Genomic DNA, 288,358 nt, shown 5'->3' on the forward strand with positions numbered 1-288,358 from the left:
AATGACAGTATAGTAAAATTATCTGGTAGGGAGTGGCTTAGAATGCGAAATGGTATAAAAATGTAAGATTCAATGACAGAATAGTAAAATTAGCAAATTGAGCAAACCTTTGATCTGAGTAGCATGAGCATGCAAAAGCAATAAAACAGTAATATGTTAAAATGTGAGTGTCTGTTAATGACTATATTGTATTAAACCTGGGTCCGTTTGATTATTTTTCAAAAATACTGTGGCATTTCCTGAAAATCCATTTCACTTCCAAAATCAACTTGATCAAGAGCTGGCCTCCCACAGGGTCTCCTCCAGGCTAGGCTGCAATATCACAATCAATATCTCAGGCAGGTGGGCACATCATATTCTTTCGCTTGTGGGTGGTCTTGGAGAACAGAAGGACCTTGTCTTTTCTGCCAATCATGATTAGACTGTTTATAGCACAGAAGATCAATGGTTCACTTAAAAAACAATGGACTGCACTGTAAATTGCTTGTTTAGACAGATCTGAAGCACTCACTGCAATTTTTAAGGCACAAACTCCAGAAAAGTCCTATGTGATATGATTGGCTTATACCATTGCAAGAGGTTGCAGACCTGAGACTTTACAGATGTAGTCTGCTGCATTGATAGCACATCATGTTATGGTTAAATGCAGTTGTGCTTACACTGTATCTTTTCCCCTTAATTGCCCTGTCTTGGTGATGGACAATGTATAAACATTCTCTGTGAAACAATGCCTACTTGACACAAACTGGAAAGCCCCCCAAAAGGAAAGGGATTTGTATATCTATTGTGTAGTGGGTTCTATGCATGGAGGAGTCGCAGGATGAGTGATAACAAGCTCTTTAATAGAAGTGTAAGGCTACATTACCATGTTTCCCCCCCACTTTGCCCCCGGATGCCTCGTGTGCCCGTAATTGGTCGATGTGCCACCTCATTGTGAACCCCCCCCCTCGGAAGTGATGGCACCCAAAACTCTGGATACACATGCTGGTATCCATGCTGCCACCCCGAAGTTTTTGGCAAACACTAAGTTCCCTGTATCGAAACCCTGGGAAGCCCGGATCACCTCTGGCACCTCTTGTAGGTCTGGAGCCGGTCTGGGTGCATGCGGTCAAGCAGGGTTGTCAGTCACCGGCCCATGAGAAGCTTGTTTGGGCTGTGGCTGGTGACAGTACTGGAGATGGAATGCTGTGCCAGGAGGCACTCGGAGAGGCGGGCTTCCCACTCCCCATATATGATGCAGCGGAGCGTTTTCTTTGTAGTCCGCACCATCCTTTCTGCTTGGCTGTTGGTGGCTGGGTGAAAGGAAGTCAACCTTATGTGCTTTATTAAGTTCTAACCACAGAAATCCTGAAACTTGGCTGAGGTGAAAGCCATCCCATTATCCGATACCAACATATCTGAAAGGTCATGTGTGGCGCAAACCCTGTGGATAACCCCTAATGCTGCCCAGGAGGATGTGGATGCTACTGGTACTATCTCCAGCCACTTGGAGTAGGAGTCCATAATAAGAAATAATATTTGCCCCTGGAAAGGCCCCACGAAGTCGAGGTGCAGGTGGGGCCAGGGGTTGTGAGTGGACTCCCATTGTTGGGCTGGGGCATGGGGTGGTGCTGGGCAGGTCTCCTGGCATGGCTGACAATGGGCCACCCAGGACTCAATGGCATAGTCAATTCCTGGTCACCGTACATAGCTGCGGGCTAGCACCTTCATGCGCACAATCCCCGGATGGGTTTCATGCAGGGCTGTTAGGACTCGCTGCTGCAGTACTGGGGGCACCACCACCCTACTAACCCACAACAGACACCCTTTATGCATAGATATTTTGTCCTGGCAGGATGCAAACACCGAGAATTCCAAGCCCACCCGGCTCTCAGGCCACCCCCTCCACACCCAGTTTAGAACCCGGGAGAGGGTTTTGTTCTTAGAGGAGCAGCGGGCAATGTCCTTGGTGTGCACTGGGTGGTCCAAAAGGAACTTTAGCAACATGATCTGGAATGTTGGGGCTGGATCCAGGTATGTTGAGGGCAGCGGCAGGTGGCTCAGAGCATCAGCATGACCCATTGCCTTCCTCAGGTGGTACTTGAGGTCATACTGATACCCTGCCAGGAAGATGGACCAACTAAACACCTGTGGTGAAAGCATTTGAGGCATTTGTTGGTCAGAGGTGAACAGGCCCAGCAGGGGCTTGTGGTGCGTCAAGATGCTAAAGGGCCGGCCGTACAGGTAATTGTGGAATTTTTTAACCCCTGCCACAATGGCCAGGTCCTCTTTGTCTATCTGAGCATAGTTTTGGCCGGTTTTTGTAAAATCCTAGAATAATACACTACCGGAACCTTGCGGCCATCCGGTAACACGTGGGCCAACACAGCGCCCACTCTGTAAGGTGAAGCGTCGCATGCTAGAACGATGGGCAGCTGCTCATCAAAGTGCGCCAGCAAGCTGTTTGAAGTCAAAATGTCCTTTACTGCCTGGAAGGCAGCGACTTGCCGGCGACCCCAAACCCATGGTGCCCTTTTGTCCAACAGTCTGTGTAAGGGCTCTGCTACTACTGCCTTGTGGGGAAGGAAGGCATGGTAGAAATTGAGGAGGCCCAGGAAAGATTGTAATTCTGTTTTGTTGGTGGGAGCTGGCACGTCGCAAATGGCCTTTATTTTGTCCTGAGCCAAGTGAATGCTGCTCACGTCCACCGTATACCCCAGAAAGTCTATGGTGGGCACCCCCAACACACATTTCTCCCATTTTACCTTCAACCCTGCCCCATCAAAACGCTGTAAAACCATCCAAAGGTGGCTGGCAAATTCGTCTTTGGTGGCTGCTGCTATCAGCACATCGTCGAAGAATAGCTCGACCTGGGGGATACCTTTAAGAAGGGAATCCATCAAGTCCTGAACAATTCCAGGAGCCACACTGACCTCGAACTGCAAGCACTTAACTCTGGAAGCCCCCCCCCCGGTGCATTATGATAGTTTGAGCTTCTGCTGTGGTGGTGTCCACAGGAAGTTGTTGGTACGCCTGTGCCCAATGCAGTTTCCCCCCCAATTTTTGCCCCCACTAATGATACTAGCATGTGGCTTACCACCAGGACCGGGTATGCGTGGCTTTGCAGTGCCTTGTTAATTGTACATTTGTAATCGGCACAAATGCAGAAGCTGCCATTGGGTTTGATCGGGGTGACAATGGGAGTCTCCCACTTTGCATTAGCGACTGGTTCCAGAACCCCTTGGGCCATGAGGCAGTCTAGTTCCTCTTCAGTCCTGGGTCTCAGAGCTAGGGGCATGCACCTGGCCTTCAGCCCTATGGGCTGCACGTTGGGGTTCAGCTGTAATGCTACGGGGGGGCTTGTGTACATCCCCAGGGTGCTGTTGAAAATGGTGGGAAATTCTTCGCACATCTTTTGAAAACCTCTTTGAAAGGGGGCATGATGGATACCCGTCACTCAGATTCCCAGGGCCTTGAACCAGGACCACCCCAGGAGGTTACACAGATCCCCTTCCACAACGATTAGGGGCAGCTTGCCCTTGAACTTTCCATATACAACATGGACCAGCCCCACTCCCAGGACTGCAACCTGAAAATCATGGACTATGAATAGGGATGGTTGTAACTGAGATTCCCCTCTGGGGCACAACTCCCTGAACGTGCAGGCTGAAATGACCATCTGGCCCGCCCTGGAGTCTACCTCCATTTGCAGAGCTTGTCTTCTATGAACACAGTCACTTGATATTTGTCCAGGGAGTGCAGGGGCAGCTGGCATATCTGGGTCCCTATAGTGGTGAGTGCCTAGATGTCATCCATGAGCGCAACCTTGTGGCGGTGGTCATTTTGTTGGTGTGGAGGTTTCCCTTGGAGCAGCACCAATGACTGGCATACCCATGCCAGATGCCCGGCCTTCCTGCATGTGTGGCAGGTTGTGCTCCAGAACCTGCAGGTGCATCGCTTGTGTGGCTCCCCACAGCTGCCACATGTCTTGGGGGTGGTCGGTTCTGTCATCTGTGGCCTAGGCTTTTGCTGATCTGCCTGATGCAGCTTGAGGGCTTTGCCCCGTTGGAGTCGTCCAACTCTGAGGCCAGTCGCAGCTGGTGAGCACTGGCACCTGGGTGGCAGCCCTTCTCTTTGTGTGCATCCGCAGTGGCTGTGGCTATCTGTAGTGCTTTGGCCAGGGTTGGATCGGATTCTTTCGCAATTTTCCTATGTGCCTTCAGGTCCCTGAGGTCATAAGTGAACTTCACAAGCAGGGTGTCTTCAAGTTGCGTGCCGTACTCCGCCTTCCTGCCCATGTCACAAAGGTGGGCTAGGGAGGTTGCTACGGTCTCGTTCGGTTCCTGAAAACTGTTGAGGACTGTAGCTGTCGGGTAAGGTGGGTTGGCCGGTCAAAATGGGTTGGCAGGACAAAATGGCCGGTCAAAGCCTTGATGATCTCGTCGAAGGAGGACAACTCGAGTGTTTCTGGTGCGACCAGGCCCTCAGCAAGCTGTAGGGTGGTGATGCTGCAGATGCTCAGCAGGATGGCCTTCTTGATCTCCGGTTTGTCATCCTTGATTCGTTGTGCCATGAGGTAGTACTTGAGTCTTTTGAGGCTTCCCAGGCCTTGGGCTGTGCTATGTCAAACTCTGGAATGGAGATTTGCAATCCAGATACAGTGGCCATGGTCGGGCCGGGCGGCGGTGCCTGTTGCACGGTGGCACTGGAGCTTGGTGCTCTTGGTGGTGCCAGGGAGCCCTGAGCCTCACTCATCCGGATCCCATCCTCGTTACCACTATTGTATAGTGGGTTCTATTCATGGAGGAGTCACAGGATGAGTGATAACAAGCTCTTTAATAGAAGTAGCATAGTGTAAGGCTACATTACCAGACTGAGGCTGGGGCCAACGGGGCCAAACTTATATACATCTCTGGGTTCCTGCGTGTTACTGGGTCATTCAAACCGGTGGGGGCTTGTGATTGGTTCAGGGCTGCAGAGATTTGGATCCTGCAGCCCTTTGTTCCCACGTCCCCAAGCTTAGTCCATTTGGCTCCAATGAGCCAAGCAGGAACACCCAAAGTCTTCCCTTGAGTCCACATACATAACAATATCAAACTTCTAAAATATAATACACCAGAATGAATAGAACCACAAGTTAAAACACAAGTTAATCACAAGTTAAAAATTACAAGTTAAATCACAAGTTTTAATAAATATTATGAGATAGATGTTGTGCACTCCATAAGTGGATGATAAAATTGTGATACATCAATAAAGAGATCAAAATAGAATACTGTGACCAAAGGGATCTTCCAGATGGTGGCTTTTGACATTATTTGCTCAGCATGGCAGCCAGCATGCAACTGATTGTCCAGGAAGTTTCCTAGTGAGTATTAGCCACCCTGCTTCCTGTGAAGTCACAAGCAGGAAACCAGCTATACAGAGTTATGACTCAAAATTCTTACCATCATTTTTTTTGGGGGGGTGGGGGGATAGGTACACAAATATATCTTGTCCACAAATATATCTTGTCCAGTTTTAATTATTGTTCTTCACTTATTTCTTACACAAAACCCTTTCTTTGCCTTTATCATTCAAATGGAAAACAGAGTTGGATTGAGCTGTAACTGTTGTTCATTGACATCTTCTCTGCAGATGCATGCTGGGGACCATGCATGCACAAGCCAGCCCTGCAGATAGGAGTTTTAGCTTCCATAGGAATTGGGGGGGGGGGCACCCCTCCACTCCAGAGCTGATGCTACGGCCTTTCCCACACAATTGTGTGCTCTCAAGGCACTTGTTCTCTCTCCCTCAGTTCCTGCTTGTCCACTGTGAACCCTCAAAAATAGGCTTACAGGTGGCACAGAGAAAGAGAGTTCACAGCAGGACAGGAGGGATGAGATGTATGTCTGCACAGAAGTCATCAACGAACAACAGCTATAAGTAAGTGCAACTCTGTTTTCATCTTCTGCCTTCAGTGCAGCCCTACACTGGAATTCTAATAAGCTACTTAACAAGAGGACATGAGATGACATTCACTGAAGTAATGACTGGAGAACTGCCTTCCCAGCATTTGGGAATGAGGGACAATGGTGTAGTCCTTGATTGTAGGTCCACTGCATAATGCTTCATGAAGAGTTGACCAGGTTGCAGCTTTCCAGATGTGGATAAGCAGGACCCTGCAAATGAAGACAACCAAGGAACCTAGAGCCCTGATGCTGTGGGCATGGACCTCGAGGGGGCAGGGTTTGCCCATGGCTTTGTAACAAGAGCTACCACAACCCACCTAGATAGGAATGGTGGAAAAGTAGCTCTGTCTTTCTTCAGGCCTGAGTAGCATAAGGAACTATCAGTTCTAAATGGTTTGGTTCTGTCAGTGTAATACAACAGGGCCCATCTAACTTCCAAAGAATGAAGGGCTGTACAGTTCTTGTCAAGGGTGAAGGAAAAAACACAGGTAATGCTACCTCTTGGGCTAAGTAAAATTTAGAAACTACCTTGGGCAGAAATTCTAAACTGGGTTAAGGAACCACCTTTTCATTTAAGACTTTCAGGAAGGGCACGCCCACCCAAAGAGCAACTAAGTCATCCATCTGCCTGGTGAACAAATTTATGGTTACCAGACCCAGTGAGCATGAAGCTATTAATTCAAAGGTGGGAGGGGGGGCATGAGTTTTGATAAAACCAGCGAGAGTGACCACTGAAGGACAATGGTGTAGTGGGAAAACACTGGCCAAACCCTTAAGAAAACACTGTGATAATCTGTGGGAGAAACATGGGGAACCCTTCACCAAATCATAATATGCTGATAAAAAACCAAGTATACCTGGATTGAAGACATGACCAGAACTCTGCACCAAAGAGAGCAGATACATGGACACTTTCTATAAGGGGCAGGTGATCAGAGAGACACCCCAGGCTGTCAACAAGCTATCATGCTGAGCATAGGCGTAAACTATGTGGGGGCTGGAGGGCTCGAGCACCCCCTGGAGTTTCCCACCCAGGGCTCAGCCCCCGCCGGCAATCAGTACAGGACTTCAGGGCTTGGCAACCAAGCAACCAAATAGTGACAAACTCCTTTGATGTTTTTTCCTCTAGGCTGAAAACAAAGTCTGTGGTGTGGTGTGATTTCTTACATCTTTTTACAAATGCTAATGAGCTAGCAGAGCAGGAATAGAATAGATAAACATCCCCCCCCCCCTACTATCTCTGGAGACAGGAAAAATAAGGAGTCAGGACTGGAGAAAGGAAAGGATTTTGCTGTTCGATCCATGGAGGAGGAACAGATCTGGCTGGCCTAGCAGGTTGAAGGAGAACGCTTGAAAGGTAATTCTGATCTGCAAATTTTTTGCTGTACCTTTTGACTCTCTAAATTAATTACTTTTGATATCCAGAACACATCAGGTGGGATAGCCATGTCGGTCAGAAGCAGAAGAACAAAGTTGGCGTCCGTTGGCACCTTTAAGATCAACCAAGTTTAATTCTAGGTATAAGCTTTCATGTGCATGCACACTGTTTTATTTAGATCCAGGTGAGTAGCTGTTCTGAAGCAATAAAGTTTGACCAGTGGCACCTTTAAGTCCAACAAAGTTTCATTCTAGCCTAGGTGTTCAAGCACACTTCATCAGATACATGTGAAACAGTCAAGGTGCATAGAGTCAAGGACAGGAGTTGCATAGAGTCAAGGTGCATAAGGACAGGAGTTGTCCTTGAAAGGGCAGCTTCAGGGAGAGCTCTTTCAGCCTCACCCACCTCACAGGGTGTCTGTTGTGGGGGGAGAAGATAAAGGAGATTGTAAGCCGCTCTGAGACTCTGATTCAGAGAGAAGGGCAGGTTATAAATCCACTGTCTTCTTTTTCTTCCTCTTCTTCTTCTGGAGAGCCAGTTTGGTGTAGTGGTTAAGTGTGAGGACTCTTATCTGGGAGAACCGGGTTTGATTCCCCACTCCTCCACTTGCACCTGCTGGAATGGCCTTGAGTCAGCCATAGCCCTGGCAGAGGTTGTCCTTGAAAGGGCAGCTGCTGTGAGAGCCCTCTCCAGCCCCACCCACCACACAGGGTGTCTGTTGTGGGGGAGGAAGGTAAAGGAGATTGTGAGCCGCTCTGAGACTCTTCGGAGTGGAGGGCGGGATAGAAATCCAATATCTTCTTCTTCTTCTTCCTCTTCTTCCTCCTCATCTCATTTTATACCCCATCCAACCCCCTAACAAAAAAAATCCATGCCTCATGTCAGAGAAATATTTGTGTCTGTGTGTAACCAGCCCCATAGCCAGAAATTTGGGGGGGGGGGGCAGGACATAAAATTTTGGGTGGGGTGGGGCCATGGAGTCTTGGCTGCTTCTTCCAGCAGGCAGCCTCCAAGCCCCAGCTCTCTCTCTCTCACGCTCTTGCGGGGGGAGGAAGAAAAGCCTGGGGAGAGTGGCGGCAGCGAAAACGGGGCTGCGGGGAGAGCGGGGGAGGCAGGGAAGAGTGTTGGGAGAGCGGCAGCAGCAAAAATGGGGCTGAGGGGAGAGCAGGGGAGATAGGAACGGGATGGGAAGGGAGACTGCCGATGGCGGCAAAAGCAGGGCTGCAGGGAGAGTAGTGGGGAAAGGAGGGGCCACACAGGTGGAAGTGGGAGTTGGGTGGAGGGGCTGTGCCCCCCCAGGCCCCACCGTGGCTATGAACCTGTGTGTAACCCCAGAAACTCTAGTGTCTGAAACAATATCAAAAGGTAATAAGGCACTGTAAAGGGACTATAGACACCACTTTGTTGGTGTAAAAGGTGCTTTTGTTGTTCAGTCGCACAGTCGAGTCTGACTCTTTGAGACCCCATAGACAAAGTCACGCCAGGCCCTCCTATCTTCCACCATCCTCCGAAGTCTGCTCAAATTTGTGTTTGTTACATCAGTAACACTGTCCAGCCATCTCATCTTTTGCCGTCCCCTTCTTCTTTTGTCTTCTGTCTTTCGTAGCATCAGGGTCTTTTCTGTTGAGTGCTCCCTTCTCATTTGGTGGCCAAAGTATTTGAGCTTTAGCTTCAGCATCTGACCTTCCAGGGAACAGTCTAAGTTGATTTCCCTTAGGACTGACTGATTTGATCTTCTTGCAATCCAAGGGACTCTCAAGATTCTTCTCCAGCACCACATCTCAAAAGCATCTATTCTTCTGTGCTCGGCCTTCCTTATGGTCCAGCTCTCACAGCTATACATTACTACTGGGAATACCATCGCTTTGACTATATGCACTTTTGTTGGCAGGGTGATGTCTCTACTTTTTATTACTGCCCAGGTTCGCCATAGCTGTCCTCCCAAGGAGCAAATGTTTTTTAATTTCATGACTACAGTCACCACCTGCAGTGATCTTGGATCCCAGAAATGTGAAGTCTGTCACTACTTCCATGTCTTCCCCTTCTATTTGCCAAAGTGTGATGGGGCCAGATGCCATGATCTTAGGTTTTTTTTATGTTGAGTTTCAAGCCTACTTTTGTGCTCTCCTCTTTCACCCTCAACAAGAGGTTCTTTAGGTCCTCCTCACTTTCTGCCATTAGAGTGGTGTCATCTGCATATCTGAGGTTGTTGATGTTTTTCCCGGCAATCTTAATTCCGGTTTGTGCTTCATCCAGGCCAGCATTCTGCATGATGTACTCTGCATATAAATTAAATAAACAGGGTGACAATATGCATCCATGTTGAACTCCTTTTCCTATTCTAAACCAATCAGTTGTTTCATATCCCGTTCTGACAGTTGCTTCTTGACCCTTATACAGGTTTCTCAGGAGACTTGTGAGGTGGTCTGGTACTCCCATCTCTTTAAGGACTTGCCACAGTTTGTTGTGATCCACACAATCAAAGGCTTTAGCATAGTCAATGAAGCAGAAATAGACGTTTTTCTGATGCTCCCGTGCCTTCACCATAATCCAGCGAATGTTGGCAATTTGATCTCTAATTCCTCTACCTCTCTGAAACTCAGCTTGAACTTCTGGTAGTTCCCAATCGACATACTGCTGAAGCCTAGCTTGTAGGATCTTTAACATGACCTTGTTGGCATGTGAAATGAGCGCAATGGTGCGATAGTTTGGACATTCCTTGGCATTACCCTTCTTTGGGATTGGAATATAAACTGATCTTTTCCAGTTCTGTGGCCACTGTTGTGTTTTCCAAATTTGTTGACATAATGTGTGCATCACTTTAACAGAATAATCTTTTAGGACTTTTAATAGTTAAATGTGCTACTGGGCTCCAACTCAGTTCTCACATTTGTTGACTGCTTTATTATCTGTACTAGGAGTAAGGCCTGTTGTGAAGAAAAATACAACGGACTGTAGAAGAAGTCTCTGGGAGAGTGCCTGCCACCCTTGCTGTCTTCCCACCCACCCAAGTGAAGGCATTGACCCCTCCACCACCTCAAGAGGAGCTAATGTCTGCCATCTAGAGAACAGTTGTAAATCTGAGTGATCTCCAGTGCCTCCCTAGAGGGAAATGGTATTGTACCTGTCTGAGGTCCTATCCCTTCTCAAACCCCTCTCTCTCCAGGCCCCACCCCTAATCTGGATTTGACAACCCTATCTTTTTTCCTTTATCGAGCCCTCTGACTTCAGCTTTCCATTGCCTTTCCCCTCCCTGCAGCTTTACAGTGGGGGGGGGAGGGCAAAGCAGTTTGCATCATTCTCCTCTCCCCCCATGTGATCTGAACAACAACACTGAGAGGCAAGTTAGGCTGGTGTCAAGTCTGTGTACAACTCTGGCTCAATCAAAGAGCATTCTGGGTAAAACCAAAGTATATTCAAATGCTGCTAGCTTATACTCTCCCTACCCCCCTTCCCTTGTACTGTGTAGTTTTGCTTTGAAATGGAGAGATGTGAAAGTCTTATCTGTGCCTTCTCAGGCCTGGCTCAGAAGGGAGTCAGGAGTCTACTATGATCAAGGCCAAGCAGGCCTGAGAACAAATTGGTAACATCAATGTGTGAATGTTCCCTGCATAATCCCCCCCTTAGGAATTCCTTTGAAGTACCCCTTATATGCAATGTATCTACTGTATGTTCTTTAGTCTTTCAATGCTGGCCTAGCCTCAAGTATCAGTATCAATAAATTAGGTTCTTTGTATCAACAACAACTCGTTATTGAATCTGCCGACTTGACAGCTGGAAGTCTATGCCTGGTCCAAAATCACCCAGTCAGCTTCCACAGCAAGAACCTGGGTCTGGCAGATCTAACTCTGAAGCCCTAACTTGCATGTCCTCTGTATTGCTATGTTGTATACGTATTGTACAAAGTTCAGAGTTGGTTAATACAGTAAGACTGTATTGCTGTGTTGCATACATATTGCTATAGTATTAACTAACTCTGAACTTTGTACATTGTTCAGAAATTGAGCACCCAGAAACTGTTTTGTATTCTGCCCTGGGTCAGAGACCCATGAATTTATCAAACAAAGGTATCCATGATGCCATAGTTTTGCCAATTTCAATACAATCATACTTAATTAATGAGGCAGAAACAAGACACCTGTAAGTGAAAGTCCAGGGAAACTTATAAAATGTTCCCCTAAAACTTTTCTGTATTGCCTTTCACTGTCAAATTTGTGACCATTGGTTTGTCCTATGCACATGATATGTATATTTGCAGATCTTAAAGTGGCTATTCTAAAAGTGAATTTCAAAAACAGGATGCAGCAAGAGACTTCTGAGATACCACTATAACCACTGGCAACCTCCCACCTTTTCCTGGGTTTGGCCAAGTCCATGGGCATTGTTGGTGGGGGTGCTCCCTAAATTTACAGGGAGGGAGCTTCTCTATAAATGCATAGGTAGTGATAATGGAGGCCATTCCCTGTGATGTCACTTGCTCCTCCCTATGATGTCACTGGATCAAATGCCTCTGGCTGGGCCCCAGCCCCCCCCCCCCTAGGAAATTGAAAATTCTATGTCCCTGAAACTGAGCCCACTTCCTAGAGTAGGAGTATCTTTTGGAAGGTTTCCTTGCCTGGACCAGGATAACCTGAACCCTGGGTGAAAAGTTTAGATTGGAGAGTGCACCTTCCAAGTAGTGAGGTACTCAATATCACAGTGTAACAGTGGGCCCCAACTTAGAAGGTCTTGGACCCTGGGGAGTGGAACGCAGCCTGACCCTGCCCAGAAATAGAGTTCCAAGAACCAGATCTGCCTGGGCCAGAATGGGGTGATCAGAATGCAGTCCATCCCTTCTGCTATCACTTTCTCTAGGACTGTGTTGAGCAATGGGAAGGGAGGAAATCCCAAAAAACAGGCATCCCAAAAAACAAACACTGTGATGTACTGGCTAGCAATGTTAAGTAAAACCTTTTTAAGAATCATATAATCTTTTTATACATTACAATATTACAAGAAAGGTCCATCCAATGAGCACTCAGACATAGGCTCATTTCGTAAAAAAAAAATTTCCTCAGGAGTACTCCTATTTCCTCCAGGGTTATCAGCCTCTTGTTACAATTCAATGTTAATGCTTTCTGCAACAACTTTATTTTCTTCAAGATCTCTCATTCTATCAGTACCACTTAAGTATTTATATTAGGAGCTTATTTATATTTATATTAGGCACTTCTCTAACCAGATGCAAAAGCCTTCTGGATTTTGCTGGCAAAATACTCTCTATAATATCTATATTAGGAGCAAGCCATTCCTTTTGATGGCAAAATGCTCTCAATTCCTATATTAATGTAAGAGCAAGTCAGTCCTGAACCTCTTCTCTTACCAGATGCATAAGCCTTCTGGATTTTGCTGGCTAAATGCTCTCTGCAATTTTTATTAGGAGCAAACAATTCCTGATTGACAGCAAAATGCTCTCAATGCCATTTAAGTGTATAGTTTTTGAGCAAGCCAGTCCTGCACCTCTTCTCTAATCAGATGCAAAAGAGCAGGGGTGGAATTCTAGCAGGATTTTGTGTATTTTGTGTATTAAGCCACACACACCAAATATAGCCAATCCTCCAAGAACACAAAAAAAGAGCCTTGTAAGCTCTTGGAGGATTGGATACAACAGGGGTGTGTGGCCTAATACGCAAAGGAGCTCCTGCTAAAATTCCACCCCTACAAGAGAGAGAGAGAGAGAGAAGGCTTTTGCCATTAGCACCAATGTCATGCCTCGCTCCTTCTCCCACTACACACTCAGAGCTAATTTCATCTTTGGGGTGGAGTGTGTGATGGAGGGGTGGAGGGATGTTGAATACTTGTCTCCAGTCTTCCATTCTCAGGGCAACTCCATAGGATGCTTAATAAGTAAAATTAAATCAATAAATAAAAAATGAGAGATTCTAGTCACTAATTTTCCATGTCATATCTAGTTTGATTCTCAATCTCTTCCCTCCTGGCTGAAACACTACTCATCAATGTACCCACAAGCACATCTTTTCTCCATCAGCTAAACAAACCACAAGAGGAGGGGGGGGGGGATACAATCAGCTAGCAGCTCCCCATGTCCTTGGTGCTGGCAGCATTTGTGGTTCTGGAACAAGCCTAGAAGCAAGAAGGCAACTAAGCAGGAGCCTGTGGAAGGGAGTCTGAGAGCCTAGCCAGGTGGGCACTGGGCATCTTGCATCTGGAGTTCCCAGAAAATAATTAAGCTTAACATTCAGTGTGCTGGGACCCATTTTGGATGGGACTGTGGCACATGGGATGGGGTCTCAGCCTTCTCCTCAATGGTGTGTTTCTTACCAGAAATAGACTCAGGAAACTAGTTGGGTAAACTTATTGGTAGATGTAATTATGAGTGCCATGATGGAAACAATCAGCAATGAGCTATGGGAGTCTCCATGCTGAAATCTTTACACAGCCAATCTGATGGAATGTGGTCATATTCAGGACCCAGGTGGGATTTGTACAATATGTTTTTTCAACCAGATAGCCAAGGCCAAAGCCTCACACAGACCCACAATTTATTGATGTAATTAGCCTATGTGTATCCTGTACTTATGTTGACTGTTTGTTTTTAAAAAGAAAGAATGAAATAAGGAAGCACACCAAAACAGCCATAGTATTTAAAGCATATTTATTATTTTAACTGATGTGGTAGATTTATTGTTTAATACTCGAGGCATTAATTTAACACAATGCAAACATGGTATGGATTACATGCTGCACAATTTACTTAAACTAGGTCAGATTAAGAACCCTGCAAATCATCTCAGCACTGCTCATAAATCCTGTGTTTCAAAAGTTTCTGGATGAATCTGAATGTGAATTTTCAACTAGGAAATAAACTTAGGTAGAAAACTTTTGCCTTGACCTGGATAGTCCAGGCTAGCCTAATGTTGCCATATCTCAGAAGCTAACTAGGGTTGGCCCTGGCTAGTATTTGGATGGAAGACCTTCAGGGCTTTTTTTTTTTGGTAGAAAAAGCCCAGCAGGAACTCACTGACATATTAAGCCACACCTCCTGACATCAACATTGTTTCACACAGGGCTTTTTTGTAGAAGCCCAACAGTTCATTTGCATATTAGGCCATGCCCCCTGATGCCAAGCTAGCTGGAACTGTGTTCCTGTGCTTTCCTGCTAAAAAAAAAAAGTCCTGGAGACCACCAAAGAATACCAGGATTGAGTGACATGGCCAGACAATGGCAAACAACCTCTGAATGTCTCTTGCTCTGGAAACTCAGTGAGGTTGCCATAAGTCAGCTGTGATTTTATGACAAAGAAAGAAAGAAAGAAAGAAAGAAAGAAAGAAAGAAAGAAAGAAAGAAAGAAAGAAAGAAAGAAAGAAAGAAAGAAAGAAAGAAAGAAAGAAAGAAAGAAAGAAAGAAAGAAAGAAAGAAAACTTTTAAGTAAAAAAATCTCACTTTTTCGGAGAAATCCAAAAGTAAACATAGGTCACTAATGCTGTCGTTAGATCTCCTTAGTTCTTATTTCACATCTCAGTCCTTCTGCTGCCATTCCTTCACCCCAGATTAATACCCAAATAACCATTCTTCCACTTGCTTATATCTACCAGCCCTTGCGTCCATACCTTAAACTCTTTCCCACAAAAAGGAAACATTTCTGAAAGTCCCACCTCGAGATTCTATCTTTCTCTACCAACACAAAAATCTCTTTACCTCTTTTACAATCACATTGTGCTCACACAGGGCTATATTTCCCACAGATCTTACATCACCTGTGGAAATAAATCTTCAAAACAATATTGCAATAATGAGCAATACTATTACATTGTTTTTTTAGTATGCACCACCTATTTGCTCAGGGCATGCTATAGAAGGGGTTGCAGAAGCAGAAGTTAATAACATGTGGTCCAAACTGAAGCTAAAACACTGACCAATTCTGCACTCACCCTACGCTGCTCTGACATTCCTCTTTTCAGTGCGGTGTTCTTCTGATTTCCCACTATCTGCCCAGGGGCTTCAGCGTGCATTGATGTTTTTGCAGGGCAAAGAGAAACCGCTAAAAACCAGTTTCTCTTTGCCGCTCAAAAACACCAATCTTTGCTGAAGCCCTGGAGCAGATAGTGGGAAATCGGAAGGATGCCATGCTGAAAAGAGGAATGTCAGAGTGGCATAGGGTGAGTGGGAAATCGGTCATCATTTTTAAAAGACCAGCACTGACTCTGAAGAGCTTTTTATACTTATACTGAAAATGTTTCAATTGATTCTTATTGGACATAATTCATGCCAGACTATCAAGCAATGACATGCAGTACAATGAAGCTTGGTCAGGTTCTCTTCTGCATCTTTTTCAGGTATTTTGGATTCAGGCGTAGAATAATTTCTTGTACTCTGTCAGTGTGAAAGACCCACAAAGGGACAAAATGCAAGAAGAATGCCTTTAAACAAAAAAAAAATTAATTATGTGGACTGGTTTTATAGCAACAGAAAAATATTACCAATGTTAAGTTCATATATGTTCTCCATAAGTAACAACATGTTTCAGCTGCACAGTAAACCAGAACATAGAGGATTTCTCGGAAAGCACTCTTTGGCCCTGTTCACACAGCGTGTTGAGTCCGTGTTAAACTGACCCAGTTCTGTTCTGAATATCTTTGTTCTGGATATTATTGATTAGACTGCCATACTGCAATTCAAATCACTCTGCGGTGAAACCGTCTTCTGCCGCCCACACAACGGCACCATGCAGTTATTTTTTTGTTTCCTCCACTATTTTGCGCATGAGCATAATGTGCATGCACATAGATTAAAAAAAATTATGTGGTTATGTGCACATCGCTAAGTAGTAAAAAAAATGGTGACTGTAAACCGGATGTCTGAGGCTCCTTTTGCTCTGGAACAGCCTTCAGACATCTGGAAGTTAGTTAATATCACAGCAGAACTATCCAGAAAGAGAACACTACGAGGTGAAACCGGACAACTCAAAAAAACACCGCAAAGGAGCAGGTAACAAAATAATCTAGTTTGGAGAAGGATTGGAGGGGGGCGACAATGATTGACTCCCGGGAGGCAGATGTTGCTGTCTGATCAGCCACTTTTAATCCGGTAGGAAACAGCAGCGACAACTGATTGAACTGTGCATCTGAACAGGCCCTTTGATAGTTTAAATGTCAAATATACCTGGATGCATGAGTTCTGGCTCACCTGCTTCTGATTCTGAACTGTCACACATAAAGTCTTTGGATCACCCTATGTTTCTGTCTACTATGCTTTTTGGGTAATCCCTTGCTCAAGTATCAGCACCGTCATCTCCTTAAATATTTGTTTGGGACTTCAGAAGTTTTTTTCCCCATCTGATTTTTAATTTTCTTAAAAAACTACTTTTGGATTCAAGACTATCATGACAGACAGCCATTCAATGCTATGCACAACCCTATTTGTTGTGAATTACACAATACCAGTTGATTGGTACTGTAGTTACTTGGCATTTGCTAAAACAGAAAAAAGGTTTCCTACTGAACTTGATATGGGGAAAAGACAGTACAAGTGACACAACTGCAGTGATTTAACTTCCATAATGGACTCACTGCTGAATGTATGTTATGTAAGGATGCACCTGAAAATGCAGTGACAAGTTCTATTTCACAGCTGACTTCTGAATGGTATGCATGAAGAAGGCATGATAAGTGGTATTAGAATTCTCAAGAGAGGCCAGCCTTTTCATTCCAAGTACTTGGGATAGGCTACAGGTAAGAAAAATACATTTCATCACACAATTTTTGGCATTCAGATGCAGCCAAGCACCAAAGCAGGTTTTATCCCACCATTATAAACATCTCATTATGGCTTAATATCAATAACAGCTAAGGTTATGTATTACCATAATCTGTGGTGTTAATTTGGCTATGTATACAAGGACTAAAAGAGTTAAGAAGAAACTGAACACATACCATTTAAGACTATAATAAACAACATTAAAGTCTTTAATGCTGCTAATAGAGAGCCATTTTACAATTGAATTACCAAGATTTCATGGGCTAAGCATCCGTGTGTTTCATTGCTGAGTCTCACATAATCCAGGGATTCTCTAACAAATGCTTTTGCTGACTTTGTTATTAGATTAGGTTTTGGGTTCTTGGACATTGGAGTAGATACACCATAAGGAGTCACTACCTGAAATCAGATCATCATTAAGAACATCATCAAACAAGCAGATCTTTGTAAACTACAGAATGTTCTTACTATGTTAATGAGGAGCATATACTAGTATGCAGTAAACAGCAGAGATTAAAGCTTCACATAATGAAGAGATAAGAAGAAATAATAAAACCATCTGAGTTTGCTCATTTCTCTTCAGAGGATTTGAATTTTAGGTTGTTCCAAAGGCAGATAAAAATACATCACCTGTATGATAATTCCCTTTGTTTTATATTCCACTTCAAGTGCTTTGGAGAATGTGTACACAAAAGCCTAAATTGACAAAATTAAATATATTGAATAAGGAGAAAATTGCATTGCTTGTATATTTATATAAATGGACATCTGACTTCATTACTGTAACATCAGACTTCATTTCTAGTTCCTTTGGCCTCCTTCCCTTAAAATTATTTGGGACCCCTTGAATCTTCTTTATTGACATTATCTCATTTGACAATTTTATTGGTGGATATTCTTAGTGGCATGCAAGAATGGTGCTTGTAAGGCTGTCATTAATTTCACTAAATTAAGTTAATGTAAATGAATGGGTACAGGTCTGCTCTATATCAGAGATAGGTAGAAGGTAACTCGGAAGTGACCAGCCACTCTCCAGGCAATTAAAAGTAGCTCTCTGCTCCCTCTCCAGTGCTGCTGAAATCAATTTATTATTATCTATCTCTTTAAAGCTGCCACAGCAGCTTTTCTCTTCTTTAGGCATACATCCATTTGCATCTTCCTTGGCTGTGGTCAACATTACCAAATAACTATGTTTGATGCTCCTTCTGGCATCAAACTTGAAAGGGTGGCAGGGTAACCAGGAAGTAGTGGCAGTTGATGAGGGAGTGAGGGATTCTTACTAAGACTGGTTCCCCTTGGAGAAAATGACTCCCCCCCCCACCTATCCCCAGTTTCTGATAGTGGTATGTTAAACACAGGGGTGGAAGTGTTACAGGAACCCAGCAACAAATCTTGTTTATATTGTCAAAGATGAAAGTTATAATAACTACATGTTACTCAGTCCTTGAGTCATGTCTGGTTCCACCACAAGGACTTTCTATGCAAGCCAATTTACACATTACAAAGTCCCCATGTTCCCTACACGGACTTCTGGTCAATGTGTTTTGGTAGTTCCCCATTGGGAATTTAGTTCCCAGGTGTGCGAGCCCAATTCACATGACAATGGAACATGAGGAGAAAGTGTTTACACTTCTATTATTATTATTATTATTATTATTATTATTAATCACCAGGAATGGAATTTTAGCAGGAGCTCCTTTGCATATTAGGTCACACATCCCTGATGTAGCCAATCCTCCAGGAGCTTACAAGGGTTTTTTGGTAAGCTCTTGGAGGATTGGCTACATCAGGGGTGTGTGGTCTAATATGCAAAGGAACTCCTGCTAGAATTCCAGCCTTTGATTATTACTTCTAAAATTATACAATTTTTCCTGACTTACAATGAGCCCCAGTGGGTGTTATTGCTCAACTGGGGACTCCACATGTACTGATGAAATACCCATAGATTTCTCCAGAAGGGCAAACAGTAGCTCCCCAGGAACATTTCAGGTCAGGAAAACGGCGTGGAAGGAACTAAAGCTCCTGATCCAAACTGTCAGGAAGGAAACAAGCTCTTTCACCACAGTAATTTGATCAAGTATCACCTTGCCAAATGGCAAGAAAGATTCGAGTTCATATCAGTATGTGTGTGTGTGTAAATTTAATTTATAACGGATTCCCAAACAGTTCTTGGTAATTCAGCTCATAACCAATGAAATGATACAATTATGATGTGATAACATCTAAAACATACATAAAATATACATACCATATAAAATATACATAAAATGTGTGTAAGATATAGTTAAATATAAATAAAAATTCAAAACTCCAAACACCTACAATTAATATTAAGATCAAAGATATACCTAAAAACTCTATGTGTGTATGAAGAAATAGCCAACGGTCTACTGTCATAAAACGAATAATTTTTCTTAAAATACTTACTTTAGAAGCAGAATAGATGGTATACAATGGGCAGGGGAAAGTTCCCACAGCAGAAGCAATGTTCAGAATAAGTCCCTTTTGTCTGGAAAAAATATAAAAAATTGTGGAAATCATCTTGGTGTTATATTATTTGCAGTGAAAAGAGAATGTGGACTTACCTATGCGTCCCTATGCTCAGAGGTTCCAGGATGGGGAAGTCTTAAGACTAATGGGATAGTCCACTCTCTTGGTTAATACGCAAGGTTCCAAGCAGAAGATGCCCTCTTCTGCCAGACTGAGGCTCCAGTCTGTAAAAATCTTCTAAACTTAGTAAAAGCCATCTCAAGTATTTTTGAAACTATTTAAATTATGCCTTTTCCACTAAAAAGGAAGCCAAGGCTGCTTACAAATAAAAACACAGCCTAATAACAGAGAAAACAAGAAAATAAGCAGCACACCTTAAATATAACCATAATTGCTTGCAAAAGGTACCTACCAATCCCACCAACAAAACATAATCCTTGCCTTTCCCAAGGCAGAATAAAAAGGCAAAACAAAATGCAAATGGTTATAACTTATGTAGCTCATTGAATTAGCAAAGTACACGTGGCACTGTTATTATCTGAGAAGTGCCACATACCCTGGCACCAAACATAGCTGCAGCCAGTGTGGTTAGAGTGTTGAACTAAGATTTGGAAGACTGTGATCCAAACCCCTACTCTGTCATGATCAAACTGACTAGCCTTTGGTCATTCACTATCTTTCACTCTAACCTGCCTTGCAGTGATGCTGTGAGAATCAGATAGGGAAGACATGTATATTTCCCTTGATCTCCTTAGGGAAAGGGCAAGATAAAAATCTAATAGAACAAGAATATATTTGTATATTGTGAACATGAAAGTTCCTAACAGACTGTGCAATCTGTGAACTCTACCCATAAATTATCAGTGTTGGAAAGCTTATTTCAGGAAGCCTAGAATCCACTTCAAGCAAGTTTTACCTTGATACCATCTGTTTCATAATTATCTGTGTCATCTAAAAAAGAAAGAAAGAATGTTTAGACTCGTAACAATGTGCATGTCTATAGACGAGGTAATGAACAAAAATGGCTACTTATTCAAAGCATTCCATTGTCATTATGAAGTGGTTCCAATGCAGATAAAGATGGATAGCGAGGGGACTGGTCAGATGGGTTTTGACCCTGCTGCACAGTCAGAAGAAGATAAGCTTTTGTAGACTTCCAGGAAATTATTTCCGTTTGATTCTTTGAAAACTCTTCTTTAAATAAAAACCCATAGATCTTTCCTAACTACCCATTCCAATTAATCTAGTATGTTGGGGTAATTTGTTTTAGTAATAACAGATCTAGGCAAGAGTTTTCCCAACTTTTCTTGGTACCTTGCTAAGCATGTGACCAGGCTTTTATGTGGGGCAGAACTCCCACTATATGGCACCAATTGTTTTAAAACCACCACCAACTTTAATTGTACTTAAAGCCGCTGCTCACGAAAGGGGGTGGGGTTAAGTGTAACTGAGCAAGGAATTGTCTAACAACTACAGAGCAAAGGATAAGAAAAAACTAATACTATTTATAGTTCTGAAACTATGAAACTCTGGCTGATTTTGCACTCACCCTACACCACTCTTTTCAGTGTGACGGACTCTGGATTTCCCACTACCTGCCCTAGGGCTTCAGACTGCGTCGCCGCTTTTGTGCAGGAAAGAGAAACAGCTAAAAACCAGTTCTCTTTGCCACGCAAAAACAGCGATGCAGGCTGAAGCCCCAGGGCAGGTAGTGGGAAATCGGAAGAACACCACGCTGAAAAGAGGAACATCAGAGTGGTGTAGGGTGAGTGGGAAATCAGTCTCTATATAAATTAAAGTGGCCTTTTCTTTGAGGTAACTGATTTCTTTTACCTGGAGATCAGTTGTAATGGCAGAAAACTTCCAGTCACCACCTGAAGGTTGCTAATCCTATTAGGAAACCTAGTTTTCTTCATCCAGACCACAGGGCATCCTTTATCTCTTCCAGTCAATAAGGAGTTTTTCTCCTCACACAAATCTGCAAGGTCTCCTCTACCATGACAAAAGTACTCCTTTTTCTTGTATTCCTGTCAGACCTTGTCCCTTCTACTCTTTGGAAAATTCTAATATTATGTTTCTAGAGTATAGCAAAGAAGGCATGGCCTACATGACTGAGTTCTGTGCTACAGGAAGGCTCTTTTGCTTTGTGAGCTATCACATTATTTTCCTGCACTTCCTCTAAGAAGCACTTTCTCTTCAATATAAAGTGGGTTAGGCTAAGCAAAGTATGATTGGCCCAAAGCCACCCTGTCAAAGGTGGCTCAGAGTTTTGCCATCACATCTGTATTGCTATTCCTCATTACTCTTCTGGCCTCCATCTGAGAAACCCAAGAAGATAACCCTCCTTACCTAGTGTAATGTACTGAGTTACTAGACTTGTAGAAGGCAACATGCTTCATTGGCAAGTACATCACAAAGAGAACATGGCAAGGCCGGGTCCCCAATTATATACATCTCCCGGAATAACTCTTTTACCTGGCCAGTTAAACTTCCCGCCACAGATCTTCATAGGCGGAGGGTATTTACGTCCTTACATCCAGTGACCTGCGGTCTCCCACTGATCATCTCGGCGCGCACGCACACGTGCTGTGTTGTGAATTCAGAGACCAAATTGCAAGACATAACACTCCTCCCCCCCTAGTTCAAGAAACATGGTCTTTCAAGTAAGCCAGTGTCCTTCGTTTCCTACTCGACCTCCTAGTTTTTATCTGGGGAACTGGAGAGGCTGCTGTGGCTGCGGGGGCTGCTGGTTCCTCGTTGTGAGGTGAAGCTAGAAGAGTGCTGCCCAGTGCCTGCAACTGCTCCAAAGCCTCTCCTTGCACCCCCACGGGGTAGGGGTCGCTCCAGCCGCTGCTGGGCTCCTCTGCCCACAAAGCTGGCGTGGCTGGCACTGGCTGGGTGGCTTCTGGTGGTGGTACCACTATTACCCCTCTACCTACTCCCCCGGTCTCTGCCTGTTCTTCCGGCAAGGTGCGGCAGCGCAGCTGATCAATGTGCCTCCTAAGGATCTGGCCCCCCTTTGATGAGACCTCGTAAGAGCGGGACCCAGTGACCCACAGCACCCGGGCTGGTAACCACTTCCGCCCACTTGCAAAGTTCTTAGGGTAGACTGGATCCCCTGGAAAGAACCCCCTAGCAGCTTCTCTTGTCTTGGGGGAGCTGTGGAGGTCTGGGGCCCGGTCTGGATGCAACCTATCTAGCCTAGTGGTCAATTTTCTCCCCATGAGCAGCTCTGCTGGGCTTAAACCGGTGACTGGGCTGGGGGTGATTTGGTTCCCAAATAGGAAGGCTGCCAGGCGGTGGTCCCAATCTCCCTGTACTATGTGACCCAGGGCATCCTTGGTGGTGCACACCATGCGCTCTGCTTGGCTGTTGGTGGCTTGATGGAAGGGAGCGGACCGTATGTGCTGGATGAGGTACCTATTCAGGAACTCCTGGAAGTCCCGGGAGGTAAGGTCCCGTTGTCCGTGTCTAAGGTCTCGGGGATCCCGTGGGTGCAAAAGACCCTTCGTAGGGCTCTGACTGTGGCCGTGGTGGAGGCTGAAGCTACGGAGATCACCTTCAATCACTTTGTGTAGGCGTCCACCAGGATAAGGGATATTTGGCCCTGGTATGGCCCCGCGAAGTCTAGGTGTAGCCGGGACCATGGCACACAATTGGACTCCCAGCGGTGGATGGGGGCACTGGGCGGATCTGGCCGGGACTCTTGGCAGGATAGGTACCTTCTAACCCACTCCTCTATCTCTTTGTCCATCCCCAGCCACCATACATAACTACGTGCCAGGGCCTTCATATGCACTATCCCTGGGTGCGTCTCATGCAGGGGGGGGGGGAATCACCACCCTGCTACCCCAGATAATGCACCCCTTGTGTATGGACAGTTCTTCCCGGCGGGATGCAAATGCCCTGAACTCAGCGTCCAGTTTGCCCGTGGGCTACCCCCTTCCTACCCAGTTGAAAACTCGTGGAGGATGCGGTCTCTGCCTGTGGCCCGAGCTACCTCAGCGGCATGGAGAGGCCTCTCCGATAGAGTCTCCAGTAGCATCACGTGGTGGGCAGGGGCTGGGTCGGGGTACATCAAGGGCAGCGGAAGGCATCTGAGGGCGTCTGTATGTCCCATTGCTTTACCGGGGCGGTGGACTAGCCTATACATGTATGAGTTGAGGAACTGGTTCCACCTCAGGATGTGCTCTGACAGGATTTGCGGTGTCTGGTGGTCCGGGGCGAGGAGGCCCAGCATCAGCTTGTAGTCTATGGCAATTGTGAAACACCTGCTGTAGAGGTAGTAGTTGAATTTGTGCACACCCGCCATGATTGCCAACGCCTCCTTGTCTATTTGGGCATAGTTTTGCTCCGCGGGGGTCAGGGTCCGAGAGTGATAGGCCACGGGGACTTCCCTCCCATCTGGAAGTTGGTGCCCCAGGACAGCGCCCACCCCGTACGGGGAAGCATCACAGGCTAGAATCACTGGAAGGCAATCATCAAAATGGTGGAGAACTGCATTGGAGACCAGGATGTCCTTGGCTGCCTGAAAAGCGGCAGTCTGCTTTTTTACCCAGACCCACGGGGCGTGTTTATCAAGGAGCCTATGTAAGGGTTCTGCGAGGGCAGCTTTGTGGGGCAAGAAGGAATGATAAAAGTTCAAGAGTCCAATGAAACTTCGCAGCTCCGCCTTGCATGTGTGGCCCGGGGCGTGGACTATCACCCTGGTCTTGTCTGCCGTCGGGTGTATTCCCACGGCATCCACTGCGAACCCCAAGAACTCCATCCTCGGCACCTCGAGAGAGCACTTCTCCCGCTTCACCTTAAGTCTTGCCATCTGAAAGTGGCAGAGTACCTCTTTCAGACGGCAGCTGAACTCCTCGGCGTCCGGGGCAGCGATCAAAACGTCATCAAAAAAAGGTTGTACTCCAGGAATCCCTTTAAGGAGAGAGTCCATTATGCTCTGAAAGAGTCCTGAATCCACACTAACCCCAAATTGCAATCGCCACACTCTGAAAGCTCCCCTGTGAGACACTATTGTTTGAGCCTCAGCTGTCTCGGCATCCACTGGGAGCTGCTGGTATGCTTGGGCCAGGTCCAGCTTCCCAAAAACCTTAGAGCCGGCTAAGGATGCGAGAACATGGCTGACCACTGGGACGGGGTATGGGTTGTCCTGGAGTGCTTTATTTATTGTGCATTTATAGTCCGCGCATATGCGCACGTCTCCCACCCCTTGATCTCTCTTGTGGAACAGGAATCGGCGGGCGATGATGGATGGCTGGAGCAAGGAATGCCCGGTAAGAGTTTGACTACTGCCTCGTAAGTTTTTGCGGGGGCCGAGAGACCTTTGGCAATCTCTAATATGGCATCCCCACAGACACTCAGGAGCACGTCTCGCTTCCGGCTGTCGTCCGTAATCACGTTCACCCGTAGGTAGCAGTTGACATGCTCCGCATAGGTCTCCCACCTTTCAGGTTTGGCAGGGTCGAACTCTGCGATGTGGCCCGTCATTCCATTCGAGGTTGCCATGGTGGCGGTGGGCGCTTCTGCCTCTCTGGGCTGCGTGCCTTCTTGGTCTCCAGCCAGTTTGGCAATTTCCCAATGGGGAAACTACCTGGCTAGGATCCCACCTTCATCGCCAGTGTAATGTACGGAGTTACTAGACTTGTAGAAGGCAACATGCTTTATTGGTGAGTACACAAAAAGAACATGGCGAGGCCGGGTCCCCGATTATATACATCTCCTGGAACAACCCTCTTACCTGGCCAGGTCCAATCCTGGCCAGTTAAACTACCTGCCACAGATCTTCATAGGCAGAGGGTATTTACGTCCTTACATCCGGTGACCTGCGGTCTCCCACTGGTCACCTTGGCGCACACACACATGCGCTGTGTTGTGAATTCAGGGACCAAATTGCAAGACACAACACCTAGGGTTGCCAACACACTAGAGTACGAATGTCCTATCTCTGTAAAGGGTTCATATGTGAAAATGGACAATTGAAGCTTTTTTGTGGAATGGAGACAAATATCATCTGGTAAATAACATCCCATTAAGTCTGTTAAAGCCTCTTTCTTTCTAGGCATGTCTGCAATCCTATCCCTACATCTTTGCTTTCTTGAAAATTAGTGCAGCAAGCCACCCACATCCTGTAGGGCTCCCTGAACTCTTATGAGATTTCTGCCTCTTTACTTCATGTTGTCAGAGCAACCAGAAATTGCAGCTGAACTTTTATGAGAAGGAAGGCAGGCAAGTAGTTGGCTAGTGAGACATGAGCCCCCCCCCCGCACCAAATAAAACCTTTTGTCTGTGGTAGCTGCTGTTTCAGGTTGCCTCATTATAGAGTTGGCCCTGCACTCAGTGAGCTTCATGGCTGAGTGGGGTTTTGGACTTGGGTCTCCTCAGTCCTAGTCCAGGTATCTGACTACCATACCACACGGGATCCTACAATTAACACATCACTTGCAGTTCTTTCAGCTAGGCAAATTCCTGAGTAAATGTCAGTTAGAGAAATTTGTCCTGACAACCTGTCTCCTGCTTGGGAAGGCTATTGCAAGGTAGATCCTGAGCCTCAGCAGCATGAAAATTCACACATTTTTGGTTCAATGTTGCAACTTTTACTGAAGTTTCATGTGATATAATGTCGCCACGTGTGTCTGAGGAAATGAATCTACAACAAAGAACAGTGTCAGACATCAGCAACATTCCTTTGAGCAGAGCAAGCACTGCCAAGAATTCCCTTCATCTACTATGGACCGTAAAAGATTGTCATGTAATTGTCATTCATGTGTCATGTGGCTTACACACATTAGGTATGCTGCACAAGAGCATCCAAGATCACCCCCAGTGCCAAGGTGACTATGGACATCAGAGAATGGAAAAGAGCTGGTAGCCAGGAATGAGTAGTAAGAGAAAAACAACCTCAAAATCAATGTTTCTCGGCGGACATGATGTGGGAGGGACAAAACAAGTAGAAATGGAGGATGAAAATGTAGTGAAGAGTTGAAGGAAAGCATGTTGAAAGAAAGTATTTGTATTTATAAAGAAGTTAGAACAATTTTTTTTAAAAAAACCCCTCTAAAATCAAAGTACATATTTAGAAGTAAGAGGTTACCATCAAATCATTTTACATTTCAACCTTTAATTTTTGTGAGCAGAATTTGATACCAATTAAACCAGTAGCTGTCAGAATCTGTTTACAAAAATCCTGTATTTGGAAAATTCAACATACTTACAACTGCCAAAAGTCCTTTTGTCACTCATTGTGAATCAGAGCTTAGGGCCTTAGGCAAACATCCTAATTACTTCTTATGGTTCAAAGAGGAAAGTAAAATGATAAAGATCCTCTGCATCATGTTTAAAGAGATATTGGCTGAGGTTGCAATGAACTACAAATCACACTGTATCAGTTCGAGTTAACCTGTTATCCCAAACTGCAAGGTTACATATTCTAACCCCATCTGGATGGAGAGGAAACAAATCAAAAAGATTTCCACAAGGTACATGATGAAGAAAATCAATCCACCAACTAAAAGCGTATGTTCTTTGCTGATATTAAGAGGAATTTTAAATAGACAAGATACATTGTGGGGAGATTTAGCTATGTCTGATTTTAGCTAATATCCACCTTCAAAGGTAGAAGGTCTCTTATTACCACAAAATAAGAACAAATATCAGGCAACATCTCTTTTCTTAAGGTCTTGTTCAGGGGGTTGCCAACCTCTAGGTGGTAATCTGGAGATCTACTACTATTACAATTGATCTCCAAATGACCAAGATCAGTTGCCCTGGAGAAAATGGCTATTTGGATTCTGTGGCAATATATCACTGAGTGTTATACCCTCCCCTCCCCAAACCCTGCTCTTCCCAGGCTCTTCTCTTAAAATCTGCAGGCATTTCCCAGCCCAGAGTTGGCAACCCTACCTGTTCATGAGCTACTTAGGGTGATCTCACTGCCACTTTGAGAGCTACAACAGACCCACAAGATTTCCTTATGTTCTTAACCAGCCAGTGTGGATGCTGTCAGTCCCACTGGCTACTCTGCTTAGAAAATGGGCTATATTTAGGATTACCAACAACCCAGAGAAAAAAACAAGTCCTATCCCTTTAATAGAGGCAGGGCTGGCCCTAGACTATTTGGCCCCCCAGGCAAGGCTAACTTCTGGTGCCCCTGTCCCGCACTGATAACCACATGGGGAGTGCCCAATTTGATGCCCCCAGAAGGCCAGCACCCTAGTCAATCACTTAGTTTGCCTAGTGGAAGGGCCAGCCCTGAATAGAGGCTCAACGGGCTTTTATTTACCAGATGATGTTATTTACCTCAATGTTATGAAAAACTTCAGCTGTCATTCCCACACATTAAAGCTCTATTAGAAGGACAGTATGACCGATTTTGCACTCAGCTTACCCCGCTGCCACATTCCTCTTCTCTGCGCAGCGTCTGTTGGATTTCCCACTATCTACGCCGGAGTTACAGGAAGTGTCACGGCTTTCATGCAGCAAACGGAAACCGGTTTTTAGTGGTTTCTGTTTGCTGTGTGAAAGCCGCAAGTCTTCCTGTAACTCCGGTGCAGATAGTTGAAAATCCAATGGACGCTGCGCAGAGAAGAGGAACGTGACAACGGGGTAAGCTGAGTGCAAAATTGGTCTATGTTTTTGTCCAGGGCTCTTAGCATAACTAGTTATATTTTTCTGACCCTTATTTCATCGCCCTACAATATGTGGAATATAATTGTGGGGATGTAGTTAGAAGACTAGCAAGTTGATTGAAGACAGGATAGCAGTGTCACACATGACACTAAAAGTTTTGTTTATGTGTTGCCCGTGTCTGTGATATGAATTTAGAAGGTACATTGACTACCATGTGCAGTTACAATGGCTTTTTCCTGCTTTCGACTCCATATTAGTAGCATTTAGTCTTGCACATCTGGGAAATGGGGAACTCTCAGGAACAGCATGATGGGGGAATAAGAGGTCTGCTTCAGGAGGGGGGAATCAGCACACCCCCCCCCATCAGCAGGAATGCTAGGTGAGATCCTAATATACACAAGATTAGCAAATCAACAGACATCATTATTTCTGAAGTTCATTAACTTTTATGTTCAGATTACTTAGAATAACTATACTAAAGGATGTGGTCTGTTAGGTTTGGATTCCAAATGCAGAGCCTAAAACCTAATCAGTGGGTGAGATCCAGAACAAACTGGCAATGGCCACCAATCTCCCCTTTCCACTTGCAGACTGTCCTCTCATATTGGTCCTGAAGGTCCCAAATCCCCCAGGAGGAGCATTATGTGGAAAATGAAGGAATATCTTCATTTTCATATATAGTTTGTGTGTATGTGGTACATACCTTAGAGACTGAGATCATGTTGCAATTGATGAGATCCTGTGGAGAATAAAAAGCAGAAGGGTTGCATACGCAGTGAAGCCAAGTTTTTGTTTTTATATAGACTTGATCTCGCAGACTGTGTTGCAGTCTGTGGTATGTAAGCAGCTGGACATAGGAAAATGCTGATAGAACTGCTCTACTATTAGGCAGCCTGTGACATCCCAGCTCAAGCAAGAGTATAAGCCTTAGAGTGTCATTAAGGGACAAAAACATTTCAATTAATTAGAGTTAGGGTTGCCAGGTCCTCCCTGGCTGCCAGCAGGAGAATCCTTGGTCCTCTCCAGGATCTTCTGCTGTGCATGTAAACATGATGATGTCATCTGAAGTGATGTCATCACATCACAAACAGTTTAATTTGGGGGCAAAATTCTATTGTTTGTAGCAATTTTACCATAGAGTTTTGCCAAAAAACTACAGCATCACTGAGCAACATTGGCAACATGCTGATGTGGCTTCTGGGTGATGACATCTCATCACATTTGGGGACAGTTGGATGGTGGCAGGGAAATGCCCCACAAAACTGGAGGTATGGCAACTTTAATTAGAGTATTATGCTACTGCTATAACAATGGGCTGTGCCATTTGGATTTTCTGCCTTTCTTGGGCTAAACAGGTGCTCACACTATGATCTCTTTAAAGTCTTGTATTTACAAAACTAACCCTGACATAAAGAATATTAACCAGAGCCAGTTACAACATTAAGATGCACAGAGGTATGCCCATTAAGTTTGCCATCTTCCTATCCTTGTGTGGAATTCAAAGACATATGCATATGCACACTCAGACACATTTGAACTCTCTCCTGGAGCATGCTCCATTGGTCCCTGCTAGCTGGGCTAAAAGGAGTGCAAGAGTCTCATGCTCTGCTGTCCATCCAAGTTTCTCTCCTTACAGGAAATGCAAGATCAGAAACCTCTGCGTACTCCATGGGACAATCTTCCATTTCCTGTAGGATAGGTACTGTAGATAAGTGCTTGCAGATATGATGGATGGTTGGTACAGAAAGTAAGGAATTGCACTCATGAAAAAGAAAGCTGTTTACTGAGATAACTGAATTTGGTTTTGTTACATTCAATATAAAATCCTTACCTCATCTTTCTTGGTTCCATCAAGGAAACAACAAGGATAGATGTTGTGAAGCATTCCAACATTGTTAACTAATAAAGGGAAACACAATAAGTAGCACAATTAGATGATATAACTACTGGGTTGTTTGGAGGATACAGCAGTTGCTGAGGATATTTTTAAATAAGACAATTCTATGCTCAAATCAGTCATAGGGTGGGATCACATTGGGAATTTGGCATGGCAGAATCTCGGCTTTGAAAAAGCTGGTGCTCTTTGATGCATGCTGTGGCAATTACACAGCCCCTACCCTGCTGCCGAGAGAGGCACGGGCTGCACACACACAAGAGGAGCATTCAGACTGCTCCTATGCATGTGGGGCATGTACACTGCATGCCCCGGCCATTCAGACAGCTGGGAAATGTGCCCTGCATGCACTTTAGAGATTTGCTACTGGGAAGTTCCTGGTACCTATTTAATCTGGTTCCAGCCTGTAATAAGAAGACATAAGTATGGGACTCGGGGGGGGAGGGCAGATGTGTGCATGTGATCACACATATTAAATCTGGAGGGAAGGTGTGGCTAGGTCAAGCCAAATCTCTCATGTGGTCACACCTGTATACATATGAGATCCTTTTTGATGAAATACAAAGTCAGCAAACATGAGATAAGGCAATTTCCCTCAGTGTTTTATAGAAATAATTCAGGATGGACCTCCCTCAAGAATTGCAGATTTATACCCTGCCCTTCTCTCTGAATCAGAGACTCGGAGCGGCTTACAATCTCCTTTATCTTCTCCCCCACATAACAGACATCCTGTGAGGTGGGTGGGGCTGAGAGAGCTCTCCCAGAAGCTGCCCTTTCAAGGACAACCTCTGCCAGAACTATGGCTAACCCAAGGCCATTCCAGCAGGTGCAAGTGGAGGAGTGGGGAATCAAACCTGGTTCTCCCAGATAAGAGTGCATGCACTTAACCACTACACCAAACTGGCTCTCTTTGAAACTGGCTTTCTCTCAAAGTCTAGCATGATCCTACCGGCATGATCCAGCATGTTTCTACCATAGTCCAATTGTTGTGCAAAATGAGTTGATTTTTGAGGCATCCAAACTCATGGAGGTCTTGGCATTCAAACTCATATGGGTCTTGGATTGATGTGTGGATTGACTGAATAGCTCATAAGACTGAGGACTCATTCAGACAACTGTTTGAAACCAGGCATCTGATCTTTTTTATTCGGTGTCTATAATCTGCCATTAAGAATATAAGAAGAACCTTGCCAGATAAGACTAGTGGTCCGTCTTGTTGAGAATCCTGTCTCCTGCAGTGGCCAACAACAGGGCATAGAGGCTGAGGCCTTCCACTGATGTTGCTTTCTGGCACTGGGATACAGAGATTGACTGTCTCTGAATGTGGAGGTTCCCTTTACTCACCATGGTAAATAGTCAGTGATATGTCTATCATCCATGAACCTACCTAACCCTCTTTTAAAGCAGTCTATGCCTGTGGCTATCACAACATCATCTGGCAGCATTGTCTACTACATATTGAGCTGAATGATTATTATGTTTTGTTAATCCAAACTTGAGCTTTCCAAGTTTATTTGAGAACAAGAATCAACTAGCAAAAGTCCTCATGGGTTCCCTAATTCAAAACACTTGTTTGAATTGCTTTTAACGAGACATAGAATTTTCAAACACTTTCTACTGCTTACATCTTCCTAGAATATTTTGCACAGTTATGGTTTCCTGATAAATTACAATGATTTCAAAAATTATATGCAGAGAGACATTCATAATTGCTATCTAAAAGAGACCATTGAAAGGTGTTCTTGAATAACTTACCCAAAATTCCAATTTCTAAACCTTGAAGTCTTTCTTTGATATCATCATATATGTCATTTTTAGTGAAATCAGCTTGTATAATTTTCACATTTCTTCCTGTGGCTTTCTCTGTGTTTGGAAAAGAAAAAAAGTGTATGAGCACCTACCAAAATAGTTGGCTGCTCTTAGCACACTGTGCCAGTGAAGTTCTTGCACTGAATTCCAGCTAGCACATGTTTTATGCAGAAGACAAGTTTGTCATGTGAAGGGGAAAAAACTTCAAAATCCAGCAGCTATATTGCATAAAAAATAAAAAAGGTATACATACAGTGAACAATGTTTCAAGCATGAGTCTATAAACATGCAGAGGAACATACTTGGGAATGTCCACTGTATGTCTTCATGTTTAGAGATATGTTTAAATGGAAATTGTGTTGGTTAAAAAACTGGGCCTTTGATAGAGGCCTCAAATAAAGATGCCTCACATCCAAAAAAGACTTACCAATTTCAGAGGCTACCTTCTTCAGCTTTTCGAGTGTTCTGCTGATCAGAACAGTATTTAATCCCCGCTTAGCCAGCTACAAAAACATATTTCAAACAAACAGCATTGAAAAATGTGCAGAACTATCATAACTAAAAAAATTGCATTTTGCAGATACTTGGATTAATGACATTTTCATATAGACTCCTAATCATTAAAAATAATTTACCAACTTGCTCTAACTTGTTTCATATTCTAATTTTGCAAAGTGTGGTTGAATGAGATTGAACCAATTGGGAAATTCTGGCCCCTAGTGACAAGAGCAGGGAAATCTTGGGTATTATTGTGGCAAGGATTAACTCTATTCTGCTCCCTCCCCTGTTATTCTAGTGAATTCTTCTACAGCATGTTCATGTTAAAGAGGAGCTTCTGCATAAGCATCTCTTCCAGGGAATTGTTTCGTCAATGTTATGCAGATAGAACAGAAATCAGTAGCTTCAAAGCCCTATAGACTACTGTGTTAATGGAAGATTCCATGGTAGGGTTGCCAAGTCCAATTCAAGAAATATCTGGGGACTTTGGGGGTGGAGCCAGGAGACATTGGGGCAGAGCCAGGAGCAAGGGTGTGACAAGGATAATTGAACTCCAAGGGAGTTCTGGCCATCACATTTAAAGGGACAGCACACCTTTTTAAATGCCTTCCTTCCATAGGAAATAATGAAGGATAGGGCATCTTCTTTTGGGGCTCATAGAATTGGACCTCCTGGTCCAATCATTTTGAAACTTGGGTGCTATTTTGGGGAGGGGCACTAGATGCTATACTGAAAATTTGGTGCCTCTATCTCAAAAAACAGCCCTCCCACAGTCCCTGATACCTCCAGATCAATTCCCCATTATAACCTATAAGAATCTATCTCCACATAGGGAATAATGAAATGCCCAGCAGACATTTCCTTCCCCTCCCCCCCATTTCTGGTGACTCTGAAGTGAGAAATTGGCATCTCTACTCATGAGTTGCTGCCAACTTCTTCAAAGTACCACAGACACACCATCCCAAGAGGAAGCCTTTCCAATCGGAGACTGAAGCCTCTGGCGGTGGAAAGTCACATGGTGGTTGTGGGGCGGGGCTTCCCCCTGCCAGCCAGCTGACTGGGGGTGGGAAGGAGCCTGGGAAAGTGGGAAAACCCCCGCTGGGACCTGGGGATTGGCAAGTCTATTCCATGGTGGACTGTACTACCAGACTCAATTTTATGATTGCAGTGTCTGTAAACTGGGGTACAAATGCCACACTCATTAGGAGACAGGTGCCAGAAGCAGTATTTTTGCAGCAGAGTACCCCTGTCCTGGATGAAACATAAAGTATGCCATTTGGAATTCCCTGTCATAATAGGCATGATAATCTGTGCACCAATACTCCCCATAAACTGTGGAGTCTTGTGAGCAAAAATTCTACTTTGTGAGCTACTGGCATTAAAGTTGTGACCTACTGCTTAAATTAGTTTGCTCCAGAACCATTTTTTCTGAGCTAAGACAAAAATGTGTGAGCCAGGGGCTAAAAGACTGTGAGCTAGTTCTCACTAACTCAGCTTAGAGGGAACATTGCTGTGCACTTTCATGTTAGAGGTCACCTTACTAAGTGGCTATATGCATATACTGCCTGTGCCTCAGTGCCCACATTTGCAAGATGGACCCAATAACAATGAACTATTGAAGGGAGTAGTTCTAAGGGGGGAAAAGCACAAAGCTTTCTATATATTTTGAAGTACTGCACAAATGGTAAGTAGTATATTATTTCCACATGAATTGCATATATGGTTATCTTACCTCAAACGAATAGGCTTTTCCAATCCCATCCCCTGCTCCTGTGATCACTAAAGCAGGAAAAGGCAGGTAAATGCTTTAGGTTTCTGCTGTCTTGTTCTTCCTAGTATTATTTAGCTCTCAGTTGTTCAGGATTTTGTGTGTGTGTGTGTGTGCCTGTGTCCTAGTCTTTTTTGTCTTCAGGGTGTTTAGAAAAGCTACACAATATATAATTTGGGTTACAAAAATGCTCTTCAGATAGTGAACTAATCCAGTAGACAGAAAGAAGAAAATCTACTAAAGCACAGTTCTATAGACTTCAACATGGGTCTTCTCAAATAAGTACTTGTGCCTTATGAGATCTACTTTGGGGTGGGTAAATTATACTTTCAATTTAAAAACTCCTACCCCATATACTGATGAGGTGTTATAAAATAAGAACATGGTTTACATTTTAATTGTCTTTTAAATTTGTTTTTCATTTCAATTTTTATTCATCTTACTTTTAGAACTATTTTAAATTGAAATCTGAATTGAATTCAAGCTTGGTGTGGCCATGTCTATACATTAAATGTGTAATCCTAAAAATGAGTAACTGCTTAGGATTGCACTGTCAATCTCTTAAAACTGAACCCAAGATCTTGTAACACATGGCTTTAATAAGCTGCTTTTTAAATTTAAAAGGATTTTTGATGCAGTGTAAGGAGAGAGGAGGAGCTGCTAAGAATGAAAAAAATGCACTGGGAGAATGCACAAATTCTAAACATACATAAAATGGGATTTCTGGGGTACAAGAAGGGACTTACTGCACCAGCAGAAAGGGACCATTGCACCTTAAAGGCTATGGAAGCACTTAAAGCTTTATGGCACATTTGTGCTGCCCCCAAAGTGTGTTCAGAGGGCAGGGAGAATTTTTAGGAGACAAATAAGGGGAAACTTGTCCTGTGGGGCAAATTAAAATGATACCATATTAATGAATTTGAACTGTGGGGACTATATTATGCTTTAGGAACAGAGAATAGCAAAAGGTCAAATAATCTTTATATAACAATGCTAAGGACACTTATGTTCTATAAGTGCCAGAAAATTGTATTCAGTGAACAGAGACTTTCCATAATAGCAAATTCTCCTGCATTTTCAAATTGATAACAACTAAAATATATCACACATTTCCAGGACTAAAGCATATCAACAAAAGTAATGTGCCTGTTTCTGAAAGATGTAGAATTTGAAATCGTATTACATTTGGTATTACATTTAAAAACAATTGCCCACTATCATGCCCCTTCAAATTTATTTTCCATTTTAAATACTGTATAGCCTTGTCACACAATCTGGTTCAAAAGAAAGACACAAAAGTGGGAGAAAAGTTTTACATGCTTTACAACAGAAGAGGAAATTAGCATCGATTAATAGATTAGCAAAGTATTAGCCATCTACCACAACAAAAATACAAGGAAAGTTTGTATACCTGCCCATTCCCCCATGGACTGGAAAAAAGACTGAGGCATTGGACTCCATATATGTGGGAAGAAATATTTCAAAGACCAAATGCAGTTCACCAGACAAATCAAACAAGTGATGGCCCCAATGAGAGTGAAGAGCCACTTCTGGAATTCTTCCATGATAAACCAATGTGGCAAGCTTGGACAAGGTATTGTTACTTTCTCTTTTCTATTGTACTGCTACCCTGAGTTCTGGCAAAAAAAGAGAAAGAACAGAGTGTCTAATCAAAACCCTTGAGTCACATGGGGTATTTTCCCCATGGAAGTTATTACAGAATAACCTTCTCAACCCAGATATGTAAACTACAAGATCCAACCAAACCAAGCCAAAACATCTAGAGCCAAGCAGACAAATATGTCATCATTCTTCAAAGAATGACATGAGATAAAAATAAAAGTTTGGATTTGTTTAGATTAATATGAAGGATTTTTTTGGGGAGGCAAGCACCTGCTTTTAGCACAGATAGATTTTTGTTTGTTTGTGGACTTTTGGTCTCTGCTGGCTCCCTGAATTGCACTGGACCTGATACAAAATCCTAAGAATATTTCTACCCAACAGTAGTCATTGACAGAATAAGATATAGTCATGACACTGCTGAACTGGCTGTTGTTTGTGTGGTACACAACCTTTATGCTGACTGTGCTGTTGTCCTCTGTGTTCACACAGTTTCTTTTTGGATACAGGATTATTTATAAGAAGGCACAGGTATTGATTCAATGCCTGTGAAGGCTGGGACTTCCCAAGGTGGAGTATGTTGCCATGAAAGTCCATTTTAAGCCATCCCAGAGATTCCTGTTTTGACCTGCCATCATTGCTAAAAACAGCAAAATACAATCAGTTTTCTGAAAAGCAAATATATAGTATGAGATTGAACTGATAAAACCCCACTGACAATGGAGACAATTATTTTGAGAGCACTGAAAGCAGCTTGAAAGAAGGATCACTGCTTGTGGTTTCAGGTGGGTAGCCATGACAGTCTGTAGTAGTAGAACAAAATTAGAACCTAGTAGCACTTTAAAGACCAGCTACATTTCCCACAGTATAAGCTTTCATGAGCCAACATATCTGATGAAGTGAGCTCATGAAAGCTTATTCCCTGGGAAAACTTTGTTGGTCTTTAGGATGTTACTGATTTGAATTTTAATCTACTTGTGGTAGGTACACTTAGCTCACCTTTACTTCTGAAAAACAGGTTTTGCAAGGAGGGGGGCATAATTAGGATGCTTGACCATGGTTTGAGTCATTTGATGTCTTCAAGTTGTAATAATCTCATTTATATTTGATCACTACACATTAAACAATTGTGCATGCAAGTTCTCATACTGCTTTTCAGTGGTTTCTTCCCATTCCCATATATTGTTCACCACATTCTTTCATTATGTAATGTAATGTAAAATTTTATTTATATCCCGCCCTCCCCCACCGGAGCAGGCTCAGGGCGGCTAACAGCATTTAAAAGTGAAACAATACAATAATAAAACATTAAATTCACATTAAAACCAATCAATCAATAATCAAAACATTACTAAAACTAACATTGGCGGTAAACATTATTAATTTAGCAGTAAACATTAGCTCAGTCATTGGTGAACGCCTGTTTGAAGAGGACGGTCTTGCAGGCCCTGCGGAACTGGTCTAAGCTCCGCAGGGCCCGCACCTCCTCTGGGAGCTGGTTCCAGAGTTGTGGGGCCGCGGCTGAAAAGGCCCGAGTGCGGGTGCTTTGAAGTTTAACTTCTTTTGGCCCAGGGATATTCATATATAAAATATGTACATTTTATAGTTACAGAGGTGAGACATCTTCTGTCTTATATGACTGCTTGACAATGGTTATTGATGGCAAGGGCAAGTGAACTGTCCAAATTGGGAATAATATGCACACATTTGTTCCCACACTATTTCATGAGAATTGTAGCTTTAAAAAACAAACACAACCCTGTAGTTCATTTAAATGACTGTGCAGGTGCAGTGAAAACTATGAGTGATCCATGCCTAAAAAGTAGATCATTTTAATGAACTAATCATGATCTCAAATAAAAGATGCCTTCAGCAGTGATTGAGGAGGTTCTGTTATCTTACCTGGGAAACACAAGACTACTGCAAGCTTCAGTGCATAAATCATGTAACTTATTTACCCAGGTACCACCAGCACACAAAACAACTTACAATACCGGTACCGTACAGAAAATAAGCTATCTGATATGGCATCCAGTTAGAACCTTTAGCAAAAAATCAACATGAGCTTGACTCATGTATAAGTGCATAGTTTTAGCACAATAAGTTCAAGTGTCCCTCATATCTTCTACTGTGTGCAGCATCCCTGTTCAGCACTGCGCAATACCTGTTTTACTCAAAGCAACAAGGGCAGAAAAGAATTGTGTGTCTACACCATGGGGAAATCAAAACCATGGGGAAGTCAAACCACTTCCAACTCTCTTAAAACTACCTTGCATCTCCATTTTGAAAAGGCCTGCTCCTCAGACATCATGGCCAGAATCATGCTCTATAAAAGTGATTGAGACCAGGCAATTTCAATGGATTGGGGCAGTTGTAATTATATTGTTTCGGAGACTATGGAAGACAACTTGAAAAGCTTTTGTATTTATTCAGGTAATTCCAACCCCCCCAGGTAGTCATTGACTTCCCACCTAGACAGCAAGAGATAGAATCCGATGTGCCACTGGGCGGAGAGAGAACAGTGTCTTCCTTCTTCAACCAGACTTCCTTGACATGCATAAGAAGCTGTGACACTAAATCCATTATTTAGAAATGTCCAAGCATTCACTTCCAGACGTAAATGAATGTCTCACACTTATACAAAGTTAGGCAAATATTATTAACTGGAATTTCAGTAGAGGAAATGAGGCATGAGGTAGTTATGAAATCCACCCACAACAAATATGCAGCACTTTAATCCAAGCAAAAAATGTAGGCCTCCTGACTCCATAGCCTGAACCAGAGAGTCTGGCAGGAGAGAGAAAAATGAAACCCACAAAGGAAGGATGCAAAAGGATTTATTCCAATGACAATGTATACAACACCCTTATTGGATCAGACCAGTGGTCCATCTAGTCCAGTATCCTGTTTCACATAGTGGTCAGCCAGTTCCTCTGCAGGGCCAACAACAGGGCATAGAGGCCAATGTGTTCCTCTGAAGTTGCCTCTTGGCAATGATATCCAGAGATATACTGCTTCTGAATGTGGTGGTTCCTTTTATTCAGTATAGTTAACAGCCATTGATAGTGAAGTCTTCCATGAATAGAATCACTTTTAAAAACTGCTTGTGGCCATTACTATATACTCCAGCAGTAAATTCCACATTTTAATCGCTTGTTGTTTAAATAGGTATTTCCTTTTGTTCACCCTGAATTTACTGCTCATCAACTGCATTGGTGTTTCTGTCTACCTTCTACCTTGTGTATAATGTTATTAACCTCTATCATGTTCCCCACCCCATCATCTTTTTTCTAAACTGAAAAGTCCCAGAATCTTCAGCCTTGCCTCATAGGAAAGGTCCTCTAACCCCTGCAATTTCATTTTGAGATAAAGATAAAGGTAGTCCCCTGTGCAAGCACCAGTCGTTTTCGACTCTGGGGAGACGTTGCTTTCACAACGTTTTCACGGCAGACTTTTACGGGGTAGTTTGCCATTGCCTTGTCCAGTCATCTATACTTCCCCCCCAGCAAACTGGGTACTCAATTTACTGACCTTGGAAGGATGGAAGGCTGAGTCAGCCTGGAGCCGGCTACCTGAACCAGCTTCCGCTGAGATCGAACTCAAGTCATGAGCTGAGGGCTCAGACTGCAGTACAGTGCAGTGCAGTGACCAAAACTGCACACAGTATTCCAAGTGAGGCTGCATCAATTATCTGTACAGGGGCTTTATAATATCGGCTGTTTTGTTTTCAATGCCTTTCCTAATAACCTGCAGCACAGAATCTATAAGTAAACTATACTAAAGTGTTTTAAGGTACCTGCTGCTAGGGATGTCAGCCTCCAGGTGGGACCTGAGAATATCCCAGGATTGTAGCTCTTCTCCAAACCAGAAAGATCAGTTCCCTAGGAGAAAAAGGATGTTTTGGAGGGTAGACTCTACAGCATTGTGCCCCACTGAGCTCCCTGTCCTCCTCAGGCTCCAATCTCCAGGAGTTTCTCAACCAGGATCTAGCAACCCTACCTCTCCACCTCCCACCAGTGTTGTGGAGGTAAACCTAGCAACCCTATCTGCTGCTTTTCATCAGAACTATTGCAAAAGTGATGTTCAAATAATACAGAGAATCTACCATTTGTAACAGTATCATAGTTTCTACACAAAACTATTTGAATCGAGTCAAGTTGAGAACATTTAATAAAATACCTACTTTTTAAAAAAATGACATGAATTAATATCTTCTGAGAAAGTAGACATAAGTATTGGTATATGTTCCACTTTAAAAAGGTTACATGTATAAAATATTAAGCTATGTTCAACATTTCTCATACCCCCCAGTCTCTCACACCGAGATATATTCCTTTTGATTTCTGCAGTATTTTTTTTAAACTGTCAATTTGTCTCTCCTTTTCTCTCAATGGGCTTTTTGTCTCAGTGTGCTGATACAACTTTATTTGTATTTGATACATGCATTAGTAAGCTGCAGTGGGAAACATTTGCTGACAGCTCAGCAGTCATATACTAATCCTCCCCAATCAAACTACCTCTGTATCTCTTCTCTAGAGGCAGGAAAAAGCAAATACACACCCTACACACCCTTCATAAGCATCATTCCATAATGTGAAGAGAGGAAAAAACACAGGAAGACTTATTTTGTGGTCTTGCCTTCATAAAATTCATCACAGGGACACAAATTTTTTATAGATCAGGATCCAAATAATGGGACAGCTGGTTTTGCATACATCCAAGGTGACTTTGAACTTGTGCATCTTAAACAGCAATTCCTCTCCTCATATTCTATTGCTGCCAGCCCACAAGCTTTCTCTGTAGATACTCAAGCCCTGTGGAACAGCCCTCCAGAAGAAAAGTCTCTTGTGTATGTCATGTATAAAGTTTCTATTGCCATTTAAATAGTTTAAGGTTAAATTTTTATTTATATGGTTCTTAATCTGTTACCTTGCATTCTAGCTGTTTGGCACACCTATAAATGGTTCATATTAATAAATGGCAAATTTCTTATAAAGAAAACATTTTCTAAAGTAGCAGAAAATTCAAAAAGTGGCAATAGGCAGCAGAAACTTCAAAAAGTAAAAAAAATCCCACTGGTCATTCTGATATTCTTAGATATACTTAAATAGTTCACTGGATTCTAGCTATAGACCACATTTAAGAAATGTTGTGCTCTTCAGAATCCAACCTAGAGAAAAAAGCCCAAATTACTGAATGTGTCAAGAAGCAGATGCAGGGGTCAATACTCAACTAGGTTTTCCAAAACCAAGGAAGCAATACTACACATTTCAGTATTTTCCATTTATCAGTTAGTACCCTGAATGCCAGCTTGCTGGGGGGAAAGTGTAGATGACTGGGGAAGGCAATGGCAAACCACCCTGTAAAAAAGTCTGCTGTGAAAACGTCGTGATGTGACGTCACCCCAGAGTTGGAAACGACTGGTGCTTGCACAGGGGACTACCTTTACCTTTTACCTTGAATGCCAGAGATCACATCTGTGCCATCTATTCACTCTTACCTCCTTCTTACCTAGAACACAAGTTTTCCCCTGATTTTCCATAGTTTTCCAAGTTTTTCCATATTACACTAAACAATTTTAACCAGAATAAAGTTTTAGTTAAATGGTACTGAACAGATGAGTTTCCAGGAGCCATTTCCTTCTTGGTAAGCCATAGTACATCTTTTAAGTGCGCACTATTTCATACCACTTGGCAGGAATGTTCTGGACTTGTGCATCTGAATCATCACCACCATGTAGTGCGTGGCACTGAGAGTACTTGGAGACAGGCTTTAGAACCATTGCACAGCAGCAGTACTGCAGTCCAAGCTCTCTGCTCACGACCTGAGTTCAATCCCGGCAGAAGCTGGGTTCAGATAGCCAGCTCAAGGTTGACTGAGCCTTCCATCCTTCTGAGATTGGTAAAATGAGTACCCAGCTTGCTTGGAGTAAAGTGTAGATGACTGGGGAAGGCAATGGCAAACCACCCCATAAAAAGTCTCCGATGAAAATGTCGTGATGCGATGTCACCCTAGAATTGGAAGCAACTGGTGCTTGCACAAGGAACTACCTTTACAGCATTCATTCTGCTATAGCTTTTCATGCTCCCTTGACTATTCCTTGTTTTCTCTCAGCTAAGTCAGAGGTGGAAGTCTGCACACTCTGACAGCACAGAAAAGAAGCAGGTTTCAATATAACTGACAATAATAGCTTCACAGGAAGAATTAAACATGACAGAAGTCCTACTTCTATACAAGCCCAAGCTTGGCTCAAGGCATATAAGGCCTGATTTCCAGTATGATGTGCTTTCAGGGCATTCAATACTGCTGTGCACTGGGTAGCTGTTGCACATTCATGGCTGATAGGGACACACCTGGAATCATAGTAGGCTGCACAATGTAAAACCATCTTGATACTGCTGGGGTTGATTCAGATGGAGCTGTTTGCCCTGTAAAATGTATCTTTTGCATTTTCATCTGTGGCATTATGGAGCTGGAGCGAAATAGCCAGCTAGTCCATTCGCCTTTGAGCACCACAAAGTCTATACTGGGGGCAATAGGGCCTGCATGCAGAAAAGCCACATAGGATGGAGTCCATAGGAAAGCAGGGAATTAGGTGAGAGTGAGTGAAAAAACTGGCTGGACCCAGCCTATGTGCACACTCCTATTAGATCATGAGGCATTTAATGTTCATGGGGTTTTCTTCAAACTCCTGTCTGCTATTATCAAGAGCCTGGGGGTGCTGTTGGAGCCGTCCCTGAAGATGGAGGCTCAGATAGCAACCACTGCCAAGTCCGCGTTCTTTCATCTTAGACGGGCAAGACAGTTGGCTCCCTTCCTGGACCGCGACGACCTAGCAACAGTGATCCATGCCACGGTCACCTCGAGATTGGATTACTGCAATGCCCTCTACATGGGGCTGCCCCTGTGCCGGACCCGGAAATTGCAGCTGGTGCAGAACGCCGCGGCCCGGCTGTTATTGGGCCTCCCAAGGCGGGGGCACATCCGGCCGGGCCTTCGGGCTCTGCACTGGCTTCCAATAACATACCGAGTCCGGTACAAGGTGCTGGTCATTACCTTTAAAGCCCTATATGGCCTGGGACCTGCCTACCTGAAGGACCGTCTCTCCCCACACGTTCCCCAGAGAGTACTGAGGTCTGGGACTCAAAACCTTCTCACCATCCCCGGGCCCAAGGAAGTCCGTCTCAAGACAACCAGAGACAGGGCCTTTTCTATAATGGCCCCCACATGGTGGAACCAGCTGCCGGAAGAGGTGAGGGCCCTGCGGGATCTTACTCAGTTCCGCAGGGCCTGTAAGACAACCCTCTTCCGGTTAGCTTATGCCGACTAGATAAATGTAGCTTATCAGATTTTAGTGAAATATACTGGATAGTTTTAATGTTAAGATTTTAATGTTTTTAGGTTTTTTAAATGTTTTGACTTTTAAATGTATTAACTTTGTACCTTGTTTTATTGTTTTGTCGTTGTTGTGAGCCGCCCTGAGCCACTCTGTGGGAAGGGCGGGATATAAATTATAGAATAAAAAATAAAAATAAAATGTTGCTGATCCAAAGATCCACATTCACTTAGAACTCACAGCTTTCTTGCTAGTCTGATCAGTGTGCTAATAAAAGATGTCAATGTACAAAATGAAACATGCCATCTTTACCTATCCGTAATCCAATTTAAAGAACACACAATTGTTGGCTTTAAATAAATTTTCTGATTTTTTTAATCTTTTAAAACGTTTAATTTTTTTGGCAGCAGGTATTTTTACAGGTAGCTCAAATACTGTACAACATGTTCCATTGCCTACTAAAGGGAATGTCACACAAAGTTAAGAAATGTTGGCCAGCTCACAACTTCTTTACTTTTGTGGTTTTGTTTGTACCACAAAATGTGTATGCAGTATACTATTTGAGCTGGTTACAAATGCTTTGTATTTGCTATTAAAATTGCCATCTTTCAATTCCTGTCCAAAAATGTATTATAAGAGGGTTGACAAGTTACCAAGGATGTGTTGGGTTCTTGGCACCAACATCTTTTGGTGAAAAGTGTTCAGAGTGAAGCCCGCTTCATTAGATAGTTTTGTTAGACAAAGAGGCTATAGCTTAGTCCACAGCAAACACTTTGTATGTAAGTCCCCAAGGTCAGACATGGTTGGCATTTTCTGGTAAAATGCTTTCTGGCAGCATGATTGGTTTGATCTAGAACTGTAACTATCCTGGAGTAGATGAACTAATGATCCAACTCAGTATAAGGCAGCTTCATGTGTTCAAGGCTGCAATCCTATGTACACTTGCCTGGAATAAGTTAGCTTTGAACCAACTCATGTCTTTGAGTTAAGGAAAGAGAATTTAACCCCTTGGAAATGGTTTTCTGAGATTGGAACACAATATAATGGAACCGAAAAGACGGTACAAGTAGATGAAGCTCCTAAGGACATAGGAAGCAGGCTTATGCTGAATCAGACCACTGACTACTTGGACTAGTGTCATCAATTCTGATTGACAGCAACACTCCGGGGCATCACCCAGAAGGCCTCTTCCTGTATTTTTAACAGGTGTATATATGTATCAGGAATTCACCTTTCTCTGTGCAAACTGTTTCTGCTAAGCCATAGGATACCCATTTAAGTGCTTCCTATGTGAAATGTGTAATTAGTTGTTGTAGATTTTCCAGGCTGTATGGCCGTGGTCTTGGCATAGTAGTACCTGATGTTTTTTCCAGCAGCAGTCAGGTACTACTATGCCAAGACCACAGCCATACAGCTCAGAAAATCTACAACCACCAATGAACTCTGGCCGTGAAAGCCTTTGACAACATAAATATGTAATTATTCGTAACTTCGTAACAGATACAACAAAAGGATTTTTTCTTCTTAATTTTTCACCATTACTTAATACACTGAGAGATCTTTTTGTTGTTGTTTTTATATTTAAAAGAATATGAACAAGCCAAAAAGGGGAACTAATTTTTTAATAACAAATAGGATTTCTTGGATTTACAAAAGGCATACCGTAAGCCTGATTAGGCAAAGCAGAATTAGACAAGCAGCTGCCTTCATTACCAAGGAACATTTAATTCTGCTGGTTGGCATGTATCAAGCTATTGAACATTTGATTGTCATTCGCATAATGGAAATGGCTCCAATGCCTCTCTTAGATTACTGTGTTCAAAACTTCACATTTATGGTTTTGCAAGGCTAACTGAAACAAGAGAAAAACTTCAAGGTGTCTCCAAATGTTATACCAATTCCCCACTAGCCTTGTCCCAGTCTCACGCTCCTCTTCTCCATGGTGCATCTGTCCGATTTGCACAAGCTGCTGCAGGGCTGCGACTCGCCCAGAGGATCTTGCTTGCCATGGGAAAGAGGTGGAGAAAGTTGCAGCCCCATGGCAGCATGTGTGAAATTGGATGGAAGTGCAGTGGAGAAAAGTGTGAGACTAGGACGAGGCTAGTGCGGAATTGGCCTGAGAGTCATCTCTTCACTGAAGTCATATGATGCTGGTGTATTAAGATTCAGAAATGTAAAGTGCCTAGATCCAATTTATCTATCATAAGAACATAAGAGAAGTCATGTTGGATCAGGCTGATGGCCCATCCAGTCCAACATTCTGTGTCACACAGTGGTCAATATATGTGTGTGTGTGTGTGTGTATATACACACACACACACATATACATAAACACACACACACACACACACATATATATACACACATACTGTGGCTAATAGCCACTGATGGACCTCTGCTCCATATTTTTATCCAATCTCCTCTTGAAGCTGGCTATGCTTGTAGATGCCACCACCTCCTGTGGCAGTGAATTCCACATGTTAATCACCCTTTGTGTATTTCCTTTTATCCGTTTTAACCTGACTGCTCAGCAATTTCATTGAATGCCCATGAGTTCTTGTATTGTGAGAAAGGGAGAACTTCTTTCTCTACTTTCTCCATCCCATGCATAATCTTGTAAACCTCTATCGTGTCACCCCACAGTCGACGTTTCTCCAAGCTAATGAGCCCCAAGCATTTTAACGTTTCTTCATAGGGAAGTGTTCCAAACTTTTGATCATTCTAGTTGCCCTTTTCTGCACTTTTTCTAATGCTATAATATCCTTTTGGAGGTGCAGTGACCAGAATTGTACACAGTATTCCAAATGAGCCCACACCATCGATTTATACAGGGGCATTATGATGCTGGCTGATTTGTTTTCAGTTCCCTTCCTAATAATTCCAGCATGGCGTTGGCCTTTTTTATTACAATCGCACACTGTCTTGACATTTTCAGTGAGTTATCTACCACAACCCCAAGATCTCTCTCTTGGTCAGTCTCTGCCAGTTCACAACCCATCAACTTGTATTTGTAGCTGGGATTCTTGGCCCCAATGTGCATTACTTTGCACTTGGCCACATTGAACCGCGGAGTGTTGGACTGGATGGGCCATTGGCCTGATCCAACATGGCTTCTCTTATGTTCTTAATTATAGAAAGTTACACTCTTTTAAGTTCACTGAAGTTAATGGACTTAGAAGGGTGTAATGCTGCTTAGGAATGCACTACAAGTTACCTGCATCTCTAGCAGTACCTTCCTCAAGTGTTATTGTTTGCATCTGTTTTAACATCATACCAATTGGAAACTGTTTTATCATTTACTACAATGGATTTGTATTCAGAGGAAAAAAATGTAGACAAACTGTGATCTTCCTTCATCAAAGAATAAACATATACCCTGAGGGATATAAATGCCAAAATGTAATAAATATTCCACAGAAAGGTATGATACCTTACAATGTGTTTTTCTGAACAGCAGCAACACAAAACCATTATTTTCTCAGTAATGCGCTTAGCTGCAAAACAACTAGAGACATGTGAAAAAAATGACCAAGCAGACACTAACTGCTGATATGAGAACAGAACTCAATGGGTGCATTGTGGACAGAAAACCTTGGAGGTAGTCATGCTACCCTACCTGATTAAATGAGTCAATTCTATGCATGAGAATATCCTAAAATAGATATTAAAAAGTAAATCATGCAAAAAAGAAACATTCAAGTGTTGCAAAAAGTCAGAAACTGTTAACTGCTATCACAAATCACGCTTTTGTTAGAAACAAAGTACCTTCCCTGACTTTCTCCTTTCCCACAAATTAAAGCACAGCAAATGCTTTACAAAGTCACAAAAACATTTCTCTACAGGGTTGTGAATTTTGTTCTAATTTATTTTAACTAAGTTACACAGTATAGGAAATACAGGGCCACTGCTCTCCCCATATCTCCTCCCATGTCTCCTCAGCAACAGTGAATTAAGACACATGCTGTGGAATCATTTCCTTGTACTCTCTCTTCCACAACTAGCAGCCAATGAATCAGGGCAGGAAGTGGGAAAAGGCTGTTCAATACCATGTTAACATGTGTCTTCACATCTGGAGAGAAACAGGATTGAGGCAACTACCATCTACTGGAACAAGCATTAAAGGGCTTCAATCCATCTAGACAAAGTCAGATAGCCTGGCCTAGATTGTTATCCAGATGAGCGTATGAATTAGACTATTCTAGATGCTTCCACTCAGACAAAGCCTCTAATGAGAGCTGAGAAACCTCTGATGAAGTGCAAGGAGCTGCAAGGCAAATGGAGAGATTTCAGACCTCTAAAGCAAGAAAAAACACTTTTAAGTGCATATGCACAGGGTGTGGACAAGTCCAAATGACACAGTGGGTGAAAGGGATGCTGCTGCTGGGCAGAAGGCAAAAATCCAAGAGCATCTTCCAGAAACAAGGATGCAACAGAGTTGTTTGCAACCTTGACAGCAACTGTAAATGTGCTAAATTCCAGACAGTATATTTGTGCCAGAAGAGTCACAATCTTATCTCCTCCATGCATAGAATACAGTTCACTCTAGCTCCACCTCATGGCTAATGAATGTTAAACAGAATACAGAGATTAATTTTAAAAAAAGAAAAACACCACCGAACAGATGAGTTTTGAATAGCCATTTTGTTCTTGGTAAACAAGAGGGAATCTTTTTATATTGTGCCAGGAATGTTCTGGACTTGCGCATCCCAATCATCACCACCATGCAGTGTGTGGCATTAAAAGGGAATGTGCTTCAAAATCTCTTTTTGTTTCATAATGTTTCATGCTCTTTTGGCTATTCATTGCTTTCTCTCAACTAAGCCAAAGAGGAAGTCTGGCCACTTTATCTGGGGCAGTACAGAACAGATGACTTTGATTTCACTGACAGTAATAGCTTCACATGAAGAATTAAGGAAATATAACAGCCATGGTAAGAGAAGAAGCCTTATTCCATACAAAGGGTGCATGCTTGACTCAAGGCACATAAGGCACAACATATCCAGTATCAGATGAGCTTTCAGGGCAGTCAGAGCTTAGTTATGGGCACAAGGATGTGCACAAAAAAGGCTGGTGGGGACATTCCTGGGATTATACAAGCTGTGCATTTTAAGATCCCATAGTAGAGCTAGTGTTGATCCAGGAGATAAGGCTTCTGCATATTTACTGCACTTCAAGGTGCACCATTATAGAGGTGGTTGGAGCCACGAGAAAAGAACATGCATCAGCTGGCTGCCTATAGATTGAATGACACATTAGGCTCTGAACAGTCTGTGGAAGTGTGCTCACGCAAAAAGAAGCAACTTGTCAACTCTGTTTGCACACCTCTAAATGTTTCTTACAGTTTAAGCTAGCACTATATTCTAGATTCCACAGTTACTGAGATAGCAGCAAATCAATTGGATTTGGATGGGAACATTCTGACAGTGTAATGTCAAATTAGGGGGGGAAATTGGATTTAGCTAAATGCAAGAATTTTTCTGTGCGGGGGCAAAGTATCTCCTAACCTGCTAGCTGTCTCGAGTACAAAAATATGGTGTTATTGCATCCTGATACACAAGAATCAAGCACATCTAATTAGTGCTTTCTGGATGTCATATTCTGTCCCAGCCAATGATACCCTGGGTCACAATGCATGGTGAGGTAGATTCAGTCTTATTCAGGTCCCATTCTCGCATGTGCTTGCCTGATTACCACCAGAGCTGGTATCCTTCTGGCTTTTCAAATGACTTCATTTTGCTAGCTCTTGGCATTGGATATCAGATTTTCTTCATCTGTTGGGTGCTTAGGGCTGTCCTGTCCCTGTATTGTTAGAAATGAGTATCTCAGTCCCCCTGCCATGCTAAAAGAGAAAGCACACAAAAAAATCAGAAATCTATGTCAGACACCTTGTATGAAACTGTATCATGGAGTCAAAACTACACTCACCAGATATTGAGCCCTATGAAGTTCAACACAGAAAAGATGTAGTCTCCACCAACCAGCATTCCGATATATGCGATGGACACATTCTACAAACAAAAAGTGTCCCTCCAGTTAGCCTCTTATCATCACTGTGTTTCTACATGTGCTTCCTAAGATAAGAATTTACAAGCACTACAATAAATCACCCTGATTTTCTTTTGATTAATTTAACCAGGAAAAATAGTGTGTGCACTGTGCAGGTCAATGGATGGTGATCACCTTATTTTACCATGTTTTACTGTTTCAGACTGTACTCTTTTATATTTGTATTCAACCAATAAACTCAGATTTTCTAACAGCCAAATTCCAAGTTTTCTAAGAGGGAAAGTAACAGTATTTATTGTTCAATTAACATAGTAAACCCCATTCATTGAGTGTCATCAGTAATATCACTTTAATTTTGTTACATGTGTGAAAGTCACCCTCCAATTGACATGTCATATATTTTTCTTGGAGAAACAGTCAGTGAAAATAATACCAAGCTTGCTTTAGGCTGCAGAGCCACAGCCCCATGATGGATAGATGAAATCTGGTCACCATCATACAACTCATTGCAAAAAAACTCCTGAGGTAAAATGGCTGCAGTTTCGCTGAAGACACCGTGTACTCTAGCTCTGCCTTAGGATAGTGGCACTCTGATTATAATTGCATTATTAGAAACTTACAATACACTAAAACAATGGCAGAATTAGGGATGTTACTTTGAATCTTTATAACCTTTCAGTGCTAGAGGGGGCACAGAGACCAAACAAGATGAAAAACTAGTGATATTTCCTATAACAGATATGAATAACGTGAAAATTAGCTTTGCTCCTCAATGAAGAAAATGACCAAATAGATACCAAGGCATTATACAAGCACTGGATAGATGAAATCTGGTCACCATCATACAACTCATTGTGTCCTTTTGCAAAAGTTTCCAAAATGAAAAAGCTCCCAATTGCCATGAGGGGGCTAAGTTGTAAAATGGGAAGAAAATTCCTTGGCTCACCTCTCCAGTTTGTCCTATATATCTAATATGCCTATAACTCACCAACACCATATGTTCAGCCCCTTTTCATTACCAAGATCCTATTACCCGATTAAATAAAAAATGCACATCTTCCTTCAAAAAAACAAAACAAAAGACCTTCTGTACAGGACAGCCCTTCAAATTAAACTCTCCTTAACTGTTAATGATACACTACCATCAAGACAATGAAGAGATAATTTTAAAGTCAGACACAACAAAGAAGGTATAAGACTGCTTCACAGTTTCCATGGCTGGTTCTGACATGCTCACCCCAGCATCACTCCATCCCTGGTCCCCTTACCTTGATAGCACCAACCACTGTGGTTGTGAGGGCAGAATTATAGTAGCTACAAAGAACTGTAGAATACATCAGAAGAAACCTAAAGGAAAGAATAGTATCTTACAGTCAGATCCTATGCAAGCATTTTCCTCCCATTTCCCTCCCCAATAAAATAGCAGCTTTATTATTATCATGGCTGCACATTGATGTTTACATAGCAATAGTCAGTGTCCATCTTGGACAGAACTGTGTATAACTAGATGTTTTGAAAAAAGACAAAATTTTTGCCGTGGTGTAATCCAAGAAGAGATTCGTCTGAAGGTCTGAATCAATTATGAAAAGGATAATAGGCTCAAATGGACTTTGATGCCACAGTAACATACAGCCACAGCAATTTCCACATTATCATGTGAAACATCATGATCACAAACTGCCACGTGACTTACAGTCTTAAAGTTACACCCAATGAATTCAAAGGACTCAGAGGATTGCCACATGACTTACAGTCTTAAAGTTGCACCCAATGAATTCAAAGGACTTACATGATAAAGTATCAGCAAGACACCACAGCCATTGTACTTCAGGAATTCTCTTGATTAAAAATGCTATGGGGGCCCAATCTCACTCAGGACCACAGCATGGAGGGTTGGGCTCCTGTCTCCTCCCACACTCATGGGGCTCCTGAAAAACATTGCTGGGGGAAAGACAGCCCCCCTCCCATGTTGTGGTCCTGAGCAGGATCAGACCTGCATGGTTTTTTAAAAAGCAAAAAAACTCCTGAGGTAAAATGGCTGCAGTTTCGCTGAAGACACCGTGTACTCTAGCTCTGCCTTAGGATAGTGGCACTCTGATTATAATTGCATTATTAGAAACTTACAATACACTAAAACAATGGCAGAATTAGGGATGTTACTTTGAATCTTTATAACCTTTCAGTGCTAGAGGGGGCACAGAGACCAAACAAGATGAAAAACTAGTGATATTTCCTATAACAGATATGAATAACGTGAAAATTAGCTTTGCTCCTCAATGAAGAAAATGACCAAATAGATACCAAGGCATTATACAAGCACTGGACAATGAGTACATTGTCTTCTTTCTTCCTTTGTTGGAGTTGTTTGCTGTTATCTCAGATTGCTGGCTATATGCAGGCCAAGAATAGCTTCACAAGATGCAAAACTGCACCAGCCATTCCTTTTTTACTTGCAAAGCTGCCTTACCCCAGGATACAGGAAAGTAGAAATTGTCCAATGAATAAAACATTGGTCCACTGCTTAAAATTAGAGACCTAGTGAATGAAAAAAAAAATAGACATTTCAGATATTTTACTGATGACACGGTGCATTTACTCAGCATTCACATGTCTTACAAGATGACTTTTGATAAAGAACCCCTTGCAAATTCATACCCCAGTACAACTAAGGAAACTTGGACGTACAGGATTCCGCACACAGATCCCAAGCCAGACAGGAAACTGTAACTGCACATCTGGGGCTATGGCTACTGGGCCTTTTAGACAGTTAACATTTTAACTAGCTATTCAGAAGGAGGAGGATTTAGTCCCCTCCCCTCTTTTCCATACCAAACAGAAGATTGGTGGGGTGTTAGTTTTTTTTAAAGGGCTGCAGATGTGCAGCTATGCAGTAGAATTCAGCCTAGGCTTATTTTCTGTCAAGCTGGCCAGCTGGAGATACTGCACATCAGTATCAAAAGATTTTTATCATGTAGCTGGGGAGTGAGGGGTTTTGAAAAAAGACACTTTAATTTTGTGAGATTTGGGGGATTTTATTATAAATTTTGCATACTGTGTAATTTTTAAATGTATTTATCCAGCTTGATCACGGAATCAAATGACCTCAAATCTTAGAAGACTCTTTCAGAAGGCCTGCAATAGAACAGCCAGATCTGAGTGCAGCAGAATTTTCAGGATCAAAGCTCTCTTTATCAGAGTCTCGAAAGCTGATACCCTGAAAATCTTGTTGGTCTCTAAGGCGCTATTGGACTTAAATTTGAATCAATGAATCTGATGGGCAGTCAATTCAGGATGGGCAAAAGAAAATACTTCTTTGCACAGAGACAAATTAAAATGTGGAACTAGCTGCCAAGGGGTGTAGTGATGGCCACAGGAATAGACACCTTTAAAAGGGATTAGTTAGAGCCACGGAGGATAAGTCTACCAGTGGCTACTAGCCACAGTGATTGAGGGAATCTCTACATTCACTTCAGAGGCACTAAACCTCTGAATCCCAGTGCCAGTAGGCTGTGTCAGAAGATCTTGACCTCTATGCCCTGTAGTTGGCTGTCCAGAGGAACTGGTTGGCTACTATGTGAGACAAGATGTTGCACTAACTGGACCACTGGCATCATCCACCAAGGCTCTTCTTATGTTCTTAATTTAAAACCTTCACCATTTAAAAACCAGAGGCTGGATCAAATGATGCTTTTTCACCAGTCTCACGGCACTTTTACTAGTGGAATAGTGTTTCTGTTGACAGAGGAAGGGAGAAGAATATCTGATTCTGACTGTAGAGCCCCACTTTGCCTCCCACACTGTTTGCCAGGGGTCCCTAATGCCTAAAGCAGAATATCTGGGGGCTCAGTGGACCAGTACGAATGGGAGAGGGGAAAATGCTGTTCTGTAAATTTTGCAGGAATTTGGATTTAGGCCAGGCTTACCTTTTTAATAGACTAAAAGTAATATAAATTAAGATACTAGTTTCAAATAATATATTTATAATTAATTGCTTTAACTTCCATGTCAACTGGATTCTCATGGTCATAATGTTGCCAGTCTTGAGCATTCTCCACAATTCCCCTGAAATCAATAGCGGAGTAATAGAATGATTATTATTTGGATGTGGCCCTAAAAATGGAGAATGAGCCAAAGACAGTTTTAAACAGCTATCTGCAGCATGACCACAGATTAAAAACACTGATGCGATCATTCCCAAGGGGGGAGCTAGTGATCAGCAGCATCTGGTCAGGCAACCAGAAACATGGATTCTCTTCTCCAGATGCTGGGTACACCAACTACTGGCTTCTTTAGGTAGTCAGATTAGTTGGTTTACAACAGCAATCTGTCTAGCTGCACTTATTAAAGTCCTCAAGCTGCTAACAGTCACGTAAACTACACTTTGGAGATGATATTCCATGGAAATAATGAATACATCGTCCTATCCTATGTTCTGTACATGCCGCTTACCTGATGGAAGTCTCCAGTGAAAAAACTGATGAGAACTGTAGGAATTACCATAAAACAGGCATTATAAAAAATGACTCCATATTTTCCCAGCTCCTGTATAAAACAGACACACCTGTTTAATTGGCAAGCTAATTAAAGAGTATTAAACTATTTGGAGATTTTTCTGCTAAAATCTCCAATATTACCTAATGGCAGCATGAGGAGGAAACCACCATACTACATCTACAGTGTCTATAAATATGTATTTCTATGACATACACTTTTAGGGAGGGGTAGGTGCTCAGCGGTAGTATATCTGCTTTGTTCCAGGATCAATCCCTGGCATCTCCAAGTAAAAGGACCAGGGGCAGTTGATGTGAAAGACCTCTCCTTCAGGCCCTAGAGAACTGCTGCCGGTTGAAACAGACAATATAGACCTTGGCAGACCAAAGAACTGATTAAGCATAAGGCAACTTCATGAGTATACTAATCTACTCACAGATATGTATTAAATCACTGCTTGCAAGTAATCATCTCAACAGAGTTCTAAACAGTGAAGAAGCTTTTAATTACAGTTTATACTGTGACCTCATCGTAATGGACTCCCTTCAAATGGGCTTCACCTTCTTAAAAAATGGACAGTTGTCAAAAGACGTTAAATGTATAACTAAGGGCTTGAAAACTGCTGGGCACATGGCCACCCAAGAGCTTGATAATTTCAATGCTACTGCCACACGATGCTGACATTTTATCCCTTTGCAGGGATGGAATCTATAAATGCATAGCTAGCTTCTTAAATATTTTTTTTCTTTCACTTAATAGAAGGCTGCTGCAAACATACTTATTTTTTTAATTAATAAAGTCTTGCAGCAAAAAATGTTAGCACTGCTGGAAATGCAAGGACGGGATGACAAATGAGAACCCTATCAAATCACCTTGGGGTCAATTTTTTGCTTTGTGTAAACACCATTTGCAGCAGTGAAAATATCATTCAGCAATACAGAAGCGTAGCCTTCCAAACTGAAAGCCAGATCAGATCTAAAAGAGAGAATATGTAGAGAGAAAAGCATTTTTAAAAGGCCCCAATGACAGAGTCATTCTTTGCATGGTTATGTGTTCTGGGGTAGCTCCACAAATCATTTAAGTATTATAAATTTGTCAACACAAAATAGCAAATTCTCAAGCATTTAGACCAGTAAAAAACAACAACACTGCACTGTTCTACTTGACATTTTACTCAGGGTTTACTTTGATTCATTCCTGGCAACTTTTTGAATAATTACTTCAGTGCTCCATACAGCCAAAACTAAGATCAGACTAAGAAAAAAGGAACACCCAGCAACTGGCTAGTAACATACTCTAACAAGAACTATAGCTGAATCACTGTCAAATTCAGTGGAGCTGGTGGCATTCCTAGGCAAGCGCCACTGAAACTAATAGAGGCTGTTCAGCAGATTGTGACAAGACATTCTGTTGCTCTGGATCTTTTGCTTCCTACCTATGGTAACCACGACTATATTTAAGACAATTTCCCAATTAATTATGCCCAGGCCTCGGATTCAGTGGGAGTTCACAGGAGCACAGCTCCTGAACCTTTCTGAGTGTTCCACCTCTCCTTTTCACCTTGTCCATTGAATAGCAGGGGCAGTTGCATAACAATCTCTGGATGAGCTCCACCACCTATTTTTCTACAAAACCACCCCGATTATGCTCAACTTTCCCCAAAAATCTGTAACATAACCACCAATCAGCAAATGTATAAGAAATAGTGGGAGACAGATGAATAAGCCAATACTTTGCTAAGAGCAATGCCCTCTCATTTATTCACATCCATTTTTACTTGCCATTTTGCAAATTCATGAAGTGCAGTACAATGGCAAGCCAGATACATCCAAAGTTAGTTTTTAATTGATGTTAATGCTGTATAAGCTTTGATAAAAAAAATTACTGTGTGACTAATGTCTAGCACTTGAGGGAAAAGTAGACTTGTTGTGTGCTTCAAAAAGCCCCTCACTCCCCAGCCATATGATAAATATCTTTCGATACTGATGTGATGGGCAGTATCTTCAGCTGGTCAGCTTGATGCCTCTGGCCATTTCTGGGCTTTTGACTGTTGGTGCTGCCAGCTGATGTCATTCTTGTGCCTCCTGCCCCCTCAGCTTGCCTTGAGTGGCCAAGATCCAACTGGGCAACTGACCTGCTTATCTGTCTGCTGAAGAGGATGGCTCTGTGGCTGGAGGGGGGAGGGGAAAGTCCCTGCTAAATTAGGGGGCTTGTCATCGTGCCATTCCCAGTTGGGTGGGATTTGGTCACTGCAGATTCCTTTGGGTAGTTGGGGACAAACCTATTCACTTCAGCATCCAGCACATTTGATTATCTGGCAACCCCCATGTCCCATGAGTGTTCAGATTACAAAGTTTTATATGTACATGAATGTTCATTTTAAACAAAAAGGTGTGTCAAATATCTGGGTGTCAGTATTCTGAAGTTAAAAAAAAAATTGAATGGGCAATTCTGCTTGGCAAGGCATCCCACGTCTTCATTTGATAAAGGTGATTATAAATGGTTGCTAGCTGCTGTAGAAAAAAAAAATTAATCCCTGTAACAGAGGCTTAATATGTGGCAATGGGCAGTTGATGCTTTTTATGGCATGAAGGGATACAACATCACCTGGTACATAAGATCCCATTAAGCTTCTATTCAAGAGACAAGATATTTTTCTCCAGGCCAGTTGGTAAACCTGGATCTAGTTCTCTCTATGCACTGGTATTGTTACCTCACCCCCTTTCTCTATGCACACAGAGCATATTCAGTACAAACATGCTTTATTTCAATGGCAAGAAGATGGAATAAAAACTCAACTCCTGAAAGAGAAGTGTACAATCCAAACAAAGTAGATATGTTTTTAATTTGCATTTATTCCAAGGAGAAATTCAATTAATTAAATTCCTTTCCCTTCTTCTAGTTGCAAAATCTAGGACACTTTGCACAGAATTCCATGTCTTCCCCTTCATGAGTTATCTAACAGAGATTGTTTTGAGAACTGAAGTATTTTGCAACATAACAGTTTTCAGGTAAATATCTGCAACTGTCTTTGACAAGGCATCCTTAGGTACACTTAAAGAGCAAAAACCAATGGTTCAAAGTCTTACCCTGCTGCTATGAAAGCTCCAAGGAGGATTACAAACACACTGAGCACAACACTCAATGAATAGCGCTTCCTATAAAGATAGACAATATCAGGGAGAAAAGAGCAAGAGTTTATAGCACTTTAAAGACTAACAAAAGTTGTGGCAGTATATAAGCTTTTGAGTCACTGGTCTCTTCAGACACAGCTAGAATATGAGTCCACCTGTCCTCTATACTGGAAAGTGGAGTGATTTCAGATGCCAAATGACATTAGCAGGCCAATGACAACAGCAGGTGAATGACAATAGTAGATATAATTGGATATGATATGCTGGGGAGGGGGTAGTAGACATGGAGAAATCAGCATTGGTAATGAGACAGGAAACCTAGGTCTCGGTTCAGTCCAGGAGGATGCATTGTCTTGAGTTCATTATCAGTTGCAATTCAGCAGTTCCTCTTTCTAATCTCCTTTTGAAATTCCTTTGTAAGAGAACTGCTACTCTGAGGTTAGGGAGAGTTTGTTAAGGAATTAAGAGTCAACAAACCTGTCATTGACCTGAACCAGCATTTGAACATGCCATACAAAACAAAGTTTGAGTCCAGTGGCACCTTTAAGATCAACGAAGTTTAATTCTGGGTATAAACTTCCATGTGCATGCACACTTCTTCAGATACATTGAAACAGTTTCCCTCAAGCCTTCGATATAGTTAGAAAGAGGGTAAGGGGAGACACTTTTCAGGAAGGCCTAGTTAGAATCAAGAGGTGTAAGTAACTGGGCAAAAAGTATAACTGAGATTGGATTAAAGCAGTTGGTAAAACCTGTAAATGGCAGCAAATTAGCATAAAAATACAAGAGTTAATAGATGTGAGAACAAAATTTGAGTCCAGTGGAACCTTAGTTCTCACATATTTATTTGTATGCTAATTTGCTGCTATTCACAGGTTTTACCAACTGCTTTAATCCAATCTCAACTATATTTATCACCCAGTTACTTTTGTATCTTGACTCTAACTAGACCCTCCTGGCAACTAACCCCCCACATCTGTATGGAAGGCCTGAAGAAAACTGTTTCAATGTATCTGAAGAAGTGTGCATATACATGGAAGCTTATACCCAGAAATGAACTTTATTGCTCTGAAAGGTGCCACTGGACTCAAATTTTGTTCTGTTTCTTCAGACCAACACAACTACCCAACTGATTCTATCAACATGCCATATTGACATATTTTTGATACCACAATGGCTAGGTTTATTTTGCTGTACTAACTATAGAAGGTGAAAAAGATGATATACATTCCAACCTAAAGGATTTGGAAGCTTCTGTTATGCTTTATTTGTATATGTTAAACTAATCTAAGCCAACTCAAAATTCGAATTTCTTCCACAAATCTGCTATAGGTACATGAGCTCCAGGTCATGAGGAGCTATCATTCCCTGACGTGCTACACCATTTATTTCAAAACTACACAAGAGGGAATGAGAGCAGCAGAATCCTATAAAGGACTTTTTTCATAATGGACAGTATTGATTTGGAATTTAAATTACATTTTCTCTCCTATTATAAAAATGCAGTAAGCTTGCACTAGGTAAAAGTTAGCCTTTATGAGCAAGCCCATCACAATCCTATGCATCGTTACATGGAAATAATTTGCACTGACTTCAGTTGAACTTTCTCTTTAGCATGCCTACAGCATTATCATAGCCCTAGTCATGTGCTTCGGTAGTGTGGCTAGCACCTGAATTTATAAGCTGCTATTTGACTAAGTGAGGGGAGAGGTAAAAATGTTTAACAAATAAGGTATCTTTTCTTTGCACGTGACTGATGATTCATAGGAAAGGGAAGCCCATTTTCTTTAAAATCTAGATGAAATCCACTTGCATTTTGATTTTAAGAGGAGAAAAATCACTGCAGAATAAAAATGAACCAACCAGACTAACTCATATAGTATCTATCAACTGTGCTTGCAATAGTGAACATGAAATGGCTGAGCAGGTGTGATGTGCAGTGTTTACAAACATTCAGATTACTCAGAGAGCAAAGCAGGTTTGCAGCCCATCTAATGTGAGAAAAGAGAAAATTGCTGTATTTGCAGCTTACATCCTATACAGGCAGGCCTTATGAAAAGAGGTATCACTGCTGGTATACTGAGTCTGAGAAACTGTCTCAGCTGGTAGGAAAGCTAAGGAATGACAAGGCTATAAATGTGGCTGATGAAAGGAGGTGATGTAATTAATGAACTGAAAAAACAGAACTTGAGAAAAGATTATTAGAAGGAGACATGAAGAAAATGGCAGAGGAAACTGGATGTTGAAGCCAGAGGGAATTTTGAAATAACCTCACAGCATGTACAGTCTGAAGAGACTGCATGCAGAAGGCTGAGAGGCAGAAACACAAAGGAAGCTGGCCAAGACACTATAGTTAAAGGAAACAAAACACAACTAGGAGGGAGCTCAAAGTGAGGAACCTGACAGAACAACAGGAAGAATGAACACAGATCCATGAGAAAATGTAGCTAGGATAAAAAACTAAATGCAGGGACAGAAAAGATGTAGACTGGTAAGGTGAGTGGTTAGACCTAGATTCTGACCATATCTTTGAGAACTGTGTGCCAGCTAGGGCTCCAGCACTATGACCTAGCAATGGTAAGGGGCCAAAGCACAGGTGGGGTGGGGTGGCTAAATTTAATATATTTAGTGCAATTAATCAATCAGTTATTTGACCACAAATTTCTTGTTTTCACTGACTGAACCAGCTAATTTTATTTTCCTTGCAAGTATTTGAAAGATATCAAATATTTATTTCAAATTCTATTAGACGGGGCGGGGGGGGGGGAATCACCAATCTAAGCATTTTAACCCAATACCACAAAAATTATTTGATTCATTAGACTTCAGAGGTATTTTAAAAATGAACACTGAATACTTACCCAAGTATTATGACTTCCAGCAGTAATGTAAGTGGAATGGTAAACTTCCTAAGGACTGTAAACATTGGCAGGCTGTTTTTTTAAAAAAACAAACAAACCTAGGTTGTGTCAGTTGCAAGCTCTTTTATTATTTCTTATATATTTTTGTTAACGATAAAATCATTAGAACAGCATTACGACTCAGCCTGGACAAATTCTCAGCCTCTCTTACAGCCAAATGTCAGACTGACACCAAAGGGTGATTAGACAACAGTATTGCTGGAAATACGACTTTTTTTTTAAAGGGGGGAAAAGCCCTGCTGGATCAGACCAATGCTCCATCTAGGCCAGCATCCTGCCTCACACTGTGGCCAACCAGTTACTCTGGATGACCAACAGGAGGGAACCGAGGCTGTGACTTTCACCTGATATTGCCACCTGGCTCTGGAGGTTCTTCTCAGTCACCAGGGCTAGCAGCCATTGAGAGACATTGAGAGACTCCATGAGTCTGTCTAATCTCCCTTTAATGCTGTTTATTCCTGTGGCCATCACTACATCCTCTAGCATCAAATTCCACATTTCAATCACTCTTTGTGTAAAGTAGTATTTCCTTATGTCCATCTTGAACCAATTACTGCCTATCAGTGCACCGGAATCCCCTGTTCTAGTATTTTGGGAGAGGGAGTAAAACTTCTCTTTGTCAGCTCTCTCCACCCCACGCATAATTTTATAAACACCTATGAGTCGGACTTGACTCTGTGACTGAACAACAACAATGAATGATGTTCCCTTTACAAGTCCCTTTTCTAAACTGAAAACTCCCAGACTCTTCAGCCTTTCCTCATGGGGAAGGTAATCCAATCCCTTAATCATCAGCTTTAGTCACCTCCTTTATTTCTTTCTCCATTTCAAGATCAGTCTCAAGGGTTTGGTCAGGTGGGCAGTAGCATATACCCACTTTTAAGTAACCCTTAGATTACTTGTGCTCTGCAATACAAAAACCCTCAGAATTTCTGAACTGTGCCAAGAAAAAGTTGTTCCATCCATTGGTCATTCATCTATAATATGATGTCACATACCAGTTAGCAACTTTAAGCATGAGGGGGAGCCACTGAGAGAAGTTCTGACAATCTGTGGAAATCCTAATGACCATCAAAGTTTATGGCAGTGATAATAATCACTGGCCCTATAAACATACGTATTTGAAAAGCTAATATATTTCCTGATTTCATTCAAATTCAGTTCTTCAATTCTTGTTGAATATCTATGATTGTGGGAGAAAATGCACACACCCCTCCTGGGAGGTTTAAGATTAGCAAAGACTCCACTTTGTTTTTAACAGGTTGCACCCCCCCCCTCCCCCGCGGCAGAGAACAGGCTGGGAAGAAGGAATTTCTTCAGAAGGAATTTCTCCAGGCTCACCTCAGCTCACCTTTATGCAATGCTGATATATATATAGCCAAGAAGCAATAGGATGGCTAAGCTTCCCCCGCCCCCACTTCAAGCAGGGAATAGAGCTTCGGGGAAACAGATTGCTAATAAGTCTCCGGGAAAGATATTCCTTGACCTGGTGGGATTGGGTCAGTGGGTGGAGAAATAGATATAATAAAATTTCCTTGCAGCAGGGAGGGGCTCTCTTTTTCCTAGGATGCTGAGTCCATGAAAGGATGCAGAACTCTCCTTTGGAAAGGCAGCCATTTTTGACCATGTACTGGCCTCAAGAGGAGAGAGCTTCAAGGTAATGATATTTTGTAGGGATCTATAACTAAGCTAAAGGGGCCTGTCCTATATTTCAACATCTGATAGAGCATGTACAGAGAGAGGGACAGAGAAATTGAGTTTTTCCCATTTTGTTTATTTTCCTTGCTCAATTTGTTGCGGTGCTAAAAGTATGGTTGTAGACATTTTTTTTAATAAATACTTTATAACTTTGGTTGCTGGCTGCGGTTCTCCATACTACATAGACCTCCATTATCTCAAACACACTATTTTAAAAGGAGCACCAGGGGAAGGGAGGCAGTTAGCAAATGGCTATTCCTCCAGAGGCACACAAGGCAGTAAATTGTCCCCATGGTGACCAGGTGCTGGGTAGCAGAAGATACAGAGGCAAGGCTTCAGAACTTGGAAGGGAATCTGGGAGCTCTGATCCTCCCAGTGGCCAATTCCATACACAGACCAGGTGGTGGTGGCAGGCTACCTGAGAGTTGAAGAAAAGCCCATCCAGCTGTGAAGAAACACCTAGGAGGGCAGGCAGAATATGGCCAGCAGTCCAAAGCAGGCATGTTCTACCACACTGATACACACACATTCTCAATCTAGAGACTAGAGCCTTGAACAAACAAGACAGATTTAAAAATAGCCCCAGGTTTACAAATACATACATAAATAAACAAATAAACATTAAAAAATCTGAAATCTAAATTAAATACACGGGCAGGGGGTTTAACCCCTCCAATAATAAAAATAGCATTTTTTTAAAAAAACAAGCACTCTTAGCCATCATTGCCATAATATTATTGCCAGCCTTCAAATTTTGGCTTCTGTCACTAAAAGGCAAGGCCATTTCCAGGGCTGTTTTGGCCTTTAGGTGGGGACTCACTGGGGCCAGGCCCAGCAGCAGCCACTGGCCAATTTGCTACCACATGATCTACAGGACTTGGGATGTAGTGGTTAGACTTCCAGACTCGGATCTGGAGGCCCGGATTCCAATCCCCATTCTGCTGTTGAAGCTCACTGAGTAACCTTGGGCAAAAGATGGGAAAGAGGAACAGGATGCCCTCCACAGGTCATTAGGTCATTGTGAGTCCCCTGCTTGTCTGTACGTGTGTGTGTATTTTAAACTTCCTTGTCAATATTTATGTTTTTATTTTCCATCCCTCAAAAAAATGTCTGAATGTAAAATTGGGTTGTATCCAGATTAAACTGGCAATTTCCACTGATTCCTCTTCCCACTATAGACCCTGCTGATATAGTTCCCCAGGGCTCCCTATCTTGAAAGAGCAGCATTTTATGGAGACTTGTAGACTACAACAGGAGAAGGGAAGTTCCACTCTGCTGATGGAAAATTTAGTTTGGATCCAACTCCATTATTTTCTGGTGGGCTTTTCTTCCCCTAAGCACTGAGTCATGAATGTATATTACTTTTGTGGGCTGGTATTATCTCACTGATAGTACATGAGCACCCAGGTCATACACTCAGGGATCCATGTATGTGGCTACTCATAACATAACCACATGGGTGGGCTGCACATGGCAAATGCCAAGCTTCACACAGGTTGTGTTTGCTGTGGGCACACTGGTATGCCCTGCAGCAAACACGTGAACTCTGAATGACAGATGAATATCCTTTAATCCTTACGTCTGAACATCTGAGGTTCCCCATTGGGTTGCACCCTGAGGCATACATATGGGTGTTTAAGGTTGCCTGTCAGTTCTTCACATTTTACATGGCTGTTTAAGGAAATACCAGCATGAACATGGTAAACATCACTGCCACCTCATGTTGCCATTTTGCGTAACAATTCAGCTGGATTTTATGTATACCAATAAGAACATAAGAGAAGCCATGTTGGATCAGGCCAATGGCCCATCCAGTCCAACACTCTGCATCACACAGTGGCCAATACACAAACACGCACACACACTGTGGCTAATAGCCACTGATGGACCTCTGCTCCATATTTTTATCCAATCCCCTCTTGAAGCTGGCTATGCTTGTAGCCGCCACCACCTCCTGTGGCAGTGAATTCTACATGTTAATCACCTTTAGGGTGAAGAAGTACTTCCTTTTATCCGATTTAACCTGTCTGCTCAGCAATTTCATTGAATGCCCACGAGTTCTTGTATTGTGAGAAAGGGAGAAAAGTACTTCTTTCTCTACTTTCTCCATCCCATGCATAATCTTGTAAACCTCTATCATGTCACCCCGCAGTCGACGTTTCTCCAAGCTAAAGAGCCCCAAACGTTTTAACCTTTCTTCATAGGGAAAGTGTTCCAAACCTTTAATCATTCTAGTTGCCCTTTTCTGGACTTTTTCCAATGCTATAACAGTGCATTATGCAGAACCTGCTACACCTCTGCATTTCAAGTGGCTACATACATGAATCAGACTGGCAGTCATTCTAACAAAGAAAGAAAATATCAAAATACAAAACACAATGAAATGGACCCAAACCACTGTGAGCAAAGCAGACAAGGGCTTGTGAAAAGAATCTCTGATGCCTTTCCTGTCCGCCTCTAGCCTCTTTCACCCCTCCTCCCCAAAAAACTCATTCCTGCAATTCAGAGGTCCCTGAAAAGCAGTGAGCAGCACTGGAAAGAGGTAAAGCCAGCAGACAGCCCTGCCCCTCTGGTGCAAATTTTTCTTAAGGGAGGGAGAATTCCCCACTTCCATTTCTTGTGTTCTCAAAGGTTGCCCTATCTTCAAGAGAGCCTTTTGTGGAGAGAGAGAGAGAGACTGCAGAAAAGGAGAACACTGCAAAGATCCCTTCTGTGGGCTCTGCTCAGGGAAGTTTTCAGATTCAAGCTGAGGAGTTTAAATAGAATTGCTAATTTTATCACAATTTCTTCAAGCATAAAGATGTGCAAATTCTCCTTAACTGTAGCAACTAATGTGTGAACTGCTTTTCAACCTGACGACTCTCCATACAGTTTATTGTCATAGCAGTATACCTCCTTTCCAAATGTAGAGGAAAAACACAGCCTAGCTCTGTTATTCCCAACATGCAGCTTCAGACATTTTACTCACAATCAAAAGCAAATTGTTGGTTTCTACTGTACCTTAGCTTGCTTGTGCTTGACAATCCACTTATGTGATTCCCCACATAGATGAAAGGAAGTGGAAACAGCTGCAATAAAATGAGACCACTTGTTAGTTTAGACCCATTCCATACTATGAAAGAAATACACTTCAACAACATCTTCATACAACTAGCTACACACAAGTAACTGAGGAAATCGTATAAATTAACTTTGTCAATGATTACACTCACTGAATTTTGTGCACTTCACTGTAGCCAAGATAAACTGCTGCAGCTCTTCTTGCTTCAATAAATGTACACTGATTTCACAAGAATTAAAGATTAGGCCCATGATAATATTGGGGGGGGGGGAAGAACCTCACAAAACCACTTGGCATGTCACAGTTTTGTCCCCAGCTAAACATAGTATCTGGGCCCCCAATGGCAATTTTTGTCACTAAGTAGTGATTAAGTCAGGTCAACACCAGCAGAAGCAGAAGAAAAAAAATCAAGGCATTGAGTAAATCCTTCATTATTATTTTCTGACCCTGACATCATAAATCTCCAGTCTCACCTAATACATGTGTACAAATAAGGGGGTTTTTTTTAGCAGGAACACACAGGAACAGAGTTCCGGCTGGCATGGCACAGGGGGTGTGGTCTAATATGTAAATAGATTCATACTGGGCTTTTTGTAGAAGCAAGGTGCCATCAGGGGGTGTGGCCCGATATGCAAATAAGTTTATGCTGGGCTTTTTCTTTTAAAAAAAGCTCTGGTACAAATACAGGATGTTTGCCACTCTACAGATTTGGTCAACATGGGTCAAGTGGCAATTAAAGATTCTTTCTACCACTTCCATGAACTGTCCATCTGTCTGTCTATAAAAGACAAGTTTACATTGTACAAAACTGGCTCTGTATGTCTGATTAAAAGTGCATATCTTCCTTGGAGATGACTGGCACTGCACCCTTTCCTCTATCCACAAACATATACCCTGCTATAGCAAATGAGGGGAAAGAAGACAGAAACTATGTCCATCTTCCCCCCGCCCCATGACATGAAGCAGCCAGGGAGATGGGAAATGTTAAATTGGAAAAATGGCAGAGGGAGGGGGGAAAGTCAGTCCCCTTTCCCCCAACCCCAACCCATATAGGATCATCTCTTGCTGACTTTAAGGACCAATAACATCTTGTAAATTCCAATCACTCCTCAAATTAAGATCAGTATGTATCTTACCTTCTTAGGGATATTTTTGTTAAAATCAGGGAAGTGAATGATTTTATTTAATTTTGACACATACAAGATCAGAATAGTGGTCATCATCTAAAAAAGGAAAAAGGCATTATCAGGCATGCAGCAACAGCAAAATACTATTTGAATACCCAGATGGGGTGAAATACAGACCACTTATTCTATTGCCCTGCCTAAGAATGGTATTGTTACACTGCAACAGCTCCTTTTAATACCTTCTTTTCCAGCACATTTTGCAGTTTTCCAGTGAAACACTCTATGAGTGCTGCAATTCTGGAATGAAAGAAGCATCAAAATGTTGCCTGATGACTAAAGCACACCTTGAAACATGTATTATCAGATGGTGTGCTGGGGAAAACAACTGCTCAGCATTTCTTCCTCCCATCAGTGTATCCAACTTTTTAGACCTCTAAAAGAGGGGTCCCCAACCCCTTGGCCATGGACCAATATTAGTCCATGGCCTGTTAGCAACTGTGCTGCAAGGCAGAGGTGCCGCACCACCCTTTTCACCTGCCTGGGACCTGGGCGGATGAAAGAGGTGGTGCAGGGGAGGCAACCTTGGAGCAAGGCAGAGCATTCTGCTGCCCCTTCTGCCTGCCAGAGACCTGGGCGGATGAAAGAGGTGGCATGGCCTCACTCCAAAGCTGCCTCCCCATGCAGAAGGGGCAGCGCTGCTGTGACCTTTGCCTACCCCTAATTTATAGACACTGTTGATCAGCTGATTGGCATGGGTCTTTAAATGGGAGAGGGAGGCAGACTGGCAGGGGGGGGCAAAAAACTCAGTGTCCCCCATGGTCTGTGGAAAAATTGTCTTCCATGAAAGGTGCCAAAAAGGTTGGGAGCCACTGCTCTAAAATGGCATGTCTGCAGAAACAAATGGTAGATATTTGATTAATATCCATGGTGAGTTCTCAAAAAGGTAAGCAAAACTCAATCATGCAAAACAGAGTCTCCAATTAATTAACAATGGCCAAACCTGGTTCTACAAATTGGCCCATTTACCAAGTTCAACGATGTGTAGTACCTTTAATTGTTGAACATACCTGTCCAACTCCCAGAAACAATGGAGATGGAAATCTATAAAGAAAAAAAGATCTTCAAAATAAGATAATGTACATCAATTACTTAAAATTCTACAAAGAAAGTTCTTCAAAAATACAAAACTTATCAGCTTAAAGTTACGGTACTTAAAATGTCAGTGCTTGTTTTTTACACTAGAAAGTCAGAAAAAAATGTGTTTCAGAAACCACTGACAGATAAGCCAATGTTATATAGTGGTTAGCGTTCTGGAATAAGACTGGGAGATTCAGGTTCAAACCTGTGAAACTTACTAAGTGACTGTGGCCAGTGACACTCTCTCAGTTTAATCTATCTCATGGTGTTGCTATGACAATATAATATAGGACAGGAGAACCATGTTGCCTTAAACTCAAAAGAGGAAGGACAGAATAAAAGTACACTAAATAAACAATGATGTGGAGAGAACCACGAGCTAAAACAGCTTTGAGAGGAAACAGGCCAAATTCATAGAAAATATTTAATTATTATTAACCATCTTCAGAGACAGTGTATGTCTGAGAACCAGCTGCTTGGAGCAACACCAGAGAGAGGCTTTGGTCTCTGTGCCTGTGGGCATTCTTGGTTAATGGGGCAGGCCACTGAGAAACATGATGCCAGACTAGATGGGTCATTATGCTCCCCTTATGTTAACTTTGAAAAAAGGTAGTATAAGTCAACAAGGGGTGGGTTATTGTAAAAATATTTAATAACTTGAATTTTCAGTACTATGTTTTTATGGCAATAGTTTAAAAAGGTAAGTAACAAGTAGACGCTATAAAGTATTGGGAATTTATATGAATGAAAACTACCATATACTTTTGGTAACTAAGAAAATCTATTTCTTCAACAGGATATTATTTTATTCCTCTTTCAGCACTAGGGTTGCCAACTCCAGCTTGGGAAATGCCTCGAGATTCAATGGTTACGGTTGGAAGACTTCCTGTGATCATGACTGCTCATCTCCTTGTTTGGAGGATAACTTTTATTGTTTAGGCCAAAAATTAAGAATGTAAATAACTATACTGAACTAACAAGCTCCAAAGATATCTACTGTTTATGGCTGGGGAGGGCAGAATTTGGGAAAGGGAGGGATCTCAGCAGAGATGTGATGTCATACAATCCACCTTCTGAACCTGCCATGTCCTGCAGGGTATCTTGTTTTAGTAGTTTGTAGATTAGTTGGCACTCCAGGAGAATTCCAGGTCACCTTGAGCTGGTGATATCATAGAGACAATACAGTACTGCAGAAAGAGCTGCCCAACAGTGCAGCTATACTGCCCCCTTGAGACTAGCTTAACTTATGAAGTCATCACAGCAGCAACATCAGTTTACAAGTTTACACTTCAAACAAAAAAGCCAAAATAAATTACCTAGTATGTATTGTCAGTAGTACACAGGAACTGATCTCATTAGCAAACTCATACACAACTGAGCTTTCCCACCTGTGTCCTTTGGAATCTCTTATTGTAAGAGCTTCCATTACTCTCAGTGTTTTGAACAGATTTTTTTTTTTAGCTGTTGGGATACTTACTTGGGTCTAGTCCTTACTAAGGGAAAACTTCAGTTTTTTAAAAAAAACTAAACACAGGGATTTTACTCCCCCCCCCCTGCCCTATTTTGCCCATACTTATTTTGTCTGTCTTCCATGGTTGAACTCATGAGGGCCAGATCAGACACAAATGAGACCTTGTTGAGCCGGGCCATGCCATGTTGGGCCGGGCCATGTGTGTACCTATTTAAGATTAGGTATCTGAGATATAAACTTTATATAGGACACAGACAAACACAATTAAAGATTTTTTTTAATTAAAACATGCTTAAAACATTTAGCATTCATTGGTCTTAAAGCTGTTGCCTTTGTATTTCTCCTATGGGATTCAGGGAACTGGGCAAAGAAAGTTCTGGTTCTTTCCTTCCTTCCCCAGGGGACCAGGAGGATATCTATTTTTCCAAAGTACACTGCCAGTACCTGATGTCTTTCTTGATTTCAAGAATCCTTAGTTCCTAAAACCAACCAAGTCTCCGTCATGTTTGGAAACTACAGACACTAATATGGATGGACTGACCCTTAACACCAGAGGTGTGAAAGAATGCTATGATTACTCCATCATGAGGCATTGCACTTTGTACATTCTCATGTCCACCATGATCTTCTAGGCAATGGAACAGACCAATAGCATTAAAAATAAGCTTTCTGAAGCGGAGCTCTGATAAAAACAAAAAAACAAACCTGCCCCTGCCCCCATGCCTGCTAAGTTTGAGGCCTCAAAGGACTTATTTATTTGGATATTTATTTAGGTAATCTAACTCTGATTTTATGCTGTTTCATCATTTTTTCTTTTATCAAAAGTACAATGTTATAAAAAGAGTCCATCCATTATATTTTTACTAAAGAGTCCATCCAATGAGTAACCTGATTTAGGCTTATTTCATTGAATTCTTCCTCAAGGATGTAACTGTCCATGTCAAGGTTATCAGCCTCTTCTTGTATTCCAGTGTGTGTATTGGGAGCAAATCATTCATTAACTTCTTCTTTAAACAAATGAAAAAGACTTCTGCAACGGACTGATAAATGCTCTCTGCAACCTCTTTATTTCTTTCAAACTTCTTTGTTTCTTTCCAAATAATCATCCTGGAATAAACCATAGCAGTTATAACAAGATACAATATAAAGCTGAATGAGAGTAATTTTTCAATTTAATTTTATTTAGACCTTACCTCTTAGTCCCACTTAAGTTCTTAAATTTATAAGCAACAAACCAGTCCCAGACCCCATCCATTGCAAAAGCCTTCTGTATGTAGGTGGCTTAACGCTCTTTTTGGCTGGCTCTCTTTTTAACACTTAAGTGTTAAGTTTGGAGCAAGGCAGTTCTACAAATCTTTTTTAGCAAAGGTCTTCTCAATTTTACTGGCAAATTGCTTGTTATACTGGCAAATTGTTATTACTGCTATGGTCTATTCTAGGATGCTCATTTGGAAAGAAACAAAAAGGTTTGAAAGAAATAAAGAGGCTGCAGAGAACATTTATCAGTCCATTGCAGAAGGCTTTTCCATCTGTTTAAAGAAGAGGTCAATGACTGATTTGCTCCCAGTACATACACTGGAATACAATAAGAGGCTGACAACCTTGACATGGACAGTTACATCCTTGGGGAAGAATTCAACTAAATGAGTCTAAACTGGGTACTCATTGGATGGACTCTTATAACATTGTACTTCCTTCTTATGTGGTGAATAGCATTATAAGATTTTTGATAAAAATATGTTAGCCAGCTATATCACAGTGTTTGGTTGTTTGTTATTTCTCTATTATGAACTGTGATCCCATAATTGTTGTTCATCATTTTTTGTCTGCCAACAGGTCCTTGATGTCCAACCTAAAGAAAAGGAAGATAAATCTGAGGTCTGTAGTGTTTACAGTCTGCAATGTTAGCTCAAAGATGTTTTACTAACATACAACTGTTAACCTACAAGGTCAAAAATCATTAGTGCATTCTAAGACATAGAATGCAGTTATAAATCAGTCTTTCTGCATGGCCATTAGTCAATTCAGACTATGTCAAGTCAAGTTATTCAACTTAGCCTTTATTGGCATAAAATATATATATCAGAGCAAATTGGTTAAAAAAAAGATAAAATGGAGCGATTACATACATATACATCAGGAAAAGCAAAAACAAACTATTTCTATGAGATCTTCTGGCGTGCCTTTAAAAGAGAATAAAGAAACTTATCCGCTTTCTCAGTGACACTAGACAAAGTATCGTTCAAAAGACTAAAGACCTTAAGTGCATCAGCACAATCAACCATGCTAACTAAAAGAGGATGTAAATACCTGTGACGAAGATCTGTATACAAATTACAATAAAGAAGAATATGATTCTGGGCAATAAGTCAGTCTTGTAAGGTTGCAAGGACAAGTTACAGGAGGGATAAATGTAAGGATCAATTTGAAGAGTCAAAATGAGGGGAAAATGGTCACTAATAATAAAATCCCCCAATGTAAAATCTTTGACATAAGTTTTCAATAAAGGAGAGATTAAAATGTAATCAATTATGCTACAGCCCCTTGGGGAGACAAAGGTGAATTCTCCTGAATTTGGGTAGCCAATCAAACCATTTAACTGAATTCTGTTGTATTGCATACAGAATTTGGCAAGACAGATGCCTATTGAATTTAGAAGGCTATCCTTGGAGTATCTTGGATAGGAGAAAATGGGTGGAAGGGTGTCGTCTTGGTTAAAATCAAGAGTTTTAAAAAATATGCTACAGTCCTTCCCTATCCTAGCTTTAAAGTAGCCCACTAGAATTATTTCTATAGCTGGAAATTTTCTCTCTAATTCCTCCATGAGTGTGGCCAAGTGTTCCCAGTATTGCAAAAGAGTTGGCTTATCTAGAGAGGGCGGTACATATAAATTCACCATAATTAAGGAGAATTTTTTGAGAAGAACCTTGACGACCTGCACCATAGAGATGTTTGCCTGTAGAGTGATGTGTTCCAAGGCAAAATGTGAGAAGACAAGTATAGACAATCCTGCTTGAAAACGACCCCTTGTATTACTCCTGAATAGGGAATAGGACTTGTACCCTTCTAGTTGGATCTGGTGTGGAGTTCAGGTTTCTTGTAGTAGTATAACATCAAACCCTTAATATATCTTATAAACTCAGCATCCTTGGCCTTATTCTGCCAGCTGGCCACATTCCAGGAGACGATCTTAATATCCAGAATGGTGAAGGGTTTGGATGGCAAGAGTATGAAAGGGGTGGTGAGTCAGTCTTCTCTAGTTCAAGGGTGCCATTGGTATCATGAAACACAGATCCATTACCCAAGCCGCTCGAGATGTTCTTAATTAGTTGACGATCTCACTACTGCTGCTCAGAAGGGGGTTCTCACTAGGGGTGTGCATTCGGTTCGGCCGAACCGAATCACCCGTCTAATCACCTCTGATTAGGCTGTATATGGAATCGCATACAGCCGAATCCAATTGGGGCTCATTATGTGGGAGCCGAGTATGGCTCCCCGTATACTTTCGTATAGATATTTGGAAGTTTACGGAAATCCATGGAAAAGGCGGGAAAGGGCCTTCTGCAGTCTCAGGGGAGCTGCTTGCCTCCTTTCCCGCCTTTGGTAGCCTTTTCCCGCCTCTCCCATAGCCTCTTTTACTTTTCCTGATTTGGGTGGCTTGGAATTCTTGGGGTTAGGGTGAAGGTTTTTTTTGGGGGGGGGGGAGCGGTTGGTAAAGTTCCTGTATTGTTAAAAGTTAAGTTTTTTACTGTTTTAAAAGGATTCTGTGTTTGATTTGTTGCTGCTGTGTTGTGCTGCTGTTGTTCCTTTTCTCTTCTGGTTCTGGTTCTTGTGGGGGGCTGTTTAGCCTAGTTTTCATTTTTAAAAAGGGTCATTTTTTTAACAGTTGTTTCTCAGTGGTTTGGATCTGTTGTTGTTGTTTGGATCTGTCCACCACTTCTCTTGTTTGAGAGTTGTGTTGTTTGGGGCAGGGCTGGAGAGCTGGCATCTGTAGATTGTGTGTTCTGTGGCAGGGAAGCTGGCACCTGAGTGAGAGACCCAGAGCCAGCATGCTTGTTGTGCTTGGCCAGCTCTCCCCGCGTTGTTTGGGGCAGGGCTGGAGAGCTGGCATCTGTAGATTGTGTGTTCTGTGGCAGGGAAGCTGGCACCTGAGTGAGAGACCCAGAGCCAGCAGGCTTGTTGTGCTTGGCCAGCTCTCCCCGCGTTCTTTGGGGCAGGGCTGGAGAGCTGGCATTTGTAGATTGTGTGTTCTGTGGCAGGGAAGCTGGCACCTGGGTGAGAGACCCAGAGACAGCATGCTTGTTGTGCGTGGCCAGCTCTCCCCGTGTTCTTTGGGACAGGGCAGGAGAGCTGGCATCTGGGTTTGCTGCAGCCAGGTCTGCAGAGCAGACCTTGAGCAGATTGTGCTTTGTGCGGCAGGGTTCATAGAGTAGATAGATGTCTATAGTGCATTTGGGTCCTATAGAGATTCTCTGGTGTGAAGCTAGGTTTGGCATTGGGTGCCCCACGAATTGGACCCCCTACCCCAATCTTTTTGGGTCTTGGGGGATTTGTAGGGGAGAGTCCCCTGCAGGTCCCCTGCAAATTTGGGGGCTCTCCCTCAAACCCCCTCCCCTCCAGGCGGCTTCAAATATACCCTATTTGCCATTGATTTCAATGGCCCATAGGGTATAATGGGGCTGTATATTCGGAAATAGCCATGCATCTACCGTATATGCGGCTATTCCGGCTATGGAATTCAGAAATATACGGGATTCTATATTTTTTCCCCCTGTATATTTCCAAATCCGTGTACTACCGAATTTTTTTTTTTTTTTGCACATCCCTAGTTCTCACCCATTACTGGAGACGTATGAACTTCAGCTTGTGTTGATGACTCTAGGTTCTCCTTGAGATCCAATTTACCTTCTATGATGGAAATTAAATCAGTCTTCTCTTCAGGATTCACTTGTTGGGAGGGTGAGTGGTTTACTCCTGTTTTCCTTTGGTCTACACCTCCATAGAAATGAGAGGAGTTAGAGGGACTGATAAAGGTGAACCATTCTCAAGAGTGTTGGGCATCATGAGCAGATTAGATACTTGTTGCGTGTGATCACTTTTTGTTTTCAAAAGTTTGTCCCTCAACACTTTGAATTTAGTTGTGATTGCAAGTTGGAGGGAGCAGATGCCTGCTGACTGAGCTCCATCGAAGGGGAGTACTGTTGTTTGGTTTTATTTCAGTTTTAGCCTTTATACTCCTTTAGTAATCTTATATTCAACCTTTTATAATGGTTGCAGAGATGGGGGAGGAATAAGGGCTTTTAATGAGCAAACGGTAATGAAACTGCTGCTCCTTACTTTCCACGGACTTTTTGACTGCGTTACATTTGGTCTCTGACTGCTGGAGATTTTAGCCTTGAGATTTACACCTCAGCAGAAGGAAAGCCTTTACTGAAAAAAGTTAAATTACGGGCTAGGCTTTTCTTTTTTTAAGAATCTCAGTACCTTGTGTCTGGCTTTGCTGGTTTTAGAGGTCCCCCCCTCCCCTTCTGAGCCTAGGTCTGAATCCCGGTTCTTCATTATGGGCGTCAGCAAAAGAACTCATGTCCTAGATGACTCTTTCTCTCAGCCAGCACGTAAACAAACTAAAATTAATGATTTCTATGCTTCGTCTACTCCCACCAACCTGTGATATTCCAACTTCCAACCGCTTTATACCTCTTTACATAAATCTCGAGGAAGATACCAACTCCACTGACGGTAGGGAAGATAAATCTCTCCTGCTGCAAACAGTTGACAAAGACTTCGAACTTGCTACAAGTGATCATATACAGCTAATTGCTAAAACTGTTGAATCTATTTTTGAGAGACTTAAGACAAATTGAAAATAAAATTGACCACTTGTCTCAGAAATTCTTGCTAAATACCAAAGTTAAAACAAACCCTAGGAAATTAGCAAGGGAAGAAGTGAAGAGCCCGAAGAAGAACTTGGTACAGCAGCAGAGCCCAATTAAAATTAAAGCTTCAACCTTCCAAAGTGTGTTTAGCTGTCTGCCCTTACAAAGGACAGAAGTTCTTATGGAACTCAATTCGATGGGCTACTTACCATCTAAAAGCCCTTCTAAGGTGGAAATTACCATCAGTTGACTTAATTATGGTGGAATCTCTTACCGGCCCAAATCAGGCTCAAAGAATCCTGCTCACTTTCAGCAGTTCCATGATCCCCAGTCTGCTGCAGTCCCAGAAAGACTTCCTTCACACCAAGGGGATTTTTCCAGCTAGGGTCTTTGTCAATTCTCTTATAAACCCGCTGCTACCCCACTGGCAAAAAGAGGGCTCTTTGACAGAGGACATCAATTTCAAGGTAGGAATGATGAAAGCTGGAGACCAGAGTGACTTGGCTCAAGGTCCTGATTCACCTTTCCACCTGAACCCAGCTTCAGAGCATCTCCTTCTTGAGAACTCCATAGAACAGGATCTAATTAACTCTTTCACAGCCCTCCCATCTAAGGAACAACTTGCAATCAGACTATGTCATAAGTACATGCATTGATTTATTTACATATTTATAGTCATTTTTCTCCCTAATGGGACCAAAAGCAGCAAACAACATTGCTCTCCCCTCCTTCATTTTAATCTAACAGTAACCCTGTTGTCATCATTTCCTTTGTTGTAATCCAAGATCAGCCAACACCAACATAAAGGCGCAAGTGAAATACAAATAGAATATATAAAAACAATAGAAATTCTTAACTTAGGTAAGCACTAATTTTTGTAATAAAAAGGTAAAGGTAGTCCCCTGTGCAAGCACCAGTTGTTTCCGACTCTGGAGTGACATTGTTTTCACAATGTTTTTGCGGCAGACTTTTTACGGGGTGGTTTGCCATTGCCTTCCCCAGTCATCTACACTTTCCCTCCAAGCAGGCTGGGTACTCATTTTACCGACCTTGGAAGGATGGAAGGCTGAGTCAACCATGAGCCAGCTTCCTGAACCCAGCTTCCGCTGGGATCGAACTCAGGTCGTGAGCAAAGCTTAGGACTGCAGTACTGCAGCTTTACCATTCTGCGCCACGGAGCTCTTTGTAATACAAAGCAGTTAATAAAAGGATTGAAGAATCTGCTTCCTTGACATCTAAGCCAAGGCGCAAAACTTGGCCACCTTAAGACTTCCTGCATTAAGGCTATTTACAAGGAATGGATAAATAAAATTTATCAATAACCCTGTGAGGTATGTTGGGTTGAAAGACAATGATGGGCCCAAGTTGCTCAGCAAGCTTCCATGGCAGAGTGGGAATGTAAAACTGACTTTCCCTCCAATTCATGTGCCCATTCAGAATTGCCTGTTCTTCAGAATGCATGCCAACAGCAGAGAGGGGCTTAAAAAGCGTGAATTTAGTGTTCACACGTACCTGGAAGCAGGTCCAATGGAGCTAAAAGAGACTGGCTTTCAAGTAAACATGGTTATGACTGTGAGATAAAATTCTGTATTTGCTGATATACCTACAATTTTAAATCCATCCTTAAGAATTAATTTCCTTGAACCACAAATGTTTCAGGCCATACACATCCATGAAGTGCCAGCCACTGAGAGCTATTGGTTAGTGCTGGATTAGGATATGGGTGAATTAGGTCAGAATCCCCACTCTGCCATGGGTGCTTTCTGGGTGACATTGGGTCAGTCATATACACTCAGGCTACATTATTTCATAAGGCTGCTGTAAAGACAAAATGGAGAAGGGGAGAATGCCAGGTCCTCACTGGGAAGAAAAATGGGGTATATACTGTAAATGAACAAATAAATAATGTTAAAGTTTCTAGTTCAGAAACTGGGTAAAAGAAGTGCTACATGCCTAAGCAACAGCAGAGATCAATCAGACCACCAGGTTATTAATTAATCATGTTTTCCTGCCAAAAGATCTATGTTGGATGTTGTCACAAAGTTCCTTTCTTATTTCTGTTTTCTTTCTTATTTCTATTGTAAACTCAAATCGGATTTCTTGAGCCTGCTTCTCTTGGACAAGTGCATGCAAAAATAAATTCGGGTGTTTTTTCCTGTTAAGGAGTCTCTGGTTGTTTCCAGATTCAACCTTTAGGGTGGCCTGGCAAGTCCAAGCGATTCCAGGACACAAAACCCTGCCTTTGCTAGGGTTGCCACTTGCCAGCCTCCAGGAGGGCCTGGAGATTACCTGCTTTTTCAACTTATCTCCAGCAGGCAGAGATCAGCCCCCCTGGAGCAAATGGTTGCTAAAAGGTGGACTCTATGGCATTGTACCATGCTGAGGCCCTTTCCCCTCCCTCTCCTGGATCCACCCCAAAGTCCCCAGGTATTTTCCAACACAGACCTGCCAACTCTACTCCTTACTCTTCCTTTCTAGCTTCTCACTGTGAGAACTGGACTCTAATGAACTCTGGAAATGAACCTTTGTCACCAAGCAGCACTTATTTTGAAGGACCGCTCTGAGAGCACAGAAAAACCCTGCAAAACGCAACTGTGAGATTAGGGAGGAAAATACGGAAATAAATACTATTATTAGTTACTGCAAGGTAAGAAGCGCGGGGCTAGGGGAGGCAGGATAGCAACGAAGAGTAAGACCTAGAGTTAGTAGTGACAACACTGCAACAAAACAGCTGCTAATACTAAGCGGCAAGACATCTCAATGAAATATCTATTACACAAGATCGAGTAGTGAACATCCATTTTGAAAGCGGAGGGAGAGATGGGCGCTGCTCTTGCTCCACCTGTAGCACGTCCCACAGCCATCCACGGCGCACCTCCTCTCACCTATAAGCAGTCAGCACCGTCTTGTTCACCAGAACGATCAAGAAAGAGCAGGCTCCATAGAAGAGGGCAGAGAGCAATTTGGGCAGCGGGGCGACAGCTGCGACGACCTGTTCTTCTTCCGTTTTCATCTCTTGGCACGTGCAGCAAGCCCTAAACTATTCGCCATGCACCAAGGCATTACCGCGACTCCTGCTATGCAGAGCAGGACATGAGCAGCCGCCCCCTCCTGGGCGGAGGAAATGAACCCAACAGGAAGAAGATCGCCATCGGCCAGCTTTGTCCCCACCCACTCTTCTGTTGGACTCCCTCTTTTTCTCCAGGTGAAACTTCTTGAAAGCAGGACGGCTATGGCCTGGACTACGGCGCCCCCTGCTGCAAGATTACTTTATTCACTGGCCGCAGCCCACATTTGCGTTCACCTGCCATTGATTGGATAACAGGTGATGATTGAAGAGGTGGGCAGTTGTCAAAAACTTGGGACAAAAAAACCGGGTCTTGCTATTTTAATAATGGTTTAATGTGCGGCAATGGGAAGGTGAAGCTATTTCATAGCCAATCCTGGTGGGAGAAAATTTCTGTTTGATATCAAGACACCTTGTATTAGATCAGGAGTCCCCAGCCTTTTTGAGCCTGTGGACAACCTTGGGTACTGTGACATAGGGTGGTGGGTGCAGTTACAAAATGGCCGACATAGGAGGCAGAGAAAACCACAAATGTCAGCAAGACAGGTAATGCATAATTCATATAGTGACACTTCAATGTACCAAGCAGAAGCTCTGTTTAACAGGTTGCCTTTTAAAATGAACATATTATTTACAAACATATTCTTGTATACACACAGGTTATCTTCAGTCATGCAATGAAGAGCATTTTGCTATGGTGGCAGCTGCTGCTGAAGCAACTTCTAAAACAGGAGTAGCCAAACAAATATGGTCTGGATCTCGAAGCCCCCACTGCCCCCTTGGCCGGCTTGAAGAAGGCATTTCTCTCTTTAAATCGCTTCTCTAAGCCAAGCCAGCCAGTGGCTTGGAAAATGTATTTAAAGTTGCTTTCTTTCCACCTCTCCTTCCCTCCCCCCATCTATTTGCCTGCCAGCCCTCCCTCTCTTGCAGCTCTCAAACATCTGATGTTCATTCTGTGGCTCTTACATTAAGCCAGTTTGGCTACCCCTGTTCTAAAAGATACAACCAATCAGACCTCCAATGGCCAATCAGAAACCCTGATGAACAAATGCTTCCCCCCAGCCGACCCACTTCCTAAAAACACATGGTGGATTCCAGGAAAGGCATCAGTGGGCACCATGCTACCCACAGGTGCCACATTGAGGACATCTGGTACTATCAACTCATGCAAACAATTTTATCAGGAACCAGGTTCTAGACAACAAACAAACCCCTTGCAGCACCTTTGTAAGCCAAAATGCCCTCAATAGAGGTTGGGGAATTGACAGGTGGGCAACTTTGGCTTAAGAGGACCTAGAATCTATATATACAGGATTCCACTTCCAGAAATTATTGCTAAATTTACCAAGGACACTAATTAAGTAAAACAATTATGAATTTATTACAGAAAAATATAGAACACACATACAAGATAATAGATACATATAGCATACATACAGACCTAATAAAAATAGAGAGAAATATATAGAGGTAACATAGGAATGGACAAACAGGGTGATAATTACTGATCGTAGTCTTCGAGGAAGGCTCCAATGGTGACAAACTAGGGCGATGGGGGAAGGGACCCTCAACTGATCAGGAATCGGGGATGTATCTAAACAGCAGGAATGGGGTACTGCTGGATGCACACCTGGGGGGAGCTGGGTCAGAGGTTATAAGGAATACCTTGAGCCCTTAGGGGATGGGAGGTGCCGGGGCGGATGACAGGTGGTGACCTCAGAAAAAGGGGAGGTTCCGCAATGACCATAAGGGCTGGACTTTTGCAGTGTCCAATGGCCAGTTTATTGGGGGCACTTGATTGGGTACCCATACCTGGCCAATGAGCATACCTGACCCTGGTTACCTGATTGGGCCTTCAATGGGAAAAGGGGGGAGGCTCCAGGATGACCATTAAGGGAAAGAATAGGTGAAATTATTGGGGTGGAAGGGATTAACAAGCTGTCAAAACTTATCTAAAAGGTGAGGATAGCCAAATTGCTACCTAAGGTAACACCCGATCTATACAAAGAAGCTTGGCTCTAAATGATGTTCTTCCTCTTCTTCACTCCTCTGCTGGCATCATCTTTTGTCTTGGGTTCTGTTGGACAAAAGCTTAGGCAGTCTGACAGGATCCACGCCTAAGATAAGCTTGATTGCCTTATGCATAAGTGACAGCTGTTGAGTACGTGAGCCTCCCGCTTCGCTGTTATGGAGTCTGGCACTGCAGGAAGATAGTTGCTGGTGATGTTAGCCTACCAACATAGATTTCAGGGTCAAGGCTGGAAACCGTCTGCCCGGATAGTTCTTGGTGGCGCAACTTCTTCCACTGCAATGGCCGAGATGGCGCGCACACGGAGCGGCTGGAAACCCATCTGTCCTCCTGGTTAGCACTCTTCCAGAGATACTGAGTGCTGCTGCAATGTTGTGACTGTTAGTACTCTCATAAGTCCCTTACATTCTGGTAGATCAACCCCACATTTTCCTGGCAGAGTTGAATCTCCAGGCACCCTGGCAACCAAGCTGGTGACTACGATGTTCTGAAATTAGGGGTCTTTTTCTCACACCCTAATGACAAATCTGTTTTTAGACTTGCATAAATTTTAACTGTCATCTGACTGATGCCTGGGAAGGGAGATTCCTGCAACCACCTTGGCCTGCAACTTGCCATTTCTAATTATTGTAAGTGTATTTTGGTTTCAGGTTTTCCTACATGATAAATGGGTGCTCTAGATTATTTTGCAGTTGTATGAATGTCCAAAAGCGACTGTATGTCTTTTAGATCAATAATGGATATCTTGGTATATTTGGCTTTTGAATCATGACTTTAATATTTGTAAGGTGCTTTGGTGTTTTCTTCCAGGAGAAAAAGTAGCATATAAATACTCTAAATAAATGTTGAGGTACTACAAGACTTTGTTTTTGTTGCAATGCAGCTACTTTTCTGGCATACCTACCATGGCTAGTCCCTAGCAGCTGCCATTTTCTGATCAACCAGCAAGTCATTCACAAGTGTGGGGTTCCCAGGAAGTGAAGTCTGGGTCACACATCCAGAATGAAATTGTTGAAGTAGCAAAAGAGACTTTACACCTATATGCGGGGGACTTCTGCATTGAAGGTTTCTTCATCAACAAAATTCCAAGTAAACAGAAAATCAGCGCAGCAGGGAGAAAGGAGTTTGATTGCTTGGCTGACTTGCTGGTTGATCTGCTGACTGGGAAGTATTCCAAAATGTGATCGTCTATGATACTCCAGCTTACACTCTGAAGTAGAACAGTCCAGCTGCCCTTCTGCATCTGTGAACTATGCCTGAGCCCTATGAGTTCAGTGGGATCTACTCACATGGATCTCAGCCATCCAACTGAATGAGCTAAAATCAAAACGCTTTAAGCTCAGTACTTCCCTCCACTTAAAACTTTGATAACTTGCAAGACATTCAGGTGCCTAGGGCAGATATGTTAAGCAGCCAACCTGTCCAGGACTCTTATCTGGCCCACAAGCAACTGAGGAAAACCAATCTCAATGTGGACCAGAAGGGCCAATATTAGGATATAATATCCCCTACTGAGGGTCCTTCCCATCCCTAAACATGAGCTCTTCCCAGGGTCTTTCCCCCAAATCTCCAGAAATTGTACAACTGGAGTTGGCAACCATAAGGGGCTTGGAGGGCTGGTTTGGCTGCAAGCTCTGTGCAGCCAGTCTCCTTAAGGTCTGCTTGCTGCCCTTGGCCAGGATGTGCTGCCTGCTGCCGCCTCCTCCTCCTCCAGCCAGAAGGCAAAGCCAAAACGCACACATACTCTGCAGGTTCCTTGCATGCAGTTTTATTTAACAGTCTGAATGAATCACAGAACACTGAGTTGGAAGGGTCCTCCAGGGTAATCTAGTGCAACCCCCTGAATGAGAGCAGGGGGAGGGGGTTGAGTGGTGAGGCAAAGGTCAGCGATGGGAGCAGGCATGCAGAAAAGCACACTGGGTTTGCACGTGGCAGAGGCAGGTGGTAGAATTGTCTTAGAAAGAGATTACTGAACTGCAACTGATAATGAAGCTCAATTCAAACTCTTGAGACCAAGGTTTCTTCTCTCATTACCAGTGCCTGCTACTGTCATTTGCACCTGAAATCACTCCTCTCCAAGATATAAGGACTTTGGACTCACATTCTAGCTGTATCTGAAGTGAGCAGTGACTCATGAAATCTTATACCCTGCCACAAATGTTGCTAGTCATTAAGGTGCTACTGGACTCTTGCTCCTTTTCACAGATTGCAAGCTGTGCTGTTTTCTTTTATTTTTTTAATGTTATAACTGGAGAGGAGGAACTCTCCCAAGTGAAATAATATAGTCATTTCAGTGCACTCAGTGGGCACTCAGTGCTAATAATAATGAAAAAGTTAAGAAGATAATGAACAAATGAAGAAAGGCTGCCAGTGAGGAGGGAGGGAGACATGTTGGAACCATAAAAGTATTTTTAAATACTTAGCCATCTACCTCCAGCGATTAAGCACTGGAATCCAGTATAATGTTGTAATTCCTAATCAGGGTCTTTTTTGAAAGAATATTAAAATCCCAGATAGGCACAAAGAAATCTAGTTTAAAAAAAAAACCTTTTCAGAATAAACCAGAACAACTTCCTTTTAATTCCCCTTATCAAATACATCTCTTTTCTGCCTCCCTTTCTTTAACCTACATGTGTGTGATCAGGTCTCAAAGCAAACTGCAGAGCGGGGCCATCTCAATGTAAATTGTGCTTGTCAGAATTCACTGTAAGCCCTGTAATTGAAGACCATAATTTAGGCACTGTGTCAGAACTAAGTCAGTAGTGCTTTTATTTATTTATTTTTAAATATTGTATATAGTCAAGAGCTTTGATATATGAAGACTGCTTACCATTATATTCTATATTGAACAGAGCTTCACCTTGAAGTTTTCTGTGCATACACTCAGACACAAGACCACTGGGCATACATCAGTACTCCTGTAAAACGACTGATGATCTCTAAGTTTTGAATGTTAGCAACACAAAGACAAAATATTCCGAGAACTTTTTTTATTCAAAGCGTATTCGAATTACAGCATTTCAAATCATGCTTAAAGCTACAGCTTAATCATAGGAAGCATACAATTCTTGAACCACCATTTTAAAGCCAAAATTTTTAAAGCTACACATGTAACTTATTTTGCTTGGAGGTTTTCCAAAGATGTATTTTATACACAATTCATTAAGCAGCTTGACCTTGCCTACAAATAGACAGAATTTAACAAGTTTTGATTAACTACAAGTTTTCAATATGCACTCAGTGTAACTATTTGATAATGACAAGAAGTTTGTGCATTATGATAAAGAATTGGGTCCTGTTCGTGTAACTGGTGATATATCCATAAGTTTTATGTGAAGTGCAAATGTCTTTCCCTGCCAAGTCAGCTCCAGGAAGAGCTTCAAAGTTGATGCTTGAAGGCTCTTAGCCAATTTTTTAAAGATACTTGTAAGTTTTTATTTAACCAGAAGTCCAAATTGAAGTGCTTTGCTTTAATGATGTAGAGGTGCCGATAGATTTAGAAGTGAACAAGCCAAGAAGTGATAATGCTAAGATTCAATTCCACTGAAGTTCACTGTATTCCCTGTCTAGCCATTTGCTTACATTAACACAATTCTAATGATATGTCAACAGTTATGAAAAGCAATCTGTATTAGCAATCTGTAAAAGCAAGGTGAAGCCCTATATGGCCGAGGACCTACCTACCTGAGGGACCGTCTCTCCCCATACGAGCCCCAGAGGGCACTGAGGTCATCTGGGAAAAACCAGTTGAATATCCCTGGGCCAAGGGAGGCCAGACTGAAGGCCACCCGGGATCGGGCCTTCTCTGTCGTCGCTCCATTATTGTGGAACCAACTCCCCGAGGAGGTGAGGGCCCTAAGATGTTTAGATCAATTCCGTAGGGCCTGTAAGACCCACCTTTTCAAGGTGGCCTTCAACTAGCGATAGAATTAGTAACAAAGCTAGGTATGCTGCTGGAAATGTTTTTATTATCTGATGTTTACGAAATCTAATGTTTATAACGTCATATTGTTATGTTAATTTTAATAATTTATAACTGTTTTAACCATGTTTTTATAATGTAAACTGATGTAATGTGTATCTTATGCTGTGAGCCGCCCTGAGCCTGCTTCGGCGGGGAGGGCGGGATAGAAATAAAAAATTATTATTATTATATTATTATTATCTTGCAAATTTTCCATTCGTAATTATTTTTATTATTAGGCATCTTAAAGCCCAATACCAGTTTGAATCACAGAAGTGGTAAGTTAGTTGGTCATGAATCTGACGCTTCATACGCTTATGCTAATAGCTTCCCTTTCCCGCCTCCTAAAACCAGCAAGTGTTAGAATTTTCTGTCTGCTATGCACCTCTACTCATTTTGTTCACACAAGATCTAACAAGACACAAGCCCGGCATATAATAATTTACTTAAAATCACTAACAATAATAAGGTGTTCTGCTAAAACTTTATTTTCCTTTCAGTGCTCAAAAGCACTAAGCAGTAACCACATTTTTATCTGGAGAAAAAAATACTATGCCACACATTTCACACTTCAGCTACTGCTGGAAGCCTATATTCCTAGCTGTACAGCCAACACTTTTTGCAACTTTAATCAGTAACTGTGCTTCAGTTAGTGAACACAAACTTTTAGCATGTAATTTTGAAATAAAGCAATAAGGTGGCGTTATGCAAGAAAAAAATCTGCAAGAAAGTTTTGAAGCAGTACTTTTAGTGTTTGCTAATGAGTCTTATTAAATATTTTACTATAAACCAAGACTATCCTGCAAATATCCCTATTAACAAAATACAAATGCCATTGTTACAGGGTCTATGAAGTCTGAAAAAAATCCACATCCTGGGTGATGTTACCATGATGCCTAGAATTTGCAAGACTACATCACAAAGTTATAGGCAAGTCCAACAATGTGCAAACATTCCCAACATTCCGTAAGGAACAAGAAGTGCTACTGAACTAAGAGACTGCCAAGATCTCAGTCCACATCAGCAAAGTCAGTCTTAATGTCAGCAACCACAGTAACGATCCTGAACAACACATCACCTGGTTCTTCAAAGCCACTACAAGGTTAAGACTGCTGTTCTAGAACCCTTGTCAGTAATGCTAGATAAAATATTGACATTTGAAAATCACAGTCCCTACTTACAGCCAACTTTAAAATAGTCTTTTGACTATTTCCTTTTAATACATGTACCGTTACTTTAAAGCGATGAGTTCAGAAAGTGCTTCCTGTGAGGATTGCATCAAAGAAAGACTGGCAATCTGATTTAAACACTTTTACATGAAGGAAAGTTCCCCTGATAGCACAGTTGCTTACTTCCATGTAATTGTGAATAGCAGCACAGCCCTAACCTTGCAAATCTAGCATTCTATATAATGAATTTTTCACCCTGCATTACGCAGTCTATTTACAAAATACTTTAAAAAGCTTTATATCTGACTTTACCTTACAAAAAAAGTGCAATTCTCTTACCCCATCTTCTCAGGGCAACAACATTCTTCATAAATTCTACAGAATAGCAGCCTATGAAAGCAAATAAGGTGCTTAGCTTATGCTGAGGAGCTAACTGGTTTAAGTACCAAAATGCAGTACATTTATCAGCAGGTTGTTTTTCTACTACTGTCGCAGTGGAGCTCCATCAAGGTTTGCAAGCTCTATGAGTGCTAGTGCTCCATGCAAGCGTTCACGCTGTTCCTGAAGGCGGCTACAGGCAGCTGAATGGGTAGTACTCTTTTCCTCCTCCTCATCATCATCAGACTGGAGATACCCCAAGGGATCTTGCTGCTCCTGATCAGGCTTATGAATAGTTTTGCTTCTCAATGTAGGAGCGCGTTGCTCTCTCATCTCCCAGTATCTATAATGGTGAAACCTAACATTAGACATTGTCATGGCAGAGCTGTGTTCAGGTGGCTTCTTATGAATATTTTCCATTTAGTTAAGCTAAGGAAAGGGGCGACAAGTATAAAACCAACCCATTCATCCACTTACTTTGCCAGCCATTCAGCAACAGCTTTGTTATCTGCTGTTTGTTTTTTATTTAGCCTGTCCGTAGGTTCTTCTCTCCTCAGCCTTGCATAGGGATGCTTGGGACAGTGACGGTTTGCATGTGTAAATCTGCTTACACATCCTTATTAAAAGACAAAAAAAATCTGCTTAGCACCAAGATGAAGGTTTTATAATGCACTATAAAATTTAACATTTTAAAATTTAGTCTTATAAAGAAAATATTAGTGGGCCTAGCAACCGAAAACAATAACACTTACAATGAGTCCATGCAATTCAACTACCAAGTCAGGATTCCAGAATCCATAGCACCTTAAAATTTCTCTTGTATATTCAAGCCAACCCACCACCATGAACTCCCCCATTTACCTAGGCTGCATAATATAGTTTCCTGTAGTCACACTCTCACCAGCCATCATCTTTGCTTATGTTCTCCCCCTGCTCTTTTTTCAAGTCACACATTTCACACCCACTCCCGTGCCTATTCCTCAGGAAATAAGGCATTTGAAGAAACAGTCCAAACCACAGAGAAGATGGTTCCCTGTTTTGAGCTTCATTTGTAGCAGGTTCACTCAGGATAAATTGCAGAATCTTATTTCAGGACTAAGATTGTGTTGGCATAGGAAATAATGCCAGTAAGGCATGAGGCACTGCTGCTGATCTGACAGCTACTGTCAGGTAGATGACTCAGGAAGATCTGTCAGAGGAGAACAGGTTCTAGCCAGTAGAATGATGTAATCAGGTGACGAGTACAGAATGACTCAGCACTGCCTCCTCATTGGTACAGTAATTAGGAGCAAAAGTATATTAATGAAGCTATGCTGTACATATTACCCTCTTACTATTCTATGATTGATTGGCAGAGCATTATGATGGAGCGTTTTATAGTTTAAGAACAGTGTGGTGTTGGCTGTGTTAAACTATTGCTCATCGAAGTGGACGGACAGTGGCAGACAAAGGCAGTCACAACTTATACGACAGACTGAGCCCTGGAGTGTAAAAAATAGTATTTATTTAATTGGATTTATATCTCGCCCTCCCCACCGAAGCAGGCTCAGGGCAGCTCACAACTTGTAGTACCTCTGAACATGTAGAAAAAGCATTTTTCTTACTGAGGATTATACAAGGATTCAGATTTTAGGCCTTCTAGATTATGTTCTCCCCTAAATTAACACTAATGTCACCTCCTTTGCCAAAAATAAAGGGTATTCTATACACTATGGTTCTCTGCAAAACTTCTCCTGGTCCCTGACTCCAACTTGTCCCTTACAAAAATGCTTCATAACATCCAATTATCTGCCTTCCTCGGCAAACTATCCATTCTTTGTCCCAGAAATCCACCAAAGATCTAGAACTATTTTATAAAATCCATTCTAGAACATTCCTCCAAAGCGTTTCTCTCAATTGCCCATGAACAATTGATTCTGGTGAGGTTTCACTATTGAGGTTTCACTACAGAGCCAGTTTGGTGTAGTGGTTAAGTGTGCGGACTCTTATCTGGGAGAACCAGGTTTGATTCCCCACTCCTCCACTTGCACCTGCTGGAATGGCCTTGGGTCAGCCATAGCCCTGGCAGAGGTTGTCCTTGAAAGAGCAGCTGCTGCGAGACCCCTCTCAGCCCCACCCACTTCACAGGGTGTCTGTTGTGGGGGGAGAAGATATAGAAGATTGTAAGCAGCTCTGAGTCTCTGATTCAGAGAGAAGGGCGGGGTATAAATCTACAATTCTTCTTCTAAATCTACAATTCTTGAGTGTAACAGATGTTAAATTAACATTTTTCAAAACATATCCTTCTGCTTTTGAAAATTTGCTCTAACCCACTAATTTCAACAAAAGAATTGAGCACATAAAGTAAGCAGTGAAAACAATAACACTTCAGCTTTTCTTTGGCTTCAGTGTATATGCCTCTTTTCTTCTCTTTCAAGTTATCACCTCCTCAAAAAAACATTATATTCCTCAGACTGTATTCACAGTATTTTCTATGAGAAAAAAAGCTCACCATTTTCTGAACAGACAAAAGGTTTTTCTCCTGTATGGAGACGTTGATGTGTTTTAAGTTGCCCACTCTGAACAAAAGCTTTCCCACACTCAGGGTAGTCACACAAATAAGGCCTTTCACCTGGAGAAAGAAGATGAATAGTTACTTTCCCTTTGAAGTTATACAAGGAGGTTCTGTGCAGAAATTAAGCCATTTAAAGCTTGTTCTGGAATTGTGCCATTTTTATCAGTTTTATGTTATTCTCAAATTTTATTCTCATTCTGCTGTTGAAAAGGGATGGGTCGCTTTGACCAGAAGGATATGTTGGAGATCATGGGACTTTTCTGTACAAAAGTCATATGGAATGGGACTGCAGTATGGAGTGGGGACTATATAAAAACGATGCCTGGATCCAACCTTACGTTTAGTTACTATAAAACCATGCTAAATAAATAAATTCATCTAATTGGAAGCAAGTAATAAGTATATACCGAAGTTAAAACTGTCTCTGTGAAACAAAAAGCAAGGTGTACCATTTTCTTGATTCACCCTCCCCACTGTACCTATATGAAAAAAGTGTTTTTGTACACCATTTGTCTTTAAGCCTCAAAGCAGCTTACAACATCTTTCCCTTCCGCTCCCCACAACAGACACCTTGTGAAATAGGTGAGGCTGAGAGAGTTCTAAGAGAATTGTGACTGGCCCAAAGTAACCCAGCAGCCTTTATATGGAAGAATGGGGAGTCAAATCTGGTTCTCCAGATTAGAGTCTGCTGCTCTTAACCCCTACACCATGCCAGTTCTCTATCCCATGTTATTCTTGTTGGTCTCTTGACTCTTAGGAACAGCATCTTCAGGAGAAATGAGGGCTAAGGTGCTGCAGGAAAGTCATATTTTGCAAGTAAGGCAGTCAAAGATCACTGGACAAGCCAACATTAAAGATTTAAAGCCATTCAATGCAACTGAATACAGTGTAAACAAAATTAGGACTCATGGAAAACATATATATCCATTAAACTAAGAATATGTTTAAAGTCAGTCTTCATTACAATGAACAAAAATATAGTGCCTTTGCTCAGCTATTTTCTACACTCTAGCTCCCCTGCTAGTTAAGCATGTTTCTAATAGCTGAAACAAAGCTTTTAGACAGATTAACTCTGAAACATGGGCAACAAAAGAGAACTTCAAAATAACTCATTGCTGTTCTCCAAGATATCAATGAAATTGCAGAAACTGAGTCCTAAGAATATCTTCATTTGCCTAAAGAAACTATAAGGAGGGTGCAAATTTTAACCCCCTGGATTTAATGAATACTTCATTACCCTCAGAAGGCTTTTTGGTGACTGCCAACATAAGATCTCATCAGTATTTATTTTATTTCATTTACTTTCGATTTATATCCCGCCCATTCCAAAAGGATTCAGCGTGGCTAACAATCATAATAAAACCAACATCTCAATTTCAGATATAAACCAATAGGACAAACAATTATAATTTAATTGTGATGAAGAGACCACAAAAAAGAACAATTAGTTACTGAAGGAACTGAACAAGCATTCTTGTGTTTCCCGCTCCTAGGGATTGAAAGACCATGGGTGATCAGTTTTATTCCTTGACACTCGACTTACCAGTATGAGTTCTTTTGTGTGCCTGTAAGGATTTCTCTCGTGGAAAGACTCTGTTGCAAACATTACAGCGAATTCTGCTAGAAGAATGCTCTCCCTCACTTATTAGATCTCGAACGGTGTCTGCTCTTGGTCGGCCTCTTCTAATCCCATCCTAGAAGGTAAATACACAAAATCAAGAACAGATGTCTATCAAATAAGTGCCAAGGCAGGAGAATAGTAAGCTTTCATGCTCTTATAAAAAAAGGATCCAGATAAACTTAGAAACAGTTGAGTTTAAGATGGGCATTACAAGCATGAATCTAGCAGAACAAAACTGGAACCAGGGTGAAGCATATTGGGGCCCACACAGATAAATGACTCACTACTGACCAGACTCTATCCCTCATCACTGCTGGATGGGCAGCAGTGAAAAGCAACAGTAACAATGAGGTCAGACCAGGGCCAGCCCTAGGGTGCCCAGCACCCCAGGCAAAGTTGCCCCACGGCGCCCTCTCCGCCCACCTACACCACCTCCCACCCTTCTCATAAAAACGATTTACAGAAATGCCCAGGTCGAAGTGGCCTGTGTAAGGGGAGGCTGGCACCAGCTTCCACTCCCCACCTGGTGCATTGAGAGGCGTGATGCCAGCCTCCTCTTACCCGCTTCAATGCGGGCATCTCCATAAAGCGTTCTCTTAAGAGAGTGCAGGGCACAATGAGGCTTCTGCCCCCCTCCCGAGAGGGAGGAACAAAGCCTCATTGTGTCCTGTGCTCTGTTAAGAGAACGCTTTATGGAGATGCCTTTATTGAAGCAGGTAAGGGGAGGCTGACATTACTCCTCTCAGTGGGCCGGGCAGGGAATTAGGTATTTGTTTGGGGTACTGGGAGGGGGAGAGCCCAATGTGGTGCCCTAGGCAAATGCTTAGTTTGCCTAGTGGGGGAGCCGGCCCTGGGTAAGATAACAAGGCTGAATTTGAGGCACTTCATAGATGGAGAAAAAATACTGCTTTGCAGCTGGTGGGTGCACTGGATAAATTTCTTGGTATATGACAATAACTGCTAATCACGACTCCAAATTTCCATATTTAATGATGCAAAAGCTTTGAAGTCTATTTGTAACACATGCAGAGATCTACCATGCTCCTCGTTGCATTAAATATTTTACAGACACTTGTAAGGACTCCCTTACCGGCTGTCTTACTAGCTCAGCTCCTGCCTGTCAACATACCTACGAAAACGGAAGGTTCCCATTTTGACAACTTTCGGCATTCCTGCCTTCGAGCTGTCATTAAGTGACGTAAGCTGCTAAAGGGGAAGCTAAATAATTACGTATAAAGGAGTCCCTCGTACGTCTCTCTCAACGCCATGGGAATCCCAGGGCTACAGCGCACACTTTGTATACAACGACTAGTACGAGACACTATCCGAAGGGAGTAGTAAAAAAAACAGCGCGTGCGCGGACACTACCTGTCTAATCGCGCGCCCAGAAAGTGGCCAATAGTGCAATAGCGCGCGCACGCAAGCAATCACTGGCTTGCCGCCGACATTAAAAAAAACAACGGGTTTTGGCGCGCGGAGGTGTCGTCATTAAGAGCGTGAATCACTCGCGGAAATGACTTAACTTTAAGCCTCGGGCGATTCGAGAAAGGAGGGAATGGGGGGGGGGGCAGTGTTCCAACGTTCACAGGACCCTTTAAAATAAGCATTTCCCTCAACGGTCGCCGGCTGCACGCGCCCAGAAATATTTTTTTTGCCTTTGTACCCAGTGGCAACCTAGCCAGCCTCTCTCGACCAGTGCTCCCGAATACACTCACCCTCAGGTGCCCGCTGCTCCCAATGCCGCTGTCCGGGCTGCCGGCTTCTTCGTCGTCTGCGCCCGAACGGCCACCTGCATCTCGGGCCCGGTGGCTGCTCCCACCCCCTCCATGGCAGAGAGGCTGAGTGGTAGCCGGCGGAGGGCTAAGAGTGACGTTGTGCGCGTTCTCTCCCCAGCGCCAGGGGTACACCATGAAGTCGCTGAAGCCTGGACTGGTGGGGATGGGCGGCGGTGGAGGAGCTCGAGTGACCTCGTTGCCTCTGCGGGGCGGCTTGACAGGGGTGGTTTTGATGACAGAGACCAAGACGCGCTTCGGTGAATCCCCTGAAAACAAGATCACAGGCGCAGGGCCCGGCCTCTCAGACATCCTGCACCAGAATACGTCCCCTTTCCAAACCGATCCGGCGCTGCGGCTCCCGACTTTTCCTACGGTCCGGCAGGAACGCCTCAAGCCTGCATTACAGAGAAGCTGCAAAGAGCTTTTACAGGGATGCAGACTGGCAGACAACCTCACTCCGATTCCCACCGGGTAGCAGCCGCGGCCTCTTCCCAAAGGTGGCTAGCGGCAGCCCCGACTCTACCGAATCCTAGACTTTCCCGCGTTACATTTCGCGCCTGGGCGGGACCAATCACCAAGTCGGGCTAAGGCATCAGGAGAGTGACGACTGTTATAGCCAATGACTAAGTAAAAAATGAGCTCTCCCCTCCAGTTCAAAGGCGGAGAGCCGACGGAAAGGATGTACTGGGTCGGGCTTATCCGTGCTCGGCCACCGCCATTGGTTTATGGACTCAAACGCTAGCCAACAGAATTCGAAAGTTCGGTGGAAGGGCGGGTCGCCGGCATCCCACCAAAAGCCGCCTCTAGTTTTCGTTCCGTGAAAGATTTGAGCTGGTGCTTGTCGACTTCGGTCCGGAAGGAGGTGGGCTTTATTGTTGGCGGTTAAATACGCATTGAGCATGGTCGGGGAAGAGGCGGGGCGGATAAGGATGTTTGGCCGGTTGTTCCTTTTCCTGGCCTATCATAACTGCTAAATCAGTTTCCTTGGCGCTCTCTGCAACACATGGCTTCCGTTCCGATTATTAGTTGGTACATTTAAAAAGCGGGGGCCAGTAGGAGAGGAATACAAGAATTTTTAGGACCCCAAACCCCTCCCGTTAGGAGTAAGGAGTGGTTAATTCTTAGATAAGGACGCGGTTCTGTCCTTGCTTACAGCCTGACCTGTATCTCTCACCTTTTAAAAAAAGTTTTGGCCTTTCCAGTTATCGTCCTCTACAGCGGGGTGTCCTAGCAACACTTTCCCTAGTGCTCTCCAAGTGTTTTAAGAAAGTGGGCAGCATCAGATGGAGCTTTTGTCCAGCAGGGTTTCTGACTGGCCATTGATTATTTTATTGGCTGTGCAGATTTTTTAACAAGTTGCTTTAGCAGCAGCTGCAACAAAACATAAGGATCTTCATTGCATAGCTGAAGGTAAGGAGTTTGCAAGGAAGAAAATATTTTAAAAAATGTTTATTTTTAAAAGCACCTTGTTTAACAGAGCTTTTGCTTGAAGTGTTGCCTGAAGAGTTATTACTATTAGTGTTATCCATAATTTCATTCCTTAACATTTTGAGTCTGCACTGACAACCATGGTGTTGTTGCATCTACCACTCTGTGTCAGAATTCCAAAGTTGCCTGCATATTCAAAAGGGTTGAGCACTCCTGCTGTGTAGATTGGGGGCAGTGCTGCTGTAGCCATTTTAATAAGACCTGTTAAAAGTCTAAACTTTTAATGCTGGCAGCCAACCTGTTGAAAAGCTTGTATTTTAGATGGAAGAAATTGCTGTAAAACATTCAATTAAAAATGTTCATTATTAAATAGCCAGTGGAATTAGTAAATGACAATGGGTTTGGTTTCTGCAGTGTTATGCATTTTCTCAAACAAATTCTATATCATTGGTTTCAATGTGCAGCCAAATACTCATTAAACAGATCATACAGGTTATAGTCAACATTGAAATAGGGCAATGAGCACCCAGCTGTGTAGTCTTCTGTACAGATTTATACACATACACACCTGTATTTGTTTAGTAAATGTCTATGTACCTCAGTGAACCAATCCTTCCTAATGCATTCCTAGTTAGGTGAACTTTATTGGCTTGTCTTCTGGGATACATATAAAGTACATCTTGATCCATCCTGAAACCTGAGTTATATCTCAGCATGAGCAAACCTTAACAGTACTGTGCCAGATTGACTTCCAGGGTAGCTATGATCTAGGTTTGGTTGTAAAACCTGGTATGGAGGTATAAAGCAAACCGTTGTGTTTTTTTTTTTGTTTGGAGAGGGCACCAATCTGAGGTTTGTTGAAAACCAGAAGTACTTCAGTCCTCAAATTATGTCAGGGGAGGAGTAGGAGGACAGAATATGAGAGTTCCAGGATTGCCATTCTCCTAATGGCAAACCATGGTTTGATGTTATATTTGAATAAAACTGCCTTTTTCAGGCTTGGGCCATACAGGCTATGGTTGCCAGCTAGAATAATGTGGCATCACTCATGGGGAAAACTGCAGTAGAAACTGAAGAAATCCATTGTGTTTCTGGTGATTACTAGAAAAGCATGATTCCCCTTTCATTTCCCCTAGAAGTTACTGTCATGCACAGAATGACTAGGGAAAAGCCAAAATCAAACATAGTTTGACCAACATATGAACATATGAAGCTGCCTTATACTGAATCAGACAGACCCTTGGTCCATTAAAGTCATTATTGTCTACTCAGACTAGCAGCGGCTCTCCAGGGTCTCAAACTGAGATTTTTCACATCTATTTGCCTGGACCCTTTTTAGTCAGAGATGCTGGGGATTGAACCTGGGACCTTCTGCTTACCAAGCTGATGCTCTACCACTGAGCCACCGTCCCTCCCCTGACACTTTTTTAAAAAGTCTGCAGACCTGGTGGTTCAATGGAATTCATTGGAATTGGTTGTGCTGCTGAGCTGTTTCAGATAGAGTTACAGGGCATTACTACTCAGGGCTATACTCTTCTAAGTCCAATTATTTAAATAGGCTTAACAGCCTAATCCTACAAATATTTACTCAGAAGTAAAGCCTACTGAGTGGAGTTGAGCCAACTCCCAGGAAATGTGCTTAAAACTGCAGCCTTAGGCACTGTAAGATTACATCAGAGAATGACTGTAAGCAATGACTGCCATGATATTTCAGACCAGGCAAACTGCTATTTTGAGGGTCCTTTTGTAAAATTAGCTATAGTCTACAGTGTGGAAATTTCTCCTGCTTTTTTTTTTAAAATGTTAAGATTCAAACTCTTGGAAGTAGATAAGTACAACTACATTTTTGTACAGGTGGGTAGCTGTCTTGGTCTGAGGCAACAGAACAAAGTGTTAAAGGTTCCACTGGACTCTAAACTTTGTTCTACATTTTTGTAAGTTTAACATCTATGTCCAGCAACACAGCACTCCCTAGTGGCATAACAAGGCAGCAAGGAGCAAGTTGCAGCAGCAAGACAAACAGCAGCAAAGTCTTGCAGCAGCAATACAAAGTCAGTACACCCCAGGCCCTGAGACTATTATCAGCCTGTGACATCTTTGTTAGGCAGTGAAAGGCAGGGTGTCTAGAAACTGGTCCCTTTAAGCAGTTTTTTGGTGAATTCAAATAAGTGGTTCAGGCTGAGGCCTAGAAAAATGGAAGATTCTTTCTCCAAAACAGTTCAAACTGCTTGTAGCTCCAAAGACTCAGATAAGGGAGATGGTAGATAACCCAGGTACTGGGCATCCCATTAGATTTGGCGGTTTCAAGGGTAGAAGAATCTAGGAAAGTATATCCAATCTGGTTAGTGGCTGGGTTTATGTGTGGGAAAAGGTGTTTGTTCAGTTGAACCTAATGCAGCTGCAGGTAATTTGGTTTAATTGGCAAACCTATCAGATTGACCAGATCTCCTGGTTAGCAACAGACTTGATTGGTCAACTGACATCATTTGCTATACATTTGATTGGTTGACTAGAATCAGGCCAATGCAGGAAAAATCCTTCATTCTAGTTTTGCCCTGTGTCTGGAATGCATTTAACTTTGGGACACTTACTGCTTTGAGTAGGTAGTACTGACCAGAAACCTCTTGGACCTCTATTGGATTTAGTCTTACTGGCATCATCTGGATCTTGAACCAGTGCTTATAAATACACTTAATTTAAAGAGTTATAGCTTTGTTGTTTTTATCTTGATTGTTTAGTGTTCTTTTTGTTGACTATTTCTGCACAGTTATTTATATATTGTGGAGTTCTTGAATTTGGAAGGTTTCAGTCTGAATCTATTACTTTTAGCCCTCATTTGCTACAGCTACAGCTACTTTCTTTCAATGCACTCTACATTGCAAGGGTGACTTTCTTGACCTTAGTCCCAGGAGGATTAGAGGCTTTGTCCCTTGGTCTGTTTTAATTTCGCCAACCCCTTCCTGCTCCCCCAGTCTGAGGATTGGATTGGCTGTGTGGCAGAGTTTTAAACAGGGAGCATGTTCCATGTATTGAAATGGTGTCATGTGTATTTTAAATTTGTTTTAACTGTTTTAAATTGTTGTAACCCACCCTGAGCCTTATGGGAGGGCGGGATAGAAATAAATAAACAAACTCTTTGTTAGATTATAGTTATGTGTCAATGGTCTAGATCAGGGTTGTTGAACTCATTTGTTATGAGGACCAGATCTGACATAAATGACCTTGTTGGGCCGGGCCATGTGTATACCTATTTAAGGTTAGGTAGCAGAGATATAAACTTTATAAGGGACACAAACACAATTAATTAAAAAAAATTAAAACATTCATAAACCATTAACACTCGTTGGTCTTAAAGGTGTTTTTTTTTTTTTATTTCTCCCATGGGATCCAGGGAACTGGGCAAAGGAGACTCTGGCTCTGGTTTCCCCAGGGAACCAGGAAAGGGATGAGCCTCAGCCAACAGAAAGAAGACAGCTTGGCTCAGTAGCTCTGTGTGATTGAGAGAGCCTGGCAAAGCAAGTTATGCCTCCCCCACTTCCTCCCCAAGGGAGGAGCCCTAGCCAATGGAAAAAATAGAGGTTTTGCTCTATACCTCCTGTTTGATTGAGTAAGCTTTGCAAAGCAAGATGTTACACACAAGGAAGCAAGAGAGAGGGAGAAGGAAGCAGATGACAGCCAGTTGCTCACAGACCTGATGGAGCCCTCATGCTTGACACCCCTGGTCTAGATTCTGCTGCTTGAATGTTGTGGAGTACTAGTTTTTCAAAAGCTAACCATAAGGGCTCATTAACATTAGGAATATATGCTGATTTAGGCTTAAATCTATTAACCATACGAAAATCCTTGTCACCAAGCGTAACTTTGAGTTTCAATAAATGCATAAATTTAAAGAAATCCACACGGGTAACAAATGAATCATAAATTGCTGCAGGCGCAAATCCTAATCCAAAATTCAGCACTCTGTTTTCCACAGTTTTGGGGAAGAGAGACCACGAGATCTTCTATTCTGTTTTTCATTATCCATATTTTGAATTTGCTTCCTGAGCCCTTTTCTTTGATTTTCTGTCTAAAAAAAGGTCTCATGTACATATTTGAGGTACCTTCATTACTGGAATATCCATCCAATTCTTCCCCTGTATCTCCTTCTGAATTTGAAATGATAAGATCTGACTGGGACACTTTTTTTCGCCTTATGGGATTAGGTGATGAATACTGCCTGTACACCCTTAAATTTTCATAATCTTTGGTGTCTCTTTTAAATTTATGCATTTTGAGTTATTTTAATTCTTAAAATCCTTAATGGTATTGAGAAGTTCAGCCATACATGCATCAAACATATCAACCACTACTGATTCTTTAATAGTGGTCTGTAACATTTCTATAGCCTTATCCAGCTTAACAGTTTCCTCTTGTGATTTTTGTATGATCAAAAGCATTACATCAGTTGAATATTTCTTAATGTGCTTTTGTCTACCCAGGATACATGTTGCCTTTAATTTGCATAGAAGTTTGGTAGCACATATGCTGCAATCAACAAGTGGGTGACTTGTGACTTTTCAGCTCGTATACTTTGTGAATGCAAGAAGATAGTTGCATTTATTATGAACTATATAGTAAAAGATTCTGGTCTTTGAACATAAGAGACTGAGACATTCTTGCAAGTAAAGTGTTTATTAATCAGTAACATTACAAGTTGCATGGCCTTGGACCCTCATATTTGCCTCTCCCCCCCACCCCCCCAGCCAAGCTTCCCCACAACAGGTTTGCTTATATAAGCAAAGCCTTCTGAGAGTGCCACCCTACAAATGATTAAGAGCTTCCACTGCTTATACATGGGCATTATCTGCTGTGCTTCCACAATTTTGCATGAGACGTTCAGGAAGGCTCCCAAACGTCTGTAATTCTGCAAAATATATAAAACAGACATGTTCCAGGCAGTCTTTAAAAGGTAAAAGGACTACAGTAAAATGGAATAGTTCAAGAAGGCATTTTTAGTAAAGGGGCAGGCCTCCATACCACATACACATTTGTTTATTGTATTATGTCCCAGGATTTTGGGATGGCGTGAGGAGACACAGTATCTGCAGCAAGGGTGCCCATAGCAAGCTGGGCTTCATGGAAATAAAGAGACTTACAGCCCAATCCAGACATGTGGCAGCCGGCTGCTCAGGCGCGGGCGGATCTACGGTGCTACTCGTTGGCTTCCAAAGGGGAGACGTTAGGCCACACTTGGAGGGAGAAGAGCGGCCCGATGAGTGAGAGAGAACCCATCGCCATGGTGATTCCGCCCAGGTGCACGCCATTGGTCCGCTGCTGAGGCAGGGGTGGGGGAGGCGCAAGCTCACGTGGGACCACGGGATTGGCCAGCCCGTTGCACATGACCGGGCAAGGGGGCCGGATGCCCGTGCCTGAGAGGCTGTTAGTCCCCCCACTCCCTCCTGTCAGACTCTGCCAACGCAGGCAGGTGGGCAGAGGCATGCGCGGACAAGCAGGAAGTGCCAAGTGCAGGAGTTCGCTGTCCTAGACAGCAGCTGGAATGTGTGTCTGGGAGCGGCCAGACCAAGTCTGAAAGACACCCCTTGGAGCCCCACCCCCGGTGTTGCCCTGCTGCTGCCCCCTGCTATGTGCAAGGAACACCTCTGGCGGCCGCAGAACTCAGAGTGTGAGCCGCTGGGCATGCATCCACTTCAGCGGCCCCCCCTTCCCTGTCCAGCCATGCGGGGAGCCGTGTGGCAGCTCATAGCCTATCCCCCACCCAAGAACCAAGTCTGCCTACCCAGGCATTCCCTCGGAGAGGCCACTGACAGAGTGGGGGGTTGCCCCGGGGACGCGCAGTAGATGCCAAGCAGGAGAGACAACAGAGGGCACAGCTCAGACTTTATTTTTCCACAACAGAGTGCAACAGTCTCCCTGGAGCACGCTGGGCAGTCTTGCCGTGGGTGGAGCGCCAGGCAAAAGCAGCTGAGGGAGTGGGGAGGCGGTGGAGCAACACACACGGAAGCCTCTGTGTTGGAGTTCCACCTGCAAAACTGAGACTGAGATCAAGAGCACGTGCAGGGTGGCAGCTGGAAGAGCAGGCTGCATTTCAGCTGGGCCTCTCTTAAAGGGACAGTCTCTGACCCACCTCCCCACATCAGGGCAGCTGCCACCCCTCCCCCAGGGGTTGGGAATGCGGCAGAGGGCAGACCAAGGGAAGGGAGCAGGCAGCAGCACAGGGGAGTGGGCTCAGCAAATGCCCCCTGCTGGAGCCCACTGCCGGGTTCAAGTGCCAGAGACGCTAGCACACTGAGCAGTCGAGAGCAAGGGGAGGGGGAGGATGGGGGGGGGACAGTGGAACTTAGCCAGCCATGGGCGACAGACCTCGCATGCAGAGCCTCCAGGAGCCCGGAACCTGTGGAGATCTGGAAACAAGAGCAGTTAGTCCCAGGGGAGAGACCTCTCTCTCCCCCCTCACAAGATACTGTCAAAGCAACGGCGTGGTGCAAAACCCATCACCAACATGCCTGCCTGTCCCTCACTTTAAGTCTGTATGGCCGGGAGCTCGCTGGCAGATCTTCCTGTCATGCGAACCTGTCCCTAACAACTGAGTTGTGTGAGGTAGAGTGGAAGTATTTCTAGGAAGGGGGGGCTGCGATTGGGCCCTGGGGAGGGGGCTCGCCAGGCCAAAGTGCAAGGGGATTGGTGAGGCAATCATGCCGCTCTCTAAGGGGTTTGCGAGCTTCTGCAGCGGTGGAGGTGGCCTTTGTTTTTGGTTTCAACAAGTGCCTATGGGACACGCCGCTATTTTTGCAGGTGTAACGTGCCTTTTGGGGGGGGGTGTCATGAGCCAAACTGCTCAGGAAGCCACCTAAGCCTGGCTGCACCCCCAACTCCACCCCTCCTCTGCCTGAACGCTGCACTCTGCCTCACTTCCGCCCACGCTCGGGCACAGCCCTCAGGCGGAGCGGTGCTCGGCCGGGCCCCCCCCACATAACTCCCCTCCACTGTGGCGGCGCCGGTCGTACATCGGTGCAAACCCTTCTGCGCCCACATAGCAGCTCGTCTGCTCCCAAAAGACTTTCTCCCCCCCCCCCCCGGATTGTGCTGTTAGTCTTCAATATCTGCTTCTTGTATTTATTGGGTTAGCTAAGTTCAAACAGCACTTGACTCATGTCATGCTCGGTAGTTCACAGCACTCCCAGATGTATAATCCTATTCCACACATGCACCTTGCACTGTTTCAATCTCTGGGTGCTTCCCCCAACTATGCTGCACCATGCCTCAAGTGCCCAGCTCATTAACTGACCCTGCCCTTTCACGCCAGCCCTCCTCATCTCTGGCAGTTGGTCCCAATTTGTCCTTAGCCTAATGGGATTCATTCCTCTCTTACATCTGCAGCACATATCAGCCAGCTGTACCAAACTAGGATGTCCCTTCCTATAGGATGACTGCCTGCACCATCAGGCTTCACCTTCTGTCCTCCTCAACTTGCTGTTGAGGTCTTGCCCCTCATTGCCCCCCCAGTGCTAGCTCCAATCCCCTTGGGTTGCTGCACATTCTCTTACTGCATTAAATTTTTGTCTAATTCTGTTTTTTGCATTGCTTGACATATCATTGCATTGTTTCTAATTTTGTTTTTCTAACTCTGTTGCATTGCTGTCTCATACTCTTTGATTGCATTGTTTTGCAGTGTAATAGGCCTTGTTTGGTGTAGTGGTTAAGTAAGTGGAAGAACTGGGTTTGATTCCCCACTCCTCCACTTGCAGCTGCTGGAATGGCTTTGGGTTAGCCATTAGCTCTGGCAGAGGTTGTCCTTGAAAGGGCAGCTGCTGTGAGAGCCCTCTCAGCCCCACCCACCTCACAGGGTGTCTGTTGGGGGGGGAGAAGATATAGGAGATTGTAAGCCGCTGAGTCTCTGATTCAGAGAGAAGGGCGGGGTATAAATCTGCAATTCTTCTTGAGCATCAATGAGAAAGGCAGGCTATAAATAAAATAAAAATAAATCCTGCAGAGATGTGGTACGTAAAGAATGCAGTTCCATGTTATTTTGCAGGACTTTTAAAAACTGTATATTTGGGGAGCTGGGTGAAAAGATGCAGTTGAGGGTTTACCTTGTTTGTATTTTATTAGAGATTGTAAATAAGTGCATGTGTAATAACTAGAATCGGAAACGACTGCTGCTTGCACAGGAGACTACCTTTACCTTTACTTTAATGTACTTCATTTATACCCCTGCATTTCTTCCTAATGGAGACCTCAAGCAGTTTGCATCGTTTTCCTCTCTTCCATTTTTATCTTCACACCACTCTGTGAGCTAGGTTAGGCTGAGAAGTCACCCAGCATGGGCGGCAAACTTCCTTGACAGAGTGGGTTTTGAACCTAGTCTCAACAGCTCTTAATGCGACTCTAATTGATACACCACACTTTCTCTAGATATTTATTCTGATCTTCAGTCTACTGGGAAATAAATATAGTCTTTATTGGACCAGTCATAAATCCATATAGCTTCCTGCAGGTACTCAAAAATATTCCTTCTGGCTGCAGTGTGGCTTCCAAAAGTATCTTTAGAATGTACTCCAGCTATTTCAATTAAGAAAAGTGACAATAATGACTCACATCATTTAAGAAAAGTAACAATAATTACTCAAACTGGTTTTAAAGGAAAGATATTAGCAACGATGAATCAATCAAACTTTTTTTTATAAAAAGGATTAGCTACGCTCTTGTCTATCAATATTTTCCTTATCACTTTTGCTTCCAATGAAAGGCACCCGTGATGCCACAGACATTATACGTCATATGCCAGTGGCGTGGGAAAGTGTGAGCTGAGGGAATCCCGTAGTTTCATTGGTTGGCAGGATGAAACCAAGCGCCCGGATTGGTCGGTAGTTGTTAGCGTCGTCGGGGCTTATTATTGGGTATGGCTATTAGGGATAGGGACGTGGATTGGCTGCTTTTATAGAGTTTAGGAGGTTAGTGCCGGTTTGTCGATTGGCCAGAGAAGTCGGACGGGGCGGGAGAGCGGTCATGGCGTGGTTTGGGCCGCACTGAGTAGCGCTAGCTTCTTTCTGTCGCATTCACAAAAGGACGGCTGTCGGTACTGTTGTGGCTACCTCGATGATGAAGGGCGCGTTGGCCAGCCCCGTGGCTGCCGCCACTATGCAGGAGAGTTTTGGCTGCGCCGTCGCCAACCGCTTTCACCAGCTGCTGGACGACGAGTCCGATCCTTTCGACATCCTCCGTGAGGCTGAGAAGCGTAAACGGCAAAGTAAGAAGCGCGAAGAAACTGCACTCTCAGCCCATAAGAAGCCCGTTCCAGGCGGAGCTGCCGCCTCCGCAGTTGCTGCAAAAAGAGAATCGCAGAAGGAGCGCAAAGGGAGCCCGTTCCTGCAACTAGAGAGTCCTCCAACACTTGGTACGAAGAGCGTGGCGGGAAGCGAGTGAAGCCTGTGGGTTGGGGGAGCGTAGGAATGAACGAATGAGAAGCGCTTCGTCGGGAGGAGGGAGAGCCCAAGGAGCCCAGGTCTGAGCATACTTACTCAGAAGTAAGTCCCGTTTAGTTCAAGTGGGGTTTGCAGCACTATAAAGGCGCGTAGTGTTGCCACTTAAGTCTGGGGGGCTTCCCCCCTCCCCGCACACACTTGCGCCAGGGAAAGAAACCCCAGTGAACTTGCCAGAACTCTTCTCCAAGTAGACATGCGTAGTTGGCGTTCTCAGTTTCTTAACGTTGCTTGCTCGGGCCTTAAATTCACCGTTTTAAAAAAATGTTTCCTCTATCCATAGCTCGGTGGGAGGGTAAATTTAATCTGCTTTAGGAATTCAAATAGCGAGAGGGGGAATAGCATTCAATTCGAATCAAGATTGCTCGGCGCCTGAGCTTGGAGGCGGCTGGTCCTTGAGGCTAGTTCTGCGTATTGCCGTTCCTTTCTGCGGTCCCTCTTCGTTTGTGCTTGTCTGCAGCCCAGCCCTGCATGAGACTGCACCGAGCGGGAACAACTCTTACATACATACGGAGGAAGACGGACTGGGTTGGCCGTCGCTTGGATAGAGGCGAACAGTAGCGTCTTGTGGGAGTTCCTCGTCAGCTGCTCCCCGCACCTCAGGGCCTAGTGGGCCAGCAGCGGTGCTGAAAGTTGCAGCTGCATATTATTTGTGCTTTAGTCTGAGCAGACTGGCGCCAAGAGGGAGTCGGTGCTTCTGCTGTGTCCCGACCTACTGATTCTACTCACCCATATTAGTGGCAAGAAACTTTTCAACAATTGCTACCTTGGAAAATGCTTTGTGATGTGGGTTTCCCGCAGCTCTCTTAGACGCTGCTAGGCTAAAGAGTTTGAAATGGAGTTGGGATGTGTGCATTCAAGGATGTTTTGATAGAGTAAGCTTTTCCTTTTCCAGCTGTTGTGCTCACATGTACTCCCGCAGACACCACGCTTGAAATGTGCTTTATAAAATTAAGTCACACTGTAGGAGTGCTCTTGAGTGAAAGGAGACTCCATACTGTGCCCATTCTGTCTTTCTCTGATTGTAGGAACAGTGACATCATGCTAGGAGAAGGACTAAAGTGTACGCTGAGATTGCCTGACAAAACTGACCATGGAGGAATGCCAGAAATAATATAATTGCACACCCAGTGTTGATGTGTTCCTCAGACCTGGTGGATTGGGTAAAGGAGAACACAGGATGCTAGCAGAGATAAAACAGGCAGTTCTGAGATTGTAGGAAGGTTACCCACTTATTTTTCCCCAATCAGTTTCTTGCGCAATAAGTATGAAAACATGTTTCCAGAGTGTATGGGAGAATCTGGACCCACTTATCAAAATTTGAGTATGTTCCATTTTGAAATAACTAGCAGTGTCATAATACATGAACCCAAGCAACATGCAGAATTTAGCAAAAGCACCATGATTCAGAAATGTGGGCAAGACTATTCAGAAATTAGGAGATGACTGCAGACTTGATATGACTTTGGAGATTTGGTATGCAAAGCCGTGCTCAATGTGCCTGTAAAGGTAGGGTATATTCCACTTGTGCTAGATGTCTCCAGCATGTGTGATCTAGTGCACTTGTCCAAAGCATGCCATATACCCTAGCTCAGGGCTGGCCCTAGACTATCTTGCGCCCTAGGTAAGACAAACTTCTAGCGCCCCCCCCCCCAAAAAAAAATATTCACCAGCTCTCAGTGCTACCAGTCACACACCAAATCTTCCAGCGTGCCCCTTCACAGAAGAATGCACTGCTAGGGTTACACATTGAGGATGCACTAAATAAAACAAATGACAGAAACACCTACTGAAACAATGGGAGGGGCCTGAAAGATCACTGGATATAATGGGAGCCTGGAATGCTAATTGACTTGCATGGGCTCCACTAAAATACTTTTTTTGCCATCCATTTGCAGCTGACTTATGGTGACCCTAGAGGGTTTTCAAGGCCAGAGACGTCCAGACTTGGTTTGCCATTGTCTGCCTCTGTTTAGCAACCCTGGATTTCCTTGGTGGTCTCCCTTACCCTTGCTTGGCTTCCCAGATTTGACAAGATCAGGCTAGCCTCAGCTGTCCAAGTTAGTTGCAATTAAACTGTGAAACAGATTTTGTGAAACTTGACCTGGGCCTGGAATGACAGCCTCCTGAGTAGGACTCTGGCTCTGTAATCAGTCTTCTGAAATGGGAATGAGTTTCCCAAAATGGAATGACTATTCTTGGGAACAGTGTAGGTATTCTGGAGGTGAAATGACAGACCCCAGAGTAGAATGACAGCCTCTGGACCCAGATAAAATGCTGTGGGCCTGGAATGACAGCCACTGGAAATAGCATAACTGTCCTGGGACTGGAACAACAGCTCATAGAGTGGAACAACAGTCCCTGTGATTAAAATCAGTGCTCTGCAACTGCAGTCATAAACCTTAGAGTAGAATGAAATAACTTGCGTTTAAATAAATACTTTTGAAGGTTGTATTGCATACAGAAACAGAGAGGGGTGCTGCAAGGCACAGGAAAGCTGCTGGGGGAAGGTACTCCTAGGAGATCTGCAGCATACAAAACTCTTTGTGGGGGGAGGCGTGGGGGGGAGCAAGGCATTGGAAAGTTGATGCCTTGGGGAAAACCTCTCTAGATGCCACTGAAATCAAACGTTGCGGTTTGCACAGAGACACAAGCTAGCAGGACCCAGCTGCTCCCAGGAGATTTGCGCATCCAAAACACACACACACACAAAGGGGGTGGAACAAGGCACAGGAAAGCTGATACCTTAAAAGAAACCTCCATGATGTTTGGATGCCACTGACTGGACTCAAACGTTGTTTTGCAGTTTGCAGAGAGGCAAGCTAGAAAGGGGAGGGGGATGGTGGACCCATTTGCTCCCGGGGGGGATCTGAAGCATACAGAAAACACACACACACACACACACGGGGTGGGGGAGGGAGGAAGGCACTGGAAAGTGGATACCTTGAATAAGACCTTGTTTTGGTCTTTAGATGCCACAGGCAAGTTAGAAGGGGAAGGGAGAGGTAGACCCACTTGTGCTGGGTGAACTTCTGGGAGATCTGCAGCATACAGATGCCACAGGGCACAATTGTTGCTTCAAACTGACACAGAGGGAAGGAAGCAAGAGGGAACTCAAGCAATGGGATTTAAATGGGAAAAAGGAGGAAGTAGCTGAGCACAGCTACCAGGAAAAGCCAGTCAGTGGAGGATCTGCTGATCTATTTGGCAGTAAAGTGTGTGTGTGTGTGTGGGGGGGAGATCGCAAAGGGGTGTGCTTACTGCGTGCTGTAGGTGGAGGGAAGGAAAGAAAGAAGTGTGTGTAACATGGAGTTGACTTGGAGTTTCTCCCCCCCCCCATAGAGCAGCGTGGAGCCTGAGCTTAGAAAGGGGTGAGAGAAGGGATGGTCACAAAGTGCTCTGGGTTTGGGGGAGTGACTAAGTGCTTTGGGTCTGCAAGCGGGAGATTATTTTTGCATGAGGGGGCAGCAGTTACCAGCATGCTCAGAATTAGCTAAGCTCCTCCTCCTCCTTGTACTGCAGTGGCTGCATGGATGGCCAAGCGGCTGCTCTGCCTGGTCTGTCCACGCTGTTCCTTAGTGGGCCAAAGCCCTCAACTTCTCACTGCACCCCCTACAAAGTGATGAACCTGGCGAGTTGCTTAGCCCTGGAGTTCTTGCTTCCCTTCCCGCCCGCCCCCCTTCCTCCTTTTGGATACTTTGCCCAACGTTTCCCACAGCCTGCCGCCTGTCTCTTCCAGCTCAAACTTTCTTAAAGGGGCATCCAATTTGGCACGCCCTACAGGCCGGCGCCCTAGGCAGTCGCCTAGTTTGCTTAGTGACAGGGCTGGCCCTGCTGTACAAAGATTTGTCCATATAGAAATCTGGGTTAACATAAACTGTGGCTGTTGCTTTTTGGCAGCAGTTGCCATGAAATAGGAGCCCATTTTTGAGTCACCTGGTGATATGAATTGCTTTTGATAGCTGTGATGATTTGTCACATCTGTGTTGCCAAGACAGTTGGGATGTAAGTGTTGAAAATTTTAAATATCTGAACAAGCAGTCTTTACCACTCTAATTTATGTGGTGGTCTCGTGAAGAACAGCTGGAGAGAATGAAGTAGAGAAGTACGGACTCCTTTTCCAAGAGGCCTAGATGGGAAGTCTTTTTTCATTTCAAGGGTGGGGAACATATGTTTTGGGGGTAATATAGATACATGCAATACTTACAAGATTTCAAATATATGAACATTCTTATGCAAAAATTAGGTAACACAAAATTGTACTGATTGGTTGTACTGCTCTATTCCAGGAAACACAATATATTAGGTTTTTTAAAACGGCAGTTACATATATATCCAGTATTGAGGAATAGAGCAGCAAACAGCATTCTAAAGGATTTTGACGGATGGCCAGTCACTGTTAGTCACCAGTCTTCTGTAATCCTGTTTATGTGTGTGCAGAACATCTAACAACCAATCCAGGGCCCATGGATGGCTGAGGAAGCCAGGTTTTTTTTTCCAGGGGAGGGAGAAGTGAGAAGAAAAGCTATTGCATTACACTGTCAGCTGAGTTTGCATAGGGTCTGAACCTTCAGAGAGAGAAAGAGAGAGAGGGGGGGATGCTGGCTCAGTCAATCATTGGATGTGTGGAGATTGGGGGTGCTTTCACATATTCTAAATAATGCAGTTTTGTCTACTTTAGTATCTGTCTACAAGTGGATTTTGCCATTTCACACAGTAAAAACCAGTTGCAAAGTGCATTGAATGTGAATTGAAAGTATGTTATTTTGTGGATGGGTGAAGCTCCCTCAGTTTGTGTCTCCAGAGTATTAAGTGGCACAATGTCTTGGGAGACTGTGCAGCTCTCAATAATTTCCTTCTGTGGGGGAACAGGCTAACATAGTGAATACTTTGGGAAGAGGCTTTGGCTGTCTTAGGGCCCATTTTCTAAGGGAAATGTTGTGTCTTGCATTTCCGTCCCGAAATTACAACACAGTGGATGCTACGGAGGTGACCATGGAAGTCCACTGGTCCCCTGATGTAGCTCCGCAAATACGCTCCACCAATCAAGATCTGTGGCGGGAAGTTTAACTGGCCAGGGTCGGACCTGGCCAGACTGAGGGTTGTTCCGGGTTATGTATATAATCGGGACCCAGCCCGCGTTGCCTTGCCTTGTGATGTACTCGCTAATAAAGCATGTTGCCTTCAATATGTCTCATCACTCAGTACATTACAGGAAATGAGTGAAAGACTTGCCTTTTCTAATTAGCTTTTCTGAGGGGAGTTCACATTTATACTTTGAGAATCCTGAGGTTGAGGGTAGGCCAGTGTTCATCTCAAGAATAAAAACTTGACCATTAACTGTTCTGTGCACCCATGGGTTAACATCTGAAATGCTGTAGGTCAGGGGCCCTCACCTGTTTGAGCCTGGAGGCACGTTTGGAATTCTGACGTGGATACAACCACAAAATGTCTGCTGCAAGAAGTGGAGCTATACACATAGAGGAAGCCTAAGTGCAGGGGAGAAGAGGGATAATTTAAAAAAAATACACTATAAGAGGGAATAAAACTACACTGTGGTGGCAGTTGCCACTGAAACAATGATCTTTGGATCTACCCAGCCAATCACAGTTCTTCAGTGGCGAATGAGAAACCCTGTTGGGCAAGAGCTTTGTCTGACCCCACCCAATTTCTAAAAACATTTGGTGAACACTTTGAATGGCGTTGGTGGGCAGATGTTGTGGACCCCTAGTATAAGTTAATGTTCTTAGGGAAAGCTGGCTGTTGTAAGCCTTCTTATGGAACCTTATTTCTCCTGTCCTAGGTAGTGGATAAAAGGTTTTTTAAAATCCTGTTTCATTGATGTTGTAAATGAACTACATCTAAAAGGCCACTTACATTCAGTCTGTCAGGAGAATGCTGGGGTAGAGACTGCTCTGTTTGAAGTACACAATGTACAAGCTCTGTTTAAATGGCATTTAAAACTCTAACATTCAAAGGTGTCTAAGCATATCCTAGTTTATGTTGGGAAAGTGGTGAAAAGCTAAAAACTTGTAAAAGAAGAATGCTTTATTTGTGCTCAAAAACAGTCTCCTCTCCCCATAACCCATATTGCTGAAAAATAATATAAAAACTTGCAGCAGTTGTTTATCTGAGGCAACACAACACATGCAAAAAGTTGCTCTTTCAAATGATGTTCATCTATCCAAACAAAAAAAAAATGTTGATGTTATACTAACTGTGGTCAATATTAATCATGTGAAACCCATACCACTTAAACATTTATTCTATGCTTCAAAGTGCCACCATTAAGGTTACCTTAAATCTGGTCAGTAATTTCTGGTTGTGAGCTTTTGTATTTATCACAACGGACTTTTCTGATTTGAGAATCTGTTTCAGTTTAAAGAGGAGAGAGAAGCATGTTTCCTCTTGTCAGCATAATCCAATGTGCATATTTTCAGGCATAGACTAATATCCCCCTCCCCGCATGCTGCACGATTAATCTGAAGCAGTCATAATTATTTGGCATTTATGTAGGTTTGCATTAGGGGTTACTGTAGATTTCTCACTGAATCTTTTAGGCCACCAAACTTTTTTCAGCAGTTACAATCAGACTGTGAGCTAACAGGGATGTGTTAGGATTGTGTTGAGCAACGAATAGCTGTGGAACAAGTTGTGGCTGCATGATCAGTTGGGAGTCAGCTGGTCTCAGCAAAACAGCTGCACAGTGAAGTTGCAAAAGGGAGAGGAGAAAAAGCTCCTTTATCCTTTCCTGTGTAGCCCAAGTCAACAGTTTGGAAAGGAGATTAAATCTGCTGGGCTTCTGATCCCTCTTCTTATTTTTTGCAGGGGGAGGCAGCAAAGTTTCCAGGATGGAATATCAGAAGAACTTGACTTTTAGTTGATTCTCCTCGCCCCCACTCCCACCCCCACCTTGGGTTCAGAGCAAAATTTCCTTATCAGGAGATCAGATGCCATCTAACAGTTGATCCCATTTCAGCTAAGAGTCAACTGCTGATGGTTGAATGCGTTCTGTTCCTCAAGAGCCATTTGTGAACAGTTACTGATTTTATTAGCTGCCTGATCACCAGTGGTGAACAGGAAGTGAACTGAACTGGCGGGTGTTAGGGGTTATTATAGCCGTATAAGGCAATCTACAGTACTAGAATTGAGGGAATAAAGGGCAGCTAAAACAAAAAGTTGTCTTGTGACTTCTCTAGTGATATGGGGTATATTTTATCAGATGTATGGGAAGGGTGGGCTAAGAATTAAATAAAATAAACTTAAATAAATGTGTTCTTGGTTGAGAAATTTAATACACTCATAGAAATAGACAGAAGACAGTGAACAATGAATTAAGAAGGCCATGTCAAAAGGTACACAGTAATGTGGTCCACATGGCAAGCTTGTGCTGGCTTTCCATCTTGCTTGTGTAAACATGGGGGATGCTATTGCCATTTGCTTTGAAAAAGAAACCGGAGATAACAGTGTTGGCTAAAATACATTCTCTCTCTAAACACAAAAATAATACTTCGTCGTCTTCAGATTTTAGTGTTCTCATTAGTAACATACATAGATGCTGACACTTTTGGTTGGATTCCCTTTTCATAAATTTAGCATGATTTTGTATAGGAAAAAGAGAGTGCTCAATATTGTTTGAGAAGTGGTGCAGGATTTTTACTGCCTTGGAGAAGGGGATAATGGGTACCCTGAATTGGAGCCCATATCTGCTTGCTCATTCAGTACACTTTTGGTGAAAGGTAGTTGCTCTCACTGCATTCCAGATGGCATGATTATGCTGTATATCCCACATAGAGAATTTTAGCATTGGATACAATATCTGCTTTTGGATAGCACAGGCTAGCCCAGTCTTATCAGATCTCAAAAGCTAAGCAGGGTCAGCCCTGGCTATTAATCGGATGGGGAATTTCGAAGGAACACAAGTACCACGATGGAGAGGCAGACAATGGCAAACCACCTCTGAAATGTCTCTTGCCTTAAAAACAAGTCTAGCTTGTCACCTAGTGGTGCTTAATGCTAAAAGAGCTAGAAATTCTGGCTATCAGACAATCTTAGGATCTCCTGGCTATACCACACACACTGCCATACAATAATTATTATTCTGCTTGGGACTTCTGAAGCCTTCCACAGTTGCTTCCACATTTCAGAATGTTGTTTTTTTCTCTTTTTTGGTACTTCACTGTACTTGGGCATAGCTAACATTTTGGCAAGTTACCTTGCCTGAGATGGAAGTTTCCAAGGTGCTTTTGGGTGTAGCAGTGAGGACATGCTAGACTAGCTTCTCATGACTCCAATGCTGATTTCTTTATATTACTTTCAGACAATTTTCATTGTTGTAGCAGTGGGTGGAAGTGCTGCTGATTAGGTAGCTTTTTCAGTTTCTAAATTCCTGTTGGTAGCATCTGACTACAGTTAAGTTTTGTTTGGTGGTGAGTGTTAGAATGTTGAAACGAACAGTATGTTTGTCACTTGGTGGGTTTCATTGTGCTGTTAGGGAAAATCTTGGTTTATGATGTTATAAAAGATGTTTAGTGATGGCTGCTTTCAAAGTGTGATTGTGAAAACAAACTGTTTTTAAACTGAAAGACTGTTACTCCCTTTTAGTTCTTGCAGAAGAGGCTGCAAAATGTTTATCAGCTTTCAAATAGATACAGCATTTGGAGGCAGATGATAAAGGTAGACCAAGTCCATGCTACCTGGATCACATTCCTTGAGAAATTTGTGTGTCATTCTGTTACTGTCAACTATACCATCTTTGGTTCATTCACTTGTCTTCCAATATGTAGCTGCCAGCAAACTGGCCAGTCCCTATACAAAAGAATAAATGGGCTCGAATCTTGCATTTAAAAAAATCACAATATTCAGAAGCCAATATTTGAATCTTCCAGGGCATTCTGTAGATGACCTAAATATTATCCTAGAGAAGAACTTTGAAGGGAGAATGTGAAATCACAGATTTGGATTTCTTTGCCACACGAAGAGCAGGAAACCCCCATATAATATCCACACAATGTTGTTCTCATTCTTAGTATGGTGTCCCTGGCTCTTTCCCTCTCAGCCAGATCAGAACAAGGTTGAACTGGTTCAAAGAGATTCTTTGTAGTGACTGAGGGGAAAGTGTCTCTTTGATGCCTCTGTGGGAGGAGGCAAAGTGGATATCCCCTCTCAGGATGCAGGAAGGCAGGTTTAATTCTTCAGAGGGCTTTTTTCTATTTTCCTGCCAAACTGTTGTGCTTTACCACTACAGTATAACGAGGCAGGGAAAGGGGGGGGAGGGAGTTTCAGGGCCATAGGGCACCTTAGTGGGACCACCACTGTGCCTGTGCTGGCACCACTGTGCCAGCAGCAGTGAGTAGAGCAGTCAATACTTGGGAACTCTATAAAATTATTAGGATCTTAACTATTAATTAACTTACTTATGAAGATCTTGTTTTAAACTGGCCTCTTTGTAAAAACAACCCTCCTTCTATCCTTAATATAACATATTTACTTTTAAGGAAGTTGCCCCCCCCCCCCCCCGATGTATACAATTTAAGGCTCTTTTGATACATACCTGGAAAAATAGCTAGTCTTGCATTTGAGTAAATGTAATAAATGCATCTGCCTAATCGATGTACACTTCATGCATTTGACAAAGTGAGCTCTGATTTAAAGCAGCATATGCTGGAATAAATTAAGTTTTCAGGGTGCCATCCAACTTTTGCTTTAAAAGCTACTACAGATGAACATGTCTAACTGCCCATCTGTATTACAGATACTGACATAGCTCCATTTAGTTCTGGTAAAGTGCCTTCCTTGTGAGGCACCATTGGCAGAAATACATACAGAGTTTAGTCCTGGATTCATATAAGCAAGCTGTTTTGTACTGACTCTTCTAGTCTGTCTTCTCTGAATGGCAACATGTCTAGAAGGGGAGATGGGTTGTGTTTATTTTGTTTGCATCTTATTTCAATTAATGTGTTTCTATTTAAAAGTTAGAGCTAAAATTACCCCTTTTTTAGTATTTCCATTTTAATGTCTGGGCCATCTCTGTTCATTTGAATTCTGTTATGTAGAGGAATCTTGTATAGTCAGTGAAAAAGTTTCAACATTGCCCTTCTGCTGTGGTATATAGATGAATGAGCCCTGGATTGAGGTAAACTGATGCTATTGTACCCAGTGGTATTGTTGGATTGAATAAACGTGGGGGCACTTGGGTTTGTTGTCAGAGTGGGTACTTGTACATTCACAAGTAGTCCACTCTTGCTGGTGAGTAATGATTTCACACTTTTGGTAAGCAAGGACCTGCCTGGCATTGTTGATCTGTTCTTTTGCTTCCCTAAGGTCACTACTGCTCTTTTAGAAATCCTAGATGTGAATCCTCTAGATGTTTTCCTGTCTGAAATTCTGGAGCAGGTGCAGTTGTATTTTAGGACTTAGCTGTAAATAGTGAGTTCTGTGGAGTAATCAGGATGGTAGCTGGAAATGTGTAGGTTAAGTGGTTTGTGATGTGATTTGTTTAATGCTATTTTAATGCTGCATACTGTCTTAGCCCGCTTGCAGGATAGGGTGGGGTATAAATTGAAAAATTAAATTAAGTGAAGTGTCTGCATTTTTCTGGTATAAAATAGTATTGATACATCTATTGCATAATTTCACAGTGGTGTACAGGCCAAAGAGTGATAGGAGATGCCCTCCTATGTTGAAGTCTCTGAGTTCACAAATAGATGCTGTTGAAATCTTAATTGAATTGTTCATAGGCCTCCTTTCCATTTGTCAGGTGATGTCACTGATATACATAAATTAGAAGATACTAGAACTGAGGCATCACTGTGAAAAATGTGTGCTCTACCATTGAGTTTTGATCAGGTTATTACCAGTTCTGTCTCCAAGAGGTAGTCTTTGTATGTGTCTTTTTCACTCATGTTGGTAATGCTGCATAATTTCCACAAGTGTGGAAATGGAGAGCAACAAATATAATTGTACTGTCATAATGTATTATTTTACTTTAATATTGTTTTTGCTACTCATTTAAACAATTAGTTTTGTGTTACCATAGGCCAAAAGCGAGCTCCGAAAAGGGGAGAACAGCAGGGATGGAATGATAATAGAGGTACTGAGATAAAGCAAGATAAAACAGAATGGAGACCTTCTTTCAGCAAATACCGTCCACATGAAATGGAAAGGCAATCAGAATTCATGCTAGACAGGCAAGTGCTGCTGAAGGCTTATGACTTTTTTCTTATTTCTCAGTAACAGTAGACAGCTCCCAGAGGTGGTCAAACAAGTCATGACTTTGTTGAAAAACTCTTTGTGTCCCTTCTGTGTTTAGTTAGAGATTCTCTGTACTTGTGACAAGATTATAGATATCTTGTTCCTTTTGTTCATCAGATAGGTTTGGCTCTCTTTGGCTTATTAATGTGAATGTGTCTAACTGTATGTTTGACTTGTTTTCTTGAAACAGGATGAAATGTAAGATCATGTTGCTGCTTTATCATGGCAGTGTGTAGGAACATTAATGCTTGAAATGCTTGAATCTTTTAACCCTGGCATCAAATTGCTGAGTTTGTGTAACGTGTTGCATGGACATAATGGCTTGCATGGTGGCACAGCAAACTCTAAGGTGGGGATAGCCATCAGTTGAACTTCTGTTTTAACAGTAATTTGGAGCTGAGATTAGTATTCAGCTCTTGGAGAAAAGGGGGAAAGTTCAATCACTTTATTAAAATTTTGTCCTTTAGAGAAGATTTCAAAAATTAGATGGCAGCCTTTGACATGAATCTTCAAAATGAGTTTCATTTCTGCTATTATAGATAGTAGCAGCTGAATTAAGCCTGATTAAAATTCATTAGACTAAAGCAGTATAATCAGCTTTGATTTGTTTTGTAAATTTTTCAGGGAAAGAGTACAGTTAAGAACTATGTAAGTTGTCAAGCCTGGTGCTTGTATATCCAGTGCATTTCTTTGGGGTTGCTGTTTAAGATAAATTGAACCAAACTAAAGACTATTATCATTTAGACCAATAGACCGGCTTGATTGGGAAAAACCAATGAGAGGGCGTGGGGGAGGAAGAAGTGGAATGCGAGGAAGAGGTGGTGGAATGAACAGGACTTTCAATGGCTTTGACCAGCGAGGGAAACGGGAATTTGAAAGGCAGAGCGGGAGTGATAAAACGTAAGTAGTTATATATGTGTTCATAATCTGATATTTTTGAAGTGGTTTATTTATTGGAAACATTCATTAGCTGCCTTCCTTCATTGTGAAACTCAAGGCAGTTTATTACAATATAAATAAAACATTATAAACAATATAAACTTCTGTCATTTTGATAAGTCAGTAGGGTTAAAGCAGCTGTAGAATTTGCATTCATATAGCTGCTCTTATACTTGTAGTTGGCACAGACAGGAAGCTAAAAATACTATTTTCCTCTCTAGAGGAATCCGACCAGAAGACAAAAAGGGTGGAGGTGGTGCTCGCAACTGGGGAGCAGTGAAAGATGATCTGAGGTATACAATCTTGTTTATTGGTGTTGTAGTAGTTTTGAGTTGAACTGTATGCTTCATCTAATAGTAAAGAGTCCAGTAGCACCTTTAAGACTAACAAATTTTTATCGTAGCGTAAGCTTTTGAGAAACACAGCTCTCTTCATCAGATGCATGGAGGTTATGTAGAAATTGGCCATAGATACTTTACATTTTTACATAGCAGGGAAGGGGGAGGGGGAGTGGATGCAGAAAGTGAATGCCATGTACATGCAAAGCTGTTGCAAAAGTCATTAATAAGAAAAGGTAGCATGTGCAGTCCGTGCTGGGTGTCACCACTTCCTTCTGTTGATGGAATACCTGAAAGGGAAAAGCAGTTACTTCTGGTAATGAGATAACCATCCAAAGTCCCTATTCAATCCATGTCTGATGAGTCAAATTTATATATTTCTGCTGAACTGTGGTGACCTTTTTAAGGTCCTTGATGGAATATCTTGGTAGATTGAAGTGTTCTCCTAGTGGTTTCTGGACACTGCCAGATTTGTGTCCATTTATTTTGCATAGAGGTTGGCTGGTTTGTCCTATGTACAGAGTACAGAGCTGCAAGAGCTGCTCATCCTTCAATGTGATATATAATCTTACGTGTCAACAATGCCCCTCTGCTCTGAACATGGGACAAACCAGCCAACTTCCATGCAAAAGAATAAATGGACACAAATCTGACAACAAAAATGGCTATTTTGCTTTGTACAGAGGTTTCTTCTAGTACTTTTCCAAAGTCTTATTAAACAGTATGATTACCTTGCAAATGTTAAAGGAAGTATATCAACTTGGGTCCCTTTGACTTGGTTTTCCAGGTTTATAGACAGTGGCTTCTGTATGCTTTGTACAGGTTTAAGCTTTCACAGACTTTAGCATCTAACAAAGATTTGTGCAGGCAGATGTAGGTCTACTTTTGCTATAATTTGAAGTGTACGCCTCTGATGCTGAAGTGGTGGAGCACATTTCTTTCATGTATTTCAGGGCCAGTCCCAGAATCTCCAGTTCTTAAAAAAATCTCAATAGTAGTCTAGAAGGATCTCAGCCCAAGAACTAGGAGAGCTGCTGCTTGTTGAGGGTCAACAAGTCTGGACAGAATAGGTTGTGTTACAGCAAGATCACTATTGAAGCAGTGAGCCAACCTTTCCTGATGTGAGGATCCTGAACCAGGTGTTAGAAACCACTGTTCTGAAATTCTTAGTTAGAGTTGTGTGTAGTGCTCATCTCAGAATGAGAAAAACTAACTTAAAAAATTGTCTATAGTGACTTCCCTTGTCTTCTGTGGCAGTAAAAGTCTCAATACAGTATGTATGATAGGGAAGCTATTGTTAAGAAGGCATGTTTTCTTTAACACTCCCACTATAATCTTACTTTTACCTTTTCTTCATTTGCCACCATCTTTTATAGCAAATAATTTTTATGTGTTTCTTCTGGGGAACAATTATGCTAATATTGGAACACTAGTTTTACTTCTAGCTCTGCGGGACACAGTAAAGCAGAGAGGCATAGATAAAACTGGCAGACTACATGATCTTAATGTTAGTATCTGCAAACTGGCTGTACCACAATTTAGGTAGCAATCTGTTGAGATTTTTTTTTTAAATTGGGTTTTTGAAAGCCTCCATTATGCTGTCATGCTGTTTCTGTCATACTACAACAGACTGCTCTTTGAGCCACACTTATGAGATACATAGTTGCAGAAGTACAAAGTATAGCCTTCAATTTAAAAGGCTCTTACTAGGTGTATTAAATGTGTTTTGCAGTGAGATGGAACAGACTGCTGCAATGGAAGAAACTGCAGAACCAGAAGAGCATCTAGGGGCACCAGAGGAAGAATCTCCAACCAAGTATGAGCTGGGCATGAATGCCCCGATCTTACTGATGGTCTTGTTTAAGTCGCTTATTAGAAAATGGAGTGGATTCTTCAGCTGTGCTGAGCAATGTTTGAAGCTTTCCCCCTATTTAGATGCTGTTTCTGTTGGGGGAAGGTTCCTTGGAAGATCTGCAGCAACGTGTCTGTGTGTTTAGAAATTTTATTTCATTATCTACTAATGACCAAGACAGCCTAAGACTGTATTTACACACTGAATAATGCATTTACAGTCCACTGAGCAAGTGGATTTTTGCCATTTCATGCAGTAAAATCTAGTTACAAAGTGTATCAGAAGTGGAATGAAAAGGCATTATTCAACATGTATGAAAGTGCTCAAATCATTGGAGTGGACTTGATTCTGCTGAACAGTGGTGGCAGTGTTACGGATTCTCAGCAGCTTTACAAAAAGTGTTTTAATAGACAACCTGAGAGGATAATGTAACTGCAACATTCTAAGCTAGGCCTGCCTAGTGTGTGACTTATCAAGCTGCATTCTGTCCACCAACAAGGAATTGTTGCACATCTGGCAGGTGCATTATTCTTTGCAGTCTTGAGCATATGGAAAAAATGAGATTTATGAAAGAGCTGATGGACCACTGTACATAGCTGGTTAGGCTCTACTTTGCTAGAAGCTCTGAGGCATTACTATTTCATAGAGACCTAATTGCTTGCTTGACCTAAATACTCTTCTTCACTGATCTATAAAGTACATAAAGGCCCTGTTCACACAGTGTGTTGAGTCTGTGTTAAATTGACCCGGTTCTGTTCTGAATATCTTTGTTCCGGATATTATCGTTCAGACCGCCATACTACAATTCGAATCACTCCATGGTGAAACAGTCTTCTGCTGTCCACACAACGGCACCATGTATTTCTTTCTTTTTGTTTCCCACTATTATATGCACATGTGCATAATGCACATAAGCACATTATGTGCATGCGCACAGGTCAGAAAACATGTGGTTATGCGCATATCACTAAGTAGTAAAAAAAATGGCGAATGTAAACCGGATGTCTGAGGCTTCTTTTGCTCTGGGACAGCCTTCAGACATCCAGAAGTTGGTTAATATCGCGCAGAACTATCCAGACGGAGAAAGCTACAAGGTGAAACCTGACAACTCAAAAAACACCACAAAATAATCCGGTTTCGAGAAGGATTTGGGGGGGGGGGCTACCACGAGTTAATACCGGGAGGCAGATGTTGCTGTCTGATCAGCCACTTTTAATCCGGTAGGAAACAGCAGCAACAACTGTGTGTCTGAACAGGCTCAAACTTTTATAAACACAATATGATGTCAGACTTAAACTCCTTCATATAACTCTTTACAAATTGTTTTGGAAAACCTAAATGGTATCTAAAAAAATGAACATACTTGAAAAACGTTGTTAAAACATTTTATACACTATTTCCACTGTTTAATATGTGTGCAAGGTCAAACTTGGCATATGTTAATCAAATTGATCAAGCTAATTTCAACCCTCCTCTTCTCCAAGGAACTCTCCTCCATTTTGTCCTCTCAGCAAGCCTGTGAGGTGGTTAGGCTTCAGTTATGTGAGTGGTCCCACTGTCATAGCTCACAAGGGGTTTAAACTTGGATTTTCCTTAGCTGTGGTCTCAACACTGATCAATTCACCGCACTGGTCATACAGTAATATATACTATAGCTCATCATTCTGTCTTGAATTGTTCCTTGCCAGGCATCTCCATATGAAATTACATACATTTATGGTGGGGCAGTTGTGATGCTTAGGAAGAATTTACTAAGTTTTTCTAGGACACACTTTTCTACTATGGCATATCTGCAGATTTTCACAAATCTAATCAACCTGTCTATAGTGTGAATTCATAGTAGTGAGTTATCTCCTCTCTACTGCAATTACTTTAAGAAGTTTGCATTCCAGCTAGTAACAGAGCAATAATTTCCTTAAACAATGAGAGACCTTGGAGAGTTTTTTTCTTGTCTTCAAGATCACCGTTTAATGCCAAGTTTGAAAAGAGTGCTTTTGCAGTAAGCAAATTCCATTGTATAGTTGGCAGTTGAGTTATTACTCCATTCATAAAATAGCCATGTTCTCAGTTCACACTTGCTCAAGTAACTTCATGCATCTGTTCACAAAATGTATTCACCTTTTGTATAGGTTATGAATAGCAGGCGTCTTTCTCTTGGTGGGGAAGGTATTGGGGGGTTTGTCATTTGGCTTTATGAGTTGTAATGTGTTAGTTTTTACTGTAAGTTGCCTTAAGACAAGAGGAAAGGTAAGGTACAATTATTTTTAAAAAATACATGTCAGGCTTGTAAATAGCTGTTAGTTTGCAGAGTGACAAGATAATGTTTTTAACTTTACCACTGTAAACTTTTAGAGTTACTGAAGGGGAACTTGTGAAAGAAGTAGTTCAAGAGATGACGTTGGATGAATGGAAAAATCTCCAAGAACAAAACAGACCCAAGCCTGAATTCAACATCCGGAAGCCAGAAACCCCTGTTCCTTCCAAAGCAGTGGTGATTCACAAATCAAAATACAGAGATGATGATGTAAGCGTCCAATGTTTGTCATATCAGCCCAGTGCTAAAACATATGACTTTGTGTTACTGAATCTAGAACTAAAGAATATTCTGAAATAGATGGAAAGGCATGCTTGAGCCTTTCAGTTTCCAGGCTCTGTTTTGGTATAGAGCAGCCAGCCTGCTGTTTTAGTTCTGAAATTTGATTTTAATGAACAAATAGAAGCATCTTTCCTGTTATTTTTTGTTTGCTGCAGTTTTGAATGTCAGTTGTTCATCTGGCTATGTCTCTTATAGCTACTCTTTTAAATTCTCATTCTGATTCATAAAGCTGATTTGGTTATGCAGTTTTTTTCCTAGAATGGATTGACAGGTCCAAAGCATAGTACTGTGGTCTCTCATTAGTTGGTCACATCACTTCTCACTGTAATGGAGTGTTAGTTTGATGAAACTTTGGTCAGCTGTGGTTTGCCTAAAACACTAAAACTATGCTGCTCTATGTCTCATGGAGTTCATAATTGCCATCAACCAAATGAGCCAACTACATTTACTTCCAACCTTGTCATGAGCCCTGTACCCCACTGGTAGCAGGCAAGTCAAAGCCCATGGAGCTCTCTAGCCAGTGGGAGTTGTTGCTCAAATAGAAGAGTGTGTCTGTTAGCTCTTAGAGGTTATTGTAAGCCACTGGAAGATTGGTTAAATAAAGTCTTTAATGAATATTCCCTATCCTTTGAGAAAGACAAGATGTGGCCCTCCTGTGTTCCACTTTTCACTGATAAGCACACAAAGCAAGCCTTCCCAAGGAGGTCCTGTCTCCTTGAAATTCACTGCTTTAGCATCCTTGCTACATAGCTTTCTTTGCGGAGTTATGGCATTATATCAAAGGACACCCTCTGATGAAATGCTAGCTTGTGTAGAGGCTGAACTGCTAACTTTGTCTTTATGGTGTATCATTGTAGAAGTCTTTATAGTTTTTTCTTTAAATTTTGTACGTCACATTGAATGTGGTCTTGCAGGCAAGTGACTAATACATTTATATAAATTTTTGCTTACGTTGTTAAATGTAAATTTTGCCATCATAAATATATAGTGTTCAGGAAGCATAATTGTTGACTCTGAAGAAAAATTAAATATCTCACTTCACTGACATAGCTGCAGTGGAAAATGAGCTAGAATAGAAGGCATAAGAATAAACTTGTCAAATACGCCTAAGACTCCCACTTTAAACAGGAGCTTAAGCTCCTAAGAGCAAAACAGCATCCACCATAACCCAGGTAAGCTGCAGTATTTTGATTTAAGCTGTTTTTTAATCTTGTGCTTGAAGGGCTGTTTTAATTGTGAAATCTTGGAGTACAAGCCTGTGACAAAAAAGGAATATAATAAAAACAAGCCTTTAAAAAAATCTTATATCATGGTACATTTGGGATTGTGCAGAGTAGCTCAGAATTTCTTAATTCTCCCTCTGAAGCGGAGACTATCTTGTGGGGGATTCCCATCCTACTTGTAGGGAGGCAGTACTTGAAAGAATTTCACTTCCTCTTCCTGTTGGGAGTCACCCTCAAGACAGTTCTTTTCCTGCCTCAGTAGGGAGAGCATCATCTATTAGGCTGTGCCTCATTTCTACTGCCTATTCAACTTGTTTTCTACTGTTTTTCTGTCTTAGTCTTACTCTTATCCCTTTAGTATTCCTTTCTGCTTTTTTTAAAAAATCTTCTTTTGTCTGCTTGTCCCTGTGTGTGTTGACTGTCCTATTTTGACTATTGCCTTGCCGCCCGCCATTTTGGGGCTTCCCTCAGGGCCATCAGTGGGACATTCCTCTCTCTCTAAACTTGCATGAGGAATGCAGGGGACAGAGGCTTCCTTTCAAAAGGGGAATATCAACCCCTAGAAGAGTCACGTTCATCTGGAGCTGGCATGACCCAAGCTTGGGCTGCATTGACCTCCACCTTGGCAACGATTAACTGTGGCAATTTGTAAAAGTGCACCAAAAGCAGCCACTCGTAGCAATCCATGCCTTTCTCCATTACAATGCAGCAGAGCAGCAAGGAGCATGACAAGGGTGAGCTGGGCCCTTCGGCCAGTTTACAGCCCAGCACAGCTTTGTTATGCAATTCACCCTCTCTTCAGGCATTGGGCTCTTTCCCTGCTACTGCTTGCTCATGAGGAGACCTTTCTGATACAATGCAAAATGTTTCCCAAGGGAACCTTGTACCTATGTTATTGCCTGGAGATTTTTTTCTCATTGTTAACCTTGTAAGGGATGAGATGCAGGCTTCCCTAACAAGAGAGGGAGGAGACATCATAGATCCCCCTCCTCATCCTCTCATCCCCCCCCCCCCCGGAAAACCTAAGAAGGTGTCTGGTGGTGCCTGGCTTACTAAGGCAGCACAAAAGTATATAGCGGGGGTGGGGGGAGACCATGACAGCATTTCTGACACCAGGGACGATGACAATGCCTCATATAAGGAAGAAGCGGAATGTTTTGTCTCAGGAGGAAACTGTGGACATAGAGGTACCAGAACAATCACAGAGGTTCTTTTAGCTTGAGGATCTCCCTCTTCTCCTATGCACGTTATTGGTCACTTTAGATTTACATGATGACCCAGACGTTGAGGAAGAGGAGGAGGCACAGAATAAATCTAAGATAAAGCATAAAAAGAGGGAATTCTTCCCAAAAAAGACTACCTTTGCTAGATCTTTTCTATTCCCACCCTTTTTCCAGAGACAGAGGAGGGCTGAGTGGAAAAAGCCTTATGCCAACCAACAGTATCCAGGTTTATTTTAAAACCTGTATAGATTGTATTCTTTCACTAATGAGTTGTTGTAGGTACCATTAGTAGATGCTCCAATCCTGGCCCTTCACAGTCAGAGCTTGATCTCAGAAGATGGCCAACAGGCATTGAAGGACAATTTGGACAAAAAAGCAGATGTGGCGCTCCACCAGGCCCACGAGACATCCGCCATAATCATCAGAGCGTCATCCATAGGTTCTATGATAGCCAGAGCCTCTATCGTTTGGATGAGAAAACTCATAGCTATGATTCCTGAAGACCAGCGACGCATGACAGAAGGAGCTCATCACATCTTAAAGGCTATCTCCTTCCTGGCAGATTCCACATTTGATTCCATGGTCTTGCCTCCAGGTTGGTGGCCTCAAATGCTGCAGCGAGATGAGCCTTTTGGCTGAGAGCCTAGTCAGCTGATTCTCTGTCAGAGAACATCATGCTAGCCTATCCGTTCCATGGAGGTCTCCTATTTGGGGAGACTTTGGAGAAAATGTTAGTAGAGTCAAGAGACAAAAAGAAGGCTATGTCAAAATTCATACACTATCAGGAGCTCAGGCAAGGTTACCAACCATCCTTTCGCACTCAGCGTACCCTCCCCCAGGACAGTAGGAGAACCCAATGGAGTTCTGGAAAACAGTCTTTTTGTCGCCAAAGCTTCAACAAATACAACAGGTCAGGCACTAAACAATGAGACAAACCTGACAGAGAGGGCAAGAACTCCAAGGCATGACTATGCCACAGTTCCCATTGGGGCCCGCCTACTTCAGTTTGCACATCAGCCGCAGCAGTCAACAGTGGATGCGTGGGCAAAGGAAATCACCTTGACCAATTAAAAAAATAGAATTCTAAGAACTTCCACTTCATTGGTTCCTCTACTCACACCAACCCAGAAAAGATGCATCGAATGTTGCAAACTATTCAGCATCTCCTGGAAATCGTAGCAATAGAGCCAGTTCTGGAAGGGGAAAAGATCCAGGGAGTATACTCCATCCTCTTTACAGTACCAAAGAGATCTGGGGAATGGCGAACTGTATTGGATTTAAAGTTTGTCAACAAATTTGTGCCTGCAAAGTCTTTCAGGATGGAGACGCTCAAGTTGATAGCAGAAGCTCTCCAGCCTCAAAAGAACTTCTGTGAACTTAATGGAGGCTTATCTTCATGTTCCTATTTTCCAGGGACACGGATGGTATCTCAGCTTCTGCTGCGGAAAAAGGCATTTTCAGTTCAGGGCGCTGCCGTTTGGACTCGCTTCAACCCCACAAGTGTTCACCAAGGTCCTCGTCAGTCTGGTGGTCATTCTCAGAGATTAGGGGATACACATTCACTTCTATTTAGATGACATTCTGATACATGCGCCTTCAAGGGAGGATGCCTCTCGTATCATGGACACAACTCTGGAACTGTTTCAGAACTTTGGCTTTGTGGTCAACTTACAGAAGAGCTCTCTGATTCCCTCACATCGTCTTGAGCACTTAGGGATGGTCATAGACACTGTCACTCATCGGCTCCTCCTGCCTCAAGCAGGCACTGAAGATCAGGGAGGTGGCCACCGCGGTGATAACGAGCAAGAATTCTTTTCTGTTATCACTAGCATCTCTCCACGGCCTGATGATCTCAACACTGGAAGTGCTTCAGTGGAGTTGTCTTCATGCAAGACCTCTAAAGTTTTTCTTCCGACCACACAAACTTCTCATTTTCAGAAAGGGAGACTTAGCCATATGTGTTCCCCTACGGGTCAAGTTCAGTCTTCATTGGTGGACCAGAACTCAAAATCTAGAGAAAGGGAAACATTTTTGGATTCAGACTCATGTGCAGATCTTCACAGATGCCAGTCTCCTGGGCTGGGGTGCAACCTGTCAGGAGATTCCAGTACAGGGGTGTTGGTCTCTGCAGGAGAACAAGCTTCCCATCAACATGCTGGAGTTAAGAGGTGTGTGTCTAGCTCTTCTTAATTTTGTTCCGAGAGTTTCCAGGGTGCATGTGTTGATCAGGACAGACAACAATGTGGCCAAGTCATACATAAACAAATGGGAGATCAAGATTGTTCAATCTGGCCAAGGAAGCAATCCTATTGTTCCAGCGGGCAGAGCAACACTTGCTATCCATCAGAGCGGAACAAGTGAAGGGCACCTTGAATGTTCAAGCGGATTGGTTAAGCCATCAGAGTATCAGGCAGGGAGAATGGTCCTTCAATGAATGGATCTTCCAGATGATAATCCATCATTTCAGACATCCCAAGGTAGGTCTGTTTGCATCCCATCTCAGCCACAAACTAAGACGTTTCTATACCAGGTAATTCCATCCGAGAGCGGAGGCAATAGATGCCTTGACAACTCGCTGGCCAAGGGAACTTTTATATGCTTTTCCTTCTCTTCCCTTACTACCATGACTGATCAGACGTGTTTGGACGCTCAAAGCAGACCTGATACTAGTGGCTCCATACTGGCTGAGACGTCCGTGGTTCCTTGCTCTAATGAAAATGTCAATAGAGCAGCCTCCACATCTTCCGCTCTCAGCAGACATGCTGCAGCAAGGGCCAATTCTACATCAACATCCAGAATGGTTCAAGCTAACCTCCTGGAAATTGAAAGGAAAAAACTGCTTTGACTAGGGTATGTGACTCAGGTGACTAACATTATCCTGGCCTCTCGAAAGCCTTCCACTATCAGAATATATAACACCACCTGGAAAGTTTTTGTGTGATGGTGTCGCAGGAAAAAAAGTAGATCCCCTGCATCCAAGAAAGAAGTCCATTCTGCAGTTTTTACAAGATAGTCTTGTGTCGAGGCTCAAGGCAGCAACACTCAAGCAACAGATAGTGGCTTTAGTATTGGTTCTGCCAAGAATAAACAAGGTTACTCTGACTAGACACCCTCACGTTGCTCGTTTTCTGCGGGGTGTATCACTATCCCAGCCTCCTCAAGTACATAGATTTCCGACATGGAAACTGAACATAGTTCTTTCAGCTCTCACTAGATCTCCTTTTGAGCCTATCCAGGACATTGCTATGACCGTTTTTTGTATGAAGGTGTTGTTTTTAATAGCGGTTACTTTGGCTCGAAGGGTCTCTGAGTTAGGGGCCCTGCCTATCAAAAAAGACCTATGCATATTCCATAAAGTCGTGCTACGAATGGATCCAGCTTTTGCCCCTAAGGTGAACTCTATTTCACAGAGCCCAAGAAATCAACTTTCCTTCTTTCTGTCCTCATGTGGTACATCCCAAGGAAAAGTTGTGGCACATGTTGGATGTTAGACGAGCACTAAAATGCTTTATTCTTCATACTGAGGAATTTCGGAAGACCGATGCATTATTCATTAACTTGGTGCTACCACACAGAGGAAGGAGAATGTCCAAGGTGGGGATCAGCAAATGCATGATGCTGTGTATTGCAGAGGCCTACAAGGTGCAAGGCATAACTGCTCATTCAATCAGAAGTACAGCCACTAACGTGGCCTTAGCAAAGGAGCATCCTTAATAGAAATTTGCAAGGCAGCGACCTGGTCTTCTACGACTACTTTTATTAGGCATTACAAAAAAGATGTATATGATTCCACAGATGCAGTATTCAGACGAAAGGTTCTCCAACGTGTTTTGGAGAGCGATGATGGCATGAGCCCTCCCTGTTTCTTAGGGACACTGCTTTAGGATGTCCCACAAGATGACCTCCGCCTCAGAGGGAGAACAACCCTTGGATACTCACCGTGAGGGGTCCTTCTCCTCTGAGGTTAGGAGGCCATCTTGGCCCGCCCTGGCTGCCATCTTCACTCTTCTGAACACCTTATACACACACACACACACACAACTAGACTTCTGGCTACGATTATAGAGAGAACTGCAAAGTACTTATGGCACTTTTTTCTGTCTGTGCATCACTTCATTGTTTGTCCATGGTTGTTTACCTGGTTTTTTGTTGTACCTTTTTTCCAGTATTCTGCAAGTTCCTTTTCTCCTATAGTATAGATCTGTTTATAGGTATTCTTCAATGGTTGTGTTTTATCTGTTCCCGAGTTACTGCTGGATGGAGTTACTGAATTGGCTTGAGGGTGACTCCCAACAGGAACAGGAAGTGAAATTCTTTCAAGTCCTGCCTTCCTACAGGATGGGAATCACCCACAAGATGGTCTCCTAACCTCAAAGGGGACCCCTCACGGTATCCAGGGGTTGTTTTTAACAGCTGATCCTAGGACTCCAGCATAGCATGGAGGACCATCTGGTGAATAAACTTTGAAGGCACATCAATGCTTGTCTCATGTCATTTCTATATTATGGTGGAGGCAATTCAGTGAGCCTGATGCATTTGTAAGATCTTTAGTGAGTGACTTACGCTTACTATAGAGAACAGCTTATCTAGTGCTGAGAGGTCAACAAAAAAGTTTTGAAAGCAATCACTGTTACTTTCCATTGCTTTTTCAGTTTATTTTAGATGATTGCTGTTCCTTTGGGTGAACAGAGCGTCCAGATAGTGTGCTTAATGGAGATGAATTCTTTCCTAGGTTCTAAAGGAGGATTTTGAGGATGACTCTCACTTTTTCCGAAAAGCAGCCAATGACATCACTTCTCAGCTAGACATTAATTTTGGGAACCTGCCCCGACCTGGACGTGGAGCTAGAGGAGCGCGAGGAGGTCGAGGCCGTGTCCGGAGAACAGAAGACTCAGGGTCCAGGCCAGAAGCAATGGTATCACTTATTACTGCAGTGCTCAGTGCTGTTCTGTCTCCCATCCTAACTCAGCTGGGAGCCAGACTTAGGATACTTACCATAGTTTTAGACCGCTGAATCAGACTGAAGTATGCTCTTTCTAAGGTTGTGTTTTCTCCCTCCCCCACCCCCCCATGACAACCGGAACTACAGTTTGAGCCCCCTCTAGCCATCTGAGCTCTGAGAGTTCATGGAATGTCTACATAACAAAAATGTTTGGTTGTTAGCACAAAGATTCTGGCTTCCTTGAAGCTTTTAGCAGCAAGCTAGGATACAATATTTTAAACAAACCTATGTAACCATGGCTTCTCCCAAAGCTGATGCTTCTTGGGTGAGGAAGTAATCATTCTGTTCAGGTTCTCCCATTAACAGGGAAATAAGGAGCCTCGTGGCGCAGAGTGGTAAGCTGCAGTATTGCAGTCAAGCTCTGCTCATGAGTTCAATCCTGGCAGAAGCTGGGTTCAGGTAGCTGGCTCAAGGTTGACTCAGCCATCCATTCTTCCAAGGACGGTAAAATGAGTACCCAGCTTGCTGGGGAGAAAGCGTAGATGACTGAGGAAGGCAATGGCAAACCACCCTGTAAAAAAGTCTGCCATGAAAACGGCATGATGTGATATCACCCCAGAGTCAGAAACTACTGGTGCTTGCACAAGGAACTACCTTTATCTATATTAGAAACAAAGTTTTAGGCTATAAGCTTTTGAGAGTCAAAGCTGCCTTTCTCAGACATGAGTAGAAATGGAGGTCTCAAGAATCCTTTTATTCTAATCAGAAGCTGGGAGGGATGCTTGTAAAGGATGCAAAGGTAACCCTGCATATTTTAATCAGCTTTATTAGAGCAGAGAGAAAATGTTTAGGGGAGGAAATTAGCATATGTTGTGAGATAAGAATCCCATGTCTGCATTGGGGGGGGGGCATTGTTCTGAACCAGTGAAGGAACTTGGGTTCAGCAATCTCACATTGTAAGTTTACTGTAAATATTTGGACTAAGGCTCAAACTAGATGTTATTTTATTAACATATCATGCCTTTTTTCATGGCTCTTTGGTAGGGAGGGTTGAGACTCCATGTATAATTCACAGGTCTGCCTATTCTATAAAATAGTTGGTAAGGTCTTTCATTTTTAAACAAACTGAATGTACCAATGAGTGCAACTTAAACTTCTTCTCTTCCCTCCCCCCAATTTTGCCCCTCTGCTGTGAAGCATTTTTCTCTCCTGGCTTCAGTACCAGAAGACAACCAGTTTCCGTAGAAAAATGCTTAAAGTAATGAGAGTATAGCCAGGGATCGTAGTACAAGGTTTCCCCCTTGTTTCCCCCCCCCCCCCGCTATTTACATATAAATGGGCAAATGTGAGTAATTCACATAGCTACTTCTGGTTTTGCCCCAGGGCTTTGTTTGCAGTGCCAAAGGAGAAAAAGTGATTCGACAAGTCCATCTTGAGGTGTACCTCAGTAACCCTTTACTCATGTATAATTTAACTAGCAAACCTATTTTAATGTGCAGTGTTTCTCTTCCTAGATGCACATCTCTGCTCCAAACCCAGATGACCCTGATGATTTTCCTGCTTTAGCTTGAAAGAACTGACTAATGACACCTCAGAAGTAGTTGTAAAGACATGGACCACTTTGTCGGGTGGGAAAGAATCATCCAAGTCTACAGAGAGAAATGACTTTTGTGTGGATTTTGCACTTCTATTGTGTTAAGGGCCTAGACACAACCATTGGGGGCAGCACCACTGCTTTGGATTAGCAATGTTAAGGCTTGTGGTATCATACGTGAGGAATTTGAAATAAAAGTTTGAAATGATGGTGTCAAACAGGTACAGGTGGCTCTTTTTCTGGGGTGTTGCAATATAAGGCAAGCTTACACAATAGTCTGGTGAGGGGAACTTAAAGAAATCAAAAGCCATAAATGCTGGGCACAATAACTTTTGGGGTTGGCAAATCAAATGAAGCAAACCCTTCTCAGGTGGGTAGCTGTGCTGCTCTGAAGCAGCAAAACAAAGTGGTTTTTTTGTCCTGAGCATCAGCTGTTGTTTACAGTGCTGTTTTCACATTCCTTTTCCGTTTGTTCCATGGCATTAGAGATTTTGAAAATGAACCCTATTTGTAAGCTTTAAATTTAAGGAGACTATACAAATTGGCTGGTTGGAAGTATCAAATTATTACCAACCCTGCAGGCAGCCAAATACCCTCCACCACCATAAAGTGCCATGTGCAGAAACAAGATTTAGCAGAACCCAGCACACTAGCAGTAGTAGCATGTTCAGGAAAGGCTAATAGAATTCACTTGAGATAGGGGACTCATCCAGCTTGATGACAGTCACAGTAAATGTCTCTTTAAATTATCCAAGGAAGCTAGCCCCTAGGGCTGCTATTGTCATGTCATCTGCCTTTTAGGCAGGCCAGGAGTCAAGACTGAGCGGAATTTAGCGCCCCCCCCTCCACTTTAAATTTATAATGGAATTTCAGCCATTGTTTAAAAATTACTTGTTGAAGCTGAACCAAAACAGAATGGGCTGCTCAGAGCACGTGCGACTCGAAGATAGTTTGAGATGGCATGCTGTAGCAGTTGTTGAGCAGAACAAAATGCATGTATGGAAACACTGAAGGGGGGGGTGGCTATAGCTTTTCCATTTCACCTGCTTTGAAATCATGAGAAATAGCAAGCAGGAAAGAGCTCTGCTGCTTTAAAGTTGCAAGTAATTGCAGCTGACTGAAGATATAAACACTTATGTGGGAGAAGGGGAAGCAGGCAGTTAGAGTACATTCCCAAAGGCTTTCCTAGCCTTTGGCCTTGGGGAATTAGTTTAAAAACAACTATTTCAAACTGGCTGCATCTATATTGGCTAGCCCCCAGAGTCCTAACTCAAGAGTAGCAGCCTTCCAGGGCCCAGATGTTTGGCAATTAGACCTATTAATTTTCAGTGTGCAGATCAGTGTCAAACCAAGCTGAAGCAGTTCAGGCACACTATGTAGATCAGAACCAAAGCAGCATTACTTCACAGCTAAATCAAATCAAAGAGCGAATCAAAACACTGAATTCCTTAACCTTACAGTTTTTGTAGACTAGTGTAGAGAACGTGGGTGTACCCTGCAAGGTCCTAGAACTATTAATATGCAAATGAGTACACAAGATCTTTCTGTCCAGATTTGCCTTTTGTTGATCTTTTAAAATGGCCTTATTGTTTAAAAATATTTTTCTTGCACATACTCAACTTGTCTTCTGTCACAGTGAAAATCCTTTGTTTGTGGCAGTTTTTAAGTATCTGCACAGCCAGTCAGAAGCCCTACTGGGCAAAATCCCACCATCTAAAAACACATGGTGAGCATCTCCCATAAAGTAGGAGATGGTGATAGCTCTCCACCTGGGATCCTGATGAGCAGCTGCCGATCAGAATAGGCAGTGCTAACTTTGGTAGACCAATGGCATAACTTGGTATATCCTCTGGGCTACCTTTGCAGTGCATAAGCAGAATTGATGTCTTCAGGCTTTCATCTGCCTTGTGTTCCGTCTTTAACTACCCGATTTATTTATCCAGCTTGCTTGACATTACTGAAGATCTCGCTTTTTCATCTTTTAACTGTTCACCATTATTGAAGAATAATTTCAAAACCACAGATAAATTTAAGCATTCTCTGTTCACTTCTGTTGGTATACTAATGAACCAAAAGCTGACTTTATTGTATTAAAAAGTCATCTGCTTTACTAAAATTACTTCATTCTGCTTTTGGAACAGAGACTGAATCAATGAGCTGGTAAACCAAAATTGCATTTTTTCTCTAGATGGCATATTGTTCATTCTCAAACCCCAAACAATTTATTTCTGCATAAGATTTGATTTGTATACAGCTTTTTGCAAGTCAATATCTATATAATCAAATTACACTGAAGAATAAGAAATACCTATCAAATTAAGTTTCCAGTATACAATCAACCTGAAAAATACCATCTGAAAAATAAACTTCCAGTCTGATTTTTAAAAATACTAGAATTTTTTAAAAAGTTAAGCAGTATCGATTTTACTATATTTTAAACAAATGGTCTGTAAACGTTTGAGGCAGAACATACACAACTGCAGTACAACATACATTTGGGGGACTACAAGTAGCAACTTGAAAAGCTCTATTTTTGCCTAATCTTCAAACAGCACAGCTGTCTTGAGTGGCAGAACAGGTGAATGAATGTTTGGAAATAACATACCTTGACAATTATGCTGTAATTGTGCTAGCTCCTATTGGATTGGAATAATGCTATTTGGTATGCAGGCATAAAAACCCATTGTTTCAGAAATCATTCACTTAATAAACTTTAAGAGGAACAATTGCAACAGAAAGGAAGGCCGAGCCCTTCTTTAGTTTACAAGGCTGGGAGATGGGATGGTGTATGTTTTGAATGGATATTCAGTCACTGGAAAATCACCTATTTTCTAACTTAATAAGCTGATGCTTGTGGCACATATGGAAGAAACCAGAATACAAATGATCAGCCTTAAGTCAATCATATACTTATTTGAATAGCTGGAGGCTGCAGAAGTAGTGCTCTTTTGCCATTTGTTTTAATGGGAAGGCGTACAGTAGGCAAAAAGAACAAAGACCTGTATCATGCAATAGGATAGAATAAAATACCATGTCTGGTTTAAGAACACATTCTAAACCTCAAAAGTTTATAAGTTCTGTTCATCATAATCATCATCAATGTTTAATATGGTCAAAGACACATCAAATGACAACAAACAACACATAACAGCCGTATAGCAAAATGTGTATGTTCTGTTAAAATGGTTGAGTTATTTCTGGGGCCCCTCATGACTAACTCTTAGGCCAATGTGAAATTTGACACTGTTGTAGCGAATTAGGGACTACAGAAACTGAGGATGTCAATTTGGAAATGACATAATTGCCTTGAATTCAAGCTGTAAGGAAGCCCTCTACTGCCAAACCCTGGTGATCAAATCATGGTGATTTATGGAGGATTGGTTGCTGTTCACAGTGGAGAATCTAAATATATCACAAGTCATAGCAGGAGATCATCATGGATTCATTGCTTACTTAGCAGTAAGCTACTGTGATAACATAGCTACTTATAAAATCAAAATACTTATAGTATTTGTGTTTTCAATATTCTACCAATTCTTTTATAACATTTCTAATGCTGAGCCATGGGGAATGGAATTGGTTCGCCATAGTAATTTGTTAGAGAGTACCCACTCATGCTTTGTAAAGATTCAGCCCAACATTAGAACATGCTTAGTATATATGTACTTTGTTCCTATGGTTTTTACTTTATAGACATGAGTGTGTTGTTTAACACTACCTCCTCTGCAACCTTGCAGCTACCACTCTTTCATTTGGCACACTAGGTCTGCAGTCAGACGGGCAGTTTGGCTCAATATAGTTACTGTTCCCTTACGGATTAAATGGGCTTGTTCACACAGCCACATCTGGCACCCATTCCCCAGTTGTACTAACCCCATTGTATGATGAGTTGGATGCAGAGTAAATAACCACTGGAGAAAGTCCAGAGTTTATGGATGTCTGAACATTCACCTCACGTTTCTGGATGTCTGAATGCAAGGGAGTGCACACAAAACAGATGGGAAGTCTGAACCCTCCAATCCATTCCAGGTGGGTTCCGCGCCCCCCCCCCAGCACCATGTGCATGCGCCAGAAATTTTTTTTAAAAAACCAAGCTGAACTGTGCTGCATGGTTGAGTTGCTGTAGCACTGTGAATGCTAGACCGCAGGCTCTGCGAGCTAAGGTGCCTCGGTGTTGTCTGACTGAGATTCTCCATTCCCAAATGAAATTGAGAGATTAGTAGCATGCCAATACCAACCAACTTTCCAGTCTGACTGCAGTCTATGTTCAACCCTCAGCTGGACAAAATGGTAACATTTGGGCTACTGGTCTTGAATTTAGTATGTAAAATTTGCAAATTTAGAGAGAAATGGTGTGAGGAAGGCTGGCTAGCTTTTCAGTCATTAACGTTTCATGCTACAGTATTTGGTGTTTGGCCCTGCTACAATCTTTAGTTATTTAGACACTTTAAAGAATTTGTGAAAATGCATACAATCTTTCGGAAACACCCAGTATATACAACTTTGGTTATAGCCATATAAATTACCTGCTCAAGAGAAGAACATTATTAGTAGTGCTGCATTACTGACCCTTTAACTGGACCCTACATGTTAAGGAATGTCCAGCCTTCCTATAAAGATGGAGACCAGCATGCGTATTTTCCTAAATCTGAGTAGGTCCTTAAAAGCAACCTATATTTTTGTCCTTTAGTAGTCAGAATAGGACAAATTTAATGCCTCTGATCTGGGTGTGTAACTATAAACAAAGCAGCTTAAACTCCTGATCAGTGACATGCGAACGTACATTTATGTCGTCTACTTGTAGGGGAAAATTTAGGGGTATTTTATGTAAAAACTATACTGAACTGCAAACAAGTCCTGTAAATTACAAACGTTTCTTTAGATTTTAATGTCATAGAGATGACTGATTAAAGAAACAATGGTTATAAAACTAAATTTCTGAAAGCTTATTTTTTGTACTGTGATCACTGGTTTCTAGAAGAAATTTTAAATATATTTGAATTTAAAATGAAAGCCCCATTTCCTACTTTTAAAAGATTTTGTGTGCATGCATGCATGCCTGGACATCATGGTTGACTCCTGGCGATTTCTACTGGGCTTGGAGGTTCTGAGAGGTGGCTTTCTCATACCTGCCCCTCTCCCCCAGCCCTTCTTAGTTTTCAAGATCTGACAAGATCAGGTGTGCCTGGGCTATCCAGGTTAGGTCTTCTCCCTATTTCCTACTTGGTTAGCTGGGAATACACTTTTCTTTGTAGCAGTCATTTTCTTTTTAACCTAAAACAATTGTTAACTTTTGGAGACCTATGCCCATGTACCTGTGGCTAAACCCAAATGGGTAAAGTGTGACTGACTTCTGAGTAAACATGAATATATCTCTGAAACGTGAGGAAAAACCAGAACTATTCAGGTCCTGTAAAACGGAGGTAACTAAGACAGAAATAGAAGCAGGGGGAAAAAAATTGGAAGGCCTCTCAGGGCTTTCTTGGAGAGGCCGAGTAATCTCATACAGGATAAGCAGTGCTTATTTTTACAGGGCCCAGTTTTAAATGCAAATAAAGACATTATTTTACAATACCTTAACCCTTACAGGTATTCTGGAAGAAAAACAAGTGTTGTGCTATTATGACTTCAACTAATATCCTAGAATAGCAGTAGTTAACTCACTGGGTTGTGTGCCAGACCATCTTGCTCAATATGGTATGGCTTATGCCCACTATCACATGTACTGGCAGAGCTACTTAGAGCTTGACTTGCTGTCAGGATTCTGGCCATGTTCAATCTTCATCTCTATCCTCTACTCCTTTTTGCCAGCATACCAACATCTCAACAGGCAAATAAGGTATACTTCTGGCACATGAGCCAAAAAGGATGCCCTTTTACACAGTAAAACATAAAAGTATGATTATCACATGTGGGGAGACACACATCTGTTAATCTTAGCCTAGCTGAGTTCCTCAGACACCAGCATATGCATACAACACCCACACTTTACATGCTGGAAAGAATATAGAGCAGATCTAAAAATATTTACTTGGAAACAATGTTTACCAGTCACCAGGTAGCATTTTACGAGTTCCTTTAGGAGGAACGCGGTAGTAATACAGACATCAGTGAAACATGATGAACTGCCTTCTTTGGTAATGCTCAACTGTGAGAGAATGCTGAATATGTTCACCTCTATAGTTCAACATGACAACAGCAAGACCCTACAAGACTGAACCATGTTTCTCATGAATATAATGTGCACTTTCAAACATGTTCCTAAATCCTCCACAACATGCAGGAATACCCTAAACACCACCGATTGCATGAGAAGTCAAACTCAATTCTTACCAATTACCATATATTCAGTTATTTATGCATGAGAATTTGCTAACTACCCTCTATTTAAATGGGATTGTTCTATACGTTCTAATTTTACTCCATATACAAAAACTATCTGGCCAAGTGTGTACATTACACAGTCCACGCACAGGATGTTTGAATTCTTAAATAAAAGCCCATATCTATAGGAAATGTAACACAGGAAATCAAGAATAATAATTTTGTTCAACAATGTTGGGGGTGAGATAAGGCAACAAAGTTGATTGACCCCTACTTGGGAACATTAGGAACAAGGGTTTCACATACAAGGAAGAGTGCATTTTCTGTTTTCATATAGAACAGTATTTCTGAAAAGACAATCCAGTCCAGCTCTTAGCAACTGCTGCCTGATGCTAAAATTTCAACCTTTTCCAAACTAAAACAAGCAACTTGCTTAAATTGCCCAAGAGATAACAGACCCCTCCCCGCCTTGAGGGGTTCAGGGCTTTTTTTAAAAAAATGTAAGATCTACATAAGAAAAGTCATGTTGGATCAGGCCAATAGCCCATCCAGTTCAACACTCTGTGTCACACATTGGCCAAAAAAACCCAGGCACCATCATGAGGTCCATCAATAGGGCCAGGACACTAGAAGCCCTTCCACTGTGGCCCCACCCAAGCACCAAGAATACAGAGCATCACTGCCCCAGACAGAGAATTCCAACAATATACTGTGGCTAATAGCCACTGATGGACCTCTGCTACATATATTTATTCAATCCCATCTTGAAGTCTATGCTTGCAGCCACCGCCACCTCCTGTGGTAGTGAATTCCATGCGTTAATCACCCTCTGGGTGAAAAAGTACTTCCTTTTATCAGTTCTAACTCGACTGCTCAGCAATTTCATTGAATGTCCATGAGCTAATATTGTGAGAAAAGTTCTCTCTCTACCTTATGCATTATCCCATGCATAATCTTGTAAATATCATGTTACCTCCTCAGTTGTTTCTCCAAGCTAAAGAGCCCCAAAGCATTTTAACCTTACTTCATAGGGAAAATGCTCCTACCCTTTAATCATTCTAGTTGCCCTTTTCTCCACTTTTTCCAATGCTATATCTTTTTTGTACACAGAATTGTACACAGTATTCCCAATGAGGCCACATCATTGATTTATACAGGGGCATTATGATACTGTCTGATTTGTTTTCAATTCCCTTCCTAATAATTCCCAGCAAAGCGTTGGCCTTTTTTATTGCAGTCCCACACTGTCTTGACATTTTCAGTGATAGACAGATAGATAGCTATAAGGTTAAGCTATAAGATAAAGAGATAGCTATAAGGTCTAGATAGCTATAAGGTTAAATTCAGAAATTCAACTAGCTACTCACCTACCCAGAGATAACAGCGACTTCCCTGAACAGACCAGATTAAGGGCTTATATTGCCTTCTAGCAGCTGCATATAATTTTTTTTCTGTTGCTCTTTTAGTGTAGAAGGAGCACTGGTCAAAAGACAGAAAGCATTCTTGCAGCTGCATAGTACTGCAACTCTCATCTCTTTGAGGTTGAGAAGACTATAGTGCTACTAAACCCTGCCAGAAAGAACACCATGCTGCTTTTTTGCAGCTGTGTCTCTTGCCTCTTTAAAGCCAGAAATGGTAATAGGGGGTGTGGTTCACTGTTAACTTTTTATGCTGTACAGCAGCCGCATGTGGAATAGAGAACCAACAAAAGGCTACTGTGTACAACTCTTCCAGACTAATGCTGAGGAGCACTATTGAATAAAAATTACAATGGCTATTTTACCTTTTCTCCCAAGTCTTAGGAAGATAGCTGCTACATGTCTTCCCAGTCTTCCTATGAGTCAGAGAATGGATATCTGTCTACACATTAAAAGGCCTGCTCAGTTACTGTGTTGTATCACATTTGCTATTTCCAATCCCTTTACCATGATTGTTCTACTTATTATTGTATCTCCAATACATGAATATGATAGCTATTCAACAGTGGCTTTAATATGCCAAGTTCATGCTTAATTCTTACTGATTTTGTGTAAGCATAACTTCAGGCAGTACTGGACCTTGGAAAAGCTGGCAAAATGATGAAAATAAAGCACTCTGTGGACAGTAGAGAAATTAACCACATCTTGAAAAAAAAAATCCTAAAAATTAGGATCCTCGAAAAGAGGAAGAGGAGGAAGCTCTCAAGTAATGAGCAAAAATGGCATGTTAATCCATCTTAAGTGTGCGCTCTCTCTCTCCCCAAGTGAAGAAGAATCACAGTGCAGTGACAAGAGAAAGCTATCCAACAGTTCTGGTCTCCCCAATTCCCTCATGGTAGACATAAGTGATTGCCTTCACATTTTGTACACGTGTATCATACAGAAAAGAAAACTCTCTTTCTGAGAGGGGTCATTAGATCCAAGGTTAAAAATTTACAAGCCATTCTTTATCTTTACATTTGAGAATGCTGGCATCAAAAAGTCAAAACCTTCACAGTTATGGAGTAATCCAAGTTTTTCCCATAAGAGTCTTCTTCGAAAAGCTTAGAAATTTTTCCACCTGATTGTTAAAATAGACCACTTTTTTTGTTTAAAAAGTTTCTTCCTTTGATTTTTAATTTGACAGCAGTAACTCCCCTTTTCCCTCCCTCCATGTCCTCTTCCGTTCAAATTGCTTAACGCAACACCATTCTGGTCCTTGGATCAGGAGCGCTGCTGAAATGATAAAATACATTTATATAAAATATTAGATACAATTATCAAAACACAGTAATTTATGCAATACTAATTCAAACTAAGCAGGCAACCACCCCCCAGTGGCAAATATTGCAAATAATGTAATGTCAGCAGTAAAAGAAGCAAAGACTTTGCCACCCAGGTGAGAAATGTTAAAAGAAGTGTTTCAGTTAAGAAAAAGAAAGCAGTGGAATCAAAGTACCATAAGTGCATTTGTTGTAAAGCATCCCTTTTCCTTCTTTCCCTCTGAGGCATCAGACTGTAGGGGGGAAAGTAGAAAGAAAGTAAGGAAAATTGTTTTAACATATATACTTGAAGCTGTTATTTTCTTTGGCTCCCAGTTTATCTCCAGACAGCCAAATGCAGCTAACAATGGCAAAAGTCAATAAGAGACTTTTTCTTTTTAAAGGTCTTTTTAAAATTGTATTGTGACTAAAAAAAGACATTACTCCTAAAATGACAGAAGACTGCGTTACTATTTAATTAACAGGTTAGCACTTACTGTGTATTTGCTCCCATTCGCCACGTTTCTTTTAAATCCAGCCACTCATCGTCTGAACATATTATCTTGTTCCCTAAACTGCTAACTGTAGCAACAAGGCATGAGTCTTTCATTTGCAGTATGAGGTTTCCAGCCATTTTCAAGAGAAAGAGGGAGGAGTTACTTAAGCACTCTTGAAAGATATATCTCAACAACTTAAGGTCCCATTTTCAGAAACATCTGAAATAGGATATGCTACATAGCTAGTCTGCACATTATGATCACTGAGAAACATCTCACTGGGGTAGCCATGTGAACAGAGTAGCTGTTGCACAGATTGCCCAGTGTGGACAAAACTTCCATGCCATGACCAATCATAGTGCCTGGTGATAACAAGGGAGCTTCTCTGCCAAATGAGTGTCTTTTTCAGAGCTGCTGCAAAATGTTGCCTGGGTAACAATGGAGTGTGTCAGGTGGAACCTGTACTAGTCCTTTTTCCCACAACATTTAATTCTCACATTAAAGCCTCTTTGAAATTGTAGAGAGGAAGCAGGACCACCACCACCTCTTCCAAACAAAAGACATAAACTTTTCCCAAGAACACCTGCTATTCCTGGTTGTGTGGTACTGTACTAAAGCACAGGTTGAGGAAGCAGCACACCCTCTTTGCTTTCTAAAAACTCTGACTTACCCCAGTTTTCATAGTTATGAGTATTTCCAAACAGAGTTCAAACTCAGTCTCATTCTACCACCCCATTGCCTTTTGTCTAGCACACTGCAGCACAAGGAGAACCACATTTACAATAACCATCAACCAGACAACCCACATTACTATTATATGCTCTGCGCACCTCTCCACCAAACACACAATAATATAACTAGTAGATATGGAACTATATCTTCTACATGCATGTCTGTACACATCGGGTTGTTTCCTCCCACCACTGTAAAACCTTAGGCCGATGTTTGTGTATCTGCAGTGAGATAAAGGACTTTCCTTTCTGCCTTCTTGCTCTTTTGTCAGCATGAGGCACTGCAGATCAGGTGAGATACATGCCTGGAGGATTACTACCTGGCTGTGGAGAAATAAGAGCAAAACCACTCTCCCCCACCCCCATGGCCAGTTTGCTCTTTTTGGGAGTGACTATTGTGGTGCTTTTTTTCTTTCTTCACTGCAGCCAGCTTTCTCTCCTTTCTGGCAGCTGCCCTATGATGTGATAAGAGCACAGAGGCTGCAGAGAAAGGGAGGGTGTGTTGGAGGACAGGCCCTTTCCTTTGAATGAGGGATGAGGCCCACAGCTCACCTGTCCTCAATCCCTCCAACAGCAGCTGCTTTAAGCTGGGAAACACCTGCAAATTGCAAGCCTTACCAGGCTCTATATGCCTTATGCATAAGCTGCTGGATATCTCTTTATATACAGAACTCCAAGGTTCATAACTGAAAAAGCACTACATTTGCTGTTTCTAGGAGTAATTACCAGTAAGTAATATTCTCTAGTTTAAAATTCTGGAAAAAGAATGAAAAAGAAACAGACTGATATTACTCTCAAAATGATCAATGATGAAGATTCCATTCAGGTTATACTACAACCGATGGTGTAAGTTCACATGCTTCCCCTCTCTTCCAGCTTTCATTAGAGGCACCTTTGTTAGGACTAAGCCCCAGCTATGGGGTTGGATCCTGCAGTCCATCAGCAGAAGGTGCTGATAATCACGTATCTTTCCTACATTCCCATTTCTCCCAGCAGTCCCTTCCAGCTCCAGGAAAGTCTGGACTATGTGGTCCCATGACTCCAGGAATAATTATCCATGAGGGACAGGAGGCTCCAGTGGAGGGGGAAGGGGTGAAATCGCCCACTCTACCTCGTTCATCAGTGGGAGTTGCATTAATGGAAGAGACAAGTGATTCTGTCCCTTTCCCACTCATATCATTATAAGTACAGATCCCACAACCCCAGGAATAAACTGTGTGGGAGGAGAATGCTGAAAAGTTCCATAATCCTTGCTTCTGCAGAATCAAACCCATGATTTTACAAGTCTGCTTCAGAGGATGGCATATGGTGCATGTATATGGAAAAGTAGGCACATGCACCTGAGCTACATTCCTGATTCTCTAAGCTGGAAAAAGATATTTGAAACTAAACTTTGGTATACAATGTAAATTCTGATCTGCTTATTAAGGTACATTCACCCAATTACTCCTTATATATTGAAAGTATTACCACTTGACTTTTGTCATAATCTTAACGCATCATTTCTGATTTTCAAGATATGATGTATAATAAGCTTTAGCCCATTCACTGCACTGTTCATTTGTTTAAAAATCCCTTCCTATGCTCCCTCTCGCCCACAAAGTCAGCTTTTGGGGGCTTTACATGTACTAGGGTAATTTACAGTTACATAGACATGTGATTAATCATTGTATATGATGTTCCATTGCAGCTGCAAAGCCAGACTATTCAGGATACACCTGAAGGAGAATGTTTTCACACCCTGCCCATAATTAGTACCTCACACTTTTAAGACATATGGCTTGTAAAAGACAAGCTATTGCAGAGAATACAGACTTAATAATTTACTGATGTGTAAGCAGTACAACAGAACAATGGACTGGTATATAATCTATGATAGTCATAACAATACAACATGCAATGCAGATTACTCCTAGTTTACATTAAGATAAGTAGTCTGATCTTTCCCAAGGCTGTGCTTACATTGCAGTAATTGAACTGGCACCTTCTAAAAAACTATTTTATAGATTCTGGCTGCCACAAGACTAGACTTGTATCAATTGTGTGCTGACCTGTTTGCTACATATCCCCATTATTTCTTTCCTTTAAAAAGGAAGGGAAGGAACAGGACAGGTTCCAGCAATAGAAAAAAATGGGAAAGAGTGCCTGGCACTAACACTTGAAACTGGGCAGAGCAGTAGGGACTGAGTCATGCTTTAGTACAAGGAAGTATGAATTTTAAGCAGCATCTCAGACCGTGCTCAGACCTTTATTTCCATTGCTCTTCTGACACAGTTGATAATGTGTAACTGTTACACTTGTGTAATAATTAGAAGGGATTTGGTGGGGTGTTTTTGCCCATTTGGGTCACATAAAAGATCAATTTTTCTCACTTACAAAACCACCTTTTCTAATCTTATGTATGCCCAAGAAATAAGGCTGTAATCAAAATCCAGAAAATGCCATCATGTTTCACTGAGAAATTATCCAGCACTTATTACCCCATGGGCACTCTCCCTTCAAATTAGAATCTTTAGCCAGGTCCCTCAGGGCCAAAATGCACAATACATATGACACAAGCTGGGACACCAGTGCTCAATCTAATTGTCACATGCCAGATAGGTGAAACTCATCTTGAAATGATTGGGGCCAGCTTCAAATACTGCTGAGGACAGGTTTCATGCTTCCCTCCTGAACCATTTTTGTCACTGAAAATAACAGTGGTTCCATTTTAACCTGTCTGCTCAGCAATTTCATCGAATGCCCACGAGTTCTTGTATTGTGAGAAAGGGAGAAAAGTACGGTACTTCTTTCTCTACTTTCTCCATACCATGCATTATCTTGTAAACCTCTATCATGTCACCCCGCAGTCGACGTTTCTCCAAGCTAAAGAGTCCCAAGCGTTTCAACCTTTCTTCGTAGGGAAAGTGTTCCAGCCCTTTAATCATTCTAGTTGCCCTCAAAAGCTACAAATACAAGTTGATGGGGTGTGAACTGCAGACATGATAGAGGTTTACAAGATAATGCATGGGATGGAGAAAGTAGAGAAAGAAATACTTTTCTCCCTTTCTCACAATACAAGAACTCGTGGGCACCTGTATAAATCGATGGTGCGGTCTCATTTGGAGTACTGTGTGCAGTTCTGGTCGCCGCACCTCAAAAAGGATATTATAGCATTGGAGAAAGTCCAGAAAAGGGCAACTAGAATGATTAAAGGGCTGGAACACTTTCCCTATGAAGAAAGGTTGAAACGCTTAGGCCTCTTTAGCTTGGAGAAACGTTGACTGCAGAATGACATGATAGAGGTTTACAAGATAATGCATGGGATGGAGAAAGTAGAGAAAGAAGTGTTTTTCTCCCTTTCTCACAATACAAGAACTCATGGGCATTCGATGAAATTGCTGAGCAGACAGGTTAAAACGGATAAAAGGAAGTACTTCTTCACCCAAAGGGTGATTAACATGTGGAATTCACTGCCACAGGAGGTGGTGGCGGCCACAAGCATAGCCAGCTTCAAGAGGGGTTTAGATAAAAATATGGAGCAGAGGTCCATCAGTGGCTATTAGCCACAGTGTGTGTGTATATATAATTTTTTTTTGCCACTGTGTGACACAGAGTGTTGGACTGGATGGGCCATTGGCCTGATCTAACATGGCTACTCTTATGTTCTTATGTTAACAGCGAAGGGGTGGGGGTGTTTACTCCTTCCTTGAACATGTAGAGTCCGAAAAAAGGAATAACAGACCCCACCACCACCACCATTGCCATTTCTACTAGTAAAAACAGCAGGGAAAGGAAACCTGAAGGCCACCCCACCCCACCCTGGATTTGAAGTTTCATCGATCAACACAATGTTTTCAAGGTGAGTTGCACCAATTCTACACGTGACTAGGAGTTGGGTCAGGCACTCATGTCCCTGCTGAAGTCACAAATATTGTGTATTCTAGCCTTCTGTCATAGTAGAAAATAAAGACGCTGGAAGATCCTGCCATACTACGAAATCTTTGAGCCCCAAAATAAGAGAAACTGAGTTGACTGAAAATATTAGAAGAATAAGAACTTCAAATGTCATTGTAGAAGTGATAATGGAGAATATGTTTTTTTTTTAAAAAGGGTTCATACAAGACCAACTGACATCATCTAAATATCTGTATATTGCAGATCAAACTTCTGTATTAAGAAGATAAATCCTGTCAAACAGCAATAAAGTCTATGTAGAAAAAACATTACTTATATACCCCTTTAGATTTAGGGTTACAAAAAGTAGATCCTGGTGAAGAGATGATACTCACTTGACAGTTCCAAGAAGTGACTAGCTAAACCTCTGCCAACAGTTTTCTCAGACTTTCATCTCAAAAAGCCGAACTACCAATATCAGCTTTGCAACTGCACATTCAAAATGCCTCAATCAATTCACTTACAAACACTGCATATATGTGTATACAGATATGTTTACTACATGGCAGACAATCAGGAATGTACTAAGTTGTAATGAACCAGGAAAATGTGGTTTGGTTCATGGTTTGTGGTGTGCCCAGTTTGGTTTATGAGATTTGTGATGCGGTAGAACAAGAGTGTTGAACTCATTTGCTACAAGGGTTGAATCTTAAATAAATGGGACTTTGTGGGGCCAGGCTACACATATCATAAAATGTAATGCCAGATAGTGGAGAGCTAAACTTTATAAAGGATACAGAGAAACACAAAGATATTATATTTTTACTTAAAATGCAAACATGCTTAACACTCTATGTTTTAAGATGGAAAGGTGGGGTATAGTGGGATTTGGCAATGCAATTTTAAAAATTTACTGATGTAAAGATCACAGAAGAAACTAAAAATATAAACCAGATTTTTTTATTTGCAGCTTTGTGAGCCCAGAATTGCTTCCTGTTTCAGCCTGCGGAGAAAAGGAAGGAGGAGCTGGGAACTTCCTCGGAGCTTCAAAGGGTGAGGATGAGAGGGGGAGAAAAGAGCCCCGTGGGCCTGATTAAAGCCCTGGGTGGGATGGTTCTAGCATGTGGGTTTGACACCCTTGCGATACAGCATTCCCCCCACCCCACAAGCAGGCTAGAGACACCAAACTTGCTGGAGATTTCTGGCTAATTCTCCTCTACCTGCCCTCCAAGTTTGATGAGGATTGGATTTACAAGGTTCAAATTACAGGCCCCCATATGGAAGGTGCCCCTATCCTCCATTGTTCCCAGGGGAGGGGGGAAATAACAAAAAAAAAGCAAGAGCAACAGAAGGCCCACAAAGCAGAATCCAAGTCCCCAAGAATCTCTGCAGCAGAAACTGAAGGTAGGGTGCATTTTTGCAAGCCCAACAGAACCCAGTGCCACTGTAAACCCAACAGAATTAAGGTCAATCCAGGAAAATGCTTTTGGGGGAAATGTCAAGCACAAGTTCAAAACTGTATAGAATGGATCCCCTGCATACCATGCACATCAAATGCACAAGGAACCTCACTCTGTTGCCCACTCCTCTACAATTTCTCCAAGTTTGGGGTACAGTAAATTCCTAAGATCTCAGTTATGGACTCCCCAAAAAGGTCTCTCTGGAAAAGACAGCTGCAGCTACAGGAGTCTATGGAACAGCTCAGGAACAAACCAGTGACACCCAACACACAGGGAAACTTCACTTGGGCAAACTCTCCCCATTCAGACACTGGAATCAAGGCAAGAACCCCCCTATGCTCACAACCCCCCTGCCCAGCCTCCAAATGTAGATTCTGAAGGAGAGAAGGTCAGATATCCCCCAGAGTTCCAACAGAGGCTTCCCAAAGTAACTCCATGAGAGTTTGGTAGGTGCCCTAGCCACACCACATGAGCAAGGGAAGCAGAAGAGTAACTTTTGAAGCAAGTTGTCAGGATTGCTCCCTGTACTACAAAATATGGTTTATTACGTTCAAAGAGTTAAAAGCCACTCCTTTGCTTGTTTCAAACTCCTGAACACCTCTGTGTGCCATGAAGGTGAAAGTCAATGCAAAGGGTGGTTGCTATGGTGTGTGTGTGTGTGGGGAGAGAACATAAGAACATAAGAGAAGCCATGTTAGATCAGGCCAATGGCCCATTCAGTCCAACATTCTGTGTCACACAGTGGCCAAATATATATATATATATATACATACATACACACACACACACACACACTGTGGTTAATAGCCACTGATGGACCTCTGCTCCATATTTTTATCTAACCCCCTCTTGAAGGTGGCCATGCTTGTGGCCGCCACCACCTCCTGTGGCAGTGAATTCCACATGTTAATCACCCTTTGGGTGAAGAAGTACTTCTTTTATCCGTTTTAACCTGTCTGCTCAGCAATTTCATCGAATGCCCACGAGTTCTTGTATTGTGAGAAAGGGAGAAAAGTACTTCTTTCTCTACCTTCTCCATACCATGCATTATCTTGTAAACCTCTATCATGTCACCCCTCAGTCGACGTTTCTCCAAGCTAAAGAGCCCTAAGCGTTTCAACCTTTCTTCATAGGGAAGGTGTTCCAGCCCTTTAATCATTCTAGTTGCCCTTTTCTGAACTTTCTCCAATGCTATAATATCCTTTTTGAGGTGTGGCGACCAGAACTGCACACAGTACTCCAAATGAGACCGCACCATCGATTTATACAGGGGCATTATGATACTGGCTGATTGGTTTTCAATTCTCTTCCTAATAATTCCCAGCATGGCGTTGGCCTTTGTTATTGCAAACGCACACTGTCTTGACATTTTCAGTGAATTATCTACCACGACCCCAAGATCTCTCTCATGGTCAGTCTCTGCCAGTTCACACCCAATCAAGTTGTATTTGTAGCTGGGATTCTTGGCCCCTATGTGCATTACTTGCACTTGGCCACATTGAACCACATCTGCCACATTGACGCCCACTCACCCAGCCTCAACAGATCCCTTTGGAGTGCCTCACAATCCTCTCTGGTTCTCACCACCCTGAACAATTTAGTGTCATCCGCAAATTTGGCCACTTCACTGCTCACTCCCAACTCTAAATCATTTATGAACAAGTTAAAGAGCATGGGACCCAGTACTGAGCCCTGCGGCACCCCACTGCTTACTGTCCTCCACTGCGAAGACTGCCCATTTATACTCACTCTCTGCTTCCTATTACTCAGCCAGTTTTTGATCCACAAGAGGACCTGTCCTTTTATTCCATGACTCTCAAGCTTTCTAAGGAGCCTTTGATGAGGAACTTTATCAAAAGCTTTCTGGAAGTCAAGGTAAACAACATCTATCGGGTCTCCTTTGTCCACATGTTTGTTCACCCCCTCAAAGAAATGTAACAGGTTAGTGAGGCAAGATCTTCCCCTACAGAACCCATGTGAGTCTTCCTCAATAACCCGTGTTCATCAATGTGCCTACTCATTCTGTCCTTGATAATGCTTTCTACCAACTTTCCCGGTATTGAAGTCAGACTGACTGGCCTGTAATTTCCCGGATCTCCTATGGAACCCTTTTTAAAGATGGGGGTGACATTTGCTACCTTCCAGTCCTCAGGAACAGAGGCAGATTTCAATGAAAGATTACATATTTTTGTTAGAAGATCCACAAGTTCAACTTTGAGTTCTTTCAGAACTCTCGGATGTATGCCATCCGGACCCGGTGACTTATTAGTTTTTAATTTGTCTATTAGTTGTAGGACCTCCTCTTTTGTCACCTCAATCTGACTCAGGTCTTTCAACACCCCTTCCAATATTAGTGGTTCTGGGGAGGGCAAACACTTCTCATCTTCCACGGTGAAGACAGAGGCAAAAAATGCAGTCAGCTTCTCAGCCATTTCCCCATCCTCCTTCAGTAATCCTTTTACCCCATGGTCATCCAAGGGCCCCACTGCCTCCCTGGCTGGTTTCCTACTTCTAATATATTTGAAGACATTTTTATTGTTGGTCTTTATGTTTTTTGCAATATGCTCCTCATAGTCCCTTTTTGCCTGCCTGATCACAGTCTTGCATTTGATTTGCCACTGCCTGTGTTCCCTTTTATTAATCTCACTTGGACTGGTTTTCCACCGCTTAAAGGAGTCCTTCTTACCTTTTACAGCTTCCATTACTTTGTTTGTTAACCATGCTGGCCTCTTCTTATACCTGTTTGTGCCTTTCCTAACTTGTGGTATGTATTTTATCTGAGCTTCTAAGATTATAGTTTTAAATAGTCTCCAAGCTTCCCCAAGGGTTTTGACCGTATTTACCTTTCAGTTTCCTCCTCACATGCCTCCTCATCTCAGAGAATTTACCCCTTTTAAAGTTAAATGTGGTTATGACGGTCTTTTTGGGCAACTCCCTATTTATACAAACGGTGAAATCAATAACATTATGGTCACTGTTCCCAAGCGGCGCAATCACTTTTACATCTCTCACCAAGTCTTGGGCATTACTTAGGACCAGATCCAGGATCGCCCCACCCCTGGTAGGGTCTGTGACCATCTGCTCCATAGCACAGTCATTGAGAGCATCAAGAAACTCAATCTCTTTCTCTCGACCAGAACACATATTGACCCAATCAATCTGCAGGTAGTTAAAATCACCTATTACGACACAGTTTTTACTTTTAGCCGCTATCTTTAATTCTTCCATCATATTATAATCGTCCTCTCTCTTTTGATTTGGTGGGCGATAACAAACTCCCATAGTTAAATTTCCTTTTGGGCCCTCTATTTCAACCCAAAGCATTTCAAAAAGGGAATCTAATTCTCTGACCTCAGTCTTACTGGACCGTATATCCTCTCTGACATACAGAGCCACCCCACCTCCAACCCTTCCCTCCCTATCCTTCCGATATAACTTATATCCAGGAATCACCGTGTCCCACTGATTCTCCTCATTCCACCAAGTTTCTGAAATTCCCACAATGTCTATGTTTTCCCCCAACACTAAACATTCCAGCTCACTAGTTTTACTTCGAACACTTCTAGTATTTGCATACAAACATTTATAATTTCCCAGGCAAGCTAGGCCCACCACCTTCCTCCTGCCGCCTCGAGACTCTGGCAGACAGTGCATACTGTTTGTCACCATCACAGTGGACAACTCTGATCCGTTACCCGGTAGAAAAATAGAAGCCAACCCTTCATCTCTTTGAGACGAGTCCTCCCAAACCAGAGACATTCCATCTCCTGTCGGCTTTCCCCCAAGATTTAGTTTAAAAACTGCTCTGCCACCTTTTTGATTTTAAGTGCCAGCAGCCTGGTTCCATCCGGAGACAAGTGGAGACCGTCTCTTTTGTACAGCTCCCGCTTGTTCCAGAAAGCATCCCAGTGCCTAACAAACTTAAACCCTTCCTCCTTACACCATCGTCTCATCCACACATTGAGACTTCTAATTTGTGCCTGTCTCTCCTGCCCTGCACATGGAACAGGTAGCACTTCCGAGAAGGCCACCTTGGAGGTCCTGGCCTTAAGTCTCCCACCTAGCAGCCTAAATTTCTCCTTCAAGACCTCACGACTGCATTTCCCCACATCATTGGTGCCAACATGCACCACGACCACAGGCTCCTCCCCAGCACTGTCTATCAGAAGTTCTTCACACCCTGTGTACCACAGGCCTTCATCTCAGGGCACCAAACCCATCCTGCCAGGCCACTAGAGCCTGGCCCTAGCAGGGCATCACCAGGGGTCTCCTAGCCCTGATCTGTTCCTGGGGCTCTCCACAGAGACAAAAGAGTTGTTAGCACTGTGCAGAGACACCAGCAAGTGCTAATACTTTTTGGAGAAGAGTCTGAGAGAAGACATTCAAAGAGGGAGGGAACCCAACATTTGGAAAATACTTCTGCACCCTCCTTGTGTGGCAGTATGCCACACCCATGTCTGGAGGGGTGCAAATCCCCAACACTTGTCCTCCTCCATCCTCTGCAGGCACCAGCAAAGGGTGCACCCAACTATGTTCCTCCAGAGGAAAGAGTGGTGGCCAGCAGGGGGCAAAAGAGTCCCACTTCCTCTCAGAAGCAGAGGGAGAACAAGAGGGTCCTCCAAGAAAGGCTACCTGCACTTTGCCTGCCTGTGGATGGGAAACTGAGATGAGCCACCCTCCAAGAGGCCCAAGAAGCAGTTACTCACCTCATTAGCGAGATTACTGATGTAGATAGTCAACCCTTCTTCCTTGTGGAGGATGCAGCCTTTCACCAGGTGCAAAGGTCATGGTCAAAGCTCAGCTCTCCAGAGCACAAGGCAGAACCATGCACTTCATGGCAGACCACTGAAGCAGCCAGCAGGAATGACAGGGCATGGCTCAGGCCCCAGGAGGGCACATGTGAAGCATGTGTGCCTCAAGGGAATCATCTGACTGCTGCACACACTTAAGCTGATGGTGAAGAATGTGCTCTGGGACTGAGGAGCACTGTCAAGGCCACCTGGGATGCTGGCCCCCTCAAGATGTGGTCCTTGATTGAAACCTGCCAGTGCCTGGCCACCTACTTGTTGTGCAGCATCAAGTTTCCCTGAAGGGAGAGGCAGGGAAAAGGGGAATGAGGAATTCCACCTACACTATTACTGTGCATTTGGTGGAGCAGAAGAGCACTGTGCGGGATGTCATCTCCTCCATGACTATCCTGCACAGGGAAGAGGACCTCAGCATCAGCTCCAACAGCTAGTTAAGCCTCTCCCAAATGCTGCATGTCCTCAAGCTCTTCCAGGCACTACCGTGCACCTACACAGTCAGCCCGGGGGATGCCGATTTGAGGGCTGGACTGGTCGCTGGCCTTCCCAATGGAGCTGGCTGTTCTCCACAGGTCAAGGCATCACCACCAGGTTGCATCCTTTTTGCAAGAAAGGCCTTGGCAAACAGGCTGAAGGTGGGCATCACCACCAGGTTGCATCCTCTTTGCAAGAAAGGGGAGTACAAGCTGGCCCGTACTTGTGACCTCCAGATAAAAAGCAGCATTGTTTTCTGGAATGTAGAGCTCTTGCAGTGGAAGCATGAGCGCCTCTCAGCAGATGCCAGATGTGGCCAGAGGAAACAGTGGGTGAAAGAGGCTGGGGAGGAGGAGCTGCAACTCAGCATCTCTGCCTCAAAGAGCCCAGCCAGGGAGAAGCCCCCCTACTGGTTGTCATCTGGCCTAACCTCTCTTATATAAGCTCTGCTGGACTGCTTTTAACAAGTTGCCTGACTCTTTGTCTAAGTGCCAACAAAGGAGACAGTGTGGAGCTGAGTTGATATATAGCATTCTGATCCCATAGAGCAGAAAAGGAATTCTATTATTGGTAGTCAACAGTGCCTATTAAGTTTTGGAGGGCTCCAAAGGCTGAAGAATTCAATCCCACCCCCCGCCATTGCTTTGGAGTTTTGTAAACAGTTTAATGAAGTGGAGACTGTCTTGTCTGGAAATGTATCCATTCACGAACTTCTACAAACAGCATGAAAGTTCTTGGAATGTTTGTACCAGTTGCCCTTCCAAAAACATTGCTTCATAAACCACAAACTGGACAAAATTTGTGACAAACTCATTCATGAGCTGGTTCATGCCCATCTCTAGACATAACCAATCGCTGCCTCCTCCAAATAAACCAGTGACCAATCAGTACTCTGTCATACCATTATTTTTTTTCTTGTGAATAGTTACGAAACAGAAATTATATGCATGTTTTTCCTCTTCAGTTCTTTGCCTTCTCTGAATCAGAAAGAGATATTTTCCCTCTTAAAATTATCTTAATTGCTCTTTGTTTTTGTAGTGTCTTTGACCTCTTCATTTTCTCTAAGACACCAAGATTTGCCATGAAGGCCCACTCAGAATCAGATCTAGCAAGTGTTAACGTGGTGTTCTTTCCTGGCTAAAGTCCCATTGAATAACATGCTTCTTACTTCCAAATAGACCTACTTAGGATTGCTCCTAAAGTTTGCCAGAATCATATTTGTTCGTAACAGGCATTCTTCAACTTCTAGCAACACATAAACAAATACTCTGGCTTATCTCAGTGGGAGTTTTCTTTAAAGAACTTCAATCCTTCTTGACAGTGTCTATCCGGGACAGTAATTCTCACCTTTTAAAACTGTTTTTTCTTGTAGTAGACCTGGTAGTTCTTTTAGAAAGGCCTGCATTGTCAGAAATGCTAGGTTCAGAGTGTTTACTTTTCTGAACACTGGATTGTAGAATTACTCTGAAAAGAGAGATAAGTTATATAAAATGAAGTAAAACTGAAAGTATACACACACAGAGAAGACCAACATGACATGGTTTTCTACAAACAGATCCAAAAAAATGGATTTTGTAGACAAATGAATATGATTTCTACTTTGGAACTGGGTGAGAATAAACTTGTGCTGTTTTAAACCATGTATAGCATTCATTCCAGACAGCAAGATATTCTACCATCCTCTTCTGAGACAAATAAAGGTTTTTGTTAAAAGTGAAAATCAGGACAGGAGTCTCCATGATGCACAGATCTCACATTCTCTATGAAATTTGGGTCATGAATGAAGGGGAAACAAAATTCCTATCACCTTAGGTGAAAGGCAATTTACAAGAAATACAAAAGAAGGTATTTGCTAACAGGAGTTTCTAACCAATGAGAGTGGCATATTAGATACACCAAAGAGCAAACTAAATGCTCAGGTAAAGACTGTATTTTCTGAGTCACAACAGCAAATTTGCTATCAATAAGTTTAGTAAAAATAAGTGCTTTTAAAAACAAGGTGGTTTCTAATATGTTTAGCCTGCAAAGCAAATGTCAACGACCATTTTTGCTCTATACTCCTATTTTGCCACTCAGAAAATGCTCAATGGGTGGTGGTGGGGGGGGGGGGGGGAAGGAGTGTTCTCTTGAGGAAACTTTATCAAATAAATCCATTCTCCTCCTGTTCCACTAAGATTTGCCATGAAGGCCCACTCAGAATCAGATCTAGCAGGTGTTAACATGGTGTTCTTTCCTACAGATAACAGTTGAAGGGTTCACCTGGAAAGTGTTGCCTAGTCTTTTCCTCTGACCAATTAAAAAGGCTGAAAAGATTTCTGTTGGGTAAAAGGTAATAATGAACAGATAGCTCTAGATAGTTTTAACCCATTGCTTAACTTTTTTTTAAAAGGCCAATTGTATATTTTACAGATGGGGGTATGCTTAAACTGATTTCTATGGTTAGCTACTTTTGATGTATAGAAAAGCAGGCTCTGAATTTATAAATTATACATTTAAAAGTGAATTGATTAATTACATTTTAGTAAAGCAATGTCTTTAGAATTTAACATCGCTTTCCCCTTCACAAAGGGATGCTGACCCAGTCATGGGAGCTAGGAAAGTACTAACAGATGTTAATCAGCCCGTTTAACCACAATATTTTCAACCTCAGCCACACTTTGTAAAATGCATGTTTTCTAACTGAATAGGATGTGTGGTAAGATGGTAGCAACAGCTGGCTTTCAACACAACTGACTCATTCTGCAACATGCACCTCTATCTACTGTGTCATCCCACTGGGCTGCAGTACAAAATTGACTCACTGCTGCAATTTTAAAAAGAGAAAATGAATTACCAAGGTTCCTCCCACTCAATGATGTAAGTGCCCAACCATATTAAGACTTATATATGATAGTATTGCTGCCTTGAGTCATGAGGAAAGGTGGGATCTTTCAACCCACCTTTTCTCAAGGCCATGTTCAACATAGTGCTCTCCAGAAGTAACGTTTAGAATAAATCAATGGTCTGGAAATTTATTAAGCTTTTAAAAAGCTCTGTTTTATTGACAGTATGTTTGAATTCTGGCATATCAACTATTAGACTTGTAAAAGTGAAGAGAATCCACAGACAAATTTACAACATACATGGCAAGGCACTGAACAAGAACTGCTCAACAAAAGACCTTAGAGAGAGAAAGTGGAAAATGTGAAATATTCCAGAAGAGGCATATGACTTTTCTATCACCATCCTGAATCAAAGACAGAAAGGTCTATCCAAGTATGGATACATGCTTTAGATGGAAGATTAGAACAGCAGCAATCCTAAAATAAATTTTGCAACTATATCAAGTGCAATAATTCTTTTACTTAAAGTCCAATCTCATGCACATTTGCTTGGACATAAATTCCACTGTGTCCAATATGCCTTATTCACAGGAAAATATAGATTGCAGCCTGAATGCCTGACTTCTGCCTAAGCACATGAGTCTCCATCTGTATAGTCCGAGATTACAAGCAATGCAGGCGACATGGGCAATGTAAGTATTCAAACCTCAAAGTATCCCAGAACTGGTACGTAAAAATACTCCCAACACCTTTCTATACATAAAGTACCAGACACATACATAAGAACATAAGAGAAGCCATGCTGGATCAGGCCATCCAGTCCAACACTCTGTGTCACACAGTGGCCAACAAATTTATATATATATATATACACACACCTCTGCTCCATATTTTTATCTAACCCCCTCTTGAAGCTCCTTTTAGCCATTCTAACCTGACTGCTCAACAATTTCTTCGAATGCCCACGAGTTCTTGTATTGTGAGAAAGGGAGAAAAGTATTTCTTTCTCTACCTTCTCCATCCCATGCATAATCTTGTAAATCTCTATCATGTCATCCCGCAGTCGACGTTTCTCCAAGCTAAAGAGCCCCAAGCGTTTTAACCTTTCTTCATAGGGCAAGTGTTCCAACCCTTTAATCATTCTAGTTGCCCTTTTCTGGACTTTCTCCAATGCTATAATATCCTTTTTGAGGTGCGGTGACCAGAATTGCACACAGTATTCCAAATGAGATCGCACCATCGATTTATACAGAGGCCTGGTGACTTATTAGTTTTTAATTCATCTATCAGTTGTAGGACCTCCTCTCTTCAACAATACCGCAGTAAACTGATTTCTTAAAATTATACCTCAACAATCACAGAGAAAAGGATCCCAGCACTTCACTTCAATGTTTCGCATTTTCAAAGGGGAATTCTAAGACAGCTAAATCATGACTTATTCATCTAATACACCCTCTCTCCAATCAAGAAGAATAGGTTAAATAAATCTTTGCCCCCCCCAAAAAAGCACCAGTAAAAGTTTGATACATGCACTTACAAAAGAGGCAAGAAGGTGAGCTACTGCAGAAAATGGAACAGGGGCACTTACACAGTGGCTCTCTCAAGGGGGGTCCTGATGGAACTATGTTCTTAAACCATCTAGACAGAATAGTAGGTTGGGCAGAAGGGAGCCACACACAATCCACCAGATGATAATGCTACCCAGGACAGAGACCAGAATAGCTAGGAGGTATCTAAAAGGGGTGAGGGTAGGGAGGAAGAGAGGAACATGAATTCAAACGGAAATCAGGAAACTTAAAACTGCTGGCAGAACATTTCAGCCAGTGATAGTTTAACAAACAAAAACAAAAGACTGCTAACTTTCACTAGGGAACATATTTTCACTCTCTTCAATGCCATGCTGCTCTTTCAAAGAAGGTATTTTACCTTTCCTTTAATTTCATATACTTTCAGAAGCTGATTCTGCAAATACTTCAGAAGCTGATTCTGCAAATCATTTTCCACCTCAAAAAACTGCCTCAGAAGGAGATTAAATCTAGAGCACTGAATACCAATCAAAAAAACCCTTGTCCACTCTATTATACATCCTCTGTGCAAGGATCAATGGATTAAATTACCTCTGCTTTAGTCTGATGTATGTGTGACTCAGATCAACAACACACACTTTATACAAGAGGTAGCAGAGAGGGTTATGCTGCTTTTTATGTTCAAAACTGTATTTAAAATGCACAGCACGATGCCTTATTTCCAACCATAGTAAGTATTCAGAAAAATTTGTTACCTGTCTGCTTTCACTCACACTTAGCCAGTCCATTCTGTACAAAAATGAGATCTAGCAGCAATTCTGCTAAATGAGAAACCCTAGAAAGTAAAGCTCTTGAGAGAGGACCCCTCCTATACACAAAATACCAAAACTAATCTAGAATAGTCTTTTAATACAGCTGGTTTTATTTTTCAAAAAATAGAGACAAAGGAACTTTTAGGCATTGTCCTAACATCTAGGGAAGCACTTTGTGATGTCTAGCTGCTAGACGTGTTAAGGTAGAGGATGCATATTATCTCACTGGGATAGAGAAGAGGATATACTGGTAGTAAAGAGATCAAACAAGGAAAGCAAAAGAGTTAGATATTGCAGTGAATGTTAGTAACAAGTTAATCTACGCTTGTCATTACAAACACATACTCTAACCAGTCTGCAAGAAAGGGTCTTTAGCACTTATAAAAGCAAAGTAAAGGTAACTTACGTTAGTGGAACTGAGTTTGCTTTTGCCTGCCTTTTACTTTTCAGAACTCGAAGCTTATCCCCTTGTGTAAATGTATTTGTTTCATCTTCATCACTGTACTGTAAATAAATGGCAAACCACTGGGATTATTCATACAAAAATTATATATCGGAGTCTTATTTTTGAATATCTATTATGATTGGGGACATTAATGAACATCACAGACTCAGTGTCAAGAGATTCTGTTTCAGAAGGCAGCTGTGTTGGTCTGTAGCAGAACAGCTAGATGTGAATAGAAATTCAGAGACAAATAAGATTTGGGGGCATAAGCTTTTAAGAGTTAAAAGTGCCCTTTGTTGGATACAAGGGAGCTTTGACTCACAAAAGCTTATATCTTGAAAAACTTGTTGGTCTCTAAGGTGCTACTGGACTCAAGAGATTTTGTGTACAAGTATCTAGCTCTTGTTTGAATCTTTTTAAAATTTATAGTTATTTTTTTAAAAACAGAATAGTATAGAAAGGATACAGAGAGAAAAAAGGGACTTATACAACATAATTATGTGTATCAAAAGCAATCATAGTTAACAGAATGAATGAAACAGAAAATGTTTATCTCCAACATCCCCTTCATTATAATTATTAATGGATTATCGGCAACATATAATTGTCCTTTTGTTGGGGCACATTTATATTCAACATCTTAAATTTCAGAGTTCATAACTATGTCTGTTTTGCGCACTGATTTCTTCATTATTACAATGAACTACATACCTGCTATTAATTTGTGCAGGTATATATCTCATAATAAGGAAATAAAAAGAATATCCTCTCCTTAAGAGACCACTTGCTTGCAGGCATTTATATTCAGAATATTACATTTAAAACAGATTCTGCTTCTCTCTCAATATACATTTATGTTTTAAACTGCTTCTCATTTTAAATTTGTCTCCTGCTTGCATTGTACACATAATGCACACTCCACCTCTCCTCAAATTCTGCAATTGACCTGTTTCTCAAATAGGTTGTTAATTTTGCTATTACTGCATATTCAACAAGTTTATTTTCTCAATCTTCTAAACCTGGACAGATGTCTAGTTTCCTTTTTGATGCATAGATAATTCTAGCTGCTATCATGTATCTGAGTATCTCTTTTAGATTTTTTTTGTAATTTGGCAGTATACCTAAGTATGTTCTTGGTTTCCATTGGGAATTTGAACTTTGTTTTGCATTTTTTTTGTGAATTTCCTTCTAATGTCTTCTTGATTTTTTACAAGTCCACAACATATGAAAAAAGGTTTCATCTGTATCTTGACATTTTCACCATTTTCCTTTGTAGCTTTTAATATGTTTTCTCAATGTCCTTTGAAGTTTTATACTGTCTGAAAAACATTTTATTCCAATTTTCTCTTAATATCTGGCTGGCTGTAAATTTGATGCTCTTTCCCCATAGTCATTCACATTGTTGCATAATCTGTTCTATGAAATTTTGCAACCATTTAATCATGTTTTTTTCACTTGTTCTTCCTCTGTTTCTCAATGGAGTAAGATATTATATATCCATCATGGTAAATGCTCTTTTTATTTTATAATCAGCTGTTCAAATTCAGTTGTCTCTTAATGCTTCACCTTCAACATTCATGATCTTCTTTAATCTTGAGGCTGATTAATAATATAGCAGCCATTGTTTGTTTATACCTTCATCTCTGCTATCTTGCCATAACTTGATTTTCCCGAGAATTTATCATCATGTTATGTTTATTTATCATGTTCTTATTGCGGTATGCTTCTATTGGGGACATACGAAGAGACTTGAGGGGTGGGGGCTCAACAAATTCCAATATGAAAGCCATATTCTCAAAAGTCCATCTCTAATTATGTGACTTGTTATAATCTTTTTAGTCAATTTTTAAATCCATAACTAGTTGTGTGAGCCTTCATCAAGGTCTGATTTTAATTTCACCATTGTCTTGGGTTTTTAATCCAGTCTACAATCCAGATCAGGACCACTGCTTGATAGTATAATTTTATGTTTGGAACTGCTAATCCTCTTCTTTTTTCTTATTTTATAACATTTTGAAACTTATTTTTGTTTTTTTTCCATTCCATATAAATTGGTTTAATCTGTCTCTGGCACTCTTTCAATAGTTAACATTTGGAACATAAAGTTTAGTTTTGGCAGCACATTCATTTTAATTGTAGAGATTATTTCCACCCATGAGATTTTTTAATGTTTTCCCATCTAGATAAATCTGCTTGTATCAATTTCCAAGTTTTCTGGTAGTTATTTTTTGAAAAGGTTACAGTGTTGCCCAGACATGTTTATTCACAAATATTTAATGGGATCAGTGGTTGCTAAGCAGTGGTTGCTTATAAGTTCTCCCTATAATCTCTTCTTTTTGTATCAAAAATTTCATTATAATTTTTGTCCTATTTCTATTAATCTGATAGCTTGAAAAAGAACCAAATTGTTCAATATGATCAATTACATATTGTAATTAATGGGGGGGGGGGAATTCAGGACTATTAAAATCATATCATCTGCATAACTTTTCATTTTAAACTTTACATCAGTTGGTTTTATTCCTTTATCATCTAAAAACTCTATTGCTAATATAAATAATAAAGATGCTAGGGGCATCCATAATGGGAGAACTGGGTTTGATTCCCCACTCCTCCACTTGCACCTGCTGCAATGGCCTTGGGTTAGCCATAGCTCTTGTAGGAGTTGTCCTTGAAAGAGCAGCTTCTGAGAGAGCTCTCTCAGCCCCACCCACCTCACAGGGTGTCTGTTGTGCGGGAAGGAGATAAAGGAGATTGTAAGCCGCTTTGAGACTCTGACTCAGAGAGAAGGGCAGGGTATAAATCTGCGGTCTTCTTCTTTCAACTGAAATTGCTTCTGTTAATTTCCCATTAATTAAAATCGTCAGCTTCTTGATTTGTCAAGTATATGCCATGTATACAATCTAGAATTCAGGACTACAATCCGTGTTCTGTAGTACGTTCAATAAGAAATGCCAATAAGAAATTGTTGAATGCTTTTTCTGCATCCAGAAATAGAAACACGGCTTTCTTTCTCTTCTTACTCACAAGTTCAATTGCATCTATTATGAATTGTATTTTATCTTTCATATATCTTTTTGGTACAAAATCTGTTTGATTGGAGTATATTAAATTTGGTATACGTTTAAAAAAATATTTCTGCCATTATTGTGGCAAACATTTTGTAGTCTACATTCAGCAGAGAAATAGGTCTGTAAGACTGCAATAATCATGCATCACTGCCCTCTTTATGTATTAGTATCATGTACACCTCTTGCCATGTCAGAGGTATTGTTTTTATTTTTTTCATAACTCTTAAAATGTTAATACTAAAAATTTCAGCATATATAACACATAGGAAATGTCCCCTGTGCAAGCACCAGTCATTTCCAACTCTGGGGTGATGTTGCTTTCACAACGTTTTCATGGCAGACTTTTTACGGGGTGGTTTGCCACTGCCAGTCAGCTACGATTTCCCCCCAGCAAGCTGGGTACTCATTTTACCGACCTCAGAAGGATGGTTACCTGAACCAGCTTCTGCTGGGATCGAACTCAGGTTGTGAGTAGAGCTTAGGACTGCAGTACTGCAGCTTTACCACTCTGTGCCACGGGGCATGTGTTGGAAGGGGCGGGGCTTGGCCATTGTAACGGCTGAACGTCCGCCCCCCCCCCCCCCCAGCTTCAGTCCTCGTCGAAGATTGGGTCAGCGGGAGCGTTTTCTGTCGCTCCTGGCTGGCTCGGGGGTTTCTCGGGACGCTTATCAGCCATCGGATCGCTACAGACTGCTGAGTGCTGGGCTAGCCTTGGGCTAACAGTCTGGGTATTGGGCTTCATCTGAGGAAGTGAAGCTCCATTTGACTGCCTGTTCCCAACCTGTGGTTATCGCCCCCATTTTTGCTGAAATTGTGTGGGGCTAAGTGTCTTTCCTTTTGTTGAAGGGAGGGGGTGGTTTGTCCTTTTCATTTTAAAGGGCAAAAGGGGGGCTGAGTGGTGATTTCCTGGTGGGGGTTGCGGTGGGAGCAGAGTCAGCCATATATTGCTTCCCCTTCTTTGTGTGGGACAGTGGCCATATTTGGTTCCCTTTCTTCTTGGTGGGATGGTGGCCATTTTAAGAGGATTTTGAGGGGAAGCCATTTTGTGGAACTGCTCTAGTTTGAGTTCTAGTTTGCATAAGCAGGCATTTTTTACAGATGCCAGGGGCTATTTTAGTTGTGTGAGGTGGCTTTTGGGGTGGTTTTGTGAGGGGCCACTTGAGTGTATTTTGTGTACCATTACTGGCCTTGGGTATTGCAAAGATTTCAGGTAGAAAGGGGTCCAGAAAATCTAAGGGTAAGCAACCTGCGCTGAAGACCCCTAAGGCCTCGCCAAAAAGGCCACCACCACCTTTATCTTCTTCCGATGATGAGGGCGAGGATGAAGTTAATGCAGCTATTATACAAAGGCTGCTGGTGCTTGAGGAAGCGTCTGGTATTCCTCCCTCAGAGAGTGTAGGATTGGGAAAGGTGTCTAAAAGGGCGCTTCAGGTGAATTTGTTAACCGGGTTATCTATTCTCGAGGGCAGGTATGGAAACATCGCTGGCAGTGCCGTGGATCTTGTTCGGATGGGGGATCAGTGCCATCGTTGGGAGCTGCTGGGCCTGGGTCAACATTGGTGCCTATTGGATCTGTAGGTAAGGTTGGGGACTTTTCACAGGATTATTCTGGGCTGGCTGGCCTTGGGGTCCTGCTGCGCCTGGCGTGGCTGCTGGGAGTTCTGGTTTTTCTCCCCCCACAGATATTGGCTTGCAGCCAAGTTGGTCTTGGCCACCTGGACAGTGTGACCCTTATGGAGTTTGGCCAGGTGGGGGGCAGCAGGGTTTTGCAGGCTCTTTTCCTTACAGGGTGGTTCCTTTTACCGCCTTACCTTTTGGGGAGGTTGCTTTGCCTTTAGGGGATCATTTGTTGCCTGCAACAAAAGATAAGATCTTAAGGGGGGAGTATGTCGATATCTTCTCCCTCCTGTTCCGGGAGTTGGAGAAGAAGGATGAGGACTTGGATGACAAGGAAAAAGAAAAATTGAAGAAGCGCAAAGTGGATCGGACTTGGGCCAATTGGCAGCCAGGGTTTTTTATCTATGCTGGAGTGATTGCACATGCCCAGCCTTGGAGGGCGGCTGCGCTTATCCAATACATGGATATAATTTTATAAAGGGTACACAATGTTTAGTGGGCCTGCCTGGATTCAATATGATAAGAAATTCAGGATGAGGGATGCATTGTACCCTTCCCTTCAGTGGGATCACATTCAGCAGCAGCTGTGGCTACAAGTCATGTCTCCTGTGTGACCAAATTTGGGCGACCGCTCTGACAGCAATCAGCTCAGCAGCAACCTCTTTAGCTTTGGCAGACTCTTCCCGCAGTTCAGTGGGGCAGGTGGTTTGACCTTGCCTGGTTTGTTGGGAGTTTGGTTCCCAAGGAGTGCGTAGTAGAAAAGCTTGTCAGCTCAAGCATGAATGCCCCATGTGTGGCGGCTCTCACTCCTTCAGTAACTGCCCCAAAACCCGGCTGCGTAGGAACCAAAAGAAACCAGGAGGGGGTGAAGGTAATTACCAGGCTGGAAAAGGGGTCCAGTCCGATAAAGGTGGGACCTCTTGAACACTGGCTGTCCAGGTATCCACGAATGGTTGATAGTGTTTACCTGCTGAAAGGTTTCAGGTTTGGATTTAGGATTCCTTTTCAAGGGCCCCGGGTCGCATTTTGGTCCGGGAATCTTAGTTCTGTTAAAGGTTTAGAGCAGGTGGTCAAGGATAAGATTGCCAAGGAGTTGGCTGAGGGCAGGATTTTGGGCCCATTTTCTAATCCCCCTGTGCCTAATCTTAGGGTTTCCCCCTTGGGCGTGGTGCCTAAAAAGTCGCCTGGGGAATTTAGTTTGATTCACCATCTATCCTTCACCAAAGGGAAGTCTGTTAATGATGGGATTCTCGAGCATTTATGTTTGGTTATGTATACCAGCTTTGATCAGGCCGTGGGCGTGGTCCGACGCTGCAGTAAGGGGGCAGAGTTGGCCAAATGCAATATTAAATCTGCATTTCACCTTCTACCCGTTCATCCTGCTGATTTTGAGCTTTTGGGATTTTCCTTTGAAATTTTACATGGACATAGTGTTGCCAATGGGTTGCTCTGTCTTGTGTGCAGCTTTTGAGTGTGTTCGCAAAAAAGTTGGTTTACAGGATGTTGCCCATTATTTGGATGACTACCTCTTTGTGGATCCTGCGGGGACTGGGCGTTGCGCACAGCTGTTGTTTGGCCATCGAGCTGGCTGCAGAACTTGGGGTTCCATTGGCTCAGGAAAAAACGGAAGGTCCAGCCCAAAAACTTATCTTTTTTGGGAGTTGAACTGGATACCCTGGCACAATTGTCCAGAATACCTTTTCAAAAAATAGCAGATTTAAGGAATAGGATTCATTCCTTTCTTCTTAAACAAAAGGTTACTTTGATTGAGTTGCAGCAGCTGGTCGGGCATCTTAACTTTGCTTGTGAAGTGGTTGCTCCGGGACGAGCTTTTCTTCGTAGGTTATGTGAAGGTATGGCAGGCCTACGCTTGCCTCAACATAGAACACGGGTTACCAGCAGCATAAGGGAAGATTTGAGGGTTTGGCAAGAATTTTTAGAGTCCTTTAATGGGATCTCCTTTCGGAGAGATGACATGAGGCTTGAATTTTTGGAGTCCTTTAATGGGATCTCCTTTTGGAGAGATGACATGAGGCTTGAAGCTGAGCTGCAGGTCATGTCTGATGCTGCTGGGTCTTTAGGTTTTGGGGTTTATTTCCACGGACATTGGTGTGTGGATATTTGGCCAGACTCATGGGTTCAGGCAGGTGTGAACAGAGATCTTACGTTTCTCGAGTTCTTTCCTATTCTTGTTACAGTTTGGCTGTGGAGGAATTATATGGTCAATCGCACAATTCATTTTTGGTGTGATAACATGGCGGTAGTCCACGTCATTAATTCCCTTTCATCCAAATCTCAGCGGGTTATGAGACTGGTGAGGGCCTTCACTTTGCGTTGTCTGCGGCTTAACGTTGTTTTTAGCCAAGTATGTTCCTGGAGTGAATAACGGGGTGGCTGACACTCTCTCTCGTAAACAGATGGTGAGGTTTTGTCAGCTGGCCCCAGATGCCGATCAAGAGCCGGCGCCAATGCTCCAGGAGCTATGGCTGATTGGAGAGCCGAGGCCTGCAGAGCGATAGGCCTAGCCACTGCGCTAGCACCAGGAAGTCTTACGAACATGCTGTGCAGCAGTATGAGGACTTTAAGGCTGAGGTAGGGTATCGCATTGTTTGGTCCCTCCCGGTGGAGCAGTTGCTCCACTACTGTGTTTCTCTAAGAGATAAGGGGCTGGCCGTGCAATCCATTAGGGGGCACAAGTCTGCATTGGCTTTTGCTAGCAAGGTGCTGGGATATAAGGAGGAAACAGCCGACTTTTGTCTATGAAAGATGCTGGAGAGGTGGGCCAGAGAGGCTGGGTTTAGGCCTGACACGCGGAAACCTATTTCCCCTTTGATTCTTAAAGGCCTGAAGGGGGTTTGGGGCACAGTGTGTGCTTCTTATTTCGAGGCCACTCTGTTTAATGCGGCGTCCTTGGTAGCCTTTTTCGGGGCCCTTAGAGTCAGTGAGCTAGTGGCAGATTCCAGAAATGATGTTTCTGGTAATGCTTTGTTGCTACAAGACCGGAGGTTAGTAGGGGAAAAGGCGGTCATTACCGTCTGTCGCTCTAAGAAAGACCAGCGTCAAAAAGGTACCGTGTTGGAGCTGGGCACCTGCTCGGAGCTGAGTTGTGCCAGTTTCCACTTTGGCTGATTATCTGGCAGTTCAGGGGCCCAAGGAGGGGTTTTGTCACATTAATGGTAGCCCGCTGACAAACCATCAGTTTTGGGCTGTGACATCCCGGGCTTTAGCTAAGCTCGGGTTGTCCGGGGTGCAGTTTGGTACCCACTCCTTTAGAATTGGGGCAGCCTCTACAGCTGCTGCCCTGGGATATCCTTCCTCCTCCATTCAGAGCCTGGGCCGTTGGTGCTCATCAGCCTACAAATCTTATGTTCGACCTTTGCTCAGTTCCTAGCTTTGTTTGTTTGGTTGAAATGTTACTGGTTCTTGTGCTAGTTTGACTGTTTTTTTCTTTTTAGATGCTGTTGTTCCTGGCCAGAGGAGCAGAGTTCTCGTCTGTGGACACAGCTATGTGTTTTGGGCCATCATCAGGCTCAGAGAACTTCAGTCGGCTCTCAACTGGGACTCAGCCAATGTTTCTATCGCGTGGCAGGGGCGATGGCTTCAGTGGCCTGGCCTGCTGCCTTTGTTATTCCAGGGGATTGTGGGCCCTCCTCCTCAGGTTTTAATCATTCACCTGGGAGGGAATGATCTTGGGCTGGTAAAAGGCAGGGTGTTAGTCTTGCAGGCCCGTGAGGATTTTTGGCACATTCGGGAGAGATGGCCTGGAACCACCATAATTTGGTCAGCCATGATTCCCCGCCTTGTGTGGCGTAGTGCTTGGGACCCTGCAGGTATAGAGAGGGCCCGTTATAAAGCTAACAAAGAAATTAGGAAGGCACTGGAAGGTGGGTTGGGCCACTATCTGCCCCATCCGGATATTTCTACGAAATTTCCTGACCTCTACAGGGGGTATGGGGTGCATCTCTCTGAAAAGTGTAACATGCTTTTCTTGAGAGATCTCTGGCAAGGGCTGCGGGTAGCCTTGGGCATCCCAGTGGGTGCTAAGCCCTAAGCAAAGACTTGGCCTTAGTAGTGGCAGGTTTTACTGGGTTTATGGTACTATGCGGCTAGGGGAGGACCATGAAGCATCCCCCTTTTGGGGAGTTAGGGGTCTGGCAGGACCAACCTTTGGGTCTGATGACCCGGGGTGGGAGAATGCAGACTGTCCTGGAGGCTCGACTAGAGGGTGCCTTCCATTGAGACATGTGTCTGGTGGTTGGGCCCTCTGGGGCGTGCATCCTTGCTGGGCCGGCCTGGCGGGAGCTGTGTCACACGGCTCTGGCTGGGGGCTGGGTCTCTCGCCCATGAATGGCAGGGGAGCAGTCTGTTGAGATCCCTGGCCCTGACCAGGCCGCAGTTGCAGGTGCCCTTGCTGTTTTTATTATTATGCTTAATAAAGTGGCCCATAGTTATAACCACATCTTGTGTCCGACTCTACATTCTGACTTGGGGGGCAAATAAAACAACTGCATAGGTATAGCATGCACTACAGTACGATACAATATATCCTTTACCAAATCTCAAACATAGAGGAGAGTCTATTTTTAAAAAAAGACCAACATTACAGATACATCTATTTGCCAATTAACAATTCCATCTTTTGAATCTTCCTGTTCCATAACTGAGCTAAACTATTTGTAAAGATATCATTCATAACTTCTTGTAATGTTATCATTGATACTTCTTCAAGATGCTTATAATACATCGCTATCAACCCTTCTGGTCTTGATGCTTTATCCTTCTTCATGTTTTTTATTGGTTGGGAAATTTCTTGAATTGTTATTTTTTTGTTTTTCTATGTTCTGACAAACCTTGTGATCAGAATGACTTTTTGATATTACTCCTTCTTCTGAAAGAGAATTCTTATATAATCCTGGAAAAAAATTAATAAACTGTTCCTGTATTTTGTTTTCTGCATATGTAATTTGATCTCCTTTCTTTATACATACTATTGCTCTTTTTTCTCTTTCCTTCCTGAAACAATACACCTAATATCTGCCAGGATTGTTTGCAAATTCAAAATGCCTTTGTTTTAGAAATTTTTAATTTTTTCCACATCTCTTCCACTTCTAACATGTCTGGTTTTTTAACTGCATTATCTCTGCTAGCATTTCTTTATTAGAGAGCAAGTTTGATGTAGTGGTTACACGTGCAGACTCTAATCTGGGAGAACTGTATTTGATTCCCCACTCATTCACATGCACTCACTAATATGACCCTGAGTCAATCACAAGTTTTCAAAGAACTGTTCTGCTCAAGAGCAGTTCTGGTAATGGCATTTTCCAACAATATTTACTTTGTAAAAATCAGGCACAAAAAAGTAATTCCTTTTAGTTCTTTAATACAGCATAATGTGTTTTCTTGTGGGTATATCTTGGAGTAGCTTATTCTCGAATCTTGAATTCACTTTAAAAATTTGATCAATATTGAGAAAGTCTCCAATATTCAAATAATTCTGAAGCACTTCACAAAAACTCCCCCCCCCCAAATTTAGCCTCCCAAGGTCATTTCTACGTATCATTGTCTTTTTAAATTTAATATTACCATTTCCCGTGTTTGTTCCTATAATTTTAGTTTAATTGATAGTCCAGCCAATATCTCTCAACATTCTTCTTGGGTGTTCTTCTAGGTTCTTTCCTCAAATAACTGGATATTTCTCTGAATATTCTTCAGGATTCTTCTGAGGAAGATGGTGACTTGAAAAGGAGTACTTTTCAAGGCTCCAAACCTATCTTGCTTTTGGACATAACACACTACGGAGGAAGAGAATTTATTTCTCTACCCTTCTCTCTCCCCTATGAGGGAGACCCAACTGACAGGTGAACCCACGGGAAGGAGGGCTTGATCTATCAAGTTCCACAGGATTCTAAAAACACTAAGAACAGTGGAGACTAGGTGGGTTTTGCCAGATAAAATCTGTCTTTCCACATCTTTTGTTCTAATCAAAAATTTCAATCTCTGAAATACTCTGGTTTATTCCTTATAACTCTCAGGACTCTGATCACAATTTGGCAGACTGCCAACAGCATCTGAATTCAGTGTCTGCACTTAGCAGTAAGAAAATTTATGGCTTTTAAAATATGTCAATTAACAAAATTATGAGGGCACTATAAAGATAGATCTCTGATCTGCATCTGTCTTTTAAGAAAATTTCAATTTTAATTACAAAGTGGGATATTAACTGAACTGTATTAAGCTCTTTTTCCCACTATTCCTTTCTTCTGGATAAATTTTATTTCAAATAATTGTGGATTATCCTCTCCGTGGATTATACAATTGGCTATTTTCCATTCTCTTGGATGAAATATGAAAGTGTTTTGGTTATGACATGACACAGGAAAAAAAAGGGGAGGGGACCAAAAAACACAAAACACAGTCTGGCTGATTCACCAAAGTGCCCAATGGGAAGACAAGATTTCACTTTTTATATATTTTATCTACTTGGTCACTTTCTTTGATACTTCCTAGAATAAAAAGCAAGGACAACTCTGCGCTAATATACAATATTTTTCTTTCCGAATGCCTTAGAATAGTCTGCGTATCAAGAAACAAAAGCAAAGATGCTGGGTAGACTTCTTGTTTCCTTGGGTGAATTAGAACAGACTAATATAGACTTTTAAGAACCAATATACTGAAGAAATATTTTCTGTATTTCTGTTTTTCCCTCTCTCTTTTCTGTTTTTCTTCTAACATACACTTTTTATACCATACATACACACAAGGACTTTTTACTTTTATACCTCCAAATGTTTAAAGTTTAAAACCTTTTAAAAAATTCATTTCTACAATTACTCCCATTTTTTCAATATCACCTCCTCAAGACTATTTTCTCTCTCTCTATTCTTGCTATTGTCTGTTCTTTTCCCTCCCCCCTCCTTCCTTTGCATTTTTCTAACTATTAACATGGATATCAAACCAAAAGAATCAGATGGATTTTTTACCCATGTGGTAAAAAAAAAAAAGCATTTCAGCAATATAATGCACAATTTTAACTGCAGTTTTTAAGAAAACTTCAATTTTAATTACAAGGTGGAATACGATGTCAGCTTTATGTCAGCACTGAAATTTTATCTGTTCTCTGAAGCAAAGATTTAAGTAGTTATTTATGCCCATACCTCTGCCGTAGAACATTCTTTCATTCTGAAATTAACTGCATGTTTCCTGCACCATCACACCACATAACCTTTGTATACTTACTAGATATACGGAAGAACAAACAAAAGGAGTCCATTGACATTTGCTTTATCATACCCATTTAATAAAAAATTAGTAAAATTAACAACAACACAAGTTTTGGATGTTTACCAGTTCAGTATCTTTTTTGCTGGTTCTCTGATTCTTGGAATCGTTAATTGAAATGTCATCTACTCCTGAAAGAATTTTTGTAACTTCAAGTTTAGAGTTCTTCCTTAACTTTGAACGGAAAGAATCTCCTTCCATCCAAAGTTCTGACTGTTTCCTATAAAGGACAACAGGATAAAGATACCTCGGTTAGAAAGCAGAATATTTCTATGTACAGTAAAATCTTTGTTACTTGCTGGTACCTGCTTATCCAGAACACTCAGTTAATTGGCACTGCTCAAAGGAGGAATGTATGTGCCTCACTCCTGCCAACAAACTTAAGGCCTCCAGCCAGTGCTGGGATTCTCCAGCCATCTTCAGCATTCCAGATAGGGTTTCTGTGAGTAAGAGGCAGGGAGAGAGGGCAGGGTCTTAAAGGGAGGACTCATCAGGGCCAGGCCTGACTTGGGTTGCCTGCTCCAGGTTGAAAAATCTGAGAAGGACAGGGTTTGGGGAGGGGAGAGGAGAGGAGAGGCCTCAGCAGAATGTAATGACATAAAGTGCACCCTCCAAAGCAGCCATTTTCTCCAGGGGGACAGATCTCCATCATCTGGAGTTCAGTTGCAGTTCTGGGAGGGCTCTCCAGGTCACACCTAGAAGTTAACAAACCTAGGCCTGGAAGCAACCTCTGGGTGACTTCATATTACCTGACCTGCATGACTTGAACAGGCCCAGCTATTTTCTACTGTTCAAACAGCAGCCATCCTATGAAAGCCAGTGTGGTGCAGCGGTTAGAACTTCAGAGTAGGATCTAAGAGACCCTGGTTCAAACCTTGCCATGTAAGTTCACTGGGTTGATTTTGGACCAGTCACATTCTTTGAGTCCAACCTACCTCACAGGGTTGTTGTGAGGATAAAACAGAGGACAGGAGAATAATGTAAGCTGTTTTGGTCCCCACTATGGAGAAATGAAGTAAATAAATAATATAGCTGAAGACAGATCCAAGTGGGTAGCCGTGTTGGTCTGAAGCAACAGAACAAAGCAGTAGACAAGTTGCACCTTTAAAACAAACTAATGTAAGCTTTCATAGTTGGTCTTAAAGGTGCAACTTGTCTACTGCTTTGTTCTATAGCTGAAGATAGCAGGCAGATAAAAGGTAGGTTGATGAAGGCTGAGAATGAGGTAATGAGTCAGGTAAAGGGGAGAGGATATGAGGGTTGCCAGAAGGAGGAAAAGAGGAAATACTGTGGAGGGATAGAGGGGAAAGTGAGGTGCCCCTCCACAAGTCCTTGATGGTTTTCCACCATGTAGGTGGGACTGGCCCCATGGTTAGCACCACACAACTGACCCATGGTTTTCCTAGGCAGAGGCTACTGGTGGGGGGGGGGAGCCTAAGACAAAGGGGCAGATAAATGTAGGCTGGTTGTTGGGTGGGAAGTAGATAGGGTTGCCAGCTTCAGGTTAGGAGATTCTTAGAGATTCTGGGGTTCTAAGGAGACAGACCTTAGAGGGTCATAATGCCATAGATTCCAGCCTCCAAAACAAGCATTTCATCCAGGGGCACTAGGGCTGTCAACCTTCAGATGGGGACCAGAGATCACTCAGATTTAAAACTGCTTTCCACAAATCAGTTACCTGGAGAAAATGGCTGCTTTGGAGGATGGCATTATATCCTGGCTGAGGTCATTTCCATCTTCAGACCTTGCCCTCCCAAGGCTGCATCCCAAATCTCCAGGAATTTCCCAAGTGGAGCTGGCAACCCTAAGAGAGGAACAGATCTCTGTAGTTGTGAGATCTGTTGTGATTCCATGAGATCTCCAGACCCCATCTGGAAGTTGACAGCCGTAGATGGAGAGAAGGAAGCAAGAAAAGGAGAGATGCTATGGGGGCTTTCACGAAAGGGAAAGAGAAAATATTGGGGGAGAGGGAAATGATATGCCTCCCACAAGCCCTTGCAGGTTTCCATTTTGCTACATTATAGAACCAACTTCTTCGTAGACACACAGTGGTGTACATGTTTATTTTCTTCTCTGATTATAGCCTCACAATCTTGTGGTAGGCTTGACTGAGCGCCTAGATGGCTCAAGAACAGCTGGTAAACTTCACAGTTGAGAGGTAATTTGAACATAACCACTACATTAATTGGTTGTTCATGATCATATCAAGTAGCACAAGTAAGAGCGATAAAGGCACCTGTCAATGCTAAAACTTCATTTGTGGCACAAAATATCCTCAAAAGGTCAAGCAATACATTCTTAGTCCTTAAAATAATATGTTTTCTGTTTAGAGCATGTTTTCAAAGTGATATTTTCTTGCTAGGAGACTTTCAGTGCAATCCTAAAGCAGAATTAAACTACTTCTAAAACCACTGACTTCAATGAACTTAGAAGGATGTAACTCTGCTATTAGACCCAGACAGGTGGGCTTCTACCCTTGCATCTCTGTTTACAATTGTAGATCGAACTGGCATAATTCCCTTGGCATGGTTGAATGCAACAGTGATCCCGCTATACAAAAAAGGTGATCACACTAACCCTGCCAACTATAGACCGATTAGCCTACTCTCCATCATTGGCAAGCTTTACTCCAAACATCTATTAGTCAAGCTAAATCTCTGGATGTTGCAGGAAAAAATTCTAGGCCCTGAACAGTTGGGCTTCTGCAAAGGGAAGACCACTGCATTACCCTATCCCATCTAGTCAACAAGTACACTGTGCATAATAACCAGAAATTATTTGTTGCTTTTTTAGATTTAAAAGGTGCATTTGATTCAGTTGACAGGGACCTCCTCTGGATTAAGCTAGATAAACTAAACATGGATAAAAACTCCTTATGCTTATTAAGAGATTACACACTTCTACCACCTGCCAGATCAAATGTTCATTAGCATGCAACTTAACATCGAAGATTGCTGCCAATAAGAGTGTCAAACGGGGTTGCATTTTGGCTCTCTTTTTATTCAATCTCTTCCTTAATGACCTGGCTATTCAGCTGTCTGGTCCTGACTGCCATAGTCCAAAATTCGATGCATTACATGTACCCTTGTTACTTTATGCTAACGATACGGTGCTGTTGTCCTGCTCTAGAGTGGGCTTAAGACGTCTGTTGTCCCGTTGTGTTCTGTATTTTACTAGTAATAAGCTCCAGCTTAATTATGAGAAGTCCAAAATCTTAAGTTTTCTCAAAAAAGTGGAGACTTTACAAATGGATTATTGATGGTAAAGAGATAGAGCAAGTCAGGTATTTTAAATACTTAGGTGTTTATTTTCAATATAATGTGACTTGGTTTACCCATCGCAAGTATGCAGTGAAGATAGCTAACATCAGTGCATCTGCCATAGCGTGCTTTTTTTTATGGTAGAGGTAATGAATTTGTGCCAGCTCCCATAAAAATATTCAAAGCCAAAGTGATTTCACAACTTCTGTATGGCATCCCAATCTGGATTGGATCTTATGAAGGTGCTATCAAATGTGTCCAATCCAAATTCGTGCGTAAAATTCTGGGCATGCCAAAATGTGTCCAATATGCAGTTATCTGCTTAGAAACTGGCATATCCTTAATGGTTACTAGTGCATGGCTCATGACCTTCAAATTCTGGCTACGCTTGCACTACAACTCTGAACCGGGGAGCTATATCTCTCAAATGCTCTCTGAATTTAATTTGTCAAATTGGTCAGCACATATTGAGAGAAAAATAAAAGAAATGGGTTTATCCCTAGAACTATTGTCCATGCTGTCCTTCACCACCACAGTCCAACAAATTAAAAACAGGTTGCTAGATATTGAGCGCAGAGACCTATACAGTCTGGCTAAGAAAACTTGTTCCCCACTGAGTTTTGAGATCTCTCTTAATACTGGGAAAATGGCCTCATATCTATCCGTCTTGCAGGTGCCACAGCAGCGTAGAGCTTTTTCCCTTGCCAGATGCAACGTCAGATTCTTTATGGCAGATTTAACAAGACAGCCTACTCAGTCAGATACTGTCTCTGTAACCAAAAATGTGTGGAGTCAGCTACTCATATTCTTCTTTATTGTAATTTGTATACAGATCTTCGTCACAGGTATTTACATCCTCTTTTAGTTAGCATGGTCGATTGTGCTGATGCACTTAAGGTCTTTAGTCTTTTGAATGATACTTCATCTAGTGTCACTGAGAAAGTGGCTAAGTTTCTTTATTCTGTTTTAAAGGCATGCTAGAGGATCTCATAGAAATAGTTTATGTTTATACTTTTCCTGATGTATATGTATGCAATCGTTCCATTTTATCTTTCTTTAAAAACCAATTTGCTCTGATATATATATATCTATATATTTTATGCCAATAAAGTCTAACTTGACTTGGATTGACAGCAAATAATTACTAGTTAACAGCACACATTCAGTTACCCAAATATTCTTGTATAAAGGTCTACTTACTCTAAAAGGAAATGCTGCTGTGAGCCAATCACAGAGCCAGGTCGACATATTCTAAGCCAAGCAATAGTTTCAACAGCAGTCATCCTATAATGCTTCATAATATAACATCCTATAAGGGTGCCAGTTCTACCAAGCCCAGCTGTGTAAAACACAAAGCAAATATTTTCTTATTTAGCTTTTTGCAGGAGATCATCCATTCAAGTTTCAAAATCAACTGAACAAAAATTTAATATTGTTTAATGGCTGCCACTATGACCTGACAGTATAGATGAAAGCCTTTACAAAATGGCACCCCCAACATCAGGCCATGTGTTGTGGCTTGATAAATTCTCTATGTACCCAGCCAGGCTCTTTAGATCATCTCAGTTCCTGTATCCTACAACTTCTCCTATGGTCAGATTTTAAAAATCCTCTTGACTTCCTCTGTTTCCAAATATAAGCATCCAGGGTAGTATTTTGTGATGCAGTTAATGACCACACACAAATATGGGGAGACTACAGCTCATTATTTGTATTTTTTAAAAACGGATTAATTTCCCATACTTATTTAACCACAAACTCCACGTACTCTATAGAATGGATTAGAAACAGAAGTTTATCTGAGTGTTTAATTCATCAGGTTAGGACAATTCATAGCATATCTGAAAACAATAATGAGCAAATGCCTGAAAATGATTTAAGGAAGAGGTAGCGAATTTGTTTCAAATATAAAAATAGTTTTGGAAACAAGCTGTAAGTACTGGTAGCCAACACAAAGCAAACAAAATACATACACACAAACAAATATAATTCAGCCCAGAGCCATGAAATGAAGACCTGATATATGGTTGTAAGAAGGAAAAAAACACTAATCAGCTTTTCAGCTATGTACATGGCTACAGAGTGCTCTTTATTTACTATTATAATTATTTATTACCATTATCATTAGCAATTTCATTTATCATCTGCCTTTCTCAATGGAACTCAAGGCACCTGACAGCTATAATAAGAACTAGGTATTCTGGGTTTGAACATGCTGATTACAGTTGAAGTTCAGTGGAATGCAGGCTCTAAGAATGTAGGCTCTATGAAGAGTTACACTCTAATTCTATTGACATGACTTGCTGATAAATTCTCTGACACTCCAACTAAACCATATTTGATTAGCTAGCTCCCATCAATATGAACTTTGCAAAAATTAACTGTTATTAACCTAGAAAGCAACTACAGCAACTGATTAGAATAGTGACAGACAACAATCACATCACATTCTAAAGTTGAAAAACCAATATACACATGCAAAATGACTTCAGTTTTTAAAATACATTATTTGGAAGAAATAGTGTGAGGCCATGCTCAAACAGTTAACATCTGATGGACACAAAGAGGTTTATAATGCAAGCAGTGATTGTGGTAAAACAAGGTTTTACCAGGGGTTTCTGTGGTAAGCTCTCCACTTTGCTTTGTGAAAGTTGGGTCTATACTCAATGAATGCTCAAAAGCTCTAACTGCTTTTATAGGTAGTCTGGTCAAGGGACAGGGTCCACCCCTTCACAATTCCTTCTAAACTCCAAGCTGCAGCAATTAGCCAAATAGGCCTTTTTACAGTTATAAGAGCCCAACGGACAGACCAAAGGAAGATATGGCTACAGAAGCAGCAAGTAATGAAGACCACCCCCAATTTAGGAAGGTTTCTTTCCCTTCTCTACCTGGTGAATTTCCAAGAGAGTGGCTTTTGGGAACATACTGTCTCCTTTAAGAAAGGTACAGACTTTTTAAAAAAGTAACAGGAGGAGACACAGCCACAGGCCGGGCGCTGAGGTTTCCAGCGCCCCAGGCCGAAATTTGCAAGAGCGCACGTGGCCCAATGACATCATGATGATGTCATCAGGCTGTGTGCAGCGTGTGAGGGCCCCACTATTCTCAGCCCTCTCTGGCTTTGAAGCAGGAGAGAGCAAGACACCCCCCTCCACCTTGCTGAGGCTTGCAAGAGCGGAAAGACAGCGGGCGCGCTGAGAGCCACTGGCTCCCCGCCCCCCATCTTGCCAAAGCTTCCAAAGCCTCCATCGCCCAACCCCCCCCACGCTGATCCTTACCCCCCCCCCGCCCTCCCACTGTCACAGTGCTACAAGCCAGGCTGCGCTCCCCTCCTGCTGCAGAGGCTGGTTCTTACCAGCTTCAATGTGCCTGTGCATGGCTTCCAAGCCTTTGAAGGGCCCATGGGAGGAGAGTTCGCTTCCCCTCCTTCCTGGAACCAGAAGTGAGGAGGAGCAAACTCTCCTCCCGTGGGCCCTTCAAAGGCTTAGAAGCCGCACACAGGCTCATGGAAGCTGGTAAGAACCAGTCTAGGCTTGGCGGCGGGGGGCGCAAGGCAAGTGGAGTGTGGCACTGGCTTCCAGTGCCGCAAAGGAAGGAAGGAGGGCAGCGGCAGGGAGAGGAGGGGCCAAGAGTGACAGAGGGAGGGAGGCGCCCCTGTGACAGAGCGAGGAATGCGCCAAGTTCGCCAACTCCCACACGCCGGCCCTGCACACCCAGGGACATGGTCTGAACGAAGATGGCAGGGCAAGATGAGGGAAGAATGTAAAGAGCCTGAACAACCAATCTGAAAGCATTTAAACATTGTTGCTTCTCCCTTTATCATCACAAAGATATGTTTTTAGATCGAGGAAGAAAAGATTCCATTTAACACATCTTTCCTATTTCTGTTGCTCTGATGTTGTAGTATATTGATGTTCAACTGTATGCTTTTACTACTAGTTTATTAAACAACAAAATATAATTCCAGTTTCAGAAAACAGAAAAAAAACCCTGGTCTTTGCAATCATATTAAAAACCCTAAACTTGTCACATGCTTACCAAGGTGTAAGGAGATGACAAAAAAAGCCTGCTGTGCAGGGAAATGTGCAAGATGAAGTGGTATTCCTTAATTATGACTTGCTGAGTAAATTCCTCATTCCCTGTGATTAAAAAAGGGTATGCCTTGGTCTGTTTTACCAGAATGATTGCTGTTAACAAAAGTTTTGATAGCACAGACAGTGACTCACCTTTGCAATGAACTGCTATGGCACCTTCAGCATTTTCACAAATATTTAGGAATGTTTGGACAATAGTATCAGAAGGTTTGCTTCCATCTGCAAAGAAGAGATCGTAATGTTCAAAGCCTGCTTCCCTGAATCTTTTAGCATCATACATCCTCTTGTTCAGGCGGATTATGGTGGTAACACTGTGCCTTCTAAAGTAAGGAAAGTAGGCCTCAGGAGCATGATGTGGGTAACCTGAAAGAAAAATGAAAGACATGAAGAAAGTTAATGACAATGCAGAACACAATATTAAAGAAGCCAAATGGGAGAGGGGGACAAAATTCACATATTGTATATCTTTACTTAGCCATGTATTGTTTCTGTCCCATTCCCTTCAAATCATACCATTTTCAATTCTACTTCTTGAATGGGGTCCACTGAAGGCAAGAATTTTGGGGGGTATTATCCAGTTAAAATCTCCATTTTCTGCCTTCTGTCAAGGAAAGAAATATATTGTTTTCATTTCTAAAGCACTCTGGCATTGTTCATATTTGTGTAGGTGAACAAAGTGAAGATGGCAAGGAATGCTGATGTAAGGGCTTTTTTTTTTTGGCAATACAAAAAGCCTAATTCCAGTTTTGTCTGGGATTATAAACCACATGCTCTCACACTGTCATGCGACAGCCTTCTAATAAGTATATTGAAACACTTTTTGTTATTTACCTTACTTTCCTTGACTCCACATATTTAGATATAGACTCTCTTGAAAACAGAAAAAATCAAGAGCTATAAGTAATGCATGCCGATTTTATACAAAGACAGTCTCAGCAGTAATTACAACCAGTACTCAGCAATGAGAATGAAACTTACCTCATAATGCTCATATTCTTCTACATCAAATGCACTGAAATCAAGGAAACCAAACTGCAAAGCCTAAAATCCGTGAGGGAGAGACAGATAAAAACCTTATAGAATGAATAATGGATTTTCAGAACAAGTGAGTGAAACACACACAGGAAAGGCACTGGTGGATTGTAGAGGTCACTTGTGTTTCCATTCATCAGCAGTCCCCTTTTGGCCGCCAGAATGACGATGCCTCATTTTCCACAAGCAAAAGTGGTTTTGCCCAGTTACCCCTGCTTACTACAGCCACCTGACTTGCATGACTTTGTCTATCTTTCTGGGGTCCAAAAGGAATTGCTTGGGGAAGAAGAATGTGGCACAAATCCACATGCACTGCATTTGCAGTTGGTTGGATACATCCTCACTACCTGTTTTGTCTGAACTAACGCTTTCATTATATATGCTTTAATAATAATAATAATAAATAATTTTTAATTTATATCCCGCCCTCCCCGCCGAAGCAGGCTCAGGGCGGCTTACATGACATAAATACATCATTACATTAATACAGCAATAAAATTCATATCATTTAAAAGTACAATTACATTTAAAAAAGTACAATTATATTAAAACCACAATATGATATGATGCTACAGTCTTGGTATATGCATATAACATAGTTTTCATGGCGATGATACAATGGTTCTACCTTAAAAGGCCAGCTGGAAGAGGATGGTCTTGCAGGCCCGACGGAACTGATTAAGGCTCCGCAGGGCCCGCACCTCTTCTGGTAGCTGGTTCCACCAGTGGGGTGCTGTAATCGAGAAGGCCCGCTCCCTTGTCGCTTTTAGTTTGGCCTCCTTTGGCCCAGGGATTTTCAGCAGATTTTGTGAGCTAGATCTCAGTACTCTCTGGGGGACATATGGGGAGAGACGGTCCCTAAAGTAGGCAGGTCCTTGGCCATATAGGGCTTTAAAGGTAATAACCAGCACCTTGTAATGAACTCGGTACACAATTGGCAGCCAGTGCAGTTCCTGTAGCCTAAGCTGTATATGTTCCCACCTAGGCAGTCCCACTAACAGCCTGGCTGCCGCGTTCTGCACTAGCTGCAGTTTCCGGGTTCGGCACAGGGGCAGCCCCATTTAGAGGGCATTACAGTAGTCTAACCTCGAGGTGACCATTGCATGGATCACTGTTGCCAGATCATCATGCTCCAAGAAGGGAGCCAACTGCCTTGCCCGTCTAAGATGAAAAAAGGTGGATTTAGCAGTGGCTGCTATCTGGGCTTCCATTGTCAGAGAAGACTCCAGTAGCACCCGCAGGCTCTTGACGCTGCGCACTGCTTTCAGTGGCGCACCATCAAAAGCTGGTAGGGGAATTTCCCCTCTCAGACCGCCACGGCCCAGGCAAAAGACCTCTGTTTTCGCTGGATTCAACTGCAACCCACTCAGCCTAAGCCAACCTGCCACGGCTTGCAACGGCAGGTTCAGATTTTCAAGGACATCATCAGTCTGGCCGTCCATCAATAGATAGAGCTGGGTGTCATCAGCGTAATGGTGGCAACCCAATCCATATCTCCGGGCAATCTGGGCAAGGGGGTGCATGTAGATGTTAAACAGCATCGGGGAGAGAACTGCCCCCTGAGGCACCCCACAATTAAGTAGGTGTCTCTGGGATAGTTCCCCCCCAATCACCACCCTTTTTCCCCGACCATCAAGGAAAGAGGAATGCCATTGCAAGGCCAGCCCCTAAATCCCTGCGTCAGCGAGGCGGCGGGTCAGTAACTGGTGGTTGACAGTATCGAACGCAGCCTATAGGTCTAACAACAACAGTACCACCGAACCACCAGATGCTGCTGGAGAGCATCCATGAGGGCGACAAACACTGTCTCCGTCCCATGGCCCGGGTGGAAGCCGGACTGGTATGGATCTAGGATGGAAGCATCATCCAGAAAACTCTGCAACGCCACTGCCCTCTCAATAATTTTGCCTAAAAAGGGCAAATTTGAGACCGGCCGGTAATGCGCCAATTTGGTTGGAACTGATGTAAACTTTTTCAGTATGTGAGGTAAAGTATCTGATGAATTTTGAACAAAAAAAGCCACTATATAAATGCTATAACTAACAACCTTTGCTTGGGTTTAATTCTAACTTCTTCACTCTAGTTAGAAACATTTTAAATCTGAAACACTCAGAGTTCCATATGGCTTCCCAAATTAAACACACTGACAAATAGAATAATTTTACAAACCTTGTTTATTGCATGAAAGCAGTCAAGCAGCGTTAGATGAAAAGTGCAGGTACCAAATGCAGCATCCCTGCAAGGCATACATATCTGAAGTCATTTTTGACAACTGAAAAAAAAGCAACTTAAGTTTCCAAGCAGAATATTTTGAAGTTTTTGATATGGCTACAATACACTAAGGGGTACATCCTGGAGAACCATTAAAAAGACTGACAGTAACAGTTTGATAGCCAGGATAACTACAGCATAATCATCATATTCCCAAACAGCTTCCTCAGCTTTTGTCAGGTGCTACCTCTTATCCAAGAAATGGAATACAGGGTGATGATGTACACCTGAAGAGAAGGATTATGTTCCTCAATATTCAATGAGTCCTTGAACTATTAAGAGGAAGGGGGGGGACATGCTAAGCCTGGACTCAAATGGATTTATCTGCCCCCATTCCATGGCAGGATGAGAGAGGAAAAAGCAGATTCTCTTAACATGTATGGTTTTCTGATCTCAGTTGCTCTTTTTAAATATCATATATGAAAGGAGAGGCCCAGAAAGGGGTGTGTGTCTGTGCATGCGCATACAGGCAAGTGTGATACCCTAATGGTCACATCTCAGCTGTTACTTGGTGATCTGCTTGCTTTCTTAGGTCAAGTGACTCAACTAATGACAGAGCACCAGCAAAGGAGGAGAGCCACAACTGAAGGCTTGTCCCATGCACTCAAATTTACCATTGCCACCACTTCAGTCAGGACATGTTTATTTTTCTACAAGAAACCTATCAACTGATTTGAACATCAGACACTTGCCTTTTTTTGTATGCAGTAGAATAGTTATTTTATTATTTGTATAGTTCTTACTAAAATTAATATGCAGCTTTGGTGTCCATGTCAATGCTGGCCCATGCCCAAGAACTCTCCAATCACACACTACAGCACCTGAAGTTTGGGGGGGTGGGGGTGGGAAGGAGGAGGAGATTGGATTTATACCCCACCCTTCACTCAGAGTGGCTTACAAACTCTTTTGCTTCCTCTCCCCACAACAGACACCCTGTAGATGGGAGGGACTGAGAGAGCTCTTTCAAAAACTCGAGAACAGCTCTGTGAGAACTGTAGCTGACCCAAGGTCACAGCAGTTGCATATGGAGGAGTGAAGGTTCAAACATGGTTCTCCCAGATTAGAGCCAGCATTCTTAACCACTACACTAAACTGGCTTGCTGTAGTCACCAGCACAAATCTAAGGATCTGGAGGATGGTACAACCCCAGATTGGAGAGGGGACAGAATAATGTGAGTGTATGTATGTGGTAGGGAACCATCTGCTTGGCTCATTGTTAAAAATGACCTGATCTACAAGTGTTTGTGTGTTTGGAATTCTCTGACAAGCATTCATTCATTTCTAAGACTAGTCAGCATGAGAGTTCTACATCAGTAAATGGGTAGATTTGTTCTAAGTTACTGATCATCTAGTGCAGGGGTGTCAAACATGCGACCCAGGGACTGAATCAGGCCCCAGAGCAACTGGCTGTCATCTGCTTCCTTCTCCCTTTCTCTTGCTTCCTTTTGCATAACAGCTTGCTTTGCCAGGTTTGCTCAACTGTACAGGAGCTATGGAGAAAAACCTCTACTTTCCCCACTGGCTGAGGCTCCTCCCTTGGAGAGGAAGGGGGGGAGGCAGAGATTGCTTTTCCAGGCTCTCTCAATAGCACAGCAGAGCTACTGAACCAAGCCTCTCTTCCTTCTATTGGCTGAGGCTCCTTCCCCTTCTGGTCCCCTGAGAAAGGAAGGAAAGAGCCAGAGCTTCCTTTGCCCAGTTCCCTGGATCGCACAGGAGAAATACAAAGAAAGCACCTTCAAGACCAACGAGTGCTAATGTTTTGAGCAAGTTTTAAATTTTTTAAAAAATATTTAATTGTGTTTATCTGTGTCCTTTATAAAGTTTATATCTCTGGTACACACATGGCCTGGCCCAATATGGCCCAGCTCAGTAAGGTTTCATTTATGTCAGATCCGGCACTCATAACAAATGAGTTTGACACCCCTAATCTAGTGTATGTTATGGCTTGATCTATATAGCCTGTTGATGTTATTTTCTGCCTTCTGGCTTTTGTAATTTAGACTGCACTGCAATCTCTGGGGCTGCAAAATTCTTGTGTCATGTGCAGATGACATTGCTTGTGGCAGGGAATTTGTTTTCATGGGCTCTGCACCCAGATCTCAAGTATATGCCCAAACTTTATGTTTTAAGAGCTGGCAACTCTATCTAATATAAATTCATGTTGCACTACCTTCTATGATGAAAAAAACAATGTGGTTGGGGTGTAATAGCAGACACCAAAAACACTAGCCTCCTTTCACAATATCTGATGTAGCCTCCATCAACAATAAGCCAGTGTGGTGGTATACTGCATCTCTGTATGTCCACTTGCCACATTACAAGCATTCTGCTAATGTAAAGTTCAAGCTGTGTAGGTTTCACTGCATGAAGGGTAAACAACTAGCACAGGAAGAGTTCAGCTCTGAAGTTTCTGCCCACACTTTATGCATCAGCAACAAACTTGCAATATACAGTGGCTCCAGAACTCACCAAGAATGCTTTCATAAACAGGTGTAACATTTAAACTGCTTTGTATAGTTTTACCCTTCGGATTTCTAGCATTTGTCATCTGTCTAGTTCAGGAGTGTCAAACATCTGGCCCAGGGGCCGAATCAGGCCCCCAGAGGGTTCCTATTAGGTCCCCGAGCAACTGGCTGTCATCTGCTTCCTTCCCCCTCTCTCTTGCTTCCTTCTGCATAACAGCTTGCTTTGCAAGGCTTGCTTGATTGCACAAGAGCTACAGAGCAAAACCTCTATTTTCTCCATTGGCTAAGGTTCCTCCCTTGGGAGGAAGAAGAGGAAGGAAGAGCTTGCTTTGCCAGACTGTCACAATTGCACAGCAAAGCTACTGAGCCAAGCTTCTCTTCTTGCTATTGGCTGAGGCTCCTCCCCCTCCTGGTCCTCTGGGGAAGGCAAGAAAGAGCCAGAGCTTCCTTTGCCCAGTTCCCTGGATCCTATGGGAGAAATACAAAGAAAGCACCTTTAAGACCAATGAGTGCTAATGTTTTAAGCATGTTTTAAGGTTTTTTAAAAAATAATTAATCGTGTTTGTCTGTATCCTTCATAAAGTTTATATCTCTGCTATCTAATCTTAAATAGGTGCCTGGTCCAACATGGCTCTGCCCAACAAGGACTCATTTATGTCAGATCCAATCCTCATAACAAATGAGTTTGACACCCCTGGTCTAGTTGGTCCTAGGAAGTGCTAAAATATTTACGCTCACAGCTACTCTAACAAAATCAACCAAAAATGCCTTAGCAGCTAAGACTTATTTTGCAGGGCCATTTTAGCTGGGGCCCACACTCATTACTGCACTAGAACTGATTAACAAGTTCGGTTTCTTACAGCCTAGGGGGACACAAAGCTGAAAGGAACAGGAGGAATATGCATGCAGGTCACAGGAAGTGCCAAGTCCTTGGTAAGAACCCAAAGAACCACAGTTCCATCTGCTCAAGAGGTTTTAAGGCTTGTTTTCCCTCAAAATGAAAGTCCTTAAGTCCCATGACAAAAAAACCTTTAATCCTTTGGGGGCTTAAAAGTGGTCAGGAAGTTAGTTTTCTCTACCCTAAAAAACAATTTCAAATCAGCATTGTTAAGAAGAGCTAGAACTTACATGCATGCTTTTATTTACCTGAAAGGAAGATATTCTACATTTCCAGACAATAGAAGCCTGTACACACTTTCTGGAGGTTCTCTCAAATATATTATCTATTTAAGAAAAAAAAAGAAGAGATATCAAGGAATTTTAAAGAAAAGTTTTAGATTTCACTAGTAACTTATTTTATTCCCTTGCACATATGACATAAAACAGAAAACATGATAGCATGCATACAGTGTTACAGAAGATACAATAATCAGAAATACATTAGGAGTTGAACATTCCAAGCTCCAAAAAGCATTATTGCAATAAAACTGTAGCTCAGCATGAGATACTTACTCAAAAAGTCACGTCAAATTGACTTTGAGTGGCAAAGTTGGCTCAAAGAAAAACTAGGAATTGCCAATCAGGTGAGTTTTGGAGTTAAAAGCACTGGCAAAACAGAGCTTCAAGAGAAAAGCAACAACCTGGCAAATAGCAATCAAAGCCAGGACTCAATTAATACCAGTCCAATTCTTTTAGACATAATTTCATATTAACTGCTTTTATTCAGTTGCACAGGACCCATGTGGTTTGCACAGTTAGTGGTAACCACATGGTGAAAAGTGTTGTCAAGTCATAGCTGACTTATGGCGATCCTGTAGGGTTTTCAAGGCAAGAGACATGTGGAGGTGGTTTGTCTTTAACTGCCTCTGAGTCATGACGCTACACTGCCTGGTTGGTCTCCAATTTCAGTTCTAACCAGAACAAACTCTGCTTAACTTCTAAAATCAGATAAGATCAGACTATCCAGGTCAGGGCCAGCGGTAACTATGTCATACCTATATCAGTTGGACCCCAGACTACATTTGGCTTAAAAGGCTGGACTCCTACAAACTGTGACACTGAATAATTTGCTTTACACTGTGACAAATAAGAACTTATTTGTCACAGTGTAAAGCAAATTATTCAGCGTCACATATATATGTATATACACATATATATGTGTATATATATATACACACATGAAGTAGTACGGTATAAGTAGTAGTATACTACTTATATAGTAGTATACTATAGTATAGTATAAGTAGAGTGTGTGTGTGTGTGTGTATACACACACACACACACACATATACATATATTAGGACTCTTTCAATTTAAAGTGAAAGAGATTACAGAGACAATTCATATAAAGTATCTGAGAACAGGAACATATGTCATGTATCTTAAGTTCCTTAACAAATTCATACTTAAAAAGTAACAGACCCTATGCAATTTAATTTTGCACTCATCTTTCAAAACAACAGTAGTCTTCCATTAGGTAAAACAAAAGCAAAAAACCCACAGGAACATATAATTCAGTGGCTGCAAGAGTTGATTATCCAATTAGCATTCCCAAGGTTAATATAACTGTACACAAGACTATTATCCATTGCATGGACTGAGGCAGACAGGCAGGCCATTTTCAATGAACATCCAGATCCTATTTGGATGAACAGATGTTACCCATTCAGCAACACAACAGTTGTTATTGTGAAGGAGAAATTCACTGGCCTTGTACATGGATGCTGTCAGTGTACCAAATCAACAGGTGCCCCAAAGAACAAAAAATTAGAGGCCTTATGCAGTATAACTGTGAGCATTCATGGACACTGACATAAAGTACATAAGTTTTTAAGGACAACTACATCATGTTAATGTTAGTAATCTGTGCACAGCACTGTCATGTGTATGAATAAACTCCTACTGTAGCTATATTCCAGCAGACATTGAAAAAAGCAGTGTTGCTTTAATATTTTTAAATGGCAGCTCCTCTATGCTTCTCAAGAGGTTGCTTCTGAAATGTAGGGAGAGTGGTACAGAGAAGAGGTACTGTTCATCAAAAAAACAAAACACCTGCTGTAAATACACAGCTCCAAAGTTATCTATAAAGGCATCTTCTGGATCAGAACCCATGATTAGAAATTTCTGATGATACTAAGTTATTGTACAATTTATTCATAATATGAATAAGCACCACCTCTAGGGCTGGAGAGACAGGCACAAATTAGAAGTCTCAATGTGTGGATGAGATGATGGTGTAGGGAGGAAGAGTTTAAGTTTGTTAGGCACTGGGAAGCTTTCTGGAACAAGCGAGAGCTATACAAAAGTGACGGTCTCTACTTGTCCTCAGATGGAACCAGTCTGCTGGCTCTTAAAATCAAAAAAATGGCAGAGCAATTTTTAAACTAAATCTTGGGGAAAAGCTGACAGGAGATGAAATGTCTCTGGTTTGGGAGGACTCATCTCAAAGAGATGAAGGGTTAGATGTTACTTTTCTACTGGGTAATGGATCAGAGTTGTCCACTGAGATGGTGACAAACAGTATGGACAGTCTGCCAAAGTCTCAAGGCAGCAGGACGAAGGTTGCGGAACTAACTTGCCTGGGAAATTATAGATGTTTGTATACAAATGCTAGAAGTGTTCGAAGTAAAACTAGTGAGCTGGAATGTTTAGTGTTGGGGGAAAACATAGACATTGTGGGAATTTCAGAAGGTGGAGTGAGGAGAATCAGTGGGACACGGTGATTCCTGCATATAAGTTATATCGGAAGGATAGGGAGGGAAGGGTTGGAGGTGGAATGGATCTGTATGTCAGAGAGGGTATACAGTCCAGTAAGACTGAGGTCAGAGAATTAGATTCCCTTCTAGAAATGCTTTGGGTTGAAATAGAGGGCCCAAAAGGAAATTTAACTATGGGAGTTTGTTATCGCCCACCAAATCAAAAGATAGAGGATGATTATAATATGATGGAAGGATTAAAGATAGTGGCTAAACATAAAGACTGTGTCGTAATAGGTGATTTTAACTACCCGCAGATTGATTGGGTCAATATGTGTTCTGGTCGAGAGAAAGAGACCGAGTTTCTAGACGCTCTCTATGACTGTGCTATGGAGCAGATGGTCACAGAACCTAACAGGGGTGGGGTGATCCTGGATTTGGTCCTAAGTAATGCCCAAGACTTGGTGAGAGATGTAAAAGTGATTGCACCGCTTGGGAACTGTGACCATAACATTATTGATTTCACCATTTGTATAAATAGACCAGCACAACCACGTTTAACTTTAAAAGGGGTAAATTCTCTGATATGAGGAGGCATGTGAAGAGGAAACTGAAAGGAAAGGTAAATACAGTCAAAACCCTTGGGGAAGCTTGGAGGCTATTTAAAACTATAATCCTAGAAGCTCAGATAAAATATATACCACAAGTTAGGAACAACAGGTATAAGGTATAAGAAAAGGTCTGCATGGTTAACAAACAAAGTAATGGAAGCTGTAAAAGGTAAGGAGGATTCCTTTAAGCAGTGGAAAGCTACTCCAAGTGAGGTTAATAAAAGGGAACACAGGCTGTGGCAAATCAAATGCAAGACTGTGATCAGGCAGGCAAAAAGGGACTATGAGGAGGAAATTGCAAAAAACATAAAGACCAACAATAAAAATGTCTTCAAATATATTAGAAGCAAGAAACCAGCCAGGGAGGCAGTGGGGCCCTTGGCTGACCAAGGGGTAGAAGGATTACTGAAGGATGATAGAGAAATGGCTGAGAAGCTGAATGCACTTTTTGCCTCCGTCTTCACTGTGGGAGATGAGAAGTGTTTGCCCGCTCCAGAACCATTAATTTTGGAAGGGTTCTGAGTCAGATTGAGGTGACAAGAGAGGAGGTTCTACAACTTATTAATGAATTAAAAACTAATAAGTCACCAGGTCCAGATGGCATACATCCAAGAGTTCTGAAAGAACTCAAAGGTGAACTTCTGGATCTCCTGACAAAAAAATGTAATGTTTCATTGAAATTTGCCTCCGTTCCTGAGGACTGGAAGGTAGCAAATGTCACCCCCATCTTTAAAAAGGTTTCCAGAGGAGATCCGGGAAACTACAGGCCAGTCAGTCTGACTTCAATACTGGGAAAGTTGGTAGAAACCATTCAAGGACAGAATGGGTAGGCACATTGTTGTTTACCTTGACTTCCAGAAAACTTTTGATAAAGTTCCTCATCAAAGGCTCCTTAGTAAGCTCCAGAGTCATGGAGTAAAAGGACAGGTCCTCTTGTGGATCAAAAACTGGCTAATTAATAGGAAGCAAAGAGTGAGTATAAATGGGCAGTCTTCGCAGTGCAGGACGGTAAGGAGTGGGGTGCTGCAGGGCTCAGTACTGGGTCCCATGCTCTTTAACTTGTTCATTAATGATTTGGTGTTGGGAGTAAGTAGTGAAGTGGCCAAGTTTGCAGATGACACTAAATTGTTCAGGGTGGCGAGAACCAGAGAGGATTGTGTGGCACTCCAAAGGGATCTGTTGAGGCTGGGTGAGTGGGCATCAATGTGGCAGATGAGGTTCATTGTGGCCAAGTGCAAAGTAATGCACATTGGGGCCAAACATCCCAGCTACAAATACAAGTTGATGGGGTGTGAACTGGCAGTGGCTGACCAAGAGAGAGATCTTGGGGTCATGGTAGGTAACTCACTGAAAATGTCAAGACAGTGTGTGGTTGCAATAAAAAAGGCCAATGCCATGCTGGGAATTATTAGGAAGGGAATTGAAAACAAATCAGCCAGTATCATAATGCTCAAGTACAAATCGATGGTGTGGTCTCATTTGGAATACAGTGTACAATTTTGGTCACCACACCTCAAAAAGATTATAGCATTGGAAAAAGTCCAGAAAAGAGCAACTAGAATAATTAAAGTTTTGGAACACTTTCCCTATGAAGAAAGGTTAAAATGCTTGGGGCTCTTTAGCTTGGAGAAACGTTGACTGCGAGGTGACATGATAGAGGTTTACAAGATTATGCATGGGATGGAGAAAGTAGAGAAAGAAGCCCTTTTCTCCCTTTCTCACAATACAAGTACTCGTGGGCATTCGATGAAATTGCTGAGCAGTCGGGTTAGAATGGATAAAAGGAAGTACTTCTTCACCCAAAGGGTGATTAACATGTGGAATTCACTGCCACAGTAGGTGGCTGCGGATAAAAGCACAGACAGCTTCAAGAGGGGATTGGATAAAAATATGGAGTCCATCAGTGGCTATTAGCCACAGTATATTATTAGAACTGTCTGGGGCAGTAGGCTTCCCAAATCCCCCGCCTGGGCGGGGGACCCCCGGTTTGGAGGCTCCTCCCCCCGTTCCCCAAAAATCTGGAAAGCGGGGGGGGGGGAATGGCGGCCCTTCCCACCTGCCCAAGACAAGACGAGCCGAGTGCGAGCGGGCCTCTGGCTGGGTTTTCTGCTGACCGAGGTTTTGCGCCGTGCTGGTGGGGTGGGCTGGAGCTGGGTGCTCCTTCTCGGAGCCCTTGGTGGTGGCCGCGCAGCTTCCCTTCCCGCCTCAGCCCAGCTGGCTGGGGGCTCTTCCATGCCCTGGTGGTGGAGCGCCGGCTGTCCCCGGAGGGAGGGAGGGAAGCGCGCGTGTCCTGCCCCTTCCCCCTTTCACTCCCGGCGGGCCCTTAAAGAGTATTCTTCAGACTCCCGTTTGACTGCTCTCTCTGCAGTTTATGGGACTTGTAGTTCACTAAAAGTGTTCTTCGTCTGCTGGATGTCGCAGAAGACTACAAGTCCCATGCTGCTGAGGTTGCGCTCTCTCTCTGCGGCCGGCGGTGGCCAGGTCGGAGCAAGTCTTGGGGGCGTCGTGTTGGCTTTTTGAATAAGAGTGCAAGAGGTGGCGAGCGTTGGGTCGCTGTGACACCCGAGCGCCCCCCCCCCCCGTCTTCACCTCTTCCCCTTCGTGCACCCCTCAGGTGCCTCTTCTCCGGCCGAAGGTGATGAGGCAGGGGCGGGCGGGCATCGGCTGAGACTGTGGCGGACACCAGGCGCGTTATCACCAAGCCGCAGAACCTGAACGATGCCTACGGGCCGCCTAGCAACTTCCTCGAGATCGATGTCAGACCATCGTGCGTGGGCAGGGGCTGCTTCACCACCTATGAAGTCAGAGTCAAGGTGAGAGACTTCGGGACCGAGGAGGGGGAGCTACTGAGGGTCCTGGATTAGCCCGGCTCAGTTCTCCATTACGGGTCAGGTCTTGTCGCTGGAGCCTCCAGACATAGAAGGGCCTCTTTCTCCCCGCTCATTCCTCTGGGTTGCTGCAAGAGACCGGTGTCTTTCAGACTGAAGGGTCCCAGGAGAGTTTCCTCTTCCTCCTCCCTTTCCTCTTTATAAGAGTGCAGGACACGTTATGTGAGGGCTCATTGTGCGTTTTCAGCAAAGATGCTGACATTGCAGGGGGAGGGCTGATGTTCTTGATTATTTTCATCTCATGTATCCCTAATTAGTCAACAAAAACAAAAAATATGACAGACTTCTTGACGCTTGGGTCTGGGCAGTTTCTGGTTGGTAAGCTAACCTGTGTTCAGGGGGAGATGGAAGGGAGAGGTGGCATCTAAATCAACAAGCTGGGCTACCAGTGCAGTCCTGTGGTGTTATGGGTGTAGGAGAAGACAGAGTTTGAATGTGTCTTTGGACAGATCAGAAAGATCATAGTGTAATGTAACAGTAAAGATTTTAATAAATACATCTTCACTCCTTTATGAACATGTCAGATTAATCCTGTTAATGCACAAGAACATAAGAATAACCCTGCTGGATTAGATCAATGGGCCATTTAGTCCATCATCCTGTCTCAAACGAGTGGCAGCCCAGTTTTTCTGGAGGGCCAACAACAGGGCATAGAGGCTTAGGCCTTCCCCTGAAATTGCTTCCTGGCTCTGGGATTCTGAGGCTTTGTGCCTCTGAATGTGGAGGTTCCCCTCAGTCACCATAGCTAGTAGCCATTGATAGACTTATCCTCCATGAATCTATCTGATCCTCTTTTAAAGCTGTTTATTCCTGTGACCATCACTACATCATCTGGTACAGAATGCCACATTTTAATCACTCTTTGTGCAAAGTAGTATTTCTGTCTGCCCTGAACCTACTGTCCATCAGTCTCACTGAATGCCCTTGAGTTCTATCATTTTGGGAGAGGGAGAAAAAGTTCTCTTTGTCAGCCCTCTCCACCCCATGCAAAATTTCATAAACCTCCTCCATGCCCCCCCCAGTCATGTCTTTTCAGACTATTCAGCCTTTCCTCATAGGGAAAAAGCTCTAATCCTGTAACCATCTTAGTTGCCCTCCTGTGTATTTTTTCCAGCTCTGTAATCTCCTTTTTGAAATATACTGACAAGAACTATACACAGTTTTCCAAGTGAGGCTGCACCACAGATGTGTACAGGGGCATTACAATATTGGCCATTTTATTCTCTAATAATCCCTAACAGAGTTTGCCTTTTTCACTGCTGCAGCACAGTGTATTGACATTTTCATTGAACCATCCACTACAACCCCAAGATCTTTTCCCTCTGTCTCAGCATGCCCTCTCGCTTGGAAGCCGCCTGGGCCTCACCAGCCCCTGCAGCTGGGTGCCTACCTGGCACCCCCCTGGCCCTTCTGGGCGCACAGTCGGTCTGCGGGGGCAGGGGGAGAGAGGCCAGCCGCCGCTGCCTTCCCTGCCTGCGGCTGCTGCCCAAACCCCCTAAAGTTCCCCGGCCAGGCTGGGGTGGCAGGTGAAGAGAAGTGGCCCTGGGCAGGCTGCGTGATCCTTGTAACGTCACCGGCTCCATCCCTTGCAGTCAGAGCAGCTGTGCCAAGGAGAAAAAGCGGTGCTGCCGCCCGCGGAGCAAGGGGCTGTGCACCACCCGGGAGCTTGGAAATGACATTTTAAAAGGTATGCTGTCCCTTTAAATGTGATGACCAGAACTCCCTTGGAGTTCAATTATGCTTGTCACACCCTTGTTCCTGGCTCCGCCCCCAATGTCTCCTGGCTCCACCCCCAAAGTCTCCTGGCTCCACCCCCAAAGTCCCCAGATATTTCTTGAATTGGATTTGGCAACCCTACTGGGGCAGTGATGCTCTGTATTCTTGGTGCTTGGGGGGGGGGGCAAAGTGGAAGGGCATCTAGACCCACTTGTGAACCTTCTGATGGCACTTGTTGTTGAGGGTTTTTTGGCCACTGTGTGACACAGAGTGTTAGACTGGGTGGGCCATTGGCCTGATCCAACATGGCTTCCCTAATGTTCTTAATCCCGGGGTGCAGTACAAAATGTCATTTCTAATAGGGGAGTCATCCTTTTTTAAGAAGCGTGGTACTTCAACAGCTGGTTAATATTAGATTGGCATCAGCCCCAAGTCACATCTTTAATTAACATTTCCAAAATCCCATCAGTATACTATACAATAATTTCCAGGGGAGTTAGTAATATAGCTTCAACAAGTAAGCAATGAAAGATAAAAGGACCGGCAAACCTCCCCCCCCCCCCCCCCACAATCTAGAACAAAATAAGCACTCAGTTCCCTCATACAGGTTTGCATCCAACTGTACATTTCCAAAGATGCAAGTTTTCTCCCAATTCTTCCTTCCCACTATTGCCCCCTCTACTTTTCCCCATGAGTCCACTGGCCCCCAGGGGGAAAAAAAATCAGATGAATTAATGAAATAATTAATAAAGTTCTATGTTCCCTAGATTTCACAGTTACAGTTTGTTTTTGTTTTTTAAACAACCACCTTTTCCTTAGAAGAAAGAAAAAGGAATAGCTATTAGAGAAATGCAGAGAAAAAGATCCCTCCAGAAATCACTGTTCTATACTATGGCATAAAATAGAACTTACTAAGTGTCCAAGTAACACTGCAAATTAAATAAAACTGGTATAAACTAGCAAGTACCAGAATGTAAGGTAGCAACTGCAAGAGAATCAAAACTTGAGACCAACAGCAGGAGAGAGAGTAATGTATCAGCCCTTAGGAAAATGAAAAACAACAGCACTAGCTAAAATAGATATCCAAAGAGAAGGAAAACATTACTTTAAAAACAAAACAAGAACACAAACCACCACCGGGTTTTAAGAGACCAACATTTTTTCTTGACAAAATAAGAAAGTTATAAAAGCCTATGCAAATACTGCACATGAAATATGTTAGAATTTTTCCCATGCACTATCCTAAAAATTAAAATTCATATTTTTTCTCAAAAATTTAACTGTAATCACTAACAGAGAGGTTAGAGATTCGGACGTTCATCAGGACAGCTGCTTCTGCTGCCAAAATTCCATGTAAAATAAGGTTACATCCCGAAATGCTGACAAACTGAACCTGGGAAGAGTTTTTTAAAAAAAGATCACAAGAGGTGAAGGAAACTGCTTACCCTGAAGGAAGAAGATGAGAAAATAAAGTACACAGAGATGAGTCCTGGAGAAGATGACCTGAATTATAGCAGTCTTGGGGTAGGACCCTAGAAGGGTAGCCCTCCAAAAGGACATAATTAGAGCCAAGCCTGAGAAAAAGAAATACTGTTACTAAGTTAATGCAGGAATGGGAAGGAAGAACTGAGGGGGAGGAAGAAGATGAGGAAGGAGAAAGCACAGAAGGTAAACCTGATTTTAAATAGACAAAGGAAGATAGAAGACAAGATGTTCTCTCTTAACACCTGAAATATTAGAAAGGATCAAAAGCATCCATTACAGAAGTTCTCTTAGAGTATAATTTAAGGTAGGTAACAATGAAGAACTACGTAATACAAGCTTCTTCTAGCCATTAGTTTTTTCAAAGTATGAAAAAGTTTGTGTATTAGTTACTTAAATTAAGCAAAACAACCCCCTGATTTCATAGTTCAGAATACTACTTTCTACTACTCTGGTGAGTAGTACTACTACTTCCTTATGCCCATCATAAACCTGGACTGATACTATTCTGATCCATTTATTGAAGAAAAATATTCAGCAGACGAAACTAGATCAGTAGAACTGACATTAGATATTGCTACTTTTACTGGTTTGGATTGTTACTGCACAACATTGGTTTGACATTAACGTTCACATCCAGCTAGCTTCTGACTTCTAGTGAAAGTTCCAAGAAAGTAAAGACATGACAGGAAGAGACAGCAGAAGGGCTAAGTGTCACACAGCAGGACTAGATAGAAACATACATTAAATATTAACCTTTCATTATTATGCATCAAATCCTAATAAAATAAAGGAGCAAGAAATTATTCTCTGCTTTGAATTCATTTTCTGAGAAGACTGAATGTGGATATGTTAAAGAAATACTTCACAGTCTAAGAGATCTGTTTAAAGCTTTGCACTAGACACTATACAACAGCACTCACGTGCCCAGTTAAACTATCATGCTGAGTGACTTCAGTAGGACTTGTGCACCCATATCATTCTCTGGAATATTGCTCTCTATTGGCCTCCAAATAAATATCTGCTTAACTATTTACAAAACAAAACATGCAATAGTAGTACTAGATTTTGTATTTTTCATTATTTCTATATGTATGTATAAACTATACATTATTCTTGTCTCTAAAACATATCCTGAAAACATGGAGCCAAAAGTAACAATGAAGCATGTGTTTAAGAAAGCATCTCTTTCTCTCTGTAAGTGATTTATAAAGATACAGAAAACCACTACAAATGCATTATTAAAAATTTAGCCCTATTTGTACTGCAAAATATCTGTGATACCATTAACATTTTTAGTATACTGCTGGTTTAAGACACGGAAAAAGAGCAGGGATAAAATTACAACTGCCTTTTCATTAATGAATTCTGAGTAAATCACATGAGTTTTAACTGATTCATTTACTTGATTAAATCTGAATAAACTATAAATTCCACACAGCTTCAGTTTAGACATCTGAAATAACATTGCAAGCTAGATTGTCCCAGGCTAAAGACCTTTAAAATGCTGCTAACGTCATGCATACAAGAACACTCAAATGAACAGTATTCATTTTGCTGAAGTAACACTACACTAATTTTGCTTGCTAAGTATTTCCTTCCTCAGACTTGCCAAATTTATCTATGTACCTTCTATACATATGTACTAAAGACATGATAGCTTGTCGACATGTAAACAAATCTTCACAAAATTATTAGCCAGCAGATATTAAACACGGCAAAAAACCCTGGTCCCATTAAAAAGTAATGCATTTACTGTTCATTACTTCATGACATGGAATGGGGAACATGCTCATTCTACAGGCCAAATTATCAAGCACCAGAGTTCAACAACAATTAAAAATTATGGGCTTAATCTGTATTAAACACAACAATTATATAAGAAACTAAAGGCAGAACCTAACTTTGATTTCACACAGAGCTGTGCATTTGCCTACCCCAACTTCCTCAGCCAAAGCTAATAAAAACTTGGTCTCGACAACCTACTTGCATCAGGTAGGGATCCTTTCAGCACCAACACATATTATAAGAAAGCTAAAATGCATGCAAAATACTGAGCTACTTCTGATGCAGTAGTTTAAATACCACCTTATTATAATAATCTGACCAGCCATTAACAGTAACTGCTGGTTGGAGACACGGAAAAAGAGCAGGGACAAAATTACAACTGCCTTTTCATTAATGAATTCTGAGTAAATCATATGAGTTTTAACTGATTAATTTACTTGATTAAATCTGAATAATTTGCATATCAATAAGGATTTTTTGAGAAGAGGGGCTAATATATCTCTGCATTTGAGCCAGATGGTCATGAGGTGAAACAGTTTCCAAAAGGGCTTTTTCACAAAAGGAGTTCAGAAGGGTAGCTGCAACCAAGACTATAATGTAGTAAATGCAGCTCTACAGTACCTGTCACAACTTTAGCCACACACCCTTCAATTAGACCTCTCATCTATCATGGCATAGCAGAATAATTTTCTGTTATGCATAATCCTACTCCATTCCTTGCCAATCCCCAGGTCCCAGTGGGGGATCTCCCAGTTTGGCAGGCTCTTTCCTGCTCCTAGTCAGCTGGCCAGTGGAGGGAAGCCCTGCCCCAACAGCCTCCATGTGTCTTCAAACCTCAGAAGGCTTAAGATGATGCAGGGAACAGCTTGCTTCTAGAAAAGTGTGTGTGCCTTTAAATCTTCAAGCCAGGCTGAATGGGGGCAGGGCAAGCCTGCAGAACAACATTTGCCTGTTTGAAGAGGAGCCCAGAACCTCTGTTTTACAGTCCCTTAAACCTTTCATTTCCCTGTATTAGTCTGACAAACTGGGTTGAGCATAGAACAGTCAACCACTCCAATGGTCAATAAATTGCCCCAGTGATACCACAAAGTGCGTGTTTCCAAACTGTGTTTATTTTAGCTGCTGTGTGCGTCTGTGCGTGCGCGTGTGTGTGTGAGAGACAGAGAGGAAGTGGAAGTGCAGTCAGCTGCTGGGGATGACAAAATGAAGACTGTATTCAGGGGAATGGCACTACTGTATTTTTATTTATTTATTTTAGGGAATGGGAAAGTCTCCTGGCTGCACCTCCGAAGTCCCCAGGTATTTTTTGAGTTAAGACTTGGTAACCCTAATCCACACATTGTTGAAAGTGAACAGAACTGAGCACGAAAATGTACAGTGTCATGTCCATGCCGACATGTAGTAATTACATCTAAGGATGTCAACAGCACAGCTCTTTAAAAAGAAATCCTGTCCATGCTCTACCACACTATCATTTTAAGCTAATTTAGGGAAAACAGAAGTTGACTCCCCACATGGTTTCCAGGAACACTCAGCACAGAAAAGCTTTTATCTCTTCATTTATGCAATGGGAAAGGCTTGTCCATTTTGCCTTTGATTTTTTCACAAGGATCTAAAATGTATTTAATTCAAAAAGCCTTTAGAAAAAAATGTGTTCCTGTTTTGCCAGGCAGAACACAAAGAGCATTACTGTTTAGAAAATGTGGGTTCCAAACTTTCTACCTTATGTGAATCTTCATAGGCCAACCTGCCTGGTGAGGAAGTCCAGCATTTTACATGTGCTTCTCAGGCAAATTGTAAGGTGTGGTTTTAAATTGTAAGGTGTGGAGGTACACCTGCTGGGTCTCTTAGACTTTGCCATTTATTCTGTAGAAATGCAAAACCCTAGAATACATCCAACACTCTTCAGCTGCTAGTTTCCCCAGTAACATCCAATCCTTAACAGGAAAGCTTATTCACCTTAACTGATCTTCTTACTGATGAAAGGAACTCACAACTAAAATGCAAAGAAAAGTCTTCACCCCAATCTTCAGTATGAGTTTTATAAGTATAGAGGCTAGGAATACCCCCTCCACTCCCAGTTTGGTCCCCAAATTATATACTGCATGATTTGTATCAACACAAGCTTTCTACGTGCCACAGTTCAAGCATTGTTTCTTCACAAGCAGTTTTTCTGCAATTTTTGATGTTATTTTCTTAAACTATTCTCACTCATTTTCCACTATCCTGCCATGGATCTTCTTGAAAGCTCTGAAGTTTTAAAAAACCTGAACTGTTAAGAAAGAAACAATATGAATGAGAGACAAATCCATGAACAAAACTATAAAACAGTCAAATCATAAAACACACTCATTTTCACAAGCTGGGAACAAAAGTTAGTTGAGTCCATGACATGGATTCCAACACTAGTGGAAAAGAAAATAATCACAGAGACAACGTAATGCAGGAGGTGGACCTTTTTGAAGATAAGTGGTTAAAATACTTACTGCATAAGAACCTATCAGGAAGGCTGCATTGGCTTGCTTTCTCTGATCAAAACCAGTATAATGAACAATCTTCTTCCTTATCATGGTAAAGGACTGCATCAAGAAATGAACAGAGTTATAACTGGATTCCTTCCATTTGAAATTTTTATACTGTAGTAACAGAAATGACCACATATGCACAGAAATGACATCATAAACAATGCCATGTTACATGTAAAGCAACTTAAAGCATAGCACAAAGGATTGCTTCATTATCAGTGCTTTCATTATCAGAAGAAAAGGGCACTGGGACCCATCATGCACAGTGTAGTAATGGGACAACTGAAGAGAAAATGTGTAGTGTAAAATAAATACGAAGCCATGAGCTTTTTCACTGGCACCAGAAGGGGAAGAACTGAACAGATTCTTCTCCTTGCTGCAAATGAATCTCACATTGCTTTGTCCAAATGCGTTTCACAATCCCAGAATAGCTTTTAAAGATAACAAAGGAGGTTCTCCCCCTTTACTTTAAATCAGCAGAACAATTGGCAGGATCCAACATACAGCAATTTACTTTTGCTTTTTCTAAATAATCACTAAACAGTGTTGAAATGTTTTGCACTTGTTCTCAGTGATAGTCATGTCCTGTTAATTTAGACCTGAGGCTGCTACTTCTCACTTTTTCCACTTTGTTTGTTTTTAGGATGCATTTAATAGGGCTAGTACAAAACTTTTTGGTGAGCAGCTTTTAACTTCAGGAAAAAGCAGGATAAACTATTTTAAATGAAGCAAATAAATATAATCTATAGTAATCTTATTTCTCAAAATAATTTTGAATTCTGCATTAAGCACAGGTATTTGGGACAAATACACCTCCCCCCAAACACAAATACCCCCAAAACAAAGAATAAGCTCATGTGAACAGAATTTTTTCCAGTTTCATTATTTTGAAAGCATTTTCAATAAGCTTTGTGGTCTAAGTAGTGTTCTATTTCTTTTCTCACCTCCAAACTTCATGAGTCTAACCCTAACTCTTCTGCTTCAGAAGACTGACTTTTAACATAAATCAACGTCTATTCTGCTTAAGACATATCCCTATAAACCTCTTACTTCTAATCACACTGCATCCTTGCTCCTAGCAAATAATTATGGCATGACATAATAGTTCTGAAGACAGATTTGGAAAGCAAGAACTATGTCATGTCACAGCCAAGTCCCAGATTTATACTTAACCACATGTACGTGCTTTAAATCTTGTGACTATTACTAAACGCTGTACTACAAATACTTTTCAGCAGACTTCTCAGAGATGAAATGAATTTTAAGTTTCTACTCAATGAAGCCAATATCTAACTGAATAGGTTTTTATACTAATATTAGCAAGGTTTGCACTAAATTTCAAACATATGGAAAGACTTAAAACTCTGCAATGTAAAGGTTGTTGTCATAACGTCATAGAGTTCCCAACACCTCACATGCTGTGCTTTAAAATACCAAACATGACTGAAATGAGAACCTATTATTTCTGTGAACTCTTCTTGTTGTGAATTAGATTGTTACCACACAGTCCTCTTAATTTTTACAGTAAAGAAAAGGAAAAATAAATAGCTACCAGCTTTAACATTTGTAACTGTTGATTTGTGTCGAGTTGAGAACAGAAATTAAAAGTAACGGGGAAGTTTTTTCATTTTCATAGAAACCATGAGGGGTTTTTTTTACCATTAAGTATTTGTTCCGCAGTACTCTCCAAAAAGAAAAGACAACTGGGGTCAATTTTTTTTACAGCATTTAGCTTTATGGGGAATGCTGATGATAAAGAATCAGTATTTCAATTTAAGTCTTAGAAGAATCATTATTTAAGGAAAATTAAGAATCGTCTCCATTTATATAAATGTGCCTCTGTTCCCTGAAACTCTCCAGACATTGGCAGGTTGCCAGAAAAATTCCTTTGGTGGGAGGAAGGGTGGGGAAGGGGATCCCACTACAAAGAGTAATAGGTTTCTTCTGTTCCCATGGCACCAGAACTTTTAAACCCCACAGCTCTTGAACTTTCTGGCTTCATACTTTAAACATTAACCACAGAACAAATTCTCGGAATTGTTTTCTAAAATAAAATCAAAAAAGTTCTATCACATTATTTCCCACCTTCTGTAAAAGAAAAATACAAGCAGAGCTCACACAGCTGACTATCAATGTAAGAGTCAACCTAAACCAATATCATTTCACAGGGGTTTTTTTTTAAAGCATACACAAAATAATATATACTTTAATATTATCCATTTATAATAATGTTAGTTTAGGTTGGGGCTCACTCCACCATTAAAGGAACACAATCCAATACAGTCCTATTTGGTGCAGAATCATTTTTACCTTTAATTTTTTATTTAGCTTGCAACAGTATCTATAAAGCATTGCCAGATTGAGTGGTCCAAAGTCTGCATAGAAGCTTGGGAAGGGGAAGAGATAAAGAGAAAAAAAAAGTTAGCTTAAACTGTAAAATCTGCACTGAAATGGTTCTTTAAAGTCCCTCTTTCACATTATCATATTAAAACAGCTATCAGCACATACAAAATTTCAAACTCTTTTTTTTCATAGTTAAAAACATGCTGTAATTACTGACAGAAAAACTGCACAACACCTCTGGAGTACCTATCAGATTAGAATGTCTATGGATCTTGACTTGTTTTTGGAACTCAAAATGAAAAATTTCACAGACACTTCTTTAAGAACTCAATTTGAAATGGCACAGAACTTGGAAGCCTTAGAAAAGCTTGATAACAACCTTTCCAATAACAAACAGTTGCCATTCATAATATATATTGAAATGACTAATCCAGCTAATTCCTTAACTGTGCAACTAGAAATAAAAGTGTGTTTCAAAAGAATGGGCAGTGTGTTGTAAAGAAAATGAGGCTACATGGGGCTGCCCCTGTGCCGAACTTGGAAACTGCAGCTAGTGCAGAATGCAGCAGCCAGACTGCTATTGGGCCTACCTCGGTGGGAACATGTGCAGCCTAGGCTGCAGGAGCTGCATTGGCTGCCAATTGTTTACCGAGTTCGTTACAAGGTGCTGGTTATTACCTTTAAAGCCCTATATGGCCGAGGACCTGCCTACCTTAGGGACCGCCTCTCTCCATATGTTCCCCAGAGAGCACTACGATCCATTTCACAAAACCTTCTGGAAGTACCTGGGCCAAAAGAGGCCAAACTAAAAACAACTAGAGAACAGGCCTTCTCTATAAAAGCACCCCAATGGTGGAACCAGCTGCCGGAAGAGGTGCGGGCCCTGCGAGATCTTGGCCAATTCCGTAGGGCCTGCAAAACCGCCCTCTTCCAGCTAGCCTTCTAAAATGGAGCTTGGAATAAACATCACACCATCATTAATATAACTGAGATAGTAGCACTATTAGATTATATTTTTAGACTGTTTTTAGATTATTTAAATACTTAATTGTTAACTGTATTGAACTGTATGACCTTGTTTTATTGTTTTAATATGGCTCTTGCCATGTCCTGTAAGCCACCCTGAGCCTGCCTCGGCGGGGAAGGTAGGGTATAAATAAAATTTATTATTATTATTTATTAATTATTATTATTATTATTAAATAAAAACTACTGTGGTACTCCACACTGCACCTCTGTATGAATGATAACTTTGGCTTTGCCTTATTTGGTTTTGTATTAGGCACAATTACAGCACTGATGCAGAGGCAATTATCATTGCTCCACATGAGCCTCTACATCAAGTTTGCCTGCTTCTACCAAGAAAGTGTGCAAAATACTGTTACTAATGCAGAAACAAAGCAAGTGGCTCTACTGAAAGCTGGTAATTTTTATTCTGACAAACTGTTAAGTAAAATTTACTGGAATGTGCATTTCTCAGGAAAAATGTGACTTGGCAATTATAGGTTTGGAAAACACTGTATTAATCCAAGAACTCGGGAGTGACCCAGTCCTTCTGAAACACAGCTTTTAAGGCCTTGTAAAAACACACAAAGGAAGATTTTTCAGCCATGTCAGTCAAAGATGCCAGTTACTTTTTAAGGTGAACAACAGTTTGCATGTTGGGCAACCATCTAAACAGTTTCTCCTGAGCCCCTGAGTTCCCTCTTAACTAGCTTGTTTGCATTTCAGACTTTCACGATAATCTTTGAATCCCTTGTTTTAGTCCAATCCCAGAGGTGTACTTCTGAAATAGCATACAAAAAAAAATTCAATGAAGACCTTGGCCTTAACACAACAAGTACATCTGAACCTTTACAAGGTAAATGGAAAGAGAATGGCAGCAGGTTTTAAGAAATGATGAAAGCAGTTTCCTAAGAATAGAATGACACCATAGGAAAACTTCGACAGTTCCCACAAGGATCACAGTTATTTAGAAGAATATTTTTATTCTGTGTTTTGACATAAGCCCTCCCCACAAAGGGGCTTATAAAACCTTGGAAAAGTTATAGCAGAACCAACAATGAAAAACACAATACCACGGTAGCAGCAGAAGAATAAAGTACAGAAGACAGATTTAAAAAAAAAGATTAAGAAAGACTGTAAGGGTGACCACTAAGAATGAAATATTATGTAATGACTATGCTTATGGGTTTTATTAAACAAAACCTCCATGCTCAGAAGCAGTGAAACTTTGAATACCAAATGATGGGGATAAATGGGGGGGGGGGTTGCTGCTTTCATGCTCTACTTCCAGGACCTCCAGCAGTACTTGACCGGCCATTGTTGGAAACAGGATGCTAGACTAGATGGACTAATGGATTAGATGGATTCGGCAGCCACCCAGTCCTTCTGAAACACAGCTTTTAAGGCCTTGTAAAAACACACAAAGGAAGATTTTTCAGCCATGTCAGTCAAAGATGCCAGTTACTTTTTAAGGTGAACAACCGTTTACATCTTGGGCAACCATCTAAACAGTTTCTCCTGAGCCCCTGAGTTCCCTCTTAACTAGCTTGTTTGCATTTCAGACTTTCATGATAATCTCTGAATCCCTTGTTCTAGTCCAATCCCAGAGGTGTACTTCTGATGTCACAGAATACAAAAAGAAATTCAACAAAGACCTTGTCCTTAACACAAGTACATCTGAACCTTTACAAGGTGAATGAAAGAGAATGGCAGCAGGTTTGAAGAAATGATGAAAGCAGTTTCCTGAGAATAGAATGATACCATAGGAAAACTTTGACATTTCCTACAAGGATCACAGTTATTTAGAAGAATATTTTTATTCTGTGTTTTGACATAAGCCCTCCCCACAAAGGGGCTTATAAAACCTTGAAAAAGTCATAACAGAACCAACAATGAAAAACACAATACCATGGTAGCAGCAGAAGAATAAAGTACAGAAGACAGATTTTTTAAAAAAAAATTAAGACAGACCGTATGGGTAACCACTAAGAATGAAATATTATGCAATGACTATGCTTATGGGCTTTATTAAATGAAGCCTCTATGCTCAGAAGCAGTGAAGCTTTGAATACCAGATGATGGGGATAAATGGGGGGGGGGGTTGCTGCTTTCATGCTCTGCTTCCAGCACCTCCAGCAGTACTTGACAGGCCATTGTTGGAAACAGGATGCTAGACTAGATGGACTAATCAAGGAAGGCTTGCTTACAGAACGTACATGACTTCATTTTAATTGAACAGCTGTCTTAAGTAGATTTCAGCAAGCTTTCAGTTTATATGAATTAAAGCCACAGAATGCAGACACCTTGTAATGCTGAGACACAGTAAAAATATACAGAAATTACCAGAAAATTTCCCCTTCTAGTTTTACCTCGAAAACCATGCATCTATAGGAACTATAGATTTTTCTATTTATTCATGCCTTTCATGATCTCTTTTTTAAAAAATCCTCTTATAGGTGCCACTCATATGCAGCTGTTAATTATTCTAATAGCTTTTACAAAATAAGAGAGCTATTAATTTCTTCCCAAATTAAGGTAAGTATTATACTGCCAAGTCTGATTATTGCTACTTAGTAACAAAAATAAAGTTGTTCATTGTTGCAATCAAGGAGATTTTCAATCTCACAACAGAAATTACACCTTCATAATGCTGTCTGTACTTGCAACATCATTCAGACCACCTTACTTGGTGCATTACATTTTCCATCAGAGCTGTGTCATATCATCTAACCCACTACAAAGATACCCATTATTTCCTCATTAACACTGCTATTCATGTTACTGTACTGTCTTACTGATTAAGGAAATAACATTCTACTTACTTCTCATATGCAAATTCATCATCTGTGCTGAAATAGTGTGTACTTGCACCACCACTCTTTGGTTTATGGCAGATAACAGCAAAATAAAGACGATCTGAAATTGTGGGGGGGAAATCACAGCGGTACTTAGAATGAAGATAACTGGAGAAAGCATATTGATGTGATTATTTTAGCAGTAACACAGGGACATTCATTAGGATTTTAAGATCAGATATTTGTTAATGAGTTAGGCAAACATTCCAATTTAGTCAGTATGATGACTGAAATGTTCCACTTGTATGTGGAAATACGGGTTCAAATACTCTTTGCACCTCTGAAACTCTCTGGGAGGTCTTGATCTCTAACCTGTCTCACAAGGTCATTATGAAATTAGGTCAAAACTCTGAGTAGCCTGAATAATGTAGTAACTGTATTTTGCCCCATTAGAGATAATGCTTCACAATTATTTTTTGCCATCAAATTGCAGTTGTCTTATGGTGACTCTGTAGGGTTCTAAAGGCAAGAGGTGTTTGGAGGCGGTTTGCCACTGCCTGGCTCTGGATCATGACCCTGGTATTCCCTAGTGGTCTCTCATCCAAATACCAGAATTGACCCTGCTTAGCTTCCAAGTTCTGAAGAGATCAAGCTAACCTGGCCTATCCATGTCAGGGCAATGCTTCAGTTTATCAAAAGTAAAGACAAAGGAAAGAAAAACTGCATTATTCTTTTAAAAGTATCTGCGTGGTGGCCCATCCAGTGGCCTTGAAGAGACACTTACAACCCATTTCTAATTTGTTGCAATATGAAAAGCAAGTATGGGAGGAGGATGAAAAGGAAAGATAAAAAGCTAGGCTCCTTTGGAAAAACATTTCTCAAGACCCTCTTGATACATAAAAGCAAAAACACCATTTCTCAAGCAAGCTATTATTAATATGAACACTGATAGCACCTATGTGCTTTGACTGCAGCAGGATCTTTGCTAACAATCCCAGAAAAATAGTTATGTTGGCCTGCTGCAGCAAAAACAAACAGCAGTCTTGTAGCAGCTTAACTTTTTTTTTCCTAGCACAAATTTTTATGGACTAGAGCTAGGGTTGCCAGCTATGTGGTGGGTAATACCTGGAAACTTCGAAGGAAGAGCCTGAGAAGAGCAGAGGTTGGGGAGGGATAGGACTTCAATAGAGTGCCACAGAGTTCACCTTTCAAAGCAGCTATTTTTCTCCGGGTGAACTGACTTGTGTTGCCTGGAGATCAGCTGTAATCCCAAGAGATCTCTAGCCACAACATCAGTAACTAGCACCCACTTCATCAGTTGTGCACAGCAGGTCCTTGCTATGCTATTTAATTTTGTGCTTAATTTATAATCTACCTGTATCCCTGAGCCTCAAGGTTATGAAAAATGTGTTTAAATAGCAGGACCAAAGCACCACCAAATACAGGGAGTACAACAGGTAATGCAATTATGTAAAAGTAAATTGTAATGAAGAAAAGTACAGCCAACTGCAATAATAATAATTACAATTTCCCTAGAACTGCTAACTAGTTAGCACCTGTAATAAGAAAATGCTTGATTTTGGCAACATTTAATGGCAGAGTAATCTCAAGTCCTTTTCAGCCTTTGGAGGACAGTGTCAAATGTTCTGACTAATTCCAGTTCAGCAGTTTTGCGTTGAAATTTTCTTTTGAGATCTTTCTACTAGAAAATGCATTAACAACAGTAAGTCCTGACTGGCAGATTTATTTGGCTATATTTCTAACAATGTGGTCCTAAATGCAGTCGTGCCTCTCTATTGATGTTAACAAGCTTAGAAAGATGCCACTCTGTTTATCATTGTACTGTGACATAGTCAAACTGTTGTTAAACTCATTTACTTTCCAGCAAATCTTATATCCGAGCCCACGTAGTTTAATCCTAAACACGTTTATAATATTAAAGATACTGCAGCTGCAGTATTTTTGTAAACAGCAATGTTACCGCCTCCCCCTCCCCCCCCCGGGAAATCTGTAATTCATAGAAATTGTTCTAAGAGTAACAACTATATCGACGTCTAATCACTTTTGTTTATTCCAAATACGCTGCATTGCAACGTTTATAGATTGGGCTCCGAAAAATGAAAGAAGTCAGGCCTTCTCTTAAAAGTGAGCCTCTTTGTTATTCTCCATATACTATACTGGAGGTAACAGAACAAGTGATTTTGATCTTCATCAGCCTCACGTAACAAAAGAACACAGGTACGAAGTGGTGAAAAAAAGCAGCTTCTCGTTGATTCCCTGCCTCTTCCCCCGCCCAGTCATAGCATTGCTGAAAAACTTGTGCCACGAAAAGTCGTAAAGACGGCTTTGATTCTTTCAAAACCCACGAACACGAGAATAAAGCCGGTCCCGTTTCAAGGAGCCACTTTCCTCACCTTTGATTAACTCCACGCAGAGGCGCAAGTCCTTCTGGCCACTCATTGTTTACAAGCATTTGAAGGGGAGCGAGAACAGTCCGAAATGGCTGCGGCTAATTCGGAGGGCGCTCATGCGCCCCTCCCAGCGCGCAGCTCGCTAACCCAAAAGCGAAGAAGAGCAACTCTTCGGCACAAAGGCTGCCCCTGAGCGTTCCTCCCCGCTGATCTCAGCAAGCGACTTTGCCAGGCTTAACCCTCGCCGAGGGCGCCTTCGCTACCTGGCCTTTAGCTGACTGCAAGCCTCTCGGTCGCGGTTCCCGAAGCCTCGCTATAACTCCGTAGCCTCTGTCATCCAAGAAGAAATTTCCAGACACCGAAGGTGCATTCTTGCTAAAGAGCAGTCTCAGGCGCCCAGGGAAACAAGTAGGAAATCCTGAAAACGTCTGAGCGCTCTAAATTCTTGGCGGCAGCTGCTGTGGCGAAGGTAGGCTAGTCTTGCAGTCACCTACTAGTCAGTTAAGCGGCTCTCAAAACCGCTCCTCTCAGTTGCTGCCATTGGCTGGCGAATGGGGCAGCGCTCGATTAGAGCCACTCCCGTTAACCCGAGGCGGCCAACAGCGCCCTTCAAGTTCCAAGCCGGGGCCTGCAGGAAGCATTGGGCCAGCTCGCTGGAGAGACAAACTCAGCTTGCTGTTGAACAGGGGGAGAGGGGGCAGACAAGGCTAGGCTTCAGGCCCCGGTTGTCGCTTCACGACTCTCTCGAAGCTTGAGGAACGCGCTTAGCGACCTACGCCCCTTTTGGAGGAAATTTCTTAAGACCTAGCAACCGCAGGGCTGCGCAGCTGTTTGCAAGATGTCGGATTTTAAATGGTCTGAAAAGGCGCAAATCCCATGTCCCCTCCCCTCCGTCCACGGAGACAAAACCTGCTGTTAAGTCCCTGCTGCTTCTGCTGGCGGCACTAAAGTCTTGCTGATCTTCATATAGGACAGCTATTTACAATGTAAAATGCATAAGCTGCTGATGTTCACGTTGGAGACTATCGTTTTGCGTTTTAGCCCAGTTATTACAGTGAAGTGGCCAAGTTTGCAGATGGCACTAAATTGTTCAGGGTGGTAAGAACCAGAGAGGATTGTGAGGCACTCCAAAGGGTGAGTGGGCATCAACGTGGCAGATGAGGTTTAATGTGGCCAAGTGCAAAGTAATGCACATTGGGGCCAAAAATCCCAGCTACAAATACAAGTTGATGGGGTGTGAACTGGCAGTGACTGACCAAGAGAGAGATCTTGGGGTCATGGTAGATAACTCACTGAAAATGTCAAGACAGTGTGCGATTGCAATAAAAAAGGCCAACGCCACGCTGGGAATTATTAGGAAGGGAATTGAAAACAAATCAGCCGGTATCATAATGCCCCTGTATAAATCGATGGTGCGATCTCATTTGGAATAGTGTGTGCAATTCTGGTCACCGCTGCTCAAAAAGGATATTATAGCATTGGAAAAAGTCCAGAAAAGGGTAACTAGAATGATTAAAGGGTTGGAACACTTTCCCTATGAAGAAAGGTTAAAATGCTTGGGGCTTTTTAGCTTGGAGAAACGTTGACTGCAGAATGACATGATAGAGGTTTACAAGATAATGCATGGGATGGAGAAAGTAGAGAAAGAAGTGTTTTTCTCCCTTTCTCACAATACAAGAACTCATGGGCATTCGATGAAATTGCTGAGCAGTCGGGTTAAAACAGATAAAAGGAAGTACTTCTTCACCCAAAGGGTGATTAACATGTGGAATTCACTGCCACAGGCAGTGGTGGCAGCTACAAGCATAGACAGTTTCAAGAGGGGGTTAGATAAAAATATGGAGCAGAGGTCCATCAGTGGCTATTAGCCACAGCGTGTGTGTGTGTGTGTGTGTATATATATATATATACACACACAATTTTTTGGGCCACTGTGTGACACAGAGTGTTGGACTGGATAGGCCACTGGCCTGATCCAACATGGCTTCTCTTATGTTCTTTGGACATATTCACGCTCTGCATTTTCAAAGCACGTAACCTTAGGCAAGCCTCTCTTGTCAGCTTCATCCCTCAGTGTACATAATGGGGATACTGACTTGGCTTTCAGGATGTTCCAGTGGATGAACATCTGGAACATCTGACAGCAGTATATAAATACTATGATTATCAATGCTATGGCACTTGAAAAGTGCCAGTTGTGAATGGTCCCTGTTAGATGCATGAAGCAGGATCTCACTAGCCAGAAATATGAACAAAGTGATGAAGGACAAGAAGCTGTAAACTGCAAGGTCAAAAGACTACGAGATGGGAGATGTGTGAGATTTAACTGTAGAAGTAAAATGTAATCAAGAAAAGTGCAAAGTGGGCTCTGATCTACAAAAGCATATGCTAGTATAAATAATGTTAACGATGTTTGTGTATAGTATGTGTATAGTATGTTTTGTCCTCACAACTTTGTGAAGAGAATCACTTATGTGTTCATCTGTGGGAAAGAACTTGACAATGGTACCCAGACCAAAGAGGGCATTTAGAACCAGTGTCCAGTTGCAAGATGCTATTGTCTGGCCATAATAATTTTCACATGTGGACTTCACGTGGAGACATTTTTCAAATGTCCATTTGTAGGGACAGGGATGAATCACAACAAACTCTTCTTGTAAATCACTATGGTTGGGAAATATAATGTATGAACTTCTTGTCTCAGCAGCAAGAGACTAACTCCTCTCAAGTGACCATTTTAGACTAAGTCATGCACTCTCAGAAAAAAATACAAGGTCATGTACTGATATGGCAAATTGTGATCTCAAAACTGGGGGAAAAGTTCAGAAAAGCCTTTTACAAAACTGTAGCTCAGCCATAGACTTGTGAGAATCTGTGTTGAATGGAGATTGACAATCAATCCAGATATGTTTGACTTTTGGGGAAGCAGGGATATATGTTTTTCCTCAGGGAGAGGAAGAATATAAGTGATCCCACTTCCCTCAAAAGAAACACGTTTAGAGTTGCACTGGTTGGTTATCTTTACATTTTGCATAATGTTATATATTTCTTATTGTGTTGACGCTCTGGTGGTAGCAACCTATGAGTATAAGGGATTTTGACTTATTTGCTTATAAGCCTAGGGCTTTTTCCCGTTAAGCAAATCATTGGATGCATTATGGAGTATTTAAGAAGCTATGTTTGAATTATAGGGTGTGGAAGTGTTGTTTCAAGGTGCTAGGTTTTAAGGAATGCTTGTGGCAGAAGATTTTTACAGTTCTTTACCACACCTAGTCATGCTAAAGAAACACCCTGCAGTAATAATTAAGATGCATCCATATTAGATACAAGTCATATTTAAGAACTGCGGAGGAAAGCCGTCAGAATAGCACCAAACTGTTAAGACTGTTTTTTCTGGTTTTATAGTTTTAATTATTGTAAATTATTGAATGTGTTTTAATATTTATTAATTTTGTTGTTCTGGTATTTTATGTTGTGAGCCGCCCTGAGCCCGCCTCTGTGGGGAAGGCGGGGATATAAATCAAATAAATAGATAGATAAATCAATCAATAAATAAAAGTCATAGCAAATGGCCAGTTAGAACTGGTTACTTGTGATTTGTGCAGCATGCAGGAAGAATTTAAGTTTTCCAGATACTGAATATTTATTTAGAAAATATATATTCCACCTCACCAGAGACTTGTGTGAGGTGACTTACAAAAAAATCATAAACACATTTAAATAATCAGAATGAAAACAAACTAGGGGCATAAAAACAGCGTAAAACATCCAGCAGCTTAAAATTATATCTATAAGAGTATCCTTTGGCTAAAGGTAGGTAAAGGTAATCTCCTGTGCAAGCACCAGTCGTTTCTGACTCTGGGGTGATGTTGCTTTCTCAATGTTTTCACAGCAGACTTTTTTACGAGGTGGTCTGCCATTGCCTTCTCCAGTCATCTACACTTTCATCCCAGCAAGCTGGGTACTCATTTTACCAACCTCGGAAGGATGGAAGGCTGAGTCAACCTCAAGCCAGCTACCTGAAGCTAGCTTCCACCAGGATCGAACTCAGGTTGTGAGCAGACAGCTCAGACTGCAGTACTGCAGCTTTACCACTCTGCGCCACGGGGCTCCTTTGCCTAGGAGACCATAAGAAACAGCTTTAAAAAACCACTCAAGTTAAAAGCCATCATTAAAATTTTAGCCTAATGCCTGAAGGACAGTAAGGGATGTTTCACACAAGCTTCTAGGAGTATGGTAGTCAAAGGCAAGATATTACCACTGAAAAAACCTCTTCCCTTGGTTGTCACCTTCCTCAGGGGGTGGCACAAAGAGCAGAAGGTATCCTTTCAAATACCCTCCCAACCATTTAAAGCCTTAAAGGTAAGAACAAGTACCAACTAGCCATAAATTGCTTATTTAACTATATAGCCAGATTTAAAGTAGACTGGTCTGGGCAGGGGGGGGGGAGGGGTGGGCTCCCTCTTGGGTATCCTGCCCCCCCCCAGGGAAAGTGTATGCGCAATACATAGCCTCTCCTTCCCGGTGTAGTGAACGCCGCGTGGTCACTGTCCGGCTATGCCTGGCAGATGGTCACTGCAATGGCCTCTCCTGCATTACTGCATCCATGGCAACACCTTCCCGCTGGTCCCCCCCCCCCGTTTCTCACAGAGTTTGCCACGTCATGGTGCGACCGAATGTCCGGCGGTATAACCGGATGGGCAGGCTGGGCTCACCAACCTCACCAGCCAAGAGAAGGAAAACTCTAACATCAAACCCGGGCAGATAGAACTCGTTAATGTAAAACCTACCACCTGGAGGACTCACTGCCGGCGTCCCGGCTTACTGGGCCATGGCAGATGACCCCAAGGTGAAAGGGTGGAGCCAGTACCACGCACACTGTGCTTCACCTAAAAATTCCTCTGCGCAGGCCTGAAGGGCATATCCACATCCACAACCCACAACACACCAAGTCCTGCAGCGATGGGCAAGGGGCAAAACGGCAGGTGGAAGATGCCACTGGAAGCCGCAGTCCCGATCCTGCATGTAGGCGGTTCAGGGTATTGGTCGCCTGATGCTGACCCGGAGACGAAAGCATCTTTCAGCAGCACCCTGAATGACCAAGCAGCCTTATCTAGGGACAGCACTGTTTGCTCCACACGGAGAGGGGCCTAGAAAAGGTGGCCTAAACAAAGCTCGTCTCCCCCACCCCAGTTGGCTAGCCGCGGTCAACGGGCATCCTTACTTGCAGTCAAAAAATAACAACAAAGAAAAGGCATGCACCTGCCTCACAAAGTGTGGAAAGACTTAAGCTTGCGTGTTGGAACATCAGAACCATGCTTGACACAGTAGACAGTGGTCGCCCTGAACGACGCTCTGCTCTAGTTGCCCACGAACTTCTCAGGTTGAATATTGACATAGCAGCTCTCAGTGAGGTCCATTTCCCTGAGGAAGGTAGTCTTCAAGAACATGGTCCTGGCTATACCCTCTACTGGTCGGGTAACTCAAAGGCTGAGAGCCGCCTTTCTGGCGTTGGCTTCATGGTCAGGAACTCCATTGCCTCCAAACTCAAAAACCTGCCAATAGGTCACTCAGATCGCATCATGTCCATGCGCCTCCCACTTCAAAACAAGCAGCATGCAACACTCTTCAGTGTGTATGCCCCAACCCTTCAAGCAGATTCTGCAGAAAAGAACAAGTTCTATGCTGATCTACGCAACCTCGTACGGAAGACCCCTACAGAGGACAAGGTGATCATCCTTGGCGACTTCAATGCCAGAGTAGGTAAAGACTCAGAAGCCTGGAAAGGAGTACTTGGCAAACACGGCATTGGCAACTGCAATGATAACAGGCGCCTCCTGCTAGAATTCTGCACGGAGCACCAGCTCACCATCACCAACACTATCTTTCAGCAGAAGAACAGCCTGAAGACAACCTGGATGCACCCACGGTCCAAGCACTGGCACCTTATCGACTACATCCTGGTGCGCCAGAGAGACCTTCGAGATGTCTTACACACCGGAGTAATGCCCAGTGCGGAATGTCATACAGATCATCGTCTTGTACGCTGCAATCTCCGTCTTCACTTTAAACCCACACCCAGGAGAGGAGGTATCCCTTGGAGGAAGTTTCAGGTTGGCAGCCTTCAGTCAGCCGAAGTTAAAGCTGCCTTCCAGGCAAAACTCCAGTCAAGAATTGAGGACCCCAGTTGCCCCACAGACCCTTCTCCAGAAGCACTCTGGGAACACCTAAAAACTACCATCCTGTTGATCTCTGAAGAAGTCCTCGGGTTCTCCACAAGGAAAAACAAGGACTGGTTTGATGAGAACAATCAAGAGATCCAAGAATTACTAGCGAAAAAGAGATCTGCCTACCAAGCACATCTTGCTCAGCCCTCCTGTCCCGGGAAAAAAGCAATCTTTCGTGCTGCATGTAGCAACCTCCAGCGCAAGCTTCGAGACATTCAGAACAAGTGGTGGACCAAGCTTGTAGAGAGAACCCAGCTGTGTGCAGACACTGGTGATTTAAGAGGGTTCTACGAAGCCCTGAAGGCAGTATATGGCCCATCATATCAGGCTCAGAGTCCCTTGCGTAGTGCAGACGGCCAAGTGCTCCTCACAGACAAGGCATCCATACTGAACCGGTGGTCGGAGTATTTTCAGGTTCTCTTCAGTGCCAACCGCGTAGTTCAAGATTCAGCAATCCACCTCACCCCACTTCAACCAGTGAAAACAGAGTTGGATGAGATCCCCACCCTAGAAGAGACTGTTAAAGCCATCAAGCAACTGAAAAGTGGCAAGGCAGTGGGAGTTGATGGAATCCCACCAGAGATCTGGAAGCATGGGGGCACAGTACTACATAGCACACTTCACAAAGTACTTGTCACCTGCTGGGAACAAGGCAAACTACCACAGGACTTTTGCGATGCAATCATCATCACTCTACACAAGAACAAAGGAGAAAAGTCAGACTGCTCCAACTACCGGGGGATAACCCTGCTCTCCATCGCAGGCAAAATCCTTGCCAGAATACTCCTGAACAGACTGGTGCCCACCATTGCAGAAGAACTCCTCCCAGAGAGCCAGTGCGGCTTCAGAGCTAACAGGAGCACCACCGACATGGTATTTGTTCTCAGGCAGCTCCAAGAGAAATGAAGGGAACAGAACAAGGGTCTATATGTGAATTTTGTCGACCTTACCAAAGCTTTCGATACCGTTAGCAGGAAAGGCCTGTGGCAAATCTTGGAACGTTTAGGATGTCCCCCAAGGTTCCTCAGCATGATCATCCAGCTACATGAAGACCAGCGAGGCCAAGTCAGACACTGCGACGACCTCTCGGAGCCCTTCCCAATAGGCACAGGTGTAAAGCAAGGCTGCGTTCTCGAGCCAACTCTCTTTACGATCTTCTTTAGCATGATGCTTCAAAGAGCCGCAGTAGATCTAGATGATGATGATGGTGTCTACATCCGCTATCGCACTGATGGCAGCCTGTTCAACCTGAGGCGACTAAAGGCTCACTCCAAGACAATGGAAAAATTCATCCGAGAGCTACTATTTGCTGATGATGCTGCACTCGTCTCCCACTCGGTATCAGCTCTGCAGCATATGATGTCCTGCTTTGCAGAGGCTGCCAAGCTATTCGGCCTAGAAGTTAGTCTGTAGAAGACAGAAGTTCTTCACCAGCCTGCACCCCAGGAAGATTATCACCCTCCCTGCATCACTGTGGGTGAATCAGTACTGAAGACAGTCCAGCAGTTCAGCTACCTGGGGTGCATCATCTCCTCAGATGCCAAGATCGACAAGGAGATTGACAACAGGCTGGCAAAGGCAAACTGTGCATTTGGCCGACTGCACAAAAGAGTGTGGAGCAACAAGCATCTGAAAAAAGGCACAAAGATCAATGTTTACAAAGCGGTTGTGATGACAACACTCATCTACAGCTCCGAATCGTGGGTTTTATACTGTCATCACCTGCGACTCCTTGAGCGCTTTCATCAGCGCTGCCTTCGCACCATCCTCAACATCCACTGGAGTGACTTTGTGACCAACACTGAAGTCCTCAAGAGGGCGGAGGTTAGAAGCATCGAAGCACTGCTGTTGAAGACGCAGCTGCGCTGGGCAGGGCATATTTCTAGGATGGAAAACCACCGCCTTCCCAAGATTGCTCTGTATGGCGAACTTTCCACCGGCCATCGAAATAGAGGGGCACCAAAGAAGAGGTACAAGGACTCCTTGAAGAAATCCCTTGGCACCTGTCGCATCAACCATCACCAGTGGTCTGACCTAGCCTCAGATCGCAAAGCATGGAGGCACACCATCCACCAAACTGTCTCTTCCTTTGAGAACGCACGCATAGCTGGTCTTGAGGACAAAAGGAGATTGAGGAAGAATCGCACTGCTACAGCACCAACCCCAAATCAGACTTTTCCCTGCAGCCACTGTGGCCGGATCTGCCTGTCCCGCATTGGTCTTGTCAGCCACCAGCGAGCCTGCAGCAGACGTGGACTACTGCACCCTTCTTAAATCTTCGTTCGCGAAGTCAAGCCAAGAGAGAGGGTCTGGGCAGGTACAGAGTACCAATAAAAAACTGATCAAATTGGTCTGGAGACCAAGTCCTATAAGGAAAGGTTGAAGGAGCTGGGAATGTTTAGCCTGGAGAGGAGGCGGCTGAGAGGTGATATGATCACCATCTTCAAGTACTTGAAGGGCTGTCCTATAGAGAATGGTGTGGAATTGTTTTCTGTGGCCCCAGAAGGTAGGACCAGAAGTAATGGCTTGAAATTAAAAGAGTTTCTGGCTCAACATAGGAAGAACTTCCTGACCGTTAGAGCGATTCCTCAATGGAACAGGCTCTCTTGGGAGGTGGTGGGCTCTCCTTCCTTGGAGGTTTTTAAACAGAGGCTAGATGGCCATCTGACAGCAATGAAGATCCTGTGAATTTAGGGGGAGGTGTTTGTAAGTTTCCTGCATTGTGCAGGGAGTTGGATCAGATGACCCTAGAGGTCCCTTCCAACTCTATGATTCTATGATTTTATGAAATTGGTACCTCTCATTTTCTGCTTTGAGCCCCCCTCCCTCAGATGGAAGCAGGGCTTTTTTGAGCAGGAATGCACAGGAACACAGTACTGGCTTGTTTTGCATCAGGGGTGAGTGGCCTAATATGCACATGAGTTCCTGCTCGGCTTTTTCTGCAAAAAAAGCCCTGGATGGAACTGATAAGTAGTTACTCTCAAACTTGTAAGGGTGATTGCACTCACTAAGGGTGCAATCTTGAGACATGAGAGAAACTTCACCAGTGAATGAAATAAATCCCATCACTAGTTTTCCTTTCAGAAAACTTTGTCTTTTTTCAATTTTACAGGTATAAGGCTGATATGATGTACCCAAAGCCATTGCCACAATTCTTAAATCACAGCACAATCCAATGATTTTGTAATAAGGCTATATTAAAAGTCAAAATAGATTTAGAGCCTTTACTGAAGCTACTGAAGTTCCTTTTGTAGGAACCAATTACCAAAACCTAAACATGTATATTTGTATAACATTCCTATTTATCTACTAAGTTTAAAATATTTTATTTTATTTTAAATATTTTTAAGTAGTTTTTGTATCATTTTCAGAGTGTGGTAGATAAGTTATATGTATATTTCATGGTTAATTAGCTACTTCTCCATTATCTTCCCAGAAGAAGAAGAGATACTATTATTCCGGAAAGTTTGGATTTATTTGTATTGAACAGAGTCCTTTTGATCTTGTCTGGCATGTGGTCCTCTTAGACCTGGGCCTAATTTTTGAAGTGGAGGTGGAGGCAGTAGGGGCCAGGAACACCCCTCCCCCCATACACACACATACGCACATTCACACGCCCATCTTATTTATGCATTCACACTTTCTGCACAAATCTGACCTTGGTCTACACTTTGGTAACAAACCAGACTTGATAATTATAATGTACTCTGCATGGGGTTTACCTTCTGAAAACAATTCAAGCATGCAGTGGCCTACTTTTGTGCTGAACAGATGTAGGGGATCACATGCAACCTATTGTAAAATAAACACCCTTAGCTACTGATCTGTATGCAGTTTCAGTTCAGACTTTAAGTCCTTGATGACTAGGCACCCACATCCATGAAGGACCTTCTCACACTTGAAGCCCAAGGATCAATTAACCTTCAGTCAACAAGAATTTCTGACAGTTCCATCTTGGTATCAGATTATATGCCACTAGAGTAAAAGCTTTCCCCCGTACAGACTCCAACTCTCTAAAAATCTTTTCCAAAAAAAAGTTAGAAGATTCAGCTCTCAGATTTTAATGGGGTGTGAGTGCTAAACCTTTCTTTTTAGTAGTTTTTAATCTGCTTTTGTGCATTTTGACAAGAAGGGTCATATTCCAAGGGCAGCAATGTACTAATTCTATATTTACTCCATATTTACTCTATATTTACTCTGGGCTTTAACTCTCAGGATTAAAATCAATAATGTAAGTGGGTTACATATTATTTTTAATGCTTATAAACCCCCTTGAGTTATAAGGAAGATGCTATGTAAATAAATAAAACTACTGAACATTTAACTAAAACTATTTAACCAGTTGCATATTCAGCTGAACTGTTTTGCCTCTTGTGTCTAAGATTTTGTAGATCATTTGTTAATATATTATAAAATCACATTTGTAGAGTGACTAATGAGCACTGTGAAAAAGCTCTGAAATATTCAGAACAGATGCATGCAGTTTGGAATACTTTAAGGAGATGCCACAAATGAGTAATATCCCTTCCCTTTTGGTTAACACTACTCTCGGATATTAAATCTCATTAATTCCTTGAGGAAAAGTGACACCTCATCCAAGCCAGTCACTCACCAGTTCAGTGATAATCTACTCAGGCACTCTTCTTTCCATTATTCTATTGTCTTTGCTTGTCCAATACATGTCACTCGCCAGTTCAGTGAGAATCTACCAGGCTCTTTTCTTTCCTAACTGGTTGACAGATTGCATCCAAAAAGTGCTCGTGAATGATTCCTCATGCTCTTGGAGAGGAGTGACAAGTGGAGTGCCTCAAGAATCTTTCCTAGGACCTGTTTTGTTTAATATCTTTATAAATGATTTGGATGAAGGAAAACTGGGCTAAAGCAAAATAAATTTTAACAAGGATTAATGTAAAGTTCTGCATTTAGTAGTAAAAATCAAATACTCAACTATAGGATAGGGAGACTTGTCTTGGCAGTAGATTGTGCAAAAAGGATCTCAGGGTCTTAGTGGACCATACATTGTACATGAGTCAGCAGTGTAATGCAGTAGCTAAAAAGGCAAATGCAATTTTGAGCTCTATCAACAGAGCTCACTTTATATTGCTGTGGTTAGACCTCACCTAGAGTATTGTGTTCAGGTTTCAGCACCACAATTTAAGGATACAGACAAGCTGGAACATGTCTAAAGGAGGGCAACAAAGATGGTGAGGGGTCTGGAGACCACATCCTATGAGGAAAAGTTGAAGGAGTTGGATATGTTTAGCCTGGAGAGGAGACAACTGAGAAGTGATAACCATCTTCAGGTACTTGAAGGGCTGTCATATAGAGGACGGTGTGGAGTTGTTTTCTGTTGCCCCAGAAGGTTGGACCAGAACCAACAGGTTGAAATTACATCAAAAGAGTTTTTGGCTAAATATTAGGAAGAACTTCCTGACAGAGCAGTTCCTCAGTGGAATGGGCTTCTTCATGAGGTGGTGGGCTCTCCTTACTTGGACGTTTTTAAACAGAGGCTAGATGGCCATCTGCCAGCAATGCTGATTCTGTAAACTCAGACCGTTCATGAGAAGGAGGGCAAAGGGAGGTACTTGTGATTTTCCTGCATTGTATAGGGTTGGACTAGATGACCCTGATTTACACATGCAACTTCTGTGATTTTATATTATCCAACTCTGTGATTTTATGATATTATCAAAGGCAATTGTATGGTGCCATAAAAGGTCCATCAGCTGAAATACATTCCACACCATTGTGCTAAGGTTTTCTGCAAGCTCCTGTAACCCAGATCTGTTTTTAAGAAGAAAGGCCATTTTTGGGAAGTTAATGGGAGATGACTGTTGAAGTATTTTTTCACACTGCTAAGAGTTAAGCAAAGATTTAAGATTCTTATAATGACTTTTGATTTGTGAGCCTAAGATTGACCTGTAGTATTTTGGGATGCTTCTTCCTTCCTCTCATCCTTGCTCTAAACTCTGTTACATGTGGAACCACCCTGTAAAAAGTCTGCCGTGGAAACGTCGTGATGTGACATCACCCCAGAGTTGGAAACGACTGGTGCTTGCACAGGGGACTACCTTTACCTTTTATATATATTTATGCGCAGAGCAGGGCTTGAGAGGCAGATCTTAACTAGTGGTCTGGACAGTTTAAGAAATGATGGTCCTTCAGTCTTAAGACAGGCAGCAAAATCAGATTGTGTTCTTGGAAGACTACCATACGTGGTTGGTGAGTTGTATTAATCTTGGTTAGACACAAATTGGTTAATTCCACATGTAACTATTTGTGAATGGGACAAAGCCACTTTTATATCAATATGCAGATTTGTGGGTAGTACTATAAATACCCACCATATATACAACAAGCAGTTACACAAGACCACATCAATTAAAGCACAAGTTTTGAGGCCCCTGTTGCAACAGAGATGAATTATGTGCAACTAATATGTAAGATTTTTTTCAGAGGCCAAAGGAGTTGAATTCATGGTTTTAGGATCAGTAACATCTTACATAATACTGCTTTTAGTGCACAACATACTCTACAGTACTCTTATTACTTCTAGCATTCCTATAACACTTCCTAGCATTCCTGTAACTCAGTTTCATATGCTATATAGAGAAAGCCAAGAAGGAATTATCTTTATGAGGACAAGGTACAGCCTGAAAATAGTCATTAAAGGCCTGCTTCATGTAATACCCAAGCCATTGCAATCTTCTAGTCACTAATACATACCTAGGGCTGGCAATCCCCAGCTGGGGACAGGGGATTCCCTGGTTTTGAGGCCCTCCCCCTGCTTCAGAGTTATTAGAAAGCGGGAGATGTCTGCTGGGCACTCCATTATTCCCTATGGAGATCGATTCCGATACGGTATCTAGGGTTCAGGGGGGGGGGGGTGTTTTGAGTTAGAGGCACCAAATTTTCAGCATAGCATCTGGTGTCTCCCCTCAAAACACCCTTCAAGTTTCAACAATATTGGGCTGGGAGGGTCCAGTTCTATGAACCCCAAAAGAAGGTGCCCCTATCTATTGAGAGCCAGTTTGGTGTAGTGGTTAAGTATGCGGACTCTTATCTGGGAGAACCGGGTTTGATTCCCCACTCCTCCACTTGCACCTGCTAGAATGGCCTTGGGTCAGCCATAGCTCTGGCAGAGGTTGTTCTTGAAAGGGCAGCTGCTGTGAGAGCCCTCTCAGCCCCACCCACCTCACATGGTGTCTGTTGTGGGGGAGGAAGGTAAAGGAGATTGTGAGCCGCTCTGAGACTCTTCAGAGTGGAGGGCGGGATATAAATCCAATATCTTCATCTTCTTCTTCTATTCCAAATGGAGGGAAGGCATTTAAAAGGTGTGTGGTGGTCCCTTTAAATGTGATGGCCAGAACTCCCTTTGGAGTTCAATTGTGCTTGCCACACCCTTGCTGCTGGCTCCACCCCCAAAGTCACCAGATATTTCTTGAATCGGACTTGGCAACCCTATATATAACACAGGGAGAAAACAGCTGATTTTGTTATGTGTTTTTAAGCATTACAGAATGTGCTTCTATGGGGACATTTTGCAAGTATAGCATCTGAAGCAGTCCTCAGATTCAAGTCTGAGATGTCATCTGTTGGATCATTTACATTCTGTATTGTTCTCCTCATTATGATCTTGTACAAATGACTGTGTTTCCAAAAATGCAAAATTCATATGTATTTTAGTACCATTATCATCCTACACCTATTCATTGCTTTTATCTCTACCTCTTCAATGAATACTCAGGCAACACTGCAACTACTGCTCCAGTGGGACGTTATATAACATCCTTAGATTTAAATGTGACGCTTTCATCCTGCCTGGCTTTTAATTTTTTTTCTTTAAAAATTATTACTAAGGCCTCTTCAGCTTAATCTCTACTTCAATAACAGGTTGTGGAATGGTTCCTACTGCTGCAATTTTACCTAAGTTCACTATATTATGATATCATTGCTTTCCAATTAAAATGCTGATTTTAGTTTTACCCTTTTTGCAAAGTTACTTTAGTGCTACTAGCAATGGAAAGCATAGCTTAGTGCTACATAAATGAACACTATGGCACTTTTATTTTGGCCTTCTAAGGACTTCAGGACAGTTTACATGGATCTCCCTTTCTCCATTTTATCTTCACAACAACCCTGTGATATAGATTGGGCTTAGTGAGAATGACCCAAGGTCACTCTGAGCTTTACGGAAGAGTGGGGATTTGATCTTGGGGCTCTCAAGTCATAGACTAACCACTTTATCACACTAGTCCTTTCACCTGTGCAGTCAGTCAATGAATGCTTCTACTTTAGTACAGATCACAGTTTGGTGTATCATCAATATAATCTAAACTAGCAAATCTACACCAAACTAGGACTGCAAAATATGGTTTGCAAACTTGTCTTGGAGAAGAATCTCAGATCATATTTTGTTGAAACTAGGATAATGGCAACCTATGGCTCACCTAAATTTTAGTCATTTCTATGATGCGCACATAAAAGAAGGGGGAAAGGGTTATGCAAGCACAGGGATTGTGACTTTGTGATGCATCTAAATGATGCCATTTGTATAGATTTTAAGTAAATAAATAATTCCCAAATCCAAGTGTCAACATTAATATAGAGTGACTGGCTGCAGCACTATAGACTTCAAAAACCCAGATGATTTTAAATGCTTGTTTACCTTTCATTTAACATTAATAAAAAGAGTATATAATTGCTCATTTAAAGCAATTTTTACATGGGTACTATGCACGTGGTGTATTTATTTTGACAAAAAGGCTGTCCAAAATAGCAGATCAGTTTTCTTATGCATTTATGGGGCCGGGGGGGGGGGGGGTGATTTCCTATCATTAGAGGACAAAGGATAAGAAAATATGAAGCTATCCTAAGAGATTTGGTTAGGTGGATACAAAGAGTCCCATATTTAATATAAAAGGTTTAAAAATGTATTTAAAACCTGCAACATTTTAAAGATTCCTGACACATTTTAATATCACATTCTAGCTTTATTGTATTATGTTTTGTACGTTGCTATCTTGTTTGATTTGTGCATCTGCATTGTATTATTTCCTCTCGTATTCAGTGCTGGTTTACTTTAAATTAATAACCATTTTCTCATAAGGAGAGGATGAGGAAGATCTAAAAACCACAGCAGTCTCTCAAGAAATAAGGGCCATCTTGCTGATTAATCACACTTTTTAGACTCAAAATATTTTCAGTTTAACCTCAACAAAAACATGTGGAATCATTAATCACTTGAATGATGCAGAGGCCCAATAGCAATATTCCCAGTCAGAAAATAATGTTTCATTTTAGGGTAGATACCAAGATAAACCTGAGCATAAATTCTTTGTGTACAAGTTGGACTGATTAAAGCAAGTTGATTTAAACCAAGATTTGATTTTCTAATTTATCTATTCCTGGCCGAGTGTGCATATCAGTTGGTTGTTATAAACATTAAAATGTAGCATTTAAAATGTACCACAAACTAAAAGCTGAAACCTTTCATCATGCAGCCCACTCATGTCTTTTGCATTTGAGAATTTATATCCACTTAGAGACAAGAAGGCAACTGTGGACTGCTGCTGTCAGAAAAACCTTGACAATATTGTTCTAGATGAACCAGTGCTCTAACAAGAGTATGGTAGCTTCATGTGTTCATAATGAAAGTGTTTCAAAGTACTCTAATTATCAATGGGAATCCTCCTCTCCTTCAACTTGCTGTTCACAAGTTGTACCTCTCTTCCTTGGAAAACAGTAGCACTGGTTGCAAAGGGAAAGAGTAGAAGGCATCATTTTGCCTATATATGTGAAACTAAAAGGAATTTTCTTTACCTTGTCAGTTTTGCCAAATATACCTAAATTTGCTTATATATACGTAAATTTATCTGTGCACCAAAAGAATGAAGTTTTCAGGCAACATGCAGCATTTCCAGGAAGGAAAAAGAGCTATTCAATAAAGAAGGCACAGGAGCTGCCTTGCAGTAAGCAGGTTTAATGCCATGGATGGTTTTCCATCTGTCTAGCAGGATAGGCTATAACAAGAGAATGAAGAGTTAACTACTATTTGAGTGAAAAGACCTTGAATCTTTAGCAAGTAAATTACTTTACTGATGCATTAATATACAAATTAAGACATTCCATGAACCCTGGTCTAACATAAAATTAAAACATCTCTCCACTTATATCTAACAAAATAATATTCTATGAAACAAAGTAAACCTAAATAATGATATCCAGTTCTTTCTACCATAAATCTGACAATAACCTATTAGCAGAGAAACAGTGGCAAGTTAACCCAGAGGACTCTCCCCTGGATTTTTTTCCTAAGTATCAAAACATATCCAGCTGAATCACTAAGATTCTTGAATTAACATTTTTTTTTGTTGAGTCCGACTCTTTGCGACCCCATGGACAAAGTCACGCCAGGCCCTCCTGTCTTCCACCATCCTCCGAAGTCTGTTCAAATTCGTGTTTGTTACATCAGTAATGCTGTCCAGCCATCTCATCTTTTGCTGTCCCCTTTTTCTTTTGCCTTCTGTCTTTCCCATCATCAGGATCTTCTCCAGTGAGTGCTCCCTTCTCATTTGGTGGCCAAAGTATTTGAGCTTCGGCTTCAGCATGTGACCTTCCAAGGAATAGTCAGGGTTGATTTCCCTTAGGACTGACTGATTTAATCTTCTTGCAGTTTAAGAATTAACAATAGCTTTTTTAAAAAAGTATTTATTGGGAAGGAAAGGTCCCCTGTGCAAGCACCAGTCGCTTCCGACTCCGAGGTGAGGTTGCTTTCACAACGTTTTCATGGCAGACTTTTTACAGAGTGGTTTGCCATTCCCTTCCCCAGTCATCTACACTCCCCCCCCCCCCCCCCCCGCCAGCAAGCTGGGTACTCATTTGACCGACCTCGGAAGGATGGAAAGCTGAGTCAATCTCCAGCCAGCTACCTGAAAACCCAGCTTCCACCGGAGCAGGTAATAAAAAAGGTATTGTTTCCTGCATTGGCACAAGCCATTCCAAAAAGCATCAATTTCTCAAGAGAGCTCACAAGTAGGAGCCAGAACATTTCCCCAGGCCTCCTGTCAACACAGAACACAGGATTACAAACCATCTCTTGACCCCTAATCAAGATATATCAACTAGGCACCAGTGAAGCAGCAAAAAGAGTGCCTGACCGATCTGTGTTCTAGTAATAAAATCCAGATAAACGATTAAAGAAGGATGTTTCTAATCCTATGACCACCCACTGGAATAACTGTGTTTTAAAGATATTACTATAACACAGATCGGCCAGGCACTGTTTTCGCTGGATTTTAAACCAGTCGCGTTTCCCAAGGATGAAGCAGGGCTTCCTCGAGACACCTGACTCGTAATATTTGTACGACGCCATCAACGCCTATTGGAGTGCACCGAACTAAGTCTGCCATTATGAAAGCACCGCATTAAAAACGGAATTATCAGGGAACCTCCAGGCACACTCCTTTGAAAGTAATTCAGTGGAAATCAGTAAGGCTTATTAACGAGTTCCGATGGTGAAAGTTGATGGCTTGCACACACCCCTTTTTTTACTTGACTCCGAATCCCCTCTGGGCACCCTCTTATATGAGTATGAAGACAAGTCTCTCCCCCCCCCCCCGGCCAGCCCGAACGTCCCGTGCCCCCCGCTCGGGCTTTGTTGGAGCCAATCCCAGCTTGCATCATGATCGTTCACGGTCGCCCACCCCCCCCTCACCTGTGATCTGCAGGCAGAACTCCCGGCTGGAGGATCGGGGACATGGCTCGTCTTCTTCGCTCAGCTCCTGGACGGTGGCGGAGCTCCGAGTTTTCTTGACCGCCGGCGGCCGCATGACTGGGTGCGTAGCCGGGGCCGAGTTTCTCCGGCCCCCAGCCGCCGAGGTCTTCCGCTTCATGGCGACTGCGGTGCACTCAGCGGTGGTGGCGGCGGCGGCGGCTGCAGGGCACCCGGGCTCATGCCTGCCGTTTCGGGGCCCCCCCGCAGCGGGGGCTTGGGCAGCCCAGGCGGTGAAGGGGGGAGGGGAGCTGCGGTCGCTTTCCCAAGCGCCGCCCCGTCCGTTCCCAACCTGCAGTCACTCGCTACTGCTCCCGCTCGCAGCCACTTCGCCCTCCCTAGTCGATCCCCCTCCCTCTCGCTTCTCATTGGGTTAGGCGAATGTGGCGTCACATTCACCCTGACTTGGGCAACGGTGATGTCATAGTGAAACACCTGATCATCGACTTCAGGGAGAAAGAGGAAGATTGCACTTGACGTGTCAAGGATTAGTGGTATTTGGTGCTCTGTCCAGCTTTTTGCTACTGAAAAGCTTACATATTATACAAAGGCATCAAGTTGGTGACATGGGATATACAAAATCTGAGGAAGGATGCTTTGACTCTCTAAAGCTTATTCCCTGAAAACCTTGTGTGTGTGTAGGCACATGGAAGTCATGTCCTCTGGTGACTGACCCCTACTGGGGGCATGGAGGATATTCAGAGAGGTGGCTGAATAAAGCCTGCCCTCACCTCCCAGGGGCTGGTATTTCAAGGTCTTCCATCCAAATATTTGCCAGAGTTGACCCTGCTTAGTTTCTGAGATCTGAAGAAGGAGATTGGATTTATATCATGCCCTTCACTTGGGAGTCTCAGAGCTGCTTACAATCTCCTTTCCTCTCCCCACAACCGACACCCTGTAAAGTAGGTGGGGCTGAGAGAGCTCTCAGAAAACTACTCCTGAGAGAACAGCTCAGAGCACCTGAACAGCCCCAGGTCACCCAGCTGACTGTGTTTGAAGGAGTGGGGAAGCAAACCTGGTTCTCCCAGATTAGAGTAAACACACTTAACCAATATACCAAATTGGCAGAATTGGGCTTTTCTGGAATATCCAGGTTAAAGCAATCTTGTTGGTCTCTAAGGTGCAACTGAACTCCAATTTAGCTATTAAAATGCTCCAGTATATACATAGGTCTCTGCAAACACAGTCATGTGAGTTTTCAAATTTTACAGTACTTCCTCAGTAGTCACCTAAGGTGTCAATCAAAGACATCTACTAGGATGTGTGCCCCACAGTTCTCTTCTATGCAGGCTAAAGAGAAATATGATATACATGGTGTAATATACTATGTAAAGTTCACAGAACAGTCACTCTTTATATCTATTCTCTCCTTCCCAGTGTCAGATTTTTGTTGTTCAGTCGCACAGTCAAGACTGACTCTTTGTGACCCCATGGACAAAGTCATGCCAGGCCCTCCTGTCCTGTCAGATTTAGTCCCACTTTAATCAATGTCCCATCTCTCATTCAACATTAATTTTGATATCTTTTCCTCCTATTGATTCATCAATGGTCCCACAGCACATGTGAAAAATCAATGCATTTGACCTGCCACGTTTACACAGGAAAAACACTAGCAAGCCTGCACAAGGTGAGCCTCATCAAGGCAAACACATCCCACTAATTATGTGTGGTAGATGACCAGGAGCTCAATGCACTTCCTTTTTTGCTGCCTGCATCTGTCTACCTAGTTCTGCAAGAACAGAGAAGTGATGATTATCAGTCATTTAGCAGACCGCATCTCATGGCTGGTCAGCCCAGCTGGCACGTACAGGGCGGGAGCCTTTTTGTGTTCCTCTTTTTCCTTCCATACCTTCCTTACCTAAAGAGCTGGCTGGAGAGAAAGGAATGACTGCCATGCTGCTTCTCCTTGGTCCCAGAGCAGCAGGGTGAAGCTATGGTTCTCCTTCACCACTCCAGGCTGGCAGAGAAAAGCCAGGTATCACCACACCCCTCCTTGCTGACTCCACTGCACCCAGAAAGGCACTATGTTTTGCCTCACCTGCTCCACCTTACCTGTGTCAGCAAGACAAAGCTAGGTACTGCAATGCTTTTTTTTTTTTTTTTTAAGAATCTTATTTGTATCCCACCCTTCCTGCGAACAGGCTCAGGGTGGCTAACAAGCAAAAAATAGCATCATAAAATAAAATAATCTATTATAAAACAATATTTAAAACATAGAATATAAAGTTAACAGCTTTGGTGCTATTTCTGCTGATATATAGTGTATAAAGTGGATGGTGTTTTCCATAATTTCCAGATAATTTCAGCTGGGCGTTGCTCCTTCTCACTGTGCCAGGCATGGTTGGGCCACTGTGTGCTTCTCACCGGCCACACTGTGCCTGGGCTGCCATGCTCATCCTTACCAGGAGCTGCTATGCTCTTCCTCAGCAGTACTATAGGGGCAGGAGGGCATCTGGAACAGGTGATCCTTAAGGGCAGCAGCGCCTTGAGTTTTTTTCTTGGCAAGTATCCTAGCCACCGTGGGCACACACATTCTGCAGACCTGATGCTCATGCAAAATACAATTGACACTGAACTGACTTGTTTGAGAATTTTCTCAATTTTCTACAGATGTGTGATTAATTTTGTTGTTATCAAGGAAAGAAAACTGCAACAATTATGACTGGATTCAATGAGACTGTTAAAGGATTCAGCTTTGTCAATATAGCCAGCTGGGACATCTTAACTGGCTATGGTAAACTGTTACATAAATGCTTGATCTTAATTTTGGGAAGTTAATTTTAACTCACAGTTAAAATCCAGGGGCGTATGTCTGGATTGACAACACAAATATGGATAATAATAATTTTTAATTATTTTAATATGTTTTGTGACACCTTAAAGACAAACAAGTTTATTGTAGCATGTGCTTTCAAGGACCAAAGCCCATTTCATAAGATCCATGAAGTATGTCTCTATTTGGGGCATGCTCATGCACACAATTGTAAGTAGGTCAAAAGGTCATGAAATACAAGACCAGCAGACTTGTTGGCTTCACTGTTTTATTTACATCTTTCCATTATACTAGTTGTGCACACAGCATCATGCACGTATCCTCATATATATGCTTGTTTACCAATGGAGAATATACTCATGCATCAATGAAGCTGGATGTGAGACTACAAAAAGCTAAAGGCACAGTAAATTTTGGTCCTTAAGATGCCATAATAATACTGTTTGTTACCACTGTTCATTTTTTAAAAGAATCCTGTATACTAAGAATAAAGGTGGGACAGAAACCTAAACAAATCATAATTTTAAAAGAATTGTTCTAAAGCAGCAGTTGTTTCTGCTGATTGACATTTCCTGCCGGTTACAATATATATTTTAAAGTGGCCTCACTGTAAATAAATGCAATAAATACACTGGAAAATGGTCAGAAAAATGTATTTATTGAGCTTAAACAAAACTGCTTGAAGAAACCACTTCAACAGAATTTATGTCATTTTAAGGATGCGAGTTGCCTCTTCCCCTTGCTTGGATCATACCATCATCTATATTATGTAAAATATGCCTTCTGCTCTTTTCACTTCCTATTAGGACAGGGGTCGCCAAACTTGCTTAACATAAGAGCCACACAGAATAAATGTCATATGTTTGAGAGCCACAAGACTTGAACATCAGATGTCTGAGAGAGGAAGGAAGGAATATAGCTGGGAGAGGAGGAAGGAAGAGGTGGAAAGAAAGCAACTTTAACTTTAAGTGTATTCTCCAAGCCTAATATGCAAATGAATTTCTGCTGGGCCTTTTCTACAGAAAAGCCCTAATCTAAACAATGTTGATGTCGGGGTGTGGCCTAATATGAAAATGAGTTCCTGCTGGGCTTTTTCTACAAAAAAGCCCTGATTTTAGGTAACTTAAAGACACAGGCCATAAACTGATAAACCTATTTTAATAATAACTACTTTTGCACAAACTTTTATCTGGCTGCATTTATTAACATCTCATTGACAGTAGGAGCTGTTTACCATTGAACCTGCTGCTTGTACAAAACTGTAAGAAGCTGTGTTGGTCCATGAAAAAAATAAAAAACAAAACAATATTCAAATATGCTTTTATTAGAATGCAATCAATTCATCACAAAATATTGAGCAAGCATTTAAGTTTTCCAAAACTTTTGATCAGGAAGGCTGTTCAGTTAAAAATACAAAAACAGAAAGAGTGAAGAGAAAGATGTTTCAGGGAAGAATGGGAAACTCTGCAGCATATAACTTCTTGAAATATTACAGACTGTGGCAAAACAGATACAAATGGTTAATAAAGAAGTAACTGACTTGTTTGTCCTATGCAAATAGCAAAATGATGTTGTTGATGGATATCTATTGGCCTTTCCTTGTAAAGTCTGGGAAGAAGAACCAGAAGGGGATATTTTAAGATGACTGCTGGAGTGGTTGCAGTTAAAGCCTGTAGACTGAAGTTGTATAATATGTAAATAATAACACCAAGTTCCTTCTTTAAGGGTTGGGATCAGTGCCTAGGGGAACTTGGAAGAGCTGCATAGAGTCTACTAGTGTAGAGGACCAAAAATTAGAAATTCTTTCAATGTAAAAACTGCTCACATTATTTACAAATGATTGCACATGTCACAATGGAGGATGACCTGCTAAAAAAACCTTGCTTTATGAATTCTTGTATTGAGTGGAAATGGAAACAAAGTGAGCATCTGGATTTGTTGTACCATTAATCTCTGGATAACTGTATCTCTTTGTAAGTGGCCTGTTGTCACTGATAACTAATTGTTTTAGATTACAAAGTTGTCACTAAGTGAAAAGACCTACTTTTTGTGTGTGAAGTACTGTCAAGTCACAGCTGACTCACCAACAATGTCCTTCTACTATTTACACAGAACAAACAAGTTGATCTCACATAAGAATAAGCACACACATCTAATATCAAAGGTGGCAAAAGCCAGCATTTTACCTCATGAGGATACACTGTTGCTAAACTTAGTCACAATTCTTCAACATCAAAGGAAGATTCCAACATGCAACTGCTGGATAAGAATTCACCAGGAACCACGAAAACTATCCAGTTAGAGTTGTTTTAACTATGCTACAGCGTTTAATTGTTTAATTGCCCTGTAGCATTTTAATTACGTTACAGGTACTAAATCAACTATTCTAGCAAGTTTATGATACCTTCTATTGCAACCACAGTGAATATGCAAATTAATGCAAGACAAATACAGCAACAATATAGAAGTCTCCTCATTGTTTTCAATTTTTACATATGCTAATGTATGTCATGTCTGTACATCCAGAGATTGATGCCATGAACAGACAAGACAGCTCTTTCTAAAAACCTGAGAAAAGCCTAAAGCAGGGGTGCCAAATGTGTGGCATGTGCGCCTGATCCATCCCCCACAGGGCTTCTATCAGGCCACCAAACAAGTAGCCATCGTCTGCTTCATTCTACCTCTCTTCTGCTTTCAGTCACCAGTTTTGTATTTCTTCAGCATGATGCAGTTGAGCAAAGCAGCTGCTGACTCCTTCCATCTTCCTCCTTCCCTTCAAAGGAGGAGGAGGAGGGAGAAGGCGCCCCAGTCAACGGAGGAGCTTGGCCTTAAGTCTGCTGTGCAAGCCTGGCACAACTAGAGCTCTCTCAATCAAAGCTAGACTCTGCTGTGCAATTGAGTGAACCTGGCACAGCTACAGCTCCCTCGGTCAATGCTAGAGCTGTGCCAGACTCTTAATCGCACAACAGAGCTACAGAGCCAAGCTCCTCCACTGACTGAGGCTCCTCCTCCCTTGGAGAAGAGGGAGGGGGGAAGAGGGAAAGGTAAAGAGAGGCTACTTTGTTCAGCTGCCTCAGTCACAGGGGAGAAATGCAAAAAGTATATTTAAGACCCACACAGTTTTATTCAGGGTAAGAGCTTTTTGCTTTACTACCCTGTGTATGTGCCTTATTAAGCTCATTTTGCCAAGCTTGTTTTGCCGGGGCTCTCCTGGGTTCAGCTATGTTCCTTCTGCACTCATGATCAAGTCTTTCATAGTAGGAAAGCAATGTGAACTATTTAGATGAGGAGTAACAACAAGGAGGATTGGGCTGAGAGTGTGTTTCCAGCACATTTCCTTTGTAGACTGGAGATTTTGAACCTAGGCTTCCCAGACAGTAGGCTGATACTGACCACTACACATTTGCATCTTGTACTGCCTCATAGGAGCTTCAGTTATTTTTCTGGGGAAGACTATAATTTTGTAGATAAACTCAATAACCCTCAGTCTGTGCCATAGTGCCTTCACATGTTCTTGACCAGCACACAAAGCAACTTATGTACAAAAGCTCACAGTGCTCAGCCATTTCATGTTTTCTGCTGGGTCCTAGAGCACAAAGCATTGACCATGAGATTTATGTGATGAATGGCAATACATCAACAGTAGGTTTGTATCTTACAGATACACACCTGAACAATACCTGAACAGTATACTCAAGGTTGCTACAGAACAGACATTGTCTCCAGATATCAATGCAATAATCCAGAGCAAGAGGTGTCAGTTGTCAGAAACTGCTAAACAAAATATTGCAAGTATACTTATGTTTTAAGCATGTCTTATTTTAAGTTAAGAAAAATTTAGTTGCGTCTGTGCCCTATAAAGCTTATATCTCCACAACCTGCCATTACATTTTATGAAACACATGGCTCAGCCCAACAAGGTCTCATTTATTTCAGTTCCATCCCTCATAACAAATGAGTTCAACACCACTGGCCTAAAGTTTGCAGAAAAACTGAAAACCTAAAACCAAATACATTGGGGAGGAAGGCTAGCCCCTACAAGCATGTGTGAAGCAGCATGTGTGCCTTTAAAGGAGATCCCAGTGGCCATTGCAGATTGCTAGGCAACCATAACAGTATTGCCAATCTTCAAGCCTTGGGTTTTTTTCAGTAAAAAGGAAGTGCCAGGGCACTTTCCAGGTCTGTTTTGGCCTTTTGAGGCTACAGTTGCTTGCTTCTATTATTGGGAGGGGGGTGTTAAACCCACAATGCTTTTTTATTATTCAGATTTTTCTACATCCTGTAACTTTTTTCAGGTTTGTAGAAAGATCTGTCTTACGTGTTCATGGCTTTAAGTTCTGGATTTAAGTAGTCACAGATTTGACCATGTTGAGAATTAGAAATATTGAGGATAGACACACATACAATTGAGGACACACTTTACGCATCAGATGTGACCTGTGGCTCAAGTCTACAAAACGTAGGCTAGGCCACAATACATCTGTTAACATTTACAGTGACAAAGCTTTTGCTGAAACTTCTCTGATACCCTGATATTCATTTGGACTTGAATAGACATTTCTACCAGAAAGTCAGGAATTCACCTACATGAAGGGATAGGGGAAACTGCAAGAGTTAAGAAAAGTTAAATAACTGCTTTGTAAAAAGTCCCACCATCTGGATGTGTGTATCTTCCCTGCCTTCTGTTTATTTATTACATTGTAGCATGCTGCTACTAAAGCATATCAAAGACAAAGAATACTGGAAATAGGCCATAACATACGTTTATTATTGTGAAGTAACGTATTAGGAAGACTTGGACATACAATTTACTATTCAAAACTAGTTCTTTGAATGCACAAGCATGAGGTCCTTCAGCCACTAGAAACCACCTTGATCAATAGACAGGAATTTTCCATTTAGTGATATAATAGTATCTATATCTCTGACAAATAGACTCCATTGCTGTACATCAGTTTCAGCTGGCCATCTGGGTAATTCTTGTTCCGGCAAATCATATATTAATAATATGAGATCTGTTTGTAAAATCTACTGTTTGAACTCCCGCAAGCTGCAAAACTGTATTAATGGGAGCATGACCCAACCGATTCCTGTCAAGGTGCACAAAGTGGATTTTATTACCTAAAGGAAATTAAATATTATTAATCAACACAAACGGAAAGTTAGGGTAATTGCTTTTTATTAGAGATTAAGAGTCAAGATGTACCTTCTTGTCTTGCTTGATCAGATGTAACTCATATGTACTCCTGATTGGGGCTTTTTGCATTTGTGTTGATTATATATTTAAAAACTAGTCACATATCTAGATAGTAATCACATGATTATGATAGATTTAGAGAAAGGTTATTCATATTTTATAAATATACACTACCAGGATAAGCAAATGAGATTTCTTTGGATGGAAGTTAGATTAGGTGAAATTTCTGGTGGGGTACAATTTGAGCTTTCTGAAAATCCCTAAAAGCAGTGAGACAAAAACCTGAAACCTGGTTCCTTTTTTAAAATATTACTCATTGTATCATGATTAACACACAATGTTAGAAACATTGATAATTTTAGCACTTATTTTTACAGTAATTGCAGGGTTAATTTTTACATGCCTTCTTAATGTTTTACATAATAAAAATAATTGTTTCTTTTTCAATAAAAGATTAAAGTCTCTTAAAGGTTTTTGGTCTGGTTTGCTGGTTATAGTTTAAAGAACTGATGCTTTACTAGTTGTCTTAAAGGTTGATAACAAACCCTTAATAAATAAAACTTGGAGAATTCTGCTGCTGAACAGTTTGAATAGTTTGAAACAGTTTAAAATTTAATCCAGATTAGCTCTGACCTGGATAGCCCAGACAAGCTTGATCTCATCAGATCTTGGAAGCTAAGCAGGGTTGACTTTGGCAAGTACTTGGGTGGGAGACCTCCTTGGAATACCAGAGTTTGAGGCAGGGGCAGGCTTTATTCAGCCACCTCTTTGAATATCCTCCATGCCTTCCAGGTCTCACACATGTACACACACACATAAAAAAAATACCAAAACAATTAATCCATATTCTTTAATTGGATTTGTACAAACTATTATTACAGTATCTCTGTTTTTCCCATACCATGTTGTAGGCAACATAGTTCGCAGGTTAGATGTAGATTTAAGAGATGGCTAAAATTCAATCTCAGCTACAGATATACTATTTTATTTTGTTCTAGGTGACAAAAATATACCACATCCTCATTATCCCCATATCCACACTATCATAAATTTATTTTACCACAATGAAATAAAAGGGCATAGACTTAGAGCTGGGGCAAATGGTCTTGTTGAAAGGAAAAAGTATGGCCCAACAATATTAAAGAATTCTTCTAAACATAAATTATGGGAGATATGTGCTGTACCTTTGAGCTGGGGGAATTACACAGTACAAAACAAAACAGCGTGAAATAAGATCCATGATCTAGAAGGTCTGGACTAGCCACTAACCCCGCCCCCCCCACTTAAGAGCTATGTATTACCTACTAAGCATCTGTGATAGCTATAAGATATGTGGCTGTGCAACACTTACATGCACAATAGAAATGCTCTCTAGAAAAATAGTTGCATTTTCCCCTAGTGATTAAATAGTCCTTTTGGTTTTTACTCCTGCCAAAAAAAGAAGGAAGGTTCCTGGATCTGATACTACACATGATCTTAGCCGAAAGGCCAAGAAACAATCTCTTCAAAAACAAATGTGTAATAATTGTGCATTTATTGTGTGTGGGGGGTGGGTGGGGTGGGAATCAGGCTGTCTGGAAATTGGCCAATACCACAAGGCTTTTATTATGTAATGGATGATCTTATGTTGCAAAAGTCATTTTGCATTTCTCAGCTTTTAAGATGTGGATAGAACATAAGAGAAGCCATGTTAGATCAGGCCAATGGCCCATCCAGTCCAACACTCTGTGTCACACAGTGGCCAAAGTGTCACACACCGCCACCACCTCCTGTGGGAATGAATTCCATATGAATAGACCTAGAGAAAAATGTCCTGTCCTTTTAACAGTGGCTTTATTAGTGAAAATCGGGAGCTGTTCATGGCATGAAAGTGAATGACATTGCCTGGTAATCAAAAGATGCACAGGGTAATCCAGCTCTCCCATTGGCTATGGGGGTACACTGTATAAACCATTGGCCCATCAACCATCACTGAAGGCGTGCTGCATTCCATTGGCTGCGGATTGAGCCACTGCTTCACAGGAGAGAAAGAAAGTTTACTCTCAGTTGGCTGACGGAGGTAGGAGGAGAGAAACTGCCACAGAAAGCCTTCCCTCAATTGGTACTGCTTCATAGAAGAGATAAAGAATGCCTTCCCTTGATAGGCTGAAGGAAGGAGAAGAAGGGAAATGGCCACAGAAAGCCTTCCCTCAATTGACTGAGGGCTCATCCCCCTCCCCATCTGAGGAACCAAACAGCCAGAGAGACATAGACAAAAAAAATGACATCCCTTGGCAGCAGAACAATGTTTTATTCTAGTAGGGTTGCCACTAAAATTTTATTTTTCATTTCCTTGACTTTCCCTGACCAACATTTGTCAATTTCCCTGACCACCATTCAAATGTAACCACAAATTAAAAAATGAATAGATCATGTTGCATTAATGCAAGCCTTAATGAAATGTTCCACTCTACAACTACAACTACACAAGTCTCAACTGCAAAAATATTTGTCAAAGTAAGAGATTTAATATCAGCTTCTTTCAACATTAACTGCAGCAATAACTTTTGCAATTGCACCAAAAATTACACCAAGATACAAACATCAATTTAAGTAAACCCTGAATGCTAACAAGTAGGAACTTTCCAAAGCTGGGAAAGTTTCACTTTCGCTTTCTGGTTCTAGAAAATGTAATGAGCAGATCAGCAGCAAGAAAGGAGGTGGAGTTTCAGCAATCTAGAGAAGCAGACAACCCTCATTTGCAATCTTTATGCATGGGAGAATTCAGGAAAGAGGGTGAGAAAGCTGGTACTCTGTAAACTCCATCAGGAACAAGCAATCATATTTGCAAAATTTACTTTGCATGGTGCAGAGTAAATCATTGGCCCATCAATGGCGCAGAGTAGAAAGTGCTAGTTGTCTGTGAAATCCAAAAGTGGCAAAACTCATTTCCAACTCTGTGACAAAACGTCCATTCCATACACAAGCATGACCCAAAAACATGCTTATCTTTATATGTAAGTTAAATGCAGTACTAGCAGGGAGGGATGAAAACAGCTAGATGTTTGAAGTTTGTATATTGCTAAACGTTTAAACTACCCTTGCTTTGCAAATGCTACAGGCAGACCTTGGAAAACATGCAGGTACAGAGCTCAACAGAAACATTAGGCTGGTTGCTGGGGCTGGAGCTGAGAAAAAGGTGGCGCTGGGAAAAGGCTGAATATCATTCCATAGAGTCCACCCTACAAAACAGTTATTTTCTCCAGGGGGAGAGAGATCTGTTGTCTGGAGTTCAGTTGTGATACCAGGAGATCTTCAGACTCCACCTGGAGGTTAGGCAACCCTAGGCCAGGCTCCACCTGGAGGATGGTTACCCTAAGCATGGCTGCTTGCTACTGCTGCTGGGAAGGGGATAGGGTTGCCAACTCCAGGTTGAGAAATTCCTGGATATTTGAGGGGTGGAGCCTGGAGAGGGTGGGATTTGAGGTGGGGTGGGACCTCAGACAGGTACAATGACACAGACTCTACCCTCCAAACCAGCCATTTCATCCTGGGAAGCCATTGTTGCCAATCTCCATGTGAGGCCTACAGATCACTCAGAATTACAGTTGTTCTTCAGATAGGCAAATATCAATTCCCTTGGAGACAACGGTAGACTCTGAGTCATTATACCCTGCTGAGGTCATCCCCCCTGTGACAGCCAGTGTGATGTGGCAGTTGGCTCTTCAGAGAATGGTCTGCCAGACTCAGCTTCTTGCTGTGTTAGTTGACTGGGGAATTCTGAACCAGTCACAGAATTTCAGCCTAACCTGCCTTACAGGGTTGTTGCGCAGATCAAAAGGGAGAGAGGAAAATGATGTAAACTGCTTTGGTTTCCACTGTGGAGAAAGACTGTACTTTTCCGAGGTAAAGGCTACAGAGAGGAAGGAGGAGATGAAAAGCAATCTATGACCACATCTTTTGCCCCCCATCCCTTCTTTCTCAATCCACCTGCTTTCTCTGATAACCTACCCCACATTCTCCATTTCCCTTCCCAGCAGCTGCCTTCTTGACATACCTTACCTCCCTCTATCTTTCCCTTCCTTCCCCAGCCCCTCTCCCGCTGCCAAGGCCATGACACTCACCCACAGGAAATTTCTAGTGTCCACTGTATTTCTCTTCACAACAGGCCGTATTACAAGTCTTTCCATATTTTGTGAGGTATAGCCAGGAAAGAAAAGGTAAACACAATGTCTTTATTCTTACTTTTTAAAAAGTCTTACCTGGACCTAAAATCAAAGTTCCTCCCTGCTGAGCTGGATCTCCTTGGAAATCAAATGCAGGGCTAGCCATTGCTCTCCACATGCTCTTAATGCTTCCTGATAGCAGGTTGGATTTGACATGAGGACTCTGCGCTGGAATAGTGTAATACAGAAGATGAAATATACCTGACTTGAGAATTTACATTTGCTCCATAAGTGCACTAGGCAGCAGGGCTTTTTTTTTTGTTGAAAACGCCCAGCAGGAACTCCTTTGCATATTAGGCCCCACCCCTCGATGTCACCATTGTTTCACACAGGGCTTTTTTTGTAGAAAAAGCCCAGCAGGGACTCATTTGCATATTAGGCCACACACCCTGACACCAAGCCAGCTGGAATTGTGTTCCTGGTCATTCTTGCTCAAGAAAAGCCCTGCCAGGCAGCAATCATGTATAGAGCAAGTAATTCAACTGAAATCAATAGTCTTAATAGCAATTAAATGTACTTAAGTATCATACAGCTTGAATATCTGAAAAGCCCATCTGAAAAACCCTGCTGCAAATGTGCAGTGTGCTTTCCCCTCCTTTTGCAAATAGGGGATGTTTGGGAGGGTGATCCTAAATCTGCTGACAGAAAGATAAGCCGCAAATATGTTATATATGTGAGTTGCTTCTTGTAAACCCTAGGGTTTGAACTAGAGATCCATGTAATTTATGGAAGCAATTCAAGGGTATAATATTTGTCTCACTATTTATAGTGTTCCTGATGATAAAAGCTCAGAACCTGTGAAAAACCATAGGGGAGTGGAACAATAATTGGGACATTTTCTCTGACCCAAACCTCCCTCTCTTAGGGGCTTGATCAGGACATTTTCCTCATTGGCTTCTATTTTGGTCTCTCTCTTTAACTTATGGTCAGCCACTGTCAAGCGTTCCAATGGAAAGGAACATGCTCAGTCCTAAAAAAGCCATTTTTGGTATACGAAAGGAAACTTCTGTATATACAGAAACCCCAACGTTGTCTGTAACTTCCCTGCCTTCATGATAGGGTTGTCAGGTCCAACTCAGGAAATATTTGGGGACTTTGGGGCTGGAGCCAGGAGACTTTGGGGGTGAAGCCAGGAGCAAGGTTGTGACAAGCATGACTGAACTCCAAAGGGAGTTCTGGCCATCACATTTAAAGGGACCATGCTCCTTTTAAATGTCTTCCCTCCACTGGAAATAATGGAGGATGAGGGCACCTTTTTGGGGGGTTCATAGAACTGAACCCCCTGATCCAATTTTTTTGAAATTTGGTAGGGGGAGTCCGAGGAGAGGTCCCAAGTGCTATGCTGAAAATCTGGTGCCTCTACCTCAAAAACAGCCCCCCTAGAGCCCCAGATACCTACAGATCAATTCTCTGTTATACCCTATGAGGACCAGTCTCCATAGGGTATAACTGAGTGCTCAGCAGACATTCCCCCCACCTGTTTTCTGATAACTCTAAAGCAGGGGGAGGGCCTCCAAACCAGGGGATCCCCTGCCCCCACCTGGGGATTGACAACCCCACATCATGGCAGGGATTCTTTCACTGTGAAGTCTGCTATTAGAAGGAACAAACTTGGCCCTATGATTCATTGGGGGGTGGGGGTGGGGGATAAATGGTTTGGAAATCCTCTCTCCTTAAATCGTTCCTTCCTGGATTCTATAGGATCTCATGGGCTTGAACTGGCACATTTTTCTTCTTCCTTAGCTAACTCTCAGTTGCTTTCAATATTAGCCCTTTTCACAAGTTACAATGAACACACAGAATTGCACACTTGATTGTTTTGAGCCCCTTAGAGGGAAGGGTGAGATAGAAATAGAATCTAATAAATAATCAATAATTTTGAATACATGCATTCAGTAATTCTCACATTAAATTCAATACATGTAAGGCTGACCAGCTGACTGAAACCACACATTTATCCTAGTACTGGTCCTTGGTTTCATTTGTAAAGTAAATACGCATTAGTTCTTTTTTACAAACTGGTGTATACAAACATACATGTACGCTATATGATCATTCACTTTTAACATGTGAACAGGGATAATTTGAACTTCTTGGACCATATTTGGTCCTCATACAGCCACTTTTTAATTTACAGAGTCATATTATTCTGCATCCCTACTACCCACTTTAAATTCAATATTGTAAAAATGGTGTTAACTACTCTTACTTGCTTCTTTTTGAGCTGTGGTCTCTAATCTTATAGTAGTGCCTACCTGATGTGATGGATGCTTCTCCTCTTTTCATGCCAAGTGTTCTATAAATCTCCCTCTCAGGATCTACAAACATTTCATAGGGGTAACCTGTTAAATTACAAAATGGCTGCAAGAAATATATAAATATCATAAGAATACATCAGAAAGTCTTTTATACTTCCTGGAAAACTAAAACTGCACTTTTAGGCTCACTTAAAATATCCCATTGAATTCAATGAAACTTTCTCCTGAGTAAACATAAGGCTATGTTCCATGACAGTCTTAAAGCCTTATTATTTACATAAAATATTTATTATCCACCTTTCTCCCTTGCAGAACAAGGCAGCTTACAATATAAATAAAGCAATGATAAAAACACAATAAAAAGAATATGAATAAAACAACACATAAAATCACATAAAAGGTCTCAATTTAAAAACGCCAATCAGGACAAAATAAACAAAACTAAATCTGCCAAATGCAGTCATAACAAAAACTAAATCTGCCAAATGCAGTCATAAACAAAACTGTCTTCACCAACCTCCTGAAAATGTGAAGGGACCAGGAATGCCTCTCTAGGGAGGCTGTTCCATAATCATGGGGCTGGCACCAAAAATACCCTCTCATGTTCCTATCCGACAAACTGCTTTGACTGGTGAAACAGTCAGGAGGGTCTCTGCCTGCAATCTTAATTTCCATGCAGCCCTTTAAAGGACAAAACCAACACCTTGAACTGGGCTCTGGAGTGGATTGGTAATAAGTGTAATTGCTGTAGTATTGGGCTGATCAGCAGTGCGGCTGCAGCATTCTTCAGCTTCTGAACACTCTTCAAGGATAGTGCATTGCAATAGCCCTGTCTAGATGTAATTAAGGTATAAATCACTGTGGTTAGATCTGACTTGAACCAAGAACAGGTGTAGCTGACACCCCAGCCAAAGCTGGGCAAAAGCACTCCCAGACATTGCAGTCACCTGGTTTTCTAAGGTGACTGCTATATCAAGCTGTACTCTCAAGCTGTGAACCTGATTTTTCAAAGGAAGTATTACTCCAGGAGAGATTTTGAGAGCCTGGTCTGCCTTTCTACTAACTCACAGAACCTCTGCCTTATCAGGATTAAGTTCCAGCTTGTTCACCCTCACCCTACTGACTTCAAGCATTGGTTCAGAACATCAATGGCATCCTCAGAATTATGTGGAAAAGAAATGCAGAGCTGGGCATCATTTGCTTATTGATGACACCACAGCCCATACCTCCTGATGACCTTTTCCAGTGACTTCATAGACATAGCATGAGAAACAAGATGGAACCCTGTGGCACCTCACAGGCCAACAGCCATGAGGCAGAACGGGAATCTCCCAATGCTACCTTCTGAGGACACCCCCCCACTCCCAATAGGACCTGAACCATCATAACATGGTGGCCCCTTAGTGCTGAGAAGTGGCTCAGTAGGATTCTATGGTTGATAGTATTGAAGGCAGATGAGAGATACAGCAGAAATAGCAGCATTATGTACATATGAACATATGAAGCTGCCTTATACTGAATCAGACCCTTGGTCCATCAAAGTCAGTATTGTCTTCTCAGACTGGCAGCGGCTCTCCAGGGTCTCAAGCTGAGGTTTTTCACACCTATTTGCCTGGACCCTTTTTTTGGAGATGCCAGGGATTGAACCTGGGACCTTCTGCTTCCCAAGCAGATGCTCTACCACTGAGCCACCGTCCCTCATAGTTATAAGTTCAGCATTTCAAATGCAACTGGCTGCAGAGGGCATAAAAGTGAGTATTCACTTAAGCTTTCAGTAAAGTTGATAGGTATTTTTGTTAAATAAAATCAAACACATTTACTCCAAGATACTTAAAAGCAAGACCTGTGGAAGCCAGTTGCATTTATTCAAATGTATTTTAATATAGATAAATCATAGGATTGCCACCCTCCAGGTAGAGCCTGGAGCTTTCCCGCTTTTACAACTGAGCTCCAGCTGGCAGAGGTCCGCTCTCCTGGAGAAAATGGCTGCTTTGAGAAGTGGACTCCATGGCACTGTGCCATGGCCCCTCCAGTCCCCAAACCCCATTCTCTTCTGGATCCCACACCCCAAGTCTCCAGTTATTTTCCAACACAGACCTGGCAACCCTACCTTTATGGAATACAAATGTATTGGGGGGTTTTCACTTCAACTTTGCTACCCAAACTCAGCTGAAGTCACAATTTGGAAAATCAGCTCCTAATTAAGTGCCTGGAGTTGATTTACACATGCTGCACAAATAATTACATTGCATGAATTTGCTTTGATATAATTATTAAACTATATCCTATTTTAATCCTCTTCCAAGTATGGTGTCATTTGGCTGCCACTTGTTGTGGGGAAATAGAAGAAAAACAAGGAATCTTAGGAGATAAAGAGGGCTCAATTTAAAATAAATATTTTAATGACTTATCACAGATTTCCACTTGTACTTACCTTAATATGGTGGTGTGATGACTGTCCGATAACTACCAATCTTACATTTGCATCCTAAACAAAAATACCACGTAAATATCAGTCTCAAAACTGGTATCAGTTCTTATAGAATGAACTAATACTCACCATGAACATTTGGGTTGGATTTAACAGCTGTGGATATTAGTTTCTCCAAATGATACACTATGTTTGTATGACCACAATAAAGACACAATGGTGTTGAAAGCAGGTATGTTTTTGGATTTGGGTGCCAGTTTTCTTATTCTATTGATGAAAAGATCTGTTTTCCAGACTGATTACTGTTAACTATCCCAAATCAATAGTATGGAGTAGAAACAGGGAATAAAGCCAAAGGAAACAATAGTTTAATGGAACTATTAACAACTTGGTACTAACATTAAACAAAAAGTATTTTAAAAGCTGCAGAAAAACAACCACAAATACAAAAACCAGTCGAGCTTCTTAAAACTCATAACATCCCTTCTAATCTTGATGACACAAACAGATTCAGAGAGTGTTCAATATCTAACTCATTCACAATGTGTATTATATAGTGACTGTAGACTAGTGTAAAACTGGAATATTGTCTTCCCATATTCTGAAAGATAGTAAGAATTGTTTAACTTACTTGTAAAAATTCCTTGGGAATTTTCCCCAGATCCTCCACATATTCCTTACAGACATAACACAAGAAATGCTGAAAAGATCCAAGGGGGATGTCAGAGCATTCTACTGTGACACACTTATTATGTTAAAAAAATAATGGAGAAATCATATTTCACCACTGGAAACTGGAATGAATAGTGTTGATCTCTGTGGCTCGGGTTCATACTTATTCCTATAGAATATCTGACAACAAAGAATTAAATCCCCCCCCCCTTGTGGATCAAAGGAACTAGATTTTTTGTAGAGACAATCAGGTTATGTTCCTCAGGAAGTGATTTCAGGGTGCAGCCAACATGCTCATTTATTTGGACAAATGAAAATAAAAGGGGGTCTATCTAACTGAAACAACAGAGGCTGATGGAATTGTAATTGAAACTGAAAAGAGACAAAAATGAATGATGTATACACACATGATCTAAAAATGGCTAGCACAACCAAAAACTAAGAATTCAATAAAGCCATTTGAAGATGCTGTAAAGATGAATTCCCCAGCCAGTCAGTGTAAATTATATGGAGTTAAGCAAATGTATAACAAATCCTCGAAATCACTCATGGGGAGGGAATGGTTTTACGATGATGACAGTCTAGTCATTGAAAAGTGGGCTATAGGCGGGTGGGACAAAGAAACCCTACAGAAACATTACCCACAAGGAAAAGGCCAACTCAGAATCAGCTTCCAAAAAAAGACTGGGGTAAAAGCAGTCTTAAAAAACCCAAACCTGGGAACACTCCAGGTGGGGTGGGGGGACCAAAGTTTAAACTAAAGAAACAACTCCTGTGAAAAACAGGAGATAGACTGAAGAAGTATGGGGCGTGAATAAACACATCCTATGCAGAAAGGGCCACTCCAGTCACTAAATCCACTTCATTTCACTCTCTTAGAGGGGTTTGGTCATCTATTTTAAGCACAGCCACAGCTTCCTTCCCAGACACTTGCAGGCTGAATCCATGCCAGTTTGCATAAATGCAAGTCTCACTGATCTCCATGTGACTTATTCCAAGTATAACCCACCCTCTCAAAAGTCACGTAATTTTTTTAAAAATCAAACCAAGTTAAGAAGATAAGGGGGAAATGTGCAAGCTTTTAGGTTCTCTGGTATTCCTAATCGGGTTGGATGTTAAAAAACCACATGTGTTTGTTTCAGGCCACGATGTTGAAGTCTTTTTCAGCTGGGAGATTTGCAGATTTAAGATACAGGTGGGTGCTGGGCCTGAAGCATCTTTTCTCTGTCCCCATTATAAAGGACAGATGACAAAAAGTTCTGAAGAATTCAAAAGTTCACACACTATTTCGTGTCTTATGATCTGGCTTTTGGGAACGGAAGTTTCTCTTCGGACCTGGAACCCTGCTTCTAATTAGGCGTGCCTAGCTCCAGTGCAGGCAGTTCTTACAGCGCCTCAGGTAAATCCCGCCAAGTTTAGTAGGAACCCTTCCAAGCAAGGGTTCATCGGATCCAAGCCGGTTCCTCCACGCTATTTCAAGGCCCCTTGTTTTCTAGGCTTTCAGATTTCTGATGGCAAATTTGAGATTTCCTTCGGACCAGTATTTTCAGTTGCTTAAGGCTTCCTGAAGCAGCTCTAAGGTGGGTCCCAAACATACATTTCCTGAATCCCCCCTCCCTTCCACCCTTCCTAGGCTCCTGGGTTTCTGCTTGGAGGCTCCAGCCCAGCTGGGCGCGGCATGACTGCGTCTCTCACCCGCAGGAACACCGCGATGGTCTTTTGCTGCTCGTAGAGGGCCCCGAAAGGAATCCTCTTCCCGGCAGCGTCCACCACCAGAAGCGAGGAGGCGTCCCGGAGCTCCACCGGCTCGTCTGCTGTGTTCAGCCACTGACTTTGCCGGCTGATTTGCCGTGTGACGGGCGGCCTCTCCTCTGAGGGAGCTGCCATGCCGGGGGTTTGCCTAGGCTAGCGCGGCCTGGAAAGGGAGGAGGAGGAGAAGAAGAAGAAGGTGGCGCGGAGCTGAAGCGGGATACGTTGACTCCGAGGAGTGCTCGTCATGCCAAAGCAGCTGGGAGGGGATCTTGGCTTAAATCCTCGGCCAATAGGAGCAGGGACGAAAGCCAGGGCTCTGGGTGCCTCCGGAGCACGTGGGAGAGGCCAGTCGTGCACTTCCACTCTTTCTGCTGTCCTGGCTTCCGTTTTTTAGCGGCGCTGAGAGCTTGTGGTGGGGGCTTCACAGAAAATATCCTGAACAGAGCGTGGTGTTTTAACTTTAACTTTTTTTGTTTAAATCACAAAGCCACTGGTATTAACTTTGTGCTCCAATAGTAACAAGTTAAATGTTTGAATGAAGGATGAGTGAGCGGTGGTTTGAACGCTGTAGTCGAGATCAGTTCAGGCTGTACGTAGAATTCTTTGTTGGAATAATACTTTTCAAGTGAAGACAATATTCATTTATTTAGTAGGCTTATATTCCACCCTTTACCATAACGGACTCAGGGCGGTTTACAACAAATTGAACAATAAAAACCTCCAATTTAAATTTAAAAAATGCAATAAAAACCAGAACAATAGAACAAAATAAAATGCATCATCAGCGGGAAGGGTACATTTCACAAGATACAGCAGTTTTTGGCCCAAGAAAAGTGATGGTATTAATAATAAAATTCAGTACCATAATAAGGCTGTAAAGCGTAATGTCACAACAAGGGAGGCCAGCCAACTGATGGAATAGTGGCTAGAATAGGACGCCCGCTGCCTCAACCAAAAGCCTGGCAGAATAGCTCTGTCTTTCAGGTCCTACAAAATGATAGTAACTCAGGTAGGCCCCGGATTGCCATAGGGAGCTGATTTCACCAGGCAGGGGCCAGAGCTGAAAAAGCCCTGGCCCTGGTCGAGGCAAAATGGTTGTCCTTCAGGCCAGGGGTGGTCAGGAGACAGGCGCATAGCATCCCATGGGGCCCAGAAGGACCAGCCTCCTTGTGGATTTTATGGGCTCCCTTCCCAAGTCTTGACTCTCCCCTCAGGCCCTATAACCCCAATTGCCTCAGCACATGAAGCAGGTAGCAGCACCGGCAAGCTCTCCCCTGAAGCACTCTGAGCAGAGTTAGGTGGGTGAGCAGGCAGATTCCAAAAGTTTGGTGGGTAGGTGGGCAACCAGCCCCACCCCTTGCTTCTAGCAGCTCTTAGTCTGGCCATGAAGAGCTGGGGGCTCCATGTGCTGCCTTGTTTTCCACCGCCATGAGCCTAAACGGTACGTTCTGGGGGGGGGGAGGCCCCTAGATTGCACAGGCTGCAAGGGCAGCTAGAGTCCTTTCAGGGTGGGGAGGGAGGAAGGTGACCAGGACATGTCTCCCTCAACCAGTGTGTGCAAGCCTTGCACATTCCCTGCTGCTCCTGGTTGGCGAAGGGCACAGGAAAGCAGGGAAATGGGGAGGGAGCACAGAATATAAATCAGCCTTCTTTTAAACTTCAGAATTTGAAGTTGATCACTGCAGACTGAGCTCCAGGAGAGGTAGCAGGAGAATCAGAGTTTACATGCAATTTAAATCACACTGGAGGGGAGGAGGGAGATCCTGTCCATATCTTTCAGAGAATGTTGACTGAAGTGGTCCAAAAAAGGGCCAGAAGACGGACAACAGGCTTCCAGTTCCCATCCTGTATCAACTGTGGCTGGAAGATCCAACTTCTCCAACTTCTTGCTCTCACCCCCATGGCCCCCCTTCCTACGGTCGCCCTGCGGCCATCTCCTCCTGTGACTCTTAGCTACGGGGCTGTGAGGAGGTGTTGTGTAGCAAACTGCAACAACCTCCGGGCGTATATGGGGAAAGGTGGTCCCTCAAGTATGTCAGGCCATGTAAGGCTTTGAACGTCAGTACCAAAACTGTGAAGTGGATCTGGTACTCAATTGGTAGCCAGTGCAATTGGTGCAGCAGTAGCCAAATGCTTGCCCAAAAAGTCAATGCAGTTAACAGTTGTGCTGCTGCAATTTGCACCAGCTGGAGTTTCCAGATCAGCCCCAAGGGTAAGCCTCCGTAGAGCAAGTTACAGTAGTCCAGCCTGGAAGTGACTGTTGTATGAATCACTGTAGCTAAATCCCGGGGGGATAGATAGAGCGCCAGCTGTCTGACTTGCTGAAAATGATAGAAGGCAGATTGAGCAACTGCTGTGACCTGGGCCTCCATGGTAAGTGAGGCATCCAGTATAACTCCCAGACTCTTCTTCTGAGCCAGCACAAGAGATGCACCATCCAGGGTTGGGAGTAGGGGTGTGCAAAAAAATAATAATTCAGAATTAATCGGATTCAGAAATATACGGGGCCAAAAAATTCGGAATACCATATATTTCTGAATACCGGTACTCAGAATAGCCATATATACGGTAGATGCGTGGCTATTTCCGAATACATGGCCCCATTGTACCCTATGGCCATTGAATCAATGGCAAAATAGGGTATATTGGAAGCCACCTGGAGGGGAGGGGGTTTGAGGGAGAGCCCCCAAATTTGCAGGGGACTTTCCCCTACAAACCCCCCAAGTCCCAAAAAGATTGGGCCAGGGGGTCCCATTCCAGGGGCACCCAAAAAGAGTGCCCCTATCCCACCATTATACCCTGTGGGCCATTGAAATCAATGGCAACATAGGGCACAATTAGAGGCTACTGGGGGCAGGGGGATTGAAGGAGAGCCCCAAAAACTGCAGGGAACCCGCAGGGGACTTTCCCCTACAAAACCCCCAAGTTCCAAAAAGATTGGGCCAGGGGGTCCCTGTCTTTGGGCTCCCCAAAAGGCCCATTGCCACCAATGCTGGGGAAAGCCCAATTAGCCTCTTCTTCCACTATAACTGCTGTGGGGAAAGTGACTCTGGCCGGGGGGGGGGAGTTGAGGGAGAGGCCCCAAAACTGCAGGGCAGCTTCAGGGGACACCCCGCATGCAACCCGCCTGGCCCAAAAAGACTGCACCCATCTGTGGGCACCCCAAAAGGAACACTGTTCCCAATGGTGAGAAAAAAAACAATTAGAGCCACTTCCCCCACTTTAATTGTCGTGGGAAAAGTAGGTCTGGGGAGCTGGGGGTTTTGAGGAGAGCCCCCCAAACTGCTGTGCAGCTTCCGGACACTGTCCCACACAAAACCCACAAGGCCAAAAAAAAAAAAAAAATGGACCAGGGGGTCCAATTCCTGGGGCACCCAAAGTCAAACCTAACTTCACACCAGAGAATCTCTAAAGGACCCAAATGCACTACAACCATCTATCTACTTTATGAACCCTGCTGGCCTGGAACCAATATAAACCCAGTTGCCAACATCACTGCCACACAAAACACAATCCGGCTGCAGCAAACCCAGATGCCAGCTCTCCAGCCCCGCCCCAAACAACATGGGGAGAGCTGGCCAAGCACAACAAGCATGCTGGGTCTCTCACCCAGATGCCAGCTTCCCTGCCACAGAACACACAGTCTACAGATGCCAGCTCTCCAGCCCTGCCCCAAACAACACAACTCTCAAGCAAGATATGCAGTGGACCACACCTAGCTCCACATCATTCTGTATCTGACACAAAGAAAGAAGCATTTAGACTTACCTTGAGTGATGGATGGTTAGCTGGTCCAGGCTCTTCTGCGTTACCCAGGGTGCACCACGAGGCGGCGAGCCAGAGTTGCACCCCAAATGAGGAAGATCACTGGGAGGGCCTCAGATCGTGTGAGAGGAAGGGAACCATTCCTTCTCTCTCAGCTCAGCAGCAACACACCAGCTATCACTGTCCCATTAGAGGGACCTCAGTGTCACGGCTGGGGCCGGGTCAGGCAAAGTCCAGAGGCAGTCCGAGGTCTGTAGCCAGTAAGCAGGAGGGTCCGAGGCGCCAAATCCGAATCACTGTAGAAGTATCGCAGGTCTGAGGTCCAGAAGCCGAGGTCAGGGAGTCCAGAAGTCCAAAGCCAAAGTCAGGGAGTCAGGAACCAAAGTCAAGCCGGAGTGGATGCTAGAATGTCAGGGAGATGACTAGTTGCTTCCACAAAGCCTCCTCCCAAAGCCCACAGCTATATAGCCCTCTGCTGGCTGTTGCCCGTTTGGGCTAATTGCTGGCTCAGGGAGGCAGCCAGGATCCTGTTACCACTCAAGCATCCTTGCTCTTAGAAGGGCCAGAATCCTCTCAGAACTCAGGGCTCAGGGAGCGTCTTGCTTGTGAGCGTGCCGCCCTCCTCCGATCCCTGAGGTCCTGCCGGAGGCGGTCACGCACACGAGCCACCCGAGAGGGCGAGGCAGGGGGGCTGGGATCTTCTCCAGCAGGAGGCAGGGGCGCTGGTGCAGGTGGCAGGGGCACAGTTTCCTCATCAGACTCAACTTCCTCTGAAGGGTCCCCAGCACCCATGACACTCAGCATTGGTATGGCTGCTGGCTGCCTGTCATCATCACTGGCACCTCCCTCTTTCTTCCTCCTGCCCCTGAAAAAAAACCTGGGTTATCCTGACTGGGCCTGTGAGTGCTGTCAGTTACAGTTGGGGGCTGCAATGGCCCTTTCAGTATTATTAGGCATGTGTCGATGGGGACTGGGGAAATTTGAATTGCTTTGCAGATTTTAAATCAGCATTTACTTTTGGTTTGGAGATGGATGAGGGGTTGGGGGGGTGCACTGCCAATCAATTTGTGAGTGAGATTTTGGGCTGTCTTTGGACTCTAGTTTATGTTTAGTGGGAGAGTGTTTTACAACCATCTTCCAAGCGCCGGCTAAGAGAAAATGCAGGCACAAGTAGGTGCTCACTTCATTCACTCTCAAAGTCTACATTCAGGGAGCTGAACAGAGGCAAGTTGACCTTCAGGAAGACCAACTGCTCAACTGTCCAGGGTTGCAGGCGATTGCATTGTGGGCAGACAATGTCGCCCATATGCGAAAAGACGCACTCGCTCTGCACGCTCGTCGGTGGGCATGAAAGGAACGCCTTGGCCATGGAGGAGAGGACTGGCCAGACCCCTCCTTCGTGACCCAGTAGTCCAAAGGAGAGGTTTCCTGCGACTCATTGGGCTCCAAAAGATAGTCCTTCACCATCGCAGCACCCATCTCCACTCTCAGGGGCCTAACGCTCCCAGAGGGGCCAATGAGCCGCCCGATGAATGTCATCTCGGGACTCTTCGTGGCGTGAGTCTGGTGGGAAACACTGCCTAGCCGGGGAGGTTGGGGATGAACAGCAGTGGAAGTGGCAGATGAGCTGCTTCCACCCCCCTCCTCCTCAGTTACCAGCACTGGGCCCATCCTGAATCTGCAACGCTTGACCTACTGGGAGAGCTTGTCTTGCCAGTGATCGAGCTCGTTGGCCCGCTTGGTGACTGTGCCCTTAAGGCATGGGTCTAACATGGTCGCCATCATGTAGACCTTATCCTGGGTGAAAGTCTGAAAGTGGGCCTCAAGCCCTTCCTGCAGCCTATCAACCAGGGCGCACACCACTAGAAGAACATCTGCACGGCTTTGAGCTGGCACTAGAAATGAGGCCAGGTCCTCACGGGCCATGTGGACCATGGGGACGACCAGTGCGATGCTCAGCGTGTCAGACGAGAGCATTTCTGTGTGGGTTTTGAAGGGCCCAAGAACCTCCACAGTCTGAGAAATGACCACCCAATCCTCTTGGGTGAGATGGTTCTCATCCCGAAAGACTCTCGTCTCAGAGACAAAGGCATCCAGGGCTGCTCTCTGCCCCACCATGCGCTCCAGCATGGCACAGGTGGAGTTCCAGCGTGTGCTTTTGTCACTGATCAGGTGGTGCCCTGGCATGCCTATCAGTGTCTGTTTCTCACGCAGCAGATACGAGTCCGTATTGCTGCATGAGAAGTGACCCATGATGTGCTGACACTTCTGGAGCAGAAGTCGGTACTCATGGGTCGTGGCTAGATACTGACGATCCTGGCTTTTCATCTGGCACAATGCGTCCTTAACCACAAAGTGGAGAAGGTGGGCCACGCAAAGAAGGCATTATAGGCCCTGATGCTGGACAGTCGCCTTGATGTTGGAGCCACCATCAGTCACCACAAAGCCCATGGCGATGTCCCCGCTGGCTACCCAGCCCTCTAACTGCTGTGAGAGGATGGCTCTGAGAGTGTCTGCCATGTGTTGACTGCTTCGGTGTGCAGCAAGGCCCAGCAATAGCCAGCCTGGTGACCCTGACCCTGCCTGCCGCTACTGCCACCCCCACCCTGCAGCTCACTGGGTTGCCACTAATGTGCAGTCAGGGAGAGATACCCCTCGAATGCATGTTGGGAGCTCCAGATATCTGAGGTGAAATGAACAGTCCCCCTGGCAGCACAGGACAAATGCTCCTTCACCACAGATCTGGTCGCCCTGAAAACAAATGGCACAATGGTCCTGCTAATGGTGGTTCAAGCAGGAACTTTGTACCAGTGCACCAGGTACTTGAGCAACCCTAGCACACCAGGATTCTCGACCACTGAAAGTGGAAGCCCATGGGCGACCGACCTGGCAAGGTTCCAGGCGATCACCCTCCTGCCATACCTGATTCCCCCTCTTGGCACACAGGTGAAACCCCACCAAACATCTCAGGCAGAGATGGCTGGCGTCCCTGCACTGCCACGGAACTCACCTAGAGAGCTCTGGATGTAGTCATGATGGAATAGACCTCCTGGCTGGGAGATGTTGGTTGCTTGGGCACCCCAGCACCAGCCTGCTTCTCCTCCTTAAGAAGCACCGCTGGGTGGTGCTTCCGCAGGTGGTTCCGCATCCCCCCCAGAATCAGGTGGACAGGGTCCCGACCACAACTGATCCGGGCCCTGCGCAGCTGATACTGCGCATAATGTAGATCCTCCATAAGTCGGATATGCTTCGGAGGTGTATGGATCCCAAGCTTGGGTGTCCAGAGCCACCTCCTGTGAGGTGCTCGGTGCTGACACATCGTGTCTCAGGGTGGCAGGAGGGGCTGGCCACCGGGGGAAGTGGACGGCGATGGAGGCACCTCGTGTTTCTCCAGCTCTTCCCCTTCCACCCCATGCGGCCTCCCCTCCTGACCATCCCCTGAAGGACTACTGGTGCCTGAAGGAACTGAAGAAGGGCGCCCCAGCAGCAGCCTCAATAAAGGGCCCAAGGCAGGCCTTCTTCTTCATCACACTTCGGCCAGAGGTCAGAGTGCTGGAAGGCAGCTGTGGAGTGGCACTACGCTCAGGTGGGGGAAAAACCTGGGTCCTCCCCCTCCCCTCCACCCCTCTAGTCTTCTTCTTGGCCTTGCCCCCAGAGCCCCTCTTCAGCTGCCTGTCCCTCATGTCACCCTTGGCCAGTCTCACACAACCTGAACTGAAAGTGGGTTTTTTTACAAACCTAACTCACTGCACTGTACCCTGAACTAACAGGTGCGCTGACTTCTTTTTAAAAACCCTCCCACCAAAACTTGTTTGTTTGTTTTTTTGGACCCTAACCTGGCCTTCTTTGGGTTGGGGTAGTAATGATCTGGTAAAGTTTAGGAGACTAGTTGATCCTGCCTCTAACTGGCTACAGTTTTTAAAAGGCTACCTTGAGATGAAGGCAATCCGTGTTATATCCTCCTAGTTAAACTTCTAACTAGGTCCTGAAACAAACCGGATTTCCTTGCAAACTAGAAATCAGGTGTCCCCTATAACTTGAGAGAAGCTGTGGTTTACCCTATGGAAATCTAAGGATGCACCAGCTTTCAGTGGCTGAAAGCAAGATGCACTGCAACCCTAGTCTCTTTAAAAGGGAACCTGATGTGGCCTAGTAGTTACGCTGCCTTTTATGAGAAACCTAAAATCTTTTTAAATCACCCCTATCTGGCCTAGATGAATTTTGAAAGAAGATAAAGCCCTAAACTGGATTAATTTTTTTTAATTTAAAAAACAAACACAATCCCTAAAAACACCCTCATTAGTGGGGCAGCCTATTTAGTGGCCCTAGCCAAACCGAAAGCACCCTCAGACTCCAAAAATAACTCTATAAAAACATGAAAGTGACCCACCCCACACAGCCCACACACCAACCCCCACACCAACCAGAGGTAATTTAAAAAAACCAAAACGTGACAGAAAGAAACTTAACTTTTAACTCCCTCCCCTGCCCAAAACCAGAACCAGGAAAAGGGACAACAGGACAGGAGGATGCAAAACCAGCAACAACAGAGAGTAGATCCAAACTGATCACTGAGAAAAGGCCAACAAACTCAACTGTTAAAATAGTGACCTTTTCAACAATAAAAAACCTCAGCCCAAATCAGTCAACAACACCCCCCCCCCCCAAAACCAGAACCAGGAAAAGGGACAACTGGACAGGAGGATGCAAAACCAGCAACAACAGAGAATAGATCCAAACAGATCACTGAGAAAAGGCCAACAAACTCAACTGTTAAAAAGTAACCTTTTTAACAATGAAAATTAGGCCAAATAGCGCCCCCCCCAGGAACCAGAACCAGAAGAGAAAAGGAACAACAGCAGCACAACATAGCAGCAACAAATCAAACGCAGAATTCTTTTAAAACAGTAAAAAACTTGACTTTTAACAATACAGGAACTTTACCAATCCATCCCCCCAAAAAACCTTCACCCTAACCCCATGAAATCCAAGCTGCCCAAATCAGGAAAAGTAAAGGACACTGCACTTTTAAAAGTCCTCTCACTAAAGTAAGATACGGGCAAAGCTCCTTTCCCGCCTTTTCCATGGACTTCTATTCAGAAGTATATGGGGAGCTGTATACGGCTCCCGTATAATGGCTTCAAAATGGATTTGGAAGTATACGGCGCCGTATACTTCTGAATTGGGTTATTCGAAGGTTTCTTTGATTTGGCCGAACTGAATGCACACCCCTATTTGGAAGTTGGAGGCCCAACTCCAATCCTCCTCAGTTCAGGTACAGAACCTCCGTCTCAGCTGGATTGAGCTTCAGCCGGCTTTGTCGCAACCATCCAGCCACAGCTTCTAAAGCCCCAGTCAGATGATCTGGGACAGAATCAGCAGATAGAACTGGGTATCATCCACATATTGGTGACAGCCCAGCCCGAAACCTCGTGCAATCTGGGCAAGAGGCGCATATAGATGTTGAACATCATTGGCGAGAGAATAGCTCCCTGCGGTACACCACACTAAAGCGGGTGACGCATTGAGGTGCTCGCCAAGAGCCTCCCTTTGTCCCCAAACATGGAGAAAGGAGGAAAACCACTGTAAGGCAACCCCTTGAACTCCAATGTCAGCAAGGCGATGGGTCATTAGATCATAATCGACCGTGTCAAACGCTGCTGAAAGATCTAACAGTAATAGCAGCGCTGATCCTCCTTGATCATAGCCAATGTCCAATTCTCTAACCTTTTGGTTGCCTGTCGGCACTGTAGTTAATGATCGAATTGCAAACATTGCTTAAGTTTAAAAAGGAACAAAGCACTGTATTCTTGCACAATAAGTGATTTGGCTGGAGTAACTCTAACCTTTTGGTTGCCTGTCGGCACTGTAGTTAATGATCGAATTGCAAACATTGCTTAAATTTAAAAGGGAAAAAGGCACTGAATTCTTGCACAATAAGTGATTTGCCTTCTGAGGTCATCTCTGAAGGCAGTTTCCATCCCATGACCAGGGCGAAAGCTGGACTGGAAAGGGTCAAGGATAGAAGTATCCTCCAGGACAGCTTGAAACTGCTCCGCCACCACTTTCTCAATTACCTTGCCCAGAAACAGAAGATTCAAAACTGGGTGGTAATTGGCCAGGACCATAGGATTCAAAGAGAACTTCTTTAAAAGTGGACATAACACTGCCTCTTTGAGCCTAACTGGGAACATCCCTGATGACAGGGACAGATTAAAAATGTCAACCAGAGAGCTCCAGACATCAGCACCACCTGCTTTGATAAGCCAAGATGGGCATGGGTTCAGAGGACAGGTGGTGGGCTTCACTGCAGCCAAGATCCTGTCCATATCTTTCAGAGAAAGTCGACTGAAGAGGTCCAGAAAAGGGCCAGAAGACGGACAACAGGTTTCCAGTTCCTGTCCTGTATCAACTGTGGCTTGAAGAACCTGGCGGAGAGTCAGGACTTTATCTGTGAAATAAGTCGCAAAAGCCTCATAGCCAATGTCCAATTCTCTAATCTTTTGGTTGCCTGTCGGCACTGTAGTTAATGATCGAATTGCAAATATTGCTTAAATTTAAAAGGGAAAAAGGCACTGAATTCTTGCACAATAAGTGATTTGGCTGGAGTAACTCAGCAAAGGGCTGAACTGGAATTTTCACACACCCAAAGAACTGTACATGATATGCCATAGACATGGTTGTCCACTCACAATACTAATAACTCTCTTCCACATCAGAGTATTTCTATTTCACTGTCAGTCCCCATCAGGGCTGGCCCTGCCACTAGTCAAAACTAGGCGATTGCCTAGGGTGCTGGCCTTCCAGGGGTGCCCAATTGGGCCCCTCCCATGTGACTCGCATGCTGCTGTTGGCCGGCTTTCACTCCGAGCTGCAGGCTTCCTCCTATGCTGCACAGCAGCAGCAGCAGCAGAGAGAACTGGCAGGTAGTTGCTGCCAGCAGTGACTGTGAAGCGGAGCCTGCGCAGAAAAGCTGCGACCACAAGGAAGGGTGCTAGTGGGCCGGCATGGCAAACGGCAGTCTCTCTTTCCCTCTCCAAAGCCTGGCTCTCGCTAACCAGGCTCTCGCCTTCAGACTAAGCCCTCCCGCGCGCAGCACACCCTTCTTCAGCCCTTCTCCTCTTTCTCACCCTCGTCCTTAAAGGCAGTAATCTTGGCAATGGCACCCAGATCATTGCTGCTGCTGAGCTAGGGCATTTTCTTCCCGAGTCAGGCAAGGAGCAGCACTTGAACTTCTTCTACAAGGGCTGCTTGGCAGGGAGGTTGGGATTTTTTTTTTAAAGGGGGGCGGGTTAGAGCCAGTATTGCAATCCAAAGGTGAAGTGGGAAAAAGACAATCAAAGGGACTGAGGCAGCGATCTATCGATTGCTCAATCAACCACTGCCCCCTGCCCCTTTTGTTTGTCCCTCCTTTCCAGCCTCAAGAAAGTTTAACTGAGTAGCAGTCTGGGCAAGAGAGCTGCTGCCGTCACCGGAGCAGCATCAGAGAGTTCAGCTGGGAAAGGCATGGGTTGCCTGAGCGAGTGAAGGCTTGGAAGTGCAGGAGCCAGGGAGAGCACAAGAGAGCCCCCTCCCCCGAACAGCCGCTGGTGGGGCCGGGTTGGAGGAGTCCTTTCCTGCAATGTGCTCCAAACTTAAAGAGACACTTCATTCTGATCCCTGTCAAACTTGAGGCTACTACAATCCGATGGGTATGGATGGACTGGGGAGTAAACTGCGCTGAACACAGACCTGGGGCTTTCAGTGGTTCTGTTGACAGCTTTAGAATAACGTGGATTGAAATTGCAGCCTTTTGACAGATGAGGTTTAAAAAAATGCACCTTGTTTGCTGATGATGTTCCAGTATTTGGGATCTCAGCTGAATTGCTTTTATTTTAAAGGAATAGGTAGAACTATGTTTAATCAAATAAGAGATATCTACTAATTAAATTAATTAATTGCTCTTTCTCTCCACCCCCCCGCCACTTACTATCAGCAAATTCAATAGAACTCAATAGAATCAGATTCAATAAATTATCCAGTAAAAGTTACAGGATCTGGCGTGTTATGCATGGCTGGATTTTAAAATCTGAGTGTCACTAAAATGTTGGAAGGTCAATTTTTTTGGTCTGTCAGTAAATCACTGGGATTCTTAAAAATACAAGTCTGCATACAGCTTCATTATTTAGGGGATGAGGAGGCATGCTGCACAATTTCCCAGGGCTTTTTTTTGGGGGGGGGGGTGTGTGCGGAATGTTCAACAGTTTTTCTTCCTTTCTACTATTTGCTTCTGAATTCATTTCTGATACCCTTCCCCCATGCTTGGTGAGAATGTGAGTTTGTGGTTGCTCATTATTCAGGGAATGGCTGCACTCTGCACATGCTTCTGTTATTCAGCGTGGGGGGGGCACCAGAAGTTAGTTTTGCCTAGGGCACTGGATAGTTTAGGGCCAGCCCTGTTCCCCATAGCATCACTTTATTACTTATATCCACTTTCAGATTAGTTACAATAGTCCTTCTAGTGTATGAAAGGGACCCACTATTTACTTCAGGTGTACCCTGCCATTCTCATCAATGGGGACCCAAAGCTGCAGGGGTGTCAAAAATAAGGCCTAGGGAGCCAGAATCAGCCTGTCCAGGGCTCTTATACAGCCTGCAGGCAACTGGTGCAATGAAGGGAACAGGAGGCTGCTGGGGATGGGGTGGGGACTGAGTGGAGCCACTCCAATTGTGGCTGTAGTGCTTCAGAACAACCTCATCAGCAGCACTCAAGGAGAACTCTAGGGTTGCCAGGTCCAACTCAGAAAATAGCTGGGGACTTTGGGGGTAGAGCCAGAAGAATTTCCCATTCACTAAAATAAATAAATAAAAATACAGCAGTGCAGTTTCCCTGAATACAGTCTTCATTTCCTCATTCCCCAGCAGCAGCACTTCCACTAAATGAAAGTGAACATGCATACTCAAAGCAGCCAAAATAAACACAGTTTGCTTGCAAGCACACACTTTTGTGATCTCACTGGGGCAGCTTACTCAAGGGAGTTGTGTATTTCAACCAACTTCTTCAGACTGAAGATAAAATGGAAAAGAATGATACAAGGTGCTTTGCGTCCACATTGTAGAGAAAGATGGGTTATAAATGTAGTATAAAACATAAATATAGCTAAAGATGAGGGGGTCAGATAAAAGGTATATTGATTGTTGGGTGGGCAAGAGAGAAGGAAACAGGGAAAGGTGAGGATGTGACGGCTCTCATGGGGAGGGGAATACAAGGGAAAATGAAGTGTCTCCTGCAAGCCCTTTTCCATTGTGGAACTGGGCCCAGTGGCTAGCAACACATAACTGGACCCATCCTGGCAGCTTGCACTGCTCAACTGGATCATAATTTTCCCAGGGGGAGGAAAGGAGGGAAAGGTGAAGATATGAGGGAAGAGAAGGGTATGTTGGGTGGTGGTTGAGAAGGAGAGAAGGAAACAGGAAATGGGAGAGGCTATGGGGGCTTCTAGGGAAGGGTAACAGTGGGAGAAGGAAAATGAGATGCCCTCTGCAAGTCCTGATGGCTCCTTCCACTTGTTTAATTTAGTATCTACTTCAGGAACAACAAAGAGTAGGAAATAAAACAATTGTAGATATTTTACTTAACAGTTTCTAAAATGGCTTCCTTCATTATTTTTTCTTGCTGTGGACCGTCAAAATAGCCCAGGTTAACAATCTAAATTAATTAGTAAACAGCTTCAGCCAAAAAAGGAGTGAAATTTAATTCCTGGAGACACATGGTGCAATTGTCATAAAAATAGGGGTCCCAAATCCCCCGCTAGGCCTGGAGACCCCCGATTTGGAGCCTCCTCCTCCCGCTGGCCATAAAAGGGAAAGTGGGGGGGGGGAGGGGAGAGAACGGCAGCCCTTCGCACCCAGCCCCGATCGCAGCAGCCAGAGCTCTTCCGTTTTCTCAGGCTGCTATCCCGCCCCCAGTCAGCTGGCCGGTGAAGGGAGGGGAGCCAGCACGCCCCAAAGGACCATGTGCTATGCACCTCGGTATGTGTTCGAGTGATGTACTGTACTGCTATCAGAATAAAGGCGTGGGTCGGCGTTGGAGGGATGTGAGGGTGGAGAGGGAACGATATCTCATAGGGAATACTATCTGTGGGATCTGGAGGTTTCGGGGGCTCTGGGGGAGCTGTTTTTGAGGTAGAGGCACCAAATTTTCAATATAGTATCTAGTGCCTCTCCCCAAAGTATCCCCCAAATTTCAAAACGATTGGACCAGGGGGTCCAATTCTATGAGCCCCAAAAGAAGGTGCCCTTATCCTTCATTATTTCCTATGGAAGGAAGACATTTAAAAAGGTGTGCTGTCCCTTTAAATGTGATGGCCAGAACTCTCTTGGAGTTCAATTATGCTTGTCACACTCTTGTTCCTGGCTCCGCCCCAATGTCTCCTGGCTCCACCCCCAAAGTCTCCTGGCTCCACCCCCAAAGTCCCCAGATATTTCTTGAATTGGACTTGGCAACCCTACATAAAAATGATGGGCACTTTTATAATGCAAGCAGATTTGTGCCAATTATTTTCAATACATAGTTGAGTAGCTAGAGGATATGCAAAGTATTCTCTGCAATGCAGCTTTACAAAATGACCACTTGGTGTCAGACATATTACACACTGTTGCTCATATGCCATTACACAGGCCTTCTAAAATCAGACAGCCTGTCTATCGCAATAGCAGCATTCACATTTATTTTTGAGATGGATTTTGCCAATGCAGTTTCTTATATTTCTATTCTGATTTCCATTCTCCCTGACGTTCCTGTAAGCCTCATCAGTTTCCATTTGATTCCTACCTTCCCTTTTCTTTATCTATTTATTCCTGAATGGTAAAACAATTCTGACTAAGCAACAGACTCAAAGGTATCGAAAAAGTTAATAAAAGATGTACTCACTTTCCCTGGGGATATTCTGTGTGCTCATAATTGGGAAGGAAGGGAACATTCATCACAACAACGTTCAGATGGTTTCTGCTGAAACAGTATATCCTGTCATGAAAAGATTGTTTTTGATTATGCTTTGCATTAGGAAAGTCAAAACTTCTGGTCAGCAAACTGAAAGGAAGTTCTTTTTTTAAAAAATAAGTTTTTATTTCTTGATTAAAATATTTCATTTCTAGATTTTTAAATGGAGGCAATGAATTTTGGGTTAAGTAATCACAAAACTAACCTGGCCAAGAAGTAAGTTCTGAAAGAGAAATTGAGCCATTGTCACCAAGAACTAAACAAGGCATTGGAGTCTGTCTGTCATCTGCATATATTTTAATTATGGACCCTGAATTAAAGGTCTTATTTGGGCATTACAAAATGAAACAATTTGGAAAATGTGGCACATTTATTGCTGTTTATTATTTGTTTTTTACAAGAGATAGATCTATCCTTCTTAAAAAGCACTTAGGGTAACTCACAATATTTTTTTTAAAAATCAGTGATGCAGAGTGGTAAAGCTGCAGTCCTGCAGTCCTAAGCTCTTCACATGACCTGAGTTCAATCCCAGTGGAATCTGGGTTCAGGTAGCCGACTCCAAGTTGACTCAGCCTTCCATCCTTCCGACATTGGTAAAATGAGTACCCAGCTTGCTGGGGAGAAAGTGTAGATGACTGGGGAAGGCAATGGCAAACCATCTTGTAAAAAGTCTGCCATGAAAATATTGGGAAATAAACATCACCACAGAGTAAGAAATGACTGATGCTTGCACAGGGGACTACCTTTACCTTTTTAATGGTTATAGAAAAATAAAAAGTAAACCAAAAATCAATGCAATGGGTTTTCAGAATGAATTCCAGACCAATAGTCATTTTTTAAAAAAAAGAACTTTGGTATTACATCTGCTCCCACTGCCGATACACCTATACTCAGCATCCCACTCCTTCACATGCAACTGCTGGGTGACCTTGAGTCAGTCCCAGTGGTCACAGAGCTGTTCTCTCAAGAGCAGTTCTCTCAGAGCTCTTTCAGCCCCACCTACCTGACAGGGTGTCTTTTGTGGGGAAACCATGTTTCAGGACAGTCACTTTGTGAGGATATAGCTCCCAAGTGGCCCACAAAATGACATCAGTATGGCTTTCCTTACTTTGCTAGTTTGCTTTTAATCATGCATTGCTTGAGCATAGGCATTTTGTACCTTCTCTTTAGGAATCCACAAGTTCATTTTGTTCTTGGAAGTACCAGCACACCAGAGAGCAGTCAGATACAGGTACTATTAGCACAGAAGGGTCTGCCTTCAGGGTCAGCTCAACCACAAGGCAAACCTAAATGCTTGCTGGGAGGGGGGCAAAAATCAAAATGAATCTCCTCTGCTGACTAGGAGGGAAGCTTGGTGGTAACTGGCTTCCAGAATTTCCATGCCTGTTGGTTCTGGTCTTCTATAACTGACATAATGCAACACAGAAGCTTTTTGAAGAGCTTTTTGAGAGTCAGCGTTGGACTCTTATCTGGAAACTGGGTTTGATTCCCCACTCCTCCACATGCAGCTGCTGGGTGTGGTCTTGGGTCAGTCCCAGTTCTCTTAGAGCTGTTCTCTCAAGAGCTCTTTCAGCCCCACCTGCCTGACAGGGTGTCTTTTGTGGGGAGAGGAGGGGAAGGAGATAGTAAGCCATTCTGAGACTCATGGTATAAATCCAATCTCCTCCTCCTCCTCCTCCTTTGTTTTATGCCCTGGAGATCATCAAGGAATGCCAGGGTTGTGACCTGGAAGGCAAGCAGTGGTAAACCACCACTGAACATCTCTTGCTTTGAACCCCGCCCCCCCGGGTTGCCATGTCAGCTGTGACTTGATGGCAAAAACCTAAAAATCTAGTTTTATGTTTACATTTTTCATTTTAAATGCCCACAAGGTAACATATTTCTGTCTATTCAACTGGAGAAGGGATGCAGCAGCAAAGCCATAGTTTGCCTAGGGCACCAAGGCCAGATCTACATATTTTTTTTTAGTGGAGGCAAAACCAAAAAATGGTGCCCCACTCAAAAAAAGTGGGGAGCAGCGGGCGATCTGACTCCTCCCTAGTTAAATGGAGGGGGGGGGGCACGGGGATGCTTTTGCCGCCTCTCTGCCTTGCAGAGAGTTGGCAAAGGCAGGCAATCTGACTTCCTGCCCATTTAAAGACCTTGCCAGCCAGCTGGCCGGCGAGGTCTTCAAATGAGGGGGGGGGGAGCCACAGGGCTGCTTTTGCTGCCTCTCCACATCTTTTTTAAACAAAATAAAAACACAAAATAAAAACACCATGAAAACAAGAAAAAAACAAAAAAATGTTCATGTTATTTCCTTAATTTGTAATACAGATAGATATTTCAAAAAAGTAGATAAATAAAAACAATTGGTTCTCAAAGTTATATTTCATATTCACACTCAAATGTATAGCAAACAAAGCCCATTTTTCCTCAAAATCACTTTCATGGTTCCACCCTTTTCCACTTGAATACAGCAGTAATTTTTATATTTCTTTGGCATCATAGCTGCCTCCCCCTCCTGTTGGCTGTGTGCCTGTTCTTCTCAGGTAATATAAACAATTAGATGACCATGTGTGAACAGAATATGAGATGGTTAATTTTGCATCAGATCTCAAGAAGTAACAAGACTGTGTTCCCATGTGGACAGTCCTTACATTCATTAACAGAATAGGATAGAAAAATGCCATGCTTACTCTGGTTTCTCTTCAGATTGCATAAAATGTAATCTGAACAGCAGGCTTTCTCAGGAGGTGGTGGGTCTCCTTCCTTGGAGGTTTTTAAACAAAGGCTAGATGGCCATCTGACAGCAATGAGGGTCCTGTGAATTTAGGGGCAGGTATTTGTGAGTTTCCTGCATTGTGCAGGGGGTTGGACTAGATCAGTGGCCCCAACTTTTTTGACCCCAGGGACCGACCCCAGGGCTGGCCTGTCCACAGCGGCTCCAGGGCCAGCAGGGTGGTGGCACCCAATTTGGCCTCCCCTCCACCCCCCGCAGTGCCTCCTCCCCCATTTTCCTCCACCCTCTTCCACCCCTCCCACACAGCCTCGCCCCCCATGCAGCCACACTGCCCCCCGCTTTCACCATTTAAAGCCAGAGAAATGTCTCTGAAGCGCCTTTCAGGTCGACCCCCCCGCTGATCAGCGGGAGAAAATGTGGCAGTAGTGGCAAGCAACCCACTATAAGAGTGGCGCTGCCCTTGCCTCCTCCTGACTTCCTTATCATACCCAGGAAGGAAGTGGGAAAGAGGCAAGGACCGTGTTGCTCTTTCAGCAGGTCACTTGCTGCTGCTGCGTGGTTTTTCTCGCTGATCAGCGGGGAGTCAGCCTGGGAGGTGCTTCATGGCCCCTTCCCCAGCCTTAAAATGGTGAAAATGGGGGTGGGGCGGGGCAGTGAGGTCGCGCTCCCGGTTAGAAACTGGCCATGGATTGGTACCTGTCCCTGGCCCAGGCGTTGGGGACCCCTGGACTAGATGACTGTGGAGATCCCTTCCAACTCTATGATTCTATGAAAATGCCATGTAGAAATGGCAGCCACAGCTTCAGAGTAACACAGGCACTATTCCTTTGTTTCTGTAGGCTGCAATCTGATGTACAGTAAATAACAGTTCATCAGTACTGAGTATATTCATTGTTGTTTTTTAAAATATATATAGCACTCGGTAGCTTGGATCCTGTGATATGTGAGCAGACAGGAAAATGTGCTTTACGCATTTCCCCTTGCACAAGTAATAGCGCAAGGGCTGCAGCAACACATAGCACTTCAGTAAATTAGCAGCATGCATATGAAGCAATGGAACATACAGCTGATAATTCATTTGATGTTATTTTAATCTGCTTTTCAGATTGTTCATGCACATGGAAAAGATAGGTATACACTCATTTTCACTTAGCATAAGAGAGAGCAAAGAGAAGTTTTAGCACTTCTTCTTGCATAAGAACTGTTGTGTATGCAGGGATTCTCTCTGGTATCCAACCTTGTATTTGTGTCATGAGTAAGACAGTCAAAGGAAGCCGTCTTAAATGTCTTATCAAATAAATATCTTAGCAAATAAACTAGAAGGTCTTTAAGAACAAGAAATCTCATATTTGGGTGGATTTGTGAAAACTGTTTCAGGTTTATGTATTGTGCGTCTACTTTCTTGGGGGGGGGGAGGGGTTACAGCTCAACAACTTTTTTAAAATAATAGAGTACATATATTCCTAAATGTGTAAGGTGGAAAGGGGAGGATGAAAGGGAGGGCAAAAAGGATGAAAAGTTTCCCTCCTTTTATCTCCATCTTCCTCCACAGGCTACCATCACCCCAATCTGACTGTGGAGATATACACATGGAAGCAAGGTTTGTGCCAATCACTTGCAAGACCAGGTGCCACAATATGAACTGGACGTGCATCTCAGTGTAGGTGCTTCAGAAATCATCAATCCAGTTGCCTCTGAAACACTAGCTTAGTTATGATCTTCCGACTTTAAAATCTTGGAAAAAATATTGTCAACATACAGCTGAGCTGTTGGGTGTGATTTCCTTTTCACTTTCTGCCCACAACTGTTCCTAAAGCCTTCATGTGTATAATCCATGAATTGCAAAATGATTTGGACCCTTCGCATTATACTAAACCCACTAGATGGTGCTGTTAGTTAAGGATTTGTTTCCTTCTCTTTGGCAGGACAGCTAAATTGTGGCACTGTTTTGCTGGTGAAGAAAATATGGAAGTAATTCATCATAAGACCATTATTTCGACCAGTCCTGATTATGTTGCAAAATGAACATTTTATGTGGTCATATTTTATATTAACAGATATGTGCTCATAGAGTTGGTGATTTTGCAAAATTGCTTTTTAAACTTCATGGATTTTTGCAATATTAAAGGATCATCATTGTCTTTTAACACCATATCAATGCTATGGTTAAAGAGCAAACAATAGTAATCTGTAATTGAGGGAGAATATCTGCTATATAAAATAATCAATTAAATATTTATGCTTTACAGCAGAAACTTCAAGGAATTAACTTGAAACAAAATGCAGACAAGTGGAGCAGGCATTTCAGCATGGGCAATAAGTACCACAACCCAGAATGCTTCAGACCTTGTGGCCTGGAAGAACCAGTTTCAAGCCATGTTTTGCTATGTAGGGTCAGTGCTGTCAGCTGTGTGAGAATTCTTATATGTGCAAGGCTTTGGGGGGGGGGGCTCTGTTTGAATGTAATAGTTTGCTTGTTCTTGTCCACAAGTATAAGACAATTTAGGCTTGTTCAGCAAAACACTAATTTTTCACCCAAACTGACTTGTGGAGGGCAGCCTAGCAGTTTCAAACATGGTTAGTGAGTCTTAAGTAAAGTGTATTGGTCAGGTGGAGAAGAGACAGTTTCCCCTTTTATTTTTGTGCAGTTGTTGCTTCAACTGAGGCGGAGGAGTGTTGCTGTATATCTTCTCCCCTTGTGGCCACAACAATAGAATTATGAGGGAAACAGTCAAATGGCATGTATATGACAGCAATAGTGCAGGTCTATCACGCCCAAGGTGAATGCAGTCTATCATCTTCTATTAATAATAACATTTTATAATAACATTTTAGCATGGGCAATAAGTACCACAACCCAGAATGCTTTATATCTCCATACAGACTGAATGGCATTATTACATTACATTATTACATCTCCATACAGACTGAAATGGCAGAAAGGGCTCTTGAGCCTATGGTGCTACCAACATTTTGCTTCCAAGGTCATAAGCGGCACAAGTTCAACTTTGTTAGCATTGCCAAACACAGATGTGCAAGGGCTGTGGAATCTGTAAAACAGAGTTGGGGATCATTTTGGGTGGCTGTGCACATAAGCCAATAGAGTTTATTGAGAAATCTCCCACACAATGCACAAGCAGAGGAAGAAAAAATGAGCTGGGAGAGAGAGCTATAAGACAAGCAGCACCTTAGGATGGCACTTCTCAGCATGTCCAGTTGTGATATCTAGGTTTTTAGAAAATAAAAACCCACCACAACAAGAAATTCACAAGATCAACCCACCACAACAAGAAATTCACACAGACTTTTGGAGAAGACATTAGGTTCTTGCTGCCTTGGAATGTTGAAATATTGTCAGTTCAAAATATTGTCAGTTCTTCTATAGCCTGTCTTTCAAACAATGCTAACAGTACAAAACTTTACCATTGTTTTTGGTGATTGTTGTATGTTTGTGTCACAGGCTATAGAAGATTTACCTTGCCTTTATTTATACACACACACATAGAAACACATATGTGTGCTGGTTTGTGGTACTGGTAACAGATTTTTAAAATATGTTTCCTGCAGATTCTATTAAGGCTTTCAATGATTTATGCAGACTTATTTGCAGGATAGGGCAGGGTATAAATCGAAAAATAAAAATAAAATTGAAATTAAATTAACATTTCAGATGCAAATCCTTTCCCTGTGTTTTTTGGTTTGAAACATTAGTCCTCAAATAGCATTTGACACTTTGACAAAGATACAATTGTGCATACCAGTAGCCACAGAGGTGCTGATGCTTTTCTGCCTTGTGCACCATGTCAGAATGAAAACAGGCAGTGTGCCAACACATTAACAAACAACAGAAGTCACAATTTACCACTGGAAATGATGCTGCTTCAAAAGCAAAGGCAACATATGTTTGAGAGCATATGAATAAATCAAATACCATCATACATCTAATGAAACACGCTTTGATATGCTTAACACCAAATTACTTTTGATTAAAAAGCTTACAGGTAAGAGAAATATAAACCGCTGCTAGGTGTTTTCCTTTCAGGGGTAAGTGCTGAGTCTAATTTGAAAATAACAATTCATTTCCTGTGCACATACCTATATATCAGTATAGATACCCCTACAGCAATTTCAAGAGTGTCACAGACTGCTGGAATCACTAGCACAGCTTGTGCATTCAGCAGAGTTGTCATGCAAATGAAGTTCAAGTGATTTAATATGCTCACTGTTTCAGGTAGATAACTTTATCAGTGATGTCTTTACAGTGATGGAACAAACAGGCTACTTCTGTAAAGTGCTACAGCCTATTAGAAGTCTCAGTATATAGAATGCACAATACAAGGTTTACCTTTAGCAAAGCAACTGGAGAACAGTGAGGACTGGCAAAATATCGGGCACAGCAGTCATTACAGAAACTGCAGGGATGTAATGCATTGGCAAAGAAAACAGAGAGAGACCATACTGTTATACTGCACAACCACCTCTGTGCTTCCAAGGAGGCTCTTGATTTTTGTTTCAAACTGAAGCTCAATATACTGAATAGCATGATTTTAAAAGAACCTTGAAGGGATTGCAAAAGTGGTTCTTGATGTGCCATGGGAGGTTGCTGTTGAAATAAAATCAGCTCCAGTCCCCATTGGGTGATGCCTCAGCCCTAGAACATGCCAAAAGAAGCAATCCGGAGTGCAGTCACAAAATAGAAGGGCTGAGCCAAGTTCCACTGTGGCATCCTATTAAGAAGCCATATATTTGTGTTGTAGGGCCAAAGTACACAACTAAGCTGACACATTCAGAATAGAGTAGCCTGGGAAAAGTTGCTAAGAGGTTTCTAGCTGGCTGTAGGAGCTTTTTAGCATGGAAGGATTTTGGAATAATGCAGCTGAAGGATAAAAATAATACAAGACCATGTATATTGTTTGTTCCTCACAAAACAGTTAAAAATATCTTCAAGTCAGATTGGAGAGCCAGAGTGGTGTAGTGATTACAGTGAAGGACTAGGTATGACCACCCTGCACTACTTAAGGCGACTTATGGCGACCCTAGCCCCTCTTGATGACTTTGTTTCTTCCTTCTGGGTTTGCCTCACGACTACTGAGTAAAGGGGGTGGGTATAATAAGGATTTCTAGTCTCTTGGGGTTCTCTTTTATTTTCAGATAGATGGATAAATATGTATGTAGGGGACCACTGCTGATTTGCTGCTGATTCCAATCAATCAATCATTTTATTTATATCCCGCCCTCCCCGCCGAGGCAGGCTCAAGGCAACTAACAACATCAGTCAATACAGTAAGTTATACAATGGTTTAAACAATAACTAACAGTTAGTTAAAATTCTAAAAACAATAAAAACAATAACATATGGTAACCATATCCATTAATACCTTCTTTTTATCTATCCCATATGTTATTTTCTAGTACTCCTTCCCCCCATTACTTGACTCCCGCCAAAGTTATATACTTAAAATACTAACATTTAAAGGTATCCTTAAACCATAAGAACCTATATTCATATTCTACTTTTTTCTAGTATTATTATTAAAAAATTGTCCAATATCCTTTTATATATCATTCTTCTACATAACATCTAAACTTTTCCCACTCCTTTTCATACACTTCCAAATCATAGTCTCTTAAGATTCTTGTTAGTTTGTTCATCCTCACACCTCCTGGAAGAAAGAAATCCTGAAGCAGGAATGGAACCACACACTAATGATGAAAACTTAGTTGCTTTCTATGCTAGGGTTACCAATCCTCAGTTGAAGACAGGAGATCCCCTTTTCATGGTTATCAGAGGGCATGGTGGTGGTGGTAGTTTGAATGTCCATTTGGCATTCCATTATTCCTTGTGAAGACTGGTCCTCATAGGGTATATAATGGAGAATTGATCTGTGGGTATCTGTGGCTTGGCGGCAGGTGTGGCTGTTTTTTGAGGTAGATGCACCTGCAACATCTCCTCAATCCCCCCTCCCAAATTTCCAAAAGTTTGGACCAGGGGGTCCAATTCTATGAGCTCCAAAAGAAAGTGCCCCATCTTCTATTATTTCCAATGAAGGGATGGCATTTAAAAGGAGTGTGATCCCTTTAAGTGTGATGGCCAGAATTCCTTCATCATTCAATTTTGCTTGGCACAACCTTGTTCCCGACCTCCAAAGTCTCCTGGCCCCACCTCCCAAGTCCCCAGATATTTCCTGAGTTGGTCCTGGTAATCCTATTTCTATCTCTCAATGGAAAACCCTTTCATTTGAATGAGGGAAGCCAGTAACAACCCCTGCTTTATAATGGCCCCATCCTATTTCTGAAAAACTCAGCAGGTGCCAGGGCACCACAGTGGGGAACCTAGGTTTGCTGCAATATCGCTGTAAGTCAAGGTAAATCAAGGGCTTGGATCTCATGTTAAATCTCCACATTGTGGAATCATACTTCCTTGTCTTCCTACTATCATCTAAAATTATCCCCCAAATGCTGAGGGTTTTTTTGCGGGGGGTTGGAGTTGTCAAGAGAGAGAAAGAATTGTCAAAAATCCCTCCTATTTGATATTTTTTTATATTTTTTAAAAGAAAATTTATGTACTGTTTCTCCAGCTAGCCCATGAGCTGGGGTACATTTCTAGCTCACCTCCTCAGGATGCATCCTGGATAACACTAAGCTAGAACTTCTGTTAGCCAGAAGTAGAGTCTCCTGGCTACACTACACACATGGAAACAATCAACCGATCAAACTGTCCTTCTCAGGACTACTTGACAAGGGCAATAGGAGACTGCATCCAAAACTGCCAAATGAATATTGAGGGCATAAGGAACTCTAAATGTCAGTATTTGTCATGAATCTTACTGGCCAATAAAAGAATTTCATATCAGCAGCATGGAATAGAGTCCAACACTGACTTAGCATTTGTTTCATTTGATGGAGAAGTCAGCTCTTGCCTATATCCAGACATGTTCTTGAGGCTTTCCCAATCGATCTGTAATCCTTGAGCTAAGGATCCAAATACTAGTTATTAATCTTTTTCAAACCTATGTTGGAACTTTAAGAGGGCAAATTGGAAATATTTCCTTGAGCCACCATCCCTCTTCATCTTCTCCCATCATCCCCAACATTGCACAATAACAATTAATAAACTTAGCTTTTATTTATTTTTAACAAGCAGCATGAGACTAGCGATAAACAATAATAATTTAAATACCCATGACTTCCTCTTAGCCAGTATAAATTAGCATTAGGATGCTATTGAATGGCCACCTCTTGGTTGTTCATTATTTATAATTAATTAATTAATTTCTATCCTGTCCTCCCTGCAAATGGGCTCAAGGCAGGTTACAGGATAAAATCATAACAATAGTTATGTTAAAATTTTAAAGCAGCAATTCCAATCACAAAAGGAATAAAGATGGCAACTTAAGTATCATGGTATCCCAGTTTCTTTTTCAGAATCTGTTGATATTCCAACTCAGTCAGAATTAAGGGTTCCCGGTTTACTAAATCCCTGCCTGCAACAGCTGGAAAGCAGGAAGCTTGAGCAGGAGGGGGCAAGTAGTATTAGACTGCCTTAACTAAAAACCTGACTCTTGTGGAGCTCTGTTTTCTGAAAGCTGTACTTTACTATACTGTATGTACCTTTTTGGATCATAGCAGTTCAATTTCTCGTTCTTTTTTTAAAAATTGTATCTCAGATTCTTTTCTGATGTGCCCTTGCAATGGTGCTGTTAAATGCATTGGCTGGTATTTCAGTCTTTGCCTGCCATATGTATGCAACCCCAGGGAGTTTATTATGTACACAAAAAATGATATAATATCAATGTTCCTGACCATTTTTTTCATTGGCCAATTTCCATTGAAGTATATATTTTTCTGTGTCTGTGGGGGTGAGCCTGCAAGTTATCAAAGAATTCAATTCTGGACAAGTTTTGGCCAATAGCAGCGAGATAAGTCACTGGTCGTGTCCTTGTCTCCAATCATGGGTGTTTGTAATTCAACCATCCAATAAGATAAACATTACCTGATCATGGTAACTTGTTATTTATTGTTATTTATATTGATTTTATATGTTCCTGGTTTTATGTTGTGATCTGCTGAGCCCACTTGTGGGGAGAGTGGAATATAAATTTAAATAAAAAGAAATAAATAATAACTTTGAAGGTGTGGAAGGGATGAAACACATGAGTTGGACTGGATGGGCCACTGGCCTGACCCAACATGGCTTTTATTATGTTCTTATGACAATATGGCAAGTAGCAGCAAGCCTAGCAATGGCAGATGTGGCAAGAGCGGGAGACACTGGATTTCCTCTCTCTCTGGGGAGATTAGAAAGTGCAGGAGACATTGGATTCTTCCCATAAAAATACAGATATTTTTTAAATGATTGCCACAGGGATGGCATTGATGGGGCACAAGAGATCATCAGTGGAGTGCTGGACAATATCCAAGATGCTTTGCCAAGTCTACAAGAAGGTGATGGTGCATAATAGTTGCTCAGGTAGTTCACCTGCAATTTGTCCAGTAACCAGAAAAAAACCCCACAGGAAAAAAGCTCACAGGAAAAAACATCCCACAGTCATAAATGCTCACAGGAAAAAGGCCTAGGTAGAAAAAAATGCCCATATGGAAATAAGCCCACATGGGGAAAAGCCCATATAGGAAAAAGCCCATAGAGAAAAGAAGCCCACACAGAAAGAAATCCATGCAGAAAGAAGCCCACATGAAAAAAAACACCATTTAAAGCACCATAGATATTTATAATTGTGGATAACCATTCACCTCCATTTATGAGAATGAACAAGTATTACCAGGCCTCATTTTGGGCAGGAGCTCACAGGCACAGAGTTCCGGAACACCTAAATGTTGTTGTGTTCTTTCTTTCTTACCTCTCCCCCCCAAAAAACCTTGCTTCTGGGCTCCATTGTTCAACCCCTTCCTGTGAAAATTTTGCGGAACTCTTCAATTTGAGGAAATATGAGGCACTACATGACATGGTTGCCATTTCTATACAGTGAAATGAGCAGGTGGATGATCAACTTTATTACTTAAGGAGACTGGCTAATTTGCAATGAAGAATTATATCTGAGTTGTTGTTGTTGCTATTGTTGTTCTTAAATAATTGTTGGTTTCAGGTAATCTTTTCTCATGGTCACTGGGTGTACCACAATGTATTTGGTAAAATACAAGTAAAAGGAAATTGAGTTAGGAAATCAACTTATTTTAATGTTATCTTATGGTTTTGTTATCTTATGGTTTTAATATTTAATAACAAAATAAGTAAATAATATTATTTGAAAATGTTTGCCTTATAGTTGTTCAAAAGCTGTAAATACTAAACAGAACCTTAGAAATTACTTCATACCAACATTAAAAAATTGACAAATTGTAAATTAATACATTTAAAGTATTTAATTTTATTTAAAATATTTCTATATAGAGTTTAATTTCTGTTATTATTGTTTTTCCTTCTTAATAAAGTTCATTGATAACAAAATGGTCACTTTTATTTCCTGTATTTTCCCTTCCATTAAAGCCCTCTTCATATAGGCCAATTTTATATAGTAATGAATTAATATATTAATAACATAGCAAAATTATTATTTAATTAAAATCACAACACAAATTGTTGCATGTGAATATGACATATTTTAATCCCTGGATGCATTCCAACAGGCAGTCATTGATTTTCACCCCACCATCAACCTGATAATGAACCTGTCTACGCAAGAAATACATTTTCTGGACACCACTGTAAAATACACAATGGATACATAGACACTACCTTATACCTGAAACCTGCTGACCGACAATCATACCTGCATGCCTCCAGCTACCATCCTAAACATACTAAACGATCCATTTTATACAGCCAGGCTCTATGCTACAGTCGGATTTGCTCCATCCTACTGACAGATATTCTCACCTGAGGGATCTACAACAAACCTTTTTGGAATTAAAGTACACACCTGATGAAGTCAGGAAACAGATTAACAGAGTCAGAATGATACCTAGAGAAAACCTGTTACAAGACAGACCAAAAAAAGACAACAGAACACCACTAGTGGTCACACACCTCTCAACTGAAAACAGTTCAATGTATCATCAATGACTTACATCCTCTATTGGACAGTGACAACTCTCTTTTGACAGTACTGAGGGGTAAACCTTTTCTTGCACACAGACAGCCTCCTAATCTCAAACAACTCCTCACCCACAACAATACAACATCTCACTTGGACATGGACACTGGTACTAGAACTTGCAATAAACTCAAGTGCCAACTTTGCTGCCACATACACCCAGACAACACAATCACAGGGCCTGACAGCATTGAAGTCTCCGCAAGACCGCTGCTTCGCAGCGTGGCTGAGGGGACATTTTGCCTCCCTTCGGAGGGAGAGCGGCAACGTTGGCGCCTTTCGAGGCGCGTTCTGAGTGGGCGGGGCTTCAGCGCTGTTGCTGAAGCCCCGCTCGTCACTGGGACAGTCTTCCCGGCGTTGTCGTCTGAGGCTTCAGTAGGCCGGGGGACTGGTGTAGCGTCGGGACTGCTTCTGGCTGCTGCTGGTGCGCTGCGGAGCGTCTGGGATCGTGGTGGGACGTTGTTGCGATGGTTAAACAGTCTGTGGTGCCAGGGGCATTTGACATTGCCTTACTTGGGCTTTTTCATGTTCACTCCATTCTGGGTGCAACTGGCCAGTGGTGGGAGGTTTTCGTTTTGTAGAGGCTCCGGTGCCTGAGCTTCTTTACCCCCCCCCTCCTCCCTCCCCTGTTGTGTAGGGGTGTGGAGCATTACAGGTTGGGTTTTTTAAGGTTGGGGTGGTCGTGTGAGTGGGGCTGCTTGCCTGCCAGGGGCAGTGGGTCGTTTTTACTGGTGGCCATTGGTGTTCGCACTGGGGTGGTTGTTCTTTGCTTCCCTCGGGTGGCTGGGCGGCCATTTTAAATTCTCTTCTTCTTCAGGGTGAGGTGGCGGCCATTTTAGTAGGTTGTGGAGTGGCGGCCATTTTAGGGTGTGTGGAGCGGCGGCCATTTTAGGGACAGGATTTGGCCTGTTCGCCCTCCACCCCCCCTTTTTTATTTCGCGGCTGACTGTGGCTGGCTGTTTGTTTGAAGGGCTCTCTGCCTTGTGGTTGGTATTTCTCCCTAGGAGTTTAATTGTCCTGTGCTCTTCAGCACAGCATGTCGGGCCATAAGGGTTCTGGTAAACCCAAGGGGAAGCAGCCGGCCCCTAGGGCCCCTAAGGCGCCACCGAAATGTCCACCGCCACCCTCATCTTCGGGTGAGGAAGGCAATGATGACGTCAATGCAGTCATTTTTCAGCGACTGCAGGCATTAGAGTGGGCCTTCCACCTTCCCAGATGCCCAGTAAGGGGCAGGTTTCCAAGAGGACGTTACAGGCTGATATACTGACCCGCTTGTCTCTTTTAGAGAGCAGATCAGCAGCGGCTGCTGGTGGGGCTGCGGGGCTTGTTGGCCTTGATGTCGGTGCTGGCCCATCGTCTGGCGGTGGTGCTGGGTCTGCTTTGATGCCCGCTGTGCCTTCCGGTAAGTCTGGGGATGGCTCCCTGCCTCACATGGGGCATGTATGGCCGTGGGGGGCTTGGGGGCCTGCTGGCAATGGTGGGGTTGGCTCTCCCCAAGGGGTCGCTTCTGCTGCGGGCTTAGAGCAGCCACGTAACTGGATGGGGCCTCAGGGTCAGTGGGGCATGTGCGGTCATTGGCCTGGGGCTGGGCAGCAGGGGCCAGGAGGGGCTTGGCCTGGCGTCTGGGGTTTCCCTTCTCCCTATGGAGCGGTGCCATTCAGTGCCATGCCTTTTGGCGAGGTCGCCTTGCCTTTAGGCGACCACTTGCTGCCTGCCACTAAAGAGAAAATCTTAAAGGGAGAATATGTGGATGTATTCTCCCTTTTATATAGAGAGCTGGAAAAAAAGGACAAAGAGGAACTAGATGACAAAGATAAGGAGAAGCTTAGGAAAAGGAAGGTTGACCGGACCTAGGCCAATTGGCTTCCTGGGTTTCTGATATATGCGGGAGTGATTGCACGGGCTCAGCCCTGGCGAGCTGCCGCCCTGATACAATATTTGGACATCATATACAAGGGGTATACGATGTTCAGCGGCCCTGCCTGGAGCCAGTATGACCAGGAGTTTAGGATGAGGGCTGCCTTGTACCCTTCACTCCCATGGGATCGGATCCACCAGCAGTTGTGGCTGCAGGTGATGTCACCGGCACGGCCCAATCTGGGGGATTGATCCGACAGCGGTCACCTTGTATCTAAGGGTTCCGCTTCTCTTTCTGGTGCGTACTCTTCCTCCGCAGTGCTGCGGGGCAGGCGGTTCAACCCCGCCTGCTCTGCTGGGAGTTTGGGTCCCAGGGGGCTTGCAGTCGAAAGGACTGCCACTTTAAGCACGAATGCCCCTTGTGTGCTGGCCCACACTCCTTCAACAACTGCCCCAGAGTCCGATCCCGCAAGGGTCAGAAAAAATCAGGTGGGGGTTCTTTCCAGTCTGGTAAAGGGTCCCAGCCCGATAAGTGCTGGAGTTGGGTCCGTGTTCGGAGGTGGAGCTTTGCCCAGTTGCCGCATTGGCCGACTATTTGGCTGTGTGGGGAGGCTACGCGGGATTGCTGTTTTGTCATGCGGGAGGTAGTCCCCTGACAAAGCATCAATTTTGAGCAGTGACATCAAAGGCCTTAGCCCTGTTGGGTTTGTTTGGAATGAGGTTTGGTACCCATTCCTTTAGAATTGGGGCAGCTTCTACGGCTGCGGCCTTGGGTTATTCTGCTTCGGCCATCCAACGCCTTGGCTGTTGGCGTTCCCAGGCTTACAAAGGTTATATTCGCCCTATGCTCCGCTAACGAGTTTTAGTGAGGAGCTGGGGGTGCTTTGAGGTTTGCTTTGTATAACTTGTCTGTTTCTTCTTTTTAGAGACTGTGGTTCCTGGCCAGAGGAGCAGAGTTCTCATCTGCGGGCACAGTTATGTGTTTTGGGCGGCACATCAAGCTCGGAGAACTGCTGTTGGCTCTCAGCTGGGGCTCAGCAAACATGTCACGATAGAGTGGAGGGGGCGCTGTGGTCTTCAGTGGCCTGGCCTGCTCCCCCTTTTGTTTCATGGGTCCGGGGCCCCTTTTTCGCAGGTATTGATTATTCACCTGGGAGGAAACGATCTCGGGCTGATTAAAGGCAAGGCGTTGATCTTGCAGGCCCGTGATGATTTCAGGTACATAAGGAACAGATGGCCTGGTACCATTATAGTTAAGTTGGCCATGATTCCGCGCTTGGAGTGGGGCAGTGCCTGGAATCCAGCTGGGTTGGAAAGGGCTTGTTACTGAGCGAATAAGGAAATTCGCAAGGTTTTGGAGGGTGGCTTGGGTCACTATTTGCCCCATCTGGATATTTCTAAGGAATGTCCCGACCTCTACAGAGGGGATGGGGTGCATCTCTCGGAAAAGGGTAATATGCTTTTCCTGAGAGATTTGCGGCAAGGGCTTTTGTTGGTTTTGGGTCTTTCTGTGGGTGCTAAGCCCTAAGTAGAGACTTGGCCTTAGTTGTGGCAGGTTCTACGGGGTTTATGGCACCAGGCGGCCTGGAGAGGACCGGTTAGCCTCCCCCTTTTGGGGAGTTAGGGGTCTGTCAGGATCTACCTTTGGTGTGGCCCGAGGTATGTGAATGCAAACTGTCCTGGAGACTCAATTGGATGGGTGCCTTTCTCTGAGACTCGCGTCTGGTGTTTGGGCCCTCCGGTGCGAGCCTCCCTGCTGGGTCTGCCTAGCGGGAGCTGTGGGTCACAGCTCCGGCTGGGGGGCCGTGTCTCTCGCCCGCTGAAAAAGGCAGGGGAGCGGTCTGAGGAGACCCCTGGCCCTGACCTGGCCGCAGTTCGGTTGCCCTTGCCGTTATTGTTCATTTTAATAAAAGTGGCCCATAGTTTCACCAATCCAATTGTGTCCGTGTCTTTATTCTGACTTGGGGGGCAATGAAGTCTCCGCAAGCCCGCTGCTTCGCAGCGTGGCTGAGGGGACGTTTTGCCTCCCTTCGGAGGGAGAGCGGCAGCGTTGGCGCCTTTCGAGGCGCGTTCTGAGTGGGCGGGGCTTCAGCGCTGTTGCTGAAGCCCCGCTCGTCGCTGGGACAGTCTTCCCGGCGTTGTCAGCCCACCCACCCGCCCTGTCTGTTATGCAGGCTTTTTGCTGGTCGCTTCCGTTTGGAGGGCCGGGTAGGAATTTTTTCACTCCCCGGCTATTTGGCTTGTGACTGGAGGGTGTTTTTTGCCTACCCTGCATAGCATTTCAGTGGATTGAGGAACTGGCTTTGGGTTGGTGCTCTGGTAGATTTTGGTCACTTTTAGGGCAGGTTCTACAGGGTTTATGGCACCAGGCGGCCTGGGGAGGACCGGTTAGCTTCCCCCTTTTGGGGAGTTAGGGGTCTGTCAGGATCTACCTTGGTGTTGCCCGAGGTATGTGAATTCAGACTGTCCTGGAGACTCGATTGGATGGGTGCCTTTCGCTGAGACTCGCGTCTGGTGTTTGGGTCCTCCGGTGCGAGCCTCCCTGCTGGGTCTGCCTAGCGGGAGCTGTGGGTCACAGCTCCGGCTGGGGGGCCGGGTCTCTCGCCCGCTGAAAAAGGCAAGGGAGCGGTCTGAGGAGACCCCTGGCCCTGACCTGGCCGCAGTTCGGTTGCCCTTGCCATTATTGTTCATTTTAATAAAAGTGGCCCATAGTTTCACCAATCCAATTGTGTCTGTCTCTTTATTCCGACTTGGGGGGCAATAACTACACCATCTCAGGCTCATCCACTTGTTCATCTTCCAGTATTATACATGCCATTAAAAGACAACAATACCTTTCAGTTCTCTACATAGGACAAACAGGACAAACCCTATGACAAAGGATAAATAAGAACATAAGAGAAGTCATGTTGGATCAGGCCAATGGCCCATCCAGTCCAACACGCTTTGTCACACAGTGCCCCCCCCCCAAATATATATATATACACATATATATATATATACAAACACACACATTGTGGCTAATAGCCACTGATGGGCCTCTGCTCCATATTTTTATCTAACCCCCTCTTGAAGCTGTCTATGCTTGTAGCCACCATCACCTCCTGTGGCAGTGAATTCCACATGTTAATCACCCTTTGGGTGAAGAAGTACTTCCTTTTATCCGTTTTAACCTGACTGCTCAGCAATTTGATTGAATGCCCACGAGTACTTGTATTGTTAGAAAGGGAGAAAAGTACTTCTTTCTCTATTTTCTCCATCCCATCCATAATCTTGTAAACCTCTATCATGTCACCCCGCAGTTGACGTTTCTCCAAGCTAAAGAGCCCCAAGCATTTTAACCTTTCTTCATAGGGAAAGTGTTCCAAACCTTTAATCATTCTAGTTGCCCTTTTCTGGACTTTTTCCAGTGCTATAATATCCTTTTTGAGGTGTGATGACCAAAATTGTACACAGTATTCCAAATGAGACCACATCATCGATTTGTACTTGAGCATTATGATACTGGCTGATTTGTTTTCAATTCCCTTCCTAATAATTCCCAGCATGGCATTGGCCTTTTTTATTGCAACCACACACTGTCCTGACATTTTCAGTGAGTTATCTACTATGACCCCAAGATCTCTCTCTTGGTCAGTCTCTGCCAGTTCACACCCCATCAACTTGTATTTGTAGCTGGGATTCTTGGCCCCAATGTGCATTACTTTGCCCATGGCCACATTGAACCTCATCTGCCACATTGACGCCCACTCATCCAGCCTCAACAGATCCCTTTGGAGTTCCTCACAATCCTCTCTGGTTCTCACCACCCTGAACAATTTAGTGTCATCTGCAAACTTGGCCACTTCACTGCTTACTCCCAACTCCAAATCATTTATAAACAAGTTAAAGAGCATGGGACCCAGTACTGAGCCCTGCGGCACCCCACTGCTTACTGTCCTCCACTGAGAAGACTGCCCATTTATACTCACTCTTTGCTTCCTATTAATTAGCCAGTTTTGGATCCACAAGAGGACCTGTCCTTTTACTCCATGACTCTTGAGCTTTTTAAGGAGCCTTTGATGAGGAACTTTATCAAAAGCTTTCTGGAAGTCAAGGTAAACAACATCTATTGGGTCTCCTTTGTCCACATGTTTGTTCACCCCCTCAAAGAAATGTAACAGGTTAGTGAGGCAAGATCTTATTTTACAGAACCCATGCTGAGTCTTCCTCAATAACTCATGTTCATCAATGTGCCTACTCATTCTGTCCTTGATAATGGTTTCTACCAACTTTCCCGGTATTGAAGTCACACTGACTGGCCTGTAATTTCCCGGATCTCCTCTGGAACCCTTTTTAAAGATTTGCTACCTTCCAGTCCTCAGGAATGGAGGCAGATTTCAATGAAAGATTACATATTTTTGTCAGAAGATCCACAAGTTCAACTTCGAGTTCTTTCTGAACTCTTGGATGTATGCCATCCGGACCTGGGGACTTATTAGTTTTTAATTTGTCTATCAGTTGTAGGACCTCCTCTCTTGTCACCTCAATCTGACTCAGGTCTTTCGGCACCCCTTCCAAAATTAGTGGTTCTGGAGCGGGCAAACACTTCTCGTCTTCCACAGTGAAGACAGAGGCAAAAAATGCATTCAGCTTCTCAGCCATTTCCCATTTCCCTTCAGTAATCCTTTTACCCCTTTGTCATCCAAGGGCCCCACTGCCTCCCTGGCTGGTTTCTTGCTTCTAATATATTTGAAGAAATTTTTAATATTGGTCTTTATGTTTTTTGCAATATGCTCCTCATAGTCCCTTTTTGCCTGCCTGATCACAGTCTTGCATTTGATTTGCCACAGTCTGTGTTCCCTTTTATAAATCTCACTTGGACTAGCTTTCCACCGCTTAAATGAGTCCTTCTTACCTTTTACAGCTTCCATTATTTTGTTTGTTAACCATGCAGGCCTTTTCTTATACCTGTTTGTGCCTTTCCTAACTTGTGGTATGTATTTTATCTGAGCTTCTAGGATTGTAGTTTTAAATAGCCTCCAAGCTTCCCCAAGGTTTTTGACTGTATTTACCTTTCTTTGATTTTCCTCTTCACATGCCTCCTCATCTCAGAGAATTTACCCTTTTTAAAGTTAAACGTGGTTGTGCCGGTCTTTTGGGGCAACTTTCTATTTATACAAACGGTGAAATCAATAATGTTATGGTCACTGCTCCCAAGCGGTGCGATCATTTTTACATCTCTCACCAAGTCTTGGGCATTACTTAGGACCAAATCCAGGATCGCCCCACACTGGTAGGTTCTGACACCATCTCCTCCATAGCACAGTCATTGAAAGCATCAAGAAACTCAATCTCTTTGTCTCGACGAGAACACATATTGACCCAATCAATCTGCGGGTAGTTAAAATCACCTATGGACACAAATCCGACATCAGGAATCACAAAACTGAGAAATCAATAGAAGAAGATTTTAACCTTCCAAAACATTCAGTGGGTGACCTCAAAGTTGCTGTTTTGCTGCAAAGGAACTTCAAGAACAGAATGGAGAGGGAAATTGCTGAATTACAAATTATTATGAAACTTGGAACAAACACCTCACCAAGATTGAACAGGGATATTGGATTTTTATCTCATTACATTACTAAACCCACTTTCACCAAGTATAGCTATATATCCACAGTATTCCAATGTATTTCTCTTTTAGAATAGTGTATCAGAAAAATATTTTTTTGTATTGACATACTCAAATAAGGAATATTGGGTGAGAGAGCCACTTTAGTGTAGTGGTTAAGTGTGCAGAGGGTTTGATTCCCCACTCCTCCACTTACACCTGCTGGAATGGTCTTGGATCAGCCATAGCTCTGGCAGAGGTCATCCTTGAAAGGGCAACTACTGTGAGAGCCCTCTCAGCCCCACCAACCTCACAGGGTGTCTGTCATGGGGGAAGAAGATAAAGGAGATTGTGAGCCGCTCTGAGACTTTGAAATTCGGAGTGGAGGGCGGGATATAAATCCGATATCATCATCATCATCTTCGCCTTCACCATCATCATCATCATCATCATCTTCTTCTTCTTCTTCTTCTTCTTCTTCTTCTTCTTCTTCTTCTTCTTCTTCTTCTTCTTCTTCTTCTTCTTCTTCCTTTTAACCCAGAACAGACGTTTATTTATTGCAGGATACTTAATGGACATCAATCTGCTATTCTGATGTTTATTACTGTTTTTGTTGTTTTAGTCCAGTGGACACAGGCTGGCAGTCGCTAGATTCTGGCTTGTGATTCTTTTAATCTGTTAAGGGACATTTCCATGATTCTGCATGCTGATTCACTGCCCCCTTTCTTTATATTTAGGACTGCTTATCATTCCATCCTACTGTCTGATGAAGTATGCTTGGAGCACATGAAAGCTTACATTCTGAATAAAATTTCATTGGTCTTACTTGACTCTGATTTGTTCTATAGGTAATACCTGTTCATTCTCATAAATGGAGGTGAATGGTTATCCACAATATCTATGGGGCTTTAAATGGTATTTTCTCATGTGGGCTTGTTTCCATGTGAGCATTTTTCCATATGGGCATTTTTCCAGGTGGGCTTTTTTCCTGTGAGCATTTATAACTATGGAGTTTTTTCTGTGAGCTTTTTTCCTGTGGGCTTTTTTCATGGAACTAACTAAGCATATTATAACTAGCTCCACTGTGTTTTTCATGTAGATGCCAGCATTGCACCCTTGCAAGTTGCCTCAACTTTCAGGTTGTGGTTGAACAAGAAAGTAATCCTAGTGTGGAAATTGCTGCAAGATTAGAAGAGCTATTCTCACATAATCTACCAACAATCTCTGAAGATTAACAAATTTCCAGGACACGATGGCCTACCAGCTGAATTTTATGAAAGATTTTCTAATATTCTACTTAAAGTGATAGACATTGAATTACAACCGTTTTCTTCTATATTGGGTTTACACATTAATCAAACCAAAATGGAAATTTATCCTATAAATGTATATGCAGGTTTTGTGAACCATATTCAATCTCTATTCCCATTCAAATAGATTTCTAATCATTGACAGTGTTTGGGGATTAACAAACTTCTAGATTTACAACACCTTTTTTCAAGATAGTTATCTTTGCCTCCATCAATCAATGATGACTCTTCTTAAGCACTGGGATAACATGGCCCTATCTTGGATGGAGAAAATTAGCTAAGTTAAATCTTTTATCTTACCCAAATTTATATATTGTTTTTTAAACTTACATATTTCAATACATGCCTCCTTTTTTAAAACATGGCAAAAAACACTCACTGATTTTCTTTGGAACTCCAGAAACCCTAGAATAAGCATTAAAGTTCTCAGACAACATCTCAGTCAAGGTGGTTTAGGTTTCCCAGATATTAAATTCTACCATGATGCAGCTCAACTGGTGAATTTGATCAAGATGCTTAATCCACTTGTTTCACTAGATTGTATATATTGAACTGTCGTACACGTTTCCTAAAATGCTCACCAAAGCTATTTGGGGCATACACAAATTTTTATTATTATTATTATTTACCTTTAATTTATACCCCATCCTGTCAGGGCAGCTAACAGACTCAGGGCGGCTAGCAGTCAGTTCCAAATTTCAGACAATAAATACAATTAAATAATCAAACTTCAAACAATAAACACTATTAAAACATTTTAAAAACATTTTAGAACCATTTTACGAAGCTGTTAAATAACTACCTAGGCGGGATTGTCCTTTACTAACAGTTAAACCCGTAGTAGTTCCAATATCTCAGTAGTGTAAGTGGCAGTCCTCTCCTGGTTTAAGTGCCAAAAGCCTGTCAGAATAACTCAATTTTTCAGGCCCTGTGGAATTGAAAGAGGTCCTGCAGGGCCCTTATGGCCTCCAGGAGTGCATTCCATATTTCAGGTGCTGCCACTGAGAAGGCCCTGGACTGTGTAGAACACAGCCTGGCCTGCCTTGGTCCGGGGATGGACAGTAGATGTTGCATCCCTGAACGCAGTGCTTTCTAGGGAACATGTGGAAAAAGGTGGTCCCGAAGATAGATAGGCCCCCGATCATATAGGGCTTTAAAGGTCAATACCAACACCTTGAAACAGACTCGGAACACAATAGGCAGCCAGTGCAGTTCTTTCAGCACTGACTGAATGTGCTCCCATTGAGGGAGTCTCATTAACAGCCGTGCTGCTGTGTTTTGCACTAGCTGCAATTTCCGAGTCAGGGTCATGTAGAGAGCATTACAGTGATCTATTCTCGAGGTGACCGTGGCATGGATTACCATTGCTAGGCTGTTATGTTCCAGGAAAAGGGCTAACTGCCGAGCCTGCCAGAGATGGAAAAAGGCAGATTTGGCAGTGGCTGCAACTTGGGCCTCCATTGTCAAAGAGGACTCCAAGAAGCACTCCCAAGCTCTTGACCTTAGGGGCCAGTATCAGTGGCACCCCATAAAGAGTTGGTAAAGGGAACTTCTGGTTTTGGCGGTGCGCTGTTGAAAGTGTCTTGGACCGTCGTGTCCTGAGCCACTTTCAAATCGGCTCATTGAGGGGTCACCCCCAAAGGACAACTCGGCTCTGGGGCCCAGGAAGGATCCCAGAAGGCAGGAGGGTTTGAGCGGTAGATCGGGGGTGTCAGCGAAGGCGGCTGCTCCCTGATCCCGCTTCTCCTAGCCTCACCACCCTGATCGCATTTGTAAAATTCAATAGGTAGACCATCCAACCCTGGCGTCTTGTTGTTCTTCTGACTTTTAATTGCCTCAACTATTTCTTGCATTGATATTGAATTCTCCAATATTTTCTTCTGTTCATTTGTTATCTGCTTCAGTTTAGCTCTCTCCACATATTTATCTTGCTGAAATCCCAGTATCTCTTTCCCTTGATAAAGTCTCTGATAGAACTTTTTAATCACTTCTTCCATTTGGGCTTCTTGTGTTACCTCCTGTTGATTTTCATCCTTTAATGATCTAATAATTTCTCTCTCTCTCTCTCTTTCTTTTCTTGAATGACAAGAGACAAATGCTATTAGAAGGACATGATTTGACCATTGGGTGGCATGCACATTTGTGGTATCAAAGACTTGAAGGCCACTCCTATTTTAGGAATTATTGGTTTCAAAAATCTTTGTACCATACATGGTCATGGTTAAAGACTAGAATTTATCAAAAAATTCCAAGATGGGTTTCACCAGTAGAAGCATTTACCCATCCAAATCTCCTAAAATTAAATCAGAGCTATAGATATGATGACCTGTTGGGAAAAGATAATCAATTGAAAACCAAAGAAGAGCTGGAAAATACAGATGTTAAAATGAATTGGTGGCTGAGATCACAAATTGAATCCAGATATGCCAAAGACAAGGCGACAGGTTTTAATACAGAACAATACTTATTTGACAAAATTCTTTTGGGCCGACAAGAAAAGTTAATCTCTAAACTATATGCATACTTACTTCAAATGAAAACACAAGATGAAGTTTTAAAGGACTGTATAAGAACACAAGAACATAAGAGAAGCCATGTTAGATCAGGCCAATGGCCCATTCAGTCCAACATTCTGTGTCACACAGCGGCCAAATATATATACACACACACACACACTGTGGCTAATAGCCACTGATGGACCTCTGCTCCATATTTTTATCTAACCCCCTCTTGAAGGTGGCCATGCTTGTGGCCGCCACCACCTCCTGTGGCAGTGAATTCCAAATGTTAATCACCATTTGGGTGAAGAAGTACTTCCTTTTATCCGTTTTAACCTGTCTGCTCAGCAATTTCATCGAATGCCCACGAGAATGCCTCTTGTATTGTGAGAAAGGGAGAAAAGTACTTCTTTCTCTACTTTCTCCATCCCATGCATTATCTTGTAAACCTCTATCATGTCACCCCTCAGTCGACGTTTCTCCAAGCTAAAGAGCCCTAAGCGTTTCAACCTTTCTTCATAGGGAAGGTGTTCCAGCCCTTTAATCATTCTAGTTGCCCTTTTCTGAACTTTCTTCAATGCTATAATATCCTTTTTGAGGTGCAGCGACCAGAACTGCACACAGTACTCCAAATGAGACCGCACCATCGATTTATACAGGGGCATTATGATACTGGCTGATTTGTTTTCAGTTCCCTTCCTAATAATTCCCAGCATGGCGTTGGCCTTTTTTATTGCAAACGCACACTGTCTTGACATTTTCAGTGAATTATCTACCACGACCCCAAGATCTCTCTCATGGTCAGTCTCTGCCAGTTCACACCCCATCAACATGTATTTGTAGCTGGGATTCTTGGCCCTAATGTGCATTACTTTGCACTTGGCCACATTGAACCGCATCTGCCACGCTGACGCCCACTCCTCCAGCCTCAACAGATCCCTTTGGAGTTCCTCACAATCCCCTCTGGTTTTCACCACCCTGAACAATTTAGTGTCATCCGCAAATTTGGCCACTTCACTGCTCACTCCCAACTCTAAATCATTTATGAACAAGTTAAAGAGCATGGGGCCCAGTACTGAGCCCTGCGGCACCCCACTGCTTACCGTCCTCCACTGCGAAGACTGCCCATTTATACTCACTCTCTGCTTCCTATTACTCAGCCAGTTTTTAATCCACAAGAGGACCTGTCCTTTTACTCCATGACCCTCAAGATTTCTAAGGAGCCTTTGATGAGGAACTTTATCAAAAGCTTTCTGGAAGTCAAGGTAAACAACATCTATCGGGTCTCCTTTGTCCACATGTTTGTTCATCCCCTCAAAGAAATGTAACAGGTTAGTGAGGCAAGATCTTCCCCTACAGAACCCATGCTGAGTCTTCCTCAATAACTCATGTTCATCAATGTGCCTACTCATTCTGTCCTTGATAATGCTTTCTACCAACTTTCCCGGTATTGAAGTCAGACTGACTGGCCTGTAATTTCCCGGATCTCCTCTGGAACCCTTTTAAAAGATGGGGGTGACATTTGCTACCTTCCAGTCCTCAGGAACGGAGGCAGAGTTCAATGAAAGATTACATATTTTTGTTAGAAGATCCACAAGTTCAACTTTGAGTTCTTTCAGAACTCTCGGATGTATGCCATCCGGACCCGGTGACTTATTAGTTTTTAATTTGTCTATTAGTTGTAGGACCTCCTCTTTTGTCACCTCAATCTGACTCAGGTCTTTCAACACCCCTTCCAATATTAGTGGTTCTGGGGCGGGCAAACACTTCTCATCTTCCACGGTGAAGACAGAGGCAAAAAATGCATTCAGCTTCTCAGCCATTTCCCCATCCTCCTTCAGTAATCCTTTTACCCCATGGTCATCCAAGGGCCCCACTGCTTCCCTGGCTGGTTTCCTACTTCTAATATATTTGAAGAAATTTTTATTGTTGGTCTTTATGTTTTTTTGCAATATGCTCCTCATAGTCCCTTTTTGCCTGCCTGATCACAGTCTTGCATTTGATTTGCCACTGCCTATGTTCCCTTTTACTAATCTCACTTGGACTGGGTTTTCACCGCTTAAAGGAGTCCTTCTTACCTTTTACAGCTTCCATTACTTTGTTTGTTAACCATGCTGGCCTCTTCTTATACCTGTTTGTGCCTTTCCTAACTTGTGGTATGTATTTTATCTGAGCTTCTAGGATTATAGTTTTAAATAGTCTCCAAGCTTCCCCAAGAGTTTTGACCGTATTTACCTTTCCTTTCCGTTTCCTCCTCACATGCCTCCTCATCTCAGAGAATTTACCCCTTTTAAAGTTAAATGTGGTTGTGGCGGTCTTTTTGGGCATCTCCCTATTTATACAAACGGTGAAATCAATAACATTATGGTCACTGTTCCTAAGCGGCGCAATCACTTTTACATCTCTCACCAAGTCTTGGGCATTACTTAGGACCAGATCCAGGATCGCCCCACCCACGGTAGGTTCTGAGATCATCTGCTCCATAGCACAGTCATTGAGAGCATCAAAAAACTCAATCTCTTTCTCTCGACCAGAACACATATTGACCCAATCAATCTGCGGGTAGTTAAAATCACCTATTACGACACAGTTTTTACGTTTAGCCGCTATCTTTAATCCTTCCATCATATTATAATCGTCCTCTCTCTTTTGATTTGGTGGGCGATAACAAACTCCCATAGTTAAATTTCCTTTTGGGCCCTCTATTTCAACCCAAAGCATTTCTAAAAGTGAATCTAATTTTCTGACCTCAGTCTTACTGGACCGTATATCCTCTCTGACATACAGAGCCACCCCACCTCCAACCCTTCCCTCCCTATCCTTCCGATATAACTTATATCCAGGAGTCACCGTGTCCCACTGATTCTCCTCATTCCACCAAGTTTCTGAAATTCCCACAATGTCTATGTTTTCTCCCAACACTAAACATTCCAATTCAACAATTTTATTTCGGACACTTCTAGCATTTGCATACAAACATTTATAATTTCCCAGGCAAGCTAGGCCCGCCACCTCCCTCCTGCTGCCTCGAGACTCTGGCAGACAGTCCATACTGTTTGTCACCATCACAGTGGACAACTCTGATCCGTTACTCGGTAGAAAAATAGAAGCCAACCCTTCATCTCTTTGAGATGAGTCCTCCCGAACCAGAGACATTCCATCTCCTGTCGGCTTTCCCCCAAGATTTAGTTTAAAAACTGCTCTGCCACCTTTTTGATTTTAAGCGCCAGCAGCCTGGTTCCATCCGGAGACAAGTGGAGACCATCTCTTTTGTACAGCTCATGCTTGTTCCAGAAAGCATCCCACTGCCTAACAAACTTAAACCCTTCCTCCTTACACCATCGTCTCATCCACACATTGAGACTTCTAATTTGCGCCTGTCTCTCCTGCCCTGCACGTGGAACAGGTAGCACTTCCGAGAAGGCTACCTTGGGGGGCCTGGCCTTAAGTCTCCCACCTAGCAGCCTAAATTTCTCCTCCAGGACCTCACGACTGCATTTCCCCACATCGTTGGTGCCAACATGCACCACGACCACAGGCTCCTCCCCAGCACTGTCTATCAGCCTATCTACTACACGCGTAATGTTCGCTACCTTCGCACCAGGCAGGCAAGTCACCATACGGTCAATACGCGGTTTTGCCACCCAGCTGTCTACTTGCCTAAGGATCGAATCACCAACTACCAAGACCCCCCCTCTCCCCCTGCCCAGGGATGGTTCCTTGGCGCGAAAGGATACCCTCTCACCAACCGAAGAAGAGGTCCCTTCTGAGGGCGCATTCCCCTTATCCTCAGCAAGGTGCCCTGTTCCCTCTCGACCCTCACGCTCTCTGGCAGCAACGGGGCTGCCACGTTCAGAGCGGGGCTCATCTAATACGCCCCCGAGAGTCTTCCCCAATTGCCTAACTGACCGTCTCTGCTTCTGCAGGGCAGTCACCTTGGCCTCAAGGGTACGAACTCATTCCCTGAGGACCAGGAGCTCCTTACATCGAGCACACACCCAAGACTTCTGTCCTGTGGGCAGATAGTCATACATGTGACACTCAGTGAAAAACTCTGGAAAGCCCCCACCCCCCTGCTGGCATTCTACCTTCATGATATATATAAAAATATACAGTCCTCTTTAAATGCTGTTGTTTATGTGGCTCCCCTTCTGGAAGGTCAACTTACCTTATTGGGAGAACAAGGAAATCAGGGATCTGGGTTCCTGGTCCTTAGGAAGCCCCTAGGCAAAGAGCCACAGGCCAAGAGCCCTTTAGCTCTCGCCCTTTGGCAAGGCGCAGCTTAAAATGCAAAGAGGGTGGAGCAGACCACTCCTAAGCAATCATCAACAATCACTCTCAATCACTTTCACCTTTAGCCCACTCACCCAAACATACAGCAGTTCCCCAGCTATCACAACTCAGCCTTTTCAGCAGTCACACAAGCCTCAGAATGAAGTCTTTCAAAACTCAGAAATTCTCAATGGTTCAATGGGCAAAATGGTTCAATGGGCAAAATTTTTTGGTTATAATACTACACTAGAAGAATGGGAGAGACTGTGGAAGCTTAATGTTAAACTAACTAGGTCAGTAACTTTTAAAGAAAACCTGTACAAGATGTTTTACAGATGGTACTTGACCCCACAGAAATTGTGTAAAATTTATACTAATATGTCTAACAAATACTGGAAATGCACTAAACAGATTGGTACCTTTTACCATATATGGTGGATGTGTGAGATGGTGAAAGATTATTGGAAAATGATGCATGAAATGTTACAGAAGATTATGAAGACTCAGATTAATTTCAAACCAGAACTATTTTTATTGAACATATTTCCTGAGGACTATTCTAAAGAGATGAGACATTTGTTGGCACACTTTAACACAGCAGATAGGATCCTGTTGGCGCAGAGATGGAAATCTCAGGGTATTCCCACAAAAATGGACTTGGTGGGAAAAGTTCTAGAGACAGCAGAGCTGGACTTTCTGTCCCAGCTGATGGTTGGGAAATCTAAAGAAGAAGCAAGAAAATATTGGATGAAATTTTATGCCTGGTTGAATATTCAAGATTCTTATGATTCTTTGGTGTGATCTGACTTTTTCCCTCTATCTTCCTGTATTTTATACTATAAAATTTACCTTTGCTGGAATTGTCAAAATTATTAGATGAAAACAAAAGATTTATATTGTACAATTTCAAAATGGATTATGTACCGTTTAGACAAAATAATATGGGACAATTTATGTAAAGAAAATATTGTAGAATTAATCTTTTATTCTTTGAAGGTATTTCTATGCAAAATAAGATCAGAATGCATTGTGCTTTTTATTTCCCCTACTTCCTATCCTTTTTTTTCTGAAACTAATAAAAACTTTTGAAAACGGAAAAAAAGAGCTGGTAAAAGTATCTCCCTTCCTGGACCACCCCGACCCAGATAGAGAACCTCTGTCTTTGTTGGATTCAGCTTAAACCGACTCTGCCTGAGCCAAGAGGCTACGGCTTGAAGAGCCAAGTCTAGATTATCCGGGGTACAGTTGGATTGGCCACCCATCATTAGATAGAGCTGGGTGTCATCTGCATATTGGTGACATCCCAGCCCATACCTTCTGACAATCTGGGCAAGGGGGCGCATATAGATGTTAAATAACATCGGAGATAGAACCGCACCCTGTGGCACACCACATATAAGCGGGTGCCTTCGGGATGATTCTTTCCCTATGACCACCCTTTGTCCCTGACCTTGGAGAAAATAGGCCAGCCATTGTAAGGCTGACTCCTGGATCTCTGCTTCAGCGAGGCAGCTAGACAGTAGCTGATGGTCAACCGTATCAAATGCAGCTGACAGATCTAATAGCAACAGCACTGCTGAGCTGCCTCGATCCAGATGTCGCATGAGGTGATCCATGAGGGCAACTAGAACCATCTCCGTCCTGTGACCCAGCTGAAAGCCGGACTGGAATGGATCCAGTGCGGAAGTGTCCTCCAGGAATCCCTGTAGCTGAGTTGTCACTGCCTGCTCTATGACCTTACCCAAAAAGGGCAGGTTCAACACTGGCCAATAATTTGCCAATACGACTGGGTCTGCAAATGGTTTTTTCAAGAGGGGGCAGACCACAGCCTCTTTAAGGGTCATGGGAAAGATCCCTTCTGTGAGGGATCTGTTGACAATGACCCATAGTGGTTCCCGAAAGACTGCATGGCTAGCTTTTATAAGCCAGGACAGGCACGGATCTAACCCACAGGTTGTAGAGCGTACAGCCAAAAGGATCCTGTCAACCTCCTCCAGGCTGAGTGGGGCGAAGGAATCCAGAAATGGACCAGAAGATGTGCTCGGTGCCTCGAGTTCTTTCACTATATCAATTGTTGCAGGGAAGTCGTGTCAGAGCGGCAAGACCTTATCTGCAAAAAAAAAAAACTCGCAAAAGCCTCACAGCCAATTTCCAATTCTCTAACATTTGGTTTACCTTGCAGTAAGGTTGTCAATGACTGAATTATACTAAATAATTGTGCTTGGTGTGAAGTTGTAGATGCAATCTGGGTTGCAAAGTAAGTTTTCTTTGTGGCTTGGACTGCCATCTCATAGGTCCGCATAAATGACCTATAAGATGTTCTTGTAGCTTTGTCATGAGTACGTTACCACTGTCTCTCTAGTTGTCTTAGTCGCCGTTTCATCAATCGCAGCTCTGGGGTATAGCATGGCGTGGATTATGACTGGGGACGAAGAGGACATTGAGGAGTAATCTCATCAATGGCTGTCGAGAACTGGTTATTCCAGGTCTCTGCCAGCTCATCCAACAAGTCACCAAAGGGCTAGGGATCCCGCAAAGCCATTGAAAGTGCATAGGGTCCATCTGGCTTTGTGGGGGAGCCAAAACCTGCTCACCGCCTAAACAGGGTAGAGGTGAAGTATTCACACAGGCCTTTAGGGCATAGTGGTCAGACTATGGCACTGCATCAGCAGAAATCTGATCCGTTACAACTCCCGCCACAAAGACCAGGTCTATTGTATGTCCAGCTTGATGCATGCATGTTGTTACATATTGGGAGAGTCCTAGTGCTGCCATAGAAGATACCAGGTCCGTCAGCCAAGTGGAGGCTGCTTCCTCAGCATGGACATTGAAGTCACCCAGGACAATAAACTGCAGGTGCTCCAGTGCCCAAGCTGCCACAGCCTCCATCAGGGATGATAAGGAACTGGCCAGTGCATTAGGTGGACGGTACACCAGCCAGATTGAGAAACTCTCCCCAGCATCCCACATCAATCCAGCTCACGCTATACCCCTGATCTTTGGGGGTGGGAGCGCCTGAAAGGAGCAAGCCTCCCATATGAAAAATGCCACCCCCTCTGCCTGCTAGTGCATGCCTGATGAAGGATGAAGAACCCAGGTGGAGCCACCTGGGAGAGAGCTACCATCTCCCCATCTCACACCCAGGTCTCTGTCACGCAAGCCAGGTCCATGTCCTGCCTGATTAAAAAATCCTGCAGGACTGAGGTCTTATTATTTATGGATCTGGCATTGCACAACATCAAGGACGGAGGTGAGTGTTTCCATTTGGCCCCCATACCTTGGGATGGGACACAGGCTGGAAGGTGAGTGAGCCCTCCCATGTCTCAGTCTCCTCCCATTCCAATCCCGCCTACTCCTACCGCTGTACTTTCCCCTCCCCAGGAGCACTGGAATCCCCTGACCAGACATCTCTCTCTAGTCTTACTGAGACTCAGATTGCTGTTAATATGTATCTTAATATTTATCCTGCTCCAAGCCCAACTGCTCCAAGCCCTATCTATCTACTAATATCTCCCAAGGTCTACTAAAACTATTTCCTATTACTAAAGGCCCTATCCTACTAATTAAAAACCCTCTCCCTCCCAAATCTACTCAATTAACGAGTCAAAATTTATACAATCAATCCTTTGGTAAATAACATATTTCCATTAGATCAAAAAACAGTTAATTTCTAAATTCAAAAGATAAGCAATATTAAACAAGGAGCAGGATCAATTAGTTGGAAAACAAAACTTAAAGTGCAGGTGCAATTTCTGTAGATGTTTCAAAATACTGGAGGCTTCAAAGTGCTGGTGCGAAGTGCAGGCAGCAGTTCTTTGGAATACTGATGTAAAGTGCAAAGGCTCAAGGTGTAGGTTAGCAGATCTTTTAAAATGCTAGTGCGAGGTACAAGGCAGCAGTTCTTAAAGTGCTGGTGCAAGGTGCAAGACAGCAGTTCTTAAAGTGCTAGTGCGAGGCATGGAGACTGCAGTTTTCAGAGTTCTTAAAGTGCAGAGGGCAGGCAGCAATTTTTCAGTAGCCTACGGCTTTCACTAGCCAACGAGTCCCCTCTTTTCCCCTGGTCAGCCGCTGCAGTTCGTCAGGCGTCACAGCAGCCAAAGGGGGTTGAGACCTCCCTTTAGGCGCCTGGGTGCCCTGACAGGTGCTTCAGTCTGCATGGCAGTGTCTGCCACTGGGTTGGCTGGCCCCAGCCCCCCCACCAGGGGATTGAGACCCTCACCCCTCTGGCTCCCGTTGCGCGCTGCCACACACACCCTCCACCTACTCTCCGTCTGCTCCTCACTCTCTTCAAGTTCCAGCCAACGGACTAGTCACACTTTGTCGCCATCCTTGTCACTGCACATTGTCACACATTGCTGACATCCCGGCAGGTCCACTGGCTTTCCCCCCTGCCGCCTGGGTTTCTCCAACTCCAGGCCACAGTGGTAGCAGCCTCTTCCCACGTCGCAGGTCAGCGCCACCCTAATGAATGCTCTGCAGTCATTCCCACCGCTACTTTCACCCGCTGCCTGGGTGTATCTCTAACTCTAGGCTGCGTTGGCAGCAGCTTCTCACCACGGCGTAGGTCAATGCTGCACCAGCGAACGCTCCTCGGTCATTCTCACTGCTGCTTTCCAGGGGCTTCCCTCCAGTCTCCTCAACATGCCCCCTGGCCCATGCTCACCAGATGGTCCCCCGGTCCTCCAGGGACCTGGGCAGGTAAGTCAATAATACTTTAGCGTGTATTGTAACGGAGGCTCAGCACCCAGGCTCCGGCACATGCCACCATTTTTGGCAGTGTTTTTTTGGTTTGCAGTCCACTTTCTATAAATAACAATGAATTCTTAGCACATTAAAAGTTTGGGACAAAGTAAGAATCAAACTTGCCCCACCGATCTCACCACTCTCTAACTTCCTAGGTCAATACTGGTTTGAATCCAAGAGGCCTCCAGATTCATTTAGAGTATGTAGAGAAGCAAACCTTATCTGACTGATAGATATATCAAGGAATGGCACCATAACTGACAAAAACCTGTTAGAGTAAAAAACAGGTAAACCTATATCATGGTACCAATATCTGCAAACCAAGCACTTAATTGAACAACTAAAGCCTAAGAATAATCTAACATGATATTTAAGTGCCCTTGAAAAGCTTCTCAAACTTGATATGGCTGTTTATGGAGGCCTATTTTGATTCTACATAAAATTCTCCTTTCCTGGAGGCTCTGAAGATTCCCTCTTTTGTACACTCTTGGCGTAAGGATTTAGGTTATGCCTTAACAGACACTCAGTGGTCCAAAATATGGCACTCATTCACTTTTACTTCCAAAGCTGTAAATATATAAACTCAGGCTTTTAAATTTACCTCCAAATGGTGTCTCACTCCATCAGAAATGCATCATATTGACCCTAACAAACAATCCAATTGCTGGAAAGAATGTGGTATGCATGGCTCTTACTTTCATGGTTGACCTGCTCATATATTGTTTCTGGTGCTCTATTCATTCTCATATGCATCATATTACAGATTACACAATCCCTTTCACCCCTGAACTAATGATTTTGAATCTTTGGAACTTTTCTAGTATTCCCTTAGTTAGATGCAATCTAATAGCAATGTTCTGTGCTGCCGTGAGAGCAGTAATAGGAGCATTGTGAAAAAATTATAAATCTCCATCTATTTCAGTTTGATACTAACAAATCTGGGATTTTTATATAATGGAAAAGATACTAGATCAGCAATTGACAGT

At 42.9% G+C, this 288,358-nt stretch overlaps 6 protein-coding genes and 1 non-coding gene across 18 annotated transcripts; 1 reads left to right on the top strand and 6 right to left on the bottom strand.

Annotated features, from left to right (window-relative positions):
• Window positions 1-15,509: 15,509 nt before the first annotated feature.
• Window positions 15,510-35,972, bottom strand: HSD17B3 (hydroxysteroid 17-beta dehydrogenase 3). The gene is made up of 11 exons (XM_060236410.1): window positions 35,566-35,972; window positions 34,119-34,165; window positions 32,316-32,391; window positions 31,835-31,942; window positions 30,017-30,084; window positions 28,889-28,924; window positions 20,471-20,505; window positions 19,492-19,573; window positions 17,695-17,760; window positions 17,314-17,463; window positions 15,510-15,728 (listed from the first exon to the last, which is right to left on the bottom strand). Exons 1-11 carry the CDS (start codon window positions 35,717-35,719, stop codon window positions 15,618-15,620), a joined length of 933 nt encoding a protein of 310 aa, XP_060092393.1. The 5' UTR covers window positions 35,720-35,972; the 3' UTR covers window positions 15,510-15,617.
• Window positions 35,973-44,714: 8,742 nt separating this feature from the next.
• Window positions 44,715-77,186, bottom strand: SLC35D2 (solute carrier family 35 member D2). Of its 3 annotated transcripts, XM_060235459.1 has the most exons (12): window positions 76,918-77,186; window positions 66,616-66,649; window positions 65,558-65,644; window positions 64,361-64,428; window positions 59,603-59,674; window positions 56,697-56,765; window positions 54,480-54,582; window positions 53,566-53,658; window positions 51,584-51,651; window positions 50,385-50,463; window positions 49,036-49,118; window positions 44,715-48,949 (listed from the first exon to the last, which is right to left on the bottom strand). In XM_060235459.1, the coding sequence occupies exons 1-12, from the start codon at window positions 77,043-77,045 to the stop codon at window positions 48,847-48,849; spliced, it is 987 nt and encodes a 328-aa protein (XP_060091442.1). In that variant the 5' UTR covers window positions 77,046-77,186; the 3' UTR covers window positions 44,715-48,846. The 3 variants fall into 3 exon arrangements, with proteins under 3 accessions (XP_060091442.1, XP_060091444.1, XP_060091445.1); XM_060235461.1 differs by lacking the exon at window positions 56,697-56,765; XM_060235462.1 differs by lacking the exons at window positions 50,385-50,463; window positions 51,584-51,651.
• A 6,446-nt stretch (window positions 77,187-83,632) lies between these two features.
• Window positions 83,633-91,445, bottom strand: ZNF367 (zinc finger protein 367). The gene is made up of 5 exons (XM_060235463.1): window positions 90,530-91,445; window positions 88,737-88,887; window positions 87,131-87,250; window positions 85,117-85,255; window positions 83,633-84,982 (listed from the first exon to the last, which is right to left on the bottom strand). Exons 1-5 carry the CDS (start codon window positions 90,896-90,898, stop codon window positions 84,745-84,747), a joined length of 1,017 nt encoding a protein of 338 aa, XP_060091446.1. The 5' UTR covers window positions 90,899-91,445; the 3' UTR covers window positions 83,633-84,744.
• Window positions 91,446-100,936: 9,491 nt separating this feature from the next.
• Window positions 100,937-127,674, top strand: HABP4 (hyaluronan binding protein 4). The gene is made up of 8 exons (XM_060235464.1): window positions 100,937-101,411; window positions 112,535-112,685; window positions 113,494-113,649; window positions 113,910-113,981; window positions 115,759-115,842; window positions 118,231-118,402; window positions 125,653-125,835; window positions 127,377-127,674. Exons 1-8 carry the CDS (start codon window positions 101,114-101,116, stop codon window positions 127,431-127,433), a joined length of 1,173 nt encoding a protein of 390 aa, XP_060091447.1. The 5' UTR covers window positions 100,937-101,113; the 3' UTR covers window positions 127,434-127,674.
• An 8,093-nt stretch (window positions 127,675-135,767) lies between these two features.
• On the bottom strand, window positions 135,768-220,525 carry CDC14B (cell division cycle 14B). Of its 9 annotated transcripts, XR_009555262.1 has the most exons (16): window positions 220,175-220,525; window positions 199,848-199,941; window positions 195,988-196,063; window positions 193,639-193,731; window positions 180,179-180,255; window positions 176,466-176,532; window positions 174,243-174,305; window positions 173,778-173,865; window positions 173,397-173,627; window positions 170,374-170,512; window positions 165,980-166,133; window positions 153,909-154,006; window positions 149,690-149,806; window positions 136,997-137,102; window positions 136,697-136,753; window positions 136,370-136,473 (listed from the first exon to the last, which is right to left on the bottom strand). XR_009555262.1 is itself a non-coding variant. In XM_060235465.1 (15 exons), exons 1-15 carry the CDS (start codon window positions 220,350-220,352, stop codon window positions 136,434-136,436), a joined length of 1,572 nt encoding a protein of 523 aa, XP_060091448.1. In that variant the 5' UTR covers window positions 220,353-220,525; the 3' UTR covers window positions 135,768-136,433. The 9 variants fall into 9 exon arrangements, 8 of the variants coding, with proteins under 8 accessions (XP_060091448.1, XP_060091455.1, XP_060091450.1 ...); XM_060235465.1 differs by lacking the exon at window positions 136,997-137,102 and having other exon boundaries at window positions 135,768-136,473; XM_060235472.1 differs by lacking the exons at window positions 136,997-137,102; window positions 220,175-220,525 and adding an exon at window positions 202,235-203,066 and having other exon boundaries at window positions 135,768-136,473.
• A 7,226-nt stretch (window positions 220,526-227,751) lies between these two features.
• On the bottom strand, window positions 227,752-239,768 carry PRXL2C (peroxiredoxin like 2C). 2 transcript variants are annotated; one of them, XM_060236411.1, is made up of 6 exons: window positions 239,463-239,768; window positions 237,727-237,795; window positions 237,099-237,152; window positions 234,662-234,767; window positions 232,443-232,574; window positions 227,752-228,125 (listed from the first exon to the last, which is right to left on the bottom strand). In XM_060236411.1, exons 1-6 carry the CDS (start codon window positions 239,652-239,654, stop codon window positions 227,998-228,000), a joined length of 681 nt encoding a protein of 226 aa, XP_060092394.1. In that variant the 5' UTR covers window positions 239,655-239,768; the 3' UTR covers window positions 227,752-227,997. The 2 variants fall into 2 exon arrangements, with proteins under 2 accessions (XP_060092394.1, XP_060092395.1); XM_060236412.1 differs by lacking the exon at window positions 237,727-237,795 and having other exon boundaries at window positions 239,463-239,661.
• Window positions 229,515-229,701, bottom strand: LOC132570629 (U2 spliceosomal RNA). Its single transcript, XR_009555338.1, has one exon. It is a non-coding gene; the product is annotated as a U2 spliceosomal RNA (small nuclear RNA).
• Window positions 239,769-288,358: the final 48,590 nt, after the last annotated feature.

The sequence above is a fragment of the Heteronotia binoei genome, chromosome 4 (assembly GCF_032191835.1).
Source record: "Heteronotia binoei isolate CCM8104 ecotype False Entrance Well chromosome 4, APGP_CSIRO_Hbin_v1, whole genome shotgun sequence".
Taxonomy (NCBI): Eukaryota; Metazoa; Chordata; class Lepidosauria; order Squamata; family Gekkonidae; genus Heteronotia; species Heteronotia binoei.

Coding starts and splice junctions, on each gene's coding strand:
- HSD17B3 (XM_060236410.1), bottom strand. CDS start 35,719: ATGGAAGAATTCCAGAAGTGGCTCTTCACTCTCATTGGGGCCATCACT. Junction 30,085..31,834: donor TTTAGAAATTGGAATTTTGG/GTAAGTTATTCA, acceptor TCCCTTTATTAG/TTAACAATGTTGGAATGCTT. Junction 17,464..17,694: donor CAAAGGGAATTATCATACAG/GTGATGTATTTT, acceptor ATCTGATTTCAG/GTAGTGACTCCTTATGGTGT.
- SLC35D2 (XM_060235459.1), bottom strand. CDS start 77,045: ATGAAAACGGAAGAAGAACAGGTCGTCGCAGCTGTCGCCCCGCTGCCC. Junction 59,675..64,360: donor TCAAGCACAAGCAAGCTAAG/GTACAGTAGAAA, acceptor TTAAAAAAACAG/CCTGCCAATGTTTACAGTCC. Junction 51,652..53,565: donor TCACTGGAGACTTCCATCAG/GTAAGCGGCATG, acceptor TTCATTCACTAG/GTCTCTAATTTTAAGCAGTG.
- ZNF367 (XM_060235463.1), bottom strand. CDS start 90,898: ATGTCTGAGAGGCCGGGCCCTGCGCCTGTGATCTTGTTTTCAGGGGAT. Junction 87,251..88,736: donor ACACAAAAGAACTCATACTG/GTAAGTCGAGTG, acceptor TTCTTTCTCCAG/GTGAAAGGCCTTATTTGTGT. Junction 84,983..85,116: donor GTTGCTGAATGGCTGGCAAA/GTAAGTGGATGA, acceptor TCACCATTATAG/ATACTGGGAGATGAGAGAGC.
- HABP4 (XM_060235464.1), top strand. CDS start 101,114: ATGATGAAGGGCGCGTTGGCCAGCCCCGTGGCTGCCGCCACTATGCAG. Junction 113,982..115,758: donor GCAGTGAAAGATGATCTGAG/GTATACAATCTT, acceptor TGTGTTTTGCAG/TGAGATGGAACAGACTGCTG. Junction 118,403..125,652: donor CAAAATACAGAGATGATGAT/GTAAGCGTCCAA, acceptor ATTCTTTCCTAG/GTTCTAAAGGAGGATTTTGA.
- CDC14B (XM_060235465.1), bottom strand. CDS start 220,352: ATGAAGCGGAAGACCTCGGCGGCTGGGGGCCGGAGAAACTCGGCCCCG. Junction 173,866..174,242: donor AAGAATATGAGCATTATGAG/GTAAGTTTCATT, acceptor TTTCCTTGACAG/AAGGCAGAAAATGGAGATTT. Junction 136,474..136,696: donor TTACAACAAATGCACTTATG/GTACTTTGATTC, acceptor TTATCATTTCAG/CAGCGCTCCTGATCCAAGGA.
- PRXL2C (XM_060236411.1), bottom strand. CDS start 239,654: ATGGCAGCTCCCTCAGAGGAGAGGCCGCCCGTCACACGGCAAATCAGC. Junction 234,768..237,098: donor CATCACACCACCATATTAAG/GTAAGTACAAGT, acceptor TATTTCTTGCAG/CCATTTTGTAATTTAACAGG. Junction 228,126..232,442: donor AACTTTGATTTTAGGTCCAG/GTAAGACTTTTT, acceptor AATTTCCTTTAG/GTAATAAAATCCACTTTGTG.